We start from the raw sequence: 288,358 nt of genomic DNA on the forward strand, positions 1-288,358 counted from the left end.
CCTTGTATATGATGCCTTACTTCTTTCTTGTTGCTTTTTATTTATTTATTTATTTTTGAGGAAGATTAGCCCTGAGCTAACATCTGCTGCCAATCCTCCTCTTTTTGCTGAGGAAGACTGGCACTGAGCTAACATCTGTGCCCATCTTCCTCTATTTTGTATGTGGGAAGGCTCCCAAAGCATGGCTTGACAAGGGGGTGCGTAGGTCTGCAGCCGGGATCCGAACTGGCTGACTCCGGGCCACCAAAGCAGAACATGCAAACTTAACCACTGTGCCACTGGGCCAGCCCCTCTCTTGTTGCTTTTAAGATTCTCTCTTTGTCTTAGTCTTTCAACAGCTTGATTATACAGTCATGCATCATATAATGACATTTCAATCAGTGATGAATTGCATATACAATGGTGGTCCTGTAAGATTACAATGGAGCTGAAAAATTCCTATCATCTACTGATGTTGTAGCCATTGTAACAGCATAGCACAACACATTACTCACATATTTGTAGTGATGCTGGGGTAAACAAACCTGCTGCACTGCCGGTTGTATAAAAGTATAGCACATACAATTATGTACAGTACATAATACTCAACAGTGATAATCAACAGCTATGTTACTGGTTTATGTATTTACTATACTATATTTTTTATCATTATTGTAGAGTGTACTCTTTCTACTTACAAAAAAGTTTTACTGAAAAACAGTATGCCATGTGCTTACTGCATCTCTTGATTTTCTCTTGTGCTTGATTTAATCTCATATTGTTTTGTTCATCATGGCCCTTAAGCATACAAAATCCACTACTAATGTTGCCACTCAGAGGTCATGTTGCGTGATTGAACTGGAAACAAAATTAAAAGTGATTAAGAACTACGAAGGTGGAAAATCAGTTATGGTCATTGCTTGCCAGTCAGGCATGTCCCACTCCACCTAGCTATGATCTTGCAGAATAAGAGCAAAGTGACAGAAGTTGTTAAAGGATGTGCTTTGTTCAAGGCAATGAGACTAACAAAAATACGAGAAGGGCCTATATCAGACATGGAGAAACTTCTAATGATGTGGACTGAAGACCAGTCACAGAAGCATATCCCTCTCAGCACTATGACAACGGGGCCAAATCAAAAACTTTCTTTGCAATGTTGAAAAAAAAGGCAGGATGTGACTATGATGTTGAATTTACTGCTAGCTCTGGGTGTTTTAAATGATTGAAGAACTGTATTCATTACATAATGTGCAAGTGAGTGGTGAGTCTGTGAATGACAATGTGAAGGCAGCTGAAGAATTTTTGGAAACTCTAGATAAGCTGATTGTGGAGGAAAATTACTTGCCAGAGCAAATATTCAATATGGATGAACCTCCCTATTCTGGAAACAGAGGCCTGAAAGGACTTTTCTCCACAAGGAGGCCAAGTCAATGCCAGATTTCAAGGCTTTTAAGGACAGGATGATAGTCTTGCTTGGGGGAAATTGTGCAGGCTACAAATGGAAACCCTTTGTGATCTGGCATAGTGAGAACCCCAGGGCCTTCAAGAATGTCAGTAAGCACACACAGCCAGTGTACTACAGGAGGTATAAGATGTTATGGATGACCCAGCTCCTCTTCCAAGATGCCCTCCTGAATTGCTACACCAGCAAAATGGAGAAGTACTGTTTGGAGAATAACATAACTTTCAAGATTTTGTTTATTGTTGATAATGCTCCTGGACATCCTCCTTTTATTGATGGTCTTCATCACAATATCAAAGCATTATTCCCCCTCCAAACACCACCTCTTTGATCCAACCAGTGCATCAAGGAGCTTTTAAGGCCTACTCCCTAAGGAGGACCTTTGCCCAGGGTATTGCTGCAACTGAGGAAGACACTGGTGCAATTCTGGAAGGATTACAACATTTCTGACTGCATCAAGAACCTTGCTTGGGCTTGGGGTGATGTGACCAAGGAGTGTATGAACGGCATCTGGAAGAAGACACTCAAGAGGTTCGTCCGTGACTTCAAAGATTTGTCAAAGATGAGGAGCTTGCAAAAATCAATGAGGCTGTGGTTGACATGACAAACAGAATTAACCTGGATGTGGCTGAGGATGACACTGAGGAGCTCCTAGAGGTGGTTCCTGAGGAATCGACTAATGAGGAATTGTTGGAACTGGAACAGGAACGCATAGCTGAACAAGACACATGAGAAAAGGAAACTGCAGAAGAGAGAGAAGAACCCCCTAGAAAACTCACAGTGAAGGGTTTAGCAGAAGCTTTTGCAGACCTCAACAAGTTCCTTAAAAAGTTTGAAAATATGGACCCAACACTGAAAGGTTTTCATTAATGGAGAGGAATGTTCATGGTGCATTATCTGCTTACAAGCAAATCTGTCATGAAAAAAAGAAACAAACCAAGGAAACCACCATGAATGTGTTTCTGAAGAAAGTGACACCTCCTCATGAAGAGCCTCAAGCAGGTCCTTCAGGTGAAATTCCAGAAGGCATTGTTATCATAGGAGATCAGCTCCACATGTGTTCTTGCCCCTGAAGACCTTCCAGTGGGACAAGATGTGGAGATGGAAGACAGTGATATTGATGATCCTGACCCTATGTAGGCCCAGGCTAATGTGTGTATTTGTGTCTAAGTTTTTAACAAAAAAGTTTAAAAAGTAAAAAAAAATAAAAATTTTAAAAATAGAAAAAAGTTTATAGAATAAAGATATAAAGAAAGAAAATATTTTTGTACAGCTGTACAATGTGCTCATGTTTTCAGCTAAGTGTTATTACGAAAGAGTCAAAAAGTTAAAAAAATTTAAAAGTTTATAGAGTAAAATTTACAGTAAAGGTTAATTTATTATTGAGGAAAGAAAAATATTTTTTATAAATTTAGAGTAGCCTAAGTATCCAGTGTTGATCAGGTCCACAGCAGTGTACAGTAACGTCCAAAGCCTTCACCTTTTCTACCGCTCGCTGACTGACTCACCCAGAGCAACTTCCAGTCCTGCAAGCTCCACTCATGGTAAGTGCCCTAGACATTTTTTATCTCTTATTCTGTATTTTTGCTGTATCTTTTCTACATTTAGATAGTAACATGCTGTACAGGTTTGTAGTCTGGGAGCAATAGGCTACATCATACAGCCTAGGTATGTAGTAGGTTATGCCACCTAGATTTGTGTAAGTACACTTTATGATGTTTGCAGAAAGATGAAATTGCCTAATGATGCATTTCTCAGAACGTATCCCTGTTGTTAGGTGACACATGACTGTAATGTGTCTAGGTGTGGGTCTCTTTGAGTTCATCCTACTTGGAGTTTGTTGAGCTTCCTTGATGTTTACATTCATGTCTCTCATCAAATTTGGGAAGTTTTTGACCATTATTTCTTTGAATAATCTCTCTACCCCTTTCTCTCTCTCTCTTCTCCTTCTGGGATTTCCACAGTGTATATGTTGATCCTTTTTAGGGTATCCCATGGGTCCCTTAGGCTCTGTTCACTTTTCTTCAATCTTTTTTTCTGTTCCTCAGACTCAATAATTTCAATTGTCCTAACTTCAGGTTCACTGATCTTTTTCTTCTGGCTGCTCAAATATGCCTTTGAATCCCTCTAGTGAATTTTTCATTTCAACTACTGTAGGTTTCAGTTCCAGAATTTCTTTTTAGTTTCTTTTCAGGTTTTCTACCTCTATTGATATTTCCATTTTGCTCATAAATTGTTTATTGACTTTCTTCATGTCTTCCTTTAGTTCTTTGAACATCTTTAAGGTAGTTGTTTTGAAGTCTTTGTCTAGCATTTTTGCCACCTGGTCTTTCTCAACAACTGTTTCTATTGCTTTCTTTTTTTTTCCCCTTTAAATGGGCCATACTTTCCTGTATGCCTTGTGATTTTTTTCTTTGCATGCCTTGTGAGTTTTTGTTGAAAACCAGACCTTTGAATCTAATGATGCAGTAATTGAATATCAGATTCTCCCCCTTCCTCATGGTTTGCTGATTTTTGTTTTTTGATTGTTGTACACTGTATCTGTGACAAGGATAAGTCTCAGATATAAACTTAAGGTCTTCTTAGGTCTTTTTAAAACCCGTGCCTTTCCCTGGGCTTGTGTGGTGATTTTTTAAATTCCCCCATATGTGTGATTCCTTTTGAAAGTGCTAGACTTTAAACGTCTGGCTCCCAAAAGAGAAAAAGGAGAAAAATGAGGGGGAGGTAAAACGGAAAAAGGGTGCTGACCCTTTAATTCCCTGGAAGTTGTTTCAGCTGGAGAGGGAGAGACTTGCAACGTTGTGAGGAGGGGTACAGCAATGGCCACCTGCCTAGATTTCTGTACCTCCAAGATCAGAAGCAGCAATCAGCAATCAGAACACAGATCCCTAATATTTGGAAGACAGTGTCCTCATTGCCCATCCTGGCCCCCAAAAGTTGCCTGTAAGCTGCCTGCCATGTTTATGGGAGGTGCGGGGATTGGTACCTGCTACCATGGTGGAAGCTGAAATTGGCAAAAATTCCCTGCAGTTTATCATTCAAACCTTCCCCTGGAAGTTGCAAGCCTTGGAATAGACTCTAGAGTTCCCAAATAGTTACATCAGCCAGATTCTGCCAGCCCAATTGTTCTAGGTGAGGAGACAGATTTCTGGTGCTTTCTCCTCTGCCATCTTCCCAGAATCCTCTCTCCTCTAGTTTGGATGTTTTGTCCTTCAGACATGGAAGATGGTAAGTTTCTCACTGGATCGTAGTCATGGCTTTTCTGCTGCCCGTTGTTGGTGCCAACATGACACCTGTCCCCTGATTCTCATGTTGTATGTCGATGGTCCCTTTGCTCCCACATCCTCCCAAGGGAATTTGCTGAGGTTCAATGTCACCATGGGGTCATAATATGAGACTCAGGAGCCTAATGTAGCTCCCTAGGTATGATAAAATTGTAATTGCTCACAGGTAAAAATGATTACCCAGTCATATACTTCCCTTCGTACACGTATGCCCAGAATGACCAGACCCCCACTCTTCACTTGCAGAACTCCTCTTGGTCCTTTGTGACTCAGCCCAAAGTTTACCTCCTTGTCTAAGCCTAACCACAACCTAATGTCTAGCCACATCCACTAGCAGGCAGTCTATCCAATCCTTGAGATGTGTTTCCACAGAATAGCAAATAATAAAACTGTTAGCTAATATTTATTGCGTACTTACTACGTGTAAGATATTGTGCTAAGGACTGGGATTCAGATATAGACTTGTCTGACTCCTGAACCTGAGTGTTTAACCATTGCATGGTTCAGCCTCTCAAGAGAGGTTTCTCTATCAATATTTAGTACATAGCATCATCTGGCAAAAACTGCCAGTTTTCCACCAAAATTCATTTTCCGCTTCTTCTTGGGAACATGGCTGCCCAGTTGGAGAGTGTTTCCCAATCCACTGTATGGCTAGATATATCCAAGTAAGTATACATCAGTGAAATGTGAGAAATTCTCCTGTCATTCCTTAAAAGGAAGTTCCTTTCTCAGGACTTCCACTTTCTCCCTCCTCTAGTGACTACAACCCAGCTTGGCCCTGCAGACCAGGATTATAACCCAGGGATGGTGGGGGAACAGGATGGAAGGGACCTGAATTTCTGAATGTCTAAGAGCGGAGCCACTTGCCAAACTTGGGGCTGTTGAGAGAGAAATAAACTTCCATATTCTCAAAGCCACTGTATTTGGGGGCCTATTTGTCACAATGGGTAAAACATCACCCTCAACAATTCACATTTACATGATTTGTCTCTACCTTTCTAGACAGAGAAATCCTTGAGGGCAGGGAACATACCACATTCATCTCTCCATATATTTGGCCTGCCATAGGGCCTGCGGTGTAGCAAGTACTCCGGAACGAGCGCTCTTTTTAAATGAGTGATTGAATAAATTGTTACTTCTTATATTATTGCAAAAATGCCTGTGAGAAATGGCTGAGCTTTGAGACCAGATGCAGGCATATCTGAAATGGGAGCAAGAACTGGTCCTTGGGGGCCGACCCTGTGGCCAAGAGGTCAAGTTCGCGTGCTCCACTTCAGCGGCCCAGGGTTTCGCTGGTTTGGATCCTGGAAGCGAACATGGCACTACTCATCAAGCCATGCTGAGGCAGTGTCCCACATGCCACAACTAGAGGTACCCACAACTAAAAATACACAACTATGTACTGGGGGGCTTCAGGGAGAAAAAGGAAAAAAAAATCTTAAAAAAAAAAAAAGAACTAGTCCTTGGCAAGAATTGGGACCAAGATGCAGGACTGACAGCATTCTTGTGGCACTGGAGGGAGGGGTGTAGTTTGATTTCAGCTGATTTCATACAGTTGCCATAAGTATGCTTGCAGGTGCTAGAAAGGCCTGGCCAGCAGGACCCTATGAATGCCATTTCGTAATACCATGGTGATTAATCTGCAGGATGCTGCAGAGTGACGTCCTAGCTCTTTTCTCTAGCACGCTCCCTCGGTTGAGAAGCATCCGGCTTTAAATTTGGGAAGGCAGGAGATGGCAGTTGTACTGTCCATCAATATCATCTGTCGCCATCTTTGAGCTGCCAGCGTGACAGCTGGGGAAGAGCAGGATCAAGTTGACTGGCAGAATGTTTTACATCTAATGAGTTTGTGCACAATAATAGTATAATAAATAAGGCTCTAGAGGAACTCGGTTATCGCTTGCATTCCAAAAGTGAGATATGGCCTTACCAGAAGCTCACAGAGCCATCTGTCATCAAATATTAGTCTTTGTGTCAATGGTTGGACTGGCCTGAGGAAATGGAAAACATCAGTGGAGAGGCAAATGACGACACTATGCCGTTCAAAAAGATTTAAAGGGAGCTACTTTAAGGAGCTGGAGATTTCCAGATGATTTTGAAATAAATATACAAAACTACTAACAAAAGCCATTAGACTTGAAATCTTGGCTGCTGAATGCGAATGAGTCTTTCCATTGGATGAGTTCAGTTTCTGTCACTCGGGGTAAGTTCTCGAGTAATATAATCCTTATCTGCTTGGATTTGGGGCTGGAATTATTGCGATCTTCTTTAATGTGTTTTTGCCAGTTTGATACATCAAGATCTGATCGTCACCGAGGCACTCTGCTGGTGACACAACTGCTAGTGACAGGAATACTGAAAGTGGACGAAAGCTTGAGAATTGGATAAAAGCTGTTAGGATTTGTGGTTGTTTGGTTTCCTCATTTTTTGTTGAGGAAAAGGAGGAGGGAACTCACGAGCAGTCACCAATAGAGAATTGGGCCTAAACAAATCTCGCCAGTCAGTAACACAACTAAACGATGAGCACATCACACCACATAGTGATGGGGGTAGTTGGGAGGACACAGGCGTGTTGACCATTAAAGATGAAGTGCATTTAGAAAAGCAATTCATTGAGATGAAATGGAGAGCCAAGACCTAGTGGCCCCCAAATGCAGGAGATTTTACAGGCCTTATCCGTGTGAGGTCTTCAGCCTAGACTGGCCTCGTTAGGGTTTATGCCTGGAGGATGTGTAATTTCCCACTGTGGATGGGAGACCCTAGATTGGCCTCTGTTGGGAGTTACAGGGTTGGGTCCCCAGGGACGGAGTTCAGTGAGGTCAACTTTCGTGGTTAAAACACAGAATTCGCCTCTGGATTTGGTTTCCCTGTTTAGAGCAATCCTTCCCAAGTGTATTCCAGAACTAGTAGTAGTAGCTATTTACAGTGGATATGGTAGCATGGTGCTCAACATCCATTCCAGCCCCTTGTAGTCTGCCTTGCTATACTGCAGACCCTGGAAAGCTAAGAACCACGTTTTCTAGACTCCCTTGAAGCTGGAGTTCTGTTGTGATTTAGGCAGATGCTACCAGTCAGATATACTTATATGAGATTTGCAAAGCGGTTTCATTATAATGGCTGGGAATGGGGAGTTATTGTGTAATGGGTACAGAGTTTCAGTCATAGAAGAAGAAAAGAGTTCTAGAGATGGGTGGTGGTGATGGTCGCACAACAATGTGGATGGATTCAATGCCACTGAACTATACTCTTAAAAATGGTTATGATGGTAAATTTTATGTTATGTGTGTTTTAGCATAATTTTTTGAAAATTAGAAATTTACCGTAATTAAAAACCATCATTCCACTCTTGTGCACATATAAAAAGGAAAATATAGGCCAGTTAAATAATTAATGCTTTCCTAAAACTCCTTCACATATAGAAACTGCCTCTTCTAAATGACTTTTTGATTCAGAGTCTCTGATGTCAACATTTTCCCACACATTATCATTCTCTGTGCCATGAAGCATGTTGGTGTTGCCGCATTTAAGAGAGCTCCATTCTCATCTCCAGGCTTTTCATCCAAGCAGCTGACACTCGTTCTGCAAGTGTTGATGCATCAACACAGGCATTGACGACTATGTCCTCTCTGATGAGTGGCCAACGTGACATGTCCCAATTTTAGAGTTGTTCAAATGTGGGGAAAAAAGCTTGACTTTCATCAGCTGGTGGGCTGGATGAGCCTAAAATGAGATGACAAAATGCTCTCCTTAAATGGAAATCTCTTCCCCTGTTTAAAACCCTTTGATGGCTTCCACCCATTGACCAACAGAAGACAGTCCAAACTGCTCACCATGGCATACAAAACTCTTCATGACCTGTTTCTTTTAAAAATTACGAACTACCTTAAACACACAAAAATGTAGAGAACGACATAACTAACATGATGCCACCAGATTTGACAAATATTTGACAAATGTTGACACTTTGCCATATTTGCCTAGAATATTTGTTTTTCAATCAAAGAGATAAGCTGTTACTGATGCACTGAAGTTCTCTTTTTTATCCCTCCACCCATGTTTTATATTTTTACTATATATGAACCCTTTCTCCCCTTTCTATAAACAACACTTTGAATTGTTTTGCGTTGTTTTCACTTTTACGTATAGTTTATTAACTGTAGGAATCCTCCAGCAATGTGTTTCTTATTGTTTTCCTGTTGGTGGGCACTAATGTTTCCAAATTTTCTCTATTTCTAACAATACTACAGTTAAGTTTTTGAGGATGTCTCTTCGTGTACAGTAGTGACAGTTTCTCTCTAGCAGCTTTGTCCAAGAGAAATAGAATAGAGCTACATTTGCAAGTCATACATGTAACTCTAAATTTTCCACTGGCCACATCAGAAAACATAAAAAGAAACTGATGAAATTAATCTTAATAAAATATTTTAACCCAACATATCCAATATACCCATTTCAGCATATAACCAACTTAAAAATCAATGAAGTATCTGACTATTTCTTTCATACACAGTCTTTGAATCTGATATGAATTTCTCAGTTTGGATCAGCCACATTTCAAGTGCTCAGAAGACCCACATGGCTGCTGATGACTGTGGTGGACAGCGTGGCCCTAGAGCTTATATTTAGAGATGGAACCATGGATCATAGGATATGCCATCTGCAGCCTTACTTGATATTATAAATGTGCTCTTCAAAGTGTATGAAAGTCCCTCTTTCCTGCTGCCCTTCCAAGTACCCGCTGCGATCTGCCTCCCAATCGCGACCGGTCTGCCGGGTAGGAAATGGCACCTCACCGTGCTTCCCTCATGCCGTTTGCTGGGCTAGTACGTTTGAGTACCTCTTTATGTTTACTGGTCATTGGGTTATTTTTTTAATGAATTGCTTGTTCTGATCCTTACTTCATTTTTCTACCGAGTTGTATTTCTCTTATTGGCATGTGGTTCTTTCTATATTTTCTTATTTCTTTATTTTCTTATCTGTTATTTGTTATTTTGTTTATTTGCTTGTTTTTTGCTGAGGAAGATTCACCCTGAGCTAACATCTGTTGCCAATCTTCCTCTTTTTTCTTGAGGAAGATTTTCCCTGAGCTAAGATCTGTGCCAATCTTCCTCTATTTTGTATGTGGGCCACTGATGAACGGTGTATGTCCACGCCCTGTTTATTTCTATAAAACAAGCAAATAAACAGAAAATAACAAATGTTGGTGAGGATGTGGAGAAATTGGAACGCTGTGCCCTGTTAGTGGGAATGTAAAATGGTACAGCTGCTGTGGAAAACAGTATGGAGTTTCCTCAAAAAATTAAAAATAGAATTACCATGTGATCCGGCAGTTCCACTTCTGGGCATAGACCCAAAAGAACTGAAAGCTGGGTCTTGAAGAGACATTTGCACACCCGTGTTCATAGCAGCATTATTCACAACAGCTAAAACATGGAAGCGACCCAAATTTCTATTGACAGATGAATGGATAAATAAAATGTGGTATATACATACAAGAGGATATTATTCAGACTTAAAAAGTAAGGAAGTTCTGACATATTCTACTATATGAATAAACCTTAAGGACATTATACCAAGTGAAATAAGCGAGTCACAGAAAGACAAATACTGTATGATTCCACTTCTCTGAGGTACAGAGTAGTAAAAATCAGAGAGACAGAAAGTAGAATGGCGGCTGCCAGGGATTAGGGGGAGGGAGAATGGGAAGTTAGTGTTTCACGGGTACAGAGTTTCAGTTTTACAAGATGAAAAGAGTTATGGAGATAAATGGTGGTGGTGGTTGCACATCGTGAATGTATTTAATGCCACTGAATAGACATTTAAAAATGGTCATGATGGTAAATTTTTTGATATGTATATTTTACCAAAATAAAAAAAGATTGTAAAAACATGTACTGGGGGAAGTGGAAGGGCATCAAATGTACCCTGAATAAATGAATGAATGAATGAATGAATGGGGGAGAGAGTGCTGCAGCGAGGCAGTGAGACGGGCCTCTTCTCTGTCTACTCGTGAAAGAGAGAAGATGCCAGCTGTTAAGAGATGGCAATGAAAGAAAAAGGAGCTGATACCCCAATCTTAGCAAAACAGGGGTAAGATTACCCGCTGCAGCCAGGGGAAAGGAAAGGTCTGGAAGAGCTGGTGTAGTGGTGCACTCTCCTAGGGAACTGACAAAGCAATGCTAAAGACGTCACTAAGCACTGAGAGCTAAATTGATGCAAAAATAAAAATTTTATGATTACCATGTAAAAAAATTTGTGTTTTTCATTTGGATCACCAGATTAGTCCAGCACCATTTATTGAGAAGTCTGTTACAGCCTCACCGATTTCAAATACTACGTCTGTCTACAGCCAGTTCTCATGCAGGGCTTCTATTCGGCTCCATGTTCCCGTCCCTGAGCCAATACTGTAAGGCCTTATCACCAGTCTTTATAATAAATCTTGATATTTGCTATGGCAAGACCTCTTCCTCTTTATTCTTCAAAATTGTCTTGGCCATTTTGGCCCTTTGAATTCCTTCTGAGTTTAATGACCAGCTTGTTGAGTTCTGGAAAAGACCTGTTGGGATTTTGATTGAAATGGCATTGACTTTTTGGATTAATTTGGACAGAATTTGTGATTTTTAAGGTACAGAGTCTTCCCATCCATGAACATGTAGTTCTCTACTGTCAATAAATGTTTAAAATTTTGTCTTTCAATAACGTCTTAAAAATTTTAATATTTTTGACATAATTTTTGGTGTTACTGCAAATGGCATCTTTTTAAAATTTACTTCTGAACTGGTTTTCCTGGTGTATCACTATACTGTTGAATTTTGAAATTGCTCTTATATCCACCAACTTTGCTGAACTCTCACTGGTTCTAACGCGTGGTCCTACATCTCTTGATTTTCTTCATGGACAATTGTATCTTCTGTCAATAAAGAACACGTTATTTCCTCCCCTCCAACCTGCAGTTGCCCCCTTCTCTTGGTGTACTCCGCCTGCCGTCATACACTCAGCTCTCATCCTCGCTGCACACGTGCTAGCCTCACGCAACAACTGTGTTCCATTTACACGAGTTTATTGTACCTCTGAGCTTTGCACATGTCCTTTCTCTGCCTAGAGTCTCCTCATCCCCCCAGCTCCACCTCATCCTGTACAAATGTCACCTCCTACATGAAACTTCCCTAACTCAACCCCAGGAGGAACAATTCTTTTCACTCCTCTGAGGTTTGGGGCACATGCACTGTACTTAATGTGGCTCCAGGTTTTGTCTCCTTGCTGGAGTGTGAGCACCCCGAGGTCAGTGACTGTGTTAGATCCATCTTTATATTCCCAATGACAAGCACACCAGTGCCTGCCACACAGGAGTGTCAGAAAAGGCTTACTAAATGAGCAAATGATAAAGCTGCATCTGAACTTCAGTTAGTAGGAGCTGGGAGGGTGGTTACCCCAGATCTATAGAGAATTGAGTCCTCAATACTGTGAGTTTTGGTGCTCAATTTCATCGTTAACTAAGCTCACAAAAGTTTGATTTATAAGTTAGAAGACCAGTGTGAAAGAATAGAAAATATATATATGAGTCTCTGCCCCTGGTTCCTAACACAGAACTCCTAAAACCTTTCCTGGGTGAGAGGAGTATCTTCCTTCCTCATGAGGTGACTCACGGGGGACTCCTGGATAGCTTCCGGATGGGGGCTGGTCACTAGAAAGACCAAGCCATGATTAGAAGCTTGGAATTTTCAGCCCCACCTCCCGTGCTCTCAAGAGGGGAGATGGGCTGGAAGTGGAGTCAATGATCAGTCATGCCTACGTGATGAAACCTTCATAAAAATCCCCAAAGGATGAGGTTTGGAGAGCTTCGAGGTTGCTGAGCACAGAGGTACTGGGAGAGTGGCGCATCCGGCAAGGGCACGGAAGCTTCAGGTCCCTTCCCCACACCTTGCCCTATGCATCTCTTCCATCTGGATGTTTATCATCATCCTTTCATATCCTTTCATTATAACCTGGTAAATGTAAGTAAGGGCTTCTCTGAGTTCTATGCGCCATTCCAGCAAATCATCAAAGCCAAGGAGGGTGCTGTGGGAATGCTGATTTGTAGCCAAGTCAGTCAGAAGTTGTGGGAACGTGGGGACCTACTATTTGCAATTGGTTTCTGAAGTGGGGGCCAGTCTTGTGGGACTGAGCCCTTAACCTGTGGGTCTGCACCAACTCCAGTTAGTGCCAGAATTGAATTGTAGGGCACTCGGCTGGTGTCAGAGAGTTGGTTGATATGGGAAAAACCCTCCACACATCTAGTGCCAGAAGTGTGTGTGGTAGTAGTGTGAGAGTAAAGGAAAACACAGGAGTGTTTTTCCCATACAACCAGCTTATTAACTGACCCTGTGATACTGCTTTCACCTGGGAAACAAGACAAGCCACGGGCTCAGGGCACGACCTCCCCAAGAGCCTAACCCCCTGGAGACCTCAAAACAGATTAGAGTTGTTGGTGAGCATAACAGAGCGGAGCTTCCACCCCCATCCACCTAGCCATGGCCTCCTGGCACTTGTACTATTATTTCCTAGTATATTTTTTAAAGTAAATTCTCTTCTTTTCCCTAAAATGTATTTAAAAAGGAAAGCTTTTATCACTTCTATACATTTTAAACCAGAGTCACTTGCAACAAATAGAAAGTAAATGAAAAGAACAAGAGTTATTAAATTTTAGCTGGAAAATTTTGCCTACGAAAGGTGCTGGGCCCCAGGCCTACTCCCCCACGATTCAAAAGTAAGACACGTGTTAGCCAAGTGTTAAAGAGCAGCGCCAAACCGAGGTTCTCCTCTGCACCCTCACGGCACGCACGACACGCGACCTCCAGTCAAAGGAGCTCACCTGCAGGACTCCGGGCTCCCTTGGCATCGTGGACAAATAGCCAGTTAGTGCCCTGGCTGAAGGGCCTGTTTTGTTTCCTTAGTGGGTATAAATCTTTTAAACCTGGTAAGGTTTAGAATTAAAACTAAAAATGTTTAAGAGAATTACATGCATAGGAAAAAATGCATAGAAAAAGTTTGGAAGGCTATCACACAAATGTGAAGAATGTTTATTGCTGGATTTCTGTGTGTGGAATAATTTTAGATTTACAGAAGAGTGGCGGAGGTTCTTGTATATATTTCACTCAGCCTGCTTCCCCTAAGGTGATGCTCCTCTAATCTTAGATGACTGTGTATATTTGTCAAAACGAAGAGACCAGCACTGGCATGTCACTATCAACTAAATTCCAGACAATGTTTGGATATCATCAAACTTTCCATTAACGTCTTTTTGTTCAGGGATCCAACCAAGGATCCCACACCTCATTCAGTTGTCACGTCTCCTTTGTATCCTCTGGTGACAGTTTCTGTCTCCTTGATTTTCATGACCTTGACGGTTTTGAGGAGTATGGGCCAGGGGTTCTGTCGAATGTCCCTCAATTTGAGTCTGTCTGATGTTTTTTCTCATGATTAGACTGTGGTTATGAGCCTTTGGAAAGACCATCACGAGAAGCGCCCTTCTCATCACTGCGTATTGGGGGTCCCTGACATTCACAGGACCTATCACTGATGCTATTAACCTTGACCACATGGTTAAGGTGGTGTCAGCCAGGTTTCTCCTCTGTAATGTTGCCATTTGTCCCTTTCCACACTCTATTCTGTGGACGTGAGTCACTAAGTCCAGCCCACGCTAAAGGGGATGGTGGGGAGGGAAGAATTCAGCTCACCTTCCTGGGTCAGAGGGTTGGAGGAAACTTAGTTCATCTGCTATTTTCTAGCTAAGACATATATATAAACACCCTGAGAAATGCTGGAGATAGTGTGCCAGCTGTCCTGAGACTCCACTGGGCTTCACCATGGGGTAGGGTGACTGGGGGATTTCCCAGCGAACTGGCTCCCATCAACTGGTCGCCTTTTGAAGAATCGCCCAAGTGTTTTCCAAAGTCGTTGCACCAGTTTACATCCCCACCAGCAGTGTATGAGGGAATTTCTCCCCATCCGCAGCAAGCCTGTATTAACCTGTCTTTTTGATTCTAGCCATCCCAGTGGGTACGAAGATACTGTGGTTTTGACTTGCCTTTCCCTGATGACTAATGATGTCAAGCATTTTTCAAGTGCTTATTGGCCATTTGTATATCTTCTTTGGAATATTGTCTATTCAGATCTCTTGCTCATTTTTAAACTGGGTTGTCTCTTTATTATTGAGTTGTAAGAGATTTTTATATAGTCTGGATATGCCCCCTTTTGATTTACATAAAAAATATGACTTGCAAATATTTTCTCTCATTCTTTTCACTTTCTTGATGATGTCGTTTGCAGCAATAAAGTTTTAACTTTCATAAAGCCAAATTTATCTATTTTTCTCTCTTGTTAGTGCTTTTGGGGTAATATCTAAGAAACCATCGCCTAATGGAAGTCACAAAGATTTACACCTATGTTTTCTTCTAAGAGTTTTATAGTTTACCTCTTACATCTAGGTCCTTGATGTGTTTTGAGTTGATTTTTGTATACAGTGTGAAGTAGGGACCCAACTTTGTTCTTTCACACGAGGCTATCCAGTTGTCCCACCACCATTTGTTGAAAGACCATTCTTTCCTCATTGAATGGTCTTGGCACCCTTGTCAAAAATTAATTGACCGTAAATGTGAGGGTTCATTTCTGGATTATCAATTTTAGACTATAAATAAATCAACATTTCATTGATCTGTATGTCTATGCCAGTACCACACTGTCTTAATTACTGCAGCTTTTTAGTAAGTTTCAAAATTGGGAAGTGTGAGTACCCCAACTTTGTATGTCTTTTTCAAGATTGTGTTGGCTACTCTGGGTCCCTTGAATTTCCATATGAATTTTAGGATCAGCTTGTCAATTTCTACACAGAAACAACTTGAATTTTGATGGGCATTGCATTAATCACTTTGCATTCTGATAACATTTAAAAATGAATATGCTAGTTCATATCGATGTCATGAAATTTCACTGGAATAACAATGTGGTCCCAAGTTTTCATATTAAACAATTAAAAAACTTAAAAGGACATTTTTATTTTGGACATCACATATGAACACAGGGTTTCAGTTTGTTTAACGTCTTTATTCCCAACAGACGTTACAGCTTATTAGTCATAAAAATCATCAAAATCATCCGTGGACGTGTTCTGGTTTCCAGGACGTAAAGCGGCTTCAATTTCTGAGTTGCTGTCATCAGACTCACCCCAGAAGGCTGGAAGAGAGAACCAGACAGTTGTTTAACATCTCTGCATTTTGATTAGCTCAGCTTAATCAGCTGACTGGCTGATTGGAACACTGGCCTGCAAAAGGGACACATGTGATATACCCGAACAGATACACCCGGAATGCATGTGAACGCTGCACAAACTTAGACATTTCACCGTGTGTTCCATGCATTATAATGGAAAACACTTTGCAGAGTACTTTTGTTTTTAAAGATTGACACCTGAGCTAACATCTGTTGCCCATCTTCTTTTTCTTCTTCTTCTCCCCAAAGCCCCCCAGTATGTAGTTGTATATTCTAGTTGTGAGTGCCTCTGCTTGTGCTAGGTGGGATGCCACCTCAGCGTGGCTTGGTGAGCGGTGCTAGGTCCACGCCCAGGACCCGAACCCGCGAAACTCTGGGCCACTGAGGTGGAGCGCACGAACTTAACCAATCAGCCACAAGGTCGGCCCCTACAGAATACTTTCTTTTCCCTTCTCTTGTAGCTAACTCTTCAGGATGGGGGTTTAAAATCAGGATTAACATGGAAGCAGGGTTACCTGGGGTCTTTTATTAGGCTTGATACCACTGGCCTCAGCTGCTCCCCACTTTGCCCTCCCTCTGGTCTTCAGAGAGCAGAGAGGGGCAGGGCAGACAAGGTGGAGGAACAGCAGTGAGGTTTATGCTGAGACAAGGGCTTGGCTACACATGGTTTATTTGGGAGGTGATCCTGGGAACAATATGGGGGAGGCTGGGAGAGTGACACAGGGAAGAGAAGAAGCCAACCGAGGGTGTTAATGAGCAGGGGCTGGCAGTGGACAATGAGGGCTCAGTCCTGCAGGGGGCCCTTTGGGAGACTGAAGAACTCTCCACAGATTATCCCAAAGAAAAGTAAGGAAGTGGGGTTATTTATCCACCAACTCCCATCTCTCATTGGTTGAGGGTTGTTCTCAACCAGGGCACTGGTCAATTCCCCGGCACTTTGGGCAGCCTGTGAGAGCTGAGCATGTTCCTGGGGCCAAAGAAAGCCCTCCGGTGGAGATACACAGCTACCTGGTGTAGAAGGCCAAGGGCATGTCACTGCACTGGGCTGAGGTGACCTCCAAGGTGCCGGGGCACACTGTCTGCTACATTGACAATTTCCATGACCAGCGATATCTACATGGCATGACCTGTCAGCTCTGTGATGACTTCTTATATACAACCCCATTTAATCCTTCCATCAACCTGGTAAGATAGGTATTAATGTCAGTTTCACTGAGCAAATCAAGGCTGAGAAAGGTTAAGTAAGTGGCCACCATCAGCGTTAGTGGGTGGTCAAGCTAGGAGTTCTACCTAGGTTGTCTGACTCAAACCCATGCTCTCAATTACAACCCACTGGGAATGGGGTTTAAGGAGACAGGAGTAGAGAGAGCCCAAGCTCAGCAGCGCATATGCCACTGTGTTAGTGTGGAAGGAGGGTTAGATTCTCCCTGTGCGCTGGGTGTTGAAGGATGTATAGGAGCTCACTGCGCTGAGGAAAAGGGAAAAGCATGAGCAAAGGCAGAGAGGTACGTTGTGGTATATCTGGAAAAAGCTAGTTGTGACTAGACCCAAAGAAGACAAGACTGGGAAGAACTGGGATGGGAAGTAGGGATGGGGCCAGACCACAAAGGGAGAAAGCTACAGACTCTATCCTGCAGGTAGTGGGGAGGCACTGGCAATTCTTAGCTAGGAACGGAAGGTTAAACGAGACTTGGACGCTGGTGGCCAGTGGAGGGCAGTCAGGAGTCGGGGAGCGGTTGGGCTTGAGGAGACCAGTCAGAGTCTACGGAAGAGCCCTGTCCCGTCGTGAGCAGCAGGCACTGGCGGGGCACAAGCGGTGAGCGGGACAGAGACAAGGTGGAATACACGGTGTGGGTGACCCATGAGATGTGGAGGCCAACAGCTCCTGCGAACTCGCACTCGCAAATTCAAGTGCTGAGCCCACGGCCCCTGTGCCCGCACCCCCTCAGGCAGCCCTTGGCCCGGGGACCCGCAGGCCGCCCTGTGGCCACAGGCCCGCCTCGCAGGCCTGACACGAGGGGCAGAACACAAAGCCACTCACGGCTCTTTTGGTTAAAACACACCAGGAGAATTTAGTCTTCAGTTATTTCTCTTACCTTTAGACTTGAAATTGACAGGTAGTTTCTTTTTAGTCTCACACCTGTAAAATAAAGAAATAATCTAAGTCCCGAATCTCAGTGCGCCTTTTCAGGAGCTTTTGCAATTTTAATGAATTTAAAAGTCCCCTCGAGGAGCATCATCCAAGTTTTTTATTATACTTACGTTCTTTAGGTTCATACTGAATGGTTGATGGAGATATTAAAACAGAAACTGTTGCTTGTGTATGGCTTGACATTTTTATTTATTTTCTCTTGTTTTCGTCAAAGTATTCACTTGCATTTACGTGTACAGATTATTTCACTAAAACAGACTCCGGCCTTTTAGATGGGAAGAACGCCGAGAAAACACCCAGATCCCACCGTGACCATCACTGCTCTGCTCATGGCTGGGACCCTGGTCCCCTGATGCAGGAAACCCTGTGAACTCATGTGCTCCTCTCCTTTCGGTGAAGTCTGGTTAACCCAGGGCTTAAAAATCTGCCTTATGCCATAATGTACAGTTTCTTTTCAGTAAAAGAAACTCCACTAAGGTCTCATTTTCTAGGCTCAATATTCGTCTATGTTCCCTTAAACTTGGTGCCGGTTTCTTTACTTGACAGGACCAACTAGAGGCCTGTGGCCATGAAGAGCGGACAGCCCATGACGACCTGAAAGGGCCTGGTGCTAACTGACGATCAAGGAGGCTGCCAGGAAGGTGGGCACTGAGGATGTGAGCCTGACAGACTCCCTTACACAAAGTGCACACGTGTGAGCGAGTGGGCGCACACACACAGACTAAATGCTCCTGTGGGTCTGTCCACCATTTCCCCCCTCCCATTGATGAGGACATGGGGCTAGATGCTAGGGGGAGAGGCAGAATATAAAAATGCTAGTGCAGTGTAAAGAGAGGCTAATTTGCCAGCTGTGGTTCAATAAGAAGAACTCTGGGAGGGTGAGGCGACAGCACCAGTGGCTGGGAGAACTGACAGCACGGGCTGGGTGATGGGTGGCTGCAGGATCCCTGAGGAAGCAAGGCACCTCCTGGACTCTGCTTTCACAGACTGGGACTGAGGGGCAGGAGGCGGTGGGATGTGGCAGTAAGGAGTCTTTGACACAAGCAAGAGAACAGAGGCAGGTGAGCCCAGGCCAGTCCCCATGGCCTAGGCTCCTTCTCTGAGCTCCAGAAATATGTGCACTGCCCACTTGCTAACTCTACTTGGCTGCCTCCAAAGTGCCTTGCGGTCAACACGCACATCCAGGACCGAATTCATGATCCTCCCAGCATGGGCCCCTCCCCTGCCAAACCATGCCCCTCCTCCTGTCTCAGCCAGTGGCACCCTAACCCTCTAGTCCCTCCCAAGGCCCTCTCCACTCCTCTGCCCTCCCGCACCCAGTCAGCCCGCAGGTCCTGCCTAGTTCACCTCTCAGCACTTCCCCAAGTCCTCTCTCTTTCCCCACGCACTGCCACCACTGGGTCAACAAAACCAGCATCTCTTGCCTGGACCTTTCTAACAGCCCTCTCACTGGTAACACCACATCCATCTTCTCCCTACAACCCATTTTCCACTCAGCAGCAAGAGTAAGCTTTTTGAAACACAAATCTGATCACTCCACTTCCTCGCTTAAAACTCTTCAATGCTTTCCCATTGTATTTGGCAAAAGACCTCAATCCTGAACAGGGCCTGCAAGGTGGATCCCCAAGACTTCGTCGGGCCCTCCTGCTGTAGCCTTCCCATCCCCTATCCCCCTAGCCAACCACCGAGTCCTCCTCAAAGTCGCAGTTTCACACCATTTGTGTGACTGGTATGTGACCTCTCCCCTCTGGACCATGTGCCCAGCGAGGGCAGCACCCATTCCTGTTTCGTTTCCCTGCGTATCCCTCTGTCTGCACTTTGTGGGTGCTCAGTGAACATGTGCGGGATGAAGTGATGAACCTCACTGAGCACAGGGCTCTGCTTAAAGGCACTTGATCGATATTTGATGACACACTATTTGATTTGCATATTTCTACTTACTATGTGACTTCAGAATCAGGTTGTTCAAGTTTCTTACCAGAGACATATTTTCTTTACAAGAAACATGTTTCAGAACCAAATGCATGTAGTTCACCACTGAGAAAGGTGGAAGATGCCCTTCAGGTGTCTCCAACTCCATCTCAAATGTAAGGGGCAATTATTTTTCCCCTTGGGGAATCATTCTGCAAATCAATGTGACATTGCAATTCAAGGTTGATTTAATTACACACAATTCTTAGGGTCAACATTTCTTTCTTTGGGTCATACCTAACATGTAAAACTAAGACAAGACCAATGGAGACAGTGTGAGAACTTTCTTTGGAGTGCTGGATAGAGGCAACTTGTTTAGTTACTATTGGAAATGAGAGAAAAACAAATTCACTTCTGAAAGTACAAGAAACGCAAGAAAGAGTTAAGCTGATAGGCCATGGGATGTGGTGACCTTACTCCCTCAGATGCACTTGGAACCTGACTGCTTAATCTCCCCTGAGGGCGTGAAAGTAACCCCTGTGTGGTTGTGGCATGCAAACAGCCACGGACAATATGTAAATGACGGGTCGTGGCTGCATTACAATCAAACTTCGCTTATAGACACTGACACTGGAATTTCCATAACTTTCAGGTATCATGCAACATTATTCTTCTTTGGATTTTCTGCCCAACCATTTAAAAATGTAAAAACCAATCTTAGCCTGTGGGCTGCACAGAACCAGGCAGCGGCCTGGACTTGGCCCCAGGGCCGCAGTTTGCGAGCCTGCTGTCCAGCACGGCCCACACACGCTGCACCTGCGTGGTCTTTCACAGCAGACTTTTGGAACCCAGGATAGCAGACTGCATTTTTTTTCCCTAGAAGTTTACAATTAGACTACTTCAAAATAACCCATTTTCAGGTAAGATACCAAAGACAACTGATTAAATTAAAATGTGACCATGTTCTGCTGGTCTCATTATAATTGGAAATGATCTCTACAGAATTTTCTAGTAGGTTTGGTAATGTTTTCCCATAGCTGTAAAGTGAACATGATGAACCACCAAGGAGATGCTCAATTGTTAACATTTCGCCATCTTGGCATATCTTCCCTCTGTCTATCCATGAAGCCACCTTATTTTTTGATGCATTTCGGTAATTGTTTATAAATTGCCCTGCTATTGATAAACTAGATTAGGACAACTCTAATTAAAGTCACTTTTGTTCTCATCTTTGCTAAATTTAAGAAGTTAAGGTCAGCCAGGGTCTTAACAGAACAGGTTTTAGTCTAAGAGCAGCAGCTGGCACAGAGTGAACACCCATGTGTGTCATCACGATGATACAGTGTGCTAACGACAATAGCAGAAATTACCTGTCAGTTGCTCATTTTATATGAGCAAAAGGCTAACATAGCTAGAAACAGTCTACACAGCCCACCTGGTCAACACAACACAGGATTAGATGGCAAGGACTTCTGTAAGCATTAAGTTTTGCTTTGCAGTGTCAGCAAGAAGAGACAAAAATGGGACATGGAAGACCTACAGGTTTCTAAGAAACCCATTATTAAAGTATAGCATTTATGGATTATCAATTCAGTGCCTTCACTCTACAGGTGGTGGAGCCCAGAGAGGTTGAGGGATGTGTCCCAAGACACAGAGCCAGTGGGTGATGGGGCAGAAGTGGAACAAAACGCTCTTCCTGGCCCACTGACACTTACACAATGCACATGTTGCACACACCTGTCTCCACAGGGCCTTGTGAGAAGTGGTCAAACAGCAGTGCGGGGAGAACCTGGGTCAGAACGACTGGTCCCCGTTCCAGGTTTGACTACTGGTGGGAGGTGCTACTTCAGAAGCTGGGACAGTGTCAGCTCTGGGGCCAGACGGACTCTACTCCTAATGCCCACTTCTGCTCACTGCGCGGCCCTGGGGTTCCCTACTTCTCTGAGCACCTGTTTTCTTGTCTGTGAAATGGGGTAGTAATGCCTTCCTTAAGTGTCTGTAAAGCTCAGGGACAATCCTGCGTGAGAGCCCGTGGCCAGCAGGCTGCAGGAAGAGCTGCTCAACCGTCACGGCCTTGGGATGGACAGAGGTACGTGCTTGGTTTTGTGATCTGCAGTCGTGGGTTCTCAGCAGAGGTAATGAGTCCTCAGGCGCAGAGCGACAAAGAAAGGTAAGGTTTGGGGACAGACTGAGAAGAAACAGGCCTGAGCCACAGGAAGTTTTCCCCTGGAGGAGCCTGGTGGTGGGAGCACTGGGGATGGGGCAGAGACAGGAAACTGCCTCCAGGCCTTCTACAGGCGGGCGGGCGGAGCATCTAACCTGCAATGGCTTGTTCACACCTTCATTCACTCATTCATGTACTTACTCAGTGAATACTCGACAGGAGACATGATGCATCAGGCTCTGTGCTGGGGCTGCAGCAACAGACAGACTCCATCTCTGCCCTGGGGCTCTCACGCTCCAGTGTGGGAGACAGACACCAAAAGAACAACTGTGGCATAAGCCAAAAAGGGCAACTGTGGAGTGGGCTGAGAACTGACGGCAGCTGATTGGGAGGTAACATTCGAGGGCCCCAAGAGCCCAGCAGTCCTCGACAAGTTCAGGGCCAGGAGCCAGATGCCCTTTCAGCAGCAGACAGGATGGCTGTCAGGTAAGCACCCCAACAAGGCACTCTGCAAGTGCACTCCCCCGGGTCCTGCTCCCTGAAAACTGACAATGCAGAGTGCATGAGCAGAGAGGATGGAATCAAAGTGGACCACGAGAGTCTCCCTTTGAAAACCTGTGTGCGCACGTGTCCCTCCCTCCCCTGAACACTCGTGCAGATAACTTTATGGACTGCGTGAGTACCTGCAGGTCAGGTGCATGATGCCGTATAGAGGTGAGGGCAGGTGTGCAAGTGACTTTTATAAAGAAAAACGCTTGCATGAATGGTGGAGCCACATACAGATGCGCATTCACTCCAAGTCCAACGGTTACTGAGCATTGTGACTGAGAAAAGCCCCCAATACCAGTGAGGAGCTCACAGCGGGGGGAGTGTACCTGTATATGGCTTCCACCCCTGTGCTACGATGATGGCAGAAACAGCCACAGGGCCGCAGGAAGGGGATCTTGTGTGGCCAGATCTTCTGCTGGAAACTTTTAGAAGGTTAAGAGTTAAGCCTTGAAAATCTAGTAGGCATCAGCCAGATGACAGAGAGGGGCAGAGGCATTCCAGCAAAAGAGCAGAAATGAAAGCCAGGGCCCATGACGTGGCACACTGTAAGGGCATGACCTGTGGCTGTCGAGCGGGCAGGGGAGGTGAGGGAGCAGGCGGGGAGGTGCTGCTGTGCAGGCCACGCCGAGCTGGAGGGCGCACGGGCAACAGGGGCCTTTGAGAGACTCACAGTGGCGAGTGTGAAACAACTGAGCTGGGGCGTCAGACATTCATCTTAGCCCTGCAGGGAGAAGCAATTTGGAGAACAGCCGATCTGTGGCATGTCCTAATGTTAGTAACACATTAACTTTCAGCCTCAAGGTCAGTATCATTTTTTTTTAAGAAAAAAATATTCACAGCCCATACACAAACTACCCAAGTTCTTGTGACTCTGAGGCCATGTCAGTCGAATTTGGCACTGAGATTCTGAGCATCCTGCCAAGTGCAGTCTATGGTGTAGTGGACAATGGGGAAGGGCTCCCAGCGGGAAGTGTCCTTCCAGTTCTAGGGTCTTATTATAAGCCTGAAAAATAGCTAACTTTTGAGAAGATGTGGTCTCCAGACTTTGAATTCCATATTTTTTTAATGATTTGAATGTCTCAGACAACATATTTGGCTAGAATTTTTCCTCAAAACAGACACATATTTCTGAAAAATAGAAGGTAGAATATAATTCAGAAAGAAAAAAACCCCCCAGAGATGCCCACAAATCTCTGTAAATACTAATTTTACGTTTTAGAGGCAAACCAAAGTCTGAGACGGTTTTAATTTGACAAAGTCTGAGCGCCCCCTGATGGTTAAACGAGGGCCCTGCAGCAGATGCCATTTTTTTAGCTGCCTGGGGTCAACTTGTTAACTCCCTCCTTTCAGCTAATCATGCAAGTAATTGTTCTTTCATGCTCTGCAGAAAAAATAAAGTATGCGGGCTTATGATGAGAAACGTGGAATATTTAGGAAGTTGTTAATTCAGTAGAATTTAAGGAGAATGAAGATGTGCTAAGCCAGAGACTGAGACGGGTGTTTTTACATGAGAACCTACAGGACTTCCAGGAAACCCTCATTTTTATTTCACTGGACTATTGGTTCCTTATGATCTTCTTATTATCCTAGGGGAAAATGGCACAGTGACCAGGCCAGAAGAAAGAGACCACAGCCCCCAGCAGAGCATCAGCTGCAGCCTGGCGCCCTCCGCTGGCCACTCCTGCGGCTGCAGGGCTAGCATAGAATGCCACCCAGGGCGGCCCTGCCAGGGTGCGTGGCTGGGTGACTTCTGCCACCTTTCCCCCAGGCAACTATGTTGCAAGCACACATCCTTTTCTTTTGGTAAAACGTTATCTCGATCCAACCAGTAAACTGAAGTTACACGGCAGGCTGTTAAAATATACTCTCTGTTGAATAAACGGATCCAGGAGAGTGAAAACTGCTTCCTGGGGAAGGTAAAGCGAGATAATGTTTGCAGAGGAGAGGAAGCTCTGGCATGCACCCCTGAACAAAAGGGAACAAGTGGTCTTTACTCAGAGAACGGCTTCCTATTAGGATTCACTCCTTCGTACATTATGCCTTTCATCCCCACTCAACCACAAAATGATTTTGCTGAAGCAAATACAATGGTAGAAAAAGATTTACACTGAAAGAATCTTTAATAATAAACTGTTGCCGATCTGCCTACTTGCCCGTGATTTATAATACAATAAACATCGGATTCTATTACGGCTCATGCACTGAAGCTGCTGCTCTGAAAAACGGAATATGAAAGCGCCCAGACCCCACCACCATCACAATGAAATGAGCATGTATAAATGTGCTAAGAGTATCTCTTTGCATCTTTTATAGCTTGTGTGTATTAATCTGTAACGCTTATTAAGAAAGTCATTGCTATGCAAAGCAGCACCCAATCTCTTTCTCTGGCTTTTCAACAGAGTGCACTGTTTAGCCAATAGGACGGACCCTCCGGCCCTCATTCTGCATTCATCACAGGCAACATTTGCACAATGTATCTCTCAAAGGCGGCTGAAAAGAAGGCCTTAATACTCATGTAAACAACTGCAAACCAATTACTTAATGAATCAGGCCCACACATAATGAGGTGCAGACAAAGAGCTATAAATGCATTTTTGCGCCCAAGCCGCTGCTTTAAAGTAAAATCCCTCAGCTGTAGTTTGGGCTTAACTAGCACATCATAATTATTGTCTCTAGGACATCAGAGGAAGCCATTTTTTTTTTAGGTCCAACAAGGTCTCTTTTTTTTTTTTTTTTGAGGTTGCTCATCAGCTCACTGACAAAATAGAGCAAAGAAGAATTTTTAAAAGTGCTACAGCAGCACTGTACTGTTATGTTTATTCTCAAGTACTGGGTTTCGAGACCACTTGTAAAGGCAATAAAGCACAAGGAGTGACTGCACTAAGTGGGATCCTTAAATGTAAGCCTCTAAGAAATTTCAGTGAATCCAGGCACAAACAGCAAAAGCGGGGCTCTCCAAAGCCCGGGGGGGCGCATTAAGACCACCAAACCCAGCGCAAGACCCAGACGGCGACACCCCGCGCGCCAAGCCCTCGCACGCCGTCCAGGCCTTCCCTCACTGCATCTGATCAAGTATCTATACAACCAAGGGTTCCTAGAAGACCTGTCTTTTTTTTCTTAAAGGGGGTGATAAGATTACTTGTAGTTTATTTAGGAAATTAATTTCATGCAGAAACAGTAATAACAAAAGGCCCCTGCCTCAAATTGAAAGGGCAAAAAAGTTCGATTTTAGTTGTAGATGCAAGGCATGAAACAATCTGGCTGAGAAAATATTCTCCAGAATCAGCTGCCTTCTGAATGTATTTAAAAATTGCCCAAAGAATATAAATAAATAAAAGTTTAAGAAGAATTGGGTCTTTTAATGCCTCTAAAATATAATGGAAACACTTCTAACAATCTTTAAAAACTAAAGCGGTGTATTATTAAGCCAAATGGTAACATTAAGCCCTGAAAACTTTATTGTAGAATTTATTGTCTTTTAAAATTTCTTTCAAAAGACCTAGAATTTGAATTTATAGCATAATCATAAAAATATAATACTGTGACACTTTTCCTGTCATAATTCATTATTTCTCACTTCCTTCAAAAAACATAAAAATCCAGGTATTAAAATAATAATTTCTGATAATTAAATGTCCCTAAAATTGAACTTATCAGGTTTCTAAAAGCAAGAATTTAATTTCAGAAAATCAATCTTATTTTAATGTATTCTAGGTCCTAAAAATATTGTAATATTTTTCAAAATATAAATGAAAATAGGATTTTTTTTTCACTTAAAAAATACTACGTTCCTGGATCAAATCATTTTATCTTATGTGACATTAGAAATGTAGAGTTCCTGTTTTAAAATCTCTTCGGGGCAAGCAGTTAATTCACATGTGACGCAGTCATCTAAAGGACAGCTTTTTCCTGAGAAACGCTATTACAAAAGGAGACTTGTGCTGTTTGACAAGAGATTTAGCCAAAGCAAAAAGGGAGGCGTTTCAGCAGGCGATCGCTTCTATTCCCATCTATAAATTCTTCCCAGGTGACTCAGTGCCACTGCCTGATCAGAATCTTATGTTGATGACAAATCTCGCATACAACTCACTTATCGTTGCTTGAAAAACTTACAAGAAGTGCTACTGTTTAACAAATGTGAAAAAAATAAATTTTGTCCTTTAGGAAAATAAGGAAGAAAGTATCAGAAAAGGAAAGAATAATCTAGCCCATCACTTGGTAAGAAAGAGGAATACAAAAACAAATATCCAGCAATTGCTAGTATATATATTGGCCATCTCAGAAAGAAGAAACAGGCCACTTTATTTCTTTTAAGGCCTCATGTTTTCTCTCTGCCCTTTTCCAACACCCTCCATTGTGTGGTCTCTAAGCAGCCCTACTGCGAGCAGCTGTAGACGCTAATTTGTGGTTCACTGAGGTGTCAATTGAGTCTTAAACCAAGGAAACAACAGCTGCAAAACAATACTTGGCTCTGGTGCAAATATTTTCAAAGGTAGACTAAAGTTTCAACTGTTATTTTAGATAAACAAAATCCCAAACCATAACCTTCCATCAAGTCACAAAACAAAGTAATATGCAGTGGAGTTTAATTCATCACACAGTGACATTTCTCATCTTGTCGCCGCTATTCAGAAAGGCTTTCACGACTTTACCTTGACAAACGACTTCCTTCGCTAGATGAAAAACTAGCTTCCGAGGCGATTTTGTTAGTTGTCTTTGTCTTGAATGTACTGCTGCCAATATTCAGACCTGTGAGAAGCACAAACGTGGAGAGCGTCAGCCACCACGCAGCATCAAATGAAAAAGCGGCCTCACAATAACTCCAGTGAAGCAGACAGAGGAAGATGCTGCTCGAGCCGCGGAAGGCAAGGCAGTTTCTGAGGCAAGGAACATGTTGATAGAATTCTGAAAGGAAGTGGAGGGTTTTCCTGTGATACCTAAACAGCAGCCACAAAAAGTAAAAAATAAAATCATTCAAAGAGCTCTATTCTAAACGGCCAAGAGACACAGCGAGCACATGGGTCTCTCCTACAGCACCACGTGCTGGAGAACTCACAGTGTTCTAACACACGGGCAGCAAGGGGTCACCAGGACAGTGGGTGCTGGAACCAGGTCTCAGAAATGACTGGCACCCCTGGACGACAGTTAACCACCCCACCCACCCTTAAGCTCTCTGCCAAATCCTCTTTTTCCATCTTCCAGGAGAGAATGAAGCTCCACGGAAAGCCATCACGGCCACTCTTTAACCAGCCTGGAAAAGGCTGATGGGGAAAATGCACAATCCACCTCTTCTCTGGAGCCAGGAGAACCGGACTGCCCCCACGATGCTCTCAGCTTGCAGGGTAACCCCTGACCTCTGCCCCCTGGGGGACTTCAGCCTTGGATGTTTCTGCTGCCAAGTCTCATTCTTAACTGGCAGTCACCTGAGATCACGCATGGAGAGTGCATGGGCATGTCTGCAAAAGGCATTTGCTGAGTTTCCATCCTGTAACCTGCCTGCCTTCCTGTAATCTCTGCAGCAAAGCTATTGTCTTAACCCTGTGTCCATGCTCAGCCCGAAGAGGGTCTCCACGTGCTTAACAGGACAAGGCCTTTGCAGATGTGGAAATGAAGGTGCAAGGTGGCAGTGGCTTTCCTTTGTGACAGGTCCAGAGACAGAGACATCTGACGCAGAAAGTAATGGAAACATGCACTGCTTCATCAATAGTGAGATTTGGGGTGGCTCCTATGTTCAGAGTTCACCCACCACTACCTGTAACGGCACTAGCACAGGGTGCATGGCTTCCCTTTCCCTCGGCCCTCCCAGCCCGCCTCCTGCTTCTCCTCGGAGCTCAGAGAAGTCTCCAGGATCAGAGTGCGAGGGAGAGTGCAAAGTATCATGTGATCACAAGTAAACTAAATACCAGAGGCTGTATCTGACACCGGGGAAGGACTTCTATGATCCCAATGCAGGAAAACGTGGAGTCTTGCAAAGCACATAGTGTAAGTTAGAGTGTGGAGCGAGCGAACAGAATCTAGGGGTGCTTGATTATACAACCTGTAAAGTATCACTTACGAATAAATTAATAAATACATTAATAATTACTATACTAATAGTACCAGCATTTTTGAAACACATCCAAGGGACTACAACTTATGTCAAATTTACTCATTTTTTGAACCTGTCCAATTAACTATCCAAAACATATTTACCACACACAGATTTACGGAGTCACCTTGCAAACACGTGTGTCGTGTGTGCTAACTGGCTGTAATGCTCTGAGGGAGGTGCTGCTCTCTTGGTCCCTCCTTTGCAAAATGAAGGGGTTGGATAAATACTTTCTAAGATCTCTCCGGATTCTAATTTTGTGACTCAAATGTGAAGAAGGTGATGAAAAGCAAACGGTTAAGGGCTCACAAGAGCTGCATCTTTCCAAACAATGAAGCCCTCCATTGGGGCAGAGGCCCCGTCTTACACCTCAACAAACCACCAGGTCTCATGTTGACGAAGTTCAGATAACACCCTCCGCCCCTGCAGCCAGCCCTCCCTGAGGGCCGCTCTCTAACAGGCACTGTGCTGGGCATTTCACCTACAGTGGCTCACTGAATCCTCAAAATAACCAAAATAACAGGATTTTGCAGCAACAGATTCTAACACTAATATTATCTAGGAAATAGGTCTCTAAAGACAGACAGCTAAGTCTGATGCACCGTATGTCCCTCGAAAAAAACATCTGTCTGATGTAGACACCTTTGAGACAATTGGGAAATCTGGATATGGACTGGGAATTATGTGACATTAAGAAATCGCTGTTCATTCTGATAGGTGAAATTATGGCATGGTGGTTTACGAAAAAATAAAGTCATTCAAGTGTACTTCCTCTGTATTAATCCATTTACTTTCACAAAGAAAGTTGAAATGACATACTAAAAAAGAGGTGTAATAAAATAAGAACCACTGAAAATAATAAAAATGCAACAAAGTATAAGAAAATTACAATTAAAACAAAAATCCTAGATTGAAGAAACTACAATTAAGCTTAAAATTTAGCTTTACTGGGATTTACAGTCTTTTCATTTAAAAAACCCAAAGTTTCCCAATATCCTGGTAAGGGAAAACAGCCCGGGATGATGCTCCCCATTGGTGATTAAGAAACTGGAAGATGTGGGAAAAGAAGGCATTTGGGGTGTCTCCTGCGGTACTTAGCGACAAGTTACTACCATGACATGCCAGGTAGAATCCAAAGCCCGTAAGGACATCGCCACGCCAGGGCTGGCACATATCCAGGAGGGGAGACTCTTCCCAACTCTTGGTTGTTAAGGATGGAAAAAGAACTGGCTTATTCTAACCCAGTGACAGTGTGTTACAAAGCACCAGGCACCTTCAAAGAATGACCACGCTTTCCTGAACACAGCACTAGCCACTGCCTTGGGTCTCCTAGATACTGGCTGTGAGTGCTAAATCAGCTTGCTTACCTGACAGTCGGGATGCAGAAGCATCCGCCTTTTGGAACCTGTCTTCAGTTTGCTTCGTATTGTCCTGAAGGGTAGACTGCTTCAGTAACTGGTACGCTTTTGTTTCTATAGATTAAAAAAACGGCACAGGTAACTGGATATCCACATGCAAAAGAATGAAGCTGGACCCTTACCTTATACCATACACAAAATCCAATCACAAAGCGTTAAAGACTCAAACATAAGACCTAAAACTATTAAGTTCCCAGAAGAAAACAGAGGAGAAAAGCTTGAGGACACTGGATTTGGCAACAATTTCTTGGATATGACCCCAAAAGCACAGTCAACAAAATAAAAACCAGACAAATAGGACCATCAGAAACTTAAAAACTTTTGCATGTCAAAGGAAACAATCTTAACAGACTAAAAAGGCAACTTACACCATGGGAGAAAATAATTGAAATCATATATTTGAAGAGGGGTTAATATCCAGAATATACAGGAAACTTCTACAACTTGATGACAACAACAACAAACAAATAATCCGATTAAAAAATGGGCAAGGACTTGAATAGACATTTCTCCATATACAAACGGCCAATAAGAACATGAAAAGATGCCCAAAATCACTAATCACTAGGGAAATGTGAATCAAAACCACAATGAGATATCACCTCGCACCCATCAAGATGGCCATTATCAGAAGAACAGGAAATCAGCATTGTGGAGGACGTGGAGAAATTGGAACTCTTGTGCACTGTTGGTGGGAGTGTAAAATGATGCAGCTATACGGAAATCAGTATGGAGCTTCCTCAACAAATTAAAAATAGAACTACCATATGATCCCACACTCCACTCTGGGTATATATCCAAAAGAACTAAAAACAGGATCTCAAAGAGTTATTGGCACACCGTTGTTCATCACTGCATTATTCACAATAGCCAAGAGGTGGAAGCAACCCAAATGTCCATCAATAGTTGAATGGATAAACAAAATGTGACATATACATGCAATGGAATATCATGCAGCCTTAAAAAAAGAAGGAAATTCGTCACATACTACAGCATGGATGAACCCTGAGGACACTACGCTACGAGAAATAAGCCAGTCACAAGAAGCCAAATACTGTATGATTCCACTCAAATGAAGTACTGAAAGTAGGCAAAATCATAGGATCAGAAAGTGGAAAGGTGGGTAGTCAGGGCTGGGGAGAAGGGGAGGGAGTTTCAGTGTTTAGTGGGTACAGAGTTTCAGCATTGCAAGATGACAAAGCTCTGGAGCTCTGCTGCACAACAACATGAATGTCCTTAACACTACTGAACCGTACGCTTACAACGGTTAAGACGGTAACTTTAAAGTTATGTATTTTTTACCACAATTAAAAAAAAAAAAAGTAGAGTAACCAGATATCCCAATTTGTCCATGACAATGCAGGTTTAAGCCTCTTGTCTGAGCATGATAATTAACAAGATAGTCTTTTGTTATCAAAAGTTTCCTAATTTAGACAATAAATTATATGGTCACGCTGCTTAAGAGACATATGAACAAAAGGCAATGCAACGGCACAGTTGGGTTACTCATCAAAGAAAACCAACTGACAGGCCAGCTCTGGTGGCCTAGTGGTTAAGTTTGGTGCACTCCGCTTCGGCCGGGCATACCTAATTCGTCTCTCAGTGGCCATCCTCTGGCAGCAGCTCACATACAAAAAGAGGAAGATTGGCAACAGATGTTAGCTCAGGGCGAATCTTACTCAGCAAGAAAAACAAACCAAAAAACCAACTGAATAAACATGTGAACACTGATTGAATATTTGATGGTATTGCTAAATTATTATTAATTGTTTTAGGTGTGAAAAAAATACACAGAAATACTGAATTTTCTACTACCTAGAGACAAGTTTTTTAAATTCTTCCTATGATGTTAACACTTTTCAAATGCATGTAAATTACTTTTTTGAATTGTCTCTTTTTATTTGTTTTGTTTTGATTTTGTTTTTGCTGAGGAAGATTAGCCCTGAGCTAACATCTGTTGCCAATCTTCCTCTATTTTGTATATGATCCATAGGCATAGTATGGCCACTGAGAGACAAGTGGTGTAGGTGCGCACCTGGGAACTGAACCAGGGCTGCCAAAGCAGAGCATGCCAAACTTAACCACTAGGCCATGGGTCTGGCCCTGTCCCTTTTTAGATACTCTGAAAACAAACAAACAAAAAACAATTTAGTTGAACCCAGATTTCAAGACTTGAAGTCAAGTTGTATGAGCTTATTTGAAGTGGCCAAATTCCAGTCATTATTTTGAGAGGATCTGTGGATAGGTTCAACTCCTAGTAAAATGGTTTCTCTGCATTCCAGGCCATGCAGCAGCTACTACAGGACCGAATCAGAAGAGACAGCACTGACTTCTTTGGTTGGTCAGCTGGTCACTCTGGAGCACTCCCTGCCCGAGCGCTCAGGCTCTCACATTTGAGCGTGGGGTCTCTGGGCTGAGTGAGGGGAAGGACGGTCCGGAAGGGGAGTAGTAGCAGGATGAGCTCAGAGACCCACCGCTGAGAAAACCTAAACAAGGCTTATTGTGGGGACAGAGAAGAGCTTTTGCAGGGAGCAAAGCCAGGTGCCCCAGAGGGGGCAGCCTGGGCCTCGCACGGATCCACAGGACGCCCTTACCCTGCAGGGCTTCTAATAATGTCTGCTGTAAGTGAAAGTGGGGAAGACTGTTGGGAAAAACAATAAAGATCACAGAAAGAACCTGAGAGATAAACCTTCCCCATTACCTCAAGTCTCAAGGATACCTGGATGAAACAGAGCATGGAGAAATAGAGTTTTAGCATAGATATAACAAAATAGCATCCGTGTCCACATCTTCAACGTGGCCACAAATAAGAGGGCTCCTGCTGTCAGCACCAGAGGCTGGCAATCGGCTGCACTCCTGCTTTTGCTGGCTCAGTTTAAGAACTTAACCACAAGCCCCTTATTACTGGATTAAAACTACCATCATGCTGAAGAATAAAAATGTAACTTATCTTGCCCTACTGAGAACCAATCAAGATAAAAATAAGTATTTAAAATGAGCATGATATTTTGAAATATTAAATGCTATATAGTTAAAATTTGTATAAATCAGGGGCTCTTTATTTATTTTTTTTCCTTCTTCTCCCCAAAGGCCCCCAGTACAGTTGTATATTCTAGTTGTAGGTCTTTCTAGTTGTGGTATGTGGGACGCCACCTCAGCATGGCCTGATGAGCCGTGCTAGGTCCGTGAGCAGGATCCAAACTGGTGAAACCCTGGGCCGCTGAAGTGGAGTGCACAAACTTAACCACTCGGCCACGGGGCTGGCCCTAGATCAGGAACTATTAACTCTGAAAATAAATCCTAAGGCAACACTTTTTCTTTTTTTTTTTTTTTAAGGATTGGCCCTGATCTGTTGCCAATCTTCCTCTTCTTTTTTTTTCTTTCTCCCCAAAGCCCCCCAGTACATAGTTGTATATTCTAGCTGTAGGTCCTTCTAGTTCTGCTATGTGGGATGCCACCTCAGCATGGCCTGATGAGTGGTGCCATGTCCGCGCCCAGGATCCCAGCCAGTGAAACCCTGGGCTGCTGAAGCTGAGTGCATGAACCCAACCACTTGGCCACAGGGCTGGCCCCAGGGCAACACTTTTTAACATTGCTGGATTGTGATGTTAGTTTGGTGCAGTGGAACTAGTATTTTGACAAATTTAATAAAGAAAACATGAGACATAATGCATGCAGAAGGGGAAAGTACTGTTTTGCATAACTTCCGTGTGTGTGTTGGGTACTGGCCTGGAACAGAAAGTGTTTCTTGCTACAGACTAGTCCCACTGTCCTAGGATGGGATCATAATACTCTCCAATTAATCCTACCGTCCATATTACTTCAGATTTGTGGTAAGGTACTTTTGGGAGAGGAGAAATATTAATAAAATCAAATACAGAGGGTCTGAATTCTAAAAAGGTAAGGAATCACTGTAAAAGAGGTGAAAATGTTGTGTTTTGTTTTTATTTTATAAAAGATTTTCAGCTTTTAGGATGTAAGTCCAGATCATAATAACTACATGGTATTTCTGCATTCAATTAAACTTACTTGCTCAAGGAAAAGAGAGTAAAGATGAAAATTAAAAACAAAACAGAAAAAAGAAGAAAAGAAAAAAGAGTAGTTTCTTGGTAAACAGAGGCTGCTGGCAGCTGGCAGCTGGGGCTGGGGCTTCCTCTCGTCTACTGCCGTCAGGTAAACCATCCGACTCCACTGAGCCGGCTCTCCTGCTTCTCAGAAACCAGGGGAACAGGGGCCTTTTACATTCAGGAGAGGATTTTTGTGAAAAATATCCAGCTAGTAGTTGTATGTTAATTTAACATTTGGGGGGGATTAAATATCGTCTAAGTACAGGACAATATGGATACTATTACTGGTCTGAGTGTAGCAGGGGAGAAATGTGAAGCGAATTCACTCTTAGCAGCAAGGGACCATTTACTACTCTGGAAAAGACAGGCCATTTCCATGCTCCACACACTTTCCATTCTGGTTTCTTTCCCTTCCTTCCTCTGCTTCTCTTTTTTAATTGAGGTATAGTCGACATATATGAGTTTCAGGTGTGCAACATAATGATTCAATATTTGTACACACTGTGAAATGCTCACCACAATGAGTCTAGTTGGCGTCCATCACCACACATAGTTACAAATTGTTTCTCCTTGTGATCAGGACTTCTAGGATCTACCCTTCTCTTCCTTCTTGAAGGACTTGGACTCCGTAACTGGCCTTTCCCTTCAAGGCTGCCCTGGGTCCGCTTTCAACTGTACAAACAGTTTTGGAGGGCTTTGCTCGTCTCTCCTGTCCCATTCTACTGGAGCCCACCTGCCTTCCCAGCCATGGCTCCTACCGGGATTTGATCTCAAACCTTCTGTGGCTCTTCTTTAAGCAGAGAGTCATCGAAGCCCACCCAGACAATTTTTATCACGGGTGTAGCCACCCTGACCTGAGTAATAGAGGGTTGGCAAAACCAAGAGGACTACTGGGCATATGGCCCGCCCATCCCTGACACAGACTTCCTCAAGTGGAAGCAAAAAAGGCAAAAAATAAGTGGAAAAGGTAAAAGGATAAATGCATTCACTTGGAGGAATAAACACTAACTGAGGCAGGACTAGGACACCAGACCAGCCGGAGGGGTCAGGCAGGTGGCAGGCACTGCTGAGTAACAAACAGGAGGCTGTGCCGGGGAGAAGACGCTCAGAGATGGGAGTCCGTCTCCCCTGGGATGCATCACAGCCTTAGTCCCCCCATTTCAGTGAGAAGAGCTGCACAAAACATTTGAAGGACTGGGAAACAACCCAAAAAGGAAAAACAAAATGAGGGTTTGGTTAAAAAAATAATCAGGAGAGGCTAAAGGTGACATAGCCTGCGTAGACACAAGGGAAGCAGGGCTCAAGAGCAGGTATTACACATGGAGCGGACAGGGTGGGGCTGCAAACGCAGATGCTCTGGGCCAAGCAGGTACCACAGATAAGTGAGTCAGGCCCCGTGGGAGCAGTGGAGGGGCAAGCCCTGAAGCAGGCTGGAGAGCAGGAGCCTGTCCAGGGGGGAAAGCTGTTCCCTGGCTACAGCCAATTGCTGCCAGGTGGGAAAGTGGGCCTATCTGGCCAGACTTCCGCCTTTAAAAAAAATAAAACAAAACAATGCACAGGCCAAATAGAACATACGTGCAACCTCAAAGCTAGGTGGTGCTGAGCAATTTTTTCTGTGTTCAGTAAAAGTGGCACAAGAACATGTACAGAAAAACTTCAGCTAAGGGATATAAGCTAGGTGTTGGGAAAAGCTTTCTTAGTTTAGAGAGTCCCGAGACCCAGGAACACATTATCAAGTGGGGCTGCAACAGCCATATGGAGATTTTTAAGTAGCTGTTTGCATTTTATATAAACAATTTTATAGTCTATTTTATAGAGCAGGTTTCAGACTCTTTGGAGGCAAGATATACAGGGACCGGCCTGGTGGCACAGTGGTTAAGAGCGTGCGTTCCACTGTGGCAGCCTGGGGTTCACCAGTTCAAACTCCGGGTGTGGACATGGCACCCACATATAAAGTAGAGGAAGATAGGCATGGATGTTAGCTCAGGGCCAGTCTTCCTCAGCAAAAAGAGGATTGGCAGCAATTAGCTCAGGGCTAATCTTCCTCAAAAAAAGAGTATACCTTTTGCTAGGGGTACTCAAACAATTCAGACATCCTCCTGGAACAGCCTAGAAGAGCTGGCCAGGATACCAACTTCATAAAACTACACGGCAAAGCTGTGGACGTGAGGTTTGGGGTAACTCAGGCCCAGGCTGTTCTGGAAGGAGGAAGGATGACGAAGAATCAAGCAGTGAAAAGCTGCGCTGCGTTGCTCTGCAAATTCATAGTTACGAAATGCATGAACGAACAGAAAAAGGAGGAAAAGGAACAGGCCTAGAGACTCAAGCCAGCCTGCTCCAGACAAGGTCAGTACGAGGTTCCTCCAGTTCCAAGAAGACTTGAGGCTCCTCTACTCTAAGTCAACCCTGTCTGCAAATTTGAGCCCAGGTGGCGCCTTAGGCTTCACTTTCCAGCCTCTGACTTACAACTCCAGGGAAACACTTCGTCTCACTAGTAACGTCAAACTCTCAGACAATTATTGAGTAGTGCATATAATTAGATAAAACAAATATTTCTAAAGAATACAATTATTTTCAATTAGAATGTTCTGGTGCACACAGAAACAAATATACATGCATGCTCAAGCTTTCAGTTCTGGATCTCTCAGTCAAGCATCTAGTATATACTCAAATCTGTGTCAAGATTTAATTTAAAAAGTAGAAAATACTGCAACTTAAAACATAAATAAAGGAGTCCAGGGGGCTAGAATCCCTCCTTGGCTATTAAATCCAGGCTGATGACACGACGAGATAAATATATTTTTCTCTACGTTGTTACATAGGTCAGCCGAACCCAATCATCTATCTTCCCGCAAAGTCAGAATCATTGAGATTGTTTTTTTTTTCTTTTTGATATGCATTTCGTGTCTAGAAAATGGAAACAGCTAGAGAAAGAAAGTGAAAACATGCTGAATAAAGGGAGGTAGGAGAGAGAAGATGTTGAGGAGGGGAGGGAAAAAAAGCCTCAACTTCTTATCTTTTATTCTCTTTTTTATGCAAATGTACACCTGCTAAAATACTTCTAAATCTACAAATAAAAAGGAAAAGAAAATATCTGATGAAAAAGTGCTTTTAACAACCCATTACAAGAGCCAGAGGAAGGCGGGAGCACTGGTCTCTAAGGGGCATCTCGAGGCAGAGGACCTGCCTGTGGCTGTCGCAGAAATCCCTAATGAAAAAAGAGGAGTTGGGCTGGAAAAGGAGTGACAAAGGGAGACGCAAACACCACCACCAGGACAGCTAGGAAAACAACCTTGAACCGACAAAGAACTGCGCATCTCTGAGTAAGGAAGGGTAACTACTATTCCTATACCAAGTATGCCGAAATTTAAAAATTAAATTTGAAAAGTATTTTCTGTCCACTGAGTGTCCCAGTGCTGTTACTTTTCATGTATTTCTATACTCATGCAAATTTTTTCCACACTACTAGATGTGTTGCTGATGCAGCAAACCTAGTCCTTTTGTAAAATAAAATAAAAATTGTCAGATATATTTCTAAAATTAATTATAAAGATAAATATTATCACTTAAAATCCAGAAATCATTTGTCCAGTAATCTGCTCAAATGAAAACAAGAAAATATTTGGATATAGATTGCCTTCACAATTCTGAAAATACAGAAAACTCATCTACATTTAGAATTTTTTTCAAAGGCCACAAGTCTATGAGAACGTGCGATACAGAGGCTGGCTCCAGAACCAGAATCGCTGTCCACGTGCAGACTTTCTGCAGTGAACTCCACTCCCCCAGCAGCCGTGCGCCTGTGAGTATAGTGCCAAGGCTTCTCTGTGCTCTCACGGAGAGGGCAGTGCACAGAGAAGAGAGACTCCTAATTCCTACGAGTTGCCTGGAACTGCTTCAGAAAATACATATTTAGATCACATTCTTAATTTCTGTGCAGCAATTCAACAATACACCTGGAAGTAAATGCCAGGCCTGTAACTGACCTTTAACGAATGTTCTAAAACTGCACTGAAAAGTGCTGCTGGGAGTTATAACCACAGTGCCTGCCACTTCACACGGTTTAATGATGGGAAGAGAATTCTCAACTCTCAAAGTCATGCAATCTTCTACTTTTCAAAGATTGAGTAATCTTGATCAGGAATCTATATTTTACAGGTATAATTAAATATTTTTAAAAACAATATTTTTAGCAATTTACATTCAAAGATTTACATAATGAGAAGAAATCATAAATAAAGACGATAATATCAATATTATCATTAGCATCATACGGAGCAGGGTCAGGAATAATCAACGTATAAGATGAACTAGATGCCAGAAATGTAAAATATGAAGAAATCCCTCTTCAGCCCCTGTAGTGGGTTGAATAGAGTCTCCCCCAAAGCTCATGTGCACCCGGAATCTCAGAACGTGACCTAATTTGGAAATAGGTCCTTTGCAGATGTAATTACCTAAGGATCTCAAGAGGAAATTATCCTAGATTTATGGCGGGCCCTAAATCCAATGACTGGTGTCCTGCCAGCAAGAGGAGCGGACACAGAGACACAGGAAAGAAGGGGATGTGAAGGTGGAGGCAGAGACTGAAGTTGTGTTGCCACAAACGAGAAGCAGCAGAAGCTGCAGCAGGCAAGGAAGAACTCTCCCCTAGGGCCTCCAGAGGGAGCACAGCCTGCTGACACTTTGATCTCAGACTTCTCGCATCCAGAACTGTGAGAGAATATGTTTCTGTTGGTTGAAGTTTGTGGCACTTTGTTCCAGCAGCACTAGGAAAATAATATACTCCCTTATCCCCGATTCTATTAAAATATCTAAAGCCCAACCTCCTCTCTCCCCACTTGAGTCTCTTGTATGAAATGAAGGTGTTTCATAACATGACCTACAAAGGCTCTTTCAGCTTTGGACCCCCTGCTCCATGGTTCTCAAACCTGGCGAGACACCTGGGTGTGTCATAAAAGACTGATGCCTGGGTCCCTCCCCTGGAGATTCTGATGTAACTGGTCACAGGTGTGGCTGGGGCACGGGTAGGTTTGAAAACTCCACACAGGATTGTACTGTGCAACCACCAAAGAGAATTTCTCTAGGCATTTATGAATTAATTTCCTTGAACGCAGGAACATCCAATCAAGAGCACTCTTCAAAAAGGTGCCTTTCATTCTTTAATGACCGTGTTAAATAAACACCACCACCCTGCAATGTCATGAGTGAAGACGCTTTGCTGAAGGCCCCATGGGTGAAGCCCCAGCAGTCTGACCTCTGGAGACAGGGCCACGGGGACTGCAGTGGACAATCCAGCAACATGCAATGGTTTCCCTGGTTTTGCACGAGTTCGGGGCTTCTTGTCCTAGACACAGCAGGTAACACACCTTCCCTGATTCTCGTGCATTTCCGGGACAGGAGAGGGGAGACACATTCCTAGTAAAGTCTCAGTAGTGGAGTGTCACACCCCTGTACTCTTGCAGTCCAACGCTGTCACCACAGTCTTCTCTCCCAGGGTAAATCCAGCCACCAACCACCACCTGGCCATTGCATGTTCCCAGCCTTTTCCACTTTGAAGTAAAACTTAAGCAATAATCTTTTGAGAAGCACTGCCCAGAACCCCAAGTGGCACCCCTACAATCTATCCTGACCTCCCACAAAGCTTCTAAACGGACATACCTTAGTATGACCTTGAATATTTCAGCTTGCCAAAGAACATCAGTGAGAAATGGCACATCAGGCAACCACTTTCAACACAGCTTGACCAAGAGAATTGGTGTCAAAAGAATGAGAGGCTGAATGGACATTCTTAGAGGCTTAATCCTCTTGAGATAAAAGCTGAGAGCCTTTTCACATGCAGCTTAAGAAGATGAGTTTTGCCAGGATGGGCACGTGGGGTGGGAAAGTATTGGTGGAGTGACTGACTGAAAGAGACAGCGTTCTGGCCTGAATCAACAAGCATTTAAGGAAACTCCTTAATACTCTCATTTTTATTCATTCATTTGACAAAGTGAGTGCCCACTGTGTGCCAGATATTGGGTTAGGTGATGGGTTTTTATGACATGTAGCATAAACTGCTCACTTGCTAAAACTAAAACTCACTTAACTCTCAGAGGTAAATTCAGTGTGAATACAAACAAAATTGCCAACGTGGGAAATTTCACTTTGGGGGTATAAGTAGTTCAAACGAGACTTTCTCTCAGAGTCTAGATAAGCATCGCTTTACTCCTGGCCTAAGCGTTTCATGGAAACGCTGACCTGAACATCCTATTACCTGCATGGGGTCTCAGGCCTAGGTGTACTCATGTTTGCCCTGCTTTATAAAGGGCATACACACCTCTGGGTAAAATCCATACTTGGAAATCCCTGCGAGTGCCCACCTCTAGGCCTAACAAAAGAGCAAAGAAAGGTACGGCTGTCTTCATCGTTGTTCTGAAAGCATCCTTGCGGAGCTCATCTTTCGTTATGATATACACTGACACTTAATTAATCCAGACATCTTGATGCAGTTGCCTCTCTTACAAAATGAAGGCAGTGGAACAGAAGGAGTTCAGGGCTTAAATCCTGAAGTTTGAGTTTGATTCAAGATCCAACACACTAGCTATATGGCCTTGAGCAGGACTCTTAGGCTTCCTAAGTTTGCGTTGGACTGTCTGTAGAATGAGTTCCTAATGTTTACCCCACAGGGCTGTTGTGAAGATTAGAGATGATGGAGGGTTAGTGAGGGCAAAGACCCAGTCTCACTCCCAGGACTTAGCCAAAGTAAAGTTGTGATACACGTGAAAATGATATACTATTTACTATCTAGAGAAAACCACACATTTATAGATATCAAAATTAACCTTTGCTTTCTATCGTAACTCTTCAGTGTGAACAACTAGACTAATAAAGGGGCAGACTGTGTTAACAACAACAGATCATACAGGCAATGGGAATAAACTCTGGTTGAGTGTGTGGGTGTGTGTATGGGAGGTTTCTATGTAAATCTCAGCACAGAGTGCAGGAGCTACAGTCATGAAACTTACACTCTCCAAATGATTAACAAAGCAGATGCTTTCAGAGTGACAGTAAACTCTAAGGATGAGCCCCTCTGCCAAGGAGACCTATGTTTGGAAGTGATAAGCAAATAAGAAAGGGAAAGAAAGAAGTGAGAATATTGGCATATTTGATTTCTTTAATCTGGAACGAGAATCACAGTTGCTCAGCAGCGGAAGGAAAGCCGGAGTTCCAGGAACAAGAACTCCTTCCACAGTGCCCCTCTAGAGAGTGGGTTCCCGCCACGGTTCAAGCACCCAGCACATAATCTCATACCCGGAGGACACTCAGCTTGGTTTTGCTGCAAAGAAGAGCTAGAAAGTTCCTCTGTTACTAAGCTGTGGACTCCTTCCCTGGAACAAACAGGGCCCCCTAAGTTACACTCTAAAATTAAGCTCGATAAATGTTCTGCCTTGTATGTGGCAGCCTTGCAAATATATTTAAAGATAGCTTTTGTACCCTCACAGGTAAGCTTCCCCACGGCCTTCGTTATTATGAAAGTGGTCTAACTCTGGAGCTTCCTCTCCATTCTGCCCAAACTCCTGGTGCCTGCCTGGAGTTCACCCGGGCCTCTTTCTCTACTACAGCCCTTCTGAGATGGCTGTAAAGCAAACAGTCACACAGAAGGACCCACACGACAGAGGAGCACTTCTGGACTGCCCAAAGTCACTACTGGAACCTGCTGGTTGTCAGTTCGTCACTTGAAAGCTGCACAGGAAGCAGCTTTAACAAGTAACTTTCAATTATAGCATCAACTGGGTTTAGTTACACTAATGTCGCCAAAGCCTCATTATAAAGCAATCTCATCCACAAGGGAGATTACCACAAAAAGGAATCACGGGAAAATGCTGACGATAATTTTAGTGTACTAAGAATACTGGCACCCTCATTGGACTCAAAGTTTTAGAAAACATGCCACATATAGGTGTGCATATTTCCCAAAACATGTTCCACAGAACATTAATTCTGTTGGCTGCTTTCACAAAGGATTCCATTTTCAAATAGAAGATAAATTATTTGAAACTCTAAGTTTACACCTTTAAATGGTTCATTTACTCAAAGTCTTCTAGAAGCTTTCAACATGCTCCCACGCACTGTGCATGCTGCAGAGGGAGAGAGAGATGAGGCAGGGTTTCGTCACAGAACATGTATTCCCTGAAGTATTTTCGGGGTGGAGCCTGCACAGAACACATCTGGGGAGATGCTGTATCAGCCCATCAACACCGTGAGGCAGCACCCCAGAGGAGGACTGTCGTCTGGTGACCGGGTGCCCTGCAGCACCCTCACCTGGGAGCCGTAAGAGTTATGGCACACAGGCACTCACAGGCAGAGACATCGGGCCTTGACCAGTGAGATCCCAGGCGTAACTTTAGCAGCTTTTTGTGATTCTTCTCTAAGGGTTTCTTCATGGGACTAATTGGGAAGTTCCAAAAGTATCATGAAACTCTACTCAAGATTCCTTTTTGATAAGGTAAATATCCTTCTGGATTCAAATCATCAATTGAGTCCTCCAATGGAAATTTTTTGCGGAAACTAATTCAGTGGTGCCATTGGGAAGCACTGTGTGAGGAATTATAGCAGCACAGGGCTTGGGCGGGCCTTGGTCCCAAGCGGCTACTGCAACTCTGGAGGTGGTGTTCAGTCGCATTTCCATGGTGCGTCTCAGGATCACACTTCCTGTGGCAATGCACCCCCATCCCTCTGCTTCCTTTCCCCTGAGTTTGGTTTGTGAGATTCCTTTCAACTAGAAGTGCCTGGTTTGAAAATGCCAAGGATTGTGGGCCCGGTGCAGAAGATCAATACTACTACTAACATTCACATGAATATTATTATTATAAATTGTGACTTACATGTACTGAGTGTCTGGTACATGCTTGGCACTTTTACACACATTATCTCATTTAAACTTTAAGATCATCTTGCCAGGCAGTATGTCTGCTTTCCCAACACAGAGGCTCAGAGAGGTGGAGAAATAGAGCAGGGAGTAAAATGCTGACACTGACGCCAAAGCTCAGGCTCAACTACCACATCCCCTCAACCCTAAGAACAGCCTCTGGAATATTCCTTTTTTTTGGAATATTCTAGAAGGAACGCAGGCCATACAATGGGAAAGTCTCAACAAAACTATTATAAAGGGCGATGCAGACTCTATCTTAAATCAAACTACGTACCTGCCTTACTCTACCAAAGGCCAAATCTCCAAATAATTATGCCCAAAGAAACAAAAATTTAATAAAGAGATAATGGTCAAGAACCTAGAGATTAAACTAACACAATGTTATATGTCAATTTTATCCCAAAAAAAAACTAGGAAAAACAGGAACTTAGAGATCAAAGTAGCTTCAATGAGACATGACAAGAGCATTAAGCAGAGCCACGGTGCATGAGGCTCTCAAACGTCAATTTCATGGAGGTGTAGTGGGCGGGGAGCAAAGAAGGAAGAGAGTGTGGCGGCAAGGACAGAATGGAAACGCCCGAACAAAGTAAATGGCTTTGAAAGTTGTTTTCCATATCTCCCAAGTTATTTTATAAGTCTAATACTTTGGCATGCAACAAGCACAAAGCATTTTTTTTAAACTGCCAACTATTAATGGATCGATGGCAAGTTGTGGGAATTACAATTTCTTTAAAAATCTTAATGGCAAATAGCCCTTATTACTTCTAGGCACATCACACCTCTTTCTGTATGAAGAAAAGAAAGATTTCAAACCCCGGTACTTAACTATTTCTTCTCTTATAAAGAAAGTTTACGAGAAAACAATATTTGCATTAATTTTAAGAAGAGTTATCTACTTGCAGCAAAGAATACTGAAAAGAGAAGAAAGAGTGGGCAACCAGGTGATCTCCTGGTTTCTCCCCAGTAAGTCTTTATAATTTTAACTGAAATGAATTCAGAGGCCATTAGACACTTCTGCATCCAAGGGCGAATGCGAGAGAAAAGCCAACTTCTGGCTTATTTGCAATGCGAGACCATCTACACTCCCCCCTGTTAACAAATAATAAAGAAGGGACATGAGCAGAGTTTCCTCAAAATGAAGAATAAAAACGCAAGAAACATATCACTGGGAAAATGTTGAAAAGAAAAGAAAACCTCTGTATTTTGGAGTGAAATATTATCTGCTGCAGAATATATACAATAATTGCTCTACTATAAACTTTTTTTTCAAAATCAGAGTTCATCACAGAAACATGGGTTTAAAAAATTAATCATCGGCCCATGAATTATATTGCCATAAAAGAAAGCCATTCTTTTCTGCTTATAAACAACAAAACGACCACATATGCAGATGCATGCCTTGGTACCTCAATGCAATGGTGTGCTTATTTGTATAAATATTTAAAGTCAGACCTTTGAATTTATAATGAAGTAGCACACCACTTTACAAAATAAGATCCTAGTAAATTTAGATGTATGACAAGTAGAACTCTGTTCAGAATACTCATTGCTGCTGTTGACAATCTAAAGCTAAAAAAGTAATGATATTCAGATTCCATCTAAACAAGTCTAATACATGTGCAAAAATCTTAATAGGTGTTGATGAAACCTTACTGCTAAAATTTTTAAAGTATCAGATGGGTTTTGTAACTGAGGCACAAGCAAGCTTCCTGTCTGGCACTGTTTTGCCCCGGCTCTTATTTTAATAATACACATTCAATTATCAGAGGAAAGAATAGAGTAAAATCAGAAACATCTGTAGCTGGCCACACAATGACTGGTGTTCCCCATGGAGACTGACCTTTTCACACAGACGCAGGTGTTGTAAGGCTGCGTGATGGGGTGCTCACATGTGTAAACGTATAACATGATTATGAAGAATGCAATAGACATGGTTATTTTCCACCCCAGTTTATGTTAATGTAATCTCCTGCTCTAGCACGTAGTAGTTGAATATACTTGCTCTTAGTGGAGTCCACAAACCACTAACCTGGAATGTTCCAATTATATAACAAGGTCGAATCCTGCATTTGAAACTCATAGGAAACCATAACTTTACCTGTGACTGGAATCTTTGCTGCCACGCTTTCTTCCTTGCCCTTGTCTCCGTAGCCACTTGAAACTTCTAAAAAAATCGAACACATGATAATAAAAATGTATTTCAAGGTTATACTCATGGAATAGGCCTTTGCTTTTTTTTTTTTAACTGCCATGCCTTTTATTTTCACTGCACCCTCAACTCATTTTTTGGTTAGTCTATTTCTTATCTGAAACAGTACTATTCAAGGAAACCCATTCTAAAACTAAGGTATCTCTATGTTGCTTTCTTGCAAAATAATTTAGCCTGATACCTAGCAAGTTCGAGTGGAGCTTAAAACAAGCGAGTCTCCAATCCTGTGTGTGTGTATCGACTTCTGAGCACGTCCTGAGCACCTCACAGCTGTCCTGGGAACACACTACAGCAGTTTCCCGGCACGTCTTAACAGTAACGCTAACATAATCACAATTTCTGGAAACTAAAAATTGGTTATTAAATTTGGGGGGCATAAACTCATTGATTCTTAAACATCTGTTTAGACTTATAAAAGGTTCTATTATAATTAAAAAGAATATTTACAAATTATGAATAAATTCTATTAAGCGATATCAAAAACTTTACAGTACTTTATGTGAAGTACTTTAAGGAATCACTTTCATGGAATCCATCTTCATCTTTGCAGGATGATCAAAATTATTTACTAAGTGATTAGTTTTGTTGATTTCAACTTACAAAAACTTATTTTATTGGAAATTCAGCATAATAGCAGACCTACGATTAGGTTTCCTATTCCTGTTAGACCAAACAAAAACATATATTTATTGGAAGGTCGTACAGAACAAATAACATATTAGGTATATTAAAGTCAGAGGTATTCTCAAGTCTGCTTTATTTTATAGGCACACCTTGAGAAAGAGTGTGTTGCGATGACTCTGAATGCATTTTCACCGTTGACAGGCCCTTTAACAATAGTTACCTTGTTCCCTTGTAAGAACACTGTGGAGCCATAGAGCCGGTTTTGCTTCCTTTATTCCACTATTGTCATTCAGAATAGATGGCAAGCTGCAAGATGATTCATTACTGTGAATAGCTGACCTATCATCACACTCTTCTGTAAGGGCTTTTTTCAGTAATGCTGTTCCCTACAGTGTTTAAAAGAAATAAAAACAAACTGTAGCCACATTCCTCTTGGTCTCAAAGACCCAGCCTTCAGATATAATTTTAGGTTAAACTTTACTTAGGATTTAATTTGCTTCCTGACATTTAACTGAAATTAAAATGTCTTCAAGATAAAATAACATCTGATTATTTTGCAGCATAATTTAATTCTTTACAACAACTTACACATGCAATAATACATTTTTTGTGGCCTGAATCTTATGTAATGCTAAAGTGTTCTACTTGTGAAGCATGTATATGAGATGTGACCACCCTTGCAAATCTGGGCTGGTTTATCCAGGATTTACTCCCTCATTGCATGAATGCTGTTGGTTTGGACTGAAAAAGAGATCTGGAAAAATGTGACCTCAGAGTATCCTCATCCTTCTAGAAATGACTCCTGAACTTCCTCAAAATGAGAAGACCGCATAAAAACTTGGTGGCTGAGGAGGAGACACCAAGCAAAAAGAGAACTCCCCTTATTCTAAATCATAATCTTCAATCAAGGATAAAGACGCCCTGCACTTTGCTGCTAGTCTGCTGGGGAGCTCAGGAAACTTACTTGCTACACTGTCTATCTGTTTTCAAAGGGCACTAAATTGTCTTACGCTTATCACCTCATGTGTCCTGGGCAAGGAGGTGGGCACAGATTTTATCACAGCCAACTTGAGAGGCAGAGAAAAAGTGGCAACAATTAGGACAGGTGAATACTCCTGTCTCATAATTTCTAGGTCAGCACTCTTCCCCCGAGAAATAAAAATAAACAAGCAACGAGAGTTAAACAACCAATGATGACATTGTCCCACTGCTAGAGTGTACGTTTGTCTCTCATTTCCTACTTAGAAGTGGCGATTTGCCAGGCAGTTGGGAGGGGAAACCTCAGTGGTGGTGCTGATCTTTCACTGGTATCTGGCAACAGCAGTAAATACAGGACAATGTCCAAGTCAACCTGTAGAACGGATATGAGACTACAAGTAAATGTGAAGAGTGAAACTGGACAAAGCCTGACAGGTCATCTTTGGTCCAAGAGCAAGCAGTAACAACATTATTTTCTAGTGAACAAGGGGAAGATAACCATCTCTCCTTGTGATGATGCCCCAACAGGGAGAATCAGAGGCAGAATATGGAAGATCTTGCCTTGCAAGTTTGGCTTTGAACACACAAGGCCACTGCTATTGGCCTTGCTATCCAAGCAAGGCTCCTGCTCTCTGCCCTCTGCCCTTTCTAGGACTGGCTGGCCTCCTGGATCCACGGCCCGTCGTAGGGCCTGGAGCAGCTGATTTTAGAGGATTTTAGGAGTTCTAGTCTCCTTGGCCAAAGGACTTGATGTCAAGTTAGCCTTGCAGCCAGGACGTGTCGGGGGTCCAGTTCTAGTAACCAGGAGCTCTTCCTCCATTTATATGAAGCAGTCGTGCACTTCACTCGAGCTGCGGTAACTCTCTGCTGGGATGACCTACACAGTATCCCTGTTTCTGTAGACTGGGGTTCAGGTGTGGAGTCCTGCCCTTGACGTTCAGGCCAGGGCTGGTTTCCATCACTGACTGCCATAGTACTCCAATTCCAGCTGCCTACATGGACCACTGCACTGCACTTGCTTCCAGAATCTGTCCAGGAAGACAGGTGTGAAGAGTAGTACCACCTCCTTGATATGTCATCTCTCAGTTGTCAGTATGCTCTCTGGACCATCCTGGCCTGTCTCATTTCTAGATCTCTACCTATCCTGATCTAGTCTGTTTGTTCCCACAAAGAGTTAAGCTCCTATTCTGTGTGCCTGGATATATGAAAAGCATTTTAGAATATGAACAAAAAGAATTGGCCCAAATTCTGTAGTGAAAGTTATAATTTTCTTTTTCTGATATTTAAAATAATCCAAACATGCTGAGAGTGCCTGCTTTATGTATTTCTTCCTCATATCATCTTATGCAATAGCTGTAACTAATAATTTCTTCACATGACTTCATAATAGCCACTGTTTTAAGGCACTCATTTTAAGAATAAAATTGTTAAAGGACTTTCTATACTTTTTTACTGTAGAATTTGCAGTCAATGGAAACTGGTGTGGACTGTCAATGACTCAGATTACTTCTAGTCTCTCAATAATGACACACAATTTATCTGTTTTGCGCATCCCTTTCATAAAAGAGCTTTTGCTTTAGCTGGGTTCCAAGTGGGCTTCAAAAGAACACAGAATAAAATGCTACAATAATATGGCAAACATCTTTCTAACCAGTCCTTCTCTGCTTGATACGAATACCACCACTGCCAGTTGTACACGGAGCCCTCTTTTTCATACCACAGTGAGGTAAATAAAGTGGTGGGCATACTGCAGGTTTTCATTTATTTCATATATTTTATCTCACTTATCTTCATTATTCAACGCTCATATCTCTAGGATTTCTCTTACTTTTTTGATCGATATGTTTATAAAAGGACTCATCTTTTAAGATAATTCTAGAGATCATTTCTCAAAGATGAGTCTTTTATTCTATAAGGATTTTGATGGTCAAATTACAACATGAAAATGGTTGGTTTGACTTTACAGGACCATGGAGCCAACAGAGAGCAGCAGATCTGCCCAATGGGTCATCTGTAAAGGAATCCACAATATAAGTCCCTAACAAGCAGGGAATCATGAAAAGTGGGGACAGAAACAAAAGTCAACCTCCGACAAGGAATGGTCAGAGGTTTCTAGTCAAAAACAACTTCTGCAGAGTCAGGAAAAACATCTGTAATACATTCTCAAGATGTATTGTTTGCAGATCTTTTAGAAAGGCATATTTCTAAGGAAGAGCCTAATTTGAAGGAGCCTACAGCCTGAGACTGCTAACACTAACCTACACCTACAAAGGAACAAAAACCCAGGCAAGAGTGAAGAAGCTGCTTTACACATCTCCTGCTGGGACTGAACGGGCTCTGCAGAAGGGAGCTCTCTATCTGAAAAATGCCACCAGACAACAGTTTTACCACGGGCCTCCTGATGGGCCTTATGAAGGGACTAGCTTGGGTTTCAACTTACCCTTCAGCTAATAAAAGCTCTCTTTGATTGCATACATTTGGAGCCCAGGAGGGAGACTGGAGCCCATCTCACTCTTCTCAGTCGTCTGAAGCCTAAGTGAACACCAACTAACTAGTTCCTCACTTTTCTGCCTTCCCAGGAGTCAGGAGAAAAGGCTTGGAAATTCAATGCCAAGGCACACATTGTTTGCAGAATGACTGATGGTATACATCTCCATATTTCAGAGCTTAGAAAGATAAGTTGTCCTATGCTTTACACCGAGCAGGACACCTAGAATTACTAGCTCAATTCTACCAGAATTTTTCTCAAAGTTCAGTTATATATGGGTCCTGCTAGGTCTAGAACCACAAGAGTCGTCTAGGCTGACTCAATTTATACCCAGAGACTTATCAATTGTGATATTCAAATGCTTAAATAGACAGATGAAGATATTAATGGAAAAGACTTTGTGTCCAAAACATCATTAAGAAAAATGAAAGGTGAAAATCAAACTGCTCAAAATATTGCAACAAATTGTAAAAATTTATATAAAAACAGTTCCTATAAGTCAATAAGAAAAAATATTACTAACGTAATATAAAAATGAGCAAAGAACATGAACTGGCAAATTATAAGAGAAGGCTAACAAATAGGTAGGGGAGAAGTTTGACCTCAATTGTAATGTAAAGGCCAAATGAACAAAAAACTGGATGTCATTTGCACTTCTTAATTTGGTGATCAAACAAACAAAAGAGTTGATAGCACCCAGTTTCACAAAGAGCTCAGAGAAATGACACTTCCATCCATTCCTGGTGACTCTGACCACCCCTCCAGAGTGAGATCCGGCAGTGCAGAGCAACAGCCCGAGACACGTAGACACCTTTTGACCGAACAACTCTACACCTAGGAACTCAGCCTAAGGAAATAGCATGGATATTTGCACAAACTGAACTGCTCAGATGTTCTTGGAAATTTTTTAACTAGGGGAAAAATTAAAAACAACTTAAATTTGACCAATAGGAGCCTGCTTAGGGAGACGGTGGAGTATCCACACAGGGGCCTCTGTGCAGTCGTTGAAATGATGTGGAAGAACATGTGATGGCATGAAAGGAAGTCACTTGTGACAAATGGGAAAAGCAGCAGCTATGTACCTAAATAGTACAACCCATGTTTGTCAATATAGTAAATATTAGAAACCATACAGCACAATGTCAATGGGTGATTTTATTTTCTCCTTTTTGTTGACCTCAATATTACAAGTTTGATTTTCTTTTTTCCTGCTAGTTTTTTAAAGAAAACATTACGTTAGCCCTAAAAGAATCTGGTTTCTGCGATGGGTGGTACAAATACAAACAGAAAGTGAATGTGAAAGCATTTATTAAAATCACATTTCCTTATATATGTAAATCACTGCCATTAATGCAGACAGAAAAGCAAGAGAATTAAAACCACAGATGCAGACAATAGATGACATTTCTCCTAACACACAGACTTAACTGACTCTTCTTCAAGAACCTTCCTCTTGCACACCAGAAGCCATTTTTCAATGTTTAAATAGAAATGCAAGCATCATCACATAAGTTATGTCTAAGCTGTAGGAGAAGAAGGGGATTTTATCTATGCAGCAATTAAAAGAAAGGGGAAAGTATTCGTAGGAGCCAGTAAATGAATATTCAAGAGAGAAGATCAAGACAACAGTCCATCATTAGGGAGAGGTGAAGGGATTTCTGTGACTAGTCACATATCTTTCTGGCGTTGTGTGGTGGGGACAGGATTGACCTACTTCTCTGAGCGCCACCAGCAAGCCACTCTGTCTTGCCTGGAGAAGTTCTCCTGGGTGGAAACAGACACCACTTAGGAGAAAAGGAGTATTAAGGCACTCTGTGTTTTAATGAAGCACCCAACTCATTTTTTTCCCACATAAAGTAATTACAAATTTTTCTGATTTAAAAGCATGCAGCTCAATTATGTAATTGCCTAATAGGGTATGCGGGTGCTGTGGATCTTATCTGGTCTCAAGGGGACATAATCTGAGTTTCGGAGGCTTTAATGATGTATTTACTCAAGAGACGGGATTGACTCCAGCTGATGGCAAGGGGACCCACAGGTAAACATCATTTACATGTGGCTGTTTAATTAGCCACTTACCCAAGAAATCAAAGTAAATATTTCTGAGCTTCATTAGACTCTTAGCCAAGTAATTTTTAGTAGAACTTCCTTAAATTTTGACAATCTCTCTTAAGATTTTTATCTACAGAGAAATATTTAACCCATGGTATTTACTAAACGTGTATATTGTTTCAATATAGGGAAACAACTCAAAGATACTTGATTTTGCTAATAGTAAAAGGATGATGTGTAAACCAAAACAGTCCTAGAACTCATAAAAGCATTTTGTTCTAAAGTTCTCAAGGCTTTCCCTGCCCATGTCATTTTGGTGACATTGTTCTTTAGGGCTGTGCAATTTCTTCAGTCACAACCTAACCGTTTGAGAAACCGCCTGCTTACTTCTACTTTTAAGGACAGATTTTGTCATTAATTTATTGATAATTCTTATGATTGTCACTAAAATGATCATGATGATTTAAAAGGGAACAAAAAACCTACTAGGGGAGGCAGAATATCATTTGCTTCATAAGTTATTAATTGGGCAGCTCTCTTCTCATTCACAATGGAATTATTATTTGAAAAATTATGAGCGGATTGGTTATCTGGAACTTGGAATATATTTTCTAATATAAATAATACCTTTTTTAAAAAAGATGACTAGATGGCAAAGGGCAGTAGACCACTAGTTATTTCATCCTTGACATGGCTGAGATGTGACATACTTAAAGGAACAAGAATGGAAAACGGGAGCAGGCCCAGCGGTGCAGTGTTAAGTTTGGGCGCTCCACTTCGGCTGCCTGGGGTTCACAGGTTCGGATCCTAGGCATGGACCTAGCACTGCTTGTCAAGCCACGCTGTGGCAGCATCCCACATAAAGTAGAGGAAGATTGGCAACGTCAGCTCAGTGATGATCTTCCTTAAGCAAAAAGAGGAAGATTGGCAACAGATGTTCAGTCTTCCTCGCAAACACACACACACAAGAATGGAAAACAATGTTGTTACAAAATGGTGCTAAATAAAACGGACAACAAAACCAGAAAACAAATCCTTCTTAAGATCTACGCTTATCAACAGATATGGAATGGATCTAAAAAACACAGGTTCTGTTGTTCCTCAAGGACACAGTTCTTTCTTAAACAACATTCACACAAATGGGATCATACCTCAAACAAAGACAAAACTACAGGTTATTTGCTGAGTCACACAAAGTGCAGTAAAATGAAAACGTGTGCAGGAAGAACAGCACAAGGTTCTCTCTGAAAAGGCGCATGGGCTCGGTGAGAGGCGCACAGGGCCTTATCCCCATAATAATTTACTTCAGGAGAAGGAAAGTGGGGAGGAAGGAGTTTAGAGAGGAGAAGGAGAAAAGGAGGGGGGAAGAAGAAGAGGAAAGAGCAGAAGGAGGCAGGGAAGGTGGGTGAATCGGGGAGAGAGAAGCCAAGTCGGGGATAGGAAGATGGGGAGAAGGAAGATGAGGGGGAGAAGGCCTGAAACAAACAGGTGCACTGGTGACGGCACATGTGAGTCTCGGCTGGTGGGCAGGGAGTTGCTGGGTTCATTTTATCACTCCATGTACGTACGTTTGAAATGCTTAAAAAGACGATTCCTACTCTCTTTCAATTAAATGCGCAAGGAAAGGAGGGGCTTGAGGAGGACTGAAGGTACTCTGAAAGGCTTGAGGGGTGATGGCAGGGGCTGTGGACTGCACAGCAACACGGGTGTGTGACTTTGATACAGGGGTGCAAGCCATGCCTCCAGGAGGGGCACGTGTAAAATCCCTGAACTTTGTGCATGATAAAAATAAAAACTTAAAAAGGATCAAAGCCAGAAAACCCTGTATTACATATACAGATGAGAAAACATACTTGAAACAAGACACGTTCAAATTAAGGAAAAGAAAGGCCATCTCTGAATACATGGCTTTTCTAGGGAATGACAAAGACTATAACGGGAAGGCTCTAAATCTGGGCTCCGGGGTCCTCCCCTCGTGCTTTCCTCGGGAATCTGCGCCATCAGTTCCATTTCTCTTCAGCATACTCTTCGTTCATACTCCCCTCTGCGCCAGCTCCTGAGTCAGGCCCCTCCCTGTCTGTCTGACCACAGCAGGGCTTCCTCCTCTCCATCTCAGTCCTAATCCAAGCAGATTAAATGCCCCAAGGCGCTGCAGAAATCTTATTGCAGCCCAGCTCAAAAGGCTCTAGTGGCTTTCACAGTCTATTCAACTACACACCAACGCCCCAGCCTGGGCTGGACCCTGCGCAACAGGGCATGACCAGTCGGACTTTCTCACCTACCATCCCCTGGAGCCCAGACTCCAGCCACAGGGGATGGCTCTGCTTCCTGGGTCAGCATGGAACAGAGAAGGAAAACCAGAATGCTGCAAGATGCTTCTAAGTTCCTTGGAAAATGTTGTGGTGGATGTGCTTAATTAGGTGACCTCCAAAATTTGAGTTAACTTTATGTACGGAGTTGAGATTCCTACATAAAACACTATGCAAAAGGCTTGAGATCAGAAAGTTAAAACAAATAAACCACAAAACCTCACTATTATTTAACCTTTTTTCAAATATGTTAACCATTGTTGAGCATGCGACTATTTCCTCAAATGAATAATTTGTACATCTTGAAACTTATTTAAAAAAAATAAAAATTACTAACCCCTGTCCTCTGGTCCATGTTTTTGACTGAAAAAACTTTAGACAGCTTAGCTACCTCTTCTATGATAGAATTATCATGTTCTTTTGAGGTGGCAACATGCTGACCCAACTGTGCCCTCAATAAGCCTGAGGCTGGTGCTCGTTCATATCTGTAAAACAGAAACAGGAGACACATTAGAGATTTGTAGTATTAGGTTACTTATGAGATTCCCACATTTTTAAAGGCCCCATAATCAAGTTAGTAAAGACAGTTTATCTAGAAAAGTCTGAAACCTAATATATTCTGGACTGAGGGAATTTCCAGAGTCTAGGTATTTCTTTTTTAATTTTAATTTTATTTTGGTTATGATTTCATTGCTAGCTGAGCATTCTCAACTTTGGCTGCATACTGGAACCACCTAGGGAGTTTTGCAAAATCCAGGTGCCTAATGCCACCCCTATAGATTCTAGTAAAATTGGTCTGAGGTGTGACCCCATCATCGGGACTTTTTAAAAAAAATTTTTTTATTTGAGTTCGTGATAGTTTACATCATTGTGAAATTTCAGTTGTACATTATCTCTTGTCCATCACCACATAGGGGTTCCCCTTCACTCCCTGTGCCCGCCCCTCATCCTCCTTCCCCTGGTAACCATTGAACTGTTTTCTTTGTCCATGTGCTTATTTATATTCTACATATGAGTGAATCAGCTGATGTTTGTCTTTCTCAGTTTGGTTTATTTCGCTAAGCAGAATTCCCTCCAGGTCTTTCCATGTTGTTGCAAATGGGATGAATTTGTCTTTTTTTCTGGCTGCGTAGTATTCCATTGTGTGTATCTGTGTGTGTGTGTGTGTGTACACACATATGGCACATCTTCTTTATCCAGTCATTAGAGTCGATGGGTACTTGGATTGTTTGCATGTCTTGGCTATTGTGAATAGTGCTATGATGAACATAGGGGTGCATATGTCACTTTGGATTGTTGATTTCAAGTTGTTTGGGTAGACACCCAGTAGTGTGATAGCTGGGTCATATGGTATTTCTATTTTTAGTTTTCTGAGGAATCTCCATACTGTTTTCCATAGTGGCTGCACCAGTTTGCATTCCCACCAGCAGTGTATGAGGGTTCCCTTCTCTCCACACCCTCTCCAACATTTGTTATTTTTAGTCTTAGTGATTATAGCCATTCTAACAGGTGTAAGGTAGTATCTTAGTGTAGTTTTGATTTGCATTTCCCTGATGATTAGTGATGATGAGCATCTTTTCATGTGTTTATTGGCCATCTGTATATCTTCTTTGGAAAAATGTCTGTTCATGTCCTCTGCCCAGTTTTTGATCAGGTTGTTTTCTTGTTTTTGTTGTTCAGTTGTGCGAGTTCCTCATATATTATGGAGATTAACCCCTTATCTCCACCATCGGGATTTTTTTTAAGGCTCACAAGGCCATGGTTTCACATCACTGCACAGATAGTCAGGCTCCTCTTAAATGTAGATAAGAGAAATACATCACATTTCCATCTCAGCAACAGTTGATCCTTGCTATATACTTACTATGAAATTTTTTAAAAATTAAGATACTATTAGGAAAGAGTTAAAAAGGAAGGCTATATTGCTGTCTAGACTACGGTATTTAGATACTAAAAGGAAGCAGGGCCCCTTAAGGAAATGCCCTGTTTCAGTTCTGGGGCAGGAAATGTAGAAGACGAGCCTGGAACACCTCGTCATACTAGAAAGTATGGAAGCTATGAAAGACTAATGAACCATGTTAAAAGGCCTCAGAGACCATACTGAAGGGGCTCCTACTGGCCAAAGATGGGAAAATTTGAGCACCAAAAAAAATAATGACTGCAATGGACTGAAATACAGCAAACCTATAAAAATCCATGAGTTCATTTAAAAAGCAAATAATAAAAAAAAGTTTTAAAAATAATAAAAAATCTTTAGATTCAGCCTTAAAAAGGAAAGAAATCTTGTCACATGCTACAACATGGATGAATCTTAAGGATGTTACGCTAAGTAAAATAAGCTAGTCTCAAAAAAACAAATACTGTATGATTACACGTACATAAGGTACCTAGAGTTGTCAAATTCATAGAAACAGAAAGCAGAAAGGTAACCGCTAGGAACTTGGGGAAGGAGAAATGGAGAGCTGTTTAACGGATATAGAGTTTCCGTTTTGTAAGATGAAAAAGTTCTGTGGATCTGTTGCAGAATAATATGAATGTACTTAACACGACTGAACTGTACACTTAAAAATGGTTAAGATGGGAGCTGCCCTGGTGGTGTAGTGGTTAAGTTCGTGTGCTCTGCTTTTGCAGCCCGGGGTTCGCGGGTTTGGATCCTGGGCATGGACCTAGACACCACTGGTCAACCACGATGTGGCAGCGTCCCACATATAAAATAGAGGAAGATTGGCACAGATGTTAGCTCCGGGACAATCTTCCTCAAGCAAAAAGAGGAAATCTGTTGCCAATCTTCCTCACAAAAAAAAAAGAACATAGTTAAGATTGTAAATTTTATGTTATGTGTGTTTTACCACAATTAAAAATATAAACAAACCAACCAACCTTTGGAGGTTGCTAGGGCAACAATCTGTTATTTTGAAAATTGGTAAGTAAAGGGATAGAATCAAGAATTTATCCTGCCTTTGTGGTCAAAAAACACATTTCACAATTAACAAGTAGATGATGGGAAAAATTCTTCCAACCAATAAATGAAGAAGAAATTAATGAATTAGAAAAGGCAGCATTTCGTAAGTTCAAATTAATGAATGCATCTAGGAAATGATCATAATTTGGTGAAAACTGCCTAACAGTAAACTCCATACTGAAGCATTAGTCTATCGCTGCTCAAACCCAGGGATCAGTCTCAGCACCGCTAACAACAGGACAACCAGACACCACGTGCTGCCTGAGGAGATGTAATAAGAAGTGCAAGCATCAACTATGATGTTGTCTTGCCAAAATAACTGGGCTGGAATATAGTCGTGTATCTGGATTGAACCACCAGTTTACAGGTAATAGCATTTTGATCCTGATTCAAACAAAGCAAATGTAAAAAGACTTCTTTGAGATAATCAAGGCAAACTGACAGGGAATAGGTATTAGATAAAGTAAAGAATCTTGTTAGGGGCCGGCTCGGTGGCACACAGGTTAAGTGTGCACATTCCACTTCTGGCAGCCTGGGATTCACCGGTTTGGATCCCGGGTGTGGACATGGCACCGCTTGGCACACCATGCTGTGGTAGGCGTCGCACATACAAAGTAGAGGAAGATGGGCATGGATGTTAGTTCAGGGCCAGCCTTCCTCAGCAAAAAGAAGAGGATTGGCAGCAGTCAGCTCAGGGCTAATCTTCCTCACAAAAAAAAAAAAAAAAAGAATCTTGTTAAATGGTAATGTATTAAATCCTCATATGTTAGAGATATAAGTATTTGTGAGTGTTTATAAGTAAAATATGTTGTCTGTTTTAAAATACTCAAAGAAAAAAGTGTGGATGAGGGAAAGATAAAACAAGACTAGCAAATGTTGACAATTGGTGGATCTGGGTGATGGGTACATGGTACTTCATTATGCTGTTATACCTGCCTTTGTGAATGTTTTAAAAATTTCAAAGTAAAAAGTTAAAGAACAGTATACTAATGTCTGCAACTTAATTGAAAAGGCACAAAAATAATAGATTGTGACTGATGGATGGATAGAAGTATGGAAAGAGAGACACATGGGAGTGCAATAAAATGTCAATGGTAGAATCTGGGTGGTGGGTTGGATGTTCACTGTACAGTTCCTTTTACTTTTCTGTATGTTTGTAAATTTTCATAATAAAATATTTGGAAAAAAACTAAGTCTAGGTACAATTCAGAACCTTCTTTAATAAACCTTAATTGTCATAACCTTTGCCTGACCTAACTCTAGTTTTTCCCAAGACTTGAATAAAGTGGGATGGGTCATCAGGATCCTTGAACTTACCTAAAACCTTCCCAGAATGATTCTAGGTTTCTGGCTGGCCTGGTAGAAAGCCCCTTCAGCAACTTGCATTTCTTGGTTCTGTCCAGACCTCACCAACATCATAATGCCACCTAATTCCTTTTTTCTGATCCTATGTAAATGAAGCAACCTTTGCATGTACATTTGGTTTCACAATAGATTTCCCTACTGGGAAAATGCACTCACAGGCTACCAGCAAATTCTAGTCCATTCAGCCTTTATATTTCTCATAATGAGTAAATCAATTGTGTTTGCAGCCTGAAAGGATGTTTACTTAGGCTGAATTAAACTTGGAAACAAGTTGAAGTAGGATAAATTAACATTAGTTAAAGCAGTGGCATAGACTGAATTATCAGCAACCAGTCTCTCTGGTGACCGATATACATAGTGACTTTCTGCAGAGGCAAAGCCAAGGCAAGTCTGGTTACTAATATCCCCACCAAGTATAACCGTCCTTTGGGCCCTGGCATTATTAAAGAACTAGCTAAGGTTTCCTATAACTATTATACGCACTTCACAAAAGGATGAAACCCATTCACTGACTTGCATGGGGTCAAATAGCAAATGAGCTATGGAAGGAGACACAGCATCTAGAATTTGTGACTTCTGGACAGCTAAGCCAACACGTAAAGCACAAAACCAGGCTTTCTGGCAGATTTATTTCAGGACAGATTGGGCAAGAAGTACAAAAGCCATGGCTGCCCTTGCATGAAGTCTTGCCCATGGTTCTACATAAACACACGAAGTCAGAAAATTTACAAAGTAGTACAAAGGATTTAAAGGAATTTTTTCTCCTCTTTTGTCCACTTTACATTGGAAAATTTATAAAATCAATGTCACACAGAAAAAACAAAGTTTGACGTCAGCTAAATTATATACTCTTTCAATTAAAAATTAATAAAAGAATAGACTTTAAACAGTCTATGCTTAATTTTATATACTTGGAATGGCTTCCAATCAGAAAACTGCATTTAAACAAATGTACCAGCATTTCCTAACTACAACTGATTTATAACAGATTGGTAGTTTGACTAAAGTTTTAAATGCAGACAAAGTAATAAGTACCCTGAATTTTATTCTGAACATAATAGGCAGACTAAAATAAAGAGGATTTTACATATTGTAATCCAAATAATTAAAGCTGACAATTTTTCAGCATGAGTTTGAAACCACAATTGGGCAACTGTTTCTGAAAGTAAACACTAATAAGAGACAATTAATTAGTGGCACCTGGAAAAAAATAACATAATGGGTAGTCTCAATATGGTTTTCATGTACGATAAAACTACGTAATCATTTTTATGTTTTCCAGAAGGCAATAATGAACAAAGTTTTTTTTTTTTTATCAATTACTCCAAACGACATGAATCATATTTTAGTAATTCATGATTGTGTAAAATAACAACTTGGTCCTCCACCTAATAATAATAAACCTTTCATATGAAGGTCTTTGAACATTTAATCTCTGATATAACAAAAATCAATAATGATGACAGGAATAGTTTTGTTCTTTTTTCTTTTAAGTTGCTTCTCTTTGTGAGCAGGAATTGAGAAATCTTCACACCAGCTTTTAGCGTACGCTGTGGGGCAGGTGTTCCATTTTGTGGATGAGATTAAACTAAAGAGACAGATGTCAACTGCCATGGTTTGGGCAGGGGCACAAGCAGGGCTGCTGCCACACCAAACACAGCAATAGGCTTTAAGGAGTTCATAACCTGCTAGAGCCTTCCCACTCTGCCTGGCTTAGAATTCTATGACATCAGTGTCATTAACAACTAAAGAACAAAAGTAGACCATTCTCTCCAAATGTGTGTTTCTGAAACAGTTTGTCAAGTTGACCAGTTGACTGCTTTGGTCCAGGGGAGATCACAAAGCAGAGAGGAATATTTCACTTAGGGGAATAGCCAGCGATGACTCTTGGGAGTTGAGGGGTCAGGGGACGGCTAGAGCAAGGACGGCAGCAGGGAGCCTGTGGCCATGATTAAAACTTGTTAGAAAGAATCTGTATTTAAAGACCTGACTGCTTTTCTCTCAAAGGTCATATAAACACTTGGCACCTTTACCAAAGCTAGAGAGTGAACCAGTGACAATTAGTGCCCATTAAACAGCATCCCCAGTCACAACACACAGGGCAATCTTAATAGCAACAGAACATAACGCTGACATTAGTAACCATTCCTGACTTCCTTATCTGGCTTAAAAAAATCATTGTTGTAAAGAAACAGTCTTGAAGCCTCCAGATATTAATTTTAAAATTTGTGTTGGTCATAAAGAAGGAGCATTTCTTAAGGAAGGCTGATTTATACAAAACTGTATATCAATAGTCACGTAAAATGCAAGCTTTCATAATGGAAATCAACGCTCCATTATGCATGTTGAGGAACTATAACAAATGCTTAGTCTAGTAGACGTAGATATTTTATCTTATCACCCACAATCACAGTTTGGCAGCCTAGGTTAAGAGAGTCACACAATGAATCATTTAGTCTAATAAGTCAGTTTGCACACAGAATTATAAATGCATATATGCCTTCTATGCTACATACCACAACTGTGCTTTATGCCAAATAGTATATCAACAGATATAAAAGGCAGTGGGAAAGAAACAGGGGCCTGGCTAAAGAGCCTCACATAACATAATCACCAAACGACCTAGAGAGCGCAGAAAGATTCTCCCCAGACAGCTTCTTCCACTGCCTTGTAAAGGAGTATTTAAGACTGCTGGTTTTGGGGCTGGCCCGGTGATGCAGCACTTAAGTGCACATGTTCCGCCTCAGCGGCCCGGGGTTTGCCAGTTCAGATCGCAGGTTTGGACATGGCACCCCTTGAGAGCCATGCTGTGGTAGGCGTCCCACGTATAAAGTAGAGGAAGATGGGCACAGATGTTAGCTCAGGGCCAGTCTTTCTCAGCAATCAAAGAGGATTGGCAGCAGTTAGCTCAGGGCTAATCTTCCTCAAAAAAAAAAAAAAAGTGCTGTTTTTTATTCCATATGATAAAAACACGAAAGAGGATTTTCTTGCATTGCCCTTTACTCCTTTAGGTTGAAAAGTTACTGACCAGGAAGGTCATTTCCAGCATTGTCCATAGTTTGGAGATCACTAGTTCAGATGCAGAAGGTAATGTAGGGACCTGGAATTGGCCAGCTCAAGATATGTCTCTTTGGCATCAGGATTATTTGAGGCTGATTGCTTTTGATAAACTGGGACAGGGAAGGAGGAATGGAACTCGCCCTTTGTTAGGACACGTTTACATATGTAAGGTAAATCTCTATCTGTAAAAGGTGCCTCCCTCTCTGTACCAGGAAGAAGAAAGGAGATGACCTTCTCTCTAGAAACTCTTAATCAATACCAAAGGCAAGGACTTAAATCTGCATTTTATTGTGCTAGTCTGGTAACCTCCTGTAACTGACTTCCCTCCCCCTCCCAACGTTGACATCTCCTTAAAGATTAAGCATCTTTCTTTAGGCTGGGAACCGATTGCTGAGCTCATCTGTGACCCCCCAGGCCGAGGCAACACACCTGCCACCCCGCGGTGCTCACTGGGACAGCAGACCTATCCGCCTCCATCAAGCGCTGTGCTGACAGAGCAGCTTCGTGACTACTGTAAAAGGGACATTTCAATCATATGTGAAACACCCTGTTTGGGGGTATATAACCACTCTGTGCACCCCACTTCTTCGGTGCCCTTTCTTCCTTTGGGAAGAAAGGCCCCGGGCCATGGTTCCTCATAAAGCTTTGTTTAATTTTCTCTTGTTATTCTGTCTCATGTGAATTTAATTCGTTCTCCGGCCAGACGAACCCACATTTGGGAAGAGGAAATGTCTTCCTCCCCTACAGTAATGTAAACACACTAAGGACTTGTGAACCTCATCTTGTGGTCTGTTAAATGGAACCACAACATTGGCTAAGTTTTCTTGTGACAAGGTCCTTTTAGAAACCATTACCCTGACTTCTCCTCATGCCTTGATGGGACCTAATACACAATAGATTTATGCTGAATTCTACTCTGAAGAAAGTCATTAACATAAAACAGCCTCTGTGGCACACTGAAGGTAAAGAAAATGACGTCGGATATAAGACACCCAGACCCAAGGCCCTCTCACTCTCTCTGCCAGACAAGGTCCTTTCAGATGGGCTTTTGCAGACACTCATCTGCTGACCACGCTCAAGAAATAACTTGTTCTCTGCTAGCAAACAGTGGGGATGTATTTTAATAAGAGGAAATAGTCCGTAAAATAAAAGTTAGGACCCTGGCAACAATTATGCATGAATTAGACACTGACCAAGTGCCAGTACTGGACAGACCATTACACATATCACACATCTGTAACTCTATGAACTCAGTAAGAGGCTCAGATGCCACAAAGCTCCTGAGGCTATGAAAAGAAACCCAGACTACCTAAAGGGTGCAGAGAGGGTACGGAACAGATTTCTGATTGACTTAGGAAGGATGTACAAGAATTATGGTTCATATGTGCCAACTACGCTGCAAATAATTAACCCTCTCTCTCATCCCAGCTTTACGGCCATTTTAGGCATATCCTTGAAGAACTGACTCTCAAACCTGAGCAGAGTTCTCTTAAGGGCTCAGTAAAACCCAGATGGCTGGGCCCCACTCCCAGATTCCTGATTCAGTGCGTCCTGGGTGGGGCCTGAGAACATGTGCTTCTAACAAGCTCCCAAGTCTTGTTGATGCTGCTGGTCCAGGGACCATACTTGCAGACTGGGGGCCTGTATCACTAGCATGACCTTGGAAATTGAGGAACTCATTTGGGGTCTGGACTTGCCAAGGACATCTTCTAGGGTGGTGGCTATACTGGAGTATATCCTGGGTTATTCACCAAGGTATGCTGATATTCCAGACAAACGCTACCTGTGCTCCCTCCCCACAAGTAAGCCCTTAACACATTGTTATGAGTAGGGACTGAGTGGATCTATCTAAACAATGATTGTAACATACAGTTACAAAGAAGTAAATGGTAAAGTCCATGAAAAAGTTAAACTGACAACTGCAAGTGTCTACCCTAGTGGTGACCAAGTGGACTGGAGTTTTGTTTTCATTTGGAAGCATGTGGGAACGAGAATGGCCATCCTACCACAGCAGCAATTTCACCACAGTAATACCTGACTTACTTTTCAACACTCCCACCTCCAGGTAAGAGTCTCGGAGGCTGGTGAAGGGCAGCTGTTCCGCAGGCTTCAAGGTCTTCTTTCAGAATGTCACTCTGACTATGGAGCCTAGAAAATAAAACAGGTGCTGCATGAGATGTTTATTTAAGCACAGCTGGTCAGCTTCTAGAAGCCACAGTGGTTCTTCACGGTTTATTGAAATGCATCTGTAATACAATCTAGACATAAAAATGCAGCAACTAGACTGTCTCTCGACAAAGATGTAAGATGGAGCAGTTCGAAAAACTTGTTTGCGTGTATGTGGCAGTTTTAAACGCATCAGCGGAAGTAACTTTTAACCCTTTGAAGACTTTAATGATGTTCACGTCCACAGCTGTGCAACCGCACTCCGCATTCCACCTGACTGATGGGAGTGCTACATAATCTTAACAGCAGAAAAGGCTCATTTTATATTGTCAATCACAACAAAGTTAGCTCTCCACAACTCACGTGAAATTTACTTAAATTGTCAGTGCTAAGAAATTGAACACTGCTGGCTGAAGTACTGGTTATGTTCTCCAGTTCTGAATGCAGAAAAATATTATTTCTCCATTCAGATCCCACTGCAATAAAATTTTCTCTATTTTTAGTAAGAATAGGGAGGCAAGGAAAGAGAAATGTAGCCTTCATTATCTATTTCCAGTCTACTGGGGGACTGGTCGAACCTAATGATTTGGCTGCTGTTTTACGTTAGGTCTGTCACAGTATCAAACTAGCCCCCAAAGAGACTGGTTAATAAGCCCCTTTAAATAAGTGTCTATTTGGGCCAGCCCCAGTGGCCTCGTGGTTAACTTCAGTTTGCTCTGCTTCAGCGGCCTAGGTTCAGTTCCTGGGGGTTGACCTATACCTCTCTCTTGGCGGCCATGCTGTGCTGGCAGCCCACATACTGACAAAATAGAGGAAGACTGGCACAGATGTTAGCTCAGGGCAAATCTTCCCCAGCAAGAAAAAATTTAAAAAAATGTCTATGTGGGGGAAAGCATGATTCTAAAAAGCTATGGGACAAGATACCAAAGACAAACAGTACTTCTACGTTATAAAAGCTGATGACATATGTAGTTGGGAATATTCAACATGTACTCCAAAAAGAAAACGAAGTAACTTAGAAAGCAATATGTTAATTAGCAAAGTATTACTAATTTGTAATTAGTACAACAGTGGGTTAAGTTACTGGCTCTATTTGATGGCCATGTGACTAATATCACAAAGATGAAAGAGATGTGCTCTGTCTCATTGGAGGGTGAATGGCAAGTGTAGGCTCAGGCTCACGCTGACTCTGAAGCAGGCTTTCATCTTGGGCAAAAAATATAAATGCTCCCCCTCCCCTGATTCAAGCCCTATTCTGGACTCTGGGCCACCCTGTTGGTGCCCCACTTCCTTGACAAGTCTTGAGCTCTTGTCTAAACTCTAAGGCTGAGATTCTTAGTCCCTCTGGGCCACCAGATCCTTCTTGGGTCCTTCACTCCTGAGCTCCCTTGCCAAAAGCCTTCCATTTTTTGATTGAATTGTTTGTCTGTATTTTTTTGGTGAGGAAGAATGGCTCTGAGCTAACATCTGTTGCCAATCTTCCTATTTTTGCTTGAGGAAGATTGGCCCTGAGCTAACATCCATACCAATCTTCCTCTATTTTGTATGTGGGATGCTGCCATAGCATGGCTTGATGAGCAGTGTGTAGGTCCGCACCCAGGATCTGAATCTGCAAACTCCAGGCCACTGAAGTAGAGCATGCAAACTTAACCACTACACCACTGGGCCAGCCCCTGGATTGTTTTTTTGTTGTTGAGTTGTATGAGTTCTGTATATATTTTGGAAATTTACCCCTTGTTGGACATATGATTTGCAAATATTTTCTCCCAGTTGGTGGGTTGTCTTTTTGTTTTGTTCATGAATGGCCAACAGGCACATGAAAAGATGTTCAACATCACTGATTATTAAGGAAATGCAAATCAAAACAAGGTGATTTCATCTTACACTTGTCACAATGGCTATAATTAACAAGACAAGAAGCAACAAATGTTGGAGAGGATGTGGAGAAAAGAGGACCCTCATACACTGTTGGTGGAAATGCAAAGTGGTGCAGCCATTATGTAAAACAGTATGGAGATTTCTCAAAAAATTAAAAATAGAAATACCATATGATTCAGCTATTCCACTACTCGCTATTTATCCAAAGACCATGAAATCAAGAATTCAAAGAGATTTATGCACCCCTATGTTCGTTGCAGCATTATTCACAATAGCCAAGATGTGGAAGCAACCCAAGCGCCCATCAACGGATGATGGATAAAGAAGATGTGGTATATATAAACAAAAGAATACTAATCAGTTTTAAAAAAAGACAAAATCATGCCATTTGCGACATGGACGGACCTTGAGGGTATTATGCTAAGCGAAATGAGCCAGACAGAGAAACATAAACACCGTATGATTTCACTCATATGTGGAGGATAAGCAAACACACAGATAAGGAGAACAGACTAGTGGTTGCCAGAGGAGAAAGGAGTCGGGGGAGGGCAAAAGGGGTAAAGGGGCACATATGTATGGTGACAGATAAAAACTAGACTATTCGTGGTGAACACAATGCAGTCTACACAGAAACTGATACATAATAATGTACACCTGAAATTTACACAATGTTATAAGCCAATATGACCTCAAGAAAATAATTTGAAAATAAATTTTTAAAAACCCAAAAAGCCTTCCAGACTCCTGACCTATATGACTTATAGTACCTATAATACTTCTTTTTCCTTAGGCAAAATATGGGTCCTAATTCTTCCTGGAAGGCTTTATCTTGTCACCAGTTAATTCACAGAATAACACCTGCCCTTAAGAAGAGGAAGATAGGCCCACCGGAGGTGAGCCAATTTCAGAGCAGCAAAGGAGAGCACATCATCATGGGAAGACAATCGGGAGCTGTGAGGCAGTAGAGAGGCAGAGAGCTCCCTGGCATCACAGGGGCTTGACTACAGAGGAGGAACTTCAGCCAGGCAGGATGTAGACGGGGGAGGAGATGACACTTCAAGCTAAGGGGTAGCACAGGCAAAGGTGACAGGAAATGCCAGGGTAAGAGGGGTGCAGGACCAGCAAGGACACCAGTGTGGCCAGGTGGGGGTTGCTCTTGGTGGCGATGGGATAGTAATGGGAAATAAAATTCAATATGAAACTCTGGTGAGAAAACAGTAATAAATCTTGTGGATTTCTGAGCTACAGCTGGTTTCTTGAAAGTAGTGTTTTTGAGAGGGTTAGCCTGGCAGCTATGTGCAGATGTGGTTGGTGAGGGCAGAGATTTGAAGCTTAAGCCCAGCCAGAACACTGAACTTGTGCTCTAGATGGCAGGGGAAGAGCGTGTAAGTGTGACAGCAGTGGTACGGGTGGCAGAGGGGGAGAACAGTCATTCACAACTCAGCCGGGAGGAAGTCAAGCGCCGACAGCTGGTGGGGTAGGGTTGCGAAAAACTGGGGCATGTACCTCACTCAAAGGGCCAGTCACTCTCAGCTCCCAATGGAATGTATCTCAGTGATGCAGGTCTTCCTGGTTTTCAAGAGAAGCTAGAAATTCACAATTGCTAGTTTTATTTTGTATGACATCTCCCAAATTTAAAAATGTGGCCACTATTTCAAAATAAGGTTGATGCTACGCTGGACAAACAGAGCTGGCCTGCAGGCTTGAGGTCTCCGGCTCAGACTGCCTTTAGTCTCGCTTCCTGAACCAGGTGGTACCAAGAGGCTTGATGTTTTTGTACCTCCTCTGGAACACCAGTGCAGGAGTGGAAGTCAGCAGACACTCACTAAGGCTGCGGTGCCAAGGTGGGGGGCGGGCAGGGTGTTGAGCAGCCCCCCTCCAGGGAGGGCTATTTTCTCTGTGCCATTCTCAGGAATGCTGACAAGAGAAAATAGGTTCAGCGGTTTTATTACTGTTTATAAATTCTCTACAGCCAACGCACTCTTGGTTGCCTGTATCTGCATCCCCCCCCCCCCCACCCCCATGGTATGCCTGTGCTCAATTATACCTGACTGTCCAGTCAGGACAGATGCCAGATAACCTTTGTTCTCTTCCAATCTGATCAGCCCAAATATCAGGCTTGCTTAGACTAGCTCATCTCATACTTATCTAGGGGCTTCTCTGACTACCTCATTCATAAGGATATTTCTTACCCCTGAATTCCTTTAGCACAAGACAGACAACCTCCTACAGTGTACCGTTCTCTAGTTATGTCATGTCTGTCTAGTCTTTTCAACAAGACCAAAAGCTTGTTGAGTACAGCAACTGGACTTTTGAATTTTTATCTTACTTTAAGTTTCATGTCACACTCAGCACAATACTGAAGACACACTTAACAACACTATGTGATGAATGACAGGCCAAGATTTTAAACCTAGATTAGAGAAATTCATGACACCTATTTTTACAGTATGTTTTTATACGGTTGTTGTTATATGAGTCCAGGGCTTCCACGGCTAGGCAATGAGTGATCAATAAGATGGCCACAAGTATTGACTGAGCTTATGGACTACTCTAGATTAACTCAGAACCTTCCCTGGCTAAAACACGAATTGGTCTGCGCTGAGGATTTCTAATAGTTATTTCCCCACGTGATACCTTACTTTAGTTTACAAAATATCCATCAGTCCTTTGCTGAAAACAACTCTATTAAGGAATTCAAACACTATGCAGCTAAAGATGAAAGACTGTGTTATAAAAATACTATTTTAGAATTCAAGGCGTCAATTTCTTTCATGTCTTCTATTTGCATTCCTACCAAAATAATTCCAGCTGGAGGGGCATCAGTCTGACAAGCCCACGTCCAGTCTTTCCTGGGGAATCTGCGGAGGGGCCTGGCACCAACATGCTGGGCGTTACCATCAGTTTGTCTCTGCCAAATCCAGCAAGTGGACAAATCTGATGGATGACAAGTAATTGTTACCCACTAGTTGCCCCAAGGAACTCAAGCGTGGGTTTGGAAGCATTTAACTGTTGTTCCAAATTGTTGTTTTCCTTTGGTTATGTGAAGGAGATGCAATCACCAACCACCCTGAATCAGACCAAGCCTCATCACAAAAGCTACTTTACGCCTATGACCTTTGCCTTATTTTTAATGCTAAGATCTCTCCAGGAGGAGCTTACGCCTCATTACCGTAACCTGTAGTGCATATGTTAGCATGTTTTCTAACTGAGCCTGCACAAGCGAATACCCTCCTCTCCCTTTTGAATATTCATTCCCATCTGAAATAAATGTCCCTGCTTCCCTTTGGTCGGGATGCCATGACTCTGGAAATGATTCCTCATGGGCTCCTATTTGCTGCAAAATATACTTTATTTTGTGAGACAACTACTTGTGGTGAAGAGTCTTATTTAATTCGCCAGGAGGGAGCCCACTTTGGTTTCGGTAACATAATCACTAGAAACACAAAAGGCATTTTAAAGAGGCACATTTTATTTTACGCAACAGTGCAGGCATACAATAAATAAATTTTGGGGGGCCAAATTTAAAGTAATTGCTTTCTAGCTTCATTTTCATCTTTCAGTCACACAGAATTTAGGAGATAACTTGAAAGAAAACAACTCCACTCCAGGCTAAAGAGAACACTCAAATGAAGGTATAATTTTCTTTTAAAAAGCGAGGAAGAGAGAAAAGGTACTATGCTTTTTCTCTCAGCATTGCAAACTGAGAATTACTTTTTGGCAAAAATAACCCTGTAGGAGGGCTGTAGAAAATAAACTTTTCCTTAACCCCACTAGGTAACGTCCACACAGTGCTGCAGCTGTTATCTTAGAGTTGACGTGTTTCTGGTGCAGTACTGTAGGCCTGACTTCCAGGTTTTATTTTCCCCAGGGAATAACACTCTCAAAATGGCATGGTAATCACTGACCATAACTAATCATAATTTACATAATGTAGTGTCACTTTTAAAAAGTTTTTTTAAAAGATTTTTTATTTTTCCTTTTTCTCCCAAAGTCCCCTGGTACATAGTTGTGTATTTTTAGTTGTGGGTCCTTCTAGTTGTGGCATGCAGGACACCGCCTCAGCATGGCCTGATGAGTGGTGCCATGTCTGCGCCCAGGATTTGAACCAGCAGAACCCTGGGCCACTGAAGCCAAGCGTGTGAACTTAACCAGTTGGCCGTAGGGCCGGGCCCTAAAAAGTTTTATAAAATACGCTTACTGTATTTGTAATGAGACTGAAGAATAACAAAGCACCATAGTTAGTCACATCCAGAAAAAAGTTTTAGGGAAAGAAATTGTGTTTCTAAATGAGCTACAACAAAAAGGCATCCTCCGTGGAGGTGGTCCATAAGTTCTGAGCATGGAGTTTAGGAACAGCCCCTACACAGAAAGGTGGGCACCGGGCAATGTGACCAGCCTCTGCTTCCAATTCCACTGCCTGCTGAACACTGGCCCAGAAACTCAACTTCTTCCTTCTCATGGGTTTGACCCCACCCTCCAACAGAAACATAAGAAGGTTTTGATCTTTAAACTTAGAACACATGGTCTGGATAGAAAAGATTACTTTTAAAACCATCACATTTATCATGTTCTGGTTCTGTTTTTTCACATTTACTTCCCAGGGAAATTTGTTGGTTACAATTAACAACATTTAAAAATCCTCCTAAGACCCATGAGAATTCTTAAGTTTAAACAGAAGTAACAATGCATTCATGTACCCAACTCTCAAGGACCACAACTGCTACAAAATATAACTAACGAACCAAAGCGGCTGCTGTCAGTCAAACCCTGACAGCTAATTCAATTTGTGTAGATTACTGGTCATCCTGAAGCAATTTAGCACCTTCACCAATAAGAGAAAACCTCCAGTGACCTCCCACAGACAGGTACACAAATACAACAGGGAACCCGAGAGGTCTGTGGAAGCCCTACCTCCATAAAGATGCAAATTAAGATTTAAACAGTATAACAATCGGCGAGAGCTAATCCTTTTACAGAGGTGTAAATGGCTATTGAGAACTGAATTCCGGCTGCTAGCTTTTGTTAAGTGGCGTTACAGACAAATTTCACCCAAGAGCAACACCACCAACTCTGAGGGCTATTGATAAACTAGTTTCATAAAGCGAGCGCACTTTGTTTACTTTGATATCAAGTTTCCTGACCATAAATCCAAACATGTAAATATAAACTGCATCAAGAATTAGTGCCCTGGGAAAATAAACTGGAAGCGACTATCTCAAGCCTGACACCCGATGGCTGGAACAGCTGTATGTGCGGGCACAGTGAGGTCTGTATATGGGGTTTTGTTTGCCACACAAAACAGTTGTAGAAAGGACAAACACATACATAGTTAAACAGTATTTTTCTTTTAACGGGCTGTCTTACAAAAACCTATGTTTTGGTGGCTACCTCAGTCCCTATTGTGCAGCCCCCTGGGTGGTCCCTTCCAGGGGGCCACTCGAAGGGAGCACAATGCCAAAAAGGAGGGAAGGAGGGGGCAGCGACACAAAGGCCAACAGAGCTGGGCGGTCTGCGGCAGGCTGCGGACCAGAGGTCAGCAAACAAGGCTCTCTCTTCACCCAGGAAACAAGGGCTCCTTCTCTCTACCTGCAAACAGCGGGATTAGGCTGACAGCTTGAATTATGGGCGACATTTTGTAGGGTACAGTCCGTCCGTGTTGCGGTCCTCTTTATTGTGGCAGAGGCTGCACAAGCAAAACCCTTGCCTTTTCCCTCTCTGTGGCCTCAAAACAGACCTCATCATTCTGCTCCATTTTAATTCTCAGGACGACTTTCCCATGCCACTTTTCCTTTTTTTTTTTATTTTTTAAGTTCCTTAATGAGGTGCGGGGAGGCCTGAGAGACTTTATAATAGGTGTTTCCCTCCACCCTTAAACAGAGATAACCAGCCTGAACCCATAATGAGATTTGAGTAGCCGAGAGTCATTTGTGATGGCTGCAGAGTCCTTGAAATGGATAAGTGTTCTCAATTTTCTCCTTGATAACTCTATGGATCCCAAACTTAACACCCAGATTGATAAAAATTCTCTTTGCGGGGAAGGTGAACACTGGAGACATTTACTCTTGCTCCCTGGGTTTCTTTTAAATCAGCAGAGACGTGTCACCAGAAGGGTGTTGTCTTTAGCGTGCTGGCTGTACTCTCCAATCTGAGGTGGTTAAAACAGATTTACGGAGCCAGTCACCTAAAGCGACCTGGCTTTAAATATCTGCTGCCAAAAAGAACAGGGAGGGTAAAGGTTTTATCATACAACTTTATGCCTTTCAAAAATGTAATACAATCAGGCCTTGTGTTCTGACAAAGTTTAAAAAATACTATGAACATAATACATTTTTTCTGTTTATTAGATATTACCATAATTGGTTCTATAATTAAACAGTAGAGGGTGCTTTTTGTAAAAGGGCATCTGATATTGTCGGGAGAATTATCTTTGCTGGGGCTTAAGGACTGATGGAGGACCATCAAACAAAACACTAGACTTTTGCTGTTACATGTCTGTCTGTCTCCATATGTGTGTGTGTGCATGCATGCGTCTGTAAGAGAAGAGACAAGGAGGCTCAGACTGGGCTGGCAAAGGTCACACCACATGAGGGGATTGTAGGGGAGGCAGGACATTTCCTCTCCCCAAATGTGGGTTCGTCTGGCGGGAGAACGAATTAAATTCACATGAGACAGAATAGCAAGAGAAAATTAAACAAAGCTTTATGAGGAACCATGGCCCGGGGCCTTTCTTCCCGAAGGAAGAAAGGGCACCGAAGAAGTGGGGTGCACATAGTAGTTATATACCCCCAAACAGGGTGTTTCACATGTGATTGAAACGTCCCTCCCACAATAGTCACAAGATTGCCCTGTCGGCACAGCACTTGATGGACACAGCAGGCAGTGGGTCTGCTATCTCGGTGGGCGTAGCAGGAGGCAAGTCTATTGTCTGGAGCTGGGAGGTCACAGGTGAGCGCAGCAATCAGTTCCTAGCCTAAGGAAAGATGCTTAATCCTTAAAGAAATGCCAACGTTGGGAGGGGGAGGGAAGTCAGTTACAGGAGGTTACCAGACTAGCACAATAAAATGCAGATTTTAAGTCCTTGCCTTTGGTATTGATTAAGAGTTTCTAGAGAGAAGGTCATCTCCTTTCTTCTTCCTGGTACAGAGAGGGAGGCACCTTTTACAGACAGAGATTTACCTTACAAATGTAAATGTGTCCTAACAAAGGGCAATTTCCATTCCTCAGAGCCTCCTTCCCTGTCCCAGTTTATCAAAAGCAATCAGCCTCAAATAATCCTGATGCCAAAGAGACATATCTTGGGGTGGCCAATTTCAGGTCCCCACAGGATCCAGGGGAGAGGGAAACCAGAAGGCATGATGGGATGGTGGATGGGCTCACTGAGGGCTCAGGCAACATTCAGACTCTGAAAGAAGTTACTATGTCACTTCTCTGGGATAAGTGAGTCTCCTTAGAGGCCAATTAACTCTGGCGAATGGGAATGGGTCTAGTGTAGACACCCTCCACTGAGGGGAAGCTCAGATGTGAAGGCAGGCCTCTCCCTGAGTTCTGACCCAGTGTTCTGGGCCCACCTCCATGATGACAATGAGATGGGAGTGGCAGCACCCAGGGAACGTGCCTGAAGGAAAGGGACCGAACAACTTGGCTATTAAAGTTTGCCTCCTGTTACGTGAACATGGTCGAAATCAAAGAGAATTGCTGACAAGACTGTGCTGGTTTGCTACTGGGCCGTTTAGAGGGTCAATACTATATTAAAATGAAGAAGCTGAATCAATTTATTATTCAAATACTCATTCACCCAAGAAACTGCTAAAAGGAAGCCAAAGACAAAAAGAAGACACAAGAAAGTGAATGATAACAAATCATCATTATGAATGAATAAATGGATTCGCTGTGGAGGAAAGGCAGGCAGAATGCAAGCTAGGAGGAAACGTTCTCCTGGGTAGACCCCAGGAGCCAGGCGGGAAGGCTTCTCTCATCAGTGTGAAAGTTCAGGGGATACCAGACAAGGGCATCCCCAATTCTGGGTAAGTACACTTTTCAAAACAGTAGAAACCAGTTTCAACTGTGCTCATGATTACAGATGTAATAATGCTCCAAAACAACCATATCCAGCAGATATCAATATAATAGATAACTGCTGCTCAGTAAGGACCATCGGTCCCAGACTCAACACTGGAAATGCTTTTAGGGATTCAATTATCCTGGACAGTAGTGCTTTTCAATATGGCAGAACACCTCAAATTCATAGAACTTTCTGTAAAATATCATGAAGTATTGATATACTTCGCTTCATCATGCAAATTAGAAACATTTTTACTAGCGGACAATGAATATACAGATACAATATAAAAATCACACCACTAACACAAACATCCATGATAAAAAACCAATCTATCAAAGCTAACAAGACCAGCTGATTTCACATTTTTCATTATTATTCATTTGGTACTCTCATTCATTTTCTCTTCTAGTAGGCAAGCTACAGCAGGTTACCAAAGTTTTATTAAAACGATTTTGAGAAAGCTCTCAAAATTACAAAGATTCATTTCCCTACAAACTTGGAAAAGACCACTTTACTCAAGTGCAGAATAATTCTGCTGGCATCTGTCTGAGAATCACCGCACTCAGAGAAAACAGATCCGGCGTTGTTTGAAGCGGCAGATTCAAACACACTTCCGGGCCACCATAGTGACAATCAAACTAAAATGCACCGACGCTGACAAAGGAAAATAGAAGAAATTAGACAACTACTTGAAGGCCATGAAAGGGGATTCAGCATTGCTCCTCACATCTCCCTTGTAGGTTTAAGGTAATACTATAAGCCTCCCAACTGAGACTCAAAATAGATTCAGTACAAAAGTACAAGAACACATATTAAGGTCTCCCTTTTTGCTTTTTGAGTTTTTTCTTGTCTTACCTACTTGGCCTATCTGCACACACTCCCTCACAAAAGCCCTCACTGAATAGAAGCTTGTCCACTCAGTTATCAAGCTCAAATCTTCCTTTTCAAATCCCAACTTAAAACAAATTTCGTTTTTCCAGAAGGCTATTACCAAGAGCTCAAAGACTGTTCTTCAAAGGTGAGAAATATAAGTTAAAGAGAATAAAAGGGAAGATGAGCCACAAGGAACTGAAAGAGAAGAAATAAAATGGACAACAAAATGGAGAAGTGAAGTCAGGTACAGAGAGAAGGAAAATGTGGAGGTTTGCCACTCAATCGGTAACAGATCTGTTTTGCTCTGATGAACCACCATTACTCCATCGTAATCCATCTATCTTGGGTTTGGTTCAAGGTGAAGCATGGAGTCCAGGTATAAGCCCATGGTGCCCTCCCCTTGCTACAGTGTTTGTGGAGCAGGTGGGCACATGATGTGGTCAGAGCCAATGAGAAACTTTGGCTCAGCATGCCTGGACAAAAGCCTCCAGCTGCTGGGCCTGAGAACTGGGTCAATCCAGAGGAAATGGAGCCAAGAAAAAGAGAAAGAGGAGTCAGAGCCCAGTGGCATCATCTGAGCCTTGGGTGAAGCCAGCCCAAAGACCATCTACCACTGGATTTCTTGCCATGTGGCAGTAGAGTTCCCTTTGACTTAAAGCAGTTTAAATCCAGTAAATACTTACAACAGAAAGAATCCTAATGGACACAAAGAGCAAATAAAATTTAAAAAGAGGTGAAAAGGACAAAAATATCCAGTAATTTCCTATTTCTGCATCAGTTTTTTTATTGTAAGCATTTGATTATAAAATATAAGATACTTTGTATGACAAGAAGAATACTTAGTACCTATGTAAAAAAAAAGTCATTAAAAGCATCCCCATTATAGGAAGATTTCCAAGGCCATCAGTGAAAGCTGTGAAACCAGCCATAAGACCAAAGGTGCCCTTGCCTTGACAGGGCAAGCACCACAGAGCTTCAGGACGTGGTTTTTAAGCTTTAAAATTCAAAAGATTTTTTTTTTTTTAAAAAAGAAACAGCTTTACTGGTATGTAATTCATATAACATAAAATTCACTCATTTAAAGTATGTAGTCTATGGTTTTTATTAATATAGAATTGTGTAACCATCACACAATCTAATTTTAGAATATTTCCAAAAGACAGTTTCGAGGGCTTGTTTTTAATTTTTCTGTCCGATTATAAAAGTAATATCTATTCACTACAGAAAACCTGAATGTAGTGTTTTGGTTTTCAACCACCAGAGTCATGTGTCAGAAATCTTGCTGGGGTGGAGTTCTATTTTAGACACAGCAACTTTGGCTGTTTCCTGCATCTGTGAACTCTTCTTTCAACCAAGTATAGCAACACTGTGGCTGCCTACTCAATGTCCAGCTCCCTTCTTCCTTTTAATGGAATCTCAATTTTGTTCAGGAATCAACCTCCTCCTGGTATAACTCAGGGGAAGGTAACCCCTTGTCTGATTCAGGAGTAGATTATGATTAGTAGATCATGAGCTGGGGGTCAGCAAACCGTTAGTCTAAACCAGGGGTGATCAAATCCAGTCACAGTCTGCTTTGCACAGCCCTTGAGCTAAGATTTAAAGACAGAAAAAGGGAGAGAAAGGGGATGGGGGAAGGGAGGAGGAAGAGGAGCGAAGCCTAAAATATTTACTATTGGGCCCTTTACAGAAAAAGCTTCTCTTGTCTCAGTCAATTATAACAACCTCGCCAATGATTAACTTAGGAATGGGCCTGTGATCAAATTTTAGTCAATGAGATGTGAGAAGCAGTCTACGGTAGGCTTTCCTTGCTCCTAACAAAGAGACTCGAGAGGAGAGAGTCTCTTTCTATCTTTGCGACGTCCAGATGAGGTTCTTGGCACTTGTATTAACTTGGGCTGCTATAACAAAATACCATAGACCAGGTGGCTTAAACAGTAATGTTTACTTCTCACAGTTCTGGAAGCTGAGAGGTCCAAGATCAAGGTGCTGGCCAATTTGGTTCCTGGTGAGGGCCCACTTCCTAGCTTGCAGACGACTGCCTTCTTGCTGTGTCCTCACATGGCAGAGAGATAGGGAGAGCTCTCTCATGATTCTTCTTATAAGGGCACTAATCCCACCATGAGGGCCTGACCTTCATGACCTCATCTAACTCTAATTACCCCCTAAAGGCCCATCTCCAAATACCATCACATTAGGGGTCCAGACCTCACCATATGAATTCTGGGGACACAATTCTGTCCATAAGAGCACTGCTGCCACCATCTTGCTCTTGGTCTAAGGATGAGGTCAGCACTGAGGATGACAGAGCAGGGAAATGGAAAGGGCCTGGGTCTTTGATGACAAAAGAGAAGGGCAGTATCAACCAATCCCAGGGCCTGCTTTACCCCTGGACTTCCAGAAATAAATGACAAACGTGTTAATTGTTTGAGGCAGTTTGAGACAATGTTCCTGCTATTTGCAGCGACGGCATTCTGGTATACCAAGAGAATTAATAGGTAAATGTTCAACAGGGCCAGAAAGCTAAGTTTGAAAAAAGAACTCTGATGGACGGCTTTTCTGTAATTCAAATTTACCTTTCATTGAAAAGAATTTAAGAAGGTATCTTAAAATGACAATCCTACCCCTGTCACTCTGGCCCCCTAGCATGTCTCCTCTTCTTTTTATAAATATGAGTAATAGCAGAATCCTTGCTCTTGGTGTGGCTGGGCCAGCAGAAAGCAGGACTGAGTGGTTGCTGGAGAGATGAGAAAAAGACCCTTGCAGCCCATGAATGTGTTCCCTTGGCCTGCAGTGATGCTATACTCTGCCACATGAGCCACTCCTTCAGCTGGAGATGCCCAGTTCCCCAGACAGGGCCATGCAGGCTTGTCTCCAGGCCTCTGCTCACACTGGAGCCCTCTCCTGTAATCTGGATAGCTAATCAGCCAAACCAATCACCAGGGCTACTCTGGTTTTCTATTGCTTGTAACAGCTAACCTGAATTTAGTGGTGTAAAACCACCACCAACAACTTCTTGTTATGTTTATTGCTTCTATGGATCAGGAATTTGGACAGGGCACAGTGTAGGCGGCTTGTCTCTGCTCTGCAAAGTTGGGGCTTCAGTTTGAATATCCAGGGGTGACCTGGAATGCAGGCAACTGGAACAATTTGGAGGCGTCCATACTCATACCTGGGTCCTGGGCTGGAATGACTTCAGGCTCATCTGGACCTACTGACAGCAACATGTACACACGGCCTCTCCCTGAGGCCTGCTTGCTATAAGCCCCATTTTCTCGGAAACCTGGCCATGTTTCGGTCTCCCCTACCTTATTTTGACCTAAACAATCAGGACCTGACCCCTAGAGTCTCCTCTCCAACTTCTGAAACCATAGGTAAACTTGCTTCACTGAGAATAAACTACTTTCAGATCTCAAATTTGTATTGAAAGAGGTCTGGTTTTGCTACAGCCCTTGTGGGATTTGGCCTGTTGGTTCCCTCCCCGGCAGAGGTGCAGGTCTGCTACATTCTCTCACTAGCCTCCCTATTCTCTCCTTTCCCCCGTCCTCCCTTTCTCCCTCTCCCCAATTACCTTCTCCCTCTCCTCACCCTACACCTTTTATTCTGCTCCCAGAGTGCTGGGGTAGGGCCTCTTAAACATTCCTTTGAGAGATCTCCCTCACAATGTTGTAACTTACTTAAATATCAAGTAGTAAGAGGAATTCTAGGAAAGCAGTGGCACGATAGTCTTTCTTTTTAAAAATCTCCCTGAATTCCCTCATATAAATATAAAAAAAGATAGAACAACTAGGAGAGCAAACCAAAAACTCATGATGAAATTAGGTGACAAAATACCAGTAAGCTGGACAAACTACTGATGGCAACCAAACCCCCATTTTATCTGCAATTGTATAGAAGGAAGTGGAGGCATAGCAAAAGGATGTATGATGCTCCTGAGAATGCAAGAACCCACATTGTCAAGTGGTACTCACTCAAATGACTGGCAGGCTGAGGTGAGGAGGGCAGCCCATCTGGAAGGGGCTGCAGGTCCATTTTAAGGGTGAGAACAGAGGGTCTGTGGTAGATGCAGGAGCAATCCAGGCCCTACAACTCCAGAACTGTACCAGCCTAAGCGCCCTTTCAGCAGAGAGTTCTGCACCGAGGAGAAGCTGCTGGAAGTGAATTCTAAACTGAGCTTAACTGGGACAATAAGGGCAGAAGAAGAATCTTTCCATTTAAAGTGGAGGAGGGGAAAAGAGCCAAGGGATCTAAGAAAGTAAAGGGCCACACTTATAAACATTCTGGGAGAACAGCAGAAGAGGGAGTTCTGGAGCCATAAAACTAGGAAAGCCAGCCTGGCCCACCACCCGTCCTGAGTACAGGAGAACTCATCTCACTGGACACAGCCCCAGAAAAGAGTCTAGGTCTCCTATCAATAAAATGCAGGTAATGACACCTCCACTGCACAGGGTTGCTGTAATAAATGAGATAATGTGTATAAATCAATGATAGAAACTTCTACTATTATTATAAATATTAGCTTATCAAGTTTATATAAGAACCTTAAGCCTAACCCTAACAAAATAGTAAAGATTTCAGATAGGTCAAGACGAAGCACGGTAAAACAGCACTGTATCACTCCAGAGGACATTCCCAAGTTGTCCACCCCTGGACTCAGTGCTTCTCTCCCCAGAACAGTACTGGGTAGTACTACCCAGTACATAATGACTCAATTCTGCCTCTCACCTTCCCTGGCTGCAGACTGACCCTGTTCCAGCTGCTCACACATCCTTGCTTCAGAGAGAATCTCACAGCTGCTTAGTCTATGATTTTCCTTTACGATAAATTTTCAGCCCTGATTATCTTGTTTCTGGAAGGTATCTCATCTTTTAGGAAAACTTCTGATCACACCCATTTGGATGATGACTTCTCGGTTGAACTCTCTCAGAGTTCTGGAGTCTCACAGGTGATCCCAGATACTGACGCTAAGCACAAGTTCTACTTACAGTGCATCACACCCAACACTTCTCAAGGAAAAGAGCTAAGTAAAACAAAATGTCTATTTTGTCAGGATTCTGATCCTTTGATGACAAAAATTAAATTTACCAAACTGCCAACAGTCAAGAATAGGAGAGACAAAAGCCAAGTTCATTTCTGACTTAAAAAAAGTTGGCCATTTCCTTTTTATCTCACATATGTACTTGCATCTTGCCTTCGAGAACCACACTATCAGATTACCATTAACTAATTAATTATCAAACACCAACATATGCCAGCCTCTACACCAAGTGCTTTAGATGAAAAAAATCAATCTGAGGAAGGTGGTAAATGAGAACTTAGAAGTCAAGTTTAATTAGTCAAAAGATGATACTGGTCAAAAGGAGATCCAAGATTATAATCACAAAAGGTCAGGGCTCTGTCATTCTTCCTGTGGTCTAGAGCAGGGAGACAGCAAGAGAACATTCCAAACCAAAGCAGTAACTTCCTCATTTGTTTCTTTTGATCACCTCTAGCTAAAGAAAGGGAGTTAGGGACAGGGCTAATCTGACACGAGAAATAAACGTAAGGGAACAAGTTCATATTCTGGATAACTTTTCATAAATGCGTATAAAACATAATAACATTCTGAAATAACATATTCTACAGGTCAGCAGACGGTTATGAGTTTGGAACTTTCCAGTAACCACACATAGGAAAATAAGAAGTATCATGTACAATCTAAAGAGACAAATTGTTAAAAGCCGTGGGAGAGCTCATCACAAGGAAAGAAAGATGAAATGGAAGGGGAGAAAACCATTCCAGTAATAGATTTAAAAGGTAAAACAGAAACTAAATTAGAAATAACTTCATCAAAGCTATGCATTTCATAACTAAAACTCAAAGGGGTCAGAGGGCATCCGGTTCTCTGGCCTTCAGAAGGAAGCAGCAGCCAACTGGAAGTGACCATGAGGGAGAAGGGAGGAAGAGACACAGGGCAGGCTTTGGAGTGCTGATACTATTTCTTGACTGGGCAGGGGTTATGGGGTGTGTTCACTCTGTGATAATCAATCAAGCAGTATACTCATGATTTGTTTACTTTTCTGTGTGTATGCTATACATCAATAATACAATTTGTTTTAAAAAGTGCATATGACAAGGACTTCTGCTTCTCATAATGGCATCGTCGGTAATGCAGGTCTATCTTTGCACTAAGAACAAAAAAAAGTATAAAAAATATCTCTTTGACAGCTTAGAGAGACAAGGTAGTGAAGAATTACAGAATCAAACTCTAGGAAAAAAAGGCAATTGAGAGAGATAAGCCTAACATTTGGGCACCTTTTCTTTGAAGGGCATGTGCCAGTTCCAGAAAAGGCAGCTGAGAGTCTGAGAAGCTGAATGGAGCTGTAGGGAATACCACAAAATCAGAGAATAAAAACTGAAGTCCAGGTCTACCATGGAAGAGGAACCCTAATAAACCACTCACACTTTGAACTGAAACTTCAACAGGCTACTTCCTATAGATAAGAGTGAAACGGAAATAGTGTGGCCCTTAAAGGGACCAAAGCTTGCCTCCAAACCATCTCGATCCTCATACCTGGATGAAAGGGATCCAGGATTGCTTCTGCCCCAGATGCCTGCCAGAAGCAAACGTAAATCCTCTTTAGAGGAGGAAAACTTCCTCGTCCTCAAATCATTCCAAAAATGCTCCTACACAATATCCATTCAAAAACTGCCAGAAATTTGAGAAAAACATGACAGAGTGATTCAAAATCAAGAGAAACAAAAGAAAACAGAAACAGACCCACAGGGAATAAATGGAGATACAGTGTCCAAGGTACTTACACAGTCTAGAAAGAATGTAAAAACATTAATTAACAACAGATTTTGAAAGGTCAGAAACTTTTAGATCAAACAAAAATTAGTAAATATACATAGAATTAGAATCATGTAATTAATAAGCTTGAGCTAATGGAAACATATAGAACCCTACTGCCAACAAAGAGTGAATATACATTCTTTTCAAGCATACATGGGCTTTATAAAAATTGGCCATTGCTGTGGCTAATCAAGAAAGACCAAGGAACAGATGTTGTTCAGAATACATTCTCTGTCAACAATGTGATAAAACTGGAAATCTATAATGAAAAGAGAATCCTCTTTTCCCCCAATATGTTTAGAAACAACAAAAAAATCATTTCTAAATAATGCCTATGGCAAAGAAAAAAGTATAATAATTACAACCATTAGATAATTAAATTAAAATACTTAAACTGAATGACAGTGATAACATTATGTGTTAAAACCAGTGGGGTGCAAGTCAAGCAGTACTTAAAGGGCAATTTAAAGCCTTGAAAGCATATGCTCTAAAATGAGAAAGACTTAAAAGTAGGCATTCAACTCAAGTTAGAAAAAAAAACACATGGTAAAACCAAGCAAAGTAAAAAGGGAATAATAAGGATAATAACAGAAAGAAACAAGATTTTCAAAAAGAAATAGATGGCATGAAATCTGACTATTTGAAGAAATTGATAAAATAGACAAAATCTCACACAAGACTGATTGATTAAAAACGCTGGGCAGAGAAAATTATGAATGAAAAAAGGAAACATAATTATTGAAATAGTAAAAATTCTAAGATATAAAATATGTCCACAAATTTGAAAACTTAGAAAAGTACTAAGAAACTAGAGAACATTTCTAGTACAGTATACATTTTCAAAATTGACTCAAGATGAATGAAAACATGAATGTACATGTGAGCATTTAGGAACTGGAATAAGTAATCAAACAAAAATTGAGGGTATTTTCGTCAGTGGACCTGTCTTGCAAGAAATGTACAAGAACTTCAGGCTGTAACCTTTGCAAGTGCTTCCCAGCACCCCCAGCCCTGCCTTCGCTCCACGTCAACCCCTCTTCTGACTAAGGCCAGCAGCCTACAGTGAGAAGGCTGGTATAGGCTGGGGAACCAGGTTCGGGTTGGCCAATGGAGACTTCTTTTAACATCTCCTGTACAGACAGTGAGTGACAATTATGGCCTACTTTGCCGATGATCAAGTCTCGGGACCACTGCCCTCTCGGAAACCTGGTCCTGGACTTTTGAAAATTTAAACAAAAATAAAGATAAGGAAAGTCTTAGAATTTTCAGATTAAAACAGGTGAGCTAACAAGAGAGGCACAGGCAAGACTGGGGAATGAAGTGCCAGGTGGAATATGAAGCGGATACACTGACGGTCCCACCTGCTGGCACCAGGTTATTTTTTCAAAAGTATAATGTACAATCTTACTTTTGGAACAAATGCCAGCATCTCTGGGGTTGCAAGAAAAAGCTCAGGGGCCACCTGTTGAGGGGCAGAGGTCAGGTCCAGGAAAAACAAGAGACAGTGGTGAAGAAAAAAAGCAAGTGAGAACAGACACCCGAAGCCATTATCACAGGTGAAGGAACACTGAATTGATAAATATGTTTCCAGCTCCTCTTAAACTGACTTTAGGGTAAATTCTAAAAGAACACAGTTTTATTCCAGGCAATGTGATTTCCAGCAGCAAATCTTTGTCAGATGCAAGAACTTCCTTCCTGTATTTAACTTTGAAGGGGTGCTAAATTAAAATCACTGGATGAGAGTCAATCTATGTAATCACATTTTTATGACCTTGAGAAACCAAGGCTTTCATTTATTTAGCTTAAAAGGCTGCGTGCTTTCAGTCATACTCCAGGAGGAGAAAGAACAAAGCAACTTTGCAAGTACTTTGTTCAAGCTTGAAGAAAGGCACATAGCACTTCATCAGCTTATTTGAGGCTGGAAGGCACAAAAATCAATACGCACAGAGAAAAAGGTCAAATTGCCACCACTTAGTTTTATTTTCTTTTTCTAATTAAATAAATCTAATTTGCTTCTTGAGCTTCCTTATTTAACCTTATGAAATATTATCTCTGAAGATATTCCAGTTGTTTAGGCAGTAGAGTGTTACTGGGAGACAGCCAGGTACCAGTTAAGAACGCAGACTCTGGACGTAGATGGCCAAGTTCAAAGTGCACTGAGCCACTTTGTGACTTTGAACATAATCTCTCTGTGCCTCAGTTTCCTCCTCTTTATTTATTTTTTTTTCAAGATTGGCACCTGAGCTAACAACTGTTGCCAATCTTTTCCTTTTTTTCTTTTTCCTGCTTTTTTCTGCCCAAATCCCTCCAGTACATAATTGTATATTTTAGTTGTGGGTCCTTCTAGTTGTGGCATGCGGGATACCACCTCAACATGGCCTAATGAGCGGTGTCACGTCCACACCCAGGATCCGAACCCTGGGCCGCAGAAGCTGAGTGCACGAACTTAGCCACTAGGCCATGGGGCTGGCCCCAGTTTCCTCCTCTTTAAAACAGTGATGATGATAGGAATAAATGGATTATTATAAACAAAGCTCAACAACAGGGCCTGGGACAGAGTTGGTGCTGTTGAAGGGTACATCACCATTATGCTTGCGAATTATATGGTAGAGCACAGAAATTAAGAGTAGGAATTCTGGCATCTGGCTGTCAGTTTGAATGCTCGCTGCCCCTCTGACCAGCTCTGTGACCTGGGAAGGTTATTTAATCTTTCTAAACCTCACTTTAAACACTTCACTTGGCATCTGCAGCACAACTCCTCCTCAGTTCTCCTGATTCTTCCCTGCAGCTTCGTCTCAGACTCCTTTGCTGGTTCCTTCTCATCTTCCTGACCTTGAATGTGGAGTTAGGCCTTGGGCTGCTTTCATATTTATGCTCAGCCCCTAACGTTCTTCTCAGGGTCTATGGCTTTAAAATACAAATGTATTTTAAACACTCTAATGGTTCAGTAAAGTTGCAAGACACAAAATCAACAAACAAAAATCAGTTGGATTTCTACATAACAAACAATCCAAAGAAAAAAATCCCATTTACAATAGCATCAAAAAGAGTAAAATACTTAGAAATAAATTTAACCAACGAGGCAAAAGACTTGTACATTAAAAACTATAAAACATTGTTGAAAGAAATTAAAGAAGACACAAATAAATGGAAAGATATCTCATATTCACGGATTGGAAGATTTAATATTGTTAAAATATTCACACCACCCAAAGTGTTCTACAGATTCAAGGCAATCCCTGTCAAAATTTCAATGGCACTTTTTACAGAAATAGAAAAAGCAATCCTAAAATTCAAATGGAACTACAAAGGACTCTGAATAGCCAAAATAATACTGAGAAAAAGAACAAAGCTGGAGGACGCACACTTCCTGATTTCAAAACATATTACAAAGCTACAGTAATCAAAACAGTATGGTACTGGCATCAACACAGACATATAGACAAACGGAACAGAATAGAAGCCCAGAAATAAATCCACAAATATATAGTCAACTGATCTTCAACAAGGATGTCAAGAATACACAATGGAGAAAAAGACAGTCTCTTTAACAAATGGTGCTGTTCTTCAGATGCAACAGAATGAAACTGGACCCTTATCTTATACTATACACAAAAATCAACTCAAAATGGGCTTAAAAACCAACTTAAACATAAGACCCAAAACTCTAAAACTTCCAGAAGAAAACACAGGGGAAAAGCTACCTGACACTGATTGGTCTTAGCAATGATTTCTTAAACAGGACACCAAAAGCACAAGCAACAAAAGCAAAATTAGACAAGTGGTGCTACATCAAACTAAAAAATTTCTACACAGCAAAGGAAACAACAGAGTGAAAAGGCAACCTACAGAATGGGAAAAATATCTGCAAACCATATATGTGATAAGGGTTTGACGTCTAAAATATATAAGGAACTCTAACAACTCAATCACAAAAAAACAAATAACCTGATTTAAAAATGGGGAAAGGACTTGAATAGATATTTCTCAAAGGAAGACATACAAATAGCCAACAGGTATATGAAAAGAAGCTTAACATTACTTATCAGGGAAATGCAAATCAAAACCACAATGAGACATGACTCCATACGTGTTAGGATGGCCATTATCAAAAAAAAAAAAGAAAGAAAGAAAGAAAGAAAGAAAAGAAAAGAACAAGTGTTGGTGAGGATGTGGAAAAACTAGAACCCTGTGCACTGTTCGTGGGAGTGAAAAATGTTGCAGCTGCTATGGAAAACAGTACGGAAGTTTCTCAAAAAATTAAAAATAGGATATGATCCAGCAATCTCACTCTGGTTATTTGCCCAAAAGAACTGAAATCAGGATCTCAGAGACTTATCCACACTCCCATGTTCACTGCAGCATTATTCACACTAGCCAAGACAGCGAAACAAACTAAATGTCATTGACAGACGAATAGATAAAGAAAATGCAGTATATACATACAATGGAATATTTTTTAGCCATAAAAAGAAGGAAATCCTGTTAGATGCTACAACATGGATGAACCTTGAGGACATCATGCTACATGAAATAAGTCAGCCACAGAAGGACAAATACTGCATGATTCCACTTATATGACATATCTGAAGTAGTCAAACTCATAGAAGCAGAAAGTAGAATGGTGGTTGCCAGGTGCTGGGGGAAGAGGAAAATGAGAACTTACTATTCAATGAGTATGAAGTTTCAGTCATTCAAGATAAAAAAATTCTAGGGATATGCTATACAACATTTTGCTTATAGTTAATAATATTGTAATGTACATGTAAAAATGTTAACTTTTCAACAAATGTTGCTAGAACTGGACATACACATGCAGAAAAATGAATCTAGACACAGATTTTATACCCTTAAGTTAACTCAAAATGGATCACAGACCTAAATGTAAAATATAAAACTATACAACTCCTAGAAGACAACACAGGAGAATACCTAGATGACCTTGGGCATGGTGATGACTTTTCAGATACAACAGTAAAGGCAAGATCCATGAAAGAAACAGCTGACAAGCTAGACTTCATTAAAATTTAAAAACTTATGCTCTGCAAAAAGATAATGTCAAGAGAATGAGAAGACAACCCACAGACTGGGAGAAAATATTTGCAAAAGACACATCTGATAAAGGACTTGTATCCAAAATATACAAAGAGCTCTTAAAACTCAAAAATAAGAAAATGAATAACCCAATTAAAAAATGGGCAAAAGATCTGAACAGACACCTCACCAAAGAAGATTTACAAATGGTAAATAAGTATACAAAGACATTTCACATCATATGTCATTAGGGAACTGCAAATTAAAACAACAATGAGATATCAATACATACCTATTAGAATGGCTAAGATCCAAAAAACTGACAATACCAAATGCTAACAAGGATGTGGAGCAACAGGAACTCTCACTCATTGCTGATGGGAATGCAAAATGGTACAGCCACTTTGGAAGACAGTTTGGCAGCCTCTTACAAAGATTAGCATAGTCTTATCAAACAATCTAGCAATTGCACTCCTTGGTATTTACCCAAAAGAGTTGAAAACTTACTTCCACACAAAAAAACTGCACATGGATGTCTACAGCAGTTTTGTTTGTAATTGCCAAAAACATGGAAGTCACAAAGATGTCCTTCAGTAGATGAATGGATAAACTGTGGTACATCAAGACAACAGAATATTATTCAGCACTAAAGAGAAACGATATGTCAAGCCACAAAAAGACATGGAGGAAACTTAAATGCATATCACTAAATGAAAGAACCCAGTCTGAAAAGGCTACATACTGTATGATTCCAAGAATACAACATTCTGGAAAAGGCAAAACTACGGAGACAGTAAAAGGATCACTAGTTACCAGGGGGTGGAGATGGGGGTATAAGTAGGTGGAGCATAGAGGATTTTTAGGGCAGTGAAAATACTCTTTATGATACTGTAATGATGGATACATGTCATTATACATTGTTCAACCCCATAGAATGAACAACACCAAGAGAGAACTGTAATACAAACTGTGGACTTTGGGTGATTATGATATGTCAATGAAATGTACATTCATCAATTGTAACAAATGTATCACTCTGGTGTGGGATATTGATAATGGGGGAGGCTACGTGTGTATGTGGGCAGGTGGTATATAGGAAATCTCTGTACCTACTTCTCAATTTTGTTGTGAACCTAAAATAGCTCTAAAAAAATAGTCTTAAAAAACGTTAAGAGCATAGATCTCATGTTATGTATTTGTGTGTGTGTGTGAGGAAGACTGGCCCTGAGCTAACATCTGTGCCAATCTTCCTCTGCTTTGTATGTGGGATGCCTCCACAGCATGGCTGATGAGTGGAGTAGGTCCACACTCAGGATCCAAAGCTGTGATCTCTGGGCTGCCGAAGCAGAGCACACCGAACCTTAACCACTTGGCCATGGGGCCAGTCCCTGTATCTTTTTTATTTAAACATACAAAAATATGTGTACATCCAGAATTTGACCATTTCTCACTGCTGCCACACTGGCCCAAGGCACCACCAACTCTCCCCTGGATTACCGTAATATTCTCCAAACAGGTCTCCTTACTCCCATCCTTTTCCCTACAGTTCATTTTCCATTAAGCAGCCAGAGTGATTCTTCATCTTCCTTGATGCACAATCCAAAGTTCTTCCTACAGTCTACAAGACCCTTCATGATGTGGCCCACTGATACCTCTCTCACTCTGTCTCCTACCTTCCTCCCTTACCTCTTCTGGTCCAGCTGCACTGGCTTCTTTGAGGTTCCTAGAAACAACAAGCATTGTCCCACTACAGGGCCTCTGTACTTGCTGTTCCCGCTGCCTGGTTCTTCCTCAAGATATATTCTACCCATCTCCCAGATGTTGAAGGGGAGAGAGGAAACATAAATTGATAAACAAATACACCATGGTGAAAATAAGGTAGCAAAGAATAAAACAGGTTAAATAGACAGAGAGGGCGTGGGTACAATATAATGTGGCTTACTCATTCACTTACTTTAGATCTCCTCTCAAATGTCAAATTATGAGAAGGACTTTCCCTGAGCATGTTACATTAAATTGCATCTATGCCTCTCTATCCACTTAATCTGCTTGTTCTTTGTCATAATACTTTTCACACAGATTGTTTATTGTTTCATGTTTCCTTCCTCCTCTCCACATAGATGATACGTACCATAAGAGCAAGAGTAATACCGGGACAGAGCAGGCACTCAGTAAATATTTAATGTTAAATGAACCAAGTCCAAAACTAGCTATCTATAGACTCATAACAAACTCCCACGAAACTTAGTAGCTTAAAACAACAACTATTTTATCATATCTAATGATTTTTGTGGATCAGAAAATCAGGCAGGGCTTGGCTGGGTGATTCTTCTGTTTCATGTATTATTGAGAGAGGCTATTTGAGATATTTAACTGGTGGATGCATTTGTCTAGAGGGTCCAAGAAGTCTTTACCTACATGTCTGGCACCTTGGAGGGGACAGTTGGAGGGATGGGCCTGGCTAGGACCACAGTCTAAAGCACCCACATATAATTTCTTCAGCATGGCAGCCTCAGAACAGTCAGACTTCTTACATGGTGGTTCAGGGTTCCAAGAACAAGTGTTCCAGCAAACAGGGTGGTAAATTCATGGCCTTTTATTAACTCAACTTTGGAAGTCACAGAGCATCAATTCCACCATGCTTTATTTAGTTGAAGCAGTCATAAGCCTATCCATATTCAAGGGAAGGGGACAGAGATCCCATCTTTTGATAAGAGGAGTGTTGAAGAATTTGCAGCTATATTTTAAACTGCCACAACCCCATACCTGATAGTAAGTACAGAGCTTAGAGCCTGTTAGGTATTCAGGAAATTTTGGTTGACTCAAAATGGGATTATAGAATGGGGTTTTCAATTAAGATACTATAGTCACAAGAGAGAATAGGTTGGTTCTTTAATACAGTGGTTTAGAAAAAATAATTAATTTTAAATGGTCTACATAATTTCAAAACCAAAAAGGGAAACATTAAACTCAAAACCGAACACCTGTGATGGGCTCACTAGTAGACTGGAGATAGATGAGGAAAGAATCAGTGAGTTTAAGGATATGTCAGTACAAATTTCCCAAAATGAAATGCAAAGAGAAACAAGAATGAAAAAATATGAAACAGAATATCCAAAAACTGTGGGATAATTACAAAGGGTGTAACATACAAGTAATGGGAATACTACAAGGAGAAGAAAGAGATGGGAGCAGAAGAAATATGGGAAATATGGGAGCTAAGAGTTTTCCAAAGTTAACCACAGACACCACCAAACCACAGGTCCAGGAAGCTCAGAGAGACCCAAGTAGGATAATTACCCCCAAAATCTACAACTAGGAATATCATAAAACTTAAAGCATATGCACCTAACAACAGAGCATCAAAATCCACAGGCAAAAAGTGATAGAACTACAAGGAGAAATATATAAATCCACTATTATAGTTGAACACTTCAACATACCTCTACCAGTGACTGACATATCCAGCAGGTAAAAAGCAGAAAGGATATAGCTGAAGTGAATAGCACCATCATATTGGATCTAATTGACATTTATAAGATACTTCACACAACAACATCAAAATATACCTTCTTCTCAGGGTCACATGGAACATGGAACAAACCACATTCTGGGCTATAAACCCACACCTCAACAAAGTTAAAAGAACAGAAGTTATAGAAAGTATGCTCTCAGGCCACAGTGGAATTAAACTGAGATCAATAACAGAAAGATAGCTGGGAAATCTCAAAAATATTTGAAGATTAAACAATACACTCCTAATGACATGAGTCAAAGAGGAAGTCTCAAGAGTGACATCAGCATCAGAGTGGAGTGACCTCTTCTCTTAGTCTCTCCCCACTAAGATACAATGAAGAGGACATTCCTTAACCAAGAGAGGACATTCAAACACACAATGGACATCTGAGAGATCCACACAGCCATGTGTCTAAAGGTGGGGGTGCTGGACTCCCCCAGGAAGCAGTAAGCCGATCTTCACTCTGTCCCAAGTGGAAACGATCTAGCGCGTAGGACCTCATGTGGCAACCGGCATGCAACTCTGAGAGGGGAAGGGGGAAGGGCAGCCCTCTGTAGGAATGCTCTCGCTCTTGGAGTTGTCTCCTGGTCTGTGCGAACACTTCACACCAACGTGGCTAAGCAATCACAGGGGCGTCCCCACCAAGCTGAGCTGCCCAGGCAGGCAGACAGTGAGTGAAGAGCAGGAGCTCATGGGATCATACATGCAAGAGAGTGCCCCTACCCCATGTGCCTGGTGCACCAACTCGGCCAGACAGCCAGAGCAGGGGACCCCTGCCAGAGTGCCTGCATGCCTATGTGTGTGGAGTGGCAGTGGCCAGTAGGCAAGTGCAGACAGGCCCTGTTGGCACTGTTTCCAACAGACCGGCACATCTGCCACGGATCATGGCAGTCTCAGAAAACACAACTCCTCGCCCCTTTAGTGGCAGCAGGTGGAATCTGCAACCAGATACTACCACTATGCGATGGCAAAAGTCTACCCCATCAAATAGCTTAAAGAAATACATTAACACTGCAGATCAGCAGGAAAATGACAAGTACCCAGAAATCAATCCTGAAGTCACAGAAACTTACAATCTAAATGACAGAGAATTCAAAATAGTTATAAAGAAATTCAATGAGTTACAAGAAAACTCAGAAAGACAGTTTAATGAAATCAGGAAGAAAACTCATGAACAGAGGGAATTCTTTGCGAAAGAGATTGAAACTATTAAAAAAAAAAAACAATCAGAAATGTTCAGGAGGGAAAACACAATGAATAAGAAAGGAAAATCTGGAATCCTTAAGAAAACAGAGCTGATGTTATGGAGGACAGAATTAGTAATTTAGAGGACAGAAATATAGAAATACTTCAGCTGGAGGAGGAGAGAGAACTAGGACTAAAAAGAAATGAAGAAATTCTCCAGAGAAATATCTGAATCAATTAGGAAATGCAACATAAGGATTATAGGTATTCAAGAGAGAGAGGAGAGGGAGAAAGAAGCAGAGAGCTTGTTCAAAGAAATAATAGCTGAGAACTTCCCAAACCTGGGGAGGGAGCTGGAATTACACGTAAATGAAGCTAATAAAACTCCTAATGACATCAATGAAAAAGACCTTCTCCAAGGCATATATTAGTAAAACTGGAAAAAAGTTAATGACAGGAAAAATATTAACGGCAGCAAGGCAGAAGAAAATAACCTACAAAGGAAACCCTATCAGGCTTTCAGCAGATTTCTCAGCAGAAACCTTACAGGCTAGGAGAGAGTGGAATGATATATTCAAAATCCTGAAAGACAAAAACTTTCAGCCAAGAATACTCTATTTAGTGAAACTATCCTTCAGATACGATGCAGAAATAAGAACTTTCCCAGATAAACAAAAGCTGAGGGAGTTCATCGCCACAAGACCCCTCCACAAGAAATGATCAAGAAGCCCCTCATACCTGAAAAAAAAAAGAAAGGATTTACAAAGCTTTGAGCAAGGAGATAAATAGGCAGACAAAATCAGAAAAGTGGAGCTATCAGAACAGGTTAGCAAACAATTATGACATTAAAGATAAAGGGATGGAAAACATAAAAATAACTATAATCACTTCAGTTTAATCACAAACTCACAATACAAAATGGAATAAGTTGTGACAACAATAACTTAGACGGGGAAGAGGAAAGGGATGGAACCTGCTTAGACTAAGGAAATAAGAGGCTATCAGAAAATGGACTATCTCATCTATGAGATCTTTCACACAAACTTCACAGCAACCACTAAACAAAAAATCAGAACAGAGACACAAATGATAAATAAAGAGAAAATTGAGAAAACCACCATAGAGAATAACCAAAATGAGTTGGCAGTTGGAAATACATGAGACGAGAAACAAGGGAAATACAGAAAAATGGGAAAAAAAGAGATAAAATGACATTAAGCCCTCATATATCAATAATCACTCTAAATGTAAATGGATTGAATTCTCCAATTAAAAGACAAGAGTGGCTGGATGGATTAAAAAAAAGACCCACCAATATGCTGCCTCCAGGAAACATATCTCAGCTCTAAAGACAAACACAGGATCAGAGTGAAAGGATGGAAGATGACACTCAAAGCAAATGGCAAACAAAAGAAAGCAGGTGTGGCCATATTAATATCAAAGTAGACTTCAAGATGAAAAAGGCAAGGAGAGACAAAGAGGGGCAGTATATAATGATAAAAGGGACAGTCCACCAAGAGGATAAAAATCCTCAACAAAATACTGGCAAACCAAATACAGCAATACATTAAAGGATCACACCATGATCAAGTAGGATTTATACCAGGGATGAAGGGACGGTTCAACATCCACAAATCAATCAACATGATACACCACATTAACAAAATGATGAATAAAAACCACATGATCATCTCAATAGATGCAGAGAAAGCATGTGACAAGATCCAACAGCCATTCATGATAAAAAAAAATCTCAATAAAATGGGTATAGAAGGAAAGTACCTCAATCTAATAAAGGCCATATATGACAAACCCACAGCCAAAATCATCCTCAATGGTGAAAAACTGAAAGCCATCCCTCTGACAATAGGAACAAGACAAAAGGTGCCCACTCTTGCCACTCTTATTCAACACAACACTGGAAGTTTTGGCTAGAGCAATCAGGCAAGAAAAAGAAATAAAAGGTATCCAAATTGGCAAAGAAGAAGTGAAACTCTTGCAGATGACATGATTTTATATGTAGAAAACCCTAAAGAATCCACTGGAAAGCTACTAGAAATAATCAACAACTACAGCAAAGTTGCAGGGTACAAAATCAACTTAGAAAGCTCAGTTGCACTTCTATACTCTAATAACGAACTAACAGAAAGAGAACTGAAGAATATAATCCCATTTACAATTGCGACAAAAAGAATAAAATATCTAGGAATACATTTAACCAAGGAGGTGAAAGATCTATACAATAAAAACTATTAGACATTATTTGGAAGAAATTGATGATGACATAAAGAAATGGAATGATATTCCATGCACATGGATTGGAAGAATAAACATAGTAAAATGTCCATACTAACTAAAGCAATCCACAGATTCAATGCAATCACAATCAAAATCCCAATGACATTCTTCACAGAAATAGAACAAAGAATCCTAAAACACATATGGGGTGAGAAAAGAGCCTGAAATAGCTACAGGAATCCTGAGAAAAAAGAACAAAGCTGGAGGCATCATAATCCCTGATTTCAAAATAAACTACGAGGCGATAGTTATCAAAACAGCATGGTACTGGCAGAAAAACAGACACACAGATCAATGGAACAGAATTGAAAGCCCAGAAATAAAATCACACATCTATGGACAGCTAATCTTTGACAAAGGAACCAAGAACATACAAAGGAGAAAGGAAAGTCTCTTCAATAAACAGCAGGGGGAAAATGGACAACCACATGCAAAAGAATGGAAGTAGACCTATCTTTTGCCATACACAAAAAATAACTCAAAATGGATTAACAACTAGAAGGTAAGACCTGAAACCATAAAACTCCTAGAAGAAAACATAGGCAATGCACTCTTTGACATTGGTCTTAGAAGCATCTTTTTGAATACCATGTCTATTCAGGCAAGGGAAACAAAAGAAAAAATAAACAAATGAGACTTCTGCAAGGCAAAGGAAACCAGGAACAAAATGAAAAGATAACCCACCAACTGGGAGAAAATATGTGCAAATCACATATCTGACAAGGGGTTAATCTCCAAAATATATAAAGAACTCATACTACTCAACAACAAAGGAACAAACAACCCAATCGAAAAAAGGGCAGAGGATATGAACATTTTTCCACAGAAGATATACAGATGGCCAAGAGGCACATGAAAAGATGTTCAACATCACTAATCATTAGGGAAATGCAAATCAAAACTACAATGAGATATCATCTTACACCTGTTAGAATGGTTATAATTGTCAAGATGAAAAATAACAAATGTTGGAGTGGATGTGGAGAAAAGGGAACCCTCATACACTGGTGGTGGGATTGCAAATGGTGTAGCCACTATGGACAACAGTATGGAGATTTATCAAAAGATTAAAAACAGAAATACCATATGACCTAGCTATCCCACTACTGGGTATTTATCCAAAGAACTTGAAATCAACAATTCAAAGAGATTTATGCACCCCTATGTTCAGTGCAGTGTTATTCATGATAGCCAAGATGTGGAAGCAACCTAAGTGCCCATCAAGGGATGAATGGATAAAGAAGATGTGGGAAATATATATAACGGAATACTACTCAGCCATACAAAAGACAAAACTGTCCCATTTGCAACAACATGGATAGACTTTGAGGGTATTATGCCAAGCAAAATAAGCCAGACAGAGAAAGATAAACACCACATGAGTTCACCCACATGTGGAAGATAAACAAACGCATGGACAAAGAGAACAGATTAGTGGTTACCAGAGGGGATGGGGGATGGGGGGGTGGGTACAAGAGACAAAGGGGCAAACATATATGGTGACTGACAAATAATAATGTATGACTGAAATTTCACAATGTTATAAACTATTATCACCTCAATAAAATAAAAAATAAATAAATAAAAGAGGAAGTCTCAAAACAAAAAATACTTTGAACTGAATGAAAATGAAAATGCAACTTATCAAAAATTGTGGGATGCAGTGAAAGCAGCGGTTACAGGGAAATTTATAGCACTGAATGCACATTTTAGAAAAGAAGAAAGCTCTCAAAGTCAATAATCTAAGCTTCCATCTCAGGAAACTAGAAAAGATAAGAGAAAATTAGGCTCAAAGTAAGAAAAAGAAAAGAAGTAATAAAATTTAGAGCAGAAATCAATGAAATTGAAAACAGGAAAACACCAGAGAAAATCCACAAAACAAAACGCTGGTTCTTTGGGGAAAAAAAACAACAAAATGGATAAACGATTAGCCAGGTATATTAGTCTGGTCAGGTTGCCATAACAAAATATCACAAACTGGGTGACTTCAACAACAAAAATTTATTTTTTACAATTCTGGAGGCAAGGAAGTCCAAGATCAAGGTGCCAGCTGATTTGGCTCCTAGTGAGATCTGCAGATGGCCACCTCCTTGCTATGTCTTCACACGGAAGAGAAAGATAGCTCTTCCTCTTCTTTGAATAGTACTAGCCCTGTTGGATTAAGGCTTCACCCTTATGACCTCATTTAATCTTTATCACCTCCTCACAGCCCTTGTCTCCAAATACAGTTACATTGGGCACTGGGGCTTTAATACAGGCATATCTCAGAGACATTGTGGGTTTGGTTCCAGACCACCACAATGAGGTAAATATCGCAATAAAGTGAGTCACACAAATTTTTTGGCTTCCCAATGCATATAAAAGTTCTGTTTACACTATACTGTAGTCTATTAAGTGTGTAACAGCATATGTCTAAAAAAAACAAAACCATGTATATACCTCAATTAAAAAATACTTTATTGCTAAAAAATGCTAACCGTCATCTGAGCCTTCAGTGAGTCATAATCTTTTTGCTGGTTGAGGGTCTTGTATAAAATGCAATATCTGTGAAGCACAAGAAAATGCAGCACAATTAAATGAAGTATCCCTACGTATGAATTTTGGAGGACAAAAACGTTCAGTCCATAACACCAGGTTAATCAAGAAAAAAGAGAGAAGACACAAATATCAGAAAGCAATGAGAGATCATTGTTAACGATCCCATGGACATTAGAAGGATAATAAAGGAATAATAACAACAACAACTCTTTGCTCATCAATTTGATAACCTAGATCAAATGGACCAATTCCTTGAAGGACACAATCTACTAAATCTCATACAATGAGAAACAGAGAATCTGAATAGAATAATCTATCTCAAAGAAATTAAATCAATGATTAATAACTTTCCAAAACAGAAAGCACCAGGCCCAGATGGATTCACTAGTGAATTCTACCAAACATTTAAAGAACAAATTATGCCAATTCTCTACAATCTCTTTCAGAAGAAAGAAGCAGAGGGAATACTTCCTAACTCATTCTATAAGGCTAGCACTACCCTTACATCAAAAGCAGATACAGACATTACAAGAAAGGAAAACTACAGATCAGTATATCTCATGAACATAGATGCAAAAATCCTCAATAAAATATTAGAAAACTGTATCCAACAATGTATAAAAAATTATACACCACAACCAAGTTGATTTTATCCCAGGAATAGAAGGCTGATTTGACATTCAAAAAATCAATTAATGTAATCCATCACATTAACAGGCTAAAGAAGAAAAATCATATGACCACAATATTAGGTGCAGAAAAAGCAAATGACAAAAACCAACACCTATACATGATAAAAACTCAGCAAACTAGGAATAGAGGGGAACTTTCTCAACTTGACAAAGAATATCTTTAATAAGAACTAGATACACTCCCCACAAGATCAGGAACAAGGCAAAGATGTCCCCTCTCACTGCTCCTGTTCAACATTGTATTAGAAGTCCTAGCTAATGCAATAAGACAAGAGGAGAAAAAAGCATACAGATTGAGAAGAAATAAGTAAAACTGTCCTTATGCATAGAGGACATGTTTGTCAATGCTGAAAATCCCAAAGAATCAACAAAAAAACTCCTGGAGCTAATATGCAATTACGGCAATACTGCAGGATATAAGGTTAATATACAAAAGTCAATTGCTTTCCTAAACAGTAGCAATGAAAAATTGGAATTTGAAATTAAAAACACAATATCACTTAGATTAACACCAAAAAATAATTAAGAATAAGTCTAACAACATATGTGTAAGAACTGCAAGAAGAAAACTACAAAAGTGATAAAACTACAAAAGTGATGGAAAAAATAAAAGATCTAAATAAATGGAGAGAGACTCCATGTTCGTGCATAGGAAGGCTCAACACTGTTGAGATGTCAGTTCTTCCCAACTTGATCTATAGATTCAATACAATCTCAATCAAAATCCCAGAAAGTTATTTTTCTGGACATTGACAAATTGATTCTAAAGTTTATATGGAAAGGCAAAATACCCAGAGGAGACAACACAGTACTGAAGAAGAACAAAGTCAGAGGGCTGCACTACACAACTTCGAGACTTACTATAAAGCTACTCTAATCAAGACAGCGTGGTAGTGGTGAAGAAACAGACAAACAGATCAAAGAAACAGAACAGAGACCAGAAATAGACCCAGAGAAATACAGTCACCTGTTCTTTTATGACAGAGCAAAAACAAATCAATGGAGAAAGGAAAGACTTTTCAACAGATGGTACTGGAACAAATAAACATCCACATGCAAAAAAAAAAAAGAAGAATCTAAACACTGACCTTACACTTTTCATGAATGTTAACTCAAAATGGATCATAGATCTAAATGTAAAATGCAAAACTATAATACTTCGTGAAGATAACATAGGAGAAAATCTAGATGACCTTGGGTATGGTAGTTCGTTTTTAAATACAATGCCAAAAGCACAACAAGAGAACAAAATTTACAAGTTGTACTTGATTAAAATAAAAAAATTCTGCTCTGCAAAAGACACTAAGAGAGAATGGAAAGAAAAACCACAAACTTGGAGAAAATATTTGCAAAACACATTATCCCCCTGATAAAGGACTTGTATCTAAAATATACAAAGAGCTCTTAAAACTCAAAAATAAGAAGACAAATAACCCAATTAAAAAGTGGGCAAAAGATCTGAATAGACACCTCACCAAAGAAGATAGGCAGACGGTAAATAAGCATATGAAAAGATGCTCAGCATCATATGTCATTAGGGAACTGCAAATTAAAACAACAAGATATCATTACATACCTATTAGAATGGCTAAAATCCAAAAAACTGACAATACCAAATGCTAACAAGGATATGGAGCAACAAGAACTCTCATTCATTGCTGATGGGAATGCAAAATGGTACAGCCACTTTGGAAGACAGTCTGGTAGGTTCTTACAAAGCTCAGCACAGGGGCCGGCCACAGGGCTGAGTGGTTAGGTTCGCACGCTCTGCTTCGGCGGCCCAGGGTTTTGCTGGTTCGGATCCTGGACACAGATATGGCACTGCTCATCAGGCCATGCTGAGGCGGCATCCCATATAGCACAATCGGAGGCACTCACAACTAGAATATACAACTATGTACCAGGGACCTTTGGGGAGAAGAAGAAGAAAGAAAAAGCTTACCATAGTCTTACCAAACAATCCAGCAATTGCACTCCTTGGTATTTACCCAAATGAACTGAAAACTTACATCCACACAAAAAGCTGCACATGGATGTCAATAGCAGCTTTATTCATAATTACTAAAATGTGGAAGTCACAAAGATATCCCTCAAGAGGTGAATGAATAAACAAACTGTGGTATATTCATTACTAACAAAGAAATGATCTATCAAGCCATGAAAAGGCAGGGAGGAATCTAAAATGCATATTGCTTAGTGAAAGAAGCCAATTTGAAAAGGCTACATACTGTAGGATTCTAAGAATATGGCATTCTGGAAAAGGAAAACTAGAGAGACAATAAAAAGATCAGTGGTTACCAGGGGTTCAGATGACGGAGAAGAGAGAGAGATGAGTAAATGGAGCACAGGGGAGTTTTAGGCAGTGAAACTATTCTGTATGATATTGTAAAGGTGGATACATGGCATTATGCACCTGTCAACAAACAAATGAAAACAAACAAACAAAAAAACTCTCAATACGTTGCTTCATTCACTAGAGAAGGAACCAGAGAAATAACATTTGCATGAGAAGCTGCTTTTTGGATGATGCAGATGTGCACACCCACTTTTCTAGGTCCCTACCCATCTGCCATGTTCCATCCCTGCTTACCTGCATGTGGCCATGTGTGGAAACACACTTGCTCAGATGGAGAAGGTACAGCACAACGGAAAGCGCAGGTTTTCTTGGGCTGCTCACTTCGCCACCCTGTCACCATCTGTTCCCACAGTGAACCCTGAGCACATCTGATTCACCCTGCTTTAGGTCACTATGGGCAGAAACTTTTACTCGTGCAATCCTTGCAGAGATACAATCCTTGATTCCAATTCTTCAATTGGATTATATTAATTTTCTATTGCTGCATAACAAATTACCACAAATTTAGCACTTACAAATGTATCTCACAGTTCCCACGGGTCAGGGGTCTGGGTCTGGGTTAGTGGGGTCCTCTGCTCAGAGCCTTACTAGGCTGAAATAAAGATGCTGACTGGGGGGCTGGCCCAGTAGCATAGTGGTTAACTTCACGTGCTCCACTTTGGTGGTCCAGGGTTTGGAGGTTTGGATCCCAGGCAGGGACTACACACTACTCATCAAGCCATGATGCGGTTGTGTCCCACACACAAAATAGGGAAGATTGGCACAGATGTTAGCTCAGCAACAATCTTCCTCAAGCAAAAAGGGAAAGATTGGTGACGGATGTTAGCTCAAGGCCAATCTTCCTCATCAAAAAATAAATAAATAAATAAAGATGTTGGCTGGGGCTGCGATCTCATTTAAGGCTCAGGGTCCTCTTCCAAGTTCATTGGTTGTTGGCAGAATTCAGTTCCTGTAGCTATTGGACTGAGGTCCTCAGCTCCCAGAAGCCAGACCCCATTTTCTGCCACATGGCCTTCTTCATAAGATGGCAGTTTGCTTTGAATCTGATTTCAGTAAGAGCCTAGTCCCTTTTAAAGGTTGATCTGTTTAGGTCAGGCCCACTCTGAATATTTCCTTTTTGATTACCTCAAAGTCAACCGATTTGGGGACTTTCATTATATCTACAAAATTCTTCATCTCTGTCACATAATACAGCCTAATCATGGGAGCCTTCAAACTCATAGTCCTGCCCATACCCAAGGTGAGGGGATTCCACAGTGTACACCAGAGGGTGGGAATCTCAGGGGCCATCTTGGAATTCTGCCTTCCACTGTGGGTAATTAATCTTGACCCAGCTAATGTTGTCAGATTAATTCTAAATGAAGTTACCCGCCACACTACCCTTCTCTTAAAATAACCTTCAACAGTTGTGCAAAACAGAGAAGGAACTCTAAATTCATCAACCTGACATTCAAGGTCTTTCTCAAACATGCCCCAGGCAACATTTTAAGCCTTTATTCCAATGAGGCCTCAGTCCAAGCTTTGCTCTGCCTTCTCACACCCTTTGTCTTCTCTGCATTCCTCCTTAGCTCTTCCTCTAGATCTAATCACCCCTTTCCCTCCTCCTTATTCAAAGCCTATACAGCCTTCAAGGTGCTGCAGCAACACACGTATAAAACCTTTCCTGACCCTTTGCACTTACACTGAGCTTATCTTCATTTGAATTTGTCCTAAGTACTGTGGTAGATCACAAAAAATGACCATAATCTTCCCATCCCTGTGTGCACAGCCTTTTGCAATGTGACTCTGCCACTCATTCCATCAAGAGGTGGATTGTATTTTTCCACTTCTTGACTCTGGGCTGGGCCCTGTGACTTTCTTTAACCAATGGGACATCAGCAAACATGATGCAAACAGAGAAAAGCATTTGTGCACCGGGGCTTATCCTCTTGCTGTCTTGGGAACCCTGCTACCACCACCAGGTGACAGAGGTTGGACTACTCTACCGGATGATGAGGGAAATGTGGCCAAACAATTCTTGTGGCCCTAAATGACACTAGGCCAACCACCTGGCAACTGAAAAATAATGTGTCTGATGTTTTAAGTTATGAAGCTTTGTACCAGTGTTTGCAGCAAACTACTCTTTAAGGATAAGAGATTCAAGGTCCTCCTTTTTAACTATATTTCTCTTACTCAGCTTCATTCTAGTATGCTTCCTTGTGAGAAACATTAATTACATCTTGCAATGAAGGAACTGTGCATCAAGCACAGTCTTCAATTATCTGGAAGTATCCATGGAGTGGGTCATAAAGCTTCTCAAAGATGTTTGGCTTTTAAAGGGAGAAGCAACCCAAATATCCATCAACAGATGAATGAATAAACAAAATATGGTTATCCATACACTGGAATATTATTTAGCTACAAAAGGGAATGAAGTTCTGATACCTGTTACAACACGGATGAACCCTGAAAACATTATGCTAATTGAAATATGCCAAATACCAAAGGACAAATACACAAGGGGGATGAAAAACTTTTGGTAATAGGTAGTGATGATGGTTGTACAAAGTTGTGAATGTAATCAGTGTCACTAAATTGTACACTTAAAAATGATAAATTTTGGGGACTGGCCCCGTGGCCGAGTAATTAAGTTCACGCGCTCTACTGCAGGCAGCCCAGTGTTTCGTTGGTTCGAATCCTGGGCGGGGACATGGCACTGCTCATCAAACCACGCTGAGGCAGCGTCCCACATGCCAAAACTAGAAGGACCCACAACGAAGAATATACAACTATGTACTGGGGGGCTTTGGGGAGAAAAAGGAAAAAAATAAAATCTTAAAAAAAAAGGGCAAATTCTATGTTATATATATTTTAACACAATATTTAAATATTAATAATATGCCAAAAACTCTTGAATTATACACTTTAAATAGATGGATTGTATTGTATGTGAATTATATCTCAATAAAGCTGCTAAAAATTTTTTTAAATAAAACAAACAAAAAACAAGACAAAACACCACCAAAAATCACCCTTGGCTTCACTTTTCTCCTCAGATGGAAACTACCTTGCATACTGCACTTCTCTTTTCCCCTTCACTGCCAGGACGCTTAAGACCAAGTTTTATGTTCAAGTGCGCCAACTCAGCTGGCACATAGATGTGCTAAAACATAATACCATCATCACTCTCCTCAACTCAGAGGTTCCAGTTTCCTGTTCAGATCCTTCTATGTGTCTTCCTTTGTCCCACCTCTTCATGTTTGTTAACTAAAATTCATCCAAGTGGCTTTTCTCCAGGCCCCAACAGACCCTAAAGTAAACTGAGACAACGAGCCTTTGAGGTCACAGTACTAGCTCTGTAAATACAACGCTATGGTCTCAGATGAGCCCTTAGAGCAAAGGAGGAGAGTTCATGCTAAAGAGGAAACAAGAGAACGCAGGACCTCAAAAGCAGAGGGACATCAGCGGGCTAACCAGGATCATTTAAAACCACCTTCAACCTATTCCTGGGGAGTAGTTTCACCACAGAAAAATCAATGGGCTCAAATCTGGTGACAGACAGAAAACAACCACAGCTGACTGACCTTTCTTTCTGGGAGCATTCTATTCAGACAAATTATTCAAAAATTGCCCAAATGCCCATATTTTCTAATAAATTTTGGAAAACCATATCCCAAAATTCTAAGGAGCTTGGCTTTAAGATCACAGGAAACAGAGACAGAACACTCTGAATTCTATAACATACTCAACTTTTTTCATCTCAGAAAAAGACTGTCCCAGGTAAGTACACTAGTCTTTCAGTTAGCCTACCAAAGTACTAACTTGTCCAGTGAATTGCTATAAAAAGAAGCCTACAGGGGCTGGCCCGGTGGCGCAGTGGTTAAGTGCGCCCGGGGTTCACCAGTTTGGATCCCAGGTGCGGACATGGCACCGCTTGGCAAGCCATGCTATGGTAGGCGTCCCACATATAAAGTAGAGGAAGTTGGGCATGGATGTTAGCTCAGGGCCAGTCTTCCTGAGCAAAAAGAGGAGGATTGGCAGATGTTAGCTCAGGGCTAGTCTTCCTCAAAAAAAAAAAAGAAGCCTACAATACAAAACCCAAAGTACATACATTCTATCTCTAGTAATACAGTTTCTGATGATGTAGTATACAATATCTGTACCTCTTTGATGAGAGAAGTATTATTACTAGAAAAATACATTTGGCTTGCCTCTCTAATAAATCAAATTTCCCAAGCACAGGAACCGTGTTGGTTTTTCCATCCACAGCACAAATACTTTGTACTTGGATGCACTATTAATAAATATTTCTTGAACATCAGTTTAAAGTCAGACTACAGATTAAAATTTTCACCATAAGTAATGAATGGTAAGAGGCAAGACATTAAAAGGTACAATGGTGGGGGGAATTCCAAGATGGCGCCGTGAGTAGTCCTCTTTGTCTCTCGCCCTTCGAGTCTACAATTATTTGGACACTTATCGCTTGACAAAGGATATCCAGACAGCATCTCAGGACGTCTGAGACACCCACGCGACTATACATCGGAAGGCAGACGGACTTTCCTCCGGGAGGATGTGGAAATAGGTGAAAACTCTCCGACCCCGACGGGCAGCCTAGTACCCGCAAGCGGCTTTCTTCCAACGGACGCCCCCAGAGGATCCACACACATCTAGGGCAGGAGCGAGAACACAACAGAGGAGCGACGGTGGAAACAGGTGACCAGAACCCTACTTAAACCCCCCGCAATTACTCCTAAACGCAGAGGGAAACTTTGGAGTTGCACACCTGAGCCCGCGGGGAGAGTCTCTCCCCGCCATTGGCGGGGAGACCCGGCCTGGTGCTCGGGGCGCCCGGAGGGTCCCAGAGAGAGACACGGAGGGCACGGAGGTCTCCCAGCTGCCGTTGCCCGCCCCGTGGGACTAGGGATTGCCGGAGATCTCGGAGAGGACCGGGGCGGGGGAACTTTCAAAGGCGGGTCCGGCGACCCGGTGGGGAAGCGCCGGAGCTCCGCCAGGCAGCAGACAAAACTCTCTGTCTGCCGGTAGCAGAGGGGCCACGCTGAGCACTCAGGGCTCCCGGCAGAGGCCCGGACAGAAGCCCAGAGGGCGGGGCGACCCCCAGCTGCCGTTGCCCGCCCCGTGGGACTAGGGAATGCCGGAGATCTCGGAGAGGACCGGGGCGGGGGAACTTTCAAAGGCCGGATCGGCGACCCGGAGGGGAAGTGCCGGAGCTCCCCCAGGCAGCAGACAAAACTCTCTGTCTGCCGGTAGCAGAGGGGCCACGCTGAGCACTCAGGGCTCCCGGCAGAGGCCCGGAGAGAAGCCCAGAGGGCGGGGCGACCCCCAGCTGCCGTTGCCCGCCCCGTGGGACTAGGGATTGCCGGAGATCTCGGAGAGGACCGGGGCGGGGGAACTTTCAAAGGCGGGTCCGGCGACCCGGTGGAGAAGCGCCGGAGCTCCGCCCGGGCAGCAGACAAAACTCTCTGTCTGCCATTAGCAGAGGGGCCACGCCCAGCATTCAGGGCTCCCGGCAGAGGCTCGGACAGAAGCCCAGAGGACGGGGCGTCCCCCAGCTGCCGTTGCCCGCCCCGTGGGACTAGGGATTGCCGGAGATCTCGGAGAGGACCGGGGCGGGGGAACTTTCAAAGGCGGGTCCGGCGACCCGGAGGGGAAGCGCTGGAGCTCCGCCAGGCAGCAGACAAAACTCTCTGTCTGCCGGTAGCAGAGGGGCCACGCTGAGCATTCAGAGCTCCCGGCAGAGGCCCGGAGAGAAGCCCAGAGGGCGGGGCAACCCCCAGCTGCCGTTGCCCACCCGGTGAGGCTAGGGATTGCCGGAGATCTCGGAGAGGACTGGGGCTGGAGAGAGTTCCAGAGACCCAGCTTAGTAGCCTAGGGGGAAACCCTATAGGCTCACAGAAGCCTTAGGGAAAGCCTCTGCACAGCACCAGTAGAAGGCACCCAGCCGCCAGCCACAAGGCTGGAAGACCCCAGGGCAAAAGCAGCATAGCTAGGTGTACTAACCACAGACTGTAGAAGATGCCAATAGCTCTCCTGCGACCCATAGAGGACAAGTGAGATTTGGTGGGTGCCGACAGCAACCGAGCAACAAATAAAAGTGATCCCACCCCTGGCCGCTGGAAAAGCCCATAACACCGTTGCAGACCCCAAGGAGAGAGCGCATCTAGGTGGGCAACAACAGTAGGCACCTGCAGCCTGAAGCCCCCCGTGACGGCCCCCACGGCAGAGGAGGGAATCCAAAGGGCCACTGTGGCTACGAAGAGGGGCCCAGGCCCAGTTAGCAACTACGGACAGGGTTCCTGGTTGGTGAAGTATAAACAGCTGCTCCCCCCACCGCAGCAGCTGAAACAAGTGAAAGGAGCAACTAAACTCTATCTCCATGCGGAGGCACAAATCAACATCATCAAGCAATATGAAAAAATACATTAAATCTCCAGAACAGAAAGAAAGTAACAAATACACAGAAAACAATCCCAAAGAAAATGAGATATATAACCTAAATGATGATGACTTCAAAACAGCCATCATTAAAATACTCACTGAGTTAAGAGAGAATTCTGACCGACAACTCAACGAGTTCAGGAGCTATGTCACAAAAGAGTTTGATACGATAAAGAAGAACCAAACAGAAATACTGGAAATGAAGAACACAATAGAGGAGATTAAGAAAAATCTAGATGCTCTGAACAGTAGGGCCGATAATATGGAGGAAAGAATTAGCAATTTGGAAGATGGCAATATAGAATTGTTGCAGGCAGAGGAGGAGAGAGAAGCAAGACTTAAAAGAAATGAAGAAACTCTCCGAGAATTATCAGACACAATTAGGAGATGCAACGTAAGGATTATAGGTATACCAGAGGGAGAAGAGAAGGAGAAAGGGGCAGAAAACCTATTCAAAGAAATAATGGCTGAGAACTTCCCAAATCTGGTGAGGGAGATGGATCTTCAGGTGACAGAAGCCAATAGATCTCCAAACTTTATCAATGCAAGAAGACCAACTCCACGGCATATAGTAGTGAAGCTAGCAAAAGTCAACGACAAGGAGAAAATATTAAGGACAGCCAGGCAAAAGAAACTAACCTACAAAGGAACCCCCATCAGGCTATCAGCAGATTTCTCAGCAGAAACTTTACAGGCTAGAAGAGAGTGGAATGATATATTCAAAAATCTGAAGGACAAAAACCTACAGCCGAGAATTCTCTACCCAGCGAAAATATCCTTCAAATACGATGGAGAAATAAAAACTTTCCCAGATAAACAAAAATTAAGGGAGTTCATTGCCACAAAACCTCCTCTTCAGGAAATCCTCAGGAAAACCCTCATTCCTGAAAAATCCAAAAAAGGAAAGGGGCTACAAAACCAAGAGCAGAGGAGATAAGTAGAAGGACAACAACAGAGAGTAGCAGCTCTACATCAGAACAGATTAAACCATGGGACGAGAAACAAAGGAAACTGAAGAAAACCGGAAAACAAGACACAAAATGGTAGTGGTAGGCCCCCACGTCTCAATAATCACTCTAAATGTAAACGGATTGAACTCCCCAATCAAAAGACACAGAGTGGCAGGATGGATCAAAGAACAAGATCCAACAATATGCTGCCTCCAGGAAACACACCTCAGCCCCAAAGACAAACACAGACTCAGAGTGAAGGGATGGAGAACAATACTCCAAGCTAATAATGAACAAAAGAAAGCAGGTGTCGCTATACTAATATCAGACAAGGTAGATTTCAAAGCAAAACAGATAAAGAAAGACAAAGAGGGACAGTATATAATGATAAAAGGGACTCTCCACCAAGAAGACATAACACTTATAAATATATACGCACCCAACACAGGAGCACCAAAATTTGTAAAGCAACTCTTAATAGAACTAAAAGAAGACATCAACAACAATACAATAATAGTAGGGGACCTCAACACACCATTAACACCAATGGACAGAACATCCAGACAGAAAATCAACAAGGAAATAATAGAATTAAATGAAAAATTAGACCAGATGGACTTAATAGATATATATAGAACACTTCATCCAAAAACAGCAGGTTACACATTCTTCTCAAGTGCACATGGAACATTCTCAAGGATTGACCATATTTTGGGAACCAAAGCAAACATCAATAAATACAAGAGAGTTGAAATAATATCAAGCATCTTTTCTGATCATAACGCTATTAAACTAGAAATCAACTACAAGAAAAAAGCAGAGAAAGGTGCAAAAATGTGGAGACTAAACAACACGCTTCTCAACAAACAATGGATCATTGAAGAAATTAAAGAAGAAATCAAATATTATCTGGAGACAAATGAAAATGAGAACACGACATACCAAATCATTTGGGATGCAGCAAAAGCAGTCCTAAGAGGGAAATTCATCGCAATACAGGCTCACCTCACTAAACAAGAAAAAGCTCACGTAAGCAACCTCAAACGACACCTAACAGAACTAGAAAAAGAAGAACAAACAAGGCCCAGAGTCAGTAGAAGGAGGGAAATAATAAAAATAAGAGCAGAAATAAACGATATTGAAACAAAAAAGACAATAGAAAGGATCAATGAAACAAAGAGTTGGTTCTTCGAAAGAATTAACAAAATTGACAAACCCCTAGCCAGACTCACCAAGAAAAGAAGAGAGAAATCGCAAATTAATAAAATCAGGAATGACAGAGGAGAAATCACAACAGATACCAATGAAATACAAGAGATCATAAGAGAATACTATGAAAAACTATATGCCAACAAATTGAACAACCTGGAAGAAATGGACAAATTCCTAGACTCCTACAATCTCCCCAAACTGAATCAGGAAGAAATGGAGAATCTGAATAGACCAATCACAAGTAAGGAAATAGAAACGGTAATCAAAAACCTCCCCAAAAATAAGAGTCCAGGACCAGACGGCTTCTCTGGAGAATTCTACCAAACATTCAAAGAAGACTTAATACCTATTCTCCTCAAACTGTTCCAGAAAATTGAGAAAGATGGAGAACTCCCTAACACATTCTATGAAGCCAACATCACTCTGATCCCCAAACCTGACAAGGACAACACAAAGAAGGAGAACTACAGGCCGATATCACTGATGAACATAGATGCAAAAATCCTCAACAAAATTTTGGCAAACCGATTACAGCAATACATCAAAAAGATTATACACCATGATCAAGTGGGATTTATACCAGGGACACAGGGATGGTTCAACATCCGCAAGTCAATCAACGTGATACACTACATTAACAAAATGAAAACCAAAAACCACATGATCATCTCAATAGATGCAGAGAAAGCATTTGACAAGATCCAACACCCATTTATGATAAAAACCCTCAGTAAAATGGGTATAGATGGAAAGTACCTCAACATAATAAAGGCCATATATGATAGACCCACAGCCAACATCATACTCAATGGACAAAAGCTGAAAGCCATCCCTCTGAGGACAGGAACAAGACAAGGGTGCCCACTTTCACCACTCCTATTCAACATAGTTCTGGAGGTGCTGGCCAGAGCAATTCGGCAGGAAAAAGAAATAAAAGGAATCCAAATAGGTAACGAAGAAGTAAAACTCTCGTTGTTTGCAGACGACATGATCTTATACATAGAAAACCCCAAAGAATCCACAGAAAAACTATTAGAAATAATCAACAACTACAGCAAAGTAGCAGGGTATAAAATTAACGTGCATAAATCAGTAGCATTTCTATACACTAACAATAAACTAACAGAAAAAGAACTCAAGCACTCTATCCCATTCACAATCGCAACGAAAAGAATAAAATACCTTGGGATAAACTTAACCAAGGAAGTGAAGGATCTATACAATGAAAACTACAAGACTCTCTTGAAAGAAATAGGCGATGACATAAAGAGATGGAAAGACATCCCTTGCACATGGATTGGAAGAATAAACATAGTTAAAATGTCCATACTACCTAAAGCAATATACAGATTCAATGCTATCCCAATCAGAATCCCAAGAACATTCTTCACAGAAATTGAACAAACAATCCTAAAATTCATATGGGGCAACAAAAGACCGCGAATTGCTAAAGCAATCCTGAGCAAGAAAAACAAAGCCGGCGGAATCACAATCCCCGATTTCAAAACATACTACAAAGCTACAGTGATCAAAACAGCATGGTACTGGTACAAAAACAGGTCCACAGATCAATGGAACAGAATTGAAAGCCCAGAGATAAAACCACACATCTATGGACAGCTAATCTTCGACAAAGGAGCAGAGGGCCTACAATGGAGAAAAGAAAGTCTCTTCAACAAATGGTGCTGGGAAAACTGGACAGCCACATGCAAAAGATTGAAAATTGACCATTCTTTTTCACCACACACCAAAATAAACTCAAAATGGATCAAAGACCTAAAGATTAGGCCTGAGACAATAAGTCTTTTGGAAGAGAATATAGGCAGTACACTCTTTGACATCAGTTTCAAAAGAATCTTTTCGGACACTGTAACTCCTCAGTTGAGGGAAACAATAGAAAGAATAAACAAATGGGACTTCATCAGACTAAAGAGCTTCTTCAAGGCAAGGGAAAACAGGATTGAAACAAAAAAACAGCTCACTAATTGGGAAAAAATATTTACAAGCCACTTATCCGACAAAGGGTTAATCTCCATAATATACAAAGAACTCACACTACTTAACAACAAAAAAACAAACAACCCGATCAAAAAATGGGCAGAGGACATGAACAGACATTTCTCAAAAGAAGATATGAATATGGCCAATAGACACATGAAAAGATGTTCATCATTGCTAATCATCAGGGAAATGCAAATCAAAACTACACTAAGATATCACCTTACCCCCGTTAGATTGGCAAAAACATCCAAAACCAAGAACGACAAATGTTGGAGAGGTTGTGGAGAAAGAGGAACCCTCATACACTGTTGGTGGGAATGCAAACTGGTACAGCCACTATGGAAAACAGTATGGAGATTTCTCAAAAAGTTAAAAATAGAAATACCCTATGACCCAGCCATCCCATTACTGGGTATCTATCCTAAGAACCTGATATCAGATATCTCAAGAGTCCGTTGCACCCCTATGTTCATTGCAGCATTATTTACAATAGCCAAGACGTGGAACCAGCCTACATGCCCAGAAACTAATGATTGGATAAAGAAGATGTGGTATATATACACAATGGAATACTACTCAGCCATAAAAAAAGACGAAATTGGCCCATTCACAACAATGTGGATGGACCTCGAGGGTATTATGTTAAGCGAAATAAGTCAGTCAGAGAAAGACGAACTCTATATGACTCCACTCATAGGTGGAAATTAGTATATTGAGAAGGAGATCTGATTGGTGGTTACCAGGGAAAAGGGGGGGTGGGGGGAGGGTACGGAGGGGGAAGTGGTGTACCCACAACATGACTAACAAAAATGTACAACTGAAATCTCACAAGGTTGTAATCTATCATAACATTAATAAAAAAAAAATAAATAAAAAAAATAAAAGTAAAGTTACTTAGCTAGGCAAAAAAAAAAAAAAAAAAAAGGTACAATGGTGCTCTAAAAGAGAATATACACCCTCATATATAAGAACGCTCACTTGGCTTTTCACTGTTGCTGGGACTGTTGGAAAGAGTGACAGCATCACAGTGTAACACAAAATTCTAGGTGTGGCATGTGGGTTGGGGAGGCAGGCTGTATGGAGGGTCTGCCCCAGTGGCCTATGTGTCGCTCCTACGCCCCCGGCCTTAGTTTCCTCATTTTTAAAAGGCGAGATGTACCTTAGGTTGTTTACTCAGGTTCCTTCCACTCCTAAAAGAGATTTGATGGTATTAGAGTTATTTTTCATTGCAGAATTGATTTTCAACAGTTTTCATGTTTTCTATGCAATTCCACCTAGTCCCTCCAATCAACAGTAAAAAAATCATACCTGAGCTTCCTTGAGCTGGATATTACAATAAGCCCTCAAAATGTATAACACTGACGTTGTTCCTATTCAACATTAGAGACTCCAATGTCCTTATATTTACATTCAGAAAAGGAAAGCTGGCTTAAATACACACTTAGAAGAACGTATTAACTCATATTTAATCGTATGACAAAAATGACACTATAGCAAGGGATATTAGGATCAAGCAAATTAATTACAGACAAAGTTCTTAAGACTCTAAAGGTGAATTCCTAGTATGTTTACCTGTTTGTCACCTTCTGTGTTACCACAACTTCAAAATGATTTATTTTCTAAAAGGCTGCGGGGGGCGGGGGGACGGGGGGGGGCGGGGAAGACTTATGCATCAGCCAAGGATTGTCTGGATATAATTATAAACTGCCAACCACCAGGATTTCAATGATATTCAGACTTTTAAAACTATTTTATAAAAAAAAGAAAACTAGACCCTTTCTAAAAGATTATTTATGAGACTTAAGGAACTTACATTCATGACTGAGTGTTCAATAATACATTCGCAGTGGAATGATCTCTAAAAATGTCTATAGTTAAAAACAGAACAGTAAAAAAAACATTGAATGGCTTACTGTCTTGCTGGTGAGTTAGTGGAGGATTCCCTTTTTGAATCAGGAGAGCTTAGAGTTTGCAAAATACAATTATGTTTTTCGGTGGATAGGGCATCTCTTTCTTGCTCAGAGTAGATTAAACTTAAGGCCTCTATTCCGTCTTCTCCCTCCATCTTGTCCGTCGGATTTGGCTGTGGTTCTGGACTCTTTAAAATCAGATCATCATCACTTATAGAAACTGTGAGGTCACTGCTGCTGCTCAAACTTTCCTCCTCCCGCTCCTGCTGCACTCTTCTGAAAGGCTTCTGTGACTCTGGGTCCCCGGAAGGAAGATGACCTGTAAGAGGAGATGTGAACAGATTACTGATCACTAAGTGCAGGGAGAAGCGAGCTAAGATGCTCCACCTCGCAGAGCAGGATTACTCATCAGTTTAAATCACGTAGAAACAATCCACAACTAACTATAGTACTTAAAAGCTCATTAAAAATATTTTTAAAATATAACAATGGGTTTAAAAATCAGAGAATTTGCTTGCAAAAATATTTCCAGGTATATATTTAAGAACTCATTAGAATGGAACTTGTCTGCAAAGCCACAGCTGTACTTTTGTTTTTTGACAAAGAGATAAAATTAGAGAGTATACTTTGTTCTTACATAAGACCACTACCACCCAGAAAAACCAAATACCAACAAAATCCAGCAAACAATCTCAGCCTCTCACCCAACCTGAGAAACCTTCCTGAGCAGAATGCTTCTCTTGAGAACACTTATTTTCAGATGCACAGTATTCTGAGACTGATATCGGAGAGACTGGCGGTCTGGCACTTCCTTCCTTGACTTCTATATGTTCCCGTGTCAGTATTTCTCCCTCTGATCTGCTGGAACTGTCACACTTTAAATCAGTGGTTCTGTTCTCTGGACTTAATCTTTCCCGTAACAGGGAATGGAGTTCAGCAGACTTTTTGCCTTCAGATAAATTACTCTTGCCGTGACGTGTGTTGCTTCCTATCTCCAAGCAATGAGTCTGTTCCTCCTCAGACAATACGCCGGCTGTGACTGGCGTTTCCTCACCAATCTGAAGAGATGTCTTTCCATCTATTTTGTCGGACTTATTTAAGCACTGTGTGTCACTATTAGTTTGTACTCCATAGCTGTCTGTCACATTACTGCTCTGGGCTGTCTGTTGGTGTGAATGTGGGTCAGAAATTGAAAAGTTCTCTGTGGGCTGGGGAGATTTCTGCTCTGTACTAAAATCTCCAATGCTTGAGATGGCTGACATTTGGAGGCCCATAAAGATTGTTGCTGGTTGATACAATCCTCTTGACACAGCTGTCCCCGAGTTAATTCCTGCCTGCATTGCAACCTGCAGCACAAAAGAGATGAAAGTCAAACATAGTGTATTTGAACAATTAGGTTGTTTAGGTTGTTTTCAGAAATGAAATGAGGTAAAGGAAGCATGTTCACTGAAATCAACATCTACCATGTTTATAAAACTCATGGCTTCCTACAAAATAAATGAGCAAAAAAACAGTGTAGTCCATACTATTTTATTTTAAAAGCAATGTTGGTTCACAAAGCAAATATTGTCAAAGAACTATGGAATCTATATTTTTCAAAAAGAAATGCATACCTTGCACAACTAGGTGAATGTACTTAATGCCACTAAGCTGTACCCTTAAACAAGGTTAAAATGGTAAATTTTATGTTATGCATATTTTACCACAATTAAAAAAAAAAGCTGTGAGTTCTAACCACTTTCCTCAGAGAAGCTCAGATTTGATGGAGCTAGGGAGGTACTTGACCAAAAAAAAGGAGAGAGAAAGAGAGAGAGATGCATACAAAGGACTCCTGCAGGTTTCACAACTCTATTTCTACTATTATGTGTAATATAAAATCCTCCAATAACCACATTCAGGATTGCATTAAAATATACCGTGTATGTGCAAAATAGTCATAATTTCTAGTCAAACTGCAGACAAGTTTTTCTTGAATATCTTCAAATAACTTTAAAGACATTTAAAGCAATTTATATTTACCGTCATGTCTATCAAGAGAATGAGAATTGTCTCTTCCTTAAAAAGAGAGAGGGGAGGGGAGAAGAAGAAGGGAGGGGTGGAGAAAGAAACAGAAGCAACTGGTTCAGTGGCTTGATCAAGGACACAGAGTGGGAAGCAGAACTGGAAGTAACAATCATGAAGCCTTGAGGAAGTTAAGTGCTTTTCTTCCAAAGAAATTGAAGCATCTCCACATACACAGTAGCATTAATTTGGTTTTTTAATTATTATTTTTGGTGAGGAAGATCGACCCTGAGCTAACATCTGCTGCCAATCTTCCTCTTTTTTTTTTTTTCTTTCCCAAAGCCTCAGTACATAGTTGTATATCCTAGTTATAGGTCATTCTAATTCTTCTATGTGGGATGCCGCCACAGCATGGCCTGATGAGTGGTGTGTAGGTCCGCACCCAGGATCCAAACTGCCAAACCTTGGGCCACTGAAGCAGAGCATAAACTTAACCACTTGGCTATAGGGCCGACTCCCACACAGCAGCATGTAGTTCACAGAGCCATACGGAATAGATGGGGAGATGTATTCACATCCCTTTTCTGCATATGGAAAAACTGAGGCCAAAATTTTAAGACAGAAAATGCCATACACACAGCTGAAACAGAATCAGGTGTTCCTTCTCTTCAAATATACCATCTCTTCCATGGTCCAAAATAAAAGAAACAACTTCAAAGTTAAAAACAAATGAACAGGGATGTCAGAGAAAATGGTAGGATAAAGACCTCTCAAAATTCTATGCTCCATAAAAGAAATAGTAACGCTGGAAAACATCTTTAGAATAACTTTTCAGAACTCCAGAGTTTAACCAAGGGCTTGCAGCAATCTGGGAGGATTTATTCAGGAAAAACAACTGACTATTGGTAAAAACAGTACACTGTATGGCATTTTAACTTGTCCTATTCTCATTTTCCCCCTCGTCAGGTCTGTGGTAACCTTGAAAATCAACAGCCTGTAATCACAGCCTGTAAACCAGCAGTGTAACAGCTACTGGAAGGAGTAGAAAAGAGATGGCATTCCTTCAAAGCCCCACTCCCAGAGAACTGTCATTATTTGACTTATCTGGTGGTTTCCCGGAAGACTACACTCACAAGACTGTCTTTATTTGACCTGACTTGGAGCTCACATAGTACAAACAGCCTTCTCCTTGGGGGCATTTGTCAAAAACAACCAGAGACAATCGTTTGACATCAAGGCTGCCTAAGGCAGCAGATAAAAGCTAGGTAAACAACAGGGTAACCAAAAAAACTTAAAAGGAAAAGCTGGTAAACAAGATGTCCATAGAGGGCTTTGAAAAGCTCAAAATACTCCTGGAAATCTAGATGGCCATCTGCATGCCCAGGCCTTCAACATGCTCAGCAAAAGTCCTGAGAAGGGCCTAAGCTCTCACCCCAAGCTCACCCTGAGGCTCTGTGCAAGCATTAAGTAAAGGCCAAGGTGGAGTTGTAAGCTGCCTGGATGAGTACTGAAGGTGTGCTCCAACACACACTCAAAGCCCCTTGGCAAAGACTGTGGGACTTACTGGTTTTAGGCATTTAAAAAACGTTTCTGTCTAATCATTAGCTGATCACGAGTAAGTGAACAGAAACTTCACTGACCACACATGACAAAAAATAAAGACTTTATATAATTAGTTCATAAAGTCACTAAATATATAAACAGCAACAATAAACTCTGGGAGGGGGAGAAATCATATGTTCAGAATTATCATATTTGATTATTTAAAATGTCCAAATTTTAACAAAAAATTATGAGACATGAAAAAAACACAAGAAAATATAGCCCATACACAGGAGGAAAAAAAGCAGTCAATAGAGACCATCCTTGAGGAAGCCCAGATGTTGGACTTACTGGAAAAAGGCTTTAAATTGGCTATTTAAAATATGTTCAAAAAACTAAGGGAAATCATGTCTAAAGAACTAAAGGAAAGCATGAGAACAATGTCCAAATACAGACTATCAGTAAAGAGACAGAAAGTATTTTATTTTTTTTTAAAAAAAGAACCAAATAGAAATTCTGCAGTTGAAAATTACAATCACAAGAACAAAAAATTCACTAGAGGGGTTCAGCAGCAGATATAAACAGGCAGAAGAAAGCATCAATAAACTTGAATATAAGTCAATTGAGATTATCCAGACTGAGGAAAAGAAAGAAAAAAGAATGAAGGAAAATGAACAGAGATTCAGAGATCTGTGGGACACCATCAAGCATACCAACATACGCACAATGAAAGCCCCAGAAGGCGAAGAGAAAGAAAAAGGTGCAGAAAGAATTCTGAAGAAATAATGGCAAAAACTTCCCAAATTTGATGAAAAACATCAACCTATACTTCCAAGAAACTCAAAAAAGTCCAAATATGAGAAACTCAGAGATCCTCACCTAGATATATCACAATCAAATTATTGAAAGCCAAAGAAAAAGAGAGAATCTTGAAGTGAAAACAGAGAAGTGACTCCTCACATACAAGGGATCCTCAATAAGATTAACAGGTGATTTCTTATCAGAAACCATGGAGGCAAGCAGGCAGTAGGATAACACATTCAAAGTACTGAAAGAAAGAGACTGTCAAACAAGAATTCTGTATCCACCGAAACGTTCCTTCAGAAATGCAGGAGAAATGTAGGTGCTCCCCCCAAATTCTTCTTCTGTTGAAGCCCCAATCCCCAATGTGACTGTATTTGGAGACAGAGCGTTAAGGAGGAATTAAGGTTAAATGAGGTCATAAGGGTGGAGCATTAATCTGATAGGACTGGTGTCCTTAGAAGAGGAAGACACCCCAGAGATTGATCTCTCTCCATGCACAAGCAGAGCAAAGGGGCATATGAAGACAGAGAGAGACTGCGGCCACCTGCAACCCAAGGAGAGAGGCCTCACCAGAAACCAACCCTGCTGGCACCTTGATTTTGGACTTCTAGCCTCCAGAAGTGTGAGAAAATAAATTCCTGTTGTTTAAGCCACCCAGTCTGCAGTATTCTGCTATGGCAGCCTGAGCCAACTAAGACACCACTGAGACGACTAAGGCAGACCAAGGTCATTTTTCACTCCTTTCATTTTGCCACTGTGATAGATAACAGACATAATCAAATTTTCTCCACTGAGGCCACAAAGAGATGTCTCTGGCCATTAACTCCAATAGTTGTCGGAGCTATCTAAATTCTTTAATGGACCCATTAAATTCAGGCTTCAAACATACTTTCTCTAAGTTATTTTGTAGGATAAATCACTGTAAAATCAATCTATTATGAGTTGTTACCACCAGGTGGCTTTCTCTCTCATTTCTTTAATTCATAGGCAGCCTCTCCATCCCCACAGCCAGCCTCTCCACTATCCTAGATCAGAGGCAAGAAGCCAGGACCAAAGTATGGCTGACCTGGTGGAGAACAAAGATGGTGATGATGGTGAGAGTGGTGAGAGGCTCAGCGAACATTTGTCAGGCACTTACCAGATGTCAAGCAGATTATATTCATTACCTTTTTTGTTCTTCAAAACAACCATTATTATTATCCCTACTCTTACAAGACTTAACAAGGTTGAACAATTTGCTCTATGTCACAGGATTCAAACCCAGAGATGAGGACTCTAGTGCCCATTTCTTATGCTACAATTCTCAAAACTGAATCATTTAAACTCAAATTGTTACTGAACCACAGCTTTTTTGAAAAAATAAATAAAAATCCCTAATAATGAATCTGAAGTCTATGTCTAATTTCTTACTAAACACAACCAGGACAAAATCAGATCTACTAAATAGACTCTAAATGGAGCTTGCACCTGATAAATAAAACAGTCCACGTAGGGTAAACAGGAAGAGTAGAAAAGCAGACAGAAGCTTCAGGAGAAAGTCAGCATTCCTAAATTTTAGCAGTAAGTGATTCTCAAAAATCAAATGAACACAAACACCCCAGCACCAACATTTTCCCCAATATCTCCAGGCCTAAGCAACTGCCTTCATCAAAACAATACAAAGTCAAGTCATGGTTTTCAAGTGAAGAACAGAAGCGTAACAAGTATCTGAGAATATCAAGACAAAAGCTCTTTCTTTTATAGCACAATTTAATATGCCCTGGATATGCTCTGTGATTCCCGAATAGGGTGACTCAGGATATAATTATGTCTCTTAGAGTTCCCTGTTCACTAAGGACGTGTGCGGAACTACAGCAGAGAGACAGAACACCACCTCTGTTTTCTAATTCTGAGAGATCTGAGGAAAGAGAGAAGCAACTCATCCCTACCACAATGAAGAGAGCAACCTCATCCATAGGCGGGCTCCTTCTTCCTAAAATGGGCTAACCACCTGCCCATTCCTTCCTCATACATTTAATTTTTTTCTTACTGTATGAGCATTATTAAATTAACTAGAGCTTCTATTTCTGGAGGACAGATTACCAAAAGTTGGACTGCTGGTAAAAAGTGTATGAGGCCATCAACTGTGATAGTTATTGCTAGATTCCTTTCCAAAGAAGTTCTGGGCACTAATCTTTTTTTTTCAGACTATATGAAGAAGACTGTCTTTTTCTACTAATATAGTATTTCATAGAATATAAGTACATGAAGTTTGGAAAGTCTTCTAAAGAACAAGAAACCAATGTTTGTTCTCCTGTGGAGGCTTCTGTAATCCCTTGTAGGGAGAAAAGTAGAAAAGAAATTGTTCCCCATAAAATTTATCTTCCTCTTGCAAAATCCACTTACATTTCCTCTTCCCCTTCTTGTTCACTTTTTCTCTCTTCCCCATCACTCCACTGCAAGAGGTGCATCCATATGTATGAACGCAGCTTTCTCACTTGTAAGAGCCTTGACACATAATACACTTGTCCCATAATTCCACCATAGAGGAGGGGAAAGGAATGACAGTTGGGTAGCCAAATGTCTCCACAAAAGGTAAGACTTTATTGTTACTTTCATTCTTGACTATGAGAGAGGCTAAATCCCTTAAAGAAAGGCTCCCTCCCACCATTTTCTTAAGTGAAACCTTTCTTCCAGTAACTGAAAAGTGAGTTGATAAATTTATTAATTAAGGCTCTGAACCAGTCTGCTGGGATCTGAATCCTAGCTCCTCCACTGACCAGTTGTGTCACCTGGGAACAAGTTACTTAACTTTGGCCTCTGTTTCGTAATCTGCAAAATGGATATAAAAATAATTCTTACTTTGTAAGGTTGTTGCAATGAGAGTGTGTATATGTTTATGTTTGTGTGTATATTTATAAACATTTATATATGCATATATATAAAGTCCTTGGTACCTGAAACACAGCAAGACCAATATAAGTGTTAGCTGTAAATCTGAGCCACATTCCCCACCACCCACCTGGAAGGCACCCCAAAAGGAAGCAGGATGTGGAGAGTTCAAACTTCATTTGCCCTCTAACTCCGTGTGCAATGGGATGCACACCAGGCTCAAAGAGAACATCTCTCTTCTTCCTCTTTGAAGGGCTGCAGGCTGCTGTCCCTCACTAGGTGTAGCAGGGGAAGGGGCCCTGGGCCCTGCCCTGTGGGAGCTCGTGGTCTAGTGAGCCTGGCGAGAAGAGCATTTACTGCCCTCTCCTGAAAAAATGTCTGCAGATCTAGTTTCAGGGGCAGGACTTGAAAAACTATTTGCGTATTCAGTTTAATTTCTAATTGTTTTCTGAATAGAAATACATATGAATTAAAAAGCTATTAAGATAAAAGACATCCAGCTGAACACAGAGAGACTACCTTGCAACTTGTCATTGCTCTAGGTCAAATAAAGTCACATTTTTAAGGATGGCAGAGCTGACGGGTCACCATCCCCATGAAGGTACAACAGCCCAGTATTAGAAACCTGGGCAACCACTCAGAGACCCACTTTAGGGAGATTCTTATGTACTGTTTATAACTGAGCAGAGATGCAAGGAGACTGTTGGTGAAGGAAGCACTGTGGGCTAGTAAGGATAAGAAACTGGGGCTTATAGAGACAACTTTAAGTAAGAACCCAACCCTGTCACCCCTCCACTTACTGTTTTTTCCTACAGCAGGTATGACAGGACCAGACCCATATCCCTGGGGCCCTCACCATCCCAGTACATGCCCACAGTGTCCTCCTACAAGCACCTGTGCCTCTTGGCCTGAGCATTTCCCTCGCTGCTGTGCAGCTGCCAGAAGTGGAGCCGAGAACAACAGTGTCAGTGACAGATGGGACGTGAAGGGTAAAGGCCTCCCTTTCCCAGCCCAAGATGGGAAAATGCCGAGGCACGTTCTCTACACAGGCTCTCAAGGTTCTGTGATGGGACTGCGCTCCAGCTGCTCACCGTGGTAACCCACTCAGTGACAGTCTTTACTGGCTGTGTCATTTTCTGCTCTATCTGGGATTCCTGGGCCTCTCTTCTAAATAAACTACTTACACGCAAATCCTTATCTCAGGATCTGCTTCCAGGAGATTCCAACCTAAGTCATTTCCTCTTTATATATGGGCACTTTGGGAGAATCTTATGACTCCTTTCCCCTTGCCACAATGTTTATTTCAATCAGGCGTCCCCTCCATAACGCTGATCGCTTCAGCCACTGGAGATGAGCTGGGCCCTACAGTAGCTGCCTTGGTCTTACAAACGCCACTCAGACCCTGGGAGCTGCAGGTTGTCCTCTCAGGAATGGAACTCTTCCCACCATGCAATGCTGGGGTGTCTTCCCTGTCTGGTGACTCTCCTGCAGCGGGGCTGTGCACAGTCACAGCTCCACTACCTCTCCTGACGCAGCTCAAACCCACGGCTAAAGCCACTGCACACCAGGCACACATATGTCTTCTCGCTTGAAGTCTTCTTCAGTGGAGCTTTAAGGTATTTTTTCTGCCCAACAGCCATCTCAAACGGATGCTCCTTTTATAGGAAATGTGAGCAATTTAGACAGGCACTCTGCTTTTCATGGCTCACCTGATCTGCTGGAATATTACAGCACCAAGGGAGACCATTTCACTCTCTCCTAGGGTTAGATAAAAATGCAGCATCTAAATAAATTGGAACACTTCACATGTATGGCTAGGATGTTTTTATCTGATCAGGAATTTCTCGCAACTTGTGAAGAGCATTCACCCCTGCTACCTTAAAAGGCAGTCTAGCAGGATGGCTAATAGCATAGATGCTGAAGCCAAATGGTCTGGGTTTAATTTTGACGCTGCCTAGCTGTGTAGTCTCGGGCAAGTTAACTTACCCCTCTGAGCCCTCCTATAAAATGAGGGTAACGACAGTATCTACTTCCAGGATCACTGAGAAGATTAAATGAATTGATCAATATGAAGTGCTTAATGCAGCACCTGGCACAGGATAAGTATACAATGATCATCATTCATTGTTACTATTAGTATTAGAAGTGGAAGTAACAACCTGCACAACCATGCTCCACATGACCCCTGCAGGAAGGCTTACAACAGGGAAAGTGGAAGTCCCCAACCTGCCTTTAGCCCGGTGGTGGAATTCCCTGGTCCTCTACAGTTCTCCAGTCCTCGCAGAGTACAATCTTGCTATGAAGTGTTTAGTTCACTGCTGCTTTTAGTAGAATGTATTTCACAGCATAATAGTTCAAAGAAAATTCACAATCCCCACCCCAAAATTTATTCCTGCACAAACGCCATCCCCATCTCTCTTAGGTAGATACATCCTGATGTATTTTTATGTATATTCTCTAGTCACTGCTCATACAAAAAGCTGAGCAACTAGAAGAACATGTCTAGAGACCAAGAGAATTAGAGTTTACCCAAAAGAAAAAATGACAATGTATAACACAGGGGAATCATTACTAAATTACAGTGAAATTTGTGAGGATTCAAACGGGGGCCTGAACTCTTGTCTTTTTAACCAAAAAGTTTACCAACCCCTTAAAAAACCTTTACTAAGTAAACTAATAGTAGAAACAATCTTGGGGGATGTCTAGACCAATTATGAATTTTCTTAAGAGAACATGACTCTAAGAGCAGCCACTGGATGCATGAAAACATTGGAGTCTTATTATAAAACTGAGCAAGAGTTTTTACATTGAAAAAATGAACCACCACTACTTGATGACTTTTCTTAGCAGAGCATCCACGTTATTCCTACAGTCGACAGCTGCACGACCACTTTAAAAAAATATACCTTTTTCTATAATTCAGAATTATTATTCATTTGATAGATCCTTTCCCCTTCATTAGTGTTTTCCACTTCAGCGGACACCCCCAATTCAGGCCCTTTGTTAATTCCTCCCGTCTGAACCAAGGCTGATTCCCTCAGCTCCACTAACTCCTTCCCCAGCCTCATCTTCCTCCAGCTGCACACCTGTGATGTAACTGCTCCGGTCACAAGCCCTTCCTTTACCTGCCCCAACACACAGACACACATGCACACACACACGATTCCGGGGGGAAATCTCAATTCTTGAGCTGGTACTAAGAAGTTCCATGATGTACCTTTCCAAGCTCATTGTCTACCACTTCTCTTCAAGAATGTTAGACTTTAGCCAAACCGGACAACTACCCACTGGGCTTTCCTGCTTCTACTTCTTTACTCATAACATCTCCCTAGATGTCTACTCATAATCCTAGAATGCCTATCACATCCCCACTGACTGATCCCCTACCCATCCTTCACACCACCTCAAACACCACCTCCTCCACAAAGCCTTAGGTTCTCATTTCAGAGGAAGCACACCTTCTTTCTCCATGTACCTCATGCCCGCCCCATGTAACCGGCACTTATCACATACTATCCGGTGCCTTAGAAAGAACATCACCTTGTGGGAAGCACCTGGGGAGCAAGCGTTGTGGAATTCACGGGGGAGGCTTTTGTGGCGTCTCAGACAGAACACTTGCTCAACATCTATTACTGACTTCAACCAGTGAGACTGTACTGTGCTTCAGGCCAGTCCCTGGAGACCAACGTCTCTGCGCACAGAGACTAATTCGTATGACTGCCCAAAGAAGAGGATCACAGACTTCCACCGAAAAATAAAACGTAACACTATGATAGGAATTGTTCTGGAATTAGTATGTAATAAGGATGAACTAAGACATGATTTTACCGAAAAGTATTTACCTTCAAATTGATGGAACATCCATGGGAAATTGAAAAAGGCAAGATATAATATTCTCAAAATGTTGCCTAATTGATTCTTATAGACAGCCAATAGTCAAAGCTTTTAAGGAGATGACACTTTTCAGTATAAAGGAAACACTTCTAATTATTACATGTGACATTTTTAAGAGGTTGTCAGCTATATGTGTCTTGTCCTAACTTTAAATATAACTAAAAAGGAGACATAACTTTATGTAAGGTAAGGAATCAGGAGTGCAAACAGAAAAAAAAATCTCCCATTTTACTTAAGTACCATTGACACTGCCGTACTAAGAATGTGTCTATCAGGAAGGGCACAGAAAGAACAAACCAGTTTATAGATTAAAAACATGTCAACTATTTCATGAACAAATGCCAAACAGAAAAACTGTCTGAATGATTTAGAAGTCTATCACATCATACCACATCCGGCGTACATCTAATGGCACAGAAATCATTTATCATTAAAGGCCTTTTTATACAGGTCAGGGGTGCTGGGGCTTGGTGTTTTGTATCTTACAGTTTAAAGAATGCTCTAAATTCTAGGTTTTTAAACTTTTTAATCTTTGGGAAGAAAAACTAAAACTTCCTATAAACTCAGATTAATGCCTGCTAATGCACGGAAAAAAGGAAAACTAAAACCTTCCTCCTACTATAAAAACAAAATAGTGTGGCCTCTGTTTCTTTTCTGATAAGAGTCTTAAATACCAAACAGTTAACTGCATAATAACATTTACTGGCAGCCAGGCAGCCTGCTTAGCAGATATATAAAGCAGGTAAAAGGAGAAAAAGTTAATTTCTTGGCTGAATGATTCCATCGGTAGCTATAGGGCAAACCTGAAAGTCTTTTAGTAAAGTAGCAGTTGATTCTTCTATCAATCTGTAGCACACATACTCTTCCAAGGAAAGCATTAAATATGAAAATCATATCCCGTTATCATCTGTTTCCAGCTTTCAGCCCAGTAAGCTTTTCTTAATGAAGGCTGCAGCCTAAGGAACGAGCATGCTGTTGGCTTTCCTGAATAATGGAGTGATGCGACCATTTTTGCTTATTACAATATCGACTGGCTGAGGGGGTTTCACACATAGTCACAAGTGACTACTCTTGCCAGCATGCTCCAAGTTATTACAAGATGTTTTTAGACATTTCATCTAAAAGAGCTTTACTGCTTTTAGGGAAGAAAACATCTATGGTCTTGAACAGAATCATTTATATGGAGATAGCGGGAGGATTAGAAGCATGCACCACAGCAGAGCCACAGCAGAGTTTATTGAAGGATTCCTTGCCGGGCTTTTTGTCTGTGCTTAGATATGCAATCTTTTCTTCCCACTTTCTCTGTGAAAGGGTTAAAATGTACAAAATTAAATACACAAAGAAGCAAAATGCCACATTTTGTTTACTTTTCATTTAAAACATATCTGAACTAAGAAAAAAGCAGCTCCAAAGCATTATGTAGAAAAACACAATTTCACCTACTAATAACACTGAGGTTTTCTTTGGAATCTCTCTCTTTTAAACCCACAGTGACTGCCTTTCAGCAAATTTAATTGAATTAGACATTAAAGCAATACTCTATAAGCAAAAGTCTTTAAATAATCACTTAAAGTTTAATGAAAAAGATCTTTGTAATAAGATGATTTTATTTTAAACAATATCTTAAAAGATGAACACTCCAGAAATCGTCTGTTAACACAAAGTTTAGCATTTTAATTTATTACCTTTTCTCTATCTTCATCTTTCAGTTCATCTGTTATTCCCAGGCTATCTTTTGAAAGTAGCTGCATCTTCTTAATTTGAGTCTCATATTCTATCTAAATATAAACAAAGTTTGATTTGTGGTGGATATTATTACAACTAACATTGTCCATGTTTTTCAGTCCTTACAACATAAAAGGAACATTGAAGTAGAAATTCAAAGCTGATGCTGCTGAGAAAGTCAACTTATCTTTAAAAAATATACAATTTCACAAATACACATCAAAAGCTGCATTTTATAAAATGTTATATATTTTTAAACAAAATAAGATCTGATAGATTTTTACTTACTCTCTCATCAATTGAGGGAATAAAACCTTGATATATTAAGCTATCATGAAAATCCAGTTACTTTATTAGGAAGGTAACACATTAGATAGTGTTTTCTCAGAAAAGTTTTGTCCTAAACAAAGGAAAAGAAATCAATCCTACTGACTTCTTATCTCTGTGATATTTACATAATATCATGATCCTACTAGTAACAGCAATAGAGTATATTACTTGCTAGATCATCAACATGAAATGAATTCCATTTTCTATGAATAGAAATACACTGTAGCCATCAATGATCAGTACCATGGGAATCAAGTTTGCCCTGGCACTAATAACTAGACAAAGATGTCTGCATCATTGTCACACTATAATTGATGAAAGTGATTCCATCGTAAAATGTCTTATTTTTAAAAGCAAGGCATAATAAGCACTTTGATTCAGTATGTTAGTAATTAAAGCCTTAAAAAGTCACTGATTGTGGTCCATCACAGAAAAGTATCAGGATATTTTCTAAATTAGGCAGTGATGCACTGCAATTAGAAACACACCTGTGAGATAATCAAGTTAGAAAACTGTTTCCTTAGTTCTCAGTTTGAACATAAAAAAGGCCCGAGTTTGTTTTGACACACAAAAAATGAACAGACAATAATAACAAAAATTGACTTGTTTTCCTCAAAGTATCTTAAAAGGTATTACATGCTGCCCCATTTTAAATAACAGTTAAGCGGGGATTTTTTTCCTCTGTCAGAATGCTATCAATATGACAGATGGCAGTAATGTTCTAAAAAGATACCTAGTTAAAAAAAAGTGTTATAAGGCCAGTACAAATGATAACATAAACCAATAATAAAGACATAAGGCAATTAAAAAATACAGTTTACATCTCTCTGCCCCATATCTACTTCTTTGAACTCAAGAGATACTTAATTTTTAACCCCAAGAGCTTTAAACAGGTGTATTTCACAGATTCCAAGGGAAAGTATCTTTAAAAAGAGATTGGGGGGGGGGGGGGTTACAAAATAAACAGAAGTTTACTAAAAAATTAGAGGTTAAATAAAAATTCTTTATTCCTGTGGCTACAACTGTTTTCTTATGTTCTTTGAGATCAGTTATAAACATGCAACGGGCATTGAACCTGACTTTCTCATTACAACATCATTTCAGAGCCATACCTTCCAGAGATAGAGCACTTTGTCACGGATACATGAGAGTATTATTCAATTCATTTTGCCCAAGAAAAAGTGATAACTGCATGACGGCTTCATAAAGAAGAGAAAGGAAAGTATCTTCAAGAGTCCAATTTAGGGGCCGGCCCTGTGGCCGAGTGGTTAAGTCTGCGCATTCCGCTTAGGCGGCCTGGGGTTTCTATGGTTCGAATCCTGGGCACGGACATGGCATCGCTCGTCAGGCCACGTTGAGGCAGCGTCCCACATGCCTCAACTAGAAGGACCCCCAACTAGAATATACAACTAGGTACCAGGGGGATTTGGGGAGAAAAAGCCAAAAAAAAGCAAAAAAAACCCAGTCCAATTTAGATTGTTCTCACAGCATCTGAAAAATTTACTGAACTGTACATACTCTTCTAAATTAAGGATGCAAATAAAAACTGTACGATGTATTTGAAATCAAAAAGTTAGTATGATAAATTGATAAGTGATACAAACGTTACTCTGCATCAGCTAGGACCATGGATTTCCATGTAAAACTGCTTTGCTCTCTTTTTTTATTTATACATATGATACTTGGTTATTATCCATCAAATCCACCTCCTGAACACTGGAGATCAGCGGTTCAACCGTGCTCTGCTGGGGCCGTCAGACCCCCGAGTTCCACTTCCTCTTCTACCTGCATTTAAACAAAGCATTCTACTGTGTTTAAAAGTGTTTTTTTTTTTTTAAAGTTTAGAAAACACTGAATAGATGACTCTTTCCAATACTTTCCCAGCTAAACAAGTCTGACAAAACAGCAGAGCATGGGTCCTTAACTGCATCTATTTCTCCAACCATCAGTCTTTCATGTTTTATTCCCAGTTTCTTCTCTGATCAGGTCTCACGTGTTTCTTCTATTTCCACAACACATTGGGGCTTGCATTGCCTCCTTTCTCTCTGGTGCAGACTCAGGTCCCTGTCCTCTTCTTGCAATGTGGCCTAGATTCCTCACAGTCAGATATGCTGCTTCAGGGGCCAAATCACTCCTGCCCCAGCAGTATCTGCCTGTCCAGAGCCTCTCTAAGGATAATCCCCTCATCCCCCAACTCCCCTAGGGAAATCTGTTTTAACAAACCCAAGAGCACTGAATTAACCCATCAGGTAACTTGTTCTGTCCGTTACTGTATCACCTTACAGAACTGGGCTCGATGCCCACCTAAGCTTAGGAGGACCTTCCCACTCACTTCCTTACTCGGCACAAGCAATTTATCTCAGCTCAATTAATGGAGTCTGTTGATAATGATCTGGGGCCCCGGGAAGAGGAGACGGCGGTTCTGGTAGGTCTTTCAGGACTCTAGCATCTCTCTCCATGCTCACAGTTTGTCCCATTTTCCATTATGCTTTCTTCTTTTCTTCTATATCCTCACTAACATTCCTTCAATTTCCCCTCATCACATTACCGCTTACCTAAAAGCGCCACCACTACTTTCCCCCATCCCCAGGCTTTCTTTTTTCATTGGTTTTTGGGATTGTACAGTAATTCTCAATTATAAAAGTAAATAGAATTAAAGATTGGCTGGCCTGGCCTCCTCATGGTAGAGTTGAATAACGGCACAGAGAGTCACATAAACTGACTGATTTGACCCTTTGGTGAATATGAGAGATGGGACTAAGATTTATAGTCTTTTGTTTTCTCTTCTATTTTTTCTAGTATATGGGATTCCTCTTAGATGCTAAAACTTTACCAAAAGATATGGAAGAACATTTATTTATTCAACTAAAATATATTAATAGGCAAGATACTCAGGTTGATAAAAAATGGGATTTGCTACAGACTTTGTCCTCAAGGAGCCTAAAGGTCATACCCTGCCCACAGTGGCTGTCACAATGCTCAGTAAGGTGTCCAGTGAGAGCTCAAAAGATTTGTTCTCCTCAAATTTCATCCCCTATTGGGACATATGACCTAATGAGTGAATTTTTAACAAGAATCATACTTTAAATATTGACATTATATCTTCAGAATGCCTCTGCTATTAAACACAAATGCTCCTAGAAGGTATAACACAGGCCATAATCAATACCACATTAGTTCCCACATAGTTGCTGATGGTCCATAGAAGAAAATGACAAAACACATGGAGAATTAAGTTTCAGTCAAGGGGGAGTCTCAGTGCTCACTTAATGCTTACAGTCAAGGATGGGGGCTGTTAATGCTCACTGAGTGCTTACAATCAAGGATGGGGGACTCAATGTTCACTGAGTGCTTACAAGGAAGGATGTGGGTCTCAGTGCTCACTGAGTGCTTACAGTCAAGGACGGGGGACTCAATGCTCACTGAGTGCTTACAGGGAAGGATGTGGGTCTCAGTGCTCACTGAGTCCTTATGGTCAAGGATGGAGGGACTCTGTTCACTGAGTGCCTACAGTCAAGGATGGGGGGGGTGTCTCAGTGCTCACTGAGAGCTCACAGCCAAGGATGGAGGGTCTCAGTGCTCACAGTGCCTACAGTCAAGGATGGGCGTGTCTCAGTGCTCACTGAGGGCTTCCAGTCAAGGATGGGGGTCTCAGTGCTCACTGAGGGCTTCCAGTCAAGGATGGGAGACTCAGTGCTCACTGAGTGCTTACAGTCAAGGATGGGGGGGTCTCAGTGCTCACTGAGTGCTTACAATCAAGGATGGAGGGTCTCAGTGCTCACTGAGTGCCTACAGTCAACAACGGGAGGGGTCTCAGTGCTCACTGAGTGCTTACAGTCAAGGATGGGGGGGTATCAGAGCTCACCGAGTGCTTACTATGTGTCACATTCTGGGTCAGATGCTGAGAGCATTGAAATATTAAGACAAGGAGCTCACAGTCAGTGGGAAAACAGACACGTAAACAATTATAATACTATGAAGGAAGTGCTTACTAAGATCATTATGACACAGATCTAAGGCAAGAGAGAGGAAGAGAGGCCTTCTAGTTGAAGGAGATAGGAGATAATGTAGTGCTTTCAAGGAGATACAAATTGTTCAACAAATTTAAAATTGTGTGGTGCATGTGAATGAGTGAGAGTCTGTGTGTGTGAGAGAGTGCGAGAGCACACGGATGAGAGATAAAGATGTAGAGGGACAGTGGGAAGACCTGGGGGTGAAACAGATAAAGGGGAAGACATGGAGGAGACAGGGGTGGGACAATTTTGGCATAGGAGAGAGGGAGAAAAGACGAGGGAAGTCAGGGAGAGATCGAAGGATGAGGTGGGGTAGAGGGAGAAGGTGGAAGGGGACAGGTTGGGGAGAGAAAATGTGCACGTCTGTGTATTTGTGTGTGAGGGAGCGAAAACGTGTGAGTGTGTGGTCACTGGGGTGGGAGGTCATAAGATTGAAGCTTTAGGGTGCTTTGAAGGCAGAGACCAGCTTCTGGGCTTTGTCCTGAAAAGGGTGAGCACTCAAGCACTTCAGGCCGATGAGAGATATAACCAGATGATGACTCTCACTCTGCCTGCGGACCCTCCCTGAATGCCCTCACATGCCAGCCCCATGCCTGTCACCTGAATGTGGAAAGCTAAAGCAGATGCCAGCAATACACCACACGTGTCCCTGGGATCTTTCTGGGTGCTCCTAAGTTCCAGTATCTCTGGCCCTGTGCCTAAGGTTCCTCAGAACCTGGCAAGGCTGTTCTGCTCACAGGAGCACATGGTTAATTCCCCACTACCTGCACCCCTCCTCCATCAGTCCTCAATCAATGATGCTCAGAAGCCAGTGTATGCATATCCAAAACACCCTGAAGCACTTACCAGAATTTCCCTGTGGGATTAAGCTCCAGGCGCTGACTGTGGCAGTCAGCTTAATAAAACACCCTTTCCAGCCACCTGCCCCTCCCTGTCTCACCTCCCCACTGGCCTATTGACTTGCCTTGTACTTCCCAAATAAACGACTTACATACGAACCTTGTCTCAGGGTCAGCTTCAGGGAGAACTCAACCTGAGACAAGGACAAAGGACACCCAAGGAAAACTGCTCTAAGGGCCAAGTGGAGCCTTCCACAAAGCTGCTAATGCAGGGCAGAAAGAGAGAAGGACACAATCTTCACAGAACTAATAACAGTAATATTTATATTCTTCAACTGAGATTCTTCAGCCTCTTTGGCCATCTGACAAGTAGCAATATAGCCACAACACTGTAATTTCAAAACTACATGACATATCAATTTCCTTACAAAGCCCTGAAAATTATTAATAGGCCCCCAAATAAAGTAGCATAATTCATAAAATCAGTTGAAAAGTTTTTCTAAGCTTTTAGCTCTTTTTAAAAGATTTTAACATTATATAATTAAGCAGGCCAGTCTTACAAGGAGGAAGAAATTCACTTAATATAATTTGTAGAAAATCCCCACTTCTCCCCCACTGTTTCACTTTCCGGAATTCTACCAATTAGAAGTTCATTCACATTAACAATATTCTTTGCAAGGGGAAATACCTTGGCATTTGGGGGCTGTGGGCAATACACCATGAACATGCTCAATCAGAACACCTTTCTCCTAGGACTTACACGAGGTCAGTCAGCAAAGGAGAGAAAGATCTGATTTCCTGAGTGGGGCAGGATTAAGAGGAGAAAAGTGCTTCTAGCATACTTCAGGCCACCACTGGACACCAGCACCAAAGGAAGAGGCAGAAAGAAATGAGAAGACACCAGAGACAAACATCCCCCACTCGGAGACTCCACTTACTGCACAGCTTGCTGAGGTAAGTGGTGGCACTGGCTGGGGATCCTGAGCTCGCTAGTTTCGTGGGCACACATAAAGCATCTTAACTCGGCGTAACTGCCAAAGCACAGTTCTCCACGGAACTCATCTCTCCCTCCTGCAGCTACATGATCTGTTCTTTTATGCCGTCACATTTTTTTGAAGGCATTCCTTATCCAAAATTCAAAAAGAAACATCTATGTAATTTTTGAACCATGTTTTTGAATAAAGGTTTACACATTCTTATATAGTTTATCATTCTTTTCGTTAAAATGGTCCCCTACGCTCACATCCTTTAGTAGCTCACTACTCATATAAGTATGAGTATACTCATATAAGTTTATTTACTTTTTTACACATTCTATATGCAACAAATGCTTTCAATATAAAAATATTTACAAAGGATGATTCTTCCCTTTAAATTCCTCCCTCGTATTTGTTTATAACAAGTAAATCAACATGAAAATAAGAGGAAAATTTCTATCTCCTTTATTCCCTGCTTCATGCACCACTTTTATTTTCTCTGTGAAATCTTTGAAAAGACAAGAGGTTTTTGATGTTGATAATGATCATTGCTTTTTCAACTTTATGCATTCTACTGCAACACTAAGAGGAAAAGACCTGGAGTACTGTGGCTAAAACCTGCTGCTGCGGGAGCACATCGAACCTCCAGATCCTGGTTTCTAAACACCTTCTCCACCAAAAGGAACCACAGCTGCTTGGATAAGAGGCCAGTCCCAGGTCTGAGGCAGGGAAGTATAAGGTAAACCTGAAACATCTTGTGCCCAAAAGCAAAGAAAGCTCTGAACTAAGAGAGTCATGTCAAAAAGACACAGGAACCAATCGGAAGAGACTCTCAGCACCCAAATTTGGGAAAATATGAGCAAAAAGAATAATTATAGTAATTGATAATATACTGACTAAATAAAAATTCACAAGTCCATGGTGATATTTAAAAAGGGAAAGAGAGGGAGAGAAAGAGAAGGAAGATAAAGGAAAGAAAGCTCTTTTTTACAGAAGAATGCCAGCTACTGTAGACAATAAGATAAAATTAGATAATCACGATTTTACAACCTCCACTATAACTGATGCAGGAATCGTCAATGGATCCTCAGACCACTAGGGAAAAGGCTGTTGAGGAACAAGATATTCCCAAGATGCCAAACCATCACCCCATAGACTATTGGCTAATTGACAAAGGGAAAAAAGGTACCTTACAATAGACAGATCTAAAGACTACCATCTTAACCAAGGCATCAAACTCAGCCTCACTCAGGTAGAATCACCTGACATCGTGACATCATAAGCCTCCTGATGGGAAGCACTGAGAAGCAAACAACCTCAGCTGTGATTATTTACATTTAATTCATTAAAATAAACAAAACTGAAAATTCAGTTACAAATTCAGCCACATTTTAAGTGCTCAACAGCCATGTACGCCTAGTGGCTACTATATTAGACAGCATTAGTATAGACAGAGAATACTTCCATCACCACAGAAAGTTCTGTTGGGCAGTGCTGGTCTAGACCAAATTTCCAGTTTACAGGAAACATAGGGAATGCTAGACAAGTTAAATGAGTCCTCAAAGAAATAACCAGTCAAATACAGAATGTGAGTCATTCTACAAACAACTAACTGGCCGGCCTTAGTAAAAAAGCCAATGTGGGTTTTTTTTTAAAAAAATAGGAAGAGCAGTGGGAGACTAAATTAGATCAAGAGACTAAAAAAGACACAATAACCAAATGTAATACGTGAACTCTAGTTGGCTCCAGGTCTGGAAAAATAAAGGGACTTTTGGGGGGAACTGGGGAAATTTAAATATTGGATAGGTATTAAGTGATATTATGGAATCATTATTAATTCTCTTAGGTTTGATAATGGTAATGATTACATAGGAGACTCTCCTTGTTATTTATTAGGAGGTACAGACAAGTATTTAAGGGAGAAGCATCACAGTGTCTGCAGGACACAGTCAACGACTCAGGAAAAAAAATATACACACACACACAAAGGAAATATAGCAAGATATTTACAACTATTGCGTCTAGGTAGGGAGTATATGAGTTGTCTTAGTCCATTCAGGCTGTGTAACAAAACACCACTGACCGGGTGGCTTATAAACAACAGAAATGTATTGCTCACAGAGCTGGAGGCTGGAAGCCCAAGACCAAGGCACCAGCGTGGTCACCTTCTGGGTAGGACTCTCTTCCTGGTTCAGAGCCAGCACCTTCTTGCCGTGTCCTCATATGGTGGAAGGGGCTAAAGATCTCTCTAGAGCCTCTTTTGTAGGCACTTATCCCATTCATAAGAGTTCCGCCCTCATGACTTAAGCACCTCCTAAAGACCCCACCTACTTTCATCTTTAGGGGTTAAGATTTCAACATATGAATCTCAGGGGGACACAAACATTCAGACCACAGCATGAATGTTCATTATAAAAATTCTTTAAATTTTTCTGTGTATTTGAAATTTTTATAATAAATAGCTGGAGAAAAACTGCTTAAGGGGGAGAAAAAAAAGAATGGGAAGGATTGAAGCCAACTCCTCCTGTGACCAGTATTCGGCTGGGTTAACTTGGGCAACGACCCCTGACCTGTGCAAATTGTGAGAAGAAAAGCTTAGCCCTCCACACGTGGCATAATTTGTAGAGCAGAAGGTTGCCAAGCATCTCAAAGGACAGGGAATGGCAGGATCAAGAGGGCCATGAGAGCAGCTGCTCTGTGTCGCACAACCGAGGAGCAGGAAGGCGAACTCCTCGTGCTAGCCCCTCAGGCTTCTCCCAGTGCACCGAGGGACCGGAACAGAGGAGCCCAGTCCACAGAAAAAGAACCTTTTAAAGAAGGAAGAAGTTTCTAGAGGGAACAAACATTAACGACTGCCACTGATCTGAAACTTACTGCTCATAGTTTCCAATTTTAGCAAAACAGGATTAAAAAATAGTACAAAACGAGCTGTCACCTTCAGTCCTTGAAGCTTCTCTGTATTTGTGGCAAAGTGTCCAACACGAGTTTGAACACGTTCCAACTGCTTTAAATATTCCTGGTTTCGAGTGTGAGCCTTCTTTTCTGATTCACATATTTCCTTCAGGTATTTCTTTAGTTTTACATACTTCAGCTTAACTCTAGAAAAATAAAAGCAGATACTTAAGCAATGGAGTTAGGACTTCTGACAAACCTAAGGAGGAGAATTTTCTTTAATAAAATTGTTAAGGAGACAATATATTCTAAGATATTTTACCCAAACATTGAAACCTAAAGGACAGAATGTATGTGCATTCTGAGAGAGAGGAAATTAATGCAACATCACTGAGGTCTCACATCTAGGCATAACTCTCCTGAGAAATGTATATAAGACCATATTATAACATTCACACAGTAAAGATTTATGTGGATTTCTTTCTCAAAATTAAATGTGATTTCAACAGCAGTGTCTATGTGGCCATGTTCAGATGAATACCCATGAGCATTCCTTTATAGGACAGACAATTTCAAAACTATCTGCTCACATGGAAATAGAATCAAACTATAAACCACAATCCATAAACATTAAGAAAATTTTAAATTTAAAATACCAAAGAAGCTCTCATTTAGATAATGTAAAAACTTTTCTCAGAAATTACAACATACTATATTATTAAAATATTTTATAATAATATATGGACTGTAACTCTACTCAAATTGTGAAAAAACCTTTAGAGATTCTCATCCAATGCATAATGCTGGATAGCTCAAGTTGTGCAGCCCATTCTTCTCATAGAACCAACACTGCTAATTCTAGCTCTTTCTTTTTCACAAGTATTCAAATTACAAAAGAGTACCTGCTATGCAGCATTTCTATTGTTGGCTCAAAAAATTATACAACATTCTTTTAGCAAGCAAGAACATGTTAAATACCCCAAAAATATTCATCCTCAAAACACAGATTTGCAAAGATACTGGAGATGTCCAAAATTAACCAACCCTGAGACAATAAATTTTAAGAAATTCCTTACCATGCTAATATTGTGCTTTAATCTTGGTTGGCTGTCCCTATCTTTTCTTCTGAACAAAACACTTGAGACTGGTTTTACTGCTGCCCATGTCTAACGTTTTTGACAGAAGTGACAGTAATGGAGGAAGAATGTAATGTACTTACTGTCTTTCACTTGCAGGCACAGAGTAAAGCTGCCACTGGTGGCTAGTGCCCATCTGGAGTATCGACAACAGTAACCATGCCTTCTCCATCCAAATTCTAGTTTCATTCCTGCCCCCACATTAACCTTCAAAGCTGACCACATATGCAAGTCATCCATCCATCCATGCAATCATTCATACATTCAGGGCTCTGAATACAAAAGCCTCTCAGCTACGGTCCATAGGGAAAACAATCAGGTAGGTACAATACAGTGTGATGGATGCTATGAGGGCAACTGCAAGGGACCCTGAGTGACTGGGCCCCCTGACCTAGTGGAAGGGTCAGGGAGGGTTTCCTAGGGGAAATCATTTTTCAGCTGAGACCTGAAGGGTGGGTAAGAGTTAATGTAAAATTGGGGAGAGTAAGAGTAAAAAATGAGGGGAAAGCATTCAGACAGGGGAAACAGCATGTTGGAAAGCTCAAAGGCAATAAATAAGAATAACAGTGATATTGACATAAATAGTAATGAAAAATAAATTAGTGACTCTTACTCTGGGTCAGACACTGCTTTAAGGTTGCATATGTATTAACTCATTAAGTTCTCATAACTATCGTTATCCCCATTTGACAGATGAAGAAATGGAGGCACAGAAAGTTGAAGTAATCATCCCATGGGTAAGAAAGAGCTGGTGGGGACTCGGACTGAACCAAACAGCCTGCTTACACTGTACTACAAAAGATCTGGTCGTGCTTCAGAAACTGAAGTTTCAGTCCATGAAAGAATTTAGGGGGAGGCTGGCAAGAGATGGTGATGATGAAAATTAAACAGGGGCAGATAATGGAGGGTCTGGTAAGCCCCTGTACCAGACACCTCTCATGCCCTGCTCACATCCTCCTGGCCCACCTTTTCCTCTACCAGCCATGGCTGCAGCAACCTGCTGTATGGAGTGTCACCTGGTAGCACCTGCCTCAGCTCTACCAGGAATCCCGCCTTCCCAGGGCTGCAGCATGGAAAGCCTGGAAGTGAGAAGGAGTTAGCACCTCCTGGGACAGCGCTGACCAACAGGAGTCAGCAACCAGTAGGTAAACAGCCCCCCTCTCCCTTGCCTTCAGCAGACACTGGTGGGGAGCAGAAGGACAGTCTACATGGCTCCTCTGAAGACCTGGAGGGACGGAGCCCCAGGTGCCCACCGCAGTGATCAGTTCCTACTTCATTCTGCCAAGCCCTCCTCTCCAGTTTTACTGACCACTTCCTAAAATAAACTGCCACCTACACACAGACCCTCCTCCCACACTCTGCCTTCTGGGAGGAACCAGATTGAGGCAGCCATGTTAGACAGTTTGGACAGTTTACCCTACAGGCAAAAAAAGAAAGCATATTTTTGGCAAATCATACCTTCTCTCTTCCAGGAAACAAGAGGCTGAGGGAGGGAAACAAATTCAGCAACATGCAGGCACTGATGGCTTAGTAAAGGTTCCCAGTCTTCTCTCACTTCACTGCCTTCCCAACCACCAATAAGCCAGGAAGCCGCCAAGAATAGGGTGCAGGAAAAGTCTACACCCTGTCTTCTGCCCCTTTAGCCACGGGCTTGAAAAATGGCAGCTGCCATGGACCCTTTCAGACTGGGGCCCACGTCTGAGGCCAGGGCACCTACAACACTGCTACTTCTTTCACCCTCTCATCGGCTCTTCTTGTCTCTTCTAGAGCTACTAGAGACATACGGCTGTCTACCCGGACTGGTACCTTTGGAAGTACACGCAATCTTAAAACCAAAGAATACTTTTGAAGATGAGGAAATAAATGGAATAGATGGGTGATTTGGTTTTAAAGTATTCTTGGCTTCTCTCTCTTTCGTATGAGATGTTTTCCCTTCTCGCTCATATTATGATATAGATAAGTCACAGACTAAATGCTATCATAATCAGAAATTTTTCATATGAATAATATGGGAGGTAACACCATACTTAAAGGTGAAGTTCAGTTTCTACAAAATATCATTAAAAATATTAAAAGTTTGCTCTTAATATTAAAGTAAATAACCTAAACAGAATAACATGTATATTAGCCACTGCTCACAATAATTTTAACAGTCATTAGCATATATCCATGAACAAATGAGACATCATGTAACCCTGCCCACCACAGTTTGTTGAAAGGTCAGCTATAGTAATTATGCCTTAATCATTACACAGGCTCAAGGTGTTTAAATTGTGACCAAAAAGATAAGAAAGACTATAATATATCTTATTCTTAATATATTTAAGCAAAACAGATTCCTGAAATAATTTTTATCTTATACTAATTTTAACCAAATTTATTCTTACATTTCATAGTGATTCTATTAAACTGCAATGTTTACTAGAAACTACTACACCTTAGAAATAAGAGAATGGTAAAAGTACCATAACTATGGTATTTGTAACATATATTAGGGTTACATTTTTTTGAAGAAGATGATTAGCCCTGAGCTAACATCCACTGCCAATCCTCCTCTTTTTGCTAAGGAAGACTGGCCCTGAGCTAACATCTGTGCCCATCTTCCTCTATTTCATATGTGGGATGCCTGCCACAGCATAACTTGATAAGCAGTGTGTAGGTCCACACCCAGGATCCAAACTGGAGAACCCTGGGCTGCCTAAGCTGAAGGTGCAAACTTAACCTCTATGCCACCAGGCCAGCTCTAGGGTTAAATTTTTATTGATTAACCTATGCAAATTGGTTTAAAAACCGTTACCACTGTCATATCTTACCTGCATATATCAGATTGGTTATATTCATAAAGTTTCTTTTCCAGGTCCAATCTCTTCTTTTCACTATAAGACAGAAAGAAAATATTTTAAGAATACTCACACTAAGTGATAGGCAGTAGGATTTAGAATAGGATCTCCTTTGAAATCACACCTTTGTGAGAATACTTCTCTGGCCTCTGTAAGAAGCAGAAAATGCCAGCTGCACTTGAAACTCAAAACACAAAAATACTTAGCAGTCACCATGGAAGTCTAAAAAGCAGAAAGGACATTGAAATGAAGCAAAAACAAGATTCTCAAAGTAAACAGGGAAATGCAGTAAGAAACGGCTGGGGAGCAGGTTCATTCACTCAGCAAGTATTTCTTGAGTGCCATGAGGAGCCAGGCCCAGTTCTAGGCCTGGAGACTAATACACTGTACAGACAACCAAGGCCCCTGCCCCCAGGAAGCTGACATTCTAGGAGGGAGGGACAGACAATAAATAAGGTAAATATGTAAAATACAATATGGTCAGACTTCTCTGAGATAGCGACATCTGAGCAATGGGCATTCCACCAGGTCTGGACAGAATGCCTACCCAAATCCACCTTGGATTGAAGACTGATGGCTTGCTCTGCTCTGCTCCCAACCAGACGAGCCTGGGCAGAGCCAAGTGGCTTAGACAGGAAGAGGTCTCTGAAAAGCAGATCTGCCCTCACTCATATTTAATGAAGACTAGATCCCCTAACACCACTACTTCAAATTTGCGGGAATTTCTTTTTATAACTTTTGTAATATTGCCATGATTTGTCCCTGACTGCTATTCCCTGGAGCTACTACCAGGAAAGACTTAGCCTGTGATGACAGGTGAGGGCTGGCAGTCAGCTAGAGGACACAGCCTACCCTGCACACCCAGCCTGGGCGAGAGGTAGAGGAAACTAGGCAGCATGGGAGGTGGCAGCAGCCAAAACCAAGGGGCTAGCCATCTGAGTGGGAAACCATCCCAGTCCCCAAAAGTGCCCTTGGGCGGTTTACGCACAGAGGGCTCCGCTCAACCACCACCCAAGTACCAGCTTCCATCCCAGCTACGTGAAGCCAAAATGCGCGTCTAAGTCAACATTAACCAAAGGCCGAAAGAGAAGTCACATAATGTCTGAGAAAAAAATGCTAAAAAAACAAACAAAAAAAGACTGTGAATCAAAGACAAGAGTCCAACAGAAGGTGAGCTCAGGTTGGCCTCCTGAGGGACAGGGCCTGAGCCCATATTCCATTTGTGAGCTCTTAATTATTAGTTGCTGTTTCCTTCAGAGAAAAAAAAGCCCAAAAGTTACTCTGTTAGATAAATTATATGTTAAGTGAATTTCTTTGCTTAGCATAACCTAGAATGGAAACCACCATTTAATCAAAATTCTTTTAATGGGAAAATGAGGTGCAAAACCCAAACACCAAACCTTTGCTTAGGGAATAATCTCTTCCTTAGTTGACATATGCCTATGTTAAAGAGGGAAAAATAATTAAAAGAGAAAAAAATTATAGGAATGTAAATTTGTAATCTAATAGCTTCACACAGATCTTTACTTTCTCATTAATAATTAATGACTGAACTTAGAAGAAAAGTGAAAGAAATACGGTATCACTGCTTCCACCTTAGAAATTTTTATTAGGCACTTTTCTCCCTTCTAAGGTTCAGTGATCAACAGGTTACTTAGTTCATGAAGAATGAAGGTCTAGACAGAGTGAGCAATTCGTCACTAAATTACGAGAAAGAAAGGCCCTTAAAAGCATTTATGATCTTGTGCCTCTGATGTCATACTTCACTACTGTGGAATTTCTGCCAAGAAAGCACGACTGGAGTCTCGTCATGAAGAAACATCAGATGGACCCAGCTTGAGGATCACTCTCTGGAACGAAAGTTGTACTCTGAAACTGTCAGGAATGTAACAGACAGGGAAAGACTGAGGAATAGCTCGAGCTGGGAGAGACTGGCAACGTAGGTTCACAGATGGAATCCTGGACCAGAAAACAAAAAACGCAGTGCTAGGACAGTTGGTGAAATTTGACTGGCGTCTGTGGACTGGTATATCAACGCTGATTTCCTGACTGGGAGGGTTCCATGGTGATCATGTAGGGAGCATCCTTGTTTTTTGGAGCTACACACTGGAGTTTTTAGGAGTGATGGGGCATCATATCTGTAGTTCTCAAATGGTTCAGAAAAGACTAATAATTTTAGATAGAAAGGTAGACAGAAAGAGAAAAATACAATACAATAAAATGTTAACAGTTGAGGAATGTGGGTGAGGGTAATGTTACAGGTCTTTGTCCTCTACTTGCAACTTTTCTGTAAGGGTGAACTTATTTCAAAATAATTTTAAAAATTTACCTATGACCTCTAGTGAAGAATGACCACAGTGTCTCTGGGAATCCACCACTCCTGAGTAGCAAGTTCTTTTTAATAAAGAACATAAAACTTCTTTGTTCCTGCTCTATCCTCAGTAGATACAAATGGGTCAGACTTCTTCCCTAGCATGACACTTCATACACTGAAGAACCACAAACACCTCTGGGCTTTCTACTCCAGGGAAAATGATGGTAATCTCATTCACTCTTCATCAGAGGTCCATTTTCTAATCTCGTCATCCATGCTATAGTGTCTTTGAATGCTGTCTTTCATATCTGTTTTCAAGATTTTATTTTTCCTTCTTCTCCCCAAAGCCCCCCAGTACATAGTTGTATATACTTTTAGTCATGGGTCCTTCTAGTTGTGGCATGTGGGACGCCGCCTCAGCATGGCCTGATGAGCGGCGCCATGTCTGTGCCCAGGATCTGAACCTGCGAAACCCTGGGAGGCTGAAGTGGAGCGTGCGAACTTAACCACTCGGCCACAGGGCCGATCCCTCTTATCTGCTTTAAATTTAAGACTTAAAACAAATTATTTACCCCAATAAAAAGCCAGAGAAAGGGCTTATTGGGAGGATCATCTTGCAATTCCTACACATTAAATCTCCACTTTAGAATCTTCAAAACACCCAGTCCTGGGATGTGGACCCACTGCTCAAGGTTTCAGGCACCTGCACCCCTCACTCGGACCTTTCCAAATTTTACACAGCAGGTTGGTCCTTAAAGTGGAGCAGGTGGTTTAGTTTTCTCCTTTTAAGCTACATGTTATTCTGTTTTTGTCTCAATGTCATCTTCAGCTTTACTCAACTACTATCTCAACATCAATTTCTGGATCTTTATGATATCTCAACCCTGAATCAATATTGCCATTGAAAAAAATGGGACTGGTTAAGGGGCCTTTTAAACAGATGTTTTTATATAATTGTAAGTGTCAGCTCCACTTCCATGTTTCTACCATGCTTGTGGCATATACATACTGTAACACATCACTCCATCAGGCTCTTTTAGATTCAATGACTTTCCCCATGATGCAGAGAAAACACCAATACAAAAAGGAAAAAAATTCAGAATATAAAATTGCATCTATGTGTGACTACAGCTAAGACAATTTGGGCTAGAAATACACCATGTACAAGGGAGAGGCCCAGTTATGAGACCAGCTGACATTGCAATGACCCCCCTCTAAGAGGGCCAAGAAAGGGCAAGTTGTTGTTATCTCTCACTCCCAGGAAATTTCTGGACTGATAAAGCAGCTGTGACTACCCAGGGCTGTATCCTTTAAAATGTCTGGAGTTTTAAGGACAATGGTCATTGTGGTCACTGGGGTTGGTTAAGAGAAACAGGTACATTCAAACACTTAAATAGGATACAGACAATGATATTCATTACTTGTTGCTTTGCCAAACTACAGCTTTGAACTTTTTTACTTTGAGGCTCATTATCTACCAGAGAAAAAAAATCTGTGGCCTTACTTAACATATTAGTGAAGGCCCCTCATTTCCGGTGAAGAAACACAGTTCAGAGAAGCTGAATGACCTGCCCAAGGTCACACAACTGTTAATGGACTAGAACTTAGGTTTCCACGTTTCTACTGCAGTTTTCTCTGTATCCAAAATTATTTGCCTCTATACTCATTAATTATGCATTAGAGTTAGTTGTGGACTTTTAAAATGAAAAATGAGTACACATAGCAACAGATCTGTGCTGACTTAAAAATAAAACCAACCTCCAAATGCAAAACCATGAATAGGCTGTAAAATTTGACTCAAATTCCTTATATAATTTCAACAGCCTCACCTTGCTTAATAGTTAAAGCATTAAGTGTTAAACATTAAGTGAGTAATAATCATTACACAGTTATTATACCATAAGGACTATAAACAGCCAGGTGTTCCTAGCACAGGAAGCAAAATTGATAACTCACAATTAGCTCAAAAAGAATGCCATTTGAACCAGTAACATTATAAAACTAGAACTTGGACTAAGAGATACAAACAACTCAAGGCCTAGGGTAACTAAGCTACTCTTCTAACAGAACAGAGTCAAAAAGGACTTAAAAAGAAAACAAACACACACACACACACAGACACAGAGAACAGACTGGTGGTTACCAGAGGGGAAGGCAGTATGGGGAAGGTGAAAGGCATAAAGTGGGACATTTGTACTGTGACGGATGAAACTACAATTTTGGTAGTGAACAGGATACAGTCTATATGGAAGTTGAAATACAATGACATACATCTGAAATTTATATAATGTTATAAACCAATGTGACCTCAATAAAAAAATTAGTAAAAGGTAAAGAAAAAAACTTATACCCACACCCAGAGGTGAATTTATTATTTGTTTGTCTGCTTTTTAACCTGGAGTTGGACTTTAGCATAAGATTTAGATTCGAGGATGGGACAACAGCTTAAATTGGTTGAATCTATAAACCAAACTTTAGTTTTTTAAAATGGTTAAGGAACCTCGGAGCAGAATTGAAATTTTAAAAATTATTTTAGTATTCTTATTGTTATTTTTTATTGTTCTTCCCCTTGGTGATTTCTTTTAACGTATTTAATCTTATATAATGGTTTCATTGTAAACACAATATAACAAACAACATTAAAGAAACTTTTTTGTAAATAAAAAGCACTTTAAGTGTACTGAAGTACAGAGTAATGTCTTTTAATGATCAGGTATATGCAGACACTTTAATACGTCTTTGAAATATCACACTGTCCACTTTTCCTGGTTGACTGGAAAATAGTCATTACTTAGTGGCAATGTGTGGCTACAGTGTCCTACACAAGACATTCATAATTCCTGGACACTAGCTGGTTGACTTGAGCTCTCTTCCATTCACTCAACAAACATTTATCAAGCCCCTCCTCCACCTAAGGTACCCTATTAGGAGCTAAAGATTCAGCTAGATAGGGTTTCTCTGCTCCTCGAGTTCTGCATCTAGGTAGGGAGCAAGTCACTTAAGCCATTATCTAGAGTGCTGTAAGAAACCAAGGTGGCATAAGTTAGGGACAGGGCAGGCACTGATCGTTTTAAAGTGAGAGTTGAGGAAGTCACTGGGGTGGGTGAGTGGTGGTACATCAGAAAGAAAATAGGATGTAAAAAAGGATTAAAGGGTAAAATATGGTGAGGACAATTAAGGAGGCCTGTTGTAAGATGCTCTATAAATACTTGACAAAAATTAAATCTAGCATAAGATGAATATAATTCCTTTTCCAAACTACTTCCTTCTGCCTTTACCTTCCATGTAATTATTGTCATTTTAGAATCGTCACACACACAGCTCTCCTCTTCACTAAAATGATTTTGTAACTTTTAACTCATTAAACATCTTGTTTATCAAGAGATCCAAAAATCTATTTCCTTTCTTGTCAACTAATGAGAGTTTCAACACTAATTAATTTAGCAGCTAAATGATAGTTCCAACAACTTATCTCTTACGTGGTTATTTATCATAAAGTGCTTCATAATTTTCTCTCTCTCTGTGCTCTTAGATCTAGCCGTTTTCAATGGTTCTCATCTTTCATGTGTTAATCAATGTATCACGAATCCTCTGGAAGCTGGACTTCTCTGTCTGGGAATTTCATCCCTTCGCTGGCAATATGGCCCCCAAAAGTCTCCCGCATTTAAATGGGACATATGTTTGACAAATACACACACACTCTCGTGCCTGCGTTCCTGGACCTGTCATCACCGATGCCGTGCAGCTGTCAGGGTGGGATGACAATGTGAAGAGAGACTGGGGAGGGGGCGCGTAGAAGGTAACTAGAGACAATCACAAGGCTTGACAGAGTGACAGGCAAGAGAACTCCCACGCTCACTTCTGGGCAAATTCAGCCACGCGGCCGCATTCTCCAGAGGGAGATCTCCAATAAGGGGGGTGTCTCTGCTGAGCTCTGTCCTCTAGGCTCCACTCGGCGCTTGGGGCGGGAAGACCCAGGCCCAGGGGAGCCATGGGCGGCGCCAGTGGGAAGGACCAGGGGGCAGGGCACCAGCTGACCCTCGGCACCGGCCGCTTCCCCGCCCCCGCCTCAGGTAGGCCGTACCTGTCCCGCAGCCCGTGCTGGAGGCGGCCCAGCCTCTCATAGTAGTCGGGGCTCGCTAGGGGCGCGGCCCGCGCGGAGGCCTGGTGCATCCCGCCGCCGCCGCCACGCTCGCTCCGGCCGCCTCGGGGCAGCGCCTGGGCGGGGGCGGGGGAGCAGGTCGTCCAGGGCGACGGCCCCACCATGCACCGCGGGTAAACACGACGCCCCGAGGCCGTGCAGGAGGCGGGGCGCCGCGAGTGGGCGGGGTTTGCCGGTCGTCGGGGGCGGGGCCCCGTGGAGGGGCGGGGCGGAGGCGGTATGTCTTGGGAGCCGGGTACCGCTTCTCGGTGGGAGGGGACCGAGGCTGCGCGCTGGGGTGGTCTGCTGCCTGGTGGGCTTGGCGCCCAGGCCTCTCGGCCGAGCCAGGCGTCTTCCTTTCCCCTAACTCTCCAGAGCTCTGCCAGGAGAGACCCTGGCCCTCCTCCCGGCGGGGCGCTTCTCTGAGGGTCGGGCAGAAGCCTACTAATGACCCCCACCGTGGGTAAAGGATGGAGGCTGGCCAGGAGCGAGTCATGTGATCATATCTTGTCTTGGCTTGAAACTGCATTAATTTTATAAGACGCCTTCTCTTTCCCTCCCGTCACCTCTTCCTCCCTTCTCTCCAGGATGTGCTGAGTGCCACCCACTGTGCTAAGCTTGTTTTCCTACCAGCACTTAAAAGCAAAAGAAAACACCACAAGGCCCCGCCCCGGTGGCCCAGTGGTTAAGATCGGTGCGCTCTGATTCTGCGGCCAGGTTTGGTTCCTGGCAAAGGCATACGCCAATGTCAGTGGCCATGCTGTGGCAGGGCTCACATAAAAAAAAGGAAGGTTGGCAACAAATGTTAGCTCAGGGTGAAACTTCCTTAGAAAAAGAAGAAAAAGATAGAATAAAAGAAAACACCACAAAAAAGACAAAAGCCCAAATGTGCTCAGTCCTGGCAGTAGAACTACCCCTTACTTGTAAATCCATGCTGAGCCAAAGGGTGTGGTTAATGCTGCAGGTCACATTACTGATTCGTGAAGAAGGGAAAGTTGCTAACAAGTTGCTTGCAAAGCAGGCATTTGTTTGTGCAGACGAAGCTCAGTAGACAAAGGCAGTAGGCCCAAATCCCCTCTTCCACTGCCCAACTGTGTAACCAAGTGCAAGTCACCCTCTGAAAGGCCAGGGTTCCTCATGTGTAAGACAAGGAGGATTGTTACTGCAGGGCCCACCTGTGCTGTTGTTATAAAGGTTAGATTTGTTAATGTGTGTGAGTGTTTAGAAGAGGAAGCACATAGGAAGCATCAGTTTTTATCATCATCATCACCAGCGTGCGGGAAGAGCTTCCTGAAGAAACACAACCATACTCCAAAACCCACAGGGAAGACAAAAAGAAATTATAGTTTCTTTAGTCTCTTGTTCTTCATTTCTTTTGGTTTCTTTTCTCAGTCATTAATTTTACTTACATGCAAGGTGTCACTTAAACTAGTAAATCAATTAGCAAGAGAGATGGACCACTGAAAGTTTGACAATATAAAATTATGATGTTACTCAGCCTTTGCTTCACATGTGCCAGGTCCAGGCCAAGAGTATGAATGGAAGCCCTCATACTATCTGTTGAAATATTAAACAATTATAAATCAAGATGACAAACTGTAGATAAAATATGTTCTCTCCTCCTACCTCGACCAAGGTGCCTTTATAAGAACCTGGAAAGCCACAGAGAAACTTAGTTCTCTGACTCCTTCCCCAGCCACTCCCATATTTCGCACCCTAGGCTGAGTCCTGCACTGTGAGGAGCCTCACACACTGGCAGGGATGTGTGTGTCTCCCCCACTCCCCCAGCCCAGTCTACAAGTCCCAGCTCTGTCCTCATCCCCACCTCAGCCTCCTCCTGGCCACTCCTCAGGCCTAAGGGCGAGCACCTTGCAGGAAGTAATAGTCACCCTTGCAGGAAGAACCCAGCAAATAGGGCTTTGAGGGTCTCAGAAAGGAACTGAGGGCCCTTTGAACAGGGAATAGCAGGGTGATGGGTACCTGGAATGTGTTCTAGAATGGTGTGTGTGTGTGAGACAGAGAGAGAGAGAGAAAGAGAGAGCGCACGTGCAAGCATGAGCACGAGCTCCAGGCAAGCAGGGCCCTGGCCCTCGGCCTCCTTGCCTTATATGGCATAGCATGGCTAGAAAAGGGCCGGAACAGGCTCTGTAATATACAGAAGCCAGAGTAGGGGCCCTCTTGCCCAGGTCTAAGGGTAGTACTGATGTTACTTTTATTTAGTTGTTATTTCAAATCATTATACCAAATTGATTCCGTGGTAGTTGTTGACATTGAACAAATAGCCAGTTATTTCTCCAGCACAAATGGGTTTATTTGGGATCAGCAAAGAACTGCAATCTGAGGTCTACAACCATGCCAAGCCATCTGCAAGTCCTGGTGCAGCAAGGAGAGGAGAAACTCTTTTGTAGAGGGGAAGAGCAAGTTGGGAGGGCGAAAGTAAAGAAAGAGTTCGTTGGAGGGGACCGGGAGTTGGAAGTGTAGTTGCTTCTCCTTGGCTGAGTTGTGGTAGTCTCTCATAGGCCTGAGCTGTTGCTGACAAGAAGAGAAAGTCTTTCTTCCTGTTGGGCCCTGCTATCTTCACAGGGTGTCAGAGCTTCCTCTTTTAGCCTCCTGTCTCCATTTTAATAAAGTTTCTGTTTATTAATTTCCACATAGTGTACAAAGGTTTACTTTACTGATTTCAGTGCAAACATTTTACTACAAGCCTGGTAAAAAAAAAAAAACCAAAATGCTTACCTTTAGGATATTTTATTTAGGACCACCCTCACCCAGGTTAGTTTTTTAAGGGAAAGATATCCCCCAACAATTGATATAACTAATTATTTTCAGCAAATACATAGAGTAAGCAGATGAGGCATCATTTAGCATCCCAAATCTTTATTAGACCATTATAGGAGAGTCTAAAATTAAATATAATTAAACAGTAAATAGATAATTTAAAATAATTATAATTTACATTCTATGGTTTTATTAATGACATATGACAAATCTAAATGCAGGACTCTATTAACAATAACAAATAGCAAACTAAATGAATATTTCTAGAGTATTTATGCTAAAATTATGCATTCTAAATGGTGACAGACTTTCAATAAATGGAGAGTTCTTCACTTTGAAGATTTAATTTGCTGGAGCACTCTCTTTTAATACTGTTCTTAAATCCTTTTATATTAGCAGAGCTGATTTCTGTAAATAGCTTTGTTTTTACTTACCTGGACCACGGGCCATCAAGTCTGTCTAGATCAGCAAGGCTTCCTATAACCTACAGAATGTCTTAGCTGAAAGTTTGAGGGACTCTGGCCTCACTCCCTTATTTTTTTAGAGGAGGAAAAAGGTTCAGGGCAGATAAGGGACTTGGCCAAGGTTACAGCTGATAAGCTACGTCAATGAGTCTAGTTCCAAAGCTGGGTCCCTAATGGCCCCATTAAACAAACAGCAAGGAAAGTCAGTGTTTCATGCCAGTAGTCCTATGGGTCTTTGGGTAAACCATATGAAACTGCTATTTTTGTAGCTCAGAATCAGCTGGATCAATGAATGGAAGATTGGTTTTAGAAATATGTTGAAATTAGAATTTTACATTTCAAAATGTAAATGCTACACAATTTTGAAGTTAAATACTACATATTTGAGTCAATAACTGCTTGGATATTATATTATGTAATTTGCCATGGCTGCCATAATAAAGTACCACAAACTGGGCAGCTTAAACAACAAAAATTTATTGTGTCACAGTTCTGGAGGCCAGAAGTCTGAGATGGAGGTGCTGGCAGAGTTGGTTCCTTCAGAGGAAGAATCTGTTCCAGGCCTCTCTGCTAGCGTCTGGTGGTTTGCCGTCAATCTTTGGCATTCTGTGGTTTGTGGATGCATCACCTCAAGCCCTTCTGTCGTTTTCACGTGGCCTTCTCCCTGTGTGTGTGTGTGTCTCCAAATTTCCCCTTTTGTAAGGACACCAGTTGTATTGGATTAGGGGCCCACATTCCTCCAGTGTGACCTCCGCTTAACTAATTACATCTGCAATGACCCTATTTCCAAATAAGGTCACATTTTTAAGTGCTGGGAGTTAGGACTTCAACATATGAATTTAGGGTGCAAATTCAATTAGTTGAATTCAATACAATTCAATCCATAACAGACATGAACATGGGAAAGTATTTCATTTTGCAATCGCTATGCAGAAATATTTGACATGGTATCCTATGCTATTAGAAAATTCAGTTAAGTAGAGATGACTCAAAAGTAGAAAGTAGGGAGAAAGGCTGTATGTCACATGTATAGGTATATGTAACCCCTCCTGCCATTGAGCATTTATACAAGTGTAACCATTTATTGCCTCATTTAAGCCCAATAACAGTTCTTTGAGGGCACCACAAGTTTAAGCAACTGGCCTAAGATCATGCTGCCAGTGTGTTCTTGATCAATTAGAGGTGGAGCTAGAATTCAAACACAGATCTTTTCCAATTCCAAAGTCTATCCTTTCTTATCCTCCATTCTATATGGCCTTGAAACTCAGGATTTGACAGCTACTGATATAATTTATTTTCCTTGTATGAGATGTGTAAAATATGTATTTTGTGACCTAGAAGGGTTTATACATATACATGGTTCATTGTTTGGGGAATGTATTCATTGACATAGAAGGCATTTTTACATGCTGTGATATAACACTACATGTTTACCATTCTGTTAATTTTCCTCCTTGGCACTCAGTGAGACTACATTTCTCATCCTTTCTAGCAGTTAAATGGGTCTGTATGACCTAGTCTGGCAATGAAATGTGAGCAGCAGTGATGCAGCCGCTCCCAGGCCTGACCCCAAGACATCTTGCACTCTCTTCCTCATTTTTTATTAGTTGGCCAGCTAGATGCAGAGGATTCAGTGGAGAACTCTGAGGCCCGAGAAGAAGAATGGATGATTGCAAAGAGCACAGGACTGTGTCTTGGGCAAGAAATAAACCTTCATTGTATTGAGCCACTGATATTTTGGGGTTGTTTGTTTCAGCAGCTGTCATTGTGTATCCTGACTAATACACAAGCATTCCATGCAACAATTACACAAATGCACCAAAACATTCTACAACATTCTCAGTGAGGATTTATGTGATGATCCAGTTGGTTAAGGAGACTGAAAACCTGGAACTCTGAGATTAAGGGTCAATGTCTGAGAATAGAATACTACTCAGTCATAAAAAAAGATGAAATCTTGCCACTTGCAACATGGATAGACCTTTAGGATATTATGCTAAGTGAAATAAGTCAGATGGAGAAAGACATGTGATATGATTTCACTCATATGTGGAGGATAAAAAAGCAGCAACAACAAACAAACACATAGACACAGAGAATATATTGGTAGTTACCAGATGGGAAGGGTGGTGAGGGGGAGAGCAAAAGGGGTAAAAGGGCATATTTGTATGGTGACAAATGGAAACTAGACTCTTGGTGGTGAACAGAGCATAGTCTATACAGTAGTCGAAATAGAGTGAGCTACACCTGAAATTTATATAATGTTATAAACCATTGTTACCTTGATAAAAAAATAAATTCAAAAAATGGAGTCAATGTCTGAGAAGAGAAGCCTGGACAGTGAAGGCAAAGTTACAGTGAAGAACCATCTAAAGCAGCTTTGTCCAATGGGACTTTTCAGCAATGATGGAAATCTTCTATCCCGCACTGTCCAATATGGTAGCTGCTAGCCACATGTGGCTATTGAGTAATTGAATGTGGCTAGTGCAACTGAGGAATTAATTTTTTATTTTATTTAACTGTAATTAATTAAAATCTAAATTTTGAGGACATGTATATCTAGTGGCTATGTATGGGATGGTGCAGATATAAAGTGGAAGGATGGATTAGCACAGTAGGGGACTGGGGGAGGTCGTAAGTCACTGGGAAGTAGAAAGGCACTAGAAGGTAAGATTTCATCCTTGGTGGGAGGTGATGGTGCTCAAGCGAGGAGGTGTGATGGTTAATTTTATGTGTCAACCTTGCTAGGCCATGGTGCCCAGTTGTTTGGTCAAACATCAGTTCAGATGTTGCTGTGAAGGCATTTTTTAAATGTAATTAACATTTAAATCAGTAGACTTTGAGTAAAGCAGATTGCTTTCCATAATGTGGTTGGGCCTCATCCAATCAGTTGAAGGCCTTAAGAGAAAAGACTGAGGTCCCAGAAAGAGAAGGAATTCTGCCTCCAGACCAGTTTCAAACTCAAGACTGCAACATCAACTCCTGCTGAAATGTTCAGCCTGCGGGCCTGCCCTATGGACTTTGGACTTCCAAGACCGCACAATTGCATAAGCCGATTTCTTAAAATCAATCAATTTCTCTCTCTCTCTCTCTCTCCAGATATAAATATAGATGTAGATTCTATCTGTCTATCTTAACTGGTTCTGTTTCTCTGGAGAGCCCTGACTAATACAAGAGGGCCTGAGGTTGCTAAGAGCATTGTGCTCACAGGCATTTGTAATAGCTAATTTAAGACAAGAATTGGGTGCAAATTCCAATAAATAAAATGAAATCATAGATTCCCTCATTTTATTTTGTATCATGTAAACCAACAACCAATGTGTGGGTCTCTAAAGTATACCAGTTCCATGAAAACTAAATAACAGCCAAAGAACAGAATAATAGAGTAGCCGAATGCCTCTAGCTGGAGACTCACTACCTAAGGGATATGGGCTCACTCTGTCTCACAGCTCTTGCATGCCTGTTTCCACTGAAGTCCTTGAATTTGTGCTTCCCTGAGGTCTCCAGAATTTTCTATTTGTTGACAAAGAGGAATCCTCAGAGGCGATAGACTTGACACGCCAAATCCTTGTCCTCTTTTCTCCCTGCAGGACTGGATGGTGGCTTGCTCCTGCCTGGAAAGGACTGCTCCACAGCCCTGGATCCCTGTGCACAAGCGGCATCCTCGCATCCCTGTAGGTGCTGATGTCACGCACGAACAAGCTTTGAATGCTGAGATTCTCCTCAAAAATCCTTTGGTAGATTTCATAATTGTTTGCCACTTGGATGCACTTCTCATCAGGGTTCAACAAGTACTCCTAACAACAAGGACTGGAAACAAAGGGACGCTCTAGGCCTGCGCTTACAACTCACAGGCAGGCTGAAACCAAAGGGTCGTGCATAATAAATACCGTTTAATTTGATGGCTATGTGTTTATGTTTACAAGGGGACAGGTGTAGAATATTCCACCTCTCATTGTCTGCAATTATCCATGGCATGTGTCTTCGTAGAAATATTGGCTTCATTCATTCCTAGCGCACCTGGATGGTGACCGCCACACAGAACACCCTCTCTGCTCCAGCAAACATTAGCCATTGTGTCCTAGAGAAGTGGTAGAATACAGGAGGCCAGAATTTTGGCTCAGGTGCCCCTCTGCATGGTATACTACCACCTCCTCTTACAAGCTGTGTGACCTTGGGCAGATTATTTAACCTTGCTGTGTCTCAAATTCCTCATCTGTAAAATGGTGATAGTAACAGTGCCTTCCTTTCAGACTTGTTGAGAGGATTAAATGTGGTCTGTGTGATGTACTTAGAGTCATGCCCGGTAGAGTCAGCCCTCAGTAAACACAAGCTAGCATCACTTCTTCAGAAAGCAAGAAAAATCTCCCTTTGGGACGTGGGTAGAGCCATCAGAGGTAAGGGCCCACATTCTGCTTCTTACTATTTGTCTCTGTCTCTCAGAGTCATTTCCCAAGCTTCCTCTCTATCGTTCTTTATCAATACTGCTGGACCTGCGCTCACACGCCCACTCAGAGGGGTCAGGTCACCTGCAGTTGGGAGCCTCAATCCGAGATTCAGTTTCAGTCCTTTTGTGTCAACCTTGGCAGTCATATGGCTCCCAGTCCATCACCCTTCAGGAAGAGAAAATCAGGACACAGAGGGGGCACACAGCACCATGTTATCAAAAGATCACATGCCTTGGAATCAGAAGACTTGAGTTCAGATCCTGACTCTGCCTCATATCAGCTGTGGGGCTCTCAGCACATTTCTTAACATCTTGAATGCTTCATTTTGCTCATTTTTAAATGAGGGTAATGACATTTTTATTTATGAAGTTATTGTGAGGTGTGAATGAGGTAACATTTGAGAAGCTCTTAGCACAGGCCTGGTTAATAGAAAACATTCAATAAGGAAATGGTTCCAACTTCTCCCTGAGGACGAGGAGCATTCCTAATTTCCCAGGACTTTTAAATGTAACCAAAGAGGAATGGCAACTGGTTCATTTTGTTAGTGGTTGTGTGTGTGCGTGCACATGTGCACCAATAAACAGCTAATATTGGCAGATCCTTACTTTGTTCCTAGCTCTTTATATGTATCACCCCCATTTTCCAGATGAAGAATTGGGGGCACATCAAGGTTAAGCTTTCCAACAAAGGCCACACATCTTCTAAGAGGAGAAGTGGTATTATAAGCCACATGATACAGCACAGAGCCCAAACTCTCAACCACTATCTTCTAGTGCTTCTCACATTGGCAAGTGTTTGTTGGAAGAGGGAAACTGAGGCACGAGAGACTGTATCCCGTCCAAAGTGGGCCATTGCACTCGGAGCAGACGTTGGAGTGCAGCCTGTGGAGATGAGAGGGAGGCATTGCTTCTCCCCAGCAGTGGACTTTTTTGGGATGTACTCAACCTGGAATCTTTGCAGCTATTTCAATAACGCATTGTGAGTATTTTGAAGCCAGGTTTCATTACCAAAACTCAATCGTAAGTCTTCTGCGGGAGGAAGACAGGCATTTTTTTCTTTGGTGTTCTTCAGCCCAGCTCTGGGAACAGAACCTAGCCCAGAAAACCACCCAAAAATATTGGCTGATGGTCAGATGCAGTAACAAGAAGCCATTTTTAAACATTAAGGTATAGTTCACATATCATAAAATTTACTTTTTTTAAGTGTAGAATTCAGTTGTTTTAGTATATTCACCAAATTGTGCATCTATGAGCAGTGTCTAGTTCCAGGACATTTTTATCACCCCAAGAAGAAACCCTATACTCATTAGTAATCACTTTCCATTTCCCTGGGCCCCCAGTCCCCAGATACCACTAATCTACTTTGTGTCTCTATGGATTTGCCTATTCTGGAAATTTCATATAAATATGGTTTTATGTAGCCTGTGTCTGAGGAAGCCATTATTTTTTAAATGCAGTAGGATAGTCAGTATGGAAGCTAGCTTTCACAGTGGCCCCTGCATTAATTTGCTAGGGCTGCTGTGGTAAAGAACCACAGACTGGCGGCTTAAACGACAGGAATTTTTCTCACAGTTCTGGAGGCTGGTCCAAGATCAAGGTGTCGGCAGGGCTGGTTTTTCCTGAGGCCTCTCCCCTTTGCCTGCAAATTGCCACCTTATCCCTGTGTTCACGTGGTCTTCCCTCTATGCGCGACTGTGTCCTACTCTCCTCTTTTTATAAGGACACCAATCATATTGGATTAGCCCCACCCTAGTGACCTCATTTTAACTTACCTTTCTAAAGGCGCTACCTTCAAATACAGTCACATTCTGAGGTACTAGGGGTTAGGGCTTCAACACATGAATTTTAGGGGAGAAACTCAGCCAATATCATTCCCCCAGTGTTCCTTTCCACCAGGAATTCAGACCCCTGTGTAGTCCTCTCCCACGTCAAATCAGGGCTAATGTGTGTGACAGTGTGTGACATTTAAGGATGACACTGTGAGGTAAACCAGTCACCATTTGTGAGGACACCTGAACAGTCCTGAGCAAGGGCCTTTTGGAGAGTAACTGAGGCTTCCTGCTAACAGCCAGGACCAACTTACCAGCCATGCGGGGGAGTGCAGGTGGATCCTCCATCACTGTCCAGCCTCCTGATGGCTGCCGCTCTAGCCATCTGGTTGCAACCTTGTGAGAGGTCTCAGGAGAGAACTGTCCAGCCAAGCTGCTCTGGAATTCTGATCCACAGAAACCACGAGACAATAAATGATCCTTGTTATTTTAAATCATTAAGTTTTGTGTGATTTCTTATGCAGCATTAGATAATTGATACAGCTGAGGTAGGATGGTAGCGGTTGAAGAAGTCAGTGATTATTGTATACCCACTATCTTTTAGCCATAGAATCATCTGTGGGAACTATCTTCAAGCCTCACAAGAGCTCTGTAGAGCTCACAATAGCACAATAGAATGTGTGCTATTATCATGCTTTCATTGAGGCTTGGGAGGTTCAAGAATTGCCCAGGCTTTAAATCGCCGTGCTTTCTACTGTATTACTGGATCCTTACCGTAGGCTACCCTCCAGCGGGACTGCTGTTGTGAACACCTTTAGTTACTTGCTATCACTAAGCTGCAATAAGAGTGACCCAAAATGTACCTCACACTTACCTTGGAATTCTACTTAGGAAAAGTTACCTTTTTGCATTCAACATTTCTCCTTTTTTCCTCTCTTCTATTTCTTTCCTTTCTTTTTTCAGGGGTGTGTGTGTGTGTGTGTGTGTGTGTGTGTTAGAGTCTTCAACAAAAATGACTTATTGTGTCTCACAAATCTGTGGGAGGCTGGACTCAACTGGGTGACCTGGGTTACATATTAGGCTGCATTCAACCAGGAGCTCACCTGAGGCTGGCATGTCCAGGATGGCTTCACCCTTATATCTGGGCCTTGGTATAGGTATTGGCTGAGCTCCTCTTTTCACATGGTCCTGCATTGTTCAATACTCTAGCTTCTTTCTCCAGTGGCTGGCTTCGAAGAGAGCTCTCATGCATTTCATTATTTTTAAAGCAGTACGTCATGCAAAATTCAACTGTGAATAAGATACACGGTGAAAAATATCTGTCTTATCCCTGCTGCCAGCCCCCTGGTTTCTTTTCCCAGAGGCAACCAGTTATCACTTTCTTAACTAGCTTTCCTGAATTATTCTGAGCACACATCTATATCTACGTCTATATGTATATATATCTCTCTACAATTCTATACCTATAGCTATTACATCAGGTAAAATATAAGTGGTAGTATTCTTTACACATTTCTGCATCTTGTGTTTTTGCTGAACCTATCCTGGATGTTTTTCTATATCAGTATATGGAGTACTACAGACCTACCTCCTTCCTTTTTAACAGCTATATAGTGTTTCCTTTTATGGATGTTATGTGAAACAATTTAATCAGTCCTCTCTTGATGGACCTGTTTTTATTTCATATCCTATGATACTGACGGTGGTGGCATTTAACGCAGTGACTGCTATTTACTTTTCTTTAATTGACTTCATAAGGTCATGGGGGTAGGCATCTTTCTGGTACACCACAGCACCACCCCACTGTAGTGCTGCTAGTGGGCCACTCACCAACTGTGTACATGTGCCATGCTTATGGAAGCGTGGTACAGGAAACGCTGCTGAGGCATACCTCTGGGCTTTGTAAAACTTGCCTCTTTAAGTCTTATGTACGGATGTGCTCCAGCGCTTAAAGTCTCCTCTCTCCAATTTCCATGAGATTTTTTAATACCCCATACTACTACTATTCTATTATCTTAGAAATATTATCCCTTCTTGGCTTCAGTGACCTGCACCTGGGCCCCTCCTTCAATCATTAGTTGTTTATGTTGCTGCTTGAAACCACATACAGTCAGATGTGTCCTTCATAACACCAGTCTTAGGAGACAAGTGTGGCAGAATCAAGTACTGCACTATTAGTGTCCAGGTATATACTGCTCAACGTTGTGTTATCATGGCTTCACATGTACTACTCCCATATCCAATAAGACTAAAGGACGTAGTCCAGAGCCAGAAGACCTGGGTTCTAAATCTAGCTCTGCTACTGACTAGCTTGATCATTTGTGAGCTGCCTTGGTTTGATTCCCGAAAGCAGATCTCCAGAGAAGGTTTCTGGGAACAAGTAGTTTATTTAGGAGGTGATCCCAGGAAGTGGTTGAGAGATGAGAGACAGGGAAGGGAGGAAGCAGACATAAGGTGTTTTGATGAGCAGGTTACCACTGTGTGCAACTGTGGCTCAATTCAACTGGGACCTCAAAGGGACTATGTAGACTAGAACAGAATCATTCTGATTGAGGGATGAGAAAGTAGGGTTTTTATTATCTACTTACTCCCATCATTCATTGGTGGAAGGTTGCTCCTGGAGTCTTAACTCCCTAGTGTTTACAATCTTCCATGTACTCTTCCCAGTGTGCCCTAGGACCAGAGAACACCCTCAGGCAGAGAGATGCTGGCTGCCCTTGGCTGAACAGAAACTGTGAAGGTAACTTCCAGGGCTAGACCAAGGAGAAACGGACTCTGACAGAAACTGCTCTGTTTAGAAACAGCATATGGGTTAGCCAAAACCCTAGTCTTTGGCTCCTTAACAGAGTACTCCATGATAGGTCAACAAGTAAGGCCTTTTTGAGCACTTAATCTGGGCCTAAAGGGTGCTTAGCATTTGGGCCTATAAAAGAAGTTTCCATAAGGAGCTCAGAATATGAGGCAAAGGGCCCTGATGTATACTGAGTGTTTGCCCTGGCTGGGCCTGTAACATGCCTGATCCCATCAGTCCTGATGTAGTGTGGCAAGGTAGGCATAATAGCCTGAGGCTCTGAAAGGCTGCTTCTCTGGTTCAAAGTCCCACAGCAAACAGAGAAATACACATGAATTCATGGTCATCTACATGACACATGTCCTGTCCGCTGGCTAAAGGGGAGCAGGGAGACCAGGCTGTGTCTGACCTCTGGTTTCTACTGCCTTGCTGAGAACTAATAAGTGAGCTTATCAAGGTTGTACGATAAAAGATCAATATAAAAAACTTGATTGTATTTCTCCATACCACGAACAAACGATAGGAAATCAAAGTTTTAAAAGTTCTGTTTATAGTAGCATCAGAAAATATAAAACACTTAGAGATAAATCTGACAAAAGGTGAGAAAGTTCTGTACACTGAAAATTGTGAATATTGCTGAAGGAAATTAAAGAAGATCTGAACAAGTGGAGAGAAACACGGGTCAGGAACTCAACATTGTTAAAATGTCAATTCTCTCAAATTGATCTGTAGATTGAATGTAATCCCAATCAAAAGTCCCAGCAGGTTTTTTGTAGAAAGTGACAAGCTAATTCTAAAATTCAATATGGAAATGCGAAGGGCCTAGAGTAGCCAGAACAACTGTAAAAAAGAAGAAAGTTGGGGGCTGGCCCCGTGGCCGAGTGGTTAAGCTCACGCGCTCCGCTGCAGGCGGCCCAGTGTTTCGTCGGTTCGAATCCTGGGCGCGGACATGGCACTCCTCATCAAACCACGCTGAGGCGGCGTCCCACATGCCACAACTAGAAGGACCCACAAGGAAGAATATACAACTATGTACCTGGGGGCTTTGGGGAGAAGAAGAAAAAAAGTAAAATCTTTAAAAAAAAAAAAAGAAGAAAGTTGGAGAAGACTGATTTCAAGACTTATTACAGGGCTACAGTAATCTACTGCTTTGTACAAAAGGAAAGTGTTCAGCTGCCCCTGTGTGATTCAGGTTGAAGAACTAGGTGGACGCTCTTAGAAGCTGGAAGATGGATGAGATTGGGCACAAGCAATCCTGAGCCCAAGTCTTGGGCCAGTCGGTTGCCTTGTCACATTAGCAACTCCAATATGTTCATGAAAATGACTTTTTTACTTGCTGATTATACAGTTGTCTCCCCTTACCTGCAGGGCACACGTTCCAAAACCCCCAGTAGAAGCCTGAAACCATGGATGGTCCTGAACTCCGTATATACTAGGTTTTTTCCTATGCTTAAATATGTATGATAAAGTTTAGTTTACAAATTAGGCACCGTAAGATTAATGATAACTAATAATAAAATAGAACAAATATAACAATATAGTGTAATAAGAATTACTGTAGATCTTAGCAATCTTAGCATATGACTTTTTTTCTTTCCTTATTAAGTTGATAACTCTCACCTTTTCACTTAAAGGAAGCACTTCACAGCTTCTCTTTGGCATATCTGAATTGCCAGCATTACTACTCTTGCTCTTTGGGGCCATTATTAAATAAAATAAGGGTTATGTGAACACAAACACTGCATTACCAGGACAATAGATCTGCTAACCCAGACAGCTACCGAATCACTAACCAGAGGGTAGTGTACACAGTGTGGATATGCTGGACAAGAGGATGAATCCTGTCCCAGGCAGGACAGAGCAGGACAGCGTGAGATTTCATCACGCTACTCAGAACAGTGTGGAATTTAAAACTTATAAATTGTTTATTTCTGCAATTTTCCAGTTAATATTTTCAGACTGAGGCTGACGGCAGGTAACTGAAACCACGGATAAGGAGGGGACTACTGTATGGTACTTGCTGATTTTCTGGCTTTTGTTGTTGTAAAATTGGGAACAACTATGTTTCCAGCTCTCTACATCACCGAGCAGGAACTGTAAATCAATGGAATGAATTTTAAGTAAAAAGTAGAGGGAGGGGCCGGCCCTATGCTGAGTTCCCTAACTCGCCTTCGGTGGCCCAGGGTTTCACTGGTGGATCTTATGCGAGGACATGGCACCACTCATCAGGCCATGCTGAGGTGGCATCCCTCATAGCACAACCAAAAGGACCTACAACTAGAATATACAACTATGTACTGGGGGGCTTTGGGGAGAAGAAGAAGAAGAAAAAAAAGAAGATTGGCAACAGATGTTAGCTCAGGTGCCAATCTTTAAAAAAAAAAAGTAGAGGGGATGAAATGATTCAGAGGTCTAGAGCTGACAATATGAAATGAAGAAAGAGTCTCAGGCCACCTGGATATTGAAAGGTGTATAGAGAAACTAAGATTGTCAGGAAGTCCTAGAGCGTGAAGGCAAAGTTCTCTATCGTGTCTCCATTTTCAACACCCCACGAGATTCCTTTTCTAACATTCTCTAAATTGCTTACCTTTCTTAAGCTTCCTTGAATATTTCAAAGCTGAATTTCTCATAAGTTTCCAAAGAACGTGTTGGAAATCGTGACATCATTATCTTTGGGCAATAAAAGGACAAAAAGGGAAAGAATTATCTGCCATGGGGGTGAAAGAGAAATACAAGATTACCCATGACCTCTCAAATCTCAGAGAATGTACCTGGGCATTCCAAGAGTAGGAGAATAATTGGACCTCATGTTATTTCCATTAAGATATTCAATGATATCTCCAGAATATTTTGGCTACATCATTGAAGAAAATGATTACCTCTTGTTCTGTGGAAAGCCTGTAGACAAGGTCAATGCCATCGTGTTTTATAAAAGCATCAGATAAAAGCTCCCTCATAATAAAACCACAGAAGTATTTTAAGGTTTATTTAAGCAACTTTATAGAGAAAGCAGCTATAAAGCCTCTTTCACCCTAACCTACCAACTATTTAATTAACTCTATAACCTCTTCAGGTCCTACAATTTTTATAGTTTAGTAATTGGTCCATATTATCTTATTTTACTTTTTATTGATTATTTCATATTTTGTTTGTCTTAGTATTAATAAAATATGTATTATCAATTTAGTGACAGCAAAATATTCCATCTCATTAATGAGTCTCGGGATTTTGAGAAGAAAGTTGAAAAATACCTAAAAGGTAAATCTAGAAGATATTCACTATAGAGATGACGAAACTGAGGCCCAGAAAAGCAGGGTATAGCAGACTATGTCAGGTTCTGTTCTGATGACCTATTACTGCATGGTAAATGATTTTTATTACGTCTCATGGTTCTGTGGGTTGACTGGGCTCAGCTGGATGATTCTTGCTTCAAGTCTGTATCAGTCGGGGTTCTCCAGAGAAATAGAAGTACATATAAACGTAAATACATTACATATATATATATATATATATTCTTTCTTTCTTTTTAAAAAAAATTGGTTGGAACCTTTGGCAAGAGTTGATACAGCAACCTTGAGGCAGAATTTCTTCTTCTTCATTAAACCTCAGGTTTTTCTCTTAAAGGCCTTCATGATGGATGAGGCCCACCCACATTATTGAGGATAATCCCCTTACTTCAAGTTAACTGATTTTAGATGTCAACTACATCTACAAAATACCTTCATAGCAACATCTAGATTAGCATTCTACTAAATAACTGAGTACCATAACCTAGCCAAGCTGACACGTAAAACTCACCATCCTAGGGCCTCTTATACTGTTATAGTCACATGTCTTCTGAAGGCTCAATTAGGCTGGATGTCCAAGATGATTCACTTCCACGGCTAGTGGTTGATTCTGGCCGGCAGCTAGGACTTCAGCTGGGGCTGTTGACCAGCATGCCAGTCTGATCTCTCTCCACTGGTTGGCAATTCTCTCAGCATGGTGGCTGCATTCTGAGAGGGAGTGTCCTAGGAGCTAGCATTCCAAGAAACAGGAAATGGAGGCTCCTAGGCCAGTTAAGGCCTATGCCTGGAGCTGGTACAGTGTCACTCCCACTGTGTTCTATTAGTTAAAGCAGTCATGGCTCACTCAGATTCAAGAGGGTGGAGAAATAGATTTCACCTCTTGATTGGAAAGTGGCAAGGCCACATTGTAGAACATACGGGCTGGGAGATTTAGTTGTGGACATTTTTTGAAAATATAATGGCTCTTGCTATTTCCATGCACACTGGCCAACCATCCAACAGCCAGCACCTGCAACTCTTTGCCTCAGGGCTTTCACTGGTGGCCAGAGTCTGCCACCTCTCATGGGGCAGGTCTCCAGCAATGGGAGATTAGCAGCCAACCAATGACTGACAAGAGTTGGGTACTACAATTCCCTTGCCTCCTAGAGCTCCTCCAGCAGGATTAAGCTCCATTTGCAAACAATGGTAACTTGCCTGATCATACACTGTTTACTGCTGTCTGCCTTTCCTTGTTTGTCTCCCCTGCTCCCTCTACTATATTGCTTCTTGAGAGCACCTGCTGAAAAATTTACTTGCCCTCAAATCTTTGTTTCAATGTCAGTTTCTGGGAGAACCCAACTCAAGTTATAGAGTAACTTGTCCACAGTCAGAGCTAAAACTAGGGGCTGAGCTGAGCCCCAGTCAAGAGTACTTTCCATATTTGTTACACTCTGAAAGAGGTTCAGAATATTCCAGTGCCTAACTATCAAGTGATGGAGGGAGGGCTTAAAAAAGAGAAAAATTTGAAGTGTGTATGTTAGCTATCTTAAACATGTTTAGAAAGAGCACTGGACTAGGAGTCAGGAGATGTGGGTTCTCACTTTTGCTCCATCATGAACAAGTTGTGTAACTTCCCCAAGCAGAGCCGGAGAGGTTAAAACCTCCTCCTGAAATCAGACCTCTGGTATTTCCATGGGAGCCGAATGGATGAGGTCTGCAAAAGCAGTATCATGATGAAAAAGAGGTAAATGAATGGAAGGAATTAATTTTTCTCATTTTGGTGGCTCCATTCAACAAGACATGGTGTTTTTACTTTTTTCCATAAGCTTCTCATGTAGTCTTGATTGTCATTCTACGTTCCAGAAGTAGACAATTGCCCAGTTCACCAATCTATGCTCTCTGGATAGAGCAGATTATGTTGAAAGTGTCCAGTTATTTATTTACTTATTTTTTGCTGAGGAAGATTTGCTCTGAGCTAACATCTGTGCCAGTCTTCCTCCATTTCGTATGTGGGTTGTGGCTACAGCACGGCTGACAAGTGGTGTAAGTCTGCATCTGGGACCTGAAACCACGAATCCGGGCCACTGAAGCAGAGCCCGCCAAACTTAACCATTATGCCACAGGGCTAGCCCCTGAAAGTGTCGGGTTTTAAAACAAAGTCTTCAGATAGGCCTTTTAGCAGACAGTTGCCAGTGGCCACTTTAAGTAGAAAGAACTCCTGGGACAGAAATTTCTCTCACTCTGGTCAACAAATGTCCCTGTCATTGTAGAACATACTTAGGCCTGAACTGTCTGGATAAAGATAGTCAAGATACTTTTTTTCCATTGGTTTATTTTAAAAAATGTTCAGGGATCTGCCGGCAGGGTGACCTAGTGGTTAAGTCTGTGCTTTCCGCTTGGGCGGCCAGGGTTCGCAAGTGCAGATGCCAGGGTGGACCCACACACTGTTCATCAAGCCACGCTGTGGCGGCATCCCATAGATAAAATAGAGGAAGACTGGCACAGATGTTAGCTCAGGGACAAACTTCCTCATTGAAAAAAAAAAGTTCATACCATAGTATGGTTTTTTTTTTTCCTTCACTAGCTTCTTCAGGGTTTATGAATTTCACCTAGCAGTGCGTGTGTGTGTTGAGTTTTTGATACCTATCTCTTTGTGTGTTAGTGAGTAGGATAGAAAAATGCAGACAACAGATTAATAAGGGAGAAAATATCTCAAGAATAGTCTTGGACACATTGAATAATATCGACCATATCCTGTGATAAAACAACCATGGGGTCAAGATTTATGTACTTATTTGCTTGCCAAATTGATCACACTTTCTGGTCAAAAAGGTAAAACGCAATTTAGCTGCTAAGGATTGTGAACATGCCTTGGGTTGACATTTGTTTTTATGTTGTATTTTTAAAAGGCAAATAATCTAATTTGATCTACGATTTGCTTAGAAAACTTTGCTTGCCAACTTAACTCAATTCACAGCCATTTCCTACAGAAACAGGAACTGGCGTTCTCTTGCTGCACACTAGCCTTGGCTTATGCTAAAGCAGGAAAGGTCTTAATTTGGGAATTACATTTCTTTCAGATACTAATTTCAAACTGGATCTTAAAAAAAATACTGTTGGTTGACAGATTCCTATCTCCACCCACCACCCCCCCCACCCCCCACCACCCCACCCCCCCCCCCACCCCCCCCCCCACCCCCCCCCCCCCCCCCCCCCCCGCCAGGGGAGGTGTTCTTGCATTTGTTGGTTGTTCTGCCAGCGGGTTAGATACTGAACGCTGAGAGCTAATTACCCTCCTTGTGCCACTAAGACAACTTTCTATGAGCACTTCACTTGCTTCTTCTATTGTGTGGAATCAAATCATATGAACTTTCATTTAATTGGTTTATTCATTTTAAAAAGCCATCTAATAGAAATAGGAAAAGGAAAAAAAATAGGAGAAAATAACACCAGTTTCTAAAGACTTTAAAGTGAAGCATGTGGATTATTTTTAAAAAGAAAACCTCAAATTAAGGATTTAATTGAAAAAAGTCATTTATTTTCCTTTATTCGTATCTACAGTATGCAAAAGGCAAGAGAGCCTCTCCGAGTTGGGGGAAAAGTTGTCCTTTGAAATGACTTCAGTGATATGATTTCATCTGTATTTCAAACGCATTAATTTCACACCATCCACAATAGGTAATGAAGATGCATAGATTTGGGTTAAATTCACCCTCCGGAAAACCTGCAAATTAAGATGCTGTTGATGGATACGCCGCCGACTGTCTTAATCATCGTGATCAAAATCCAAATAGTAGGGAAAGGGTTCCCGGAGGGATGCGTTTGGGCTTTTGACAAACGCTCGACCAAACTCAGAAGCCTAGTCTGCACCTTAGCAAATCCTTTTTCCAGGCAAGAGGCCCGATCAGCCCGCGCTGGTTCGACACCTCCCTCATCCCCCAAACCAGACACACCCCGATCCCGCGAACCGGTCTGGGCTGTCAAAACACGCGGCAGCGTGCTCACTCCCAATAACTCGCATGATGATTAATGAGCGGCCTGATAATTTAATATCGCGTGAGATTAAATTATAAGGCGTGGGGGAGGGGAGCTCTGCGGGCCGACGGCGCCGAGCCAGCGGGTCTGGGCTGCCGGCGAAGCCGCGCGCCTTCACACAGCGCCGGGCGAGGCTCCGCCAGCCGCGGGTCCGCGCCTTCCCAAGGTCAGTGGGTCCCGGAAAGGGAGGGCGGCGGGGGTGGGGGTGGGGGAAAGGGCGGCTTGCAGAGCCAAGGGGAGAGGTATGGGCGCGGGACAGCTCGGGTCTGAGCCGAGGAGCTGGGCGATGCCGGCTCTTTCCCCCCGCCGCAAAGGCTCGGAGAGCCGGGGAAATGGCCCCAGGCGAGGGACGATCTCTCCCTTAAACCCCCTCTCTGTCCGCCACAGGGACCCCGAGACTCCTGGCCCCGCTGGGTCTCCTCCCGGCCCCCAATCCCTCGCGCCGGGACTTTGAGAGGGTTTCCCTGCAGGCGGGGATGTGGCGGCCAGGTCGAGCTACCCAAAGCCCCCCTTCTCTTCCCCAGCCCGCGGACCCCAGCCCGGTGCCGTGCCGGGCAGGGTCCGGGGTGCAGGCACGTCGGGCGGGGAGAAAGGGAATATAAAGCCGCGCAGGAGCCTAAAGCCTCAGGAAGGCGGAGAGAGGCTAACGAAACGCTAGGCGCAGCCTCCGGGGTTCCCAGCTTGACCGATTGGGGAGGAGGCGCGGGGAGCCAGTGTAAGCCCCTTCGAGATTACTAGAGGGACTCCTTGCTGCCACTCTCTTCTTCTTAAGGGGTCGAGGACAGGTTCTGGCGTGTCCACCCCTTCCTCTGGGAGAGGTGAGACCCCGGGTTTGGAGGCTGCGCCCCGCATTGGCCCTCATGGGTAAGGGGCGGCTGCCCTCATGCTGTCCCCGCCGCCACGGCGCAGTTCTGTCCCGAAGAGGCAGGTGGGTGCTTTCGCAGCAGCGCAGAGCGCTGGGTCTGCGCGGGAGGCGGCATTCTCGGAGGAGCCCCTGGGAGGCCACTCGCGGGCCAGAGGGAGGGTCGCCTCTTTCTTCGTGATCGCATCGAAGGGCTTAACTTTCAGCAGGGGTAGGGCAGGCCCTGGAGAGGCGGGCACGTCCCCGGAAGACCCTGGGAAACTGCAGACCGGGCTGTTTAGATGCTGAGCGGGAAGGAGAGAATGAAAGCGCCACACCCGGACTCCGGAGGTCCGGGCGTCCTGCGGTGCCCTGGCCTGGCAGGAGGGCGGCTGCTGGCTGAGTTTCAGCCTAGCAATGACATCCTGGAGGGGATGCCGCCGACTGAACCTAGACTACCCGCTTTCCTTCAGCTAGAGAGGCCCGAGAGAGCTCCAGAAATGGCGTGCCTGGGGTCCAGTGCCTTGGGCTACAGGTGCGGTGGCTGAACCTCCCTCTGAGAATGGGATGGAAGCTTCCTAGGCCGGGCTCCTCGGCTATGCGGGAATTACCGTTTCTTCCTCAGCTTCTCTAGATCTTTGGAAGAAGCACCAAGGAAGGGGGAAAGAGCATGAACAACCAAATGGACTTGTAAACAGAGGTCACAGTATGGAAATATATATATGTAATATATATTTAACCTCAAAACACCCAAAGAGAATATAAAAATGAACTTGCCTAGCTAGAGCAGAAACAAGCCACAAATTCTTTCTAGGAGGCACAGCCCGAAATGCTGCAAATTAGCAGAAGGTGTAGGCTGTGCCTACAATTCCAGGATATTTAGAACACACCAAATCCTCATTAAGAAAAAAGTTTGAAGGGGGGGTGGTGGTGAAGGTGGAGGAAACGCCCAGAAGCTTTGTCTCCTCCTTTGCCCAGGTGGCCGAAGACCCTTCTGTCCAGGCCGGAAGGCTAGAGCAAGGAGGAGGCGGTTCCCCTCTAGGCGCCCGAGTAATAAGTAAAAAGGGTTTATGGGCAAGGCTGCTGCCTGCGACTGGTCTCCGCAACCGGCAATAATTCTGCAGAGAGGTAGCCCCAGATATCAACAGTGTGCTCGCCAGCGCCCGACCCTGGGGTACTGACAGCCCCGAGGCTAGACGCACAGGTCACGCACTGCCGCTTTTGTCCCTGTCCTTAAAATCACTCCTTAAGTTTGCTCCTCGTTCCTGCTTCTCCTAGACACAAGCTAAACCCCTCTATGTGGATTCCACCCAAAACAGTGGCTGGGCTCACGGAGGACAATTTAAAAGCTCAGGGCCAAGTTTTCCTCCAAAGGTGCCACATACCGCGTAAATAACAGGCGCCTCCTGGACACAATATCTTTCCCAGAAATTAAATTTTGGTTCCAGAAACCAGAATGGGAAGATCCTAGACAAAAGTGTGTCCTTGGACGGAAGGCCTCCACGTTCTCAATATTAACATGGATGGATAAGGGGCGTCAAGCTAGGTTTGATTTCCCAGATCATGGTCAATCTGTTGTCTTACTAAACGACGCCAGGATACAGTGAAGGTGACGGTAGTCTCCCATCTTTAACGATTCCCAAAGTTTCGAAAGAAGGAAGAGATTGTTTTATTCTCTCATGCACAAGATCACTCATGTCAAATGATATCGGACACCTGCAAAATGACGTCGAACTGGTGGCACTTTGGGTGGCATTGTTTATTCAACGTACCAGGACGCGAGCGGTGCTGTCTTTTCCTGCCTTCAGAGCGCGAGTTCGCGCGTTGATTTCAGCCCTCGCTCTCAGCCCCGCTGCCGCACACCATTTAGGCCAAGATCGGGCATAATGGGAAACACCATCAGCTGACAATTACCCTTTCAGAGGATTCACTTCTCCTCACAGACACTGTTATTTGAGAAATAGGATCATTTGATTTCATATTGCACTAAATAACACCCAGCCGTTTCAAATTGCCAGCTTCTTAAAAACCGCCCATTGGAATAAATTGCAGCAGCCTCTTGCTTTTCAGGGCAATATGCTGGGCACCGGGCAGAACTTGTAAAAATAACTACAAAGCCAGCCCTGAGCCGTCGCTATTGGTGGGAACAGCTCTGCCACCCTGCAGGCAAAGGCATTCAGCTACCCAGTTTCCTGCCACCGCCCCCTTCGCCCGCCAACTTAGAGATGATTCAACCACTGGGCTTTGGAATTAAAATGCACAGCCGTAGCCACCGAGAGAAAGCGCTTCGGGCTACGCGGCGCGTAATAGAGTCCAGCGGAGAAAGATCGGCGGTGTGCAGGCACAGATTTCCGTGCGTCCTGCCGCGCTGCCTGCAGGGCTTAAGCGTTTGGAGACTGCGGCGGGTCTGGGGCTCAGCGGCCGGCGAGTGCGCTCTCCAGCTTCGCGGGTCGTGGGTTCCCAGCTAGGAGCGAGCCATTGCCGCTGCGCCCTGCTTACCCGGGTGCTGTCCAGGCCTGCGGGCCGCGGCTCCCCTCTCTGACCTCAGCACCGGCGCAAAGCCCGGAGCCCTGGCTCGCTGAGTCCGACTGGGGACCAGAAAGAGGGGGGAGCCTCACTGTGGCTTCAGCGCAGAGTCCAGAGGGAGAGGGCGAAGGAAAAAGGAGAGGGGTGAACCTGCGTTCGCTGCACCCCCGCCGCCAGCGACATTTCAGAAAGAATTAAGCTTTTTGAAGTCGGCCACGAGCTATGGTTTGTTAATTGACACCCTGTTCAACTGGGCGACAATTGTTGAGCTCCATGAGGGTGATCCACCCTCCCCTCCACTTTGATGTAAAAGAAGATTTGACTTCTTGATGCTTGGTTCATTTGTGCCAAGGGGCAGGGTAATTTAAGACGAGCGGGGGCCTTGGCGAATCAGTCTGTCGAAGTCTTTATTACGTTTGTGTTAATGTACTTCACGAAGGCAGAATTAAATTCTCTTCCCCTGCTCCCCCCCCGATAAATTGAAGTCCGCCTCCCGGAGGCTCACCTGTGCGCTCGATTCGAAGCGTGAACTGGAAGGACTCTTTTAGTGGATCCTGAGAACCGGAGGGAGTTAGTCGGAGCCTTTGGGGACAGGGTGGGAGCCTTTCCCTTTCCCTGGCACTGGGAGGAGCCAGGGAGCAGAGGTTGTGGGAATGCGTCCAGAAGGAAGGTTACAGGCGCGTCGAGAGTGGGAAACTCAATTTCTCTCTCCAGGGTCGGCACAGACTTTAGCTCCGGAGCAGTGTCGGGATTGCGGGGAAGGCGTGGGCCTCTGCCCAGGGTGGGGTGATGGAGGCCTGAGTGTGCCCGCTCCCTCCACTTGGCCCTGCCCTGCGGACCCTGAGCCACGCTACCCCTTAGGGTTTCGCCCAGTCACTCCTCTCTGCAGCAAATAAAAGCTCCGTCCACGAGGCCCGAGTGTACCCAAACCAAACCCTGGGCCGTGTTGGGCCGCAGGCGTTTGGAGCTGCCCTCTGGGCCTGGGACGAGGCCAGGAAGCACAGCCTCCCAAGCCGCCAGCTCTGGCCCTGTGTATCCCGATCCAAGGCAGGGGCGGTGCTGCCCAGTCAAGCCCCGGCGGCTGCTCCATCCAGGTCCCTACGCTAAGGCCCTCTCGCCCTCACTCCTCGCGGCACTCTGCCCTGCCCACTGCGCGTCTCTGCAAGCCTCCTGCGCTCCCCGGGCCCCGCCGCCACGCCAGCGCGGTTAGGGCGCTCCCTACCAACTTCCCACCCCCTCCCCATGGGGGTGCAGCCAAGGAGCCCTTTTTTTGTCAAACGCCAAGCCCAAACACGACAACTTTTCAAGAAGGCAGGAACAGGGTGGTTAAATTCGGAGGAGTCGGAAAGCGCGTCTTCCCAGCTCCAATCTTCTCCGTCCGCGCGAATGAAGCGCTGAGCGGTGTATGGAACGGCCGTGCCGCCGGCACCGCGACTGACAGAGGGCCGGAGCCCTAGAGCCGGCAGAGGCTGCTGCCGCAGCGGGCCATGCCCGCAGGGGACTCCGGGGACAGTGTGAGCGGGCCTTTCCCTCCGCACGCGCCTCCCTCACTCTTTTTCGGACCAGAGCAGGGCAGCGCTTAAAGGCTGACCTCCAGCCCTGCGTGGGGGAGTCTTGCGACCGCCCTGTCCCGGCCTGGGAGCCCTGGGTGAGGGCAGTGTGAACCAGTTGTCGCGACTCCTGTGGGCTCCGGCCTCGGGCTCCGGCCGCGGCCAGCGGGTCATCCCCTTGGCTCACTATTCCCGCCCCCACCCGGGATCACGTCTAGGCAGTGCGGCCCCCGCGCTACCCTCCTCTCCCGCTCCCCCTCCATTTCGCCGCGTTTACCAGCGCGTTTTGTTCCCCTGTCGGATTCCGGGGCGAGGGGCTGTAACCGTGCTTTCCTCCGACGGACGCTAATCAAGTAATTTCCCCATCCCAGCCCCATCAAATTGCTCTTTAGCTGTTGAACCGCGGAGTTTTGCTCGCCTTTTCACATGCTAATCACGCCCATTCAGCGGCTCTCGGTGGGGCTGTTTGTCGCGGGATAAATCTCCTTGTTTGCCGGCTGCATGATTAATTGATATTGTTGTCTGGCTTTTGTGGGGGCCGCGAGGAGCTGAAAGGCGGCGCGTCGTGACTGCGCCGGGGGCCGCTGGCGACATCATCGGGCTGCCGAGGTCCCGGAGAGGTCGAGCCGGGGCTGATGACATTATGCGCCCGATTTGGTTTTCCTTATTAAAAAGATGATGAAAGACTCGGAGACCCTAGTTTACAACCCACCACTGGGGCGCAGAACCGCACAGAGTTTAAGCCACAAGCGCAGACAAAGCCCGGGCGTTTGCTCAATTCAGAGAAGAGTGTGTGTCACTTCTCCACGCAGGAGACAAATCATATTTCGGCCCACCCGGGGTATCAGTTGAACATGGATGAGCAGCGTTGTGCTTTGGTTTTTCAAACAAAGAATAAAATCTTTTTTGTTGTTGTTGGAGATTGGAAAAGGCGGGTTAATATCCTTAAAAGATAAATAAAAGGAAGCCAGAGCTCCGATGGAGAACTTGTAGGCAGCGGTCGAGGAAAGCAGCGCAAAGGTGCTTCCAAGCCGGACCCAGGTTTGCGGAATCGCGCCCTGCTTATACGGAATCGGTGGCCCCGGGGAGGCCGGGCGCTAACGCCGAGCTCGCAGGGTCGCTAAGGCCCGCGTCCGCCTGCAGGCCAGCGTTTCATTTGCCATCACAGGTCCCTGCTCGTTGCTGTATTTTTCTGCTGCCCGCAGATTTGCAGTCAAACCTACAAATTCCTCCGCCCTCCACACCCCTCCCGCCCTCTCCCCTGAGTCCTGGGGTTATATCCTAGACTGACATCCCCGAAAACTTAGAGATTCAATTAAATAATTCCAGCTACGAGGTGCTCCTACCACTTGCTTACTGCAAATATTTCCTTTTTCGAGTTGTTAAAAAAAAAAAGCGAAGAGAAGAAAAGAAACTGTCGCCTTCGCTTTCACTGCGCTCGGAGTAATTGATAGGCGCCATCGGAGGTCAGAATTTGCATAAGAATTAAGAGCAGTAAATTAATTTAATATTCCATGCACATCTCCAATTATTCCTGGAGACCTTTGTCTCCACGGCTGCCAGAGAGGGGATTCAGCTGCTCTTCAGCCAAACAACATCTGTGCGGTTAATAATTTGATAAACAGCTCATACAAATAGTTTCTGAATTATCTGGCAGGCCAATGACTATTAAGTTTGGAAATGTTTTGGCAGCGTCTCCCGGTGTCCTCCGAGGGCCTCAGGCGTCCGCCCAGACAAATGTCTTCTTATCTTTTAAACATCAGCAGTCGACAATGTGTAAAATAAGTCATTATCATTAAGTAATAACCCTGCCCCTTAAAAAAAATAAAAACGCCTGGATCATCACAGTGTCGGCAGGCCGTCTATTAAAGACCCTGAGATGAACAGACCTGCTGAACAGCGTGAAGGGGAGGGAGAGACGGGTGCTGGGGAGCGACTGGATGGGGGTGGGGAGCTTTCTTTTTGATATCATGGGTTGAAATTGAGTGACTGAACTTGTACATGGAAGTATCTACAATGCAAGGAAGGGGCATGGTGGTTGCTCCTGGAAGGGGAACCGGCTGGGTGGGTGAAAGGGAGACCAACTTTTCACTCTATTGCTTCTTGTACCTTTCACTGTTCTCCCTACCTGCAGATGTTATTTATTCAAAAATTAAATACACAAAAAACAAATTGAGTCACCAGAAAAAAGGGTGGATTATTTTGGCTGGATATAGTCCTTTAGTGATTTCTCCCCATTCCTCCTCGTGACCACACTCCCTCCTTCCTACCTTTACCCCCAGGCGATGGGCCCCCATCCTCCTAGCAGCTTCCCACAAAGCTGGGGTATGTCAACCAAAAGGTTGGGTTGGCTGGAATTTGGAAGGGAGCCTTTGCAGAATGATGCCGTCCTGTTATCAAAACAGATGTGAATTTAGACACTTTTCCTATGCTATCCCTCTCCCTACACTAAAGATTTCATGACTGCGATTATGTTCCTTTATCTTCCTGCCACCCCTAGCAGAACCCTTTTCCTGATATAAAGTCTAGAAAGGAGCCATTTGATCTTGAATGAGACTCAGACTACTCTAATTTTTGCAACGTGTGCAGCTCAGCTCTGTTTACTACAAGTCTGTGTTTGTCCTGGAATTGTTCTGCCCCGACTTCGCTATAATAGGATGTTCGACTAGGATCCTTATCTTTGTCTATACATTCCTACATGTTTGATGTATACATCTCACCCATTCAGTATTCTACTTTCTATTTCCTACGCTGCTGACAATCTAAGTACTTGAAGCCACTGAAAACTACCGCGAAGTTCTGAGTAGTGTTGAAGCAGTAATATGATAGTGCCCTGTCCTTGTGCTCTAATGAGCCTGGGGTAGCACTGAGCTTTAAATACAGACAAACCCTTCAGACTTCAGGTCTAAATATACAAGTTTACAATGAATACAATGCTTGCCTGAGCTCAGATGAAGAATCGCTTTTCCAGAAAACAAGTCATTGTGTCACAAGAATATGACAATAGCTTTTCTACCAGGTGCATTCACTTCTATTTTTAACATTTTCTTCTTGCATTTCATTAGATTTTTTTCCCTTAGAACTATGGACACCGCCAAGCCTCGCAGGCTTTTATAAGCATACAAATCATCTCTGTTATTTATGATTGGGTGTCTCTGTCTGCATCTTTTTATTAATTTCTGACTTTGATTCAGACTTCTCTACTCAGCAGGCTGATTTGAAAACATTTCTTTTCTTAAATGGAATATTATCAATTCTTTTGGGAATCATTCTAATTTTAAACACCAACATATTCCATTTCTTAATCTGCAGCTCTGATGTTACTCATTTTTATGCACACAACCCATCTCCTTAGGCCATAGTTCTTTTATGCTTGATATTTATCTTCTTTACATTTGTTTAACTATTTTTCAAGGCAGTATATGGGCAGAAAATGACTATTAAACAAGGAGACAGGGAACTCTGACTATATTTTGACTATGTAAGTAAAGCCACAGAACATTGAAATTTTGAGATTTTTTTTTTTTGCTAATGAGCCCTCTCCAGAAAAGCCGTCTGGATACTATTAAAGTTGATGAGTTTGGAAGGATTATCCTGATAAATGCTGGGCTTCCTGGTCATTAGACACATATTTTCAACAGTCTCCTAAGCGAGACTAAGGTCTGCGTTTGGAGGGAGGTTTGCTGAGCATAACAGGAAATTGTCGGGGAAAAAATCTAGAGTATTGCTTTACTTTGTAGAGTTCAAATCTCTACAAAGGTAATGTTCAGTGGCTTAAACAATACATACCCTAGTTATTTCCAACCTAATTGTGAAAGAAATATGCTTTCTATCTTGGGAAAAGTTAAAGAATGGCCAAAGTGCAGAATAATGATTTAAAAACTCAGTGTCATCTCTATGAGAATAAAAGGATTTTATTTTTTTAATTTGAGAGAGAAGAACAGGGCAGAGCTATTAAAATAATTCTTCCAATAAAGAAATTCTTTCTATTCATTTGCTTCCATTGCTCTTTAAAGAAGGACAAGTTCTGCATATATGGCCTGCTTAAACCCAAATCTAGTCAAAAACTGAATTTGAAAAATATGGGTTAGTATGTAAAAGTTATGAGCAGGATTCACTTAGATAAACCTGTCTGTTCTCATTTTCCTCTGTTTTAATATTTAAATGAGCTGTGCTGAGTGCTGATGCTGGGTGAGCATCTCCATTCCTGATACAGGATTCAAAAAGAAAGAGCTTCAGCACTTATTAGCCTGTGGATATGGCAAGCCATGGAAATAAGTCCAGATTCTTCAGTGATGTCTGTAAAGTGTCTCTGATCATCATGGATGTCAGCCAGTCACATGGTTCTTGCCTCTCCCTCCCCTGGCCAGGAGTTGTGATTATGATTGACAGGTTGAGCTTCACCTAAAACTCAGGGTCACCCTTCACGCCATTGTTGTAGATTTGTGTGGTTTTAAAGACACTGTTCTGGTGTATGGCAGTAAAGTTCCTTGAGGAAGAGCACCATTATTATTTTTTTAAAAAAAATGCACCAAGGGAAAACATGGCTCCAAGTGAGGCTGGCTGGTTCTGCTTGAAAGAGAGGATCATGGGCAGTAGGGATAATGGGTCCCTATGACATTTGCTTTAGCCAGAAAGTCCAATCTAGCAGCCTAGTGTAGACTGAACTTGAGAGGGGTTCCGAGAGCTTCTGCTTCGCTGACTCTCTGGTAAGGGGAGATGAACCCTGCAGAATATCAGACCCTTAAGCATGACATTTGAGACCTGCCAGAGTCTGGTTGGAATCAATGTGGGTGTAAAAGGAAAAAAATGGTGGGCAGAAGCCTTTAGTTCTAGCTGTCCACTAACTAGCTGCAAGTACTTGAGCAATAACCTAATATTCCTGTGTCAGAGACTCCTGTCTGCCACTTCTCACCAATTTATTCTCTCCTTGCTGGGCACATGGCTGCCAAGCTGAACTACATTTCCCAGCCTCCCTTGCAGCTACATATAGCTCATGTGACTAAGTTCTCACTAATGGATCGCAAGTAGAAGTGATGGGCATAATTGTCATCTCATACTTGTACCTTCTTGTCCTTTCTTGCTGGCTGGAAATGATGCTAATGGAAGCCACAAATTGAGGATGATGAAGCTCCTCCAATGACCTGGCTTTGCAAGATGACTTCCTGGAGCAGAGTCTGCCTTCTCACCCTCTCTTTATGGAGACAAATAAATTTCTATAGTGTTTGAAAAACTGCATATTTTTGTTCACTTTGTTACAGCACTCACCCAAAATAATCTGCATCTTGGTTTTGTTTTTCTTAACTGTAAAATGAGAGCATCGTAGTTTAGGTTTCCCCAGAAGCCAACAGTTTATTGGGAGGTGATCTCAGGAAAAACCAGTAGATGAGTGGGATTGAGAGACAGGGAAGGAAAGATGGCCATTAAGGTGCGTTATAAAGCAAGTTACCTTTGTGGGCAACTGGGCTTTAATTCTACTGAGAAAACTCTGGGAAACTGTGTAGGACACCTGCCTTAGAGTAAGTCCACCCAAACTGGGGTATTTATACGCCAACTCCTCTTAGTCATTGGCTGAGGGTTCCTCTTCACAGGCATTGTTTCCCCAGCACTTCTGGCCTGTTGCATAGGGTGGGCTGCAGGGCCAAAAGAAGCACCCAGGCAGTGAGATGCAGGCTCTGGTAGTTGGATATTGAGCTGGTACGCACTGAAGTATAAGGACAAGGGTCTACTGACAGGACACTGACAGCATCAGCTACAGAGGGCGTTGACGAATAGTCTTGAAGATCTCCCTCCCACATTACTTATCTGGGCCTAGTTTATCAATCTTTATTCTTCTAGTTGGTAATCTGAAATGTCTGCTCCAACCAGATAGGTTTACTCAATTTAGGGCTCCCCAAATACCACGTGCATGCATTCTCATTTTACTCATGCCTTCCTTTCATGTGGAAGCAGCTCAATGCTTGTATAATCTCCTATATCCCCACTAAATCAGTTATCTATTGCTCCTTAACTAACCACCCCAAAACTTAGTGGCTTAAAACAACAATAATTTATTATTTTTCACAATTCCATGAATCAGGAATTTGGTCAGGCCTTGTTGGGCACTTCTTCTCCATGGATTGTCAGCTGGGCTTATTCATGTGGAATGACCAGGATGGCTTCTCATCTTCCCGGGCCTCTCTTCACATGGCCTCTTATCTTTCAGTAGCCCAGCCTGGACTTCCCCACAGCATGGCAGCTGGGCTCCAAGAAGGAAGAAATGGAAGCTGCTAGTGCTTTTAAGGCCTGTGCCACTGGAAGTCTCAAAATGTCACTCCCATATCATTCTATTGTTTAAAACCAGTCACAAGGTTGGGTTGGAAAATAGATTCCCCTTCCTGATGGGAGGAGCTGCAAGTATGTACAGAAATGGAAGAACTGACATGGCCATATTCGGATACTGTATCATGCCTACCCATCCCTTTCCACTTATTCAAATCTCTAAGACATATTGCTACCTCATATGGGAAGCCTTTCCTATCATGCTAGCCCACTGGGGTCTTCTAGCCCTGTCTAAACTCCTAGGGTACCTCTTATTATACACACTTGCTGTTTTGTCCTTAGTCATTCACTTGTCTTGTGCCACTTTTTGTTGCTGCTTATTGTTGGCTCTTTGGGGCCAGAAAATGCAGGTTAGAGTTCAGAACACTTGCACAGTGGGAGTACACAGTGGACTTTCAATGTGCATCTGTGCAAAGACAAAGGAAGGACACAGAAGTAAGGGTTAGGTGGAGGGAGTGACCAGCATGCATATGTCCTTGGGCTAAGATCTAGATGAATCAAGCTCACTTCTAGTAGATTTATCTAGAGTCATCAACAGCTTATTCTGAAAATCAAATAATCATGAAATCCTCCCAGCCTAAGGGAAGCTCAAGTGACACACACATCTACATGCAGGAATGGCCATGTTTGTGACTGGAATGTATCACCTAGAAGGTGCCTGGAAGGCTTCTCCTTTTCAAACACCACCCCTCCCCCGTGAGGCACTGTTCCCTTGTGTCAAGCATTGCCCTCTCTGAAAGTGCAAGTACTACCTCTTGGAGATGGAATAGGAAGTGGAGGGAAGATGTGGAAATCTGAATCTCTAATGTCTTAGTGCAAAATTAACTGATAAGAGCAGTGTTTATTTTTCTCTCATAGAAGAAACTGGGGCAGCATGAATGTGCTGGAAGTTTAGAGACCACTGATACCAAAGGAAGGAGAACTGAAGAGGAAGGATATCTGTCATCTCCCTTCGTGTCAGAAAGGCCAGTTGTCCAGGAGACATTCTGAACAATGCATTATCCTGGGCATTAGAAAGTGGGCAGCATTCTCAAGGACAGCAGAGAAAAATGGAAACATAAGCCAAAGGAAGATTCCAAAACTTATGGGCACATTTGTATGGGTTTACAGTCAGAGGATGGACATCCCTCCAGTCTCTGGGATCCAGTCTTCTACTTTGTCACTGTGTCTTTGGTCACTAGGTTTCCAAAGGCAGAGTACACCTGTGGACAGACTGGCCCATGGTGTCCACAGGAAGTGGAATAAGTATCATTGTTGTGTGTAGTAGAAGCAGCAAAAGGAGATCAGCGGGGAACTGGATGAGTCTAAGTGCTAAAGATTGACAAGACTTCCTCTGTTGCTCCTAGTGACTGGTGGGGACACTTCTATAGCTCCCTGAGCATGCAACCCCCACCCCACTTTTTTATTAAATGTCCTGAATTGCTCTTTTGGATCAATCAAAGAAGGCTTGCTTCAGCCCACCTCATGGCTAAGGATATCGGATGTGTAAAAGATGACAGTTTTAACACATTATCGTGACTGGCAACTTTTTGTGCACTGATGTTGGCTAGCATGCCGAAAATGTGCTTATTGGATTCTTGGAAATTTGTAATGGATGCTGGCTCTAGGAGAGGCAGAACAGAGCACAGATTCTACCATGGGTCATGCCTGTGTTTAAATTTTGCCTCTGTCACTAGCCTTGTGACCTTGAGCACATTTGAAAATTCTATTAGATGTGTGAAAAGGTTTCCTCATCTGGAAAGTAGGAATAATAATACCTAAGTCATAGGGTTGTTGTGAGTAATAAATAAGTAAACGTTTGCTAAGTTTCTAGAAGTTCCTTGGCACAAAGTTGTATATAATAAATGACTTTAAAAACAAGTTTTGTTTTTTTTGTTACTTACCGTCTGATGATTTCACCACACCACTGTGCTGGCAGGGAGTGTGTATGCATTTTCCATTAACCATCAGAAAATAAACATAGGCATGTATGATTCCTAAACGTAGGGAAGAAATCCAGAGGATCTAGGATTTCTGTCCATCCTGTTAATTGAAAAGAATATTTTGGCACCAGTTTGGGGATTCATAAAGAAGATAAGATGTTCAAGCCATAACAGAAAGGAATTCTTTTTTTGTGGTTGAAATAACAGATGAACTGGTTGCAAAAATTGGCAGAAGTCTTTCCTAGAACATTCAACCTCCAACTGCCCGTTGACTGGGCATTCCCACTGCTTCATTATTACAAATTCTGCTAAGTGTGTAAAGAAAGCTCCTTTCCTTTTGGATGACCCCCGGTTATTGAGAGTCATCCTTTTCCTCAGTCTGTGAATCCCAACCACATTCCACATTGAGACTTGCTCCTCAGAAGGGGAACTTTGGTGAGCAGTCACGCTTGTTCCATCTTTATCCCCTGGCCAAACTTCCCACGTGCAATCATATCTCCAAAAAAAAAAAAAAAAAGAAAATCGAGAAAAAGTAAGAGTGTAAGAGTAATCCTTGCCGTCATCTTCTTCTCTTCCAAAGGCTTTCTGTAGGTTGATGACACTGCAGAATTTGCAGTGTTCTCAAGCACTTGGTGGAGCAAGCATCTCTCCATTGACTCTTTAACTGAGCTGAAGCACCCCGATGAGGGGTCTTTATGTGGCCATTTGTCAGGAAGCCAGGACCCAGGGATTTTGGAAAGAACAAAAGGAATTTGGTAATTTTACAAAACTCCTCTCCAAAAAATTGGAAATAGGAAAAAAATGCCTGGAGAAAATCAATTTGAAGATAGATACCAGACATATCTGAGAAATTGCTGGAAATGAATGTACTTACAGATGTCACCTTTCTGAAGGCAGTTAGATTCTTGAGTTTTATTTCACTCATAGTTTGTGCCCATTGCCGAGGATGTATTCTTCCAGGAAAAGTAAAGGCAAATTTCTTGGCGTTTGCTTAGCTATATCTCCCACTGGAAAACCCGTTAGAGAGCCATTCCTGAGGGCAACTGGAGATGCAGATGAAATGGCCCCCCATTTAGTATTTGGTTGAGATGACCCAAATGTTTGGCAGTCATTAAACCTCCTTCAGGCAATATTCATGAAAATAAACCCAAGTTGTCAATACGCAACATCGTTAAAGTTATGTCAGTAGTCACCATTGGAGGGGAATGGAAATCAGGTTTGCATTGCAGAATGCACTTTGTTCAAAACTATGGTTTCATTTCCACTTTTTGGGGAGCGGAGAGAGGTTGCACAATCTCTTTACTGAGTTTTTAATCGAGTTGCTATTCCACTCTTTCTTTTATGGAGCCATAGAAGTGTCTGTAACGAAAGATTAAAATGGTCCTGTGCAGTGTTTTGCAATGGCTATGCCCAAATAAAATATGACAGCTCTCTCATAGGGCCTATATGTAAGCAGAGGGAGCTCACTAACAAGCCATATTATGCTTTCTGCCATGCATACTGATTGCAAATTGTGTGGGTTCTCCTGGATGCCATAAAAAAAAAAAAAAAAGGTGTGTGTGTGTGTGCTTAAGAGAGAGAGAGAGAGGGAGAGAATTTCTTTCTCCCAGCTGGTTATGAACCTTATGCATAGCAAGCAATGGAGAAATGAAGCTCAGATTTCCTGTAGCAGAGGACACACACACACACACACACTTACACACTGACAGGCTAATGGCTACTTTCCCAAAGAGTGGTTAGAAAGAAGTAGTAAATGGGACTGTGTTGATGCTGGGAGAAGACCCGGGCAAAGATCAAGATACCCAGCAACATATCGGATAACACATAATTGGCGGGTCACAGCCAAATGAGTGTAGTCATGCATCGCCGGGCAGGCCTTTGCCTGTGATAAAGACACTTGTAAACAATTCAGTCCCAGAACATGGCAATAATATGTTGATCCGGTGTGTAATGAGGTGTCCCTGGAATCAATAAGCAGTCGTGGAGAGCAGGGAGCAAGGGCAGTGGCTGTCTTTTTGATGACCTTTCCTCACCACCAAGGACCCCATCTCCCCTGAAGAGGACTTTTCTCATTTTGCAGCCAGCTCCGAGTGTCAGAACTTCCATTCGCAGCCAGCAAATGAACAGCCAGGCCCTGCATGCTAATGAAGTCCAGGCTATTTTGCACCTTTTCATCCGCACATTATGCTCTTGACTCTGGAGAAGGTGGGAATTAGGCCGGACCCTGGTGTCAGACTGCCTGATGGCTCGGCTCCGGAAAACTGGTAATTGAAGCTGATGACTGATGCGAGGGAGGCCTGAATTTGGAAATAAACAGTTTCAAGCACTGCATGTCATTTCTAGAGAGACTGCTGAGAGAATGGAAATGAGCTCCGTTTCTTGAATCTAATGCAGTTTCTCAGCAGGAAAAACACCGTCTTTTAGACAACAATGCCAGTCATTAAGATTTAAATGTTCTGGCGATAATAGAAGAACTGGCCTCCCTGTTCACAAACAGCACTTATGTAAATGTCTTTCAACACCCAGATCTACATTTAATCCACGCCCAGGAAGATAACTGTGTCGGCAAGCGGAACCAAATGCAATTCCTAGTCTATAAATATCATTCATAAGGAGAGAGAGGAAAACAGTAAAATTGTTTGCCAACATGTCACACAGGATTGCCTGTCAATGCCAGCAACAACGACAACTCCCTGTTGAAACAATGAAAGGACATTCGGAAGTCTACAATAAAATACCCCGAAGCCACACTTTTACTGGTTATTTTTGCACTGCTGTATTTCATTCCAAATAATATACCATCCTGGCCTTTTATGTGGAAATGGCACGAATATTCCCTACCTTCCATGCAGAATCTACATTTGGATGGTGAATCTGTGTGTTTAGTGTTGCAACAGAAGCCCAAATCTGAACCCATTCGCTTATAATCTTTTAAAAGAAGTCCTTCCATCGTGTATTTATTTCATCTTCTCTTAACGTTAGTTACTAGGTTGCCAGAAAACCCCAGACCAAACGTGACAAATGGTTTTTAGTCTTTTCTCCCCAGTCTGCTGTGATTAATTGGACTTTGTGTTACTGTATGCAAAAAGAAGGGCTTGTCACCCACACACAGCCTTTTGTGTTTTAAGAGGCTTTAAAATCGTTTTTACTAGACATCCCTCCAGCCCAGTTCTTCCTGTGCAGGTGAAACACCTTCAGGGAGAAAATTACAAGCCCGGAGAAGAGGAGAACAAGGCCAGTGGTATTTATCATGGCAGGCCGGAGTGATTCATGAATAACCATCGGTTTGCTCTTTTCTCGCTTCTCTGCCCTACTAGAAGTGAGATTTCGATATTTTGGGCCTTTTTCAATTTAATGGTGACATACAGGATTCTCACAGGGAGTCTTTGGTTTGTTAGCGACATCAAGGATATCAGTACAACTTGAAAGAAACTGAAGGCAGCTGGGGTGTTATTGTCACTTCAGTTTAAAGGTAGCAAACCTATCTCGCAGAGGATCAACACTGAATTATTTCAACATTTCAAAAATATAGATAAGCAATGCATTTCTAATAGTGTGGATACTTGTGGATACTGGATAGGGCAATGAATATTCAGCAATCTTTTGCATGAAATATATGAAACTCAATGAGAAATAGGTTAAGTCTTAAACACACACACACACACACACACACAGGCACACCTACCCCTCATTGTGACAATGTTGCTCCATTCTGACATTATTCTTGTCTCGTGGGGTCTCCCATGACATAATGGCTAAAAAAGAGGGAGAAAATTGGGGTCACTAAAATGCAATAATGATAACCGCAGGCTCTGTGTGCATGAAGTCCATGCACACCGGGAATTCAATATTTGTATAGTGTGTCCAGAGCAGTGCTGCTTTCTTTGAAAAGCTTTTATGTGTATTTTCTCACTGGCCTCTCATGGCAATCCTATGGCACAAAAGTCTGTTTTATTAACATGTAAGAAAAGGGAGGCGAGAGAAATCATGTGATTTTTCTAAGGTCACACAGCAAATACAGTGGTAAAGCCAGAGTCGGAACTTTCTGTTGTAAACGTTTGCCATGGTGCTCTCTTCTATAAATCCCTGTTCCCCTGTGTAGATACTTTTGATAAAGAAATGTAGTCAGTACTAGGCTATTTCTACTTTCATCCTTCACAAGCACTATCTCTTCTGTTGCTGTTATGAGGTTGAAATTGTTCTGACTTGGAAGCAGGATGTGCAACTCCAACTGTCCTGGGGAAGAATAGCCAAGAACAAGGGTTTTTCCAGTCTTCAATGGTCCCTGGCGGTGACTACTATGGTAATAGCATCCTTTTTGTGTGGAGAGCGTTGCCTGGATAAGAAGCAGTGATTCAGTGTAGTTTAAGGGTTAAGAACCTGGGCTTGGCTTTGGTTCAAATCTTGCATCTGTCACTGTATCAGCAATAGCAGAAAAGGAGAGTGGGCCATTTCTTGCTCATGTACTGGGAGTTCCAGAAGCAGGCAGTCTAGCCTGGAATAGAACAGGCCCCATGATGCTATCAATGTCCCAGGTTCTTTTGTTTTTCTATTCCACCTTTTTTAGAACACTGATTCCACCTCCAGATCGCCTCATGGGCATGTCATGGCTGTGCAGTTTCAGCAGTCTCATCTGAAGGGGGGAAGAAGAGAGGAGGGCCCCGCAAAGAGCCAGGTGAGTCGCTGTCCATTCAAGGAGCTTGCGGGAAGCAGCTCCACCCCTCAACGTGTGTCTACAGCTCATTGGGAAAGACTTTCACATGGCTGTTTCTACCTACAAAGAAGGCTGGGAGGAGAAAACTTGAAGCTGACGTGTCACTGCTCCCTCCGTCGTCTGACTTCTCGTACTAAGGAAGAAAAGAACAGACATTGTGTAATTAATTGAAGGAAGAGTTTGCTGCCACAAAGACTGACTAGATGTGTGAATCCCAGCTAGTTATCTAACTTCTTTAAGTCTCAGTTTACTCATCTGTCACATGGGAAAAGATAGTAGCCCCTTCCTCCCTGCGATACCAGGGTTGTGAGAATAAAATGAGGTGTTTCACGCGATGTGCCCATTTCAGTCTCCGGCACAGAAACGTTAAGATACTGTGATCTAAAATGAGGTATGAAAATATGCTCAGCCTTAACTAAAGATCAGGGAAGTGCAAATTAAAACCCCAAAAGGATGTCATTCTTCTCTCCTTTCCAATTGACAAAAATTAAAATAAATAATAATGTGTGAGGGACAAGTTCTCAGGGACGTAAGCACTCTCCTAAGCCACTAGTGAGATAACTGGGATGGTGTTTTTGGAGGGCAATTTGGCAGCAACCTTTCTCCTTGGAATCCATCCTAGGGAAATATTTGCGTAAATGTATAAAATGACCTGTCTGACAAGAGTCACTGAAACACTGCTTGTAATAGGAAAAAGCCCCAAACAACAAAAACTGCACATATCCAAATGAGGAATGTTTAATTAAACTGTAGTACATCCATGCCACGGCTTATTATGCAGAAGATTAGAAGAATGAGGAAGATCTGTGTGTACGTAGAGATAAGGAAAGAAAGAAGGGAAGAAATATTAAGAACTTGTTAAGTGAAAACAACAAGCTGCAGAATGACATGTAGGATACGATGTCATATATTTAACTCATACTTCACACGGTACTCTAAATCATTCTTTCTCTCTCTGTCTCTGTCTGTCTCTGTGTATACGCACACACATAGAGAATTCCAGATTTTAAAAAAAAATCACCTTTTGGTTAAGTATATATATATACTTCCAGCATCTGCCCCAAATTTTAGTCATGATGTTGAGCAGGGCTTGTCCCACCAATCCACCAGGTTCTGACAACAAAGGGAATTTGTTCAGAGACAGATCCTAGCTCAAGTCCGTGCAATCCTTATTCTCAGGATTTTTGCCAGTATTCATCTTTTGGTTGAAAAAAATGTATATATATAGATTGATGTAGATACTTGTAATTGTATAGCTAATGCTCTAGAAAGAAATACACCCAATAAATAATGATCACTTCTGGACTCAGAGCAGGGGAATGGTCAAAGAAACTTTATTTTTCGCCTCATCTGTAATGATTTATCTGAATGATTTTTTTTTTAAGATTGGCACCTGAGCTAACATCTGTTGCCAATCTTCTGTTTTTTTTCTTCTTCTCTCCAAACCCTCCCAGTACATAGTTGTATATTCTAGTTGTAGGCCCTTCTGGCTCTGTTACGTGGGGTGCCACCTCAGCATGGCTTGATGATTGGTGCTGGTTCTGCACTCAGGATCTGAACTGGTGAAACCCTGGGCTGCTGAAGCGGAGCATGCAAACTTCAGCACTCAGCCATGGGGATGGCCCCCTAAATGATATTTTAAATGTACGCTTTTATTGCAATATTGTTAGGAGGCAATTCTCCGCGAGTCTCATTTTATATTGCATGTTTTGTGAGCAAAGGCACTGACAGCTTTTCTTCCAGACTATCTGTTCAAGGATGTTTGTACAGCAATCAGCTTTACAAGACAGTGAAAGAGTCTCCCTCTGAGGCAAGGGCAGGTCTGTTTGCTGTCCAGTATAATAAAGATAATGTCCCCCTACAGCGCCAAGTTTGAGCAGTATTTGCTTGCAGCCCCTTTAAAAGACTGAGATTTCCTAAGCTCAGGGTTCTTCAGGTCTGATGCAGACCCCGTGTGTGTGCAGCATCCACCTGGGCCCACCTTCATGTCACCCCCGTGGTACTTGAGAGTCAAAGGGAACTGACGCCAACGTGAAGCTCATGTTTGCTGTGAATAATAAAGTCCTTTGTCTCTGATGCAGGAGTCTCCTGGATTCTGCCAGCACCCATGAGATTGTGGCAGGCTAAACTCTCAGCCCATTCACAGTACTCATAAATATAACGTAGGTACTGAAAAGAAAACCTATAAGTGTATAGTTTGAAGAATTTTCACGCAGTTGACCCACTCATGTAACCAGCACGACATCCAGAAAAAGAACATTACCAGTGTCACAGAAATCTCAGTGATGTCTCCCTTAGTCGATAGCCCCCCAAGGGTAACACACTCCTATCTAACAGCATGGATTACTTTTGTCTTCTTTTGTTGTTGTTGAGGAAGATTCACCCTGAGCTAACACCTGTTGCCAATCTTCCTCTTTTTTGCCTGAGGAAGATTTACCCTGAGCTAACATGTGTGCCAATCTTCCTATATTTTGTATGGAGGTCACTACCATAGCATGGCTAATGAGTGGTGTAGGTCCATGCCCGAACCTGCAAATCTGGGCCACCAAAGCAGAGTGTGCCAAACTTAACCACTATGCCTTTGGGCCGGCTCCCTAGTTTGGCCTATTTTTGAACTTTACATCAATTGAACCATACAATCTGTACTCTTTTGTGTCTGGATTCTTTCTTGCAACATTATGTTTATAAGATTCATCCGTATCATTACGGATAGTTGTAGGTCATCATAATCATTGCTGTGTCAATAAGCCACAATCTATATATCCTACTGTTGATGGACGTTGCACTATTTCAGGTATTTTACTATGAAATTCTTTCTTTTCTCCCCCCAGTTTTATTGAGATGTAATTGCATACATCACTGTATAAGTTTAAGGTATATAGCATAATGGTTTGACTTACATATATTGTGAAGTGATTATGCAGTAAGTTTAGTTAGCATCCATCATCTCATTTAGATACAATAAAGAGAAAAAGAAAAAAAGAAAGAAATGTTTTTTACTTGTGATGAGAACTCTTAGGATTTATTTTCTCAACAAATTTCATTTATATCACACAGTAGTGTTAACTATAGTCATAATATTGTACATTACATAGCTAGTACTTATTCATCTTATAACTGGAAGTTTGTATCTTTTGACCACCTTCTTTCAATTCCCCCGATTGTTTCTTTTTTAAAGGAGAGCATATTTATATATTACTTGTATGATTTAAAAACATTTTTTATTGCAGTAACATTGGTTTATAACATTATATAAATTTCAAGTGTACTTCATTATATTTTGATTTCTGTGTAGGTTACATATGTTCATCACCCAAAGACTAATTACAACCCATCACCACACACAGGTGCCTAATCACCCCTCTCGCACCCCTCTCTCCCCGTTTCTCCTCCGGTAACCACCAATCCAATCTCTGTTTCTATGTGTTTGCTTGTCGTTTTTATCTTCTATTTATGAGTGAGATCATGTGGTATTTGACTTTCTCCCTCTGACTTATTTCACTTAGCATAATACCCTGAAGGTCCATCCATAGTGTCACAAATGGCCGGATTTCATTGTTGCTTATAGCTGAGTAGTGTTCCATTGTGTATATATACCACATCTCCTTTATCCATTTGTCCCTTGATGGGCACCTAGGTTGCTTCCAAGTCTTGGCTATTGTGAATAAGGCTGCAATGAACATAGGGGTGCATGTATCTTTACGCATTCGTGTTTTCATGTTCTTTGGCTAAATACCCAGCAGTGAAATATCTGGATCATATGGTAGTTCTATTATTAAATTTTTGAGGTGTCTCCATACTGTTTTCCATAGCAGCTGCACTAGTTTGCGCTCCCACCAGCAGTGTATGAGAGTTCCCTTCTCTCCACATCCTCTCCAACACTTATGATTTTGTTCTAGAAATTTTCAAACATACACAGAAGTAAAAAGAATGATATAATGATCCCCTATACACCCATGGCCCAACTTTAACAAGTATCAACTTCTGACATTTTGTTATAATTACTTATAAAATTGTATTTTATATATAGTTACATTGTAATTACAATCTATTAATTGTGATTACAATTATAATTAAGTTACAATTTAATAATATTTAAAAAGAAATAGGCCAACTTTTTGCCCCCCTGAATTGCTTTCAAGATGAAGGCATCTCTATGATGAAAGAATAATATCAACTTGCTCTCATGGTGAACTTATTTGGTCTCATGCCTTTAAGTACCATCTATATCTGGTTGACATCCAAGTTTATTTCTCTAGTCAAAACCCCTCTGTTTAACTCCAGATTCATATATCCATCTACCTCCTTGACATCCCTACTTGGATGTCATTTTAGGTCTGGTTCCTCAGAAGCAGACCTTAGATGAGGGTTTGTGTACAAGTGATCCATAAGGAGATACTCTTAGGAGACACTAGTAAGGTGTTGGGGGAAGCAGGACAGACAGAGAAGGTGAGGAAATCAGGCAAGGTGCAATATCAGGCAGAGTTCCAGAGAGGGTGGCTTCACCCTGACCCCACAAATGTGCTCTGGAGTGTGAGTTATGCCTCGCAATTCGTCCCAGTGCAAGAATTGGGAGCTGGGCTATTCTATTTCTGCACTCATCAGTCATTGTCCAAGGGTGGCTCTCTGCAGGGCACAAACACCCAGGCACTTCTGGCTTGGCAGCAGAGCATCAGCAGAGTCTGCTACTGAGTCCAGTAGATATCTCAAATGTAATGTGTCCAAAACTTCTGACACTCCTCCCCCAACTCCCATCTCCAAAGTACGTCCTTCCAGTACTTACACAAAATCCTTTGGAGTCACCCATGTCTCCCCTCTTTCTGTCACATCTCTGTCAACACATTAGGGAATAGGTTGGCTCTACCTTTAAAATGTATCTAGAATATTCTCATCCCCTCCACTGCCACCTCGCTGAGCCACCATCCTATCTCACTTGAATTACTGTCAGAGTTTCCCAGTTTGTCTCCAGGCATCTACACTTCTACCCGCCCTGGATCAGTGTCTTCTCAGGAAAGCAGCAAGGGAAGTCCTTTTAAAATGGAAGTGATCATGTTAGTCCTCTGAACAAAAGCTTTCCATGCCTCTCCATTTCCCTCAGAGGAAAGTCAAGTTCCTTACACAATGGCCGAAAAGGCCATGCTCAGTTCCCTGCCTCCCACCTGTTTACCTCTTGACCTCTTCTCCTCCTACACACCCTGTCGCTCACCCCCTCCAGCTGCACTGGTCTCCTTGCTGTCTGCTGAGCACACCAGGTCTGAGTCTGTCAATCCCTCTGTCTGGAGTATTTTTCTCCAGATAATTGCGGAGCTCCCTCCCTCACCTCCTGCAAGTCTGTTCAGTGTCGCCTTCTCAAGGAGGTCTAACTGGACAGCACTATTCAAAATGGCGACTATTCTCCCTGTCCCTTATCTCTCTTTCCTTGCTCTTTTTTTTTCATAGCATACCATATACTTTACTCCCTTAATGCGTGTACTGTCTGCTCCCACTAGAAGGTAAGCTCTGTGAGGACAGGAATTCCTGTGTGTTTAGTTCGCTGAGGTACACCAAGCTCCTGGAATAGTTCAGATACACAGCATATGCTCAAGAAGTCTTTGCTGAATGAATGATCTTCTGTAAATCTCAATTTATTGATACTATCTCAAAGGAATTTTCTTAGATTCAAGACCAGCTGTCTTTTAAGTTGTACCCCTGCAGTGTCCAGTCAATGGCCGTAGACTGCCCCCAGGGGCAGGCAGCTCCCTTCAGCTGAGGACTGTTTCTGGGAAGAGACTCAACAGTGAGTCCTAAGTAGGCAACTGCCGTGCAACCTGCAGTGAGTGCCTTAGCCCTGCAGGGGGACTCTGGCCAGTCCCACAGCGTCCACCACACATGTGCCTGTGCCTCTCAGGTGCACTTGCTGCATGTCAATTCACCCCTTCAGGATTCTCCTGTTTTTTTCCTGGGGAAATGTAACTAGGAGGGGAAGGTTAGTGGGATGAACCTGGTGCTGCAGCTGTGTTGGGGCCGCAGTGGGTACTCATCTTCTCCCTCCTCTGCTAACTGTTCTTGAGTTCCCTCAGTCTGAGCCTCTCCTGGCCTAGGTGGCTTACCTGTTAGGATGACCCAGGGGGAGTCATCCTTAAGGAGTCTGAGCCTCTGGTCTCCTTGCTCTTTGTAGACTGTGGCTCCTGCACTTGTCTATTTACCATCAAAGCTGGTCAGGGGAAGGCCAAGAGGCACCCACCTGGGTGCCACACACCTTCCTCCTTGCCTCCATTGTGTAACAGCAGCCTTACCTCTTCCTAGTGATCAGGGTCAATTACCCTGCCAGGATGGGGACTTTGCTCCTGGCTTTCTGGTCTCTTGGCATGAGGAGCCCAAAGTTGGCATTCATCACTTAGGGTTTAATGGGTCTCTTGCATCCCCTGGAGGAAGTGTTCCTCTTCTTGGGAACTAGGATGTCTAGAACCACAGAAACTAGAATTGCGGAGATAGGAAGTGCAGATTCTTCAATAACTCACTGGAAGTGATGGTGTATAGGGCCACTTCCACGCTCACTCCTTGGTTCCCAGACCTATTTATTTCACCTACTGTGAACTCAGTACCACATAATGGTCACTGATTTATGGTATGTGCCACATTCTGGAGGATAAAGGTCCATCCTTGCACGATATTGTATCTCAGCTGGCACATTGGCTATGCCTTGTATGGGTCATTTAACTAGTCTATCAGGCTGGAAGTTTCTTTGTGGTGTTGAATGCAGTAGAACTAGAAGACCCCCATGGACACGAGACCACTGGTGGACCATCTTTGCTATAAAGTAGGCCCTTCAGTCCAATGTGACGTAATGTGGGACCTTGTGTTGGTGGATCCATGACTCTGTAAGCTCTCTAAGCAGGGTGCTGACTGAGACTCTGAGGGCAGGGCAGGCAAACTCATTCTTGGAATAGATATTGACTCCAGTCAAGAGGAATGGCCATTCCTTCCAGGGTGGAAGGGGTCCAGTGTAATTAACCTTCTATCAAGTGAGTGGTTGGTCTCCTTGAGGGATGGTACCATAATAGGACCATCGGTTCCTGTGTTTGGCATATTGGACATTCTGTAGCAGCATTAGCCATGGTGAGTGAGAGCTCATGCTGTCAGGCCCATGCTTGACCCCCATACTGCCATCATGCCCAGTTAGTTCATACACATATTTTGCCGGCACTGAGATAGCTGATGATAGGGGAGGGCTGAATCATTTTCTCTACTTGATTTTTTAGTGTCTTTTCTGTGGTGTCCTTAACATGAGATATGAAAATCCTTATACTTCATACTCACTTCATTTTGTCCATCCACATGCTTCAATCTCAGAATTCTTTGTTCCTCGTCTTCTTATTTCGCTCCTTTTGGGCCCTTGATCTACCCACTAAGTCATTTGCCACTGCCTGTGAAGTTTTATGCAGTCTTCCCTTGGGCCACTTCTCTTTCCACATAAAGTGGATGATCCTTTGCACCGCCCCAAAACTCTGCTCATTGGGAGGATATTCCGGCTGTTAGGGCCACCCCTCAGTGGGGCCGTAGTGCAACTATTGTCCGTTTTCTGCTTCTACCCATCTACTGAATCAATCTGTGAACCAAGACTGGTGTTTTTCCTTCCCTGTCAGCTGGTCATAAAGGACGCACCCGTGTGGTTCACATATTACTTTCGGGAAAGAAACTGGTGGTGGACGGCATGGATGTCCGGCCATGTGGTTATGTAATCATTTGCCCTTTCTGAACCTGCTCATGCTCCAATCTGGATCTACCACACCCATTTTGCAAGGGATTACTCTTGGGTCTGCCCTTCCTTAAGACTCTACAGGTCTAATAGAATCCAGCTTATGATGGGCTATTCTGGCTGCAGTCACTTGCTGCTTCATTGTCAGGTACTCAATCTTTACCTGGGCCCAGAAGACCACTAGGAGCAATTTCTCCCCATGACCATTTTTTAAAAAATTTTGGTAAAAAACGCAAACCATAAAGTTAACCATCTTAACCATTTTTAAGTGTTCAGTTCAGTGGTGTCAACTACATTTATATTGCTGTGCAACCATCACCACCATCCATCTCCAGAACTCTTTTCATTCTGCAAAATAAAAATTCTGTACTCATTAAATAGTAGCTTCCCGTTCTCCCCTCCCCACTGTCCCTGGCAACTACCATTCTACTTTCTGTCTCTATGCATTTGACTACTCTAAGTACCTCATAAAAGTGTAATCACACAGTGTCTGTCCCTTTGTATCTGGCTTATTTCACTTAGCATAATATCCTCAAGGTTCATCCATATTGCAGCATATGTCAGAATTTCTTTCCTTTTTAAGGCTGAATGATATTCTGTTACAAGTATATTCTACATTTTGAGGATAAGTTTTTTTTTGAATGGTGTAAAATTCTGTACTGCTGATGGCCTGGACTTATTCCAGAACTCTAGGGTCTGACCTTGTGATTCTTTTACTGGGACATACATAAACTCCACTGGGCATCTTTTCCTACCACATATGCCTCTGAATACCACAAGGTCTGTCAGATTGTATGGCCCAAGAGACAGGCCTGACCTGCTGCAGGACCCTTTCCTGCTCTGAGCCCCATCAAAGCTGGCAGCCTTTTGCATCACTTGGTAGATTGGTTGGGGAAGCACTCCCAAGCATTTCCCACCAGAACCTGAATAGGTTTACCAGGCATTGCATGAGATTCAGTAACTTGTTTTTTTCCTTTGGAGATGTTCCATCATGCCTCAGACCACTAAAAACTTCATTGATGGGTAGTTTCCTCAATCTTCATAGGGTTTATCTCCTATTCTCTGTTTTACCATTTCTTGCTCATTTGGTCCTATTAACTTAATGTCATCGATACCTGGACCAATGTGATGTTCTCCTGGGTATCCAACCAGTAAAAGTCTCTATGGACATAGAGTCTATGGACCTATGGTCCATTGGTCTAATGGAAGGAGAGTTTTCATGGACCTGGGAAAAGATTGCAAATGTATGCCGTTATCCATCTTGGGTAGATACGGACTGCTTCTGGTCCTCATTCCTGATGAGTATGGGAAAGAAAACATCCTCCAAATCAATGGCTACATGCCACTTACCTGAAGAAGGTCAATCTGCTGTACAGATACCACATGGAGCACAACTATGGCTGCAGCTATGACTTTGTTCCGTTTGCACTTAGTCCATGATCACTCTCCAGTGTATGTCTTGGCTTTGTAGGGCCAAATTGGTGAATTAGATGAGGATATAATGGAGATAACTCCTGCCTCCTTCAGATCTTTAAGAGTGACCATAATTTCTGCCGTTCTCCTAGAATATGACATTGTTTTTGATGCAACCTCTTGACTAAGAGCAGAGGGGGCTATTTCAGAGGGTGCCATTTGACTTGGCTTTCCCCACTGTGATAGCTCTTACATCACAGGAACCAATGTGGTGATTGTGCCAACTACAAAATATATCCATTCTATACCATTAGATAAGTCCACAGATGCAGTAGACCCACTGAGATCCTGGCCAGGACTCTACTTATACCTTCCCCAATCTAATAGGGATTCCATAATGCTACTTTGGTTCCTTGGGTATCAAAGTCATGTCAGTCCCCGTGTTCAAGGGCCCTAAAAATGCTTGGGATGCAATCTCTTTTCTGGAAGGACAGCCTTCAGAGGATCAGCTGTGGCCACAATAACCCTTCTCAAGGAAGTGTAAATTTAGGTCACAAATTCATGTTAAGGCTGGGGAGTGGAAGGATTTTCAGGGGAGGTTTTTTTCCTGCCTATTGTCCATGTTAAAACAGGTAATTTTTTTGCCTTCCACTTACATGAGGGAGATTGTCTTTTCTGATTTACTTTTACTGAAGTGTGGTTTTTTTGGGAGATGCTGTTTTATGTGAGGTGTTTCTAATTCCCCACCTTCTACGAACCCTGCCTTCTGTTTCTATGGGCAAGTCATCAAATGAAAGTTTTTTCCTACCAGGTAGTGGCATCTGGCTTCAGGTGAGCTGATGGTTTTAATGCTTACTTATCTCTCTGGATTCCTGATTTCACGTTGTTTTGGCCCCTGAGGATTTGGGTTGTTTTCTTACCTGTGTGATATCCCTCCCAAATCAGTATATTGAACCCTAACCCCCAGGACCCCAGAATGTGACTGTGTTTAGAAACAGGACCTTTAAAGAGGTGATTAAGGTAAAATAAAGCCTTTAGTGTGGGCCTAACCCAACCTGACTGGTGTCCTTATAAGAAGAGAAAACTTGACACACAGAGAGACACTAGGGATGTACATGCACAGAGGAAAGACCATGCGAGGACACAGTGAGAAGGTGGCCATCTGCAAGCCAAGGAGAGAGGCCTCAAGAGCAACCAAACCTCCTGACATGGTGATCTTGGACTTCCAGCCTCCAGAAATGGAAGGCAATAAATTTCTTTTGTTTAAGCCAACCAGTCTGTGATAGTTTGCTATGGCAGCCCTAGCAAACTACTACGTTGTATCTGAAAAAGATTTTTAAAAATTTATCTGAATCATTAATGACTTTGCAGCAGAATGTTATTCAGGGTAGGCAGTCAAAATAACTGCTGTTTAAGTCCATCTCCTGATATTTCTATGAATTTGCTTATAAATATTGTGAAGTTGTTGTGAATTGTATACAAGTTTAGAACTATTGTCTTCTGAATGGATTCTGTCTGTTAGTATGGGACACATCTTTTTCTTATTTGTTTGCTTATTTATATAATTTTCTAATCATATTTGGTCTAATAATATTTCTACTGTCCCTTTCTTTCCTCCCTCCCAACCCAACCCTCCTCCCTTCCTTCCTACATTTGGATAGTATATGTTTTCATTCCCATTATTTGCAAGCTTCCTGTGTTGTTTGCTTTGGATTGTTTCTTATTATTGGAATATATTCAATTTTTGAATTCAGTTAAAAAATGTATATATTTTCAATGTTATTTAATAATCCAGATATAGATATCTATTTTTATCTGGATTATTTGTCTTTTTTATTGTTGAGTTGTAGGAGGTCTTTATGTATTCTGAATACTAGACTCTTGGTTAATACATGATACATGATTTGCAAATATTTTCTTGCATTCTGCGGGTTATTGTATCATTTTTCTGACAGTATACTTTGAAGCACAAAAGTTTTTAATTTTGACAACATTCAATGTGTGTATTTTTAATTTGATTTAATTTGATTGTTTGTGCTTTTGGTGACATTTCTAAGGAAGCTTGCCCAATCCAATGTTACACAAATTTTTTTAAAGAGTTTCATAGCTTTAACTCTTATGTTTAGATCTATGATCTGTTTTGAGATAATTTTTGTATATGGTGTGAAGTAGGGCTCTAAATTCATCCTTTTGCATGTGGCTATCAAGTTGCCTCACCACCATTTATTCAAAAGATTATTCTTTCCCTCATTAAAATCAATTGACCATGGAGGTGACGTCAGTAACATGGTGGAGTAAGCAGTTTTCTTTGTCTCTCCCCCTTTGAACTACAACTAATTGGACATTCATTGGGCAAAGGATATCCACACAGCATCTCAGGATGCCTGAGAGAACCATGCTGCTGTACATGGGAAGGTGGATGGACTTCCCCCTGGGAGGAGGTGGAGATAGGTGAAAACTCACCAACTGCCGGACAGCCTAGTACCTGCAAGTGACTTTCTACCAGCTGACATGCTCATAGCATCGCCACAGCACCAAGGGTGGGTGTGCATGTGTATCAGCAGCGCGACAGTGGAAACAGGTGACTACAGCCCTATCTAAGCCCCCCGTGATTGCTCCTTAGCCCAGTGGGAAAATCCATGGTCCCACAGAAGCCACGGGAAAGCCCCTACTCGGCATTAGTGGAGAGGCCCCACCCTCTCCGCTAATTCAGAACTCTCAGCATTCAGAACTCTGGGAGGCCCTGAGGCAAAAGAAGCCCGGCCTGCACAGCAACCTGCCAGCTGCCTCTAACACACAAGGTCCTGCTGTGACCCAGAGAGGCAAGGGAGACCCAGAGGGACCGTGGGAGTGGGTGGTGGCAGGTTGGAGCCCCAGCAAGCCTGCTCCATGGTTCAGGAGGAAAATCCATGACCCCACAGCAGCTGCAGGGAAAGCCTCTGCGCAGCGTGAGTGGAGAGGCCCCACCCAGCAATCACAAGGCTGGAAGGCCCTGGGGCAGAAGTAGAACAGCTGGGTGAGCTAACCACAGACTGAAGTAGATACCCATAGCTCTGCTGTGGCCCACAGTGGACAAGTGAGATCTTGCGGGACCTGACAATGGCAGAGCTGCGAGTCTAGGTGAACGTGCTCCTGGCCACTGTGAAAGCCCATAACACTGCTGCAGACCCTAAGGAGGGAGCACATCTAGGCAGTCTGTGACAGTAGGCAACAGCAACACGAGGCCCCCTTGCGATTGTCCTCACAGCTGATGAGAGACCCCCACAGGGCCACTGTGATCATGAGGAGGGGCCCAGGTCTAGTCAGCAACAGCTGACAGGGATCCTCTTTGGTTTGGATTACACAGCTGCTGCCTGCCCCCCTCCGGTAGAAGCAAGAGGAAGCAGTAACTAAACTCTATCTCTATGCGGAGGCACAAATCCACGCCATCAATCAGTATGAAAAATATCTTAAATATCCAGAATGGAAGGAAAATGACAAGTACCCAGAAAATAATCCCAAAGACACCAAAATCTGTAACCTAAATGACAATGAATTCAAAATAGCCATCATTAAAAAACTCAATGAGTTAAAAGAGAATACAGATAGACAACTCAACAAGTTCAGGAGCTATGTCACAAAAGAGCTTGATACTATAAAGAAGAACCAATCAGAAATGTTGGAGATGAAGAACACAATGGAGAAGATTAAGAACAGTCTGGACTCTCTGAACAGTAGGGTTGATAATATGGAAGACAGAATTAGCAATTTGGAGGATAGGAATATAGAAATGCTACAGATAGAGGAGGAGAGAGAACTAAGACTAAAAAGAAATGAAGAAACTCTCTGAGAAATATCAGACTCAGTTAGGAAATGCAAATAAGGATTATAGGTATCCCAGAGAGAGAAGAGAAGGAGAAGGGGGCAGAAAGCCTGTTCAAAGAAATAATGGCTGAGAACTTCCCAAAACTGGGGAGAGAGATGGAAATCCATGTGACAGAAGCTAATAGATCTCCAAACTTTATCAGTGTAAAAAGACCAACCCCAAGGCATATAGTAGTGAAGCTTGTAAAAGTCAATGACAAAGAGAAAATACTAAGGGCAGCCAGGCAGAAGAAAATAACCTACGAAGGAGCCCCCTTTAGGGGCTGTTAGCAGATTTCTTAGCAGATATCTTACAGGCTAGAAGAGAGTAGAATGATATATTCAAAACTCTGGAGGACAAAAACTTGCAGCCAAGAATGCTCTATCCAGTGAAAATATCCTTCAAATATGATGGAGAAATAAAAACTTTCCCAGATAAAGAAAAGTTAAGGGAGTTCATTGCCACAAGACCTCTCCTACAAGAAATGCTCAGAAAGACCCTCATACCTGAAAAAACAAAAAAAGGAAAGGGGTTACAAAACCCAGAGCAAAGGAGATAAGTAGAAAGACAAAATCAGAAAGTTGCAGCTCTCCATCAGAACAGGTTACCAAAGGCTAAGTAGAACATTAAAGATAAAAGGAAGGAAAACACCAAGAATAAATATAATCTTGTCATTTTAACCACAAACTCACAACACAAGAAGGAAGAAAAAAAAATCTGACAATAACAACCTAGAAGGGGAAGAAGAAAGGGATGGAATGGCTTAATCTAAGGAAATAAGAGCCTATCAGAAAATGGACTATCTCATCTATGAGATGTTTTATACAAACCACATGGTAACCACTAAACAAATAACAAAAATAAAGACACAAATTATGAATAACAAGAAAGCCAATATAGAAAACTACCTACCTGAATTGGTAGTCCAAAAATCATGGGACGAGAAACAAAGGAAAGGCAAGAGAACTGGAAAACAAGCAATAAAATGGCAGCATTAGGCCCCCACATTTCAATAATCACTCTAAATGTAAATAGATTGAACTCTCCAATCAAAAGACACAGAGTGGCAGGATGGATTAAAGAACAAGACCCAACAATATGCTGCCTCCAGGAAACGCACCTCAGCCCCAAAGACAAACACAGACTCAGAGTGAAGGGATGGAAGACGATACTCCAAGTTAATAATGAACATAAGGAAGCAGGTGTCACCATACTTGTATCAGACAAAGTAGACTTCAAAGCAAAACAGATAAAGAGAGACAAAGAGGGGCAGTCTATAATGATAAAGGGACACTCCACCAAGATAAAATAACACTTATAAACGTATACACACCCAACACAGGAGCACCAAAGTATGTAAAGCAACTATTAACAAAACTAAAAGGAGACATCAACAACAATACGATAATAGTAGGGGACCTCAACACCCCACTAACATCAATGGATAGATCATCCAGACAGAAAGTCAACAAGGAAATTATAGAATTAAATAAAAAACTAGACCAGATGGACTTAATAGATCTATATAGAGCGCTCCATCCAAAAACAGCAGATTACACATTCTTCTCAAGTGCACATGGAACATTCTCAAGGATAGACCATATCTTGGGAAACAAAGCAAGTCTCAACAAATTAAAGAGGGTTGAAATAATATCAGGCATCTTTTCCAACCATAATGCTATGAAACTAGAAATCAACTACAAGAATAAAGCTGGGAAAGGGGAAAAAATGTGGAGACTAAACAACATGCTACTGAACAAACAATGGATTATTGAAGAAATTAAAGAAGAAATAAAATATTATCTGGAGACAAATGAAAACACACCATACTGACTCATTTGGGATGCAGCAAAAGCAGTCTTAAGAGGGAAATTCATTGCAATACAGGCTCACCTCAATAAACAAGAAAAATCTGAGATAAGCAATCTCAAACGACACCTAACAGAATTGGAAAAAGAAGAACAAACAAAGCCCAAAGTCAGTAGAAGAAGGGAAATAATAAAAATTAGAGCAGAAATAAATGCAACTGAAACAAAAAAGACAGTAGAAAGGATCAATGAAACAAAGAGTTGGTTCTTTGAAAAAATAAACAAAATTGACAAACCCTTAGCCAGGCTCACTAAGAAAAAAAGAGAGAAGACTCGAAGAAACAAAATTAGAGATGAGAGAGGAGAAATCACAACGGATACCACAGAAATACAAAAGATCATAAGAGAATACTATGAAAAACTATATGCCAACAAATTGGACAACCTAGAAGAAATGGATAAATTCGTAGACTCTTACAACCTCCCAATACTGAAGCAGGAAGAAATAGAGAATCTGAATAAACCAATCACAAGTAAAGAAATTGAAATAGTAATCAAAAACCTCCCCCAAAATAAAAGTCCAGGACCAGATGGCTTCTCTGGAGAATTCTACCAAACATTCAAAGAAGATTTAATACCTATCCTTCTCAAACTATTCCAGAAAATAGAGGAAGATGGAGCACTCCCTAATACATTCTATGAAGCCAACATCACCCTGATCCCAAAACCAGACAAGGACAACACAAAGAAGGAAAACTACAGGCCAATACCACTGATGAACGTAGATGCAAAAATCCCCAACAAAATTTTGGCAAACCAAATACAGCAATACATTAAAAAGATTATACTCCATGATCAAGTGGGATTTATACCAAGGACACATGGATGGTTCAACATCCACAAGTCAATCAACGTGATACACTACATTAACAAAATGAGAAACAAAAACTACATGATCATCTCAATAGATGCAGAGAAAGCACTCAAGATCCAACATCCATTTATGATAAAAACTCTCAATAAAATGGGTATAGAAGGGAACTACCTCAACATAATAAAAGCCATATATGACAAACCCACAGCCAACATCATACCCAATGGGCAAAAACTGAAAGCCATCCCTCTGAGCACAGCAACAAGACAAGGGTGTCCACTCTCACCACTCTTATTCAACATAGTACTGGAGGTTTTGGCCAGAGCAATTTGGCAGGATAAAGAAATAAAAGGAATCCAAATAGGCAATGAAGAAGTGAAACTCTCACTGTTTGCAGACGACATGATCTTATATATAGAAAACCCCAAAGAATCCATAGGAAAACTATTAGAAATAATCAACAACTACAGCAAAGCTGCAGGGTATAAAATCAACATACACAAATCAGTAGCATTTCTATATTCTAACAACAAACTAACAGAAAAAGAACTCAAGAACACAATCCCATTCACAATTGCAACAAAAAGAATAAAATTCTTTGGCATAAATTTAACCAAGGAAGTGAAAGACCTATACGATGAAAACTACAAGACTTTCCCAAAAGAAACTGATGACAACATAAAGAGATGGAAAGACATTCCATGTACATGGATTGGAAGAATAAACATAGTTAAAATGTTCATTCTACCTAAAGCAATCTACAGATTCAACACTATCCCAATCAGAATCCCAATGAAATTCTTTACAGAAATAGAACAAAGAATCCTAAAATTCATATGGGGAAACAAAAGACCCTGAATTGCTAAAGCAATCCTGAGAAAAAAGAACAAAGCTGGAGGCATCACAATCCCTGACTTCAAAACATACTACAAAGCTATAGCAATCAAAACAGCATGGTACTGGTACAAAAACAGGTGCACAGATCAATGGAACAGAATTGAAAGCCCAGACATAAAACCACACATCTATGGACAGCTAATCTTAGACAAAGGAGCTGAGGGCATACAATGGAGAAAAGAAAAAGTCTCTTTAGCAAACGGTGCTGGGAAAACTGGACAGCCACATGTAAAAGAATGAAAATTGACCATTCTTTTTCACCATTCACCAAAATAAACTCAAAATGGATCAAGGATCTAAACATTAGACCTGAAACCATAAGGCTTCTAGAAGAAAATATAGGCAGTACACTCTTTGACATCAGTATCAAAAGGATCTTTTCGGACACCATATCTCCTCAGATGAGGGAAACAATAGAAAGAATAAACAAATGGGATTTCATCAGATTAAAGAGCTTCTTCAAGGCAAAGGAAAACAGGATTGAAATTAAAAAACAACCCACTAATTGGGAAAAAATATTTACAAGTTATATATCTGACAAAGGGTTAATCTCCATAATATATAAAGAACTCACACAGCTCAACAACAAAAAATCAAACAACCCGATCAAAAAATGGGCAGGGGACATGAACAGACATTTCTCCAAAGAAGATATATGGATAGCCAATAGGCACATGAAAAGATGTTCATCATCACTGATCATCAGGGAAATGCAAATCAAAACTACATGAAGATATCGCCTTACACCTGTTAGAATGGCAAAAATAACCAAGACAAAAAGTGACAAATGTTGGATAGGTTGTGGAGAAAAAGGAGCCCTCATACACTGTTGGTGGGAATGCAAACTTGTGCAGCCACTATGGAAAACAGTATGGAGATTCCTCAAAAAATTAAAAATAGAACCACCATACGATCCAGCCATCCCACTACTGGGTATCTATCCAAAGCACTTGAAATCAGCAATTCCAAAAGTCCCATGTACCCCTATGTTCATTGCAGCATTATTTACAATAGCCAAGATGTGGAAGCAACCTAAGTGCCCATCAACTGATGATTGGATAAAGAAGATAGAGTATATATATACAATGGAATACTACTCAGCCATGAAAAAGGATAAAATCATCCCATTCACAACAATGTGAATAGACCTTGAGGGTATTATGTTAAGTGAAATAAGCCAGATAGAGAAAGATGAACTCTGTATGACTCCACTCATAGGTGGAAGTTAAACATGTAGACAAAGAGAACTGATTGGTGGTTACCAGGGGAAAGGTGGGGTGGGGGGAGGGCACAAAGGGTGAAGGGGTGAACCTACAACAAGACTGACAATAACGTACAATTGAAATTTCACAAGGTTGTAAACTATCATAATCTTAATAAAAAGTAAAAAAAAAAAAAAGAAAAGAAATAAATGAATAAATAAGAAGGGAGTGTTTTATCTTACAGTAGAATGCCAACTAATAGTGGAGGTAGAAGAAATAATGGAGTTACAGAATTACCATTTTTTAACCATTGTAGTAAAATTTTACTCAAGGCAAGAATTATCAATGGAAACTAAATCTGGAGAGTGAAAGTTTGAAGAGAAACAGAATGTTTACTCAAAGTATCCCCCACAGTTACTTATTAATTACAACAGGAAAAATAATAGCTATCGAGTGGAGAAACCAGACAACACCTTCACAAAGCGATCACAATCGACATCACCAGTGAAGTGTAAACAGACATCATGTGCCTCCTTCATGGGACACCTCGAAAGAGACAGAGTGCCACTTAGGCAGCATTGCAGCCAAAGTGCACCAAACTTATCACGAGGATGCATTAGAGAACACAAGTTTAAGATCATTATGTAAAATAACTGGCCTGTGTTCTTCCAAAATGTCCACGTCATGAAAGACGAAGAAAGGCTGAGACGCATCAAGTAAATGACATAAATGATCCTGGATTGGATCCTGGCCCAGACAAAAGTTGCTTATAAAGGAAATTATTAGGGCAATTAATGAATCTGAAATATGGACTATAGATTGCATTCAAATTATTTATTAAATTCCCTGATTTTAATAAATGTACAGTGGTTAAGTAAGAGAATATCCTTTTTTATAAGGGGTGAAGGGGCAAGGTGTATGCAGTCTACTTCTGAATGGTTTAGAAGAAAAAGCACGTATTTTATGTATGTACACACATATATATATATACAGAGAACTATAAAACAAATGTAGTAAAATGCTAAAAATTGGTTTACCTAGGTATATGAGAGTTTTATTATTCTTGCAACTTTTCTGTAAATTTGAAACTATTTGAAGTCTGAAATTACTTAAACATTTATTTTAAGTGATCTAGAAATAAAAATTTAAAAATTAGTTTGAAAAAAGAAAAAAAATCAATTGACCATGAAAGTGAGGATTTATTTCTGGACTCTAAATTCTATTCCACTGATGTGTATGTCTATCCTTGTTCCAGCAGTACACAGTGTTGAATTAGCCTAGCTTTGCAGCAAGTTTTGAAATTGGGAAGTGTGAGTCTTTCAAATTTATTTTTCCTTTTCAAGATCATTTTGGCTATTTTTGGTCCTTTGAATTTTCATATGAACTTTAGAATCAACTTGTTAATTTCTGTACCAAAAGAAACTGGGATTTTGATAGGGAAAGTGTTGAATCTGTAAACTAGTTTGAAGAGTACTGCCATCTTAACAACATTGAGCCTTCCAATCCATAAACCATGGGATGGCTTTTCATTTATTTAGGTCTTTATTAATGTCTTTCAACACTGTCATATAGTTTTCAGTGTATAAGTCTTATATTTCTTTTGTTAAGTTTATTACTAGATATTTTATTCTTGTTGATACTATTGTAAATGGACTTATTTTCATAATTTCATTTTTGGATTTTCACTGCTAGTGTAGAGAATACAATTGACCCTTATATATTGATCTTGTATTCTGCAAACTTGCTAAACTTGTTTATTAGTTCTAATAGTGTTTTTGTGCATTTGTTAGGATTTTCTATATACAATATCATGTCATCTGCAAATAGAGGTAGTTTTACTTCTTCCTTTCCAATTTGGATGCCTTTTATTACTTTTTCTTGCCTAATTGCCCTAGCTGGATTTTATAATTCAATCTCAGAGGCTTTGCTTTTTATTTCAATAGAGAAATAATTTATATACTGTAAAATGCACAAATCATAAGTATGCAGCTTGATGGAATTTTATACGTGTGTACACATAACTGCCAATCAATATATAGAACATTTTTGCCACCCCAGAAAGTTCCCTCTTTCCAGTCAATACTCTTTCTCTGAGAAACCACTGCAAACTTCTATTACCATACATTAGTTTTGCCTACTTTCGAACTTCATCTAAATGTAATCATACAGTAATACATTCTTTTGTATCTGGCTCTTTTACTCAACTTAACGTTTTGAGATTAAGAATGGATGCTGTGATGTATTGCCCAGATCCCTCTTTCAAGATGGAGGCAAATGTCTGTTAAAGTCTTTTGTCCGTTAAAAAATTGGGTTATTTGACTTCTTTTCTTGATTTATAGGAGTTATTTATAAATTCTGTATAGGAGTCCTTTGTTAGATATTGCTATGGCCTGAGTGTTTGCATCCTCCCACGTTCATATGTTGAAATCCTAACGTCAAGTTGATGATATTGGGGGGTGGGGGCCTTCCGGAGGTTAGTAGGTCATGAGGGTAGGGCCCTCATGATTGGGATTAGTGACCTTGTGAAAGAGGTCCCACAGAGCTCCCAAGATCCTTCTACCTTGTGAGGGCACAGTGAGAAGGCGCTGTCTATGACCCAGAAAGTGGGCCCTCAACACATAATGAATTTGCTGGCACCCTGAACTTGGACTTCCCAGACTCTAAGGAATAAATTTCTGTTCTTTATAAGCTACCCAGTGTGTTATAGCAGCCCCAATAGACTAAGACCGGCATATAGGTTATATTTCTTACAGGGTATGGCTTGCCTTTTCGCTTTCTTCATGGTGTCTCCTGATGAGTATAGATTTACATTTGTGAGGTCCGATTTTTCAGTTGTTTTCTTCTGTGGTCTATAGATTTTGTGTCTTTGCCTACCCCAAGTTCATGATAGTCTCCTATGTTTTATTTTAGGACTTTTGTAATTTTAGCTTTCACATTTGGTTCTTGATCCATCTTGAATTAATTTTTGTGGATGGTATGTGGTAGGGGTCAAGCTTCATTTTTTTTAAATACATATTTCCAGAGCTGATGTATTAAAACTGCTGAAAGAAAGAACTGTTAATCAAGAATACTGTATCTGTCAGTTATCCTTCAGAAATGAAGGTGAGATAAAGACTATCCCAAACATGCAAAAATTGAGGGAGTTCATCACCATGAGACCTGCAAGAAATGCCAAAAAGAGTTCTTTAAGTGGAAATGAATGAACAGTTTTTAGTAACATGGAAACATATGAAAATAAACAACACACTGGTAAAGACAAGTATATAGTCAGGTTCAGAAGAGTCCAATACTGTAATACGGTGGCGTGTTAACCACCGAACTCTAGTATAAAGGTTGAAGGACAAAAGTATTAAAAATAGCGACAGCAATAATAATTTGTTAATGGATACACAATACAGAAAGTTGTAAAGTGTCACATAGAAAACATAAAATGTGTGTTTTGGGGAATAAAAGAATGTAGAGTTTTTGTGTATGAACAAAGTTAAGTCATCATCAGCCTAAGATAGACTGGTGTACCTATAAGATGTTCCAAGTAAGCCTCAGGGTAACCACGAAGCCAAAACCTGTATTAGATACACACCAGATTAAGCGAAAGGAACAAAAGTATTCCAGTATGGAAAATCATCAAATCAGAAAAGAAGACAGCAAAAGAGGAAGAAAGGAACAAAGAAACCATAAAATAGCCAAAAAACAAAGAACAAGATGACAGTCGTAAGTTCTTACCTATCAGTAATTACTTTAAGTGTAAGTGGATTAAATACTCCAATCAAAAGGCATGGAATGGCTGAATGGATTTGAAAGACATTCCCACAAAGGCAAACCCAAAGAGACCAGGGGTAGCTATACTTACAGCAGACAAAATAGACTACGTCAAAAACTGCAAAAAGAGGGAAAAAAAGGTTATTGTATAATGATAAAGGAGTGGATTCATCAAGAATATATACAATGGTAAATATATATATACCCAACATTGGGACACTTAAATATATTAAACAAATACTATCAGATCTGGAGGGAGAAATAGACAACAATACAATAATGGCAGGGGACTTCAAAAACCCGCTTTCAACAATGGATAGATCATCCAAACAGAAAATCAATGAGGAAACATTGGATTTGAACTATACTTCAGACCAAATGAACCTAACAGACATATACACAACATTGCATACAACACAGCAGAATACACATTCTTCTCAAGCACACACAGAACCTTCCTCAGGGTAGATCATAAGTTAGGTCACATGACAAGTCTCAGCTCATTTACAGAGACTGAAATTATACCAAGTATCTTTTCTGACCACAATGGTGTGAAACTAGAAGGCAATAATAGGAGAAAACTGGAACATTCACAACTATGCGGAAGTTAAACAAGACACTCCTGACCAACCAACCAATAGGTCAAAGATTTTCTGCCTTCCTGTAATTGCCTACATAACTCTAATTAACATGACCTCCCACTAGTTCTTGATTTTTTTGATCTTTTCACATTTTCTACTAAAGCTCTGTTGTATTACATGAGGATTCAGTTCACGTATGCACTTTCCTTATCTTCCCTTCTTTAGTTTTGGTAGGTAGATCTTTTGTATTTGTCTGCTGGTTACCTTCACCAATATTTCTTTCCCTATTTTCTAATTCAAGCCACTCTGCCATATATTGCTGCTACTACATACATAGAAAAACAACATTTGCTTTATGTATTTCAGACAGACACTTATATGTCACTCTTCTGGTTGTAAATATTCTCTCCATTTTGGATCTGAATGTATTTTTCATCTTTAATTCAATCTGCATCACTTCAATTAAAGGACAGAAAAATAAAATTCACATGGGAAGCCTTGTGTGTGTGAAATGGAACCCTCATAAAATATTAAACCACGCACACACATACACACACAAAACCAAACTCAGCACCTGATTCTTCCTTTTATCTGAGTAATAAGGGTGAGTCACTCTTTGAAATCCTCCCTGGGATCCATGTAAATGACCAAGACAGTGAGGTAGTAAATGATCTTCAAAGTGGGCATCCTTCCAACAAACGTTTGCATTGATTTCATTATTTCTAAAGGCTGATTGACGCCAGAAAGAACAAAGAGATAAGGCAAAAAACATCTCTTTCATTGCCCCTCTATCTTGTATTTTAGAATGAGGATGTGATATTGGACAAATTCTGTCGTCATTTAGGGAATTTTAGACATTCCCTGCTGGGGGGCTAAGGCAGGCTAGCGGGTGGGGTAAGGACAAGCTGCACCATGGGGTCAGGTTTTCAGAAGTTCTGTGTGCTGTTTATTAGTTGTTCTTTATGACATTTGGGGATTAAACTTATTTAAAAAGGCTAGAGACAACCAATCAGTTATTCTGACCTAATATGAAACCATTGCTTTGTTTGAACTTTTAGCTTTTAATGCTATAAAGTACAGTATGGCACTTCCCTACTGCAGATGAAGAAACTAGAGTGGGTTTTCAGCATGCGTTAAATGGAAATAGGGAAAGGATATCAGACGCCTTCCCCAAGAATTTCCTGGTAACTGAGAAAGGAGGACAGAAAAAAGATGAGAGGGACGGGAGGACAAATGAAGTCAGGGTGTGTGGGGAAAAGCCAGAGGCACCAGGACAGCAGGACTAATTTATGAGAAAGAATCTTTTCATTATGAAGAAAATTATTCCAGATTCCTAAATATAAGCATGCGTTAACAAGATTTAACGTTGAAAATTTTATTGAGAATACTTACAATATTATTGAGGCAAGTAACGGGAGATTGAATAATATATTAGTATCCCAGAGGGAATGGTTGGTTTCAATTATCTTAATCTGAGTACAGAGGACAGACAGAAAAGGACCTGGAGTTTTAATCATTCGGGCAAAAGGAATTTATCTTTGAGTTTATCCACTGACAACTTTGGTGAGGCAAGGTGAGTTGGAGGACTCAAGTTCTAACTCGATGCTGTCCAATAGAAATATGGTGCAAACCAGACATGTAATTTTAAATTTTCTTATAGCCAAATTATAAAAAGTAAAAAGAAACAGTGAAATTAATTTTAATAATACATTTCACTTAACCCAATATGCTCAAAATAGTCCAACATTATAAAAATTATTGAGATATTTTACAGATTTTTTATTCTAAGTTTCAAATTTCAGTATATATTTCATACTTATAGCATATCTCAAAAGAGATGCTAAATTTTCAATATGTGAAATGTATCTGTACTAAAACAATAAAATTGTATTTAACAGAAACCCATTCTTACACTTCTTTAGTTTTAATACTTAATTAATTAAAATGAAGTTAAATTAGAAATTCGGTTCCTCAGTTGCAGTAGCCACCTTTCAAGTGCTCAATAGTCACATGTGGATGTGGTCTGCTGTTTCGGACAGCATACCTCTCACCTAAAGGTACCCTTAAGATTTCCATGCAGTCCAAGCCCATCGCCAGTCTTCCCGAAAGAACTTCTTGGGTTAGAACGGTTGTAGTTTGTGAACATCCCAGCTGTTCTGTGTCCCTTCACATTCCTATGTTGAAACCCTAACCCTCGGTACCTCAGGATGTGCCTGTACTTGGAGACAGGGACTTCCAAGAGGTATTTGGGTACAGCGAGGTCATGTGAGTGGGCCCTGATCCAGTATGACTTGTATCCTTCTAAGGGCAGGAAATTTGGACACGTGGAGAGACACGAGACATGCACTCGCACAGAAGAGGGGCCATGTGAGGACACAGCAAGAAAGTGGTCACCTGCAAACCAAGGAGAGAGGCCTCCAAAAGAACTAAGCCTGCTGACGCCTTGATCTTGGACTTCCAGCCTCCAAAAGTGTGAGAAAATACCTTTCTGGTGTTTAAGCCCCCTAGCCTGTGGTATTTTGTTTTGGCGGCCTGAGCTGACCAATACACTGGTCCAGTAGCTAGAGGGTTAAAAAAAAATTGGGTAAGCTCTTCATCATTTCAGATGCGTTCCTCCTATTTTGTCACCAGCTTCATATTTTAATGTCCCACAAATCCTTAGAGCTTGGCTCTCTGAAAACCATTTTAAGAAAAAGAAATACCCAGAGGGTGTGTTTTTTTTTTTTTTTAAAGATTTTATTTTTCTCCTTTTTCTCCCCAAAGCCCCCCGGTACATAGTTGTATATTTCGTTGTGGGTCCTTCTAGTTGTGGCATGTGGGACGCTGCCTCAGCGTGGTCTGATGAGCAGTGCCACGTCCGCACCCAGGATTCGAACCAACAAAACACTGGGCCGCCTGCAGTGAAGCGCGCGAACTCAACCACTCGGCCACGGGGCCAGCCCCCCAGAGGGTGTGTTTTTTAAAACTGGCCTTGTGTGCAAGTTCTTGAGTGGTTGGTTGGACAGGGTGTTGTGTGTGTTTTCCATTTGGAAGGTGGGGAGTGAATGAGTCACATCGACAAACCACAGGCGCACGGCTGTGAGGTTCAAAATGAAGTGTCCATGCGCATCAAGCCGAACCTCTTGCCTTTGTCCATCACAGACGTCGAGCCTCTTCATGATCGCCAAGGTTCGTTAATAGCGTTTGTTCTATGCTAATACAATCAGAAAATTATGCAAGCCGTCTATTCCTTCCCAGAGAGAACAGGGTGAGCAGCCATTAGTGATTCACACTGATGAGCCTTCACTAATTGCGCAGAATGTAATTAGTGATTATATAATATTTGAGCTCTTGCAACTGTCATTAATGTCTGCGATTCACCAGAGATGGGCCCTACTGAATGGAGTGTGATTGCCGCATGCTAAATCTAGTTAATCCGGGGTATGTTAATCAGCACAGGATATACTTTAGGCAGTGGTTAAAAGCTCTGGCGACCTCAGAAAAAACCCTGCCATCCACCAAAAGCTGAATTGCTTACAATAGGCATCCCTTTCAAAAAAGAAATTTAATAGCTAAATGGCCTGGAAAACTTGAGGGCAGAGTTATTGGATAGTATTAACATTTAGATTTTTCTGTAACAGATACAGTGACCGAAATGTTGTAATTGTGCTGGCATTAATTTATGATACATTTGACTATTGACTCAGGGAGTATTATGTGCTGAAGTTATAATGGTTTTGTCCTCGGCTAAGGAGAACTGGATTAAGAAGTAGTTCTTTATAAGAGGAAAGACGGCTATTTGTTATTGCCCAGAGCCCTCTTAGAGCACAGTTTTGGAATTCATTTTATGGAACAAAGTTTGAGAAGCAATAACATTATAGTGATATTTTGCTTCCTGTAATAAAAGTTGTGTTCTAAGATAGATTCACATGATAATGCATTTCACCATGTCCTGAATTAAGATAGATTTTCAAGACATTTGCAGCAGATGCTATGGATGCCCTACTCTGTGTTCGCTGGGTCATTGAGTTCACCCACAGTTGCAGTGGCCAGTTCCCATATATACTGTAAACTTCCCACCCCAAGCATCTTTCTCTCTCTGCTTTTCTTCCCTGATGCTTTCTTTTTTCTTTTCTTTTCTTTCTTTTTTTTGGGGGAGGAAGATTGGCCCTGAGCTAACATCTGTGCCCATCTTCCTCTATTTTATATGTGAGACTCCTGCGACAGCATGGCTTGATAAGTGGTGCATAGGTCCACACCCAGGATCTGAACCGGCAAACCTAGGGCTGCTGAAGCAGAGTACGCAAAATTAACTGCTATGCCACAGGGCTGGCCCCCTCAGATGCTTTCTTTAGTACCCCCATGAGCTTGGTCAACCCACTTGTAGGGTGAGCTGTAAGTGTCAAGGATTCAACAACTCTGGGATAAGTCTCAACCAAAAGGAGGCTTGGTGGAGAGATACCCTAGCTTCCCCATCTTTGGGGGACATTTCTGAGGGTACGTTCTACACAGTTTCGCAGAGGGTCCCCTGCACCATTGAGTACCATTTGTTCATAGTGGCAACCTGCTTGTTAACGCGGTCTTTATTAGTTTTTGTCCCTTTTCTGTCTCCCTTCCTGACTCCCTCACTTATGTTTCCTGGGATCATCTCCTAGGATGCCTAATTTTATGTGTCAATTCGAAAAGCTGTCGGCTGCTCACATTAAATATTATTTCTGGATGTGTCTGTGAGGGTGTTTTTGAATGAGCTTAGCATTTGGATTGGTGGACTCATTAAAGGATTGCCCTTCCCAACGTGAGTGGGCATCATCCGATTCATTGAGGGCCCGAACAGAACAAAAGGCTGAGGAAGAAGGCATTTGCCCCTTTTTTAGCTGCCTCACTGGTAAGCTGGGCTATCTCATCTTCTCCTGCCCTTGGGCTCGAGACTGAATTATGCTACTGGTCTTCCTGGATCTCTAGCTTGCAGGCAGCACATCATGGGATTTTTCAGCCTCCATAATCCTGAGATCCAATTCCTCATCATATACACATAATCTCCTATTGGTTCTGTTTCTCTGGAGAACCTTGACTAAAACGCCTCCAAATAAACTACCTGCACTCAAACCTTCACCTCAGGGTCTGCTTTTGGAAAACCCAACAAAAACATTCCCTTTTTACCATCCATTTCCAATACTTCATCACTCTAACCGTGGTAACCTCCAGTAGCCTCTTCATATGTGTAGCAAGCCCTGAGCAGTACTCTCCTGGTATGTATAGTTTTTACTAGTGAATTTATGTGAATTAAAATCTTTTATACAAACCATAATTTGTGCTTTAAGTGACAGTACATATAAATGGTTGTTCCCAATGTAGAATTTACAGGTTTACAAATTTCCAAGGCCTGGTCTAGTTTTTCATAAAATAATAGGGCAACTGTAGAACCCAAGGAAAACAGAAACTTAGGATTTATATGATTTCCTCCCACTTATGTATTTTATATAAATAATAAATTAGCTGGCATCTTTGCTTTGTAAGGTGCTTTCTAGTGGCTGTTTGACCAGCTCAAAGTCTCTGAGGTATTGTTTGAGAAAAGTTCTCTGAATAATAATAATGACAGGAACTTGGACCACCACTTATTCTCTACCAGGCACTGTGCTAAGCTTTCTGTTTAAGAGCTATCATCATCCCCAGTTACAGATGAGGAAATGTGGCTTAAAAAGGTTAAGTGATATCTTGCCTGAGGTCCCATGACCTTTAAGTGGTGGAAACAAGGGTTGGGGCCTAGACACTCCTTGCTTTAAAGCCCATTGTTTGCTTTGAGGCTGATAATCAAAGAGATTAGGATGCTCCCCTTGCATCTCCGCCTGATTCTCCTTCATTGGCCTGCACTAAGTCAAGGGCCAAGACACCATAGCAGACATCATGTCTGCCCCGGCAGTCTCATGCACACTAGCTCCCCAAAGCCCTTGCCTGTGTCTCTTTGTCCACAGGCTGCCCTCAGGGCTCTTCTGCTCTGAGGCCAGTGGAGATGCTTGAATTTATGTCTCCTTAGGGGCAGCCTGTAACAAAGTCAGATGGGAGGAGCCTGCCTGCCCTGGTCAGGACACGCTGAGGTGGGATCTGTACTGTCCCCAGAGCTCCCCTGTTGGGTTGAACCAAAGCCACGTTCTGGACAGTTGGCTTGATACTGTGCCTGGGCTGGCCTCCTTCCCTGTCCTCCTTCCCCACTCTCCCACCAGTTTTTCCTGGGCTCAGTTCTTAGTAAGCAGTGTTCACAGGAACATTCATCTTAGGGACTGCTTCTGGAGAACCAAGCCTAAGACGGAATCCATGAAAAGGTCTGTGAATTCTTGGAGCCAAAGCCACCCAGGGAGGTAAACCTGAAAGACAAACTGGAATTGGGAAGTATGAACAAGGTTTTTCATTATGTAGAACAGAATAAAACTGGAATACAGTTGGAAACAACTTGGACATCTCTCAATAACGGATGAGTTAAATAAATTACAGCACATTCATACAACGGAATAATATGCAGCCGTAAAAAAGAATGAAGAGATTTCATTTTAAATCAGCAGGAGTAAATTTAATCTATTGGATAGGAAGAAAAAAAAAAGAAAAAGGACTAAATAGAAAATATAAAATAAGAAGATAGACTAACTTTTAATATATTAGTAATTGTAACAAATGGATGTGACTTAAAAACAGACTCTCAGACTGGATTTAAAAATCCAATGATATATACAAGAGACACTCAAAATGGAAAAGTAAAGAAAATTAGAAAATAATAGGATGAAAAAACTGTGGTGGGAAAATATGAATCAAAAGAAAGTCGGTGAAAATAAATGTCAAGGGATGTAATGCAGAGCAAGGTGACTTGCATAACAGCACTATATTGCATATGGAAGGTTGCTGAAAGAGTAACTCTTAAAAGTTCTCAGCACAAGAAAAAGAAGTTCTGTAACTATGTAGGATGATGAACGTTAACTAGATTTATTGTGGTGATCATTTCACAATATATACAAATATCGAATCATTGTGCTCATTATGTTATACACCTGAAACTAATATAATGTGGTATGTTAATTATACTTCAATAAAAAACAATTGCTGTAGCAATCTCAATGTTCAACAAAATAAAATTTAAGGCAAAATACCATTAACAACAAAACAAAATGTTATACAACTGTAGAGGAACAAAAAGACAAAAACATCTACCCATCCTAACTATATATGGCCCTTGTGGATCAGCAACAACTGATAAAACCGCAGAGAGAGTTAGATAAACCAACAGTTGTTCCTGGGGTTTTAATACAGCCCTTTCAGAAACTACTAGACAAAGGACATTAAAAAGAAGCAGAGATATAAAAATCTGAACAGTACAGAACAGCTTCAGCTCATGGATGTATATAGAGCTTTATACAGAAAGAGGGAGAGAGATTGAGTTTTCTTGATCACACATGGAACATTTTTGAAAACAAACCATGTATTAGGTCATAAAGGAAATCTCAATAGATTCCAAATAACCAATATTTTTATTTTCTCTATTTGGCTATTTTCTCTGCCATAATGGAATCAATTAGAAGTGAATAACAAATCTGATAGGTTTTTAAATTAAAAACATATTACTAATTAACCCCTGAGTTAAAAATCACTAAAGAAATGAAAGAATATTTAGAATTGAATAATTAAGCCCTACTTATCAAATTTGTGGTTTATAGCTAAACACAGCACTTACAAGGAATTTTTTTAAGCTTCTAAATACATTATTAGGAAATCAGCAAGGTTAATAATAAATAAATATTCAAGTAAAACATTTGGAAGAAACACAACAGGACAAGACCAAATTGGACATCTCAAAAGAAGAAAGGAATAAAGAGCAGACATTCATGAAACAGAGAAAAAATAAAAAAGAGTTTTAAACTAGAAACGAGTTCTTTGAAAAGATTGATAAGATAGGCCAACCTCTGACCTCTGCACATAAAGAATGACAAAAGGAAAACAACTATAGAAACACCAGAAACTTAAATAAAGTAAAAGAATATTATTATGTATGTATGGTAATGATTCAAAATTCTATGTTGAAATGGTTAAATTCCTAGACAAAAATATAATATCCCAAAATTGGTGTAAAAAAATAATTTGAATAACCAATAAAAATTAAATAAATTGAAATCATGGTCAAAGATCTCTTTTTTTTCTAAACTTCACATGCCTAGATGATTAAAGTAAATTCTTAAAAAAAATTTCAAGGAGTAGCTAGTTCTCACCATAAACAAAGTATTCCAGAAAATGCTGGAAAGAGTAAAGGCTGCCTGATCCCTTTTACGGTATCGTTTTGGTTCTAAGACTTAATGAGTACAATACAAAGAAAAATCATAGGTCCATTTCATTTATGAGGATAAGCGCAGAAATCCTAAATAAAATATCAGTTAATTGAATCCAATAGTATATGAAAATATTTCAAGATTGAGTAGGATTTATCCCCCGAAAGTAAGGATAGTACATGCATTACAATAATAAAATGAAGGAGAATATCATAGGGTTTTCTTAATTAATGCAGAAAAAGCACTTGATAAGGTTCAGCACCCTTTTATAATAAATTTAGCAAGTCATGAACATAAGAGAACTTCTTTTAGTTGATAAAAGTTTTATACCAAAAGTTGCAGCAATCCTTATACTTAATGGAGACTTTAAATCCATTTTCTTTACTATAACACCATTGTTTTATGTAACAATGGGGTGTAAAATGGGGTCATTGGGTTGGAGGATGCCAGGTACAATTAATACAATATTATCATAACGAAAACAGGTATTCATTGACCAAATGCTTAGATAAATGCTACATGCTGAGATTCTCACTCCTCTTTTGGAGCTTCCCAGAAAGCTAGAAGTCAAATCTTCTCCATCCAGATAGAAGACCGAAGACTAGATTCCTGGAAATCTGAACAGTCCAAAAGGAAATATCCAAAGATATGGATATTGAAATTTTGTCAACAAATAGCCCACCCAGATTACCCAGAGGCTGGAAATCAAAAAGCTCCATACAAAAGCAATAAGTATGTATACGACACAGTAAAAAGATCAAAACACGTGGATTTGGAGTCTGAGAGGAGTGGGGCAAAAAATGGGCAGAGGCAATGTTTGAAGAGATTGTAACTGAGAATATCCCAAAGCCGGTAAATGGTATCAGGCCACAGACTCAAGAGGCCCTACGAATCTCAAGCACAATGAATGGAAAGAAACCATACCTGTGGACATCATGCTGACACTGATGAAAACTAAAGAACCAGAGAAAAATTTGAAAGTAGGTGGGAAGTAGGGTGGGAGTGGTGGGAGAAGACACGTTAACAACATTATTCCACAGTTTCTGTTGAAAAATTAACTATAAGTTTAATTGTTGCCCCTTTGAAGGTGAAACACTGAAAGAAAACAATTGCCCAACTCAAATTTATACCCAGTGAAAACATCCTTAATAGTGAATGTGAAAAGGCAATGTTTTCAGGGAAGCAAAAACTGAGATAATTTGTTTTCAGAAGAACCATATTTTTTTTAAAAAATGAAGACAGAGAAAAATTATCCCCCTAAAAAGCACAGAAATGCAGAAAGAGTATTGGAAATGATAGATATACATATAGTTCTAACTCAGTGCTTCCTAACTGAAGGCGAGTTTGTCTTCTGGGAGGCATTTGGTGCTGTGCGTACACATTCCTGGTTTCCACAACAGGAAGGAGTGCTACTGGCACCTAGCAGGCAGAGGCCAAGGATGTGGCTAAACATCTTATAATGCATGGGCCAAACTTCCCTCTCCCAGCAAAGAATTATTAATGCAAAATGTCAAGTTTCAGTGCCGAGGTTGAGAAACTGACTTAAGTAAATATTGATTGCATTAAATAACAAAAATATTGTCTTATGGTGTTAAAATACTTAACTAAAAATAAAAGTTAATAATAGCACAAAATTTAGAAAGAACAAATGGAGTTAAAGTGTCCTAGAATCCTTGAACTGTCTGAGAAATGGTAACAACGCTAATTTATAGTAGACCCTAATAAATCAAGGTGAATGTTGTAATCTCTAGGGCAAACACTAAAAGAATGATAAAAGAATGCATAACTTACTAAGAGAGAGCAAAAATGGAATAATAAAGACGCTTGGTTAATCCCAAAAAGGGCAAAGAAGAAGAGAAAAAGCACAAAGAATAGATAGAAAACAAATAGTAAGATGGTAGATTTAAACCCAAATATATTAGTGTATATGTTAAATACAAACAGACTGAACATCTTAATTAAAAATCAAGACTGTCACTTCCGGTGCGACCGTCGCTTCTGTCCGGCCGGGCGCTGGATGCGTTCGGTTCCTCCTTCCTGCATCTGACAGTCTACACAGCTGCCCCTTGCCTGTTACCAGCGGAAGGGACATGAGCGTCCCTGGGCCGTCCCCCCCGGACGGGGTCCTGTCAGGGCCCCTGGACTGTCTGGGGGCCGCGGAGCCTACGCTGGGTTTAAGTGACACTTCTCCAGACGAAGGGTTAGTAGAGGACCTGATGGTAGACGACAAAGCTGTGGAGCAACTGGCCGAAGGATTGCTTTCTCACTACCTGCCCGATCTGCAGAGATCCAAACAGGCCCTCCAGGAACTCACGACCTCTCTGGATTGCCCAGGCTGGCGTGTCATTTCTTTTTGTGGTGGTCAGCTTTCAACTGGCTGTGAAGTGCTGCTGCCCTAAGACCTACCCTTTGAAAATTTATCTCACAAGCCTTTATGAGGGCAAAAGGAGAGGAATAATCAACTGTGTCCATTTAATAAATATTAACAGAACCAAGTTGTATTGTTAGACACACTGGAACAAGAGATTTCAAAATTTAAAGAATGTCATTCCATGTTGGATATTAATGCTTTGTTCACTGAAGCAAAACACTATCATGGCAAGTTGGTGAATATAAGAAAAGAGATGCTGATGCTTCATGAAAAGACATCAAAGTTAAAAAAAAGAGCACTTAAGCTGCAGCAGAAGAGGCAAAAAGAAGAGTTGGAAAGGGAACAGCAACAAGAGAAGGAATTTGAAAGAGAAAAGCAGTTAACTGCCAAACCAGCTAAATGGATGTGAGGAGTTGGACGTGTGTGTGTGTTCCTTCCCCTATCCTGTGTTCTTTGGATGTAAGATGACTTAAGTGGTGACTGAAGTTAAAGTGGTGCCTTATACCAGTGTGTCACATTTTGAAAACCTTTTCCCAGAAGCCCTGTGTCTGCATATCTTCATTTCAGCCTTTAAAGAAGCTTGTTTTCTAAGTAGAAGACATAATGTGTGTTGGTTTGGATATTTATATGTAACTTTTTCAACTTCTCTTTTGCTTAATTTTAAAATTCCTTCTTTTGGCTTTGAATCATTTATAAACTGGAGAATGGTTTGATTGTTTTAATAGTCTACACTCTAAGTGGTTAAAAATCAGTGTGAATTTTTTAGCTTCTTAATAAGTGTGGATTTAAAAGTTGCAGTTTCTTATTTTATGAAACGACTTGCCTTTCTGGTGGTACATTGCTGGATTTTGGCAATTGCCTTTTCATTACTTGGTTAAGAAGAAATGCCAGCTGGTTAATCACATATGCCGCTGGAAAAGAAGTGGTGTAAGCCCTTGTGCAGAACATGATAGAAAGTGTGCACACAGGAAATAATAGCGTCTTAGACATGGGATAGGTGAACAAGATGCCAGATAGACTTGGCTAACTGTATGCTCTGTCTGCTTCTTAGCATTGTTGTTGCTGTTTAGTTCTTACGAAACTTCTGGGTTCAAAGGAGATGAATCTGTTCCTAAAGTGTGGCTGTGGTGGTGGAACTGTCACACACAAATGCTTAAATATTTGTAATACTTAGTTGTCACACACTGAGATACAGTTGTCAAGTGTATCAGCCCATCTTTCCATTTGGTCATTTAGATTACGTATTTCTGTGTCTTCAGGACTTATTTCTGGGTACTTGTCATTTTCTCTCTGGTTTGGAGATTTAATATAATTTTTGATACTGCTAGGGGGCATGGCTTTATTCTTTTGCATCCTGGTATTATTTGGTTGCTGTTACCACCTCTCACCACTGGGTGGGGGTCAAGAGCCGTATATTCCGAGCCCTCTGCATTCCACCAAGATCCCAGGCACTGGAGCTGGTGCTGGGCAGGTGGGGGGAGGGGCACTGTCTTCTGCAGGCTCTTGTGGGCTTGCTCTCCTCTCACTATCTGCTCTACTGGGGTGTTGGCTTGATGAGGTCACCCCCACGTTAGCTTTCACCTTTGTAGGGGCTTTCCCCTAGGCTGCAAGGGACTTTGTGGGCGTCTTTGGTGTTCTTGTCAATGAGTGTCCTCTCCCCACTTCCTTCCCTCTTGGAGTCCACAGGCAGTCTCAGATCGCAGTCTTTTGGGGAGGGAGCAAAGTTTTCTCTTGCCCTGTTCCTCCTCCTCCCAGGGGAGCTCCAGCCTCTCTACCCTCTGATGTGTGGCTGCGTGGGTCTCTCAGACATCTTTTGTGTTGTGTGGATGTCCTCTGTTGGAGTATGAATCTGTTTTCATTGTATGGTGGAGGGGAGAGATCACCGGAGAACTCTCTCAGCCATGATGCTGATGTCACTCTCCTGTTCTTTTTTTTTTTAATTGAGTTTAATTGAGGTATAATTGACATATGAAATTATATTAGTTTCAGATGTAACATAATTTGAAATTTGTGTATATTGGGAAACAATCACCACAAAAAGTCTGGTTAACATCCATCACCAGACATAGTTGCAGATTTTTTTTCCTTGTAATGAGAACTTTTAAGATCTACTCTCTTAGCAACTTCAAATAAGGCATAATTTGTTCTAATGTATATATATCTTTAAATCATCAGCGTTGTTTGCTATGCAATTCCAGTAGTGTTGCCAATAAAGGAAGACACTTTAACTTGCTTCCATATTGTTCTCTCTGTGTTATTGTGGCCATTTTTACTGTGGCATTAAAGAAAACGGTTTACCTAGTGGTAAGTCTCATTTTGCTTTTATTTATTTAAAAACTGCAATATTTTTCATTAAGCTGAGTGAAGCTTTGATAATATCCTGGATTACATATCTCACAGCTTTAAATACTGCTGAAAAAAATGGCTGACATTACTTTTACATGCTGATGCTTACTATATGCGTGTCTTGGTTATCGCTATGGCTTTATGCCACCATCAGCTGACATGTTTAAACCACAACATACACATAGAGTTAGGTTCACTGTCAATAATAATGGTTGTATATCCTTTTTACCAGTAGTCTTCTTTATAATTTCAATATTTTTTTGGTTGACTTCTTGCCACATTAATTGGATCATTATAGTTTTGACCTTGTAATGAGGTGAATGGAGGATAATGGGAACGAAGTGTCACTTCTGCCATTTTTTTGTTCCTTTCTGCGTGTGATATTAGGATTATCTTCAATGTGTGATTTCTTGGCTAGAATATTTTAAAGTCACTTCCCAAATTGGGAGAGTTAATTTAGTGAAAGCTAGAATTATATAATCTGAACATTCATTTAGTGGAGCTCACAAAAGTGCCCTTTATCACAGTAGCTGGAAAGTCACCAAGCAAGTGTGTGCCTCTCAGCTCTTTGGCGGGTGGGATTGCCACCTTCTCTTGGGGTAACGAGGGTACCAATAATGCAAGACTGACACACAGACGTAGGAAAGGCACTAGTGTCAATCTGCATAATATAGTTCAGTGAAGCTTAATCACTTGCTGTTGTTACATAAAAAGTTACAAATAGAAGTCTTAATTTTTTTTTCTTCACCCAATGGGTTGTCATATGTACCCCAACTTGGAGACTCTGGCTTAAGGCTGTGTTTGTGTGTGTGTGTCTGTGTAGAAAGAGAAATGAATGAATATTTATAAGCCATTTTCTAGTGCCAAGCACTGTGCTATGTGAGTTACTTACCACAGCAGGTCACATCTATTGAGTACTTGTCATGGGTGCCACCAAGCTAAGCCCTTCATGCATGTACCCTGCAGTAATCCTATGAGTTAGGTGTCATTACTTACCTGTTGTGTAGGTGAGAAAGGCTAGCTATTTCCTTGGTTCATCTGGAGACCTGCTATGGGGGAAAGGAGGTCCCTGGAAACACACAGGCTTGCTCATTCCTCCTTCAGAACACAGCCCAATATCATTGCTTTTGATCTTTCTGGTTTTTAACTATTAAAATTCTTTTAGTTTTTAACTAAATACTGTTTTATTTAATAGTGGTCATCCATGCACAATATAAAATATCTCACTTTTCACCTGTGTCCAAAATGGTAAGCTCAAGGAGGCAGAAACCCAGCCAACTTCAGCGTAGTTATACCATGAGTGTCCAGCAGGAGTCCCTGGCAGAGAAGTCACACACATCTTTGTGGGACAAATGTATGAATGAATGAATTCCAAATTTTACTGTGTTGAATGAATTAATGAATGAATTACAAGGACAGTAATATAGAAGATTGTCTAGAATATATGATAACTCTCGTCTTTTACTGTGTCTCTTTTATAGGCATCCTTTAAAATTTTTCTCAGTAAAAAAAAATTTTATATGACCGTGAAAATGACAGTACTCATCTTTATATTTGACTAAGTTTTACTAATGTCTTGAGGAAGGCTTCCCTTCATAACTTAGCAACTTCCAAATAGTTAATCAGAATACCAGCTGAAGCCCCAGGCTTTGCATCCTGGATAAACGAAATCTCTGCTTTAGGATATGCATTAATTGCACAGACATGAGCAAACTGTTGCTTAACTATTAAAAATCCAACTATATTTCTAAGGGTATTTGTTTAGAATTTTAAATGGGCTTTTGAGTGTTTCTGAGAGCTTTTGTAAAAATACCCTAAAGCTCTTCTGAACTGGGGCTCAGTTTATTTTGCCTTTCTCGCTCTAAAACTCAGCATCATTGGCTCATTCCAAGAGTTTTTCTAACTGTCGGCCTGAGAGAAGTAATTTCAGCCATGTTGTGTGATTTTCTGCCAAACTGAGCTGGCTCACGGACTGAAACTCACTCGAGAAGTTTTATGGACAGCAAAAGTTTTTAAATGGTTCCTTTTAAAGTGACTCGTGGCCTCGAGGATGACTTTGTGGTATAGATACTCTCCTGCCCCCTCAGTTCTCTTTGTTTTCTAGAAGAGATCCTGTTGAAGGTACCCCACAGAATCACAAGCGCTCCATTTCATGACCCCTCCAGCTGCATCACCTATTTATTTATAACTTAGAAGGAACCCTGCGGGGGATTTCCTCTCAGCTGGCCTAGATTTATACAACATATGAGCTACAGCCAAATCTAAAACTGTAAATAAGCTGACAACAAGCAGTAAAGATCTTTTTGGTGTAGCGTCTTCAAGGATGGAGGAATGTCCATGCCGCATGGGAATGAACATGTTAAAATCGGTCTGGCTAGATTAAGGGTCTCCTGGCCGGCGAGCTCTGCCAGCGAGAATCTTTCCTTTGTCTCAGCATGCCCCCAGCTGGCAGACAGGGCTCATAATTTGCTTTCAAATATCTTGGCCTGGCCAAGATCTAGTGTTTAAAAAGAAAAGAGGCCCAAGAAGATTTCCCCAGTCTGCAACACTGGGCAAATAATCATCTTTGTGGGGTGATCTTTGGCTGTTGCAACACGTGAGGATTAACCATTCAATAAGGTTCCTGCTCTGTTTGAGAATAAGAAATCCGTTCAGGCACAGTTTATCTGCTCCAAGCTGTTGTCTTTTGCATCAACATTTTCCCACTCTCTCCATCCCTCTTCCAACATAGGGGGTGATGGAGAAGGGAACATAAATTATAGTCAGGGTCCCACTTGCTGCTCTGTTATAATCTGAATGGTTTAGCCATCAGGCCCACGACGGGCAGGAGAAAATCTGAATTCTGAGTTTCCGGAGTTTTGGGAGTATAGCAGATGTTGTCAGTACCCTGCCCATACTCCCTTAGCCCACCCAGAGGTGGCCTGCAGAGGGTTCCCTCACCCCTAAGCTTCCCTCATCATGCAGACGCCAGACTACCAGTGCCAGGAGTGACCCTCAATCAATGAGGTGTGGGAATTATCGAAAAAACATTCTCTTGTCCTGGCCTCTGAGGACAGGACGATTCCCCACAGCCTCTCAGAAGGCCCTGAGGGATTGAGTTCTGGGTGTCCACAGTGATAACATGGTCACTAATGTACATTGCGTTCCCTCCTGCCTCACTTTCATCACATCCTCACAGGGCTTCCTGGGATCAGTCCCCAAACAAACCCCTGAATTCAAATCCTTGTCTCAGGCTCTGCCTGAGGAACTCAAGCAGAGAACTTTTTGAGGGGGAAGTCAAACCAAGTCAGGCAGCCTTTACCACTGGCTGAAGCTGCCAAGGGCAGGCCTGAGAAGCAGTGGGCAGGAAAGGCAGCCTTGTCTGTAGCATTCACTGGGTGCCTGGGGTTGTTGACCTGGTCCCTTTCCATTTTAATTTGGTTCTTTTGCCTCATTGACAACTACCACAGCCAGAGCAGGGCAGTCTCTGGCAGGTTCCTGAGTGCAGTGAAGCACAGGGTGCCGCTCAAGAGAGGGACCAGTGGAGGCTGAGATCAGGCCTGCCTGGCTCTGTCCAACAACCCTGAGTCAAGGCATGGGGCTGGGGCAGCAGAGGAAGGAGAGCTTTTTGCTAATTGGTGGATCCAGAGAGCACATGAGTCATATCCCCATAGGGATGACTTTTCTAACTTGCCCAAAGATTCTTTAAGTCCGGCAGCCATGGCCAATGGAGGATCACCAATTGGGTTGCCAACCGTGGCCGCTTCTTTGGTTCCAGTCTTGAAGATTCTATGTGCTGCCCAGTGCAAGGTTCCAAGGCAACCCAAGACCCTGTTCTTGGAGGACTTTGTCTCCCAGAGAGTACCACCTCCAAGGAAAAGGGACTAAGGTCACCTCTCACTATTGCAACGTAAAAACAGTTGCAATACAGCACAGCTGTTTGTTTGATTTCCATTAAATTGATTTGTATAAACTCATATTCACATGTTATTGAAAATGAATAACTCATAAAAACTATTGTGGGGTTTTCTACTAAAACTAAACATACACATTACCAGTAGTTTCACTCCCAGGCATAGATTCAAGAGAAATGATTGGATATGTTGAAAAAAAAATATGTTAAAACTCATTCTTCTCCATTTCAAAACTTGCTTCAGAGCAATGGTAATGAAGACAGTGTAGAACTGGCTTAAGGAGACACATGTGGATCAATGGGAGAGAATCGAGAGTCAGATGGAAAGTAATGTGTTTATGGTCAATTGATTTTCAACAGGGGTGTCGGCATCATTCAATGGGAAAAGTGTAGTCTTTTCAACAAATGGTGTGGGGACAATTGGGTAACTACATCCAAAAGATGGAAGTTAGATCTTTACCTCACACTATATACAAAAATTAACTCAAAATGGATCAAAGACCGAAATCTAAGAGCTAAAACTATAATGCTCTTGGAAGAACACACAAGGGTAAATCTTCACAACCTCAGATTTGCAATGGATTCTTAGCTATAACACCAAAGCACAAACAAGAGGAAAAAGTAGATAAATTGGACTTTATGAAAATTAAAAACTTTTGTTCCTTAAAGAATACTATCAACAAAGTGAAAAGACACCTCACAGAACTGAAGTAAATAATTGCAAATCATATACATGATAAGGGGTTTGTATCTAGACTATACAAAAAACGCATTTAACTCAATAATAAAATGACAAACAAGCTAATTAAAAAAAGAAGAAGAAGAATGGCCAATAAGCACATCAAAAGATGCTTGACATCAAAACCATAGTGAGATACCACTTCACACCCATTAGGATAACTGGAATCAAAAAGACAAACAATAACGAGTGTCGGTGAGGATGTGGATCCACTTTGGAAAACAGTCCAGCAGGTCCTCAAAAAACTAGCATAGGGTTACCATACGACAAGCAATTCCACTCCTAGATGTGTACTCAAGAGAAATGAAAGCATATGTCCTCACAAAAATTTGCACATGAATGTTCACAGCAGCAATATCCATAATAGCCAAAAAGTGGAAACAACCCAAGTGTCCATCAATTGATGAATGGCTAAACGAAATGGGGTCTATCCACACAACAGAATATTATTTGGCTGAAAAAAGGAATGAAGTACTGATATATGCCACAATATGGATTAACCTTGAAAACATTAAGCTAAGTAAAAGAAGCCAGTCACAAAAGACCACATACATAATTCTATTTATGTGAAATGTCCAGAGTAGGCAAAACCGTAGAGGTGAAAAGTAGATTAGTGGTTGCTTACAGCTGGGGGTGGCAGGGGGAGGGGGCAATAGGAGGGTGACTGTTAAGGGGTACAAGGTTTCTTTTTGAGGTGATGACAATGTTCTAAAGTTGACTGTAGTGATCGTTGTACATACCTACGAATATATTAAAAACCATTGAATTTGTACACTTTCAATGGATGAATTGTGTGGTATGTAAACTATATCTCAATAAAGCTGTTAAAAAATTGTGCCATATCATTCAATACTACTCAGCAATAGGAAAGCATGAATGAGTCTTATTCATTATTCATGAGTAGACTCATTCATTATGAATGAGTATTATTCATTCATTCACAGTGTACATGCTCTATGAGTCCCTCACATGAAGGTAGTGGGCCTTGCGGTGCACCCTCCAGATCCTCCCCACCTTTAGGACTGAAGCACTCGTTGCCCCAGGGGCCTGGGGAGTGTTCAGATCCATTTTTTTAACCCCTTCCTGGGGGCTCCACTGCTTGGTTTGTCCCTCTTCTGCTCTGAGTTGCGGTGTATAGGTGACATCCTTTATATCTCCTGGGCTGGGTGGGCCATAACACCATACTCACACTTCAGACAGGCGTCCAAGCCATGAGTCCATGAGCCCTGGCCCAAGCCTCATTTACTCCTCTGTGACAAGAGGGAGTCAAATGCAGTAATTTCTTCTTTTGACATCGCTTTGTTGTTTTTTGATAAAAATTACATACTTGTTACAAAAATTGCTGAATGGTACAGGGAAGCATAAAGAAGAGAATAAAGAATCTGCTTCCCAGGGATGACCACCATCAACAGTAAGGTAAGTATCCTTCCTGACACTTCTCTGTGTGGATTGCACACCTCTTGTGCCCTCCTCAAAGCCCCTTGCCCACCTTTTTACTCCAGCTGCTGCCATGGCCACCAGCTGTGCAAGTCTAATCTCAGCTCCCCTGCCCATCTCTGCCCTTAGGCTCCTCTACCACTGCTCTGGGAGCATCATGCCCATCCTGGTGCTGGTGCTCACTGGAAGTGGAAAGGGGCGAACATCCCCTGGGGTGATCCACCCCGAAGGGGCCTGGATAGTGGATAAAAATACCCCTTTCCTGTTCCACAAGTGGATAATTCTGAGGCTTTCTACACAGCTCCTCAGAAGGTCCCAAATAGGACTGAGCCCAGTTGTTCACAGCAGTGACTGGCCTGACAATTGTCCCTGAGTTGGCTTTCCCTCTTTCCCTGTTTCACTCTTCTCCATTCCTCCCATCCTGTTCCGGTGGTCAGTTTCTAAAAATAAACTGCCGTATCAAGCCCTTGTCACAGGCTGACCTGAGGGGAACACATGCACTAGGACACCGTAAGCGCATGTGGATGAATGACTGTGCAACGTCAAATAAAAGGGCCATGCTATGCACATGACTCTGTAACCTGAATTTGCACTTTCTATGTTACTAGATATATATGTAACTCCTAATTTCCATAATTGATGTAGAATTTTCTTGTTGTATGCACCATCCTTTACCTAACTCACTGGATGGTTTCTAAGTTCTTTCCTGTTTATTTGTTTGTTTTTTGTGAGGAAGATTCACCCTGAGCTAACATCTATGCCATTCTTCCTCTATTTTGCATGTGGGAAGCCTCCACAGCATGGCTGATGAGTAGAGTATGTTCCTACCTAGGATCCAAACCTGCGAACCCCAGCTGCCAAAGTGGAGTGAGTGGAACTTTAACCACTTGGCCATGCAGCCTGCCTGGTTTCTAAGTTTTTACTGTCTTACACAGGACTTCACCCTTGAATGAAAATAAGCCAAATAATTTATAAGGTTTTGTCTACTAGAAACTAAACAGCCCTGAAAATTCCACTCTGATTGGTGGCTGGAAATACCATTTCTACCTCACCAGTTAATGCTGAGCAAAGCTATGATTCTTGCCTGGGTTCCAGCCTCAGCCCAATCCTACTGGGCACTCCGGAGTGTGAATTGCACTATGGAATTTATGCCCGTTGAGGCATATATGAACCCTTATCACACAGTCATTGGACACTGCTGCCCATGGGGTGGACTTATAATCCCCTGGGCGAGGTAGCTCACCTTCTGGCTCAGGATGATTCTCTGGAGAAGGAGGCAGCTGAGAGCTGTTAGCTGGCACGATTCCCAGCAGCTGAGGGACGCTGATGTCTTGTGGAGGGGACCTGGGCACAGCAGTGTGCACTATAGCTCATGTATAGAATATTACCCAACTGAGAATTATAGTACATTCTCTTTATGGTATATGTGGATTATCAACTTACAACTCACACTTTTGCTATGTACTCAGTTGGGCTGCCCCACCCATTCCATTTCCAAATACTCTGACAAAGTTGCCTTAGAAGAAATTTCAATTAAGTGAGAAGAAAATCTGCAATGTAGACATAAGGCACCAACAGGTATATCACAGTAACTAACAGTCCGTAATGAGCCACACTCTCTCAAAGCTCCATAAAAAACAGTTCCCAAAGACACATGAGGTCCCTGGGGACTGCTGCTTCACCAGGACTGTGCAATAGTCCCACTTCCCTGTCCTCTCTGGCCCGTCTGCCAGCATCCCTTCTTCCGTGCCCCGCCAGGCCCTTTGCACCTTCTTTTTGCCCTTGGGCTCTGCTCATTGCTGCCCTCTAGAAGGCACTCTGCTGAGCGTCCATGTAGTTGCCCCAGTCGTTCTCTGGGAAGCCCACATGGTGTCTGTAATCTGGCACTCCGGCTCTTCTGGAAGCTCCAGGAAATAGTGAAGCAAGCCTTTACTCTGCTTTTTCGTCTCTGGGCATCCTGAGGTCACTGCTGCTCTCCTCTGAGCATCTACCTCCCCTGCCTCAGTTTCTCTCCCACTCCATGCATTGGAGCTCGTCTGCATCTTTGTGAGTGAGCTTGAGAAGGGACTTGTCATCCGGTCTGTTCTCGGTTCTCCTAGTTGAGGAGCAGCAGCTACTGAGAGAACAACTGTAAATCAGCTCCTGGCCCACGGTTCCATCTCTCTGAGATGACTGTACCGTGGGAGGAAAAGTGGTGCCCACCGCATTAGGTTGTTGGGGGGCTTCAAAGAGCTGACGTATGGAAGGTGCCCAGAACAGTGCCTGGTTTGTCATAGGGACTTAACTGTTCGCTATTATTGGCTTAAGATCACCCAACCACTAGGATTTCCTGCCTCTCATCATGTTTCATGGTAAACATGGGATCTTTTCGTTTGCCTATGCCGAGTTCAGAAGTGTTTGGCTTGACAAGGGCGGCCTTGATGAGTGCTGGACTAGGTCTGCCTTGACGTGGATACAGTCGGGAAATAGGAGGCAGGTAGGATGCAGCGAACTTGATGCAAGCAGTGTGGGGGTGACAGCAGGATAGAACTGGGTTGGAATTCTGGCTAATTCACCGAAGCCTCAGTTTTCTCATCAGTAAAATGGGTAAGCAACACCTCCATCATAGGGTCGTCATGGGGGTTAAGTGAGGGAGTAGAGCCTAGCGGTTGACAGCGAGTAGGTTCTACAGCCGGACTGGCTGGCTCCAGTTCCACCACCTGTCAGTCATACAGCCGTGGGAAAACTACTTCACCTCTCCGTGCCTCGGTTATTCCATCTATAAAGTGGGATAGTAGTAACATCTGCTTTGCAGTAGCTTAAATGAGTGACCATCCATGCTAAGCCCTTATCTATGTAACCACTTCATAAACATGAAGCTCTTTGTAAGTGTTCCATAGCTATCATATTACTAGTAATATAAGTATTGATTAATTGTTAGCATAAAAATGAAGATGTGACAATTATGTAGTGAGGATGCATTTTTATGAGTTTAATTTAGTATAATATATTAATTATTTCATATTTTTGCTCCCAACTTGAAAGAATGAGAGTTTCCATGAAATAAAAATTAATCCAGAATTGTGTAACTTCAAAGCAGGCAGGCAGAGGGAATTGTACACTGGTTCATGTTGTGTCCGCATGGCTGGTAATCAGAAATGCTCAGCTCCTTCTTTGGGATTAAAGTTGAATTATGCAAGCTTTGCATTATGCAGTTTTTTCAGGAGCAGTACCTTTGCATGAAATGCCATGAACTTGCATAGAAACAGCCCTTGAAGGCTGTCTGACATGGAGGGGGAGCTCAATGAATGGCAATTACTGTGAAGCTGCAGTCTTCAGTTGGGTACCACGCAAATCTCTTGGGTCCTCATGAGCTTGGTTGTGCCTGAGTCTTCTTTCACCAGCCTGCAGGGACTCCCTCGGAACAGAAGGATGGGTGACATCACTACCCTCATCTCACTGCCCAGCCTGGAGTTTCCTTCTCTGCAAGCCTCTCGCCTGCCCGAGTGGCCCCATGCCGTTGCTGTGAGAGCAGGTCGCTCCTCTGGCCACATTCCAAGTCCTGTGACTCTTGGTGTGCCTTTTCTCTCGTATTTGTTGCCTTGTCTAGCAGAGCTATGTCTAACAGAACTGTGCATATGGTTTACATGCGGTACATTCTTATTGACAGATATTTTTCAAAATATCTTGGAGCAAGAAAGGGTAAAGGCTGTATTTGACAAAATTATCCAGTCAGAACAAGTGTGTTATTTGTAAATTTGTGTGGATGTTCGTGTGCACCTCTTCTAGGTGCCTAATAAAAGGCGTGAATGAGGGTGCTCTAGTTCCCTTCCTGATCTCGTCTCAGGCGGGGCACAGCCACTGGCTCCATTTTCAGCAGCTGCGCAGACGCCTCCTGTGATCTGAAGCGGCAGTTGAAGAGCAGGGCTCTCAGTTGACATCGCTCCCTTGCCGTTCAGTCTAGTCTTCATCTGGGTTCACTGTCTTCACCTGGGTTCCCTCAGAAGCAGACTCTGAGATGAGGATTTGTGGACAAGTGTTTGAGTGGGATGCCGTGAAGCACCAGTGGGCAGGGGAGTGAAGCAGGAAGGGGAAGGCAGTGAGAAAAGTATTCTCGAGCCCGCTACAACTGGGCAGATGGGATAGAGCGTGCATTGAAGTTTTCCCATCTGAGGGGTGAAGAGTTGGGCTATGTATCCAGGAACTTCCATTTTCCATTAATTAAGGGCTTCCCTGGTCCTTAACCTAACTCCCTGGTACTTCTGGCCTGCCCCTCACTGGCCATGTGGGCTGCAGGCAGGAAAGCTCCAAGGCAGAGAGTGGCAGTGGCTTTCAGTATGGTACGGGAACAATGAATGCCAAAGGGGTGTGGACAGAGCACCAACACTGGCTGCTCTATCCCTTAAGGAAAAGAGTGCATATATAGAAATATTCTAACTATACTCATCTTCTTAGGATGTAGTGTTCTGGTTATGTATTGCTGTGTAACATAATGCCAAAACTCACTGGTTTAATCTCCAGCTACTATTTTACTACTACTCATGGTTTCTGTGGCTAAGAATTCAGGAAGGCTTCCCTGGGCACATCTTTCATGTGGTTCTGTCAGTTGCTGATTGGAGCTGGTGGGGCAGATGGTTGTCTGGAGCAGCCAGAGATGGCCGGAATCTCTCTCTCTCTCCATGTGGTCTGTCTGCATGAGCTTGTTTGGGCTTCCTCACAGCGTGGCGGCTCTGGGCCGTTGGGCTGCTAACATAGCGGCTGAAGTCTACAAGAGCAGGCGTTCCAGCTCCCAAGGCAGAAGCTGCATTCCTTTTATGATCTTGCCTTGGCAGTCACTTCTGCTGGACTCTCTTGGTTACAGGCTCATCTCAAGCCAGCCCATATCCAAGGGCAACTGAATTAGACTCTACTTCTTGATGGAGGAGTGGCAAGGTTCTAGAAGAGCATGTAGGACAGGTAATAGCAAAGAGGCCCTTTGGAAAATACAGCTTGCTCTGTGTGTGTGCATGTGTGTATATTATTAAATCCTGCCATCTTTCAATACCTATGAAATAAATAGTACCTACGGAAGAGCAGATGAGCATGGGTCAGCACAAATGCCTTGACTAATAAGATATGCAGAAATGTCCAAGTTTGGTCCAAGTCTGAGGCTGCCCACCCACAGCCACTGGCCCAGGCTGTCAGTGGAGCTGTTGTATTTTTAGCCAGCTGGAATGTGTGTGTGTGCATGTGCGAGCAAACACACGTGCATTCTTAGATGAGACAGTATTGGCTAAAGATTATCAGCAACTGCGGAAATGAAGGAAATCAGTTACACAATAAAATCTCTAATTGCTTGGCAACAGTGTTTAGGCCTCATTAGGTAGATTTGTAACAGCTTCAAGAGAAATAAACTCCTGTGTCATTAGATAACAAGGCAAGAAATAGGTTATTTCCTTTTTGAAAGGTATGAAAGCTTCCAATTGCCTGATATATTCGCTTAGTAGATTATTTTCTGTCATCTCAGTTAATTGAATTTTATCCCTTGCTCTTAAAATGCTTTCCTTCAAAATAAGGTTATAAAGTTCAGAAAAGTCCTATTTTAAATCATAGTCATAGAAAGCAGAAATCTAGACAAAGTGCTTCAGGAGGAAATAAAAAACCCCAAACCTTTAGATCACCTTTTTCCCATACACTTGGGTCACTTGGCATTCAAATAGTATTTTGTGGAATACATCTTTGCAATACAGCACCCAATTTAGATTTTAGAAGAAAACTAAAAATTATTTATGATTCCATTTATATCCTTTCCATGGGAATTCTATCAAAGCTTTTATTGTTGAAAAGTTTTTATTTTAGTTAAGAAGGACAAAAATCAGAACTCAGGTTTGATTGCAATAAAAATTTGGATTGCAATATATTTGGTAGTAGCATGCTTTCAACTTGTCTGTGACATATTTCAGGCCTGCCCTCTTGTTATCTGTAAACTTTTGAGTCTTTTCGGATTATGCACACCATGCATACACACACACACATCCTTCACACTTTCGCAGTCAGGTATAATGTGGTACATAAATAAGCTCCTTTTAAACGCTAAAAAGTGGGTCAAATCAATGTAGCAAAATATTCACAATGTCTCACATCTGGATTTCTAGGCCTTAAATGTCCTTGACCATCCTGTTTACCACTTTCACTACCAACTTTCAAATCCATGCTCTCTTAGACAAAAGGAACGTGGGTGTTTACCATTCTCCTTGCTGCCTTGAGTATGTCCCCTGGTTTGTTTTACCCAAAGCCCCTTTGCCCCAGCCCCTCAGAAAGCTTGGACCGTGGAGGAGAGGAGCGGGAGAAGTCAGCACCCTGGGCATTCTCCAGCACACTTTGACTCTTTGGTGCCAAATCATGTCTCATGAGGAGGGATTGGGGGTGGGGGGGCGGCGTGGGATGTAATCTCTTCCTTCTCTCGTTGGTGAAAACTTGAAGGGTCTAGGGAAATAAGAGTAGTCTATCCTCAGTGGTCATAATTCCAAGCCATTGGCCAGAACAATTTTCTTAGAATGATGCCTCTGAGAAGTGATTGTCACATTTGAAGCCAAGAATATCCTTGTGGAAGCATACCTACGGAGCAGACACTGTCAGTGGCCACCCCCATCCCAGTCACCTGGCTTTACCACGTTTGTACATGCCAGTGCCTGTGTCAGGCAGAGAGCCTGCACAGCTCAGGCAAAGGACAGGCCAAAAGTCCCCAGAAATTAATGCTAGGGGAGGTGTCCTCAACCACTGACAGACAGGAGTTGGTGGTTACAGGGCCCAGCTTCCTTAGCCTCGGACAGGATAACTCTGAGGCACGTTCAACATAGTCACCAGATGTCCCCAGTGGGATTGAGCCCCAGCTGCCCACAGTGGTAACATACTCATGAGTGCACCTCAGACCAGCTTCCTTCTCTTCCCTGTCTCACTTCCCCATTCCCCCGTGGTCTTTCCTGGAATTATCTTCCAAATAAACTACTTGCACCCAAATTCTTGTCTCAGGGTCTATTTTGGGGAGAACTTGGCCTAATTCCATTTACAAGGGCAATGAAGTCTAATATTAGATGCTGTCAAGTACCAAACATGAGGCCAGTCCGTGTGGAACAGACTAGGGCTGGCTGTGCAATCCCTGGTCTCTCATTCCCCACTGTGCACTGGTCCCACCCGGTTCTTCTCGGCCTGAGTCCATACTCTGAGGTTAGACCACCGCGTGCTGAGATACAACCCACCCTGTGATGCTCAATATTTGGTCAAGTCTATTAATTGGTGCCAGTGGGTTTTTGGTGGAAACTGGTAAAGGAGTTGAGTTTTGCTTCTGGGGACCATGAGGTCTCACTCCTAGGAAAGGTACTGGATTTCCTCAGGCTACAGAACTGGAGGCTGAAGCAATCTGATTGAGCTCCCAAGGGCCCTGGCTGACACCTGGCTTATACAGAGATCCTTGGCTGGGAACCCAAGGGGTACCCTGTCAGAAAAGCAGGAGTCGACAAGCATGAACTCCAGGCCGGGGTCTTCGATGAAGCAGCTGTGTGACCCTGGACATCTGCTTGACCTTTCTGGGCTTTGTGTATTCACCTGTATCAACTACCTATCACTTACATTTCAAAACTAAGACGAAGATAGAATGAGATGACATTCTGAGTATGAGTCTTAAATGAAAGTGCTAATACATGTCGAAATGAAAACTGTACAATCCTTCTGACCTAGCATTTCTACTTTTAAGGATCAGTCTTAAGTGAACAGTCAGAACAATTGCACACAAGGATAGTAGCTCAAGTGTTTAACAGCAAAATGTTGCAATCAACTTAAACGACCTGCAAAACATTTATAAATAAGTGATACAACTATAAAATGGAAACTTACGCAGTTGCCAAAAAGCTGTATTTATTTACAAAAATACACCCATCAGATGTTAAGTAGGAAAGTGAAATCAACCTGCACAATAGTATGTACAGTGTGACCCGGTTTGAGATATACAAAGAACAAAAGAAACATCCAGAAGACTATAGATGAAAATGTTAACTCGCAGGTTTAGGAGGGATTTTCATTGTTCCTTGTCCATACGGCCTGAAGGTGTACAGGGATCGCATATGATTTTCATAATCAGGATGTTTATATGACCAAGGCAGAAGGTCTCAGCCTTGGTCATTGAAATCAGTCACATGGGGTCAGAAGGTCATTGAGGCCTGGGGTCCTGCAAAAACTCAGAACCTCTCAATGGGCAGCCCCTGCCCGTCCCTGCCAGCCAGCCCCGGCCCCGCGGGTCTCTGCTTGCCCTTTACTCTGGGTTAGGCCCTGAACAGACTGTCCCAGACAGAACTTACTGGGGCTCAAGGAACTTATTTTCAGCACAGTTTGAGGGCAGGAGACAACTGATTTTTTTAAAGAAGGGGAAGAGTTTTCTAAGGAGAACTTCAGACCCTCTCCTAAAAGGTGAAGGTTAAGAATCAATTTTTTTGTAGAAAAGTTGTTATGTGACTCTTGTCCTTCTGGTTGAATCTGATATGTCTGAAGACAGGCAGTGGCGTCCACCTCATCCTTGCGTCTGTTCCACCCCAGGCTAGTTCTGTTCCGAGTCCAACGCTGGGATGAGAAGCTTAGGAAGCTTGAGAGTCCAGGGATGGGGCAATCGCTCCATTCTCTGGACCACTTGGCTGACTCCCTTACTTCATCCTGTGCTCATTTCCAGGCTCAGCCACCCAGAGCTGAATAAGCCTGGGCTAGTTAATTACCCTCTCTAGTCCCAGTTTCCTCACCTGGGACTGGAGATCAAAATCGTCCTTACTTCATAAGGTTGTTGCAGGGGGTGAAGGAGAAAATGTTTGCGACGGGCTTAATATAGTGCCCAGCATACCAAAAGTGCTTAATAAATGTTAACGATCATGACTATTTTAATTATTACCACCGTTATTGTTAATATTATGCCTAACTTCCTAGAACGCATTTCTGCACATAATTTAGCAGTTTGCCATATATTTCTTTGGCTCACTCTTGAGGTAGATATGCCACAAAGAAACCATGATGGCAGTGAAATTTGGGGTCAGAATATTTCTATGGCATAAGATATCTGAGTTCCGGAGTGTGACCTTTGCAGACCCTGAACTGTGTAGCAACAAGCCACTTAGTTTCCCTTAAAAGCAGAAAGTTTCATCTGACAAGCTCTCTAGATGTTCTCTTCATAGTTGCAACTTTATCTTCTGGAATGTTTCTAGTTGTGTTTACAATTTGGTGGAAACATAATTTGGAAAAATAACCCATTTAAAAAGTGTTCTAACTTTAAAAAACTTTTTAAGCTACAAGTTTTCTGTCTTCAAACTGTGCTCTCATTGAATGCTTGTTCTCAAGTGCAACCGTGCCAGAAAGTGACAAGGTGCTGCCGTCTTTGGGTACAGAATTTACTGCATTGATTTTACTGGGACCTGGATAAGCAACCACATACAAAAGAAAAGCAGAATTATTTTGGGAGTCTCTTTTATGTCCTTCCCTAGACTTACAGTCCTAACCAACTCTGTCTTTCTTCCTTAGAAACTTCTCCCTTCTCAACCCTCTCCTCCTTTCCTGCCCTACCAAATAACCTCGTCCCTTTCATAGGTTTCAGTATGGAAGCTTCCATCAGTGAGAATTCTCTAACAAGTGACTTCCAGCCTCCCACAAGAAAGGAGACTTGCTGGCGATCACATCGCATGTCGATTGTGCAAGCCTGTGGGAGTGTTTCTGACCCTTTGTGAGCTCACATGAAGTGGGTGGCACCGAATCATGCCGTAGGCTGAGTCTTTACCTGCAGTCTCTGATTGGCTGTGTCCTTCACTGCCACCTCACCCTCTCAGGCGCTTAATCTTTTCCTTGTTATTTGTTCCATTTTGGCCCTCACTCTGCCACCAATGTTCAGGAAGAACCTGCAGTAAATCATTCACGCCTTAATATTGTGAAGCAGAATTATGGGGTTTGAGCTTTATTAGGATGGCGTAGGGCCCAGGAAAGCTGGAGAGCGGGCATTCCTGAATCTAACCCGGGGCTGCAGCTGCTTTTCCCTCAAGGATGCCATTAGAGTTAGAGACAGGGACAGCAGCCGAGAAAAGTGAGTCCCTTACTGCTGTTGGTCATGTTTGGGCTAACAATGTATAGAACGCTGAGCCCTGATATGCTGGGCTAGAGAACATGGCCCAGCCCAGCACCGATCCTCAAAAGCAAACCCACAAACTTGCAAGGCCCCACACACTGGCTAGTCCCCTAGAAGGCCTGGGGACCCACAGAAGGAGAAGACCAAACTGCATTTGACAGAGAAGAATAAATGGAATGCCTCGGCCATCTTTACCACATTGGCTATGTGGAAGGAGCAAGCAAAAGAGAGAGAGGGAGGCGCCAGCAAGGTGAAGCAAGAGGATCAGGCCTCCTTCCCTGTGGGCAAGGTCTTGGGCCAGCGTCTGCTGTTGACCTTCTGTCTGGAAGAGGACAAGTTTTTTGTTTGCTGTCAAGTCGATTCTGACTTCTAGAGACCCTGCGTACAGCAGAGCGGACCCCTGCTCGGTCTTTATGTGTCATCCTCTCACCTTCTGGTGCTGCATCAGACAATGCTCCACTGCTATTCGTAGGGTTTTCATGGCCAACTTTTTCCAGAAGTGGGTGGCCAGGTCCTTCTTCCTAGGCTGTCTTAGTCTGGAAGCTCTGGGATGGTGAGGTTCTCTGACTGGGAAATGAACCTGGGCCATGGCAGTGAGAGTGCCGAATCTTAACCACTAGACCACCAGGGCTGGCTAGGGGGACAAGAGGACCACACAAATAAACATGCCCCAATCTGTGTCTTGGAAATGGACCAATTTTAGTGGGGACCCTCCTTTGGGGGCCAGGAGGGAGTAGGGTGAGAAATCCCCATCTCTAGCGATCTCAATGAATAGAAATTCATTAATTCGCGGCGGGCCTGGTGGCGCAGCGGTTAAGTGCGCACATTCCACTTTGGTGGCCCGGGCTTAGCCAGTTCGGATCCCAGGTGCGGACATGGCACCGCTTGGCAAAAGCCATGCTGTGGTAGGCGTCCCACGTATAAAAGTAGAGGAAGATGGGCATGGATGTTAGCTCAGGGCCAGTCTTCCTCAGCAAAAAGGAAAAAGGATTAGCAGTAGCTAACTCAGGGCTAATCTTCCTCAAAAAAAAAAAAATTCATTAATTCCCTCTCTCAAGGTCATTTGAATTTTTAAGCCTCTATTTAAGGAATTTCAGGCATCATTGAGGAGGCGGGGAGGAGGACTTTGGGCCCGTTGATAGAGCCTTCTACTCTGAGCTAGGGGTGTAACCCCTGCTTGAGTCAATAAAGGCCCAACCATCAATAAAATCCCATTTAGTGACTTGCAAAGCTGTGGATGAAGAGATCCGTGTCAGCCTGGAAGTGCCTGGGAGGCTGGACGGATCACGCCTCCTGTCTCAGCATTGAATTGAAGGTCAGTACCTTGGATTCTCCGGCAGTAAGCAGGTGTCTAGAGAGTATAGATTTTCTGTCATGTAAGCTCGACTCTCCCTTATTGTTGGCCTTTATCAGGCCAGTTTCAAACCTGTCAAATCATATTATGGAGAAGCCAGCCTTTAACAAACCCTGCACGTGGTGTTTCTGGAATTTAGGGCTGATGTTGTCCCTCAGCCTCTCGCCTCCCCCACCTCACAACCCCTTCCCCTTCATTTCTGGATAACGACAGACCCTGACTGGTCTGGGCATAGCAAAGATGCCATACTCTAGAACAATTCACACGGTTTTGTATTCATCCATTGCTATAGCTGTTCTAGAAAATGATGGATGGGGGGGAGGGGTGAGCCACCTCCACCTGGAGATTCACCACAGGGACATAGTACATTTTAAGCATGTTAATATGCATAAAACCAGTGTGATGGTTAATTTTATACATCGATTTGACTGGGCCATGGGATGTTCAGATATTTGGTAAAAAATTACTCTGTTTCTGTAAGGGTGTTTTTGGCTGAAGTTAACATATAAACTGATAGATTAAGTAAAGCAGATTGCCCTCCCCAAAGTGGGTGGGCCTCATCTAATCTGTTGAAGACTGGCATAAAACAAAAAGACTGTCCTCCCCTGAGGAAGAGAGGATTCTTTCTGCCTGACGGCGTTTGAACTGGGACATTGGCTTTTTCCTGCCTTTGGACTGGAACTAAACCATTGGCGCTCTCGACTCTCCAGCCTGCTGGCCCACCCTGTAGATCTTGGGAACTGCCAGCATCCATAATCATGTAAGCCAATTTCTTATAATAAATCTCTTTATATATATGTACATTCAACTGATTCTGTTTCTCTGGAGAACTCTAACACAACCAGCAACTCGAAGTAGGCATTCATGCTAGCTCTTTCAGTGTTTTCCTTTTGCTGTCATTCACTCATTTGCTTATTTATTTTTCTATTCACTCAACAATTATTCATCAAGCATTATTATTTGGCAGACCTGTACTAGATGCTGGATGTACAATAGTTAACAAGAAGGAGTCTCTGCCTTTACCGAATTTAGAGTTTATCTGTATCAGTTAGCAATTGCCACATATGCTGCATAACTCACAACCACAATACTTCAGGGGCATACAACCGTAAGTGTTCATTTAACTCATGGTTTGTGGGTTGGCTGGGGTGGGCTGATCTTTGCTGGCATGGCCAGGCTGGATCACGGATCTGGGGGTTGGCTGAGTTAGACTGGCTTGGCTGGGCAGCTCTACTTCCAAGGTAGAGCTTTGGGCTTGGTTCCTCCCTGAGGATTGGGCTCAGATCTGCTCTTCATGTGTCCTTCTGGAGCTCACACCGAGGGGGAGCACCTCTCATGATGGCTGAGGTGCTTGCCCATTCGTGGAAGACTTTGCAAGCCTTCAGTCACGTCACCTCTGCTCACATTCCATTCGCCAAAGCAAGTCACATGGTCAAACCTACTGCAATGAGGGTGGGGAATGGACTCTGCTTCTCCAATGCAGGAGCTGCCCAGCCACATGGTGAAGGGAGGGATGAAGAGTCAGGGTCATTAATACAGTGTTCCACACCCATGCTGCTAGTTTTATCTCTCAGAGAGCACCCCAAGATCCAGGCAAAAACTTGTACCAGAAGAGTCTGAGCATGAGCACGTGGCAGCTTGGGGTGCTGGGGTGTGTGTGGCATAGGGGAGGATTTCAGAACCATGGGTCTGCAGGTGACAGAAGCTCTAGGGGAGTCAGGCGGGAGACCTCCAGGACAAAGGGCGTGGTGGACAGAAGAACGGGGGAGCCTCAAGTTGGGGAAAGGCCGAATTCACCTAATGACACGGGAAATGTGGATGTCACTGCGTACGCGTGTGTATGCACACATGTGCCTGTGCTGGGGGATGTCTGAGTGAGGCGGTGGATTGAGGGGGACAGCCCAGAATATCTATTTTGGAAAATAACTGATGAAGAAGAAAAATGATAAAGGATGTCAATTTCTTTCCATCCTCGGTGTAGCAGAATGTTTTTAAAAATGTACCTGGCTGGGCCCTACCTATGGTCCTCCCTGTGTTTCAGAATCAGCAGTACTGGGAGAGTCTTTGAGTTTTATGCTAGGTTAAAAATATATTTATATTGCATTCTAAAGCCATTCTTTATGTGTCTATATGGTAAGGCTAAAAGTTGAAAACCAGTAGCTGACATTTACATTATCGTCACTATGTGATTATTTGGTGTTCACCAAAGTGCTAAATGTAGGGCTAGTATATGTCTTCCCCTGCATTTCCCATTCTCAGGGCAGACTCTTCCTTGCTTCAAGGTGGAGGAGCAGACGGGTAGAGGGGGGCACCCAGTGGATTCCATGACCTCAAGCCAGCGGGGCTCAGCCCTGGCTGCACATTAGAATCACCTGGGGAGCTTTTAAAACTCCCAACGCCTGAGTTGCACCTGAGACCAGTTAAATCCAGGCCCTGTTGCTTTTTAAAGCTCCCTAGATGTCCCAGGGTGCAGCCTGGGCTGAGAACGACTGCTTCACTCTGCTGAAGTTCAGTCCACTTCTCGTGCCTGCCCTGCCAACCCTGTCACCTCCCGTCACAGCCATGGCAGCCTTCGCAGGCAGGCGGGGCCCCTCCACCTCAGCCCCACCTGCGATGTTTTTGCCTGCAGCTGCTCGTTTCTTTCACTAACCCTCCTACCTTTTCCTGTCTTTGGAAATGTGTTGAAATCTCACTGGCTGCGAACGCTCTCTCTATCCCATTTGCTTTGCTGTTACTGGGTTTTATCATTTTAAATCCATTATTACAATTTTAACAGAATCTAGGAAAGGTTTGGAGACAAAAAGTATATGCTTAATCCACCATCCTGAGATGCAACGGTCCAGGATTCTTAAACATATTTCTAATAGCTCCTTTTTAAGGTTGTCTGTGTGATAGTGACTCACAGCCATGAGCACACTCGCATTCATTTGGGAATGACGGATATAACGGACTTCTTTCTTTTTCCCTCCAGTTTTATCGAGGTATAATTGACATATAACATTGTATAAGTTTAACGTGTAAAAATGACGTGATATATGTGTATATTGTGAAATGATCCATCACCTCACATGGTTACAAATTTTTTTTCTTGTGATGAGAACTTTTAAGATCTATTCTCTTAGCAAATTTCAAATATACAGTTAACTATAGTTACCATGCTGTATATTACAGCCCCAGGGCTTGTCTTATAATTGAAAGTTTTACCTTGGTTGTTGTTGAGGAAGGTTCGCCCTGAGCTAACATCTGTTGCCAATCTTCCTCTGTTTTGTACGTGGGTTGCTGCCACAGCACGGCTGCTGAAGAGCGGTGGGGGTCCACACCCAGGAACCAAACCCAGGCTGCCAAAGCGAAGTGCACTGAACTTAACCACTAGCCCATGGGGTTGGCCCCTGGAAGTTTGTAGCTTCTGACCACCTTCACCCAATTCCCCCACTTCCCCACTCCCGCCTCTGGCAACCACCAATCTAACAACGGATTTCCTGAGAGATTTGTTGATGGCACCTGATAATGCCTACCTGATGGATAATGTGGTTGTCAAATCACAAGGTGCTGTAGTAGGAGGAACATGCTCTTGGAATCTCATAGACGTGGGTTCCAATTCCAGTTCTGGGCAAATTACCTTTTCCAAGGCTCAGTTTCATTATCTGTAAAATGGAGATTGTTACACTTGCCTTCAGGGTTGTTGTGAAAATTTAATTCTATTTCCCAAATAGAAACCCCTGGTACAGTGCCTGCCACAAGTTATTTTCCTTCCTTCTTCAAAACTCCCCACCCCCACCCCCCACCGAGCCAGCCCTGATGGCCTTAGTGGTTGAAGGTCGGCTCTGACCACTTTGGCGGCCTGGATTTGCTTCTTGGTTGTGGAACCACACCACCCGTCTGTCAGTCGCCATGCTGTGGCGGTGGCTCACAGAGAAGGACTAGAACAACTTACACCTAGGATATACAACTACGTAGAGGGGCTTTGGGGAGGAAAGAAAAAACCCCCAAACCAAAAAACTGCCCCTGGGATTGTTTAGGTGGACCCAGACTTTCTGCCTAAATCAAATGTCTATTTTATTCTATGATGATACCAGGTATACCAGTGCAGGAAACTGTCTACATTTTTCAAAGGAATTTAATGGGCAAATGCTAATGTAAGAAGAAATTGTTATTTCTTCATGGGCAGGACACAAATGTCCCTTTTATGTTTTAAGGTATGCTTGGCCACGCACTAATTTTGTTAGTAATGTAATTTCTTTCCTTCCTGGGCAAACCTGAGCAGATGTTCTTACCTTCGTGTTTATCTCTGGCATATGTCGCTCTTATTTGGTTTCAGCTATTCCAAAACATTCTCCCCTCATCCCACATCATTATAAAGAAAAGGCCCAAAGCAAACTTCAGGGTATTTCTAACCCATATCCATATTTTATGAGGACCCAGCTGTTGCTCCTTGGTGACAAGAGCAAGTTGACAAGGGTCATTAAGGTTTCATAGGAGAAATAATGCTGAGCGATTTCAACCTTTGCAAGGCGGCATCCTGCATATCCTTTCAGCGGAGGCCTGCTGCATGGGACAGTGGGGCAGGGGCTAGGGCTTACCCAGACAGCCCAAACTTTGCTTGTCCTGTCTTAGTCACCATCCTTCCTCTTTTTGCTACCTGGTAGCATTGTGTAGTATCTCAGCCCAAAGTCTTTGGAGACAAAAATGTTGATTTCAGTCCTGCTGGGCTCCTGATGGCCGTGTGCATCTGAGCCTCTGTCCCCCACTCTGTAGCCTGGACATGGGGCTCCTTATCTGGCACAGCTGAGTGTGGATTAACACAGGGCACGGTACACAGTACCACGTAGTGGCCAGCATCACTGTTACTGGCTGGGGCCAGAGACGGAAAGGCAAGGGGCACACTCATCAGATCATTTTCCCCATTAGCATTGCTGGAGGAACGGCTGGAGGAGAAAGTGGGACTTAGCAGCCAACATGAGGTGGGGGATTGTCTGCTGGGTTTTGGAAGCTGGTGTAAGCTCTGTGTATAGGGAGACAGGAGCACAACGTCTTATCTCTAATTAATGATGCTGTGGACTTCCATACACACACACACACACACACACATGACTTATCCCCGACCCACCCCATGGAGCCAGGATGGCAGGGCTTGTCTGTATCGGCCTCAGATTTTAGTGGTGTCCATGGCAGCTGACCTTGCCCTTGAAAAATGAAGAGCAGCATGAGGACTGGAATCCTGCTGCCCTAATCAGATAGAACTTACATCAATGTTCATCCGACACCTTTAATGAAATGCATCATCATTTCTGGGCCAGGTGTGAATTAGGCCCAGGGTACGTCATGGGGATGACTTTTGCTCTTTCTGTAGAGGTGGAGGTATGGGGAGCAAGAAAGGAGTGGAGCAGCAAGCTGTGCACCAGCGTATTGTGTCTCAAAGTGCCTGGACCGTAAGTCGAGGGGGCCTAGGCTTCTTGACCTTCCTCCAGGAGCGTCTACGACCAGGCGTTTCACCCACCTCCAGGGTATGGAGAACAGGGACAGGGGGATACTCAGATCCATATTATCTATTTGGGGCAATCATTTGTTCTGGAAGATGCCTCTGCTCGTCGAGGAAGGAGGATCAGACAGGGCAGTTGAGACTAAAAGCTAATGAGTGGCCAACTTAGCCATTTGGTTGGGGAAAGAGTTTGTCAGGGAAATAAGAGGGGCTGTGCAGTGGTGAACCCTTCCTCTTCAGACCAACTTTAAAGAGCGAAGAAAGCTGAGTGTCATGAATTGTGGAGAGACTTTCACCAATGTACACAAATTCCTCCCTTACATGGCTTGGCACACTACTAATTAAAAATTAATTTTAGTAAACAAATATCTCTCTGTGAAAAGACAATGGCTGTAGCAAGTCATTCCCAACCTAGTATGAATTAGTTTAATCAGCTTGTTTTCCCAGAGCCTCACAGAAACACAGTTAGGGAACAGGAGTTTTATTAGGGCCATCAGTGGAAGCAGGACCAGGAGGTTATCTGCAGGGAGCTGCAGGACATGTCAGGATAGGGCTGGCTGGGCGGACGCCATGTAGGGCTGCAGACATCTCACACCAAGATAAGGAGATGGAATTACTGTCAATGTGTGTGTGAGTGTGTGTGTGTGTGCGCACGTGGTAGAGGTATGTGTGCTTGTGTGTGTGTGTGACGGGGTGCTGGTGGTGGGAGAAGTACTGGATATGTGGCATGGAGGGAGTAAGTGGAACGAGAAGAGCAGGAAGGGCAAGTAAGGAAAGAAAAACAGAGCGGGGGGAGGGAAGCCGGTTTATGCAATACATGAATCATCTGCTGTGTATGAAAGAGCATTTCAGGGCCTGGAGGACAGTGCTTCTTAAGCTTTTTAAGTAAAAACATTTCTTTTGTATGAAAATATGTTATGGACTAATCCCTTTATAATAATAATTTTTTTTTTTTTTTTACTATTTCTTGACCAAAAAACAACATCATGAGAAAAAGTTAAAACACCCCCAGCTTCAGCCCACAAGGTTGGAAAGTACCTCATGGGCACACAAAGATGAAGTCAATGCAGATGTTGCAGTAACTGCAACAGCAGCGTTTCTCAGACCCTGCTGTGTTCCGGGGCTGCTGACTGCTCCGTAGGGACCATCGCCGTGAACCCTCACAATGACCCTCGAAGAAGCTATTACCCCTGTGCCTGTTTACAGACGAGAAAACCGAGACTCAGAGATAAGTAACCTCCCCGAGGTGTCCCAGCGAGGCAGAGACTGCTGTGTGGTCACGGAATCCATTTTTCTTCCTCCTAAGCATCCAGGTAGAATGTATTTCTCAGTTGCCCTTGCAGTCAGGTGTGACCATGTGAATGAGTTCTGACCAATAGATTGTATGGGGAAGTGGCCACAGAAACCTCCTACATGATCCCCTGCACTCTCTTTCTCTGTCTGGCAGCTGAGTGCCAAGGACCCAACAGAGGACTCTGAGGCCTTGGGGAGTGGTAGAGCCACAAAGTCAAAGGAAATTGGATTCCTGAATGATCATGTGGAAAGCACCTCCTGACCAGAAACATCCATTTTTGATTTTGTGTGAGCAAGAAGTCAGCTCTTATTGTGCTAAGATGCTGAGATGTGGGACTGTGTGTGTAACAGCAGCTGGTATTTACACTCCCCTCACCCCCATAGGCTGCAAGCGTTAATGTAGCAGAGCCAGGTCTAGCCAAGCAAAGTCTGTGAACTGACTGCATTGCCATACTACCCATAAAAAGCGAAACAAAGGAGAAAGTGACCAACGACCAACGTCCTTCTTAAATCTTCTGACCCCCATTCTTGGCACTCTCAGGAGATCTACCTGTCCCTTTATTTTGGCCTTTGAAAGAACAGTCAGCTGTAGACATGAACAGATGCAGGAATGGGGGGGGCCTGGGAATTTGGAAAGGGAGGTGGGGTGCTGAAAGAGAACTGAGGTGAACCACTTGGGCAGGAAAGGTGAAAAGAAGGTACATGCTGGGGCAGACTGCAGCTCAGCTGGACACCTGAGGGTATGGGGCTGGGACAGCTCTTCAAAAAAAAAGAAAAAGTTTCCATTTCTTTATCGAGATTTACAATTTGTTTCAATTATGGTATGTTTTTCCTTAAACTTCTGAATATATTTGTAATAGCTGCTTTAAAGTCCTTGCCTGTTGATTCAACAATGCTGTCATCTCTGGGTCTGTTTCTGTTGACTGATTTTCCTTCTGCTTAGGGGTCGTATTTTCCTACGATTTTGCTAAGATCTTCTGACTGTATACTATGAGTTGTGGATTCTGTTGAGTGCTGAGTATTCGGGCAGGCAGTAATTTCCTTGCAGATCAGTTTGATCCCTGGAAGCTTGTTTTTAAGCTTTGTTAGGGTGGGTCTAAAGTAGCTTGTGCTGTGGAGCTTGCTTAGCTCTCCTTCCAAGGTGTGGCTTCAAGGATCTTGACTCATTGCCTGGAACATTCAGTGATGTCTTTCCACTCTGGCCAATAAAACTGCAGTCTCTCTCTGCCCTAGCCAAGCTCCAGAAACTCCCGTTAGCCTACAGCTCCCAAGTGATTGCTCTCCCCCAGGCCCTGTGGATGCTTGCTCTGCACATGTGCAGCTTAGTATTTGGCCAAAGTGTCAAGGGGAACTTTATGCAGATTTCTGGAGTTCTTTCTCTGGACAACTCAGTCCTCTTTGGTATCCTGCCCCTCATACTGCAGCCACTCCAGCAGATCCAAACTCTGATTTTCAACTCCTCACCTCAGTGAGGATACCACGGTCTGTTTGCTCTCTGACTCTACAGTGTGGTCTGGAAAGTGCCTCCAGGTTGACAACCAGGGCAATAATGGGTCTCACCTTGCTTCTTCCCCTTCCTTCTGGGGCCACAGTCTTGTGCTGCATTTCAATGTCTGAAAATAGTTTTTTCCAGTTTCATAGTGGTTTACAAAGGAAGGGCTGGTCTGGAACTTGGTACTCCATCATGATTGGAAGCAGCAGTTATTTTCCTGTTATTCTGATTCTCTTGGATTTGGAAGGAGTCACTTGCCTCTTCCCTCCTTTCATACTCACTCCATGGTTGTTGTTGTTGCAAGCAGGCTGGAGGATACTCCAGTGGGGGTTCTTTGGGGAGAAGCCATCCTGTGCCGTGGATGGGAACGAGACCTCAGAGAGGCAATGAGCGTATGACAAAAGGTTGTGCCCTGCCAGCTGGAGCCAGCATGGGTTGGTGTTTGCTGCTCAAGTCCCTTTACTTGGCAGGATGCAGGCTGTTTTTTTCTTTTTTTAAGGAGGGGAGTAGGATGTAGCTAGGAAGAGTAGGAGGAGGTCTGGGCTAGGATATCTGAGGAACAGACCCAGTTCTGTCACCTAGAAGCTATGGGATGTTAGACAAGCCATTTGGACTCTGAATTCCATTCTCTCCTCTGTGAAGTAGAAGAAGTGGTCACGTTGCTGTAGAGCACCAGTGAATCATGGATGTGAATGCATCTTGTAAACCATGAAGCGTTTTCCTTTCAAGGGAGTAAGGTGAGGTATAGAGTACGATTTGTCCTGGACCCCAGCATCCCTCTGGAGACATCCAAAATTGCTGAAAGAAGCAACCAAGAGAAATAATAAGGGAGAGGATCCCTCTCCCTTCATCCCCCTCCAGGTCTACTTGGTCCATCTGTCTCTGAGGCAGTAGTGAGACAGCAGTAGTGAGGAGAGAGCCTGTCCTCCTTGGTGTGTGTGTGCGGGGGGCTCTTGGTCCAGAAAAAAATAGGCAACCCTGAGGCCTGCAGCTACCCTGGAGAGGCTCCCCAAGGGCTACCTGGTGCTGGTCACAAAGCTAGTTGGCTTTGGGCTCCTACAGAAGTGGCAAGCCTCTCTTCCTGTGAGGGTTCTGACTTCTCTCCCTCAGCCCCACAGGCTGCCACAAAAGGTCAGATGTACTTTCACCTGAGAGTCAGGGTTGGGTAATCTCTCTGGGCTCTAGGCTGAAAGATGGGGACCACCAGAGAGAGGTGCCAGTTTGGCCCCCAGGGCTGACCCCACAGGCTTTATCAGTAGGATCAGGCCATATGTCTTTGTTAACCCAACATGTGGGTTGCAGAGTGGAGAAGTGTACGGAGCCTGGCTAGTGCTAGAGCTTAACTCCCCTCCCAAATCACAGTCCTGAGCCTCAGTGGGAGAGGAGGTTTATTTATTGAGACATGGCAGTGGGGAAGGCAGAAAATAAAGCAGATTTTGGAAAACAAACACATTTAATTTGAGAGCATAATGAGTTAATTTCAACACCACCCCACTTGCTCTCCCCATCCAAAGATTAAACTAGAAATCATAGAGGTAGGAACTTCTGACTGTGATACAGGATTTTGCAGCTTTGTCATGAACCTCTCATGAACCCAAGTTATACGCACACCCTACTCCCAGTTGTATTTTTTTCTTGTTTTGAAAGTGAAATTTAAGCCTAACTTGATGTCATTAAACATCCTTCCCAATGTTTCTAACACAGCCCTGGGCAGCTGGCACACTTAAAAAAAAAATCTGTCTTTGCAAATTAAAATGATAATCAGGATTTGAAGAGGACAAATAATTGAATGAGGGTTTTCAGATCTAGTAATTTTAATTATGTAATTACTCTCTCGATGTCCACCTACACATTTTCAAGTTCGTTTCCTACCAGGCAGAAGTTCTACTTTCCAGTAAAAGCACTTTCCTCCCCACTTGATTTAACAGACACGGGTGAACTGACCGAAAAGCAGTTGGTGTTTTTTTTTCTCCCAAGCACCGCTTTTGTGAGTGTGTTCCGCATCAGGAATGCAAACATCTGAGTCTGTAAACACATTTTGCTTTCTGTGTCTTTCCTGAAATTGCAAGAAAGCAAGCTTTGAGCTACTGCACGCATCTCTATTTAAAGCCCAGGATTTCTACTTAATTATAATACACACCCTTCCATTGTGAGAAAGAGAGCTTTACCTTTGTCAGATCCTAACTCGCTTTGCAGAGCAGTCTGGCTGTCAGTGAGGACTCTGGCTCAGCCACCCAAGACTCTGCGGTAATCCCAGACGGCTCTGGAGTGGGTCAGAGTGGCTCATCACTTTTGAAAAGGCAAGCTCCATTTTCTGCTTTGGTCAGTAATGATCATCCACCAGGCACATTAGAATAAATCACACAGTAGGTACAACACTGTTATATAGTTCCCAACTATTACAGAATTGTTCCAGCCCAAGCCTTTTTTTCCTGGGCCAGTTGGGTGGGACAATCCCGGAAAGCAACACGCCGTGGAGAAGCTCACAGCCTCCTCGCTTGGGTGGCTGCACGTCGGCACAAGTTTGTGCAGAGAATTTCAAGGGCCTTGCATTTAATAATGAAAGGGAAACAACATTCAAAGGCAGATGGAGACATCACCTCACTAAATTCTAGAGGAGTGGATGAACAGCGAGAAAAGACATCTTCGCCCACGCCAAAATTTGCCCAAAAGGGGGAAAAGGGATAGAGGTGACACTTTTAAAACATCATCTGTGAATACACGTTGAATGTTAGTTCTGTGTCTGAAATGTCAGATTGGTAGCTTGGGATCCTTATTAAAAAATTCTGAGCCACAAATTTATATACTAGTGTGAAAATATTGACTAAAAGAATCATTAATGGAGCTTCCTTAGAGCTAAGCTAATGTGCCAAACATTTCATGAAATAGAATCAGGTGACTTGAGAAGAACATTTAATTGGGAGAAAAACTTGGCTGCCCAGTAAACTAGACTGGGGTACAGATAGAGGTCTGCTTCTGTCTGAGGGAGAAGACCCTGCCTTCTGACATGTAACCATAATTGCAATGGTATGATAATAAATACAATCTAATTTATTATTTTTTTGTTTGCTTTTCTGAGGGCTTACCATGTGGCATAAGGTAACATGAGACACCAAGATGAAGAACATTGTTACATTTTTGTTGACGCTGATTGTTGGGGCTCCTATGTAAGGATAGAAAACTCATCGTCATCATCATCAACGTCATCGATAACAGTTATCGAGCACTCATATGTGGAGTGCTGCTTGAAGCACTTTACGTATTTTATTTCAGTTGACTCTCACAACAAGCCTCTGAGGTAGGCACTGCTACTGTGCTCATTTCTGAGACGGGGAGAATGAGGCCTAGAAGGGTAACTTGCTCAAGAGCACAGAGTTAGCAAGCAGCAGAACTCAGCTGTGTAGACACACGTACACCAACCACTAGCAAGACGCAGCCGGCGCTGTTGGAGAGGCATAAATGGAATGCGATGGTGGTTGAGAAGGGAGAGGTCATATTTGGTTAAGGACAAGGGCAGGCTTCAGGGAGGAGGTGGTAGTTCAAAGGGGCTTGGACATGTAAGAAGGGTTTCATTGGGTGGAGACCAGGGACTGGTGAAAGGAGGACACTCTGGTAGACAATTTCATGAGTGAATATTCAGGCTGGGAGTTGCCCCGTTTACAGAGGTCTCTGTCCCAATGCTCAGGATTGGGGCTTGTACTGTATGACCTCATGTCACCAAACAGTGATCACATGATCCAAAAAAGTGGGTTTCTGTATCTCAAAAATTGTTAATCAAGACAATGTCTACGTGGAAGAAAAGGTGAGCAGAAGATTCCAGAGAGGGCAGCTTCGAGGGTATGTTTGGGGAAAGGGGAGCATAAGTTTCCCTGTGGGTAAATAGTTGGCAGTAATGATGGAAAATCAAGAGAGGACCAACAACTGCTAGGGGATCCATGAGACAGACCTACTGTGTGTCCAGTGTCTTTACATACCTTAACTCATTTCATCCTAAAATAACCCGACAAGGTAGATATGCTTATTGCCATTTTACTGATGAGCACATTAAGTACCGAAAGATGAGGTAACTTACTTGAGACCACATGGCTAGTTCAGTGTAGGCACTGGAGCATTTGAATCCAGGCATCTCTGATTTCAAAGCCTGAACTCTTTCCACTCCACCAAAGAAGGCTAAAGCCCCTCATGGAGCGTCTTGAATGCCAGGCAAGCGTCCTTGTCAAGTGGAGCAGTAGTGTGCTTTAGAACATTTGACCCAGCAGAGATGGTAGGATGGACTGAGGAGGCGAGATGGGACTCAGGGAGAACTGTTGGGAATGGGAGTCTGAACTCGTGATGGCAGAAGAAAGAGAAGTCTAATTCTAGACAGTGTTTAGAATTAAAATCAACAGGTCAGCGGTTCTCAAAGTGTGTTCCCAGGCCATCAGCATTAGCATCTCCTGGGAACTTGCTAGAAATACAAATCCACCTACTCGATCAGAAATTTCAAAGGTGGGTCCAGAAATCTGCGTGTTAACAAGATCCCCAGGGAATTCTCATGCCCCTTCATGTTTGAAAAACTCTGTAATAGACCATATTTGTGGACTGGATTTGAGAGGTTGGGAGGGGTGTCATGGATGCAGATTAAGGGTAGCCATATCTCTAAACCATTTGTTTTCCTATGGCATTTTCCCCTCCCCCCAGCCCCTGGCAGCCACCATTCTACTTTCTGTCTCTATGTATTTGACTAGTCCTGGTACCTCATACAAGTGGAATCATACAGTATTTGTTTTCTCGTGACTAGCTTTTTTCACTTAGCATAATGTCCTCAAGGTTCATCCATATTGTAGCTTGTGTCAGAATTTCCTCCTGTTAAAGACTGAATGATATTCCATTATACATATATACCACGTTTTGTCCATCCAGTCATCTGCCAGTGGACATTTGGGTTGCTTTCACCTTTTGGCTGTTGCGAATAAACCTGCTACGAACATGGAAGTACAAGTATTTCTTCAGGACCCTGCTTTTAATTCTTTTGGGTATATATCCAGAAGTAAGATTGCTGGATCATATGACAATTCTATTCTTAATTTTTTGTAGAACTGCCATACGATTTTCCTATATTGGTTGCACCATTTTACATTCCTAACAGTGCATAAGAGTTCCAATTTTCTCCGCATCCTCACCAACACTTATTTTCTTTTTTTGATTGAGGCCATCTTAATGGATATGAAGTGGTATCTCATTGTGATTTTGATTTGCATTTCCCTAAGAATTAATTATGTTCAGTATTTTTTCATGTACTTCTTGGCCATTTGTATATCTTCTTGGGAGACACGTCTATTCAAGTCCTTGGCTCATTTTGATTGGGTTCCTTGGAGAGTTCTCATTTTTAACCATCTTTCAAAGACTGTGATCAGAGAGGTCTGGAAGGTGACCCAGGTATCTGTAGGTTATAGAAGCATCACAGATGTTTCTGAAGCAAGTCTGATTTGAAAAGTACTGTGTTATGTGGCAAGAGCTTCACCTCTGCCAACTCAATTAAGCATGAACATGTTCATATAAACGATCCAAGGAGAAGTTTAGAACTCCCTCATGTTGTCCAGTTTCTCTCTATGTCAAGTAGAGTCACTATGATTTTATTTTGGTTCATGGGTAGTCTAGCTCCCTTCCCTCTTTATTTTTAGACAACCTCAAGGAAGTTAACACTGATCACCAGTGGCTGAGGGAGAATAAGGAAAGTCTAACAAAGCAAGAGTTTTGGTTAGGGTGGAGGCTGAAACTATTCTCCATGGGTGCAGTGAATTTCCTATTTTTTTTTTAAGGTTATAGCTTAACTTTTTAAAATTTTTGCTGGGAAATATTTGCTCTGAGCTAACATCTGTTGCTAATCTTTCTCTCTTTTTTTTCCTCCCGAAACCCTAGTACATAGTTGTATAGTTGTGGGCCCTTCTAGTTCTTCTTTGTGAGCCACTGCCACAGCATGGCTACTGATAGACAAGTGGTGTGGTTCCATGCCTGAGAACTGAATGAATCCAGGCCATTGAAGTGGAGCAGGCCAAACTTTAACCATTACACCATCAGGGCTGGCTCATGAATTTCCTATTTTGGTTCTCAGGATCATAGTCCATGAGCAAGAGAAGAACACACTTCAAGAACTTCTGAGAGAAAACACCATACCCAAGATATGACCAAGGCGGATCAGGAAGAGTACGCTCTCGTAGGTGGGTTCAGCCACTGGATTTCACACAGGAAGCCTGGAACTCAGAGGTGTCAGTCAGCCAGAGATATGTTGTTTGCAAGTGACAGAAATACACCTCGAAGTGACTTGGGGTAAAAGGACACACTGATGTCTCATGTAGTGGGGAAGGCCTCAGGGACACCCCATGACACATTCTCTATTGACCTCTCTTGTCTCTGTCTCTCTGAATGTCAAACTGGAAGGAAACGCAGCTGCTGAGAGGTGCCTAGTCCAATCACCTATGTTTCCTCAGCTCCAGTTTGAAAAATTCCAGGACAGGGGATTCCAATTGGTCTGATGGGTCACTTGCCTGTGGATGGACCACTCAACTGTGACTGGGATAAGGGTGGCTCAGATCGTCAGTCCATGAGAGCTCTATTCCTGGGTTGGGGTAACAATAGTTTCTCCTAAAGAAGGGAATCCTCTTGCAGAAGGAAGGATGGAAAAACAACAAAGAGAGCACTGTTAATTCTCTCACATCGGACATGGGTTGAGGAGTCGTTTGTGTTGACTAGTAATGTGGGAGGATTGGACACGTGCAGGGAGGATGGCATGGACATCAGAACATCTTGTCCAAGCAAAGGATATCCCTGCTACCGATGGATCTCTAGGCCAGCCAAAAGCTTCTCTCAGGGACAGGAGGGGGTTAATTTTGACCTGGAGGAGAAAGCGGCTAAGTTAGACTGGTTTTCCAGAAGCAGTCCCTGAAACAAAGTGTAACAGATTCATTAAGAAGTGATTCCAGGAAAATTCAGGACAGGAGTGGGGAAGTAGGGCCAGGACAGCTGAGCAAAACTTGGTATCCAATACAATCTCATGGAGGATAACTTTGGCTCAATCCTTCAGGAGCTCGAGAGTCAAGGTCAGACTCAGAGTTGTCCTGCTCAGCAATGGCATGTAAAGCCCCGGACGCTTCCAGCTCTCCGTGCTCACAAGCAAAGCGGGCTCCAGCAGCTCAAGGGCTGTCCTCCGACAAAGAGATGCAGGTGCTGGCTGTTGAGAGTGAATGCACACGGGAGGTGGTTTGCATAAAAATAACAAGGAATTGTAGCAGACACGGGCAGAGCACTGATAGCATCTGCTACATCCACACACACTCTTATTCAGTCTTCAAAATACTGAAAAGTGTCATTTCTAATATAGTTGCCTATATAGGTAAGGGCCAGCTTAATCAGAAGATCTGGTGTAATCGGTGACAATTAGGAACACCGAGAGAGGCATAAATACGCCATCAAGACTCAGTGGTACCTATAACAGTGTGCTCACTACAGTTTTGATAGTTCAAGAATTAAAAAATATATTTTGATGGTTCAATAACAAAAGAGAGTTTTTATGAAAATAGGCCTGGGTCGCATACTCTGCACAGATAGCACCTTGAATGTTCTGTTTAGCTCAAGATTCTACCAGCTGGGCCAGCTTTGGTGACCCCTGCTGGACTCTGGCAGGTGTCTGTGGGCTGTCTGGTGACTGGATGATGGAAGATGGCCTCACTTACAAGTCTGATGGGTGGCAGGGTGTTGGGTCTTCCCTACGCGTCTCTCATCTTCCTGCACGATAGCTCAGGTTTGTTCACATGGCCATCTCCAAGTGCAGCAAGAGTGTGGGTGCTGAACGCTTTCCAAATTTCTGCTCACGTCACACTTATTGATGTTCATTGGCCAAAGCAAGTCAATCAAATCCTCAACCAATTGCAGAGTCAGGTCTGGAGGGCACTACCAAAGGGCGGGTGTGGGTCTAGGGAGGGGGAGAATTGTGGCCATTTGCCATCTCCCTCAGCCATATTTTGTGGGTACTTGTACTTATACATAGCTTCTCAGAGAACTTACCAACTTTTCAAAGAAATGGAAAAAAGGGAAATGCCTACATCCCTTTGTATGAAATTATTTAGTTGAAGCCTTGAAATATATATGCTATGTTAAAATCGTAAACCCATACATAGATTGTCAGGAATGCAGGTGGATGTATACGTTAAAAAGCAGATTTTACAAAATGCCTTTGGATACTATCGCCTGTCTAGACACAGCAGTGTCTGTACATTTCTAAAAGGATAATGATTAGCTAAGATACTAGAACACCTTTTTCAGTACTCCTGTTTGTGTGCATCTGGTCTGAATGAATCCATAGCTTCCTAAGGGCTTTATAACCTTCCCTAACTGGTGGTCATGGCACATTTTCAACAACCCCGTTCCCCACACTTTCATTTGACTTTTAATTCACTTATGGGATAACCAGTTTGGGGATTACAGTATTTTATTTTTAAAATAGGAGCAACATTTGGCTCTCAACCTCAATAAGGACCCTTCCCTCACCTGGCGTTAGGTCCCACCGTTCTCCACTCAGGAGGATAGTTCGTGAGGCTTTTCCTTGTCCTCTTTACCTTGGCTGGGGACACGTGAAGTGTTCGCATTTTACTTGCTTTGCCCACGGCTTGAGGTAAATCAGTGTGCTTCTCGTTCTGTCAGTGAACAAGCCAGAGTCTGCAAAACAAAATAATTTGGAAGCAAGCTCACTTGGTGTTTGTGAGTATTGCTTCGCTTACTTGGGTACACCCTATATTTTCCCTGTGGTTAATTCCTAAAAAAGTTTTGATCAAAAAGAAATCAAGAGGGGTGGCCCATGGCACAGTGGTTAAGTTTGCCGTGCTTTGCATTGGTGGCCGTGGTTTGTGGGTTTGGAACCCCAGTGCGGACCCCTACAACACTCATCAGCCATGCTGTGGCAGCGACCCACATGCAAAATAGAGGAAGACTGGCACAGTGGTAGCTCAGGTTTAATCTTCCTCAAGCAAAAAAAGAGAAAGATTGGCAACAGATGTTAGCTCAGGGAGAATCTTCCTTAGGAAAAAAAAAAATAATTGACACATTTCTATAAATGTGGGGCCAGCAACACTCAACAGAAAAGTAACCTACAAAAACCTAAATAAGTAACCTAAAAAAGCCCTTTGGATGCCAAATCCAGACCCCGAGTAATAATGATCTTTTTTTCACTCCTCCCTGATTAAGCACAAATATTTTTCTTTTAAGTCTCTTCTTGTGGTGTAGCAATGTTCCAGTGCCCTCCTCACACTGGGAGGAGCAGTTTCTGCCTATTTGTCCTTGTCCGAAACAGGAGCATACAGTTTTAAAATGAGACACGTGCCGCCATCCCTGTCTCCCCGCCAACCCTCAGCATCTACCTTTTCCATGCTGTTTCTGTCTGTTGAACTGAGTCACCTGCCAGTGGTGGAGTCTGTGTCCAGAAAGCAATGATACCCTGATGGTGCCCTCAGCCAGCTTTGAATGCAAAGCCTGGGTCAGAACCCACTGTGGCTGCCCAGCCTCAGCAGGCCACCTGCACACGATGCCATAGATACTCCACAGTAAACTGCTTCGGCTCTGCCTCGAGCAGGACTCCACCTGGTTCTGGAGAGATGGCCCATGACAAGAGCCCTGCCTACCCTTAAGAACGCATTTGGGAAGTAGGGCAGAGGCCGAAGCCATGACAGGCGAGGGTACGGTGGACGATAGCCCTCAACTGTCCTAGCAGAAATGCCGGTGAGCTGAAGACTGCAGCCCGTGACAGACAGCTCCTTATTTGTAAGTAGTTAATGTTTCTTAGCAAGCACTTCTAAAAGAAATTGGTATGTAATGACAGCACTCACTGGAAAACAGGCCGATTAGAAAATGCACTAACTTATCTGGTATTCATTTGAAAAGTAAATGGATGCGCAGCAAGGTGAGAGTTCACTATCAATTCAAATATTTTCCCGTAACAGGCTCTAGCACTCCTGCTTTAATTCAAGCAGAAACACAAGTATGAATAATCAAACTAGATGACGCTCATCAAGAACCTTTGTGCCTTGCACCATTTCAAATGGTCATTGAAGCTTAATGGCAAAAAATTTACATTCTTCCTTTAATTTGTATTCTATTCCTTCCTCTGAGTGATGTGATCGTGGCTTGCTTCTGCCCGCTGTATTATTTTGATGCAAATGCTGTGTTGTGTGTGTCTGAGTCCAATTTCCTGGCTTTTGCAAGGAAGAGGAGTGACTGTGGAAATAGTTCAAAATCAGGGTTATTTGGAGAGTTTATCACTACTGCTCCTAATGAGTGAAACGATACCATTGATGAGCCCACTGTGTGGAGACACCTTGATGGCCCGAGGCTAACAGATGCCCACAAAGAAAAATAAAATCAACAAGAAAATCAGTTTACTTGTCTCCCTTTCCCCAGCTCGAATATTAGACTTTACGCTGGTTGCCCTCTACAAAAGAATTAAAAAATTTGTAATTCAAGCAAACCTCCCTTTCCTGCGACATACTCACTGGGGAGGAACGCTTTATTGAGATACAGGGATTGCTGGCCAAACACTGCAAACAGCGGGCCCCAAGGGCGATCCTGGAATGTAATGTATGCACAAACTAATTTATGATACTGTGACTAATTTACATTTCTTGTGCCTAGAGTTGCCTAGCTAATTACAGGGATGTTTTCTTAACTTTAGTAATTACGCTCTGCGCTTTCACCAGGCAGCAGAGCAAATGAGTGAGGGCGGATCGCGCAGTACTCGGGCCGGGCGCGTCCAGGCGAGAGGGGACCGCGCGCCCGCGCCGCAGGGCCAGCATCCCTGATCAGAAGCCTCGCCAGCTTTGACCAGCGCCCACAGGCTGCCTCGGAAGCATCTGGAGAAATTTTTGAAGGAACGCCCCGTAATTAGATGGACTGGCTTAATTAGGAGAAGTTTGCGGGCAGAGCGACGCCGGCGGGTCTGCGCTGGGATCTGAAGGTTTGCAGCTTCCTCCCGGGAGGCCGCAGCACAAAGCTCTGCCCGCTGAGCGCGCCCACGCTGGCGCGTCTGTACTTCCAAAGCGGCCCCTGTGGGGTGTGCGAGTCCAGGGCGGGGGCCAGAGGCCTGCCCGCCGGCAGCAGCCTTGCCGAAACAACAGCAGGCACGCTCATCTGGCTTTCCCCCACCACAGATAGAGCGAAGCAAACGGGAGGAAAACTCAGATGTGGTCGCTCTGTGGAAGCTGGCTTTTGGAGGCATTTTTGAGATTGGGAGGAGGGCGGGGATTGTGGACCATGATATTTGTCTCATTCGAGAGCCCCCTTCCCCAGGACATAATGCTACATCCCAAGCAAACACTTAGCTCTTTAGGAACCAAGGTCTTAACTGTCCAATCCCGTAAGTCAGAGCTTTCCAGCAAACTTAGAAACACTGCCCTGACCCTGTATAATTAGGCTGCCCAGGATGGCAGAGGAATGACGGTGGGGCTGGAGCGGTGGGCACAGCACACCTCTGGGACCCGTAAGGCCTGTAGACAGAACCTTTCCATAATCAGGAACCACAACGGCCAGAAGGAGAAAGGAGAAGTCAGTCGCCAATGCATCACAAACTCATCGTGTTTACCTACTCTGCTCATGTTCTGGAAACATCTCTCTTTCCTCCCACATGGGGAGGCAGCAAGGGAGAGGCTGAAGGCTGTGAGTGTGTATGTGCATGTGTCAGTTGTTTTCTCCTCAGCTCAGCGATTTTTGCTTTCTGGGACATCAAGGCTGTTTATTTTTGACATACTATCAGAAAACACGGAAAGATTCCAGTAATCTGTTCCCACTTTGCCAAATTAAAATGATTCCCTCTGCTTTATAGAGATGAGGTGATTTGTACAGCAGGCCGTTCAAGATATAAAAAATGATCTGTCCCCAAATATCTCATTAGCTGCAAACATTTGATGAAATGCACTTCAGGCCTCTCATGATATCAATTTTAAACTAAGCCAGCCAGGTAACCTGAATCACAGCCGACCACGCTGAGGACCACGCTGCTGAATTTTTATTGTACCATTGAAAAACATTAAGGGGCTTTATTTTGAAATTCTAAAAATAGATTTCAAATGCATTTGAAAACACTTCTTCACAAAATGATGAAACCTACAGCAGGGCTGCTACTAAATCCCTTTTTCAAGTTTGGCTTCCCAGTTAAAGAATTAACGTTTCAGAGGACACTGCCTTCGGCTAAATCAAAAGAAAAAGAAATGAGTAGAGAGAATGCAAAGGAATGGTGGACATATTGACAACATCTCAGACATCAACTAAGACATTTGTAGGGTAGATATTCATGCCAGTATGGCTTCCCAATCAACCCAGAAAGGAGAGGTACAAGCAAATCCCAAACGCTGGGTGGCATTAGCTCATGCCGTGCCTAGAATCCCAGTCAGCCGTGACACAATGGAACCCTCACTGTTGGATGTGTCTTCCTCTTAGAGCAGCCCATACTAAAAAAAAGTCCTTCTTTCCTTCATTCAAGTGAGGCTGATGTGCGTGCTCATGTGATGTGGAAGAAAGGAAAGCAACAAGAAATGTAATTATTTTGACATGTTCTTTTTAAAAAGATTATTCTTCCTACTTAATGCAAAGTGGTTTACACTGCCATTATGAGAGGGAGTCCACTGTCCTTGGTCTCTAAACTGCGAGCGCTCTGAAGATTCAATGCCAGACACAATCGGCAGTCACTAATAGTTTGATGACAAACTACAGGGAGGCATCATTTCAGAGCTGTGAGAAATACAGACCTTTGCCTCTTCCTTCCTTCCAGCATTCTCTGTGCCCTACATTTTATTCCATTTTACAAGGAAAAGCTCATTTTTACCTTGTGGGAAGGGGAAAACAATTTTGAGGGGATCTGTCCCTTATTCGTCCATCATTTTCTCCCCAAATGACTTTCATTTATCCTGAAACTCCATAGCACCCCCGCCCCGACTGTGTAATTCCTCTGAAATGAATTCTGGAGAGTTATTCCTCTGAATCATCGTAACGCCGTCCCGCCTGTTGGGAGAGCAGTTGTGGGTGCCTGTTAATCATTGTGTGTGAACAGTTGCTGGCTTGGGGGACAAGTGTGCCCATTTCTGTTCCCATCCCACTTTGTCTTGAAGACAGTCTGATGCTAGGAGACGGATACCTCAGAACCCCCAAACTCTGCTCCCTTTCGAGCCACCCTGCAGCTGCAGAGGGGGTCCAGATGTTCCCCCACAAAATGTCATTTGCAAGTAGGAGATCAAAGGCTCTCTGGGAGCTCATCGGCCTTACCATGCTCCTCGTGGCCTCCAGGGGAAGGAAGGGATCAAAGTCATAAACAGAGACCGTATCTCTGATGAATAATTTACATGCACGGTAGGTGGGAGTGAGTTAGTACATAAAGGTCCTTTTGAAGAGGAAAAAAATTGCTGCCTTTCCAGCAAACATTGACTTTGAGAGAAGCCTCTGAGAGGAAACCTTTCCACAGAGGGTTCGCCTCTGCTCTGACCATGACCGTGTGCTCTCAGAGCCACACGTGTGCACAAGGGCAAGACTGGCAGGTTGCGGAGGGTTTTAAACATGTATTTGTTCATTCACTGCCTAAATGGTGAAAGGGCTCAAACTGCGTGTCAGAGTTAATAACCCCAGCCAGAAGCCTGCCTCGGAAGACGTCCAGTGCTCTGCTGTTTCTTATCGTGAAAACTACCTTTTCCTACCGTGTCCACTCTCATCTCTCCGGGTTCTAATAAAGTTATCTGAAATTAAATACAGGCTTAAAATGCTGCCAAATCAAGAATCACACCGGATTTTCCTACAGAGTAATAATTATATTTGGAACAAAAGTGTGTTCAGGTGTATGTGTGTCTGGATGAAGGGAGGCTACTGGTATCCCGCTGCAAATGGGAATGTCTTCTCTCTTTTTAGGATGTAGGCATAAGAACTGGCTTTTGAAAGCAGGCAAATTCATATTTGTGAAAAGGAAAAAAATTGCACAGAAAGAAATAAAGATGCATTTAGCTTGTTGCTTAGAGCCAAGCATGCTGTTCTCTCAGTCTGTCTTAATTTTAGATGCTGACATCACTTGTGCATCTTAAATTATTAGAATGATAATCACTTCTTTAAAATAATTTTAGCACTCAGCTGCAAGAGAATAGATTTCTTTCAAAGACCCCTTACTTAAATGTGCTCAGTGCTACCTTCTGTATCATGCAGGTCAATTTAATTCAGCTTGGCTCTCTCTGCCCAGCCAAACAATTGCTTTTCAATCTCTGGAGAGCGTGGTGAATGCAGCCAAGAATACCCATCTAGAGACGGCCTTGGACACTTTGCTCATAAAAACTTGACATCTGAAGTCCCACTCTTTATTAATCTCTCGTCAAAGATTTAGTCAAGATTCCTGAAGAAAGTCAATGTCACATAAATCATTATTAATGATACAATAATGAGTGAGATTAAAAATAGAAGAAAGAAACATTTTAAGAATGATAGCTGGGCATCCGGTTTATAAGCAGCCCTTCTCATGATGGCTGCACTCCTTCATCTGTAGTCTGCTTTTCTCGGCAGCTCCAGACCTGGGGAACTATCCTTATGCCTTATGGTTTAAGTGACACTGCATGAGTGGTCTGGATGTCTGTGTCTATCAGGTCTCTGCCTATGACTTGATTTCTTGCTTCTCTTACACTAACACGGCCTCACCACTTTTTTTTCTTGCGAGGTGTCTTAGTTTGTGGTTCTCCAGAAGCAGACCCTTAGACAAGGTTTGGAGTGCAAGTAGTTTATTGAGAGGTGACTCCAGAAAGTATAGGTGGAGAAAAATAGAAGTGAGACCAAGATGTCTGCATTAATGAGCAGGTTACAGGTGTGGGCAACTGGGGCTCGGTCCTATTGGAGACCTCTGGGAGGTGATGTGAGTTGTCCTACCCCAGGAACGAGGAAGCTGGAATATGTTTCCACCAACTCTCATTTGTCATTGGTTGAGGTACACCCCTCTGGCCAGAGAAATCCCCCTTTGAAATTGCTGACTTGCATGGGAATGGTGAGTGCCTAGAGGAAATGGAGGAACTGACTGTTTCCGCCACACAAGGCAGACCAAAATCACACAGACAACGCCAAGATGCTCGTGCAAGGGTGAGGCTCCAAGCCTGATTCTGTAGCTAACAGGCTGTGCATGACCTCCGGAAGTCAGGCACCCTCCTTCGGCCTGTGTTGAATGAAATGGACTGAAGGGTGCTGCAAGCTCCCATGGGAGTCTATGGTGGTCTTCCCCACCCATAATGTACTGCCCTGAGGACTTCTACCAGAGTTGCCCATCACAGTGATTGCCCCATAATCGCTGTGGGGCAATGTCCTAGACCTCATGCCCATTTCCTGCTCTAGAATATAGTTGGTTGGATCAGAGTGGCCACCTCATCCTAGGCAACCAATCAGAAAACTGGTTAGAAATATTTTGTGACTTGACTTGAAAAGACAAGCTGGGCCAATCACAGTAACTCTTTCAAGGCTCCGAGCTAAGAAGCAGGAAAAATGTACCCATAAATGGTGGGAACAGTAGTTGGAAGGTCATAAGGTAGAACTTTAGCTGTAAAGAGCAAGACAGAATCAAGGTCAATGAGGTCAGGGATATTTGTCTGATTGACCCAATGATGTACTCTCAGGGCCCAGAACAGTGCCTAGCACGTAGTGGGTTCTCAGGAAACACTGAATAAACGAATGAATCAATTGCGAAAGCTGATGTAATGCGGGAGTAGCAACAGAGAGTCACCAAAGGAAACCAGATGGAGAGAGAACAATCAGAAGTGAAACTCATTCATGGCAAGCTCTATAATGAAGATAAAAATAGTTAACCTGCCATATAAATGACCTTATATTACAACCTCTCATAATAGGTTCTAGTATCATCCATTTTAACAGATAAGGAAGCAGAAGAATGGAGAGATTAAGTAATATCCCCAGGATGACACGGTTAGTAACAGGTGGAGCCAGGGTTTGAACCAGGCTCTGTGCTCAGGAAAGTCTATTGTTAGTACTGCCTCATCTCTGCTAAGGGCCCAGGCCTCCTTGCATCAGAATAGGTCTCAAAGTCAACTGCTACGAGGCCCAAAACTATTTCCTTGTCCGGCCTTAGATTTCTATTTGATTGCATCCCTCTGCTGCTCCATGCTTATTCTTACAAAAACTTGCCCTCCGTATCTCTCTAACTGGAGACAGCCTCAGCAGGCCCTATTCCTTGCAATCAAAGAGCAAAATTAAAACAGAAAAACAGAGATAGCACTGAACGTGCTGCCCCTGCAAGTCTGCCAGGTGTTCGCCTGTGGTCTGGCCTTGTCCCTGTGGGCACCGTCCGCATGTGGTATGGTCCTGCTGTCAAAGGGCACTTGCTGAATAAATTCCGAGATAGTCACAGGAATCAAGTCACTCGTCTGCCTTAGGTGTGCTGGTCATCTTCTGCTGGCTAACAAACCACTTCGAGTCTTAGTGGCTCAAAAGGAGGACATTTATTTTGCTCATGAGTCTGGAATTTGAGAAGGCTTGGCAGGTGTTATGGGCTGAATAGTGATACCCCAAATAAATTCATATTATTCCAGTACCTTAGAATGTGACTGTCTTCAGAGATAAGGTCTTTATAGAATTGATTAAGTTAGAACAAGGTCATTAGGGCGGGCCCATATCCAATATGACAGGTATCCTCATAAGAAGAGGAAATTTGGTGCCCACACGGACAGAGGGAGATGACGTGAAGGCACAGCAGAGAGAAGGCAGCCATCTCAAGGCAAGGGGAAAGGCCTGGTGCAGATCCTTCCTTTCAGCCCTCAGAAAGAGCTGTCCCTGCCAACGCCTTGATTTTGGGCCTCCAGCATCCAGAACTGAGAGAAAATTAATCTCAGTTGTTTAAGCCACCCAGTCCGTGGCACTTTGTTATGACTGCCCTAGCAGACTAACACAGCAGGGGCCACTCATCATGCTCTACATGGTGTTAACTGGGCAGCTTGAAGGCTGGAGGCTGGATTCGCCCAAAGGCTCCTCGTTCATCTTTGATGCTTGATGCTGGCTGTTGGCTGGACCTCAGCTGGGGCTGTTGGTTAGAATGCCTCCATGTGGCCTCTCTGCATGTCTTGGCTTTCTCACAACACGGTGTCTGAGTTCTGAGAGTGGAACCAGCCAGGTGGACGCTATGCCATTTGTGACCTAGCTTGAAGTCACTTAGAGACACCGCTGTTGCATTTTATTCATTAGAAGTGAGTCATGGAGGCCAGTTCATATTGCATAGGAGGGGAATTAAACTCCCTACCTTTTGCAGACAATATTTTAAGATCACCGCATTAGGCAAACCAGTCAACATCCTTGTTTGAACAAGGCCCTCAGCAGACCATGAGTCACACCAGCTTGGACTCCTACCGTAATCCTTCCCACTTCATTCATACAAATTCAGTTTGCAGAAATGTCACACTCTAAATGTGTGCATAGAGGGAGTCATTGTATGTGGTCAGCAGAATCTATTGAACTGGACGTTGCCAGATATTCAAAGCTAAGACAAGCTATGTAAAATATAAAAACTTTAGCACTGTCAATTCAGCAACCTGCCCTGTTGTAAAAGTGCATCCCATGTGACGTCTGAGCCAATGGGCCTCAGGAGATGCAGCCAGTCAGAAAGTGGCAGTACCCTGACCCCACCCCATGGGATTGGTTGTTTATTTCTGCTGTGATAATTTGATAACTAAATCAAAGATTGAAGTAGATCTGGCAGTTTGTAACCAATATGGATAATGACAAATGGTATTTTACTAAGGTTTTATGCATTGAAGAAAAGTTTATGAGTAGGAGACAACCCGTCAGGGGCAGAGAATTGGAGAGTGAGTGTGCAAGAAGACAATCTCGAAAGACTTGAGATATGTGCAACTTGCCACTTGAATGACTTCTGCCTCTGATCTCATAGCAACAGGGAATCTTTTGTCTGGGGAAGGACAAAGGAGCTCTCTTTTCTCCAGCTGGGGTCGTCAGCTACCTCTCCACCTTTTCTCTAAACTTTCCCACAACGGTAGTCCAAGTTAGCCAGTTGTATAGTAGGAGAGTACTCTGTGAAGGCTGTGGCTATTTCCCCTACCAACCCAAGTTATTCTTTTCTGTGACAGGAAGACTGAAAGCTGCTATTCCCCAAGAGAGGACTCCTGCCTATTCTTCCATTAGGGGCACCTGCTCAGGCCTGCAAATCACTGGGAGACCCCATCACTCTCAGGAAGCATAAATATTAATGGGTGTGTGGCCCAGACACTGAGGGCCACATAGCACTTATAACAGAGAGAAGAAAGCAGCAGGACTATGGAAAATATAATTAGTGAGGCACGTGGTGTATGCATTAAGCAGTGTCTTCACCGTAGAGATAGATGGCTGGGGAGGGTAAACTTGAGAAGTGAGAGCGTCCTAGGCATTCAGCTGGCTTCAGACCCATGATGCCCAATTGTAAAAATCTCTTTCACCTAGGCCAAGTCTGACCCCTCTGATCAAGCTAGAAGTAGCGTAAAAATGGTAGCATCTTTGCTCTACCCCTCATTTGAATTCCATCTAAATTAGCAAAAGGGACTAAAGATAGAGGGAATGCAATCCATCGTCAATGAAGTAGGAATCTGCAACAGCATCACACCACAAACTATGAAACATTCCTGGTAAATGCCAAGAAATCTAGACTGAGATGAATGAATAAGCTGATAGCTGACGCATGTTGCTCAAACTCTGATGAGGATGTGTGTTTCTTCAAAAGTGTTTATCAACACCAAGAACATATCCAAGGATTCTTATAGGGCAGGTCAGGGGAGGGGTAAGGAATGTCCTCATTTCTATGCTTATAGCGAGGTCAGGGACTGGTGTGCTGGTAGTCTTGTTTCTGTTGCCTGTAAGCTTGAGCTTATACTCAGGGAAAACTCCCAGAAAGGAAGGTAGGGGAAGCATGGGGAACAGCCAGAACCTGATCACATCCCAGAGGGCATGTGCCCTAAAGAGCTTACTGTGAGCAACACTGGTCCAGGAGCATAAGACCTAAAGAAAGAGGTGCCCTTATGAGGAAATTAAAGGTACAGGGAAAAAATACTAGAAAATAAAGAGATTGTGTGTAGGCTTGAGGCCATCACATAAAATAAAATGGAAAAGTCAACTATAGATAATGATTGCAAAGTAGATGATAGATATGGGAGACATGTATTCATAATTACTTCTTCTGAGTAAGAAAACAGGAAAATGGAACAACATACTCAAGGATACAACAGAAGAAAGCTTTACTAAAATAAGGAATCATTGATAGAACATACTGCTGTACAATAATCAGCACTAAGCTATATCCTGGAGGAGCCATTGAACTCCAGGGCTAAGGAAAGAATCATAAAGACATCCAAGTGGAAATATTTCAACATTCAACATACATTTGGAGAGTCTACTATGTGCCAGACAGTGTACAAGGCTTTGAGGATTCCGTGGTAAACAAGATAGTCAAATATCCTACCCTCATGGACTTTTCAAGTGCAGGGTTTGGAGTGGGAGAGTTGGAAAACAGAAAATAAGTTAAACAAATAGAATATTTAGTATCATCTTTCCCCTCCAGTAGACTGCCTATCCGTATTTTGAGTGTTTGAGCTGCATAAGTGCGTGGAGACATGTCAAGGGTGGTTCTCAACAAATGTTGAAAACTGTGATTTCTAGGCAGAAAGGTTTTGCTTTTTTCCTTGGTACTTTATGGATCACTTGAAAATGAGCATGTGCTTGAAAAGTCTAAATTCGAACATTATTCTAAAATTAATAAATAAAAGTATAGTGTTGGGACCAGTTGACCAGTTAGTCCTTTCCATCCTGCCCTGCTTCTCCTCCTCTGCTCCTCATGGAGCGCTCCACAAGATGGTTCTGTCTAGATGGTGGATAATGTACACGTCTACAGATCGTCCGGACTGAATTAGAGCCTAGGAAATGAGACAGAGCATCTGGTGGTGTTGTAAGGAACTTGGGAATAATATACTCTCTTGCCTACTGACCTTTAGTTCTTTAGGAATAAGAACTGCCAGGCCAAGCTCTCTGTGCCGAGGGTGGGGCAGAATTCGGGGATTAGGAGTCACAATCCATCGAGACCTGTGAGAGCAGAAAATGAATACTGCCCATTGCATGCCAGCCAGAAGGGAGGGCTTGCAGAAGACTTTTTCACATTTCCTTAAAAACATCACTGGCCTGGCTCTGCTAGGAAAACACTAAGTATTTTGGCTGTGGAAATTTGGTTTAAGGAGCAAATGGCCTGTTTGTTGAGTGCCTACTACGTGATAGGCACATCATTTCATTAAATCCGCATCAGAAGTTTATGGCATGGGAATACCACTATACAAGTGAGGGAACTGAAGTTCAGAGAGGGTAAGTCACTCAAGGTCACACAGCTACTGAGTGGCAGAGTCAAGAACTGACACCATGTCTGTCTGGGAAACTAGTATCTCTTCTCATTGAAGGGCTTCCAGAGAAGAAAATCTCCTGCCCGCAGAGGTAAGAGTTTGCTGGGCATTTGAAGCCTTCTGATTTTATGAGTGAAACCAATTTAAGAGTGGGAAGAACCACGACTTTGGTTGGTGTTTCAAGCATCCCTTATAAATAAATATCAATATCCCTTATAAATATAAATATCCCTTATGACAAGTCTTGTGACATAGGAGCCAATGACTAAGGGGTTCTGTCAAGACTTGAACCAGTTTGCTGGGAGCCAGAGGACCACGAGACAGAAAAATGGTGGGCTGGCCTTGAATGTCCCCATCTGTCTTTCTGCAGATGCCCAGATTCAAATGCTGAGTGATAATAAAAACTGGAAACAAGCCTAAGTGTGCATCAGAGAGAGAATGGTTAAATAAACTACAGTCATACCTATATGGTCATGGAAAAGAATGAGATCAAGCCCTGTGTGCTGATGTAGAATGATCTCCAGGACATATAGGTAAGTAAAAAACCAAGATGCAGACCAGTATATTTTTATACTCTCATTTATGTTAAAAAGATATATTAGATTGAATGATATGACAATCCTGCTTTCGTAGCTCAAAAAAGTTTCAACAGTGGCAATTTCATATGGTTCAATGTACTATACATGTATAACACACAAGCACACGTTTGCTTGTATAAGTACACAATACATAGGAAACTAGTAATAGAATATGCATCCTGGGTAGGTGACCGGGGACGAGAGGTCTCGGATAAGAAGAACAGGGAATTTACTACCAAGAGCAAGCATTACTTTTATAAAATATAAATAATAAAAAGGAAAAAGAAATATACTTGACACTCTGAATCTGAGGAAATAGGCTTCCCAATTTCTGACAGAGTCTTGATTCAAATATTAAAAACTTGAGTCAGATTTTTCATTTCATCAAATTCTGATGTGAGAAATGGAGTATATTTACTCTTTTATTTTGAGAACACTTTAAGCGAGAAGGGTCACTAATCAAAACCGGCCCCACTTGACTGGTGAGAACATGGACTAGAGATGGGAGCAGATGTTTAAAAGTGGCAGGGGGAGCCCACTCTGCACACACTTCTCTCTCCTAGGGCACTAATGTCTCCCAGCCCTTTGATTCCTTTCAAGAGAAGAAGATGCAATGCAAGACGACTCTCAGAAGAGGTAACACGAACCACAACGGCCAAACAGGCCTCCACCTAGTTGGGTCAGAGAACAAATATGGTTTAGATTCAGCGATTTTGTTGGATCATAAAGACGGCTGACTGCTGGGGTCAAAATGCCTATGGCTCAATGATTTCGGTTACACAAATTCGGCTCTTGAAAACGTTTGCCTGGGCACTGGAGGCAGACTGGGGTACTTTAACATAAACTAAGGTGATCCTAGAAGAATAGTTATCTTCACGTGGAATTCTAGCCCCAGAAAGGATAACATATACGGTGGATTAATTACAGTAAAGGCCCCAAATTGTTCATGCCTCCCTATTACATGCCTTTTGGTAGTTTTTATCACACTGATCTAGGCTTGGTCATGTAACTTGCTTTGGTCAATGGGACAGTAGCAAACGTGATGTAAGCCGTAACATGAAGAGCACTTGAGCACTGGCCATCTCGCTGCTCTTGAGATCCTGCAGAGCTGCCATGTTGAATAAGTGTGCTGGACGTTGAGAGACCAAATGGAGCAGAGATGAGCTATCCCAGCTGAGCCATCTTCCACCGGCCCGACTCCGTCAGACCTGGCAACTGACAGCAGACACATGAGCATGCCCAGCCAACATCAACTGGGTCTAGTCCGTATAGGCAGATCACCGAGCTGAGCCCAGCCTGAACATCCACTCCTTAGAATAGTGACTAAATACATGTTAGTTGTTTTAAGCCGTTATATTTTGGGATGGTTTATTATGTAACAATATCTATCTGATACAACATCCTTGATTTTTAATATTTGATATAAAAATAGCAAAAATAGACTTCTTTTAGCTCCCCAGAGTGATATTTTGTTTAATCCATCCAACTCTTGAATATCTAAATAAGTGAGGAACAGGAACATGATGGAAAACCAAAATTACAGGCAACCCCAAATTCTCCATTCTGTTGAAAAAATTCCGGAGATGCATGGTGGTAATGGTGAATGTACTTAATGCCACTGAACTGTACACTTAAAAATGGTTGAAGTGGTAAATTGTATGTTGTGTATAATTTACCACAACAAAAAAAAAATGAAAAAAATTATATCATCTGTTACTCTGTTCCTAGGTTCAACTTCATTCTGGGCTGAGACAAGTTAAAAAAAAAAAAAAAAAGGAACTCCTGTGGTTTGCTCTTATCCATTGCTCCTTTCCCTTGGGTGCTAATGAGCAGTGAAAGGGAAAAAGGTGAGCAGCTGTGGGGCTGGGGGCAGAAACGAGACATCTGGATAATCAGTTTCTGCTTAATGAGTCAACTAGCTCCAGGGGTCTGCTTGTAGGTGAGCACTTTTCTCTCCCGTGATCTTTTGATCAGCTTGAATCATAAGCAGCTGAGACGCGCTGGGGCTCCTCAGTTACACACATCCAAGGCTTACTTCTTCCATACACTCCAAAGTAATATGTGACCAACTCTAATGAATGAATCCTGTTTTTGAAAAATAATGTGTACTCTGCCTACTTCTAAAAGAGAATCTGATGTGCGATGGTAGAGACAGGAAAGAGATGTTTGTACCAGGAGCTGCTGGTTAGATGCTGCTAGCGCCCTGCTGTCTTCCCTAGGCCTACCGTGGAGGTCTCCTGTGGAGAGCGCCTGGACATGCCAATGGCTTTCTGTGTCTCTCTACGTGGGGCAACTCAGAGGTGCTAACAAGTAAGTGCCCCCAGGAGTAACTTCCAACTGATGAGGGACAGGCGATGGTAGATAAAGACCCCAGTTCCTTGACATTTTAGTGGGACAGCCGAACATATTCCTACATGGTCACTTGGAGGTCCTCAGCGATAGCCTGGTCATTACCACGCTTTCTGTTAGCTTTTCTCTCTGCTTATCTCACTTCCTGGCTCCCTCTCAGTGCTTCCTGGTATCACAAGTAAGCCACTTACACCCAGTTCCTCATTTTATTGTCTGCTTTCAGGAGGGAGGAACCCAAATACAACAGAGTTACCACAACTGGTAGTAAGTATACTCTTAGCTTCTTAGCAAGTAAGGTTAAGAAAAACACAAACTCGCCTCTCCAACAGAGCCAAGGATAAACCATTAGTTACTAAAATATTCTCCTTTTTCTATTAATAATCTCAGCATTATAGGGACTGCTCACTCCTCCTCCAGGTCACTGTCCGGGAAGCCCTATCCTGCCAACTGCAGTGAGTCACTCCAGGGCTGGGGCCCACCGTGGGCTCTGAGGAGTTTAATTAGGGTTATTAAGGATGGAAGGGTTAACAAGTGTCCTGAGGGAAGACCAGCTTTCCCAGTAAGGATGGTGTGAGAAGTCTTGTGAGGGGTCCCTTCCAGGTCATCCTACAGAGGGATAAACAGAGATGCTGTATTCCCCTAGAGTTGTCAGTGGAACCCAAATGTCTGCGTGAGGATATTTTTGGCAGTCTAAAAACACATCCATCAGTTATTTGAAATTCCTCCCATCCAGAGGTGGAGTATACGCCCCTGCTCCTTAATTAAGAGCCCGCCTTTGTGACTACATGATGAATAGAACATGATGAAAGTGAGACTGGGTGACCTCTGAGGCTAGATCAGAAAAGGCCTTGCCATTTCTTTTGGTTTCTCTTGGAACATTCTCTATAGGACCTTAGCCTACCATGTAAGAGGTCGGACCTGACTACCCCGAGGCCACTAGAGAGAGAGAGAGATGATGTTGGGAAGCCCCAGCTCTTCTAACCCCAGTTGTTGAGTCGTCTTAGCCTAGATGCCAGACATAAAAGTAAAAACAGCTTCAAAATGCCCCAGCCACCATCTGACTGTGACATGTGAATGACCCCCCCTCCCGCCCCCCCATCCCCAGGGCCTGGAGAACCACCCAGTTAAGCCAAATCAACCACCAGATTCATGAGGCAAATAAATGCTTGTTTTTCTTTTCAGTCACAATTTTAGGATGGTTTGCTATACAGCAATAGATTTATTTTGTGGCAAGTAACTGAATAGCCCACTAAAATGTGGAGGTTCATTTTCTTACTGACGTTTTACCTTATATGTTTTTCTTTTTATGGAAAACCTTTCCGAAAACCCCTACTACAGGCTGCCCTTGGGTGCCATTGGCTACGACCTAGCCACAGGGAGGCTGGGGAAGTGAATATCTCATCACTTTAGTCTCTAAAGTAGGAGGTGGGCTCTGCCACCATGGAGAAGAGGGTTGGGGATGGTCATTGAATACACAACCAAACATGTTCTCTAAAAATGAGTTTCCAGATAACTGAAGTTTCCTTGCCAAGCGGAAAAGTTTTATACTATTTTAATCATAATGAAAATCTTTCTAAAATATTCCTGTTTTACATTTCCTTCTGCTTCCTTTAACCACCTGAAACCTGCTCTGTCCTCATTGGAGGCACTGATTCTAAATTGGACGCAGCTGTTCATTTGACAGCATGGGAAATATTCCTAGTCCCCCGGGGGCTGCTGTGTTGACGTTGTCATCCATGGTGACCCCTGCGTTTTCACCCTGGCCTGGTTCTGGACTCTCCTGTTGGTTTGATGTCCGGATTTGTTTGGGTCCCAGCATTTGGTACCACCTGTAGCGGCACAAAGCGTGCTTTGAAAACATGCTTCATGCATTAGTTGTCTCTTGCTGCATAACAAATTACTCTCAAATGTATGGGTTTAAGATAGCAAACATTTATCATCTCACAGTTTCTGAAGGCCAGGAATTGCAGAGTGGTGTAGCTGTGTGGTTCTGGCTCAGGGTCTCTCTGTGGGATTGCAGTCAAGATGTTGGCAGGGGTTGCAGCCATCTGAAGGCTTGCCAAGGGCTGGAGCTTACTCACAATGCTGTTGGCTGGAGGCCTCAGGTCCCTGCCTTTCCACAGAGCTACCTGAGTTCCTCAACATGGCAATTGGCCTCTCTCAAAGCAAGTGACTCAAGAGAGAGAAGCAGAAACCAATATGTCTTTTATAAGCTAGCCTAGTGGAAGGGGCATACCATCACTTCTGCCATATTCTATTGCCCGCCAAGACCAACCATGATCCAGTGTAGGAGGACGCCACACAAGGGCATGAAAACCAGGAGGGGAGGATCTTTGGGGGCCATTTTGGAGGCTGATTACGACACTTCATAAAAGTCTAGCAGTCTGTCAGGCCCCTGTGCAGTTTTGAGTTTTTGTTCTGATTTTTGAAAAGAACGTTTAATTGTTTTTCTTCTACTTCCACTTTCTCCCACTTTTTGATAACTTTCGTTTCCATTCCCTATGTCACATGCTTCTTAAAGATATCCAATATAGAAGATGCTGCAAGCACTTTGCCTATATCCCTGCAGATAAAAACCTTTTCTGTTGTGGGCTTCCTCTGGTTTTAGGGTACTTTGAGCCCTTGGCCCAGGTTGAGATAACTCTGAGATGCAACATATGCTCCCGTGTCTCCTGCGAGGTCCGACTCCCGCTGGCCTCTGCAGGACGTTGCCTGAGAGCACATCTCTGCTTGGCTTCCTTGTTTTCCCTTTCCAGCTTCTCCGAGCCCTTCTCACATTTCCCTGGGAGCACTTTCTTAAGAAAATACTTGCTTAAGAACCCTCATCTCAGGGTCTGCTTCTGGGGAACCTATCCTGAGAGCTGTATTGTTGGAGTGGAAAACATCCTTGTTTTATAAGCTATGCACGTGTTTGTAAACTCCCTGTGAGAAAGAACAAGAGAGAATTTCCTTTCAAGATTACTCAAGATTTCAAAATTAATAACAAAGCTCATTTAAAATAGACATACCTACGTATGAGAAAATACAAAAGTATGCTCAAATAACAGAAGAGTGTGCTGTGCATCTATTTTTCTGCTAAACCACTCCTCGCTGTCTGCTCTGCCTGAGCTTCCAGGATCCTGAGAGCCTGAAGAGGGTCAGGGAGCCCAACCTGGCGAGCCACTGACACATGAGGAGGGGCATTAGCTTCTGAAGGGCAAGTGCCAAACCTACTCTGCAGTGAGGGGCTGCTCAGCTCACTTCAAACCTTTCTCTAGGAGCCCCACGGCTGCTCCTAAGTCTCGGGAAGTATGCAGAGGGAGATCAGAATCGCTGCCTCCAAAAATCGGCATGTGTTTGGTTGATGACTGAGGATCCTTGATCATCCGGCATATGGCGATTATTAAGAATCCAGCTTCTCAGTGGAGGCACTAGGTAAGGCTCCAAAGACGTCTTCATTAGCTTGTGAACAAGTAGAAGTGAGCTCTCTTCCCTTTTCAGATATCTGCAAATTCTAGTTTTCAATAATGTTCCTGAATCATTTGTGAGCCTTTTTAAAGAGTAGACACTCCATTCACAGGTCTCCAAACCTCACTTGCCGACTTGGCCATGCTGGTTGGTTTATAGCAGTTTCTAGTCTGCAAAGACTTCAAATCCCACTTCTGTAGGAACCACTGTTGACGTTTTGGTGTATATCTCTTAAACCTGTGGTTTGTCCTGACAGCCGTATTTTCTCCATGCTCTCTGGCACTCCCTTTGGACCCTTTTCCGACCCCCACACTGGGATACATTCCCTCGGCAATGAGACATGTTCACCTGGAACACGTTTGTGCAGGAGCAGCCTTCCAACATTGTTCCTTTTGGGAGCAGAGATATTTCCAAGAACGCTGTTGACGTTCTCTATTCCCATCATAGCTAATCTCTGCAAAGGTCTCTGTGTGTTTAGCAGGCTGGAGGCAATAGGCCTTTATTCAGACCTACTATGGAAACCCCTTTATACAAACCTGTTGAGGAAGCTCTTTTTCCTCCCTGAGAATTGACTCCATACCATTCTCCCCAGCCTCTGAAATCATATTTTTCACCTTTCATAGTAAATAACGTCTTCACTAAAGCTTGTCTCTTCAGTTTTGATTGCTTCAATGATATCTGGAAATTTAAGTTCCCATGCAGAGCGTCCTTCTTTTTGTTTGTTTCACCTCTTTTTTTCCCCTAAGGTATGTACCTTTTCTTAGTGTCTTGTTCAAACAAAATCTCTTTGAATTTAGCCAAGTTGGTGTTTCGTTTTCTTTAGGGATCTCTTAGACCAAGATTTTAGCTAGATCCACAGACTGTTTGTCCACAAAATCAATTTATAGTGAATTCATCAAACCATTTTTTCCTTTGTCAAGCCAGACAAGATAATCAGACTAGGGAAGGGTTGTCTAAAGAGTCTGAAAGATTCTTAGTTTTTTTTTTTTGAAATTTAAATGAAAGACTAGCTATCATTACAGGTGATTATTTTATGTATAAAAAGTTCAGTAGTTGCCAGCAGTAAAGAACAGATTGAAATAAACTGAAAGTATACAAATGTCTCCTGCATTTCAGGGATTTCCCTTCCCCTCTATGCCGTGGTCTGCACAAAGAGGTAGCAGTGGCTGTGTGTGCTCCAGCATCAGGGTGCCATGATGCGAGGAGCTTGGCTCTGATAGAAATCCATCTCTGTACCCATTTAACCATGATACATGTTGATTCACTAACACGTGAAGGGGATTAGACACACACACACACACAGCTATTCCAAGGAGGGCTACTTTCAGAAAAACACACTGCTATTTGCTTATGCAAATTCACAAACTTTTCACAAATCATTGTCCTTGGTGACTTACAGCTCAATCAGTGAGGCTGGGAAGAGTCTCTTACAAGAAGGAAGAGGCCTGGCACCTCATGGATCTGTGATGATGTTTCACGTACAAATGGCTTGGAGCTATCTCAGGGGGAGTTCATTTATTGAAAAGGAAGACATTTCCCAAGCTGGAGAATAATCATTTATTACTATGTACAGGAAAAAATATCCTCACTTAAAGCTGCACTTTCACCCATTTGGACTTTGTCTTAATTAAGAAACAAAAGGAAGCACGAGCAATTCAACAAATATTTCTGAACTCCTACTGAGTTCCAGCACCTGGTAGGGGCCAGGAGAGAGCCAAAGATGAAGCCAACGTGACCCCTGAATTCTAGGAGGATACAGCCTTGCCAGGAATAAAGTTCGTGTGTGTACATCTGTGCACACACACACATCCCAAACAACTACAATCAACAGCTGTTAAGATACAGATTCTGAGTCGGCCGAGAGCACAGAGGAGGAAGACGCAGTAATCAGGGTCAGCAGCTCCAGCAAACTAACTCCAGCAGTTCGGTGGTTCACACAAGAAAGTCTGCATATCCCACCCAGGTTGGCTGGGGCTGTCCTCACTCCCTCAGGGATCCACATTGATGGAAGTGCTGCCATTTCGTAGCTGCCTCATTTGGACCACGTGGCTTCTGAGGTTACTGTGGTGGGTGAAGGGAAGGACTGAAGAGCTGAGCTCATCCTGGAAGTGTCACACGTCACTTCTAATCACACTTTATTGGTCAGAACAGGTTACATTGCAAGGGAGGCTGGGAAGTGAAAGGAATCACATGGATAATAGTAGAATAATAACTGCTCTGCCACAAAACTGAAACTTGTGAGGTCTTGCTGTGTGTCTGCCTCTGGGTACCCACCAAAGTACCCCGAGGTTCTACCTAAGGGAGCAAAGGATTTATGAAAGAAAGAGTTTCAGGCCTGTGCCTTGAAGAAATAGTAGGCTCTAAATTGCAATAAATAAACAGAGAGAAAGGAAGAAATTCTATCACAGATGCTTGTGGGCAAAAGGATGGAGAGAAAGAAAGGACAGAGCAGCAAAAGGAACAAACTTCCAGTTGTAAGATAAGTGAGTCCTGGGGATGCACTGTACACATGGCGACCATAGCTAACAATGCTGTACCGTATATTTGAAAGTTGCTAAGAGAGTAGATCTTAAAAGTTCTCATCACAAGAAAAAATATTGATAACTGTGTGTGGTGATGGATGCTAACTAGGTTTACTGTGGCGATCATTCCCCAATATATACAAATATACAATTATTATGTTGTACATCTGAAACTAATATAATGTTTTATGTCAATTCTATCTCAATTAAAGAAAAAAGAAGGACAGAGTAGGTTTGGAAAACGGGGAGGGGTGCAGTCTGTTAGAGATACTGGGCCTGAGCAGCAGGTTAGCGTCAGGTCGTGAAGGGCTTTGGCTGCGATAGTGAAGTGTGGGTTTTCTTTTCCGGGCAATGGAAGCCTATTGATGAGCTTTGCTCGAGGAAATAGTATCATAACCGTCATCATTCCAGGAGCCATCATTTCTTGAGAGTGTCCAGCGTACTGGGCTCCGTTCTGAGCACTCTACGCTCATGGTCTCATTTGATCCTCATAATACCCCTGTGGGGCAGGTGCTTTTCTGATCCCTACTGTACTGATGAGGAAACTGAAGTTCAGAGAGGATAAAAACCTTTTCCAAGATATCACACTGCCAGCAGTCGGCAGAGAAAACCTTATTTTCTTGAAAATGATTTAAAATTGAGTAGATTCATTGTTACTATTATAGTTATTGGTATTACTTAAAAGCATTGCTAGAGTTCCATGTTTTAGAAAGACCAAGAGTCTGCTAAGAATCTTGTGTATTAAAATTAAAATGTGTATGCTGTTGACTTTTATTGTAACTATAAACCAGTGACCACTAACTTAAATGAATCCTATGTCTGGACAGATAAGATGAACAAAACAGATGGCCAGAAAAGACAAATGAAGGTACAGAGTGAATTTGGAGACTACTTAATCCGCCAGGGGCATCTCCATTTTGCTTGGAAAACAAGGCAAACATTAACATTACAGAGGCCAGTCCAATTGCACGTGATTTGACTGGCTGAGTTATAGCTTGTGTCTACACACCTTTTTTTCATGGTAACAGGGAGTTTGGGATCTGCCCTTCTAGAAAGATTAGAGGCTGTGGGTTATGTGTGTTCTATGTGCTGCTATCCCCAGAGATGTGATTACCAGAGATAAAAATGCTTTCCTGGACCTTTATTGTTCAAATAGAGAAGCCATGTATAAGGAATAGTTCCAAAAGGGAGCAATTTTCATTCACGTGACTTGTATTTGGTGAATGCATCAGAAAAGCTATGGCTGAAGCGGGGCAGGAAGAGTTTGTAGGAGATGAAGTTGGAAAGCAGTCTTGGGGTGCCTGATTCTTCACCCCAATGGACTGTGGCACCTGCCCCACCTCCTGAAGAGCGTAGCAAGCACACTTCCTGTGGTTTCCAGGTCTCCCTTCTTAGTTCTCTTGCCCAAAGACGAGGGATCCAAAGTGGACCACATTGGCCAGATGCTATGGGTGTTGGAGATTCAGATGTCTCAGCATTTTCCCCGTCCCGCTTTCAGTGACCAAACTTTGAGAGAGAAATGTTCTTGCTTCTCAACAATAAATCCTTTTCCCAGATCCCATATACACAGAGCAAGTTCTGCTAAGGGAGCCCGAGGCCCAGCTTCAGAGTGGCATTTCTGCCCTTAGTCCTCTAGTGCTATAGAGGCAAGGAGAAAACACAGATGCCTCAAATATTGCATTAAAAACATTAAGTTAAATGTAATCAAAAACCCTCTATTAAAGTATATTGTACATACAGAAAAATATGCGAATGAATAAATTTTCAGAAACCAAATACACCAGCATAACCAGCACCCAGATCAAGGATCAGAATGTCACCAGCCCCAACAAGCTCCCCTCTGTGTCCTCTTCCAGTCATTACTTCCACCAAGGGTAACCTCGATCCCGACTTCTCACACCGTGGAGCAGTTTTACCTGCCTCTGAAGGTTTATAAATGGAATACTTTATATATGTACTCTTTTAAATTGAACTTCTTTCAATCAGCATCATCTTTGTGAATTCATCCATGTAGTTGTAGTTCAATTATTCTGATGGCTGTGTGGTATTCTGCTATAAACCTATTCCCAATTTATCCCTTCTACTGTTGATGGACATTTGGATGAATTTCAGTCGGGCCCTATCCTGCAGGATGCTGCTACAGCAGGCATCTTTGTGGGATACCTACCTGGGAGTAAGATTCCTGGGTTTGTATATGTCTGGCTTTAGTAGAGACTGCTGGTTTTCCTAAGCACTTTTAGAAATCAACGCTAGCAGTAGACAAGGGTTCTGGTTGCTTCAAATCACATCAGCACCTGGTATTTTCCAATTTATATTTTTTTGGCTCTGCAGCAGAATTACTCTCAAAGAAGAAGGAAAGAGTAGGTCTGGGGTAAGAGTAATTTGATTTGGTTAATGTCCTGGAGCAGTACTCGACAATCCAAATATGGCTGCCCTGCCCAGCAAATAATGTTGGTAGCATGACAGAAGCCACTTCTGCCTCCTGGAACAACACAGACAGTTCTGGGAAATCCTTCTAGAGGCAAGTTTGTGCAGACAACTGAGAGATTAGCCAATGGTTCCATTTCTGCAAGAGTGATCCCACCTCTTCCCGTCCCCATCCTTACCTCCTGCAAGGCCGGCACAGAGGGCTGACAATGAAGCTGACTGCTATGCCTATTTCCCGATAACACATCATCTCCCCTACCTGCCCGACAGCCAGAGCCGGCTTTCCTGGTGTGCACAGCGCCCTGCCTTGCTTGCCAAGACGGAGCACAGCAAAGCTTCCACATAATCATTTCCAAACATTAAAATGGCCCCATTGTCATTACAGCAGGGAGATTGAATTCGCCTCATCAAAGCGGAGTGTGACAGGTGACTCAATAGGACAGTGCCAAACGCAGAAGCAAGAAGATTAGCAGGGCACTGATATCATTATTTCCGCCTATCACAGATTCGGCAGGGAGGCAATTGTAATTTCTGGGCTTATTAGTCTACATTCGGAGGGAAAAACCGAGTGATAAAACTCACGGTGACAGCTAGGCATTTGTGCAGCAAGTGCTGTCACGGTGACACTTAGAAAATGCCAATGTGGCTACGTCCTCATAATCCTCACTAATAGAGGTTAAAGCCGGGCACAAAGGCACCCTTATCAGTCATCAGTCCACTAATAACATTTGCATTTTTAAGTTAAATATAGCAAGTAAAGGAGTAAGTAGCTCTTTGCGGTTGGGACAATTAATTTCACACTGGAATTAGAAAGCAAAGCCCAAAATTTCTAGCGGCTCCTATCTCTTCGATCGCTTGCAAGACTCCTCCAAGGAAAGAGATGAGTGAACGGTGTTAAGAACAATGTTACCGGCAGGATCTATTGCCTGTGAAACCGGCCATAGCAGAACATCACTAACTCCTGAAATTAGACTTCTGGCCTCCTCCAGTCAACAGACAATGCAGCTCAAGGACTTAAGACTAACAAATGCAGCAGAAAATATCTTCACATGCTTAACATATTCCTGTCTTAACGCTCCCAATTTTGCCATCCGGAGGTATATTAAATCACATGAGAAGGCTCCAAAGAGTTGGGGAGGGTGAGACAGAGTCACTATTGGTGACAGAGATGGAGTGCTGCCTATCCTGAGGGCCACTTCCCAGAAAAGCCTTCCTAGCCCAGCTGATTTACACAAATCTCCTCTAATTAATACATTTCTATATCAGCATTTTTCAGGGCATTGGCCATGAGAGAGAAAATTAAGAGATTCTTTTTGGAGATAATACCAGCACTCTAGTTTCATGGCTAATATATATACACGGCTAGGTGATTGAAAAAATCATCTAGCTCGGGAAAAATATTAGAATTCTAATTTTATTTTGTTGGAAAAATATTACAGGTGGCAAGCCGTTACTTTTTCACATTTAAATAAATAAGAGATCAATTAAGAAGACTATGTAATTCAATTCTTGAGTGAGTGTCACTGAATTCAATTTGTTTCAGGTCAATGAATATAACGCAAAGTTATTAACGAAAAGGTCAGGGGCTGCATGTGAGCGTGCACACACGATGCAACAGGGGTAATTAGTGCACATTTCCAGTGTGCTGTTATGCTGGCATATGGTGGAGAAAACCTTAACAGGATTAGATGATGAGAAATTTTCAAGTCTGTTTTTTCTCCCCTACTCCCTTTATTAAAAAGCTTTGAATTAACTGCTCTCTCTCACGATCTCTCTCTCTCTCTCCAGCTCTGTTCCTTCATCGTGCACTGGAGATTAAACACACGGAAGTTGCCTTGGAAAACCACACATATCAGTGAGCAGGGCTGAAGCGCGCACTTTGAGATCCCCGCTGTACCGAGCTGCGTCTGAGTTAAGAAACCGTGGCGCCCCATCTGCCACCACTCTGAGCTAAGGAATCCGATTCCCCAAATTCACCCTAGGAGGCAAACAGGAGAACGGGGCAGGGCACGGTTCCTATCTTGTTTCGTGTAGGAGGAAGGAGAAACGTGGGCAAGGAAGATTTTCGTCTCCAGACTTTCCTGATGTTGATTAAATGTCCGGGGGAGTAGAGTAGGAGGAGAAGCGCAGGAGCTCTTCATGGCAGGATACGGTGCCGTCCGTCCAACATAACGCAGGGCAGCGGCCGTGGCGCAGGACGCGGCCGCACTGGAGGCCCGCGCTGACCGCGCTCTGCTGCGCTTCCGAAAACCACGTGTGGTCACGTTCTCTGTAGTCCCCACCTCGGCGAGAGGCTATCCCTGCTCATCACACCCCTAGGCGGGGAAAGCCGGGATATGGCCAAGTTCTGGTGGGCACACTGTGGGCAAGCGGCCTCCAGTAGAATCTGAAGTTCATTTTCCCAAAGCCCCAAATCTCCTTCTCCAGGAATAGGTGAGTAGAGGATGCTGCCGGAGCCTCACCACCGCCTTCTAACAACACACTGTCCTAAAAAGGACTAAGGAGTTTGATGTCCAGGTGGGCTGGACACACCTGAGCATGCTACATCTTCCCTTGCCTGGCTTACTTCTCCCCTCCCCACCACAATTTCCTGGTGTCACTTCCCGCATAAACTGCCTGCACTCTCCTTGTTTCAGGGTCTACTTCTGGGAGAAGCCAAAGTAAAACAAGGGGTGGAGGGAAAGGCAGAGGGAGGATGTGACTGACGCTCAGCCTCATGTTGGAGCAGACAGTAATTGCTATGCCCGAGTACAGCATGTTCTTAACCCAGAGGGACTAAGTCCACCGAAAGTTCCAGGAGTCCACTGCAGTAACTGACTCGATTGCCCTGTATGGGCTCCTTCTCTTCCCTGTCTTACCTCCCCACTCCTCTACTGGTGTTTCCCCAGGTCACCTCCCAAGTGATCACCTATTTGCCCCTGAATTCTTGTCTCGGGATCTGCTTCTGGGAGAATCCAACCCAAGGAAGTGGTCAAGATGCACAGTCTATGGTGTGGCTTCAAGAATTATCCTTCTCTAGAATCCTACCAGCATGTAATTTTAAAGTAACAGTCTGGTAAACAGCCTTGCAAATAGGTATGAAATATTTATCAGGCTTTATGTGTGAATAATTGAAAAACAAAGACAAAACCAGCCCATTTCCCCTCCTGGAGATAATAAAGGAAAGCAAAGGATGACATGAACAAAAATTCTTGTTACCCTTTGACAAGGTGTTCTCTATAAAGCTATTCTAGACGCAAATATGTGGCTAGTACTGACACGGCTGAGGCGTTACTTTAGAAAAATGACTTGCTTTTCATGTTTTTAGATAGAAAGCTAGCATTCAGCTAAGTACTTAGTGCTAATTTCACGTAATTTCCAGCTCTAATTATGTCATATTTAGAGCTTCTGTTGCACCCATAGGACATTTATCTTGACCTGGGGAGGTAAAACGACTCTTTTCTCTGGTTAAGTTGAATACCTCTGTGGTATGGCAGTTCACGTGCCTGTACACATACCCATGTGTAGGTGGAAGACTGGTAAATCCTTTCCCAAAAAGCTGGCTCTGTAGCACCAAAAAGGAAGATGGGCGTGCCTGGCCTGTCTTTCTCAAAATTGTTGGGGCACATATGACGTCAAGCAAAGTAGTCAATGTCTCAGTTTTGCATCTGTATAGCGTGCATATGTACAAAGGGCATAACTTTCAGGGACTGAATCAGCTGTTACATGCAAAATGCCTGGAACATGGCAAGCTCCTATTAATGAGTGTCATTATTAGTATTTAGTACTTTAACCAAGAACCTGATTCTCGAGGCAAGAAAACCCTTCCCTCTTTAATATCTTACTAATTCAAGCAATACATATTAAAAAATTATGTATTATTTGTATTATAAGTAATACAAAAATTAAGTATTATAAAATTATGTATTATTCTAAAAAATTAGAAATTACAGATAAGCAAAAAACCTCCCCCAATTCTATTGTGCAAAGGTTTGTTCGCATTTGGATTTGTATTTTCTAGATTCATTTCTGAGCTCATGTATCTTTATATACTTTAACAAATATGAGATTGTGCAATCATACTGCATGAAACTGCATTTTTAAATTAATAGACTTTATTTTTTAGAGCAGTTTTCGGTGTACAGAAAACTTGAGTAGAAAGTGCAGAGTTCCCATATACCCCTTCCAACACAGTTTCTCCTATTTAACATCTAGTAGGAGTGTGGTACTTTTGTTACAGTTGGTGAACTAATAATCAATATCGATACAGGATTAACTAAATTCGTTAATTTACATTACAGTCCAATCTCTGTGTTGTACAGTTCTATCCGTTTTGACAAATGCATAATGTCCTGTATTCACCGTTACAGTATCTCGCAGAGTAGTCTCGCTGCCCTGACAATCCCCCGGCTCCACTCATTCATCTCGCCCCTCCCCACCCCCAACCATTCACAACCACTGATTTTTTTAAAAATTTTGCCTATAGTTTTTCTTTTCCAGAATGTTATATAGTTGGAATCCTGCAATATGTAGTCTTTTCAGATTGGTTTCTTTCACTTAGCAATATGCATTTAAGTTTCATCCATATCTTTTGTGGCTTGTTAGCTCATTTAAAAAATTTTCCAAATCTTATTCCATTGTCTGGATATACCATCTGTTACTTATCCATTCATCTACTGAAGAACATCTGGTTGCTTCTAAGTTTTTGCAGTTATTAATAAACCTGCTTATAAACATTTGTATATGGGTTTTGCATGCATATAGTTTTAAATTCATTTGGGTAAATATCAAAGAGTGTGATTGCTGGATCATATGGTAAGAGTATGTTTAGCTTTGACAGAAACTGCCAAACTGTCTTCCAAAGTGGCTATAACATTTTGCGTTCCCACTAGCAATGAGTGAGAGTTCCTGTTGCTCCACATCCTTGTCAGCATTTGGTGTTATCAGTGTTTTGGATCTTGGCCATTCTAATAGTTATGTAGTGGTATCTCGTTGTTTTAATTTGCAATTCCTGAATGACATGTGATGTGGAATATCTTTTCATGTACTTATTTGCCATCTGTATATCTTCTTTGGTGAAGTGTCTGTTAAGATCTTTTCCCACTTTTTAATTGAGTAGTTTGTTTCCTTATTGTTGAGTTTTGAGAGTTCTTTGTATTTTTAGATGCAAGACCTTTATCAGATATATGTTTTGCAAATATTTTCTCCCAGTCTGTGGCTTGTCTTTTCGTTCTCTTAACAGTTTCTTTCACAGAGCAGAAGGTTTTAATCTTAAGGAAGTCTCCCTTATCACTTTTTTCTTTCCTGGATCATACTTTTGTTGTTGTAGCTGATAAATGATCGCCAAACTCAAGGTCACCTAGATTTTCTCCTACGTAATCTTCTAGGAATTTTATAGTTTTGTGTTTTACATTTAGGTCTATGACCCATTTTGAGTTAATTTTTGTGAAAGCTGTAAGGTCTGTGTCTAGATTCATTTTTGTGTTTGTGTGTGGCTGTCTACTTGTTCCAGCACCATTTATTTAAAACACAATCCTTTGTCCATTGGACTATCTTTGCTCCTTTATCAAAGATCAGTTGACTGTATTTATGTGGGTCTATTTCTGGGCTCTCTACTTGATTACAGCAGCTTTTGCTAAGTGTTGAAATTGGGTGGTATCAGTCTTCCAACTTTCTTCTTCTTCCTTACTGTGTTAGCTGTTCTGGGTCTTGCTTTTTCCTATAAACTTTAGAATCATTTTGTTGATATCCACAAAATAACTTGCTGGGATTTTGATTGGAATTCCATGGAATCTGTAGATAATAAACTGCATTTTACACATATCAAAAAATTATTAAAAATTTTCCTTTTTATTATATAATCTCATACATCATGAGTTTTTCGGATGTGATATATTTCATCATATGTAGAGTCAGCATGTAAGTTTTCATTTAAACTAAGATACTTATGAGAGTGAGAAAGGGGTGCTCGCGCCAATCACATAGGGACAGCAGGAGTAAACTGAGATCCTACTGGCTATGCCCTTCTTTTTTAACCTGCTTCTTATTGTTGGACATTTAAGTGCAAACTTAATTTACTGTTTACTATTGCAAACAATATGGGGAGGGTGACCATCCATAAAAATGCAGCTTTTTACTTTTTTCTGATTATTTCTTTAGGATTAATTACTAAATGTATAATTTATTGGTCAAAATGCAAGCGCAATTTTTAAAAGAGCGACTTAGCAAAATAAAATCTCACTGTATTTTAGAACAAATTCCTTCATACATACATAAAATAGGTCAATGAAGAAAAAGATCTTTTGTATTTTTTATCTTTTAAAATACCTCTTCTATTGTCTTGCTATTTATGTAATAGCTATTGGAATGCTTAGAATAAAATTGCCTCTTCTTGTTGTTGTTTTTAAAAAAACAAGTAGGTGTTTTTGTTTTTCCTATTTTAAGATTACAATAAACTTGATTACACCACAAATAAAGTCAGAAGGAAGACAGAGAACGTTTAAGGATTTCATATCACTCAAGATCGCTTAAAAATGATCAACTACCATTTTAAAATTTGTAAAAAAAAATGCATATTTGAAAGTAAATAAAACTCCCTTCTAAAGAATTTTTAAGCAGGAACTTAAAAGTTTGATTTCTGTTTTTTCTTCTCTCTTTCAGGTTCTTATTGTGGCTCATTTTTGTGTCAGTAGTTTGAAGGCATGTGTATTTTATGGATGATTTTATATACGTTGTCAGTGTGGCAGAGGTAGCTAGCTGTTGACCAAAACCAATACTTTCTGCACATAAGATTTTGTTGTAGTTGGGAAGTGGCTGCCCAAGAAGGGACTATATTTCCCAGCTTTCCTGGCAAACAAATGTGGGCATGTGGCCACCTCTCATCAATGGAATGTGAATGGAAGTGATGCGTGCCGTCTCTCCACTAAGGTTGTTAAGAGGTGGGGATGCTTCCACTATGCTCTCTTTTTCTCCTGCCATCGACTGAGTAAAAACAGAGATGAGGACTTAGGAGATATGAAGCCACTGATGGAAGGAACTCGAGGCTTGAAATTATGGCATGGAGTGGAGGTGTCAGACAATCATCATGTGAATGAGAAATAATCTCCTATTGTATTTTAGCCTTAATGTATTTTTGAAGTGTATTTGTTATGGCAGTTTAGCTTACCCTAATACAGTAAGGAAATGTGCTAGGATAATTAAAATCTGACATGAGAAATGCATGATTCCTTGTGGCAGGATTCCTCAGCAGCCAACCGCTTTGATGTCCTTGGTGTGGTGCCCCTGAATTTTAGAAAATCCCATTTACATACTCTGTTTGGAATTCTCTCTTCTCTATATTTCTCTGGGAAAACCCTTCTTATCCCTACAGAACTGTTTCAAGTGTCACCTCCCTTATGAATTCTTCTCTGAGCCTTCTACCCCCTTAGTGCAGTCAATAATTCCCTTTATTCTACTACTTAATCTTATTTTGCACCTTTTATATGCTATTACCGCTACTTGCTTGTCTCTCCAACAGAGGTGCTATGAGTTGAATGTTTGTGTACCCCCAAAATTCGTATGTTGAAACCCTAATCCCCACTGTGATGGTATTTGGAGATGGGGTCTTTGGGAGGTAATGAGGTCATGAGGGTGGATCCCTGGTGATGGGATTAGAGCTCTCCTTCTTTCTTTTCTCTCTCTTTCTCACCATGAAAGGAAACCAAGAAGAGAGCTGTCACAAGAACATGGCCATGTGGTCCCCCTGATCTCAGACTTCTAGTCTCCAGAACTGTAAGAGATAAATAAATGTTTATTGTGTAAGTCGCCCAGCCTATGGTACTTTTGTTACAGCGGCCCAAACTGACTGAGACAAGATGTAAATAGATAACTGAGTTCCACTAAAGTAAGCATGACATGGTCTTCAATTTTGTGCCTTGCCCGTGGTAGAACTGTAATAAAGACTTGTAGAATGGAAGAATGAATGGCTGCAATATTTGCTAAAGATTTGTTGATTTCATAATAAACAGAAGATAAAGAGAATCATTCTGCATTACTGACTCAGACTTTTAAATACTCTTGATCCCCATGGTTCCCATCTTGGGGATACTGGTTTCTAACTCAGAGCAAAGGCAAGCTCAGCTGGCAGGATATTCAGTTGAGTATTGCCGTGTGCCCAGAGGAACTGTTTGTAAGCTCAGATGTGTAATGGCTCATGGAGCGAAAAGCCCAGGTATATCGGGGACTTGGCAGCATTAGTAACTGGGGAAGCTTCCGGTTCCATTATCACAGGTTCAGCCTTTGGCTAGAGCAAATTTACACCTCTGTTTAAGAAATGCACAGTCATTAGCTCCTTTGAACTGACAGTCAGCTTAAGTCAAGCAGAGAATACAAGGTGGGCTGTTAAAGCTGGAAGGACCCTTAGTAATCATTGGCTCCAACCCCTTGGTAAGAGAGAATTATGGTTTGGAAATCTGTGATCTTTTCTCTGGAGACTTCTCATCATGGTTATAAAGAGATCTGCCATGTTATTCCATGAATAGAACCCTGATTACAGTTGACTGATGCCAAGTGAGCCAGTTAGAGTCTTTCTCTGGGAATTATGGAGCTGAAATGTCTCTCCTCCTGTTGGTGGCTAGGCTTTATGACCTTATACTTGGAAATTGTCCAGCACGGCATAGTTTTACCTCATGGGCCAAAGAGACAGAAGAAGTAAGCCATATTTATAGAGAGAAGAATGATGCAGATCTACAGAGAGGGACATATCCAGGAGATGGAGAGAGAGTCTACTGGGGACTGAGTGTGTCCTTGGAGGCACTTGTTCCTGAGACCAGGCTTATTCCTCTCACAGCTCTAGATTGCAGCCCTTTTCCTGTAAAACAGCTGAGGACCTTATGATAGGGTCACCTTTGTTATTTAAGCTAGTTCCAGATGGGTTACTGTCACTAGCAATCAAAACAGTCCAAACAAACAGGCTCCAAGTTTTAAAGAGGAGGAAGATGATGCCGAGGAAGGAGGATGTATTTCACTGTGTGACATTGGGTGTCTATTCTGTCCTGAGAAAAAGAGCTTTCTCTAAATTACAGACATCTATGTCAAACTATAACTTATTAAGGGCTTCTTCAGAAGGGCTTTACGATAAAAATTTCATTCAGAGAAATTCAATTTCTTTTGTCTTTTTTTTGAGAGAGGGGGAAATCACAGGGAAACTGGCTGACATGGAGGCTTCAACCTCTTTTCTATCTTCCAGTCCCCTGCAGTCATCCCACAGGCCCGGACTTCTGAAGAAGTGGAATGGACCCATGGCATTGTGTACATCCTTGTGGGGTCACCAAGAAGCTAGAGAGCCAACCGGCACAGCACCTCTTTCACCTCCCAAAGCTGTGAGGCCCAAGCCAAAGAGTGATTACAATTCTCTCCAGAATCAATTAAAAGAAAGCTGTTTCCATTGTACCCAGGCCCAAAATGGAAAATTGGGAAATTTCTTAGGTAGAGCCAAATGAATTTTTACATAAGCTTTGGAGTATGTTCATAATTCGAGAAGACTTCTTATCAGCTAAAGGAAAATAGGCACAGATCCTCTTAAAATAAAATGAAAATTATGGACACACAGTTGTAGCTGCCCTAAGCTGCCAAAAATGCTATGTTTGTAGAACCCAAATCTTTTAGACACTCTTCCAAATCCAAGTACTATGTTTTGCTTTCACTATTTGTGTTGGACCAACTACCCCACGCTCTCCGCTTCCTGCCAGGTGTAGTGACTGTGCATCAGGAAAGGCCATAATGTTTAGAAGATTCTCAAGCAATTTCTTGCTCTATGGTAGGCATGCTCAGAAGTAAATGCCAGAAAGTCATATAACAAACACAAAATCCTGATGGTCTGCTGTGACACCACTGCAGATGGATAGACTGAGGCTAGTTAAAAACAATACACCTCAGTGGCTTAGCCAAGGAATAGTAATGAATTCTGAAGATGCAGAGTGATGTAGGGGCCTCTTTTGCATCCTGCGCAACGTGCCCTGAGCTCACCTCTGACTTTAGCTGACTTTAGCTGTGGCAGGTATTTCCTGAGTCATTTTAGTGTCCCACTTCAAGGACTCATCACAAAGCTCCACCTGCCTTGTTAGGGTCCTTGGAGCCATGCTCAGCCACAGGTGCCCCCAACGAGGCTGAAGCCATGCCCTCCAGGGGTAACCCTCAAACAATAGCTGATAGGAGTTAAAAGATAAGTTTCTCAACTTCTAGTATTTTGAAGGCACAATACAGAAGTGCATTTTCCATGATTTCCTAACAGAACTGAGCCTCAGTTGCCCACAGCAGTAACAATCTTAACACACATTTTACCGGATTTTCCTCTTCCATAACACTCTCCCCATTCCCTCCTTGGAATCACCTCCCAAATAAACTACCAGCACCCAAGCCCCTGACTGAGGCTCTGCTTTTGCAGGATCCTGACTAAGGCGGTGTATAAATCTCTCTCCCTGTTTCATTACCATATCATCTCAGACTAAATTCCTGCTCCTTGGTAAAATCCAGTTGCCCTAAAAATACACTTTCTTCATTATGTGCTCGCTGTTCTGTTGCCTCAGAGTCCTAGGCGAAACTGTTCTATACTAGTAAGCTCTCAAAATTCAACTAAGACTGTGCCACGTGAACATTCACGTGCTACATGAACCATGACCCATGACCAAAGGACATGCCATTGGTAATATTAATAGACACAGCTACTTATTTAATTAGGGCCTGCTCTGTGTCTTCTGCTCTATATATTTATATGTAATGTCCGTGCAAGGTAGGCATTAACAATCCTACTTTACAGGTGATGCAGAGCCTTATCCGGCTGATGAGTGGTAGAGCAGGCATCTAACCCGCATATGCTAGATCCAAAGTCCATGTTCTTTGTATGAGTCTGGAATTTTTGAGATTCCTCCACATTCTTCTGTAACCTTTCCCTGTGTCTTATCTGGTCATTAGACCACCACTGCCATTTGCCTTAATAACTGCACTAGAGCAGAGGAAATACCCTGACCTTTAGAGAGCTATTTGGTACAGATCTGAGCTAACAGGGATACCAGGGAATCTAAACAACATTGTGGCCCCTATTAGAGTGGGATTTATGCAGAGCAGGTGACAAATTGAATTTTGGCCCAAGTCCCTCTCACAATGTTTCCAATGGGTCCTCACACCCATCTTAAGGTTATTTTCCCAGTACTTACATGCATAATCAGGATGGAGATCGTTAGCAGCTGGCCAAATCCTCACGTTGAGTCCCTACTATGTGGATTAAGAGATGTTACGGAAGGAAGGTCCAAGTGGAAGCCTTTGAAACTGCTCCTCCCTGATCCTGGCCAAGATAGAATGATAACACATCCCAGGAGGGATTGCATCATTCTCAAAGAATTTAAGAATGCAAAGGTGGTGTCCCCATCATATCCTCATCTAATTCACCTGTATGAGCTTCTGCAAAAACCAGACGGCTTAGGGCAGATGCCAGTGAACTACCATAAACTTAACCAAATGATAGCTCTAATCATAGATGCACTGCTGAATGTGGTATCTTACTAGAACAGATAAATATAGCCTTTGGTACTTGGTATGCATTTATTGCATTTCTGAATGTGTTATTTGCGATCCCCATTAGAAAGGAGCTTCCAAAGAAGTTCACTTTTACATGAATAGGACAGCAGCACACATTTCCCTGTATTCATCTTATTATTAACTTATTTTAATTGGGGCTTGATAAGTATCTTTTGAGTAAATGAATGGAATACTGAACCCAGGAAGTATCCAAATTTCTAGAACTCTGGTCACGAGCTCGGCTGTTGTCCTCAGGATCTATTTGTTGGTTCATCAGCTCAGCTTAAGAAAAAGATAGGACTTCTCTTCAAAGTCTTTTCATTACAGAGGAATTGTGGTACAGACATTTTTCTTTTCATTTTCTATTTTGACATAATTTCAGACTTAGAGGAAAGTTTTAAGAATAGTATAAAGAATCAAAACCACAATGAAATACCATTTCAAATGTACTTGGATAACTAAAATAAAGAAAATAACAAGTTGGTGAGAATGTGGAGAAATTGGGACCCTCAAACACTGTTGGTGGGAATGTGAAATGGTACAGCCACTTTGAAAAACAATCTGACAGTACCTCAAAAGCTTAAACATAGAGTTAGCATCTGACCCAGCAATTCCACTCCTAGCTATACACCCAGGAGAAATGAAAACTTCGTCCACACAAAAACTTGTATATGAATGCTCATGGCAGCATTATTCATAACAGCCCAAATGTGGGAACAATCCAAATTCCCATCAACTGGTGAATGGCTAAACAAAATGTGGCATATCCATATAACAAAATATTATTTGGCAATAAAAAGAAATGCAGTACTGATACGTGCTACAAATCTTGAAAACATCAGGCTAAGCGAAAGAAGCCAGTCACAAAGGACTACATATTGTATGATTCCCTTTATATCAAACAACCAGAATAGGCAAATCTATAAAGGCTAAAAGTAGATGTGTCTCTCGTGATATCGACAGCTTTGAAGAGAACAAGTTAGTTATTTTGTAGAAAGTCCGTCAATTTGACTTTGTGTGATGTTTCCTCATGATTGTATGGAGGGGGTGCATTTTGGTCAGAAGACCTCAGAAGGGCTGTTGTATCCTTTTCGGTGCATTCTATTAAGAAGTGCATGATGTCAAGTTGTCCCGTTTCTGGTTGTGTTAATTCTGATCACTTGGTTAATGAGTTGCCTACCAGCTTCTTCACTGTGAATTTACTATTTTCCCTTCGTAATGAATAAGCATCTTGTGGGGAGCTATCCTGAGGCTGTGTAAATAACCTTAGTATGGGACATTTGGGTTGTGGATGCTACTTGATCCCCTAGTCCAATCAGAAGGGAGGAAAGCTGGTCTGTCACAAACTTGTGGCCTGGCCCTCCTGGGCAGCAGGGCCAATTGGCTCTGCACCAGCTTTAACCCTGCAGAGGAGTGGAATAAACACAACAAGAGGCTGCTTCTCCTTAGACAAGGGCTGGGGCTCCAGAAGTGGAAAACTGAGGAAGGTTTCTGCCTGCCTAGCTGCCAGGCACACACACAGCCTGCCCTGCCTTCCTCCCATCTCCAGGGATCCCTTACCCTTTTAGGAAATAACACAAACTTCGGTGCTCACTCGGAGCAAGGCCCCTGACTCTGACTGCAGTGGACAAAGTAAACTCATTGTCGCTGCAATTACATGCTTCTCCTCTAGACTGACAGAGATGTGAGGTGTGGATGGGCATTTGACCTTCGTGACCCTTCTTCACCTTTCCCAAACCTCTTCCCCTGGTGAAGTCCCGCGCTTCCCTGGGCTCCCAGCCTAAACAGCATTTTCTCAGAGAGGACTTTCTGCGCCCCGGTGCCCACTCCAGGCAGATTAGCTCTAGCTCCCCCCTCATTTGTTCTCCCAATTCTTCCTTTCCTGCTTGCACCCCCATAGCAATGAACCACCTTTCAGTGTGGTTGTTCAGTGAGCAGTGAGCCCACTCCCCGGCTCTGACACTCCCCCACGGGAATGCTGTCTTGCTCCCTGCTGCAGCGCTAGTGCCGCGCACGGTGCACACAAGTCAATGTCTGCAGATGGACAAATGAGTGAATAAATGAGTGACTCACAAGCACTTTGCCTTTCTTCCAGACTCTATTCCATGTTGTAGTAGGCTGAATAATGGCCCCCCTGGAGAGCCCAGGGTCCTAATTCCTGGAAACTGTGAATGTTACTTTAAATGGCAAAAGGGGTTTTCAGATGGGATCAAGTCAAGGCTCTTGAGATGGGGAAATTATCCTGGATTACCTGGGCAGGCCTGAAGTATTCACAAGGGTCTTTATAAGAGGGAGAGAAGAGGATGTGAGGGTAGAAGCAGAGGTTGGAGTGATGCGACCATGAGCCAAGGAATATTGCAGCCTCTAAAAACTGGAAGGGCCAAGGAATGGATTCTCCTCTGGAGCCTCCAGAAGGAGCCAGCCCAGCTGATCCCTTGATTTTAGCCCTTTAAGACCCATTTTGGACTTCTGACCTCCAGAACCACAAAAGGATAAATTTGTATCATTTTAAGCCACTGAGTTTGTGGTAGTTAGAGCAGCAATAGGAAACTGATACACATGTCAAATGTAACTGGGCATCTCACAGGCATGCAGCTGGTTTTGACATTGATGCTAATGTTAATGACCCTCTTCTGTCTCTCTGAGACGCCCTTACTGGAGGTTAGGAATATGTTTGGCATTGTGATGATGCATCACATTATTAGAGACAGAGTGAGCCCAATGGAATTGCTAGAAGGAGAAAATAATCCACATGCACATAATACGGAATTGAAAGACATTTTTTTAAAAAAACAACTTGTCTCAGCTTTCTTAACTCTGCTATTGGGAAGTAAGATCTAATTTACTAAAAGATAATATCAGGAATTCATAGCTGCAGTTTTGTTGACATTCCCACGCAGGTACAGTGATCCTGTGATATAAAACCATACAAAGATTTTCTGGAATGCTATCAGATCCAGCCGGAAAGAAAAGAGCCTGTTAACTTTGTGCAATAGGCTGGAGTTTGGAAGAGATTATGGCTCCGTGTCTATGGCCAATCCAGTGTGTGCTGTGCTCCGTGGTTAGGTCCCTTTGCTATCTCCTTGGAATGAATCGGCAGCCACAGCTCACCTTGGGAACCGGAACCAGAAGGGAGGGTGCCTTTCAAGGGAGCGAGGCACATGGGGTCAGTTCAGAGGCATTGTCCGTGGTTCAGTAAGTTGTGGAGGTGTGACTCCT

General features: G+C 42.4%; 2 protein-coding genes and 3 long non-coding RNA genes across 7 annotated transcripts; 4 read left to right on the forward strand and 1 right to left on the reverse strand.

The window, feature by feature from the left end:
• Positions 1 to 15,786: 15,786 nt before the first annotated feature.
• On the reverse strand, positions 15,787 to 143,714 carry KIZ (kizuna centrosomal protein). 3 transcript variants are annotated; one of them, XM_070247290.1, is made up of 15 exons: positions 143,487 to 143,654; positions 137,062 to 137,124; positions 133,156 to 133,318; positions 130,182 to 130,367; positions 124,022 to 124,114; positions 111,934 to 112,570; positions 111,228 to 111,543; positions 63,323 to 63,427; positions 54,230 to 54,377; positions 46,286 to 46,451; positions 45,331 to 45,396; positions 30,204 to 30,308; positions 27,401 to 27,497; positions 18,069 to 18,112; positions 15,787 to 15,936 (listed from the first exon to the last, which is right to left on the reverse strand). In XM_070247290.1, the coding sequence occupies exons 5-15, from the start codon at positions 124,085 to 124,087 to the stop codon at positions 15,833 to 15,835; spliced, it is 1,854 nt and encodes a 617-aa protein (XP_070103391.1). In that variant the 5' UTR covers positions 124,088 to 124,114; positions 130,182 to 130,367; positions 133,156 to 133,318; positions 137,062 to 137,124; positions 143,487 to 143,654; the 3' UTR covers positions 15,787 to 15,832. The 3 variants fall into 3 exon arrangements, with proteins under 3 accessions (XP_070103391.1, XP_005604499.3, XP_070103390.1); XM_005604442.4 differs by lacking the exon at positions 130,182 to 130,367 and having other exon boundaries at positions 143,487 to 143,714; XM_070247289.1 differs by lacking the exons at positions 124,022 to 124,114; positions 130,182 to 130,367 and having other exon boundaries at positions 143,487 to 143,709.
• On the forward strand, positions 143,260 to 150,687 carry LOC138920139 (uncharacterized). Its single transcript, XR_011430846.1, has 2 exons — positions 143,260 to 143,475; positions 150,376 to 150,687. It is a non-coding gene; the product is annotated as an uncharacterized lncRNA (long non-coding RNA).
• A 12,327-nt stretch (positions 150,688 to 163,014) lies between these two features.
• LOC111769947 (uncharacterized) lies at positions 163,015 to 205,555 on the forward strand. Its single transcript, XR_002802774.2, has 3 exons — positions 163,015 to 163,259; positions 180,821 to 180,928; positions 205,390 to 205,555. It is a non-coding gene; the product is annotated as an uncharacterized lncRNA (long non-coding RNA).
• A 7,779-nt stretch (positions 205,556 to 213,334) lies between these two features.
• LOC100060806 (biogenesis of lysosome-related organelles complex 1 subunit 6) lies at positions 213,335 to 215,532 on the forward strand. The gene is made up of 2 exons (XM_023626007.2): positions 213,335 to 213,682; positions 213,854 to 215,532. The coding sequence occupies exons 1-2, from the start codon at positions 213,459 to 213,461 to the stop codon at positions 214,146 to 214,148; spliced, it is 519 nt and encodes a 172-aa protein (XP_023481775.1). The 5' UTR covers positions 213,335 to 213,458; the 3' UTR covers positions 214,149 to 215,532.
• A 60,056-nt stretch (positions 215,533 to 275,588) lies between these two features.
• On the forward strand, positions 275,589 to 281,389 carry LOC138920093 (uncharacterized). The gene is made up of 3 exons (XR_011430764.1): positions 275,589 to 276,040; positions 276,496 to 276,682; positions 280,247 to 281,389. It is a non-coding gene; the product is annotated as an uncharacterized lncRNA (long non-coding RNA).
• The last annotated feature ends 6,969 nt before the right edge of the window (positions 281,390 to 288,358 follow it).

Source organism: Equus caballus, chromosome 22 (assembly GCF_041296265.1).
Source record: "Equus caballus isolate H_3958 breed thoroughbred chromosome 22, TB-T2T, whole genome shotgun sequence".
Lineage (NCBI taxonomy): Eukaryota > Metazoa > Chordata > Mammalia > Perissodactyla > Equidae > Equus > Equus caballus.

Bases quoted from the DNA above. Each gene is read 5' to 3' on its own strand.
- KIZ (XM_005604442.4), bottom strand. From the start codon at position 143,668: ATGGTGGGGCCGTCGCCCTGGACGACCTGCTCCCCCGCCCCCGCCCAG. The intron at 137,125-143,486 runs GTACGGCCTACC...TCTGTCTTATAG, and splicing joins CAGCACGGGCTGCGGGACAG to TGAAAAGAAGAGATTGGACC. The intron at 27,498-30,203 runs GTAAGCAAGCTG...TGCTTCTCACAG, and splicing joins TTCTGCATCCCGACTGTCAG to GTCTGAATATTGGCAGCAGT.
- LOC100060806 (XM_023626007.2), top strand. From the start codon at position 213,459: ATGAGCGTCCCTGGGCCGTCCCCCCCGGACGGGGTCCTGTCAGGGCCC. The intron at 213,683-213,853 runs GACCTCTCTGGA...TAATAAATATTA, and splicing joins CAGGCCCTCCAGGAACTCAC to ACAGAACCAAGTTGTATTGT.